This window comes from Hippopotamus amphibius, chromosome 9, assembly GCF_030028045.1.
Source record: "Hippopotamus amphibius kiboko isolate mHipAmp2 chromosome 9, mHipAmp2.hap2, whole genome shotgun sequence".
NCBI lineage: Eukaryota > Metazoa > Chordata > Mammalia > Artiodactyla > Hippopotamidae > Hippopotamus > Hippopotamus amphibius.
In genome coordinates, this window is record NC_080194.1 from 36,576,330 (window position 1) to 36,864,687 (window position 288,358).

At 39.6% G+C, this 288,358-nt stretch overlaps 2 protein-coding genes and 1 long non-coding RNA gene across 4 annotated transcripts; 1 reads left to right on the plus strand and 2 right to left on the minus strand.

Moving 5' to 3' along the window:
- Positions 1–2,257: 2,257 nt before the first annotated feature.
- LOC130829251 (uncharacterized) lies at positions 2,258–12,029 on the plus strand. Its single transcript, XR_009047471.1, has 3 exons — positions 2,258–2,382; positions 7,495–7,645; positions 11,522–12,029. It is a non-coding gene; the product is annotated as an uncharacterized LOC130829251 (long non-coding RNA).
- Positions 12,030–19,247: 7,218 nt separating this feature from the next.
- SYT9 (synaptotagmin 9) lies at positions 19,248–157,424 on the minus strand. Its single transcript, XM_057749347.1, has 6 exons — positions 157,280–157,424; positions 100,430–100,781; positions 91,098–91,644; positions 23,184–23,304; positions 21,542–21,713; positions 19,248–19,416 (listed from the first exon to the last, which is right to left on the minus strand). The coding sequence occupies exons 1-6, from the start codon at positions 157,422–157,424 to the stop codon at positions 19,248–19,250; spliced, it is 1,506 nt and encodes a 501-aa protein (XP_057605330.1).
- Positions 157,425–227,601: 70,177 nt separating this feature from the next.
- LOC130861347 (small ubiquitin-related modifier 2-like) lies at positions 227,602–227,934 on the minus strand. Of its 2 annotated transcripts, XM_057750157.1 has the most exons (2): positions 227,736–227,883; positions 227,602–227,678 (listed from the first exon to the last, which is right to left on the minus strand). In XM_057750157.1, the coding sequence occupies exons 1-2, from the start codon at positions 227,881–227,883 to the stop codon at positions 227,602–227,604; spliced, it is 225 nt and encodes a 74-aa protein (XP_057606140.1). The 2 variants fall into 2 exon arrangements, with proteins under 2 accessions (XP_057606140.1, XP_057606141.1); XM_057750158.1 differs by having other exon boundaries at positions 227,602–227,934.
- Positions 227,935–288,358: the final 60,424 nt, after the last annotated feature.

Consider the following 288,358-nt stretch of genomic DNA (forward strand, 5'->3'; position numbering starts at 1 on the left):
CCAGAGTTCCAAAAGGCGGTGGGAAGAAGTGATGAAAATATCACCTGTGTTCTCAAGTCCTTCATTTTCCACCCCAAAATCACTGTGTCCGAAGATGCACCTGTGTTTGCTCCTAGTGGGTTTTCTCTGCCCAGGAGAAGCAGTGAGTGTGCCCTGTTTCGGTGACCCTTTGTTACACCTTATTCGCCATCAGGAAGGCATCTTGCCATCAGATCTCTGGGGCCCGTGCACAGCTGCTCTATGCCCCCCAACAGAGAGTCCCCAACCAGGGTCTTTTATGCTTCCCTCAAAGCAGCTTTCTTCACACCCATGTTCTTAGGGCTTCTTCTTCATCTATGTTTCTCTTCTAGAAACTCTGGACTCCTCTCAATGGGATAAATCTCATTTCTACTTGTGTTGTTCTGCTCAACTAGCTTCTTTTCTATTCAGAGACATTCTCACCACTTTAAGGTTTCATCTTAAGCACAGCTAGACTGTGGCAAACTATGTGAGAACAAATAAGAGTAGCCCAATCCAATACCCACCAAATGTCCTCCCGGGCAGGACAAGTCCACACGTGTCCTGCTCAGTCTTTGGGTTACAAGGAACAGAGGCTTACTCAGGTAGCTCAATAAAAGGTTAGCTGGGTTGATGGTGGTAACATTGTAAAAGCACGCACAGGGTGATAACAGAAATGGGTTCACAAAGAGCATTCAAGAGCAGGAACGATGGTAAGAGAGGCCCTATGAAGGACCGAGCAGGAGTTCTGTTCTGGGTCCAAGGTAACCCCTGGAACGTCCACATCAGAACTTCTGGATCTTGGCTCTGGTCTGCCATTAATGAGACTTCTCTGTTCTCTCTTCTTTGCACCAATTGGCTTCTTAATCCTCTACTGAGTATATATTTCCACTCACTACCATTTCAGCGTACTTACAATGTGATTTTTTTCATAGCTGACCAAGACGTCTAAAGTCTCCCTTTATCTCCTGGTTCTGCTGATGCCTCATTTTCTTGATATCTGCCAAGTTCAGGGGTAGTATCTAATTGACCCAACCCACCTTGGGGTATCAGGCTGTGTCATTTGTCACTGGACAGCCCATACACTGGCTGCTGGGAGCATGTGCCCCTGTGAATCCCATCGTCTATGGCCAGGGTTGCACTGTACAAACCACGGTGGTCAGGATGCCTCTTCTACAGATATGGGGGCAGAGCTACGTGTGCACGTTGCAGGGGCTGAGATGGGGCAGCACTGTGAATGGGGGTCCAATGCTTCCACAGCAGCCTTGGCAGGTAGACCCCAGCATTCTCAAGCCTACTGGAGATCGGACAGCCTCTTCTTTTCTTTTCTTTAACAATTAATTAATTAATTTATTGGCTATGTTGGGTCTTCGTTGTGGTGAGTGGGGGCTACTCTTTGTTGCGGTGCACGGGCTTCCCATTGCGGAGGCTTCTCGTTGTGGAGCATGGGCTCTAGGCACGTGGGCTCAGTAGTTGTGGCACACAGGCTTAGTTGCTCTGTGGCATGTGGGATCTTCCTGGACCAGGGATCAAACCTGTGTCCCCTGCATTGGCAGGCAGATTCTTAACCACTGCGCTACTAGGGAAGTTCCAGGCTCCTCTTTTCTATCAGCCTGCCCTCGTCTCCAACATAGACTCCCCTTCACCTCCTTTTTTCCTAGAACATAGAAACCTTCCCAGAAGGTTTAGATTCATGTTCTAGGTGAAGGTCTCACATCATTATGAAACTGCAGTGACAGAGCGATCTTTCCTTCTCTTCTGCGCTGTGTGTATGTCCAGGCCTCCACTGGCCTGGATAATTTCTTCCATTCTCTCCCAGAGCTTTGTCCTCTCTGTTAAGCTGGGTTTTTAGGCTGCTTCATCCCTTCGAATGTCTCGGAGTTTGTCTGATGGAAGCCAGAAGGGCACAGTGAGTATTTGCGCTCTGAGTGGTGAGGGGTGGCGTCTCACATCAATGTTGGGCCCTTTGGGACCTTAGAATAAATGCTCAAAGACTGTCCACAGCTGGACTTGCTGGAAGTGAATGGCATTGGAGGCTGGTGATTAGAGTGGGGAGGAAGCTTCTGCACCATGGACTGACACTGAAATCAGAGCCGAGGTCTAAGCAGAGGTGTGGCACAACCATTCAGGTGTCAGGGGTGAGATGTGGGAGGTGCATGGGAAGACAAGGCACAGGCTCTGATCTGAGGGGTGTGGTGGCAAACTGCAGAGTATCGGGAGGAGGCTGGTTTTTTCCAGACAACCTGATCAAAGTTGATAACAGAATGAGAGCAGCTTCTGGATGCTGCAAAAAGCCCAGCAGGATCCAGGTGGAGAAAGAGGCCCTTTCAAGGCTGAACCAGGTTGGAAGAGGGCTGAGCTGCTTCCAGGACACTGGAGCGTGCAGTAAGTACGCGGAGAGAACCTGGGCACCTGGAGACACAGCAAGGGAGGAGGCGGGAGATGGTCTGGACCTCCATTCTGGCCGCTGGGGGAGGTGGTAAGGGGCCCTGCGTAGATTCTGGGTGCCCTGCCTCGTACCGAGAGCAGCCTCAGGCTACTCCTAACCCCACCTGTGGAGTAACATCTGCTTCCACACGCTACAGAGCTGAGATGGTGCCACATTGTGCCCAAAACAGGGGAGGAACATCCTGTGTGCTGGGTGAGATGAGCTGGGTGTAGACCCGGGCCACACGTCTCCAGGTTAAAACCCACATCAGTCATCCCCTCTCTTTCCTGTCTCTTCCATCTTTCCTTCCCTATTGCCTTTCTACCTTAGCCTATAAAACTGCTCACATTTCTTGCTTCTGAAAAATATCCTGCTCTCAAAATCCTTCACCCTTTTCTAGTGACTGGCTTGCCTTGCCTTTCTCCTTTCAGCCAAGAAACTGGGAGGAGTTGTCTGTGTTCATGAACTCTTAATTCCTTGGGCCTTGTCTGTCTCCAGTCTGGGTGCCCCCAGACACCACGGCTCTGCGGAGGCTGCCCTGCTCCAGGGGAGGGAGACACACTCAGGGGAGCCAGCCCAGCTCTGCTGGGCGCACAGGACCACTGGAGCGTTCTCTTTCTCTAGGTAGTTGAAGAATCTGAAGGGGAGCAGAGGAACGGTGCCGAGTGCTGAGGAATGATTTCAAAACATCACAGAGTTTACTTTGCAGTTGATTTGGACAGATTTTGTCCTGGCTGCTGTGTGACCTGACGTGGACCATCTCAGCGTGACCCTGTCTCCCGTGTCTCTCTCCAGTCCTTGTTCCCCCTGACTCCTTGTTCAGAGGACACCCATGTGTCTGAGTGCCCTTCTGACTGCTGTTCCAGAATCTTCTTTTTCCAGTCCTCACTCTTGGCCTCGGCAGGGAGAGGGCTGTAATAGGAAGAGCCCGCCTATCTGAATCCAGGGCCCCTCTCCTCACAGTGGGGTCACAGCAGAGTCTGAGACACGGGCCACGTGACAAAACTCGCAACCTCCCTTAATTCAGGGAAAGCTTTGCTCGGTGAAGCTCAGAGCTGTCCGACATGCTCTTCCCTGAGGGATCTGGGGCTTAAAATTCAGGCTAATTAGCCTTTTGTCAGCAGGTTATGGGCAGCAGCATTTTCATTTAAAGACCGGGTGAACCAGTCTGCCTTCTTCACGTGGCCGTGGGCCCAGACTAGAATCGGACTGGCTGTCAGCTCAGAGAAGGGTGGCAGCGAGGAGCCGCGTGTGCGTGTGTGGGTCCCTGTGGTTACAGTCGCAATGTATCTTCCAGAAGAGCATCTTTTGAAAGGTGATAAGTGAACGGTACGGTCTGTCAAATCCTACTGCTCCTGGCACATACTGAGCCTCCTTAATCTCCCCTTTCTCCTGCCAGCTCCCCACTCCCTGACCCTTGCCCCAAACACCCTGTCCCTTCTCTGCTGTTCTGCAGCTCAGTGGATTCCAGGACCCTCCATCTGGCCAACAGAGAGGCCTGGACATTGTCCTGAACTCCTCCCTCCCCTGACCTCTCAGAACCCTTCGCAAAGGCATCCTTTCCCACCTGGCCCCCCTACTTCTGCCCTCCTCATGCCCGAGCATAGCTCATCTTGACCACTGCAGCCCATGCTCCTCCAGATGGTCAGTGTGATCCTTTCAACACACACATTTGAGCATGCTCGGCTCTTCTTAAAAACCACCCCAAACTCCTTCACTGCCCCAGCAGAAGGTTCTAATTCCTTATCATTTCCTTCCCTTTCTGGCTTCATTTCCATCCTCTGCGTCCCCTGGGCTTCGGTCATCCTGAACTCCTGGGTGTCCCAGGCACCAGCCCTTCGTTTCCACCATGGCTTTGAAGTGTTCACCTTTCTCCTTGAGATTCTTTTTCCTCTTTGCTCAATGGAAGGATTCCTACTCATTTTCTAAAGCCTGCCCTAGTGGGTCATTGTGTCTCTCTGGTCACCACCCTTCCCCAATGAGTGGTTGGAAACTCTCTCGTCTGTGCCCCCGAACACATTTTGACTACTCTATGTCTTGGCGTGTTTCTCCTTGGGTTTATCCTGCCTGGGACTCTCTGCGCTTCCTGCACTTGGGTAGCTATTTCCTTTCCCATGTTAGGGAAGTTTTCAACTATAATCTCTTCCAGTATTTTCTCAGGTCCTTTCTCTCTCTCCTTCTGGGACCCCTATAATGTGAACGTTGGTGCATTTAACATTGTCCCAGAGGTCTCTTAGGCTGTCTTCAGTTCTTTTCATTCTTTTTTCTTTATTCTTTTCTGCATCAGTGATGATCACCATTCTGTCTTCCAGGTCACTTATTCGTCCTTCTGCCTCAGTTACTCTGCTATTGGTTCCTTCTAGTGTATTTTTCATTTCAGTTATTGTGTTGCATATCTCTGTTTGTTTGTTCTTTAATTCTTCTAGGTCTTTGGTAAACTTTTCTTGCAACTTTTTGATCTTTGCATCCAATCTTTTTTCAAAGTCCTGGATCATCTTCACCATCATTATTCTGAATTCTTTTTCCAGAAGAGTGCCTATCTCCTCTTCCTTTAGTTATTTTTCTGGTGTTTTATCTTGTCCCTTCATCTGGTACAAAGTCTTTTGCCTTTTCATTTTCTCTGTCTTTCTGTGGCTGTGATTTACAGTTCCACAAGATGAAATAGTGCTGATACTGCTTGATTCTGCTGTCTGCCCCCTTGTGGAGGAAGCTGTCTAGGAGGCTCGTGGGTGCTTCCTGATGGGAGGGACTGATGGTGGGTTGGGCTGGGTGGGTGGAGCTCAGTAAAACTTTAATCTGATTTGGTGGGCGGAGCTCAGTGACACTTTAATCTGCTTGTCTGCCAATGGGTGGGGCTGTGTTCCCACCCTGGTGGTCGTTTGGCCTGAGGCGACCCAGCCCTGGAGCTTACAGGCTCTTTGGTGGAGCTAATGGTGGACTCTGGGAGGGCTCACGCCAATGAGCACTTCTCAGAACCCCTGCCGCCTGTGCCCCTGTCTCCTTGGTGAGCCACAGCTGCCCCCCACCTCTGCAGGCAACCCTCCAACAGCAGCAGGTGGGTCTGGTTCAGTCTCCTATGGGGTCACTGCTCCTTCCCCCTGGGTCCTGGTGAGCACACTTTTTTGTGTGTCCTCCAAGAGTGGAGTCTCCGTTTCCCCCAGTCCTGTGGAGGTCCTGCAATCAAATCCCGCTGGCTTTCAAAGTCTGATTCTCTGGGGATTCCTCCTCCCGTTGCTGGACCGCCAGGTTAGGAAGCCTGATGTGGGGCTCAGAACCCTCAGGACTTCTGCGGTATAACTGTTCTCCAGCTTGTGAGTCCCCCACCCAGCATTTATGGGATTTGATTTTAACACGATTGCACCCCTCCTACCGTCTCATTGCGGCTTCTCCTTTGTCTCTGGATGTGGGGTGGTTTTTTTTTGGTGAGTTCCAGTGTCTTTCTGTCGATGGTTGTTCAGCAGTTAGTTGTAATTCCGGTGCTCTCGCAAGAGGGAGTGAACGCACGTCCTCCTACTCCGCCATCTTGATTCTTCGCCGAACACATTTTGAAAACACTGAATATACAATTTACTGTCAGACTCCCCCACTGACTCCTCAGAGGCAGGTCCTGCATCCTCTGGACTTCAGACAGTACCTGGGACCCGGCAGGAGGTCGGGGGTGGGGGGGTCGACGCGGAGCCAGGTACCTTGGGGAACTCTTTCACAGAGGCCACACACCCATCCAACAAGAGTTGCCATTCCTTCCTTCTGTGGCTTTACCCAACATTCTTCTTCAATTATAAACACACAGTTGGTGTCTCTGTGCTGTTTAAGCATTGTAGGCCAAGCACAGCTCCAAACCAGAAGGTTAAAATATTTGTGACAAAAATAATCTATTTGTGCTCATGCAAATGTGGCAACACAAACTCAGGCGTGCAGCAACCTATACAGAGAAGCTCAAACCAAGGGATGGTGTTGTTTCCCGACAAAGAGATGTAATGAAAAATCTAGAATTCTGGCCTTTTGGAGAAAACGCATTCTGGATGGCCCTAAAAATGAATGTAGTTGGTTATGATTCCATATTTCCCTCTTAATACGCCCACACAGCATCAAAATTCCACTGGTCTTTCTAGAAGTACATACGCTTTATTTCATTTTTGCAGACTGTAGATCGTGAACCATCACTGGGTTTGTGAAATCAATTTAATGGTTGTGACCAGTATTCTTTTTTCTTAATAAAGTTTTTCCCCCAAAATGCATTACATGGACATGTATTATTTCATGAAACTTCTGTATCAGTTTTACAGCTGTGTGTGTGTTGTGAAGTAAAACATCCCTCTTACTATAAATCACAGCCAAGAGCATTCACGGCACAGTGCCCTCTTCCATGCATGACCGAGAACTTAATGACATATTGTGCTACACCCTATGTTCTAAGTCTCCGTGAAGCACTGGAAATCCCCAAAGCCAGAGAAATGACAAACTTGGAATACCCCCCAAAAGTTATCCTTAGTTGAGCACGGAAATAGTATCATTAAAAATGAGCGACTGAAAAGCTGGGTGGAATTGTATTTTCCCCACTTGTTCAATGAACACTCAGGGAGCATCCTTCATCGCCAGATACTATGCTAGGAGCTTTCACGTTATACAGTTTAATCACCACATCAGGTATTTAAAGGCAGATCCTAGCAGCCTCATTTTATGGAGGAGGAAACTGATCCTCAGAGAGAGCAGGTAATTTGCTCAAGCACAGCTCTGGGAGCCAGAGCTGGCTGTTGGTTCCCCTCCCTCTAGACTCTAATGCAGCACAACTGGGCTGGTCCACCAGGACGTTGAACTGGGTCATGCCTTCCTCTTTGATTAAGTGAATCTGTGCTCCTCCATTTTTGTCTGCTTTGAACACAGTAGCTTTTGCATTTATCTGTTTTATACATTCAGTTTCCAAATTAGATTTCACTTCAGGAAAGAATTCAGGAAAAAAAAATACCCAAACTCCAAAAACTGCACAGCGCTGTGTTAAGGAAGTAATTTAAGCCTTTAGGTATATGCTTCAATTTGCTAAGAACTACCTTAAATTTGCCCACCTACAGATGCGTGTGAACAGCAGATTACAAATAATCTTGAACCCTGTAGGATCTTCACGGACCCTCCGGTCTGAGAGTGAAACTCAGCAAGTTCTCGTATTACAATCCAAATGCAAATCCATGTCAATCCTACTGTAGATTTCCTGGAGCTGTGAAGGTGAACTTGCCTCCTGCCAGCAAAACAGACTCTAAACCGTATTTAAACATCTTCTATTTCCCTGCTGCCCTCACTCCTCTTCTCCCCCAACACCAAACTCCTTTCCCTGTGGCTGGCTGGCTTCCCCCGCCCCCCCCCCCCAAGCCTACTCTTTCTTCAGCTTCAACCACACGGAGGGCCCCTTATACAACCTCCCACCCCAGCCCACTCAGCAAGAACGTCTCACTCAGAAAAACAGAGCCTTATAGAAACACAGGTCACCTAATGGTCTCTGAGCATGGAGAGGTGGTGATGGTGGAGGGGGCCCAGGTTTAACTTCTAAGCCCTCCTCTCTGGATGGGAATGTGTGAAGCCCTGAGTCTGGTCCAGAACTGTTTTGTCTTTCACAGCCCTGGTGCCCCATCATTTCCTGGCTCGTGGAGTCCCCTTCTGGTCTTGACAGCTAATCCACTGATCAAAGAGCTGCAGGATCCTCTGTCTGCAATTGCTCAAGGACTCTTTTAAAGTTCAGGGCCATCCACCTCAACTACAGTGCGGGGCTCAGTGCTACTGCTATTATTAATTCTGGCCCTAGCTCCTGCTACCAAGGAAGTCCAAACCCAGCAAAGCGGTCCCCTGGGCTCCCATGAACTCAAACACAACCTGTAAAGACAGTGAAGGAAGCTATATCTGGGCTGGGGCAGGGGGTGGCGGTGGGGTGGGGTTTAGAGAATTATTGGCTTGAACCAATAAGAGATACATCTTCTGGGCTGAGTAGTCCTCGAAGACTCCCACGTGATTCAAAAGTCCTTTTCTTCCCTATTATTCCCTCTCTTGCTTTCAAGCATCTCCTCTGGCAGCAGCAGCTGGAGCTAAAAGCTGTTCCCCTTACCAAAGTGCAGATTTCTCAAGGCCTTTGCTATTAACTCTTTGGGGCCTACTGAGGTGTGGGAGAAGAGGACAAGAGGTGAGAGGATGGCGCGCCGTGCGTGATGGCTCAGACTCTGCCGGAGGCATCAGTGCGACCGATGCTGCTATCCCGGAATTCCCCGTGTTATCCTAAGAGTGCAGCATTCCTCTGAGTTACTATTTCTTTCTCTGCAAGGGCCCCTGGATCCTTATTCCTGATACAAGATTTAGTTCGAGGGGCGCCCACATTCACATGGTACTCTGGTTCCGTACTTGAAGAGCAATGGAAGGGTCATGTTATTTTTAAGCAGTAGGATACGAGTCTCGAGCGCAGGCACTGGGAATGGGCATCCTGCAACTTTAAAGAACGCAGAATTTGTAATGCAAGTGAAAGGTCCGATTGTCTCACCCCCAGCGACTCACCACTGAAGACAATGCCGACCTGGACCTTCTGTGCCGAAGTGAGTCCAGCTCCCACACCCTCACCTCTCCACTAGGCTGACCCCCAGCCTGCCACACTGAGATCCTGCTTGGATCCTACCTCAATCCCGAAAGCTTGCCGTGAAGAGCTCTGCCGCCGCTCTCTGTGACACAGAAGCCCATCCTGATCCCTGCCTGGCTCTTGGTTCCTTTGTTAGCGGCTGGATCTGTGACCACAGTCATTGCCACTGGGGGGCCTCACCTGCTATCCTTGGATGGAAGCTTCCAGAACTAGGACGGGAGCACCACATGCTCAGCCTCAGTATCTTGATTACGGGTTCTGAAGACCCCTCTGCTGTGCAGCCAATTCCTCCATGCCCACCTCCCCGGCACGAGTAGGTGCTGCCTGTTCCAGTTCAGCTCTGCTCCCCCGTGTGGCCCCGACTCCAGTCAACAAGGAGGGAGATGCAGATAAGCCCCAAGAAAAAGCGCCCTGTTTGCATCCACACCTCACGTCCCCTTCAGAGACTTCATTAAGCATTCGTAACAGGAAGGAAGACCCGGAATGTTTACACAGTTTAATTTTCATCAGTCTTAATCCCTTCGGATGGCATTTACTGTCTTGATTGGTTTTATGACCTTTCTCTGGTAAACTTTTTCAACCTGGACACTTACTGTCAGTATGTACACTATTTAAGCAGCTCTGCTCAGATCCTCAGCTATGGAGGAAAAAAAAAGACCACATGTTTTGTTTTCCTGCTCCTCATTCATAACTGCTTCTCTTTCTGACAATCTGAGCACAACTAAAGATAGTTGATTACATTATATAATTCTCAATGATTGGCAAAGTTCCCCTTGCTTCTTTTAAGAAAACCCCCTTTCCTTATTTTTAAGTTTCAATGATCCATGTCGTCACATTTCATTCTGAACTTTATTTAAAGTGAGAGGGGGGATATGTAATTCTACCACTATGGATCACAGATTTTAAACATACAACTGAGCTTTAGCTCATAAATAAAAATAAAATAAATAAGCATAGAATTAAAGATAATGTTAGAGCTGCTAAAATACAATTATTAAAACACTATAGATTTTTAGTTTCATTCTAAATAAATGAAGTGCAGTACACAGTAGGAGACAGTCACGTGACTGATCTGAGGAACTGTGCCTTTTTCGACCCGCGGGAGCCACCATAGGATGGAGAGCTGTCCATGGGTCCTTCAAATCCACGCAGGATTTGATTTTCCCTTTGGAAAAATTAGACATAAATGCAAAAGGAAAGCAGGTTTCCCCTCACTTTATACAGTATTTGTGTCTCATTAAGAGCAGAGCGTCTCTCTCTTGGCCACGACTGTTTCAACACACAAGCTAATTAACCAAACATCGACAATTTGTTTCATTAGGGAAACTTTATTGAATGTCTATCATGTGCCACGTACTTTGGGAGGCATGGGACATATCACAGTGAGCAAGATGCGTGAACTGGTATCATGACAGCCTTGGGAATGGTTCTCTTCACTGCAAGGGAACATCAGTTGGGACAGGGGTGGGTGTCCGCCTGTGTCCCAGATATTTTCTGTTTTAAGTAACAGAAGTCCTACCTCATCGTGCTTACATAACAAAGGAAATGTATATGCTTACATATTCATAAAGGCCAGGTAACATTATTTCAGGAGATGTTTGATCCAGCAACTCAACCATATCATGGAGAGTCTGCATTCTTTTTTTCTGCCACCCATGGGGTTGGCCTCACCCTAACCCTGGCTCTTCTAGAGGTCCAAAAGGATTACAGCTGCTCCTGGGTGTATGCCTCTTTGTTTATATCCAACAAGAAAGAGAGAGCATTTTTGTCCAAGCATTTACACCAAATGCTCTATAATACTCTATGACTGAATCGGCTTATTCAGCGCTAATCCCCATGGTTGGCTTGACTGTTTTAGCATGGGACTAGGTCTTAGTTCCATTACTGGAGCCAAGGATGGAGCCAGGTTCCCTAAGGGAATTCCCAAGCAGAAGTCAAGGCCATCAGAAAGACATCCTGCTGTCTGTGTGGGCACCTGCAGAACTAGGCAGGCTTCTTGTCAGCTCTCTTTCTGCCTTTTGTTCTTGAGGTGTGAGAATTAAAGCCATTTATCCCAACACAGCTAGCTGTCTACAGAATGCACTCCACATTAACCTGACTTTACTATTCTATTGCCTTCATTACCATAACTTTACTATTCCCAGAGACTCTGGCCAAGATAGATGAAAGTTGCAGACGACGTTATTGCTCATCACTGGGCCTTTCCAAAAAACCATCAACTCTTCCTTAGAAAGCATCAACGGATGGTTTATATCCCCAAATTCTTTGAACCCTGGTCTCAAAACCCTCACCTTGCTGTGTCCACCTAAACTATTATATCACAATCTTTACCCAACCCTAACTAAGCCTCTGCATCCCCTGAATCATCCCCCTTGCCACACTGAAAGACCCACCCTACACCACACTTCAAAAGATCAATCAGTCAGAGCCTGCCCTTCCCTTCCATTACCAGCTAAGCAATAAACTCAGCTTTGTCTTTTCAACAGATTGTTCTGCTGATATCCGGGAGATAGAGTTCAACAGGCGCATCTCCTAAAAGATTCATTTCCAGGAGCAGTGGGATTCCAGACATTCTGTCTTTTGCCATTATCAATGAAAAATATGTTGTCTGCCATATCAGTAAACAAAGGATGTTGCAGCCATCAAGCCATCACATTACAGCCTCCCTGACACAAGGATGCCCACCATCAAACCGTCAGACACTGCACCCTGAGGAGAATCAAGACGAGAAAGCAAAGGATACTGACCCTAGATAGCTGAAGTGCACATCAAAGGAACGATTTCTGTGAGCCCAGACTCTTGCGTCTTCCCATACACGGAAAAGTGCTACATTCCTTAACTTGAGATAGCTGGTTTTCTTTGATTAACAATAATCTTTGGATGTTCTGACTACCTGGTCTTTGTTTACTCCTATATATACGGGCTCCTCCCTTGCCTCTTTGGAGCAGTCCCTTAGAGCTATCTGAGAGGCTGTGTCCTGGGCTTAAGTCCTCAGTTTCGTCAACCAAATAAAACATAATTCTCAATTTCAGGTTATGCATTTTTTCCCGTCGACACAAGCTGCTCCACCCTTGCCTCGGACCCCTAATCCAGGAAGTACTCTCCTCCCCACAGACAACCATGAGGGAGTGTGGTTCTTTCAGAGCCTGGCATAAGCCGTTCTCGTTCATTTCATGTACGGGGGAAGAATACTATGGGCTGATGTATGGGCAAATAAATACATTTCCCCATAGTATTCGCAGTCATCTCTGAATGCCATTCCTGGAGATGAGACTGCTGAAGGCCCAAGCCCACTGTTAACCACTTTCTTATTTAATTACTATTCAAGTGTGCCGCAGGAACCCTCCAGGGCAGTGACTGCTAGGGCAAGGCCATTTGTAAGAAAGGAGAGTCAAGATGCAGTTGACATCCTGTTCAGGCAGCAATGTTATTTTCCAACACATCATGATTATCTTTTATAGCTCTAGTGTTTACCTTCATGCTTCCAAGGTTTGTATGATTGCTCTCTCTACAGACCTCTGGAAGAGTCACTGGTTTTGTATCCCAGTTGAAGATGAGAAAATGCTTAGCGTTTTTTTTTTTTTTTTTTCCCTAAACCAGATAATTCTACACAAGAAAGAGGACTTGCCTGGGCAATACCGAATACTCTTGGCTTCATTTGCTGACCATTCCCTCTACCAGCTGGAAACACAATGCCCCGTTAACACTAGCCATGGCTACAGGTCCAAACTGCATTCTGGCCACTTCCATCAATTGGCACAGATTCTAACAGGTCTGTTACATGTTTTTCAGATCCCCAACATGTAGCACATTTCCATGTTCTTTGCAATCAGTTTTGCTTCAGTGGCCCTGTGGATGTTTATGGATATTGGCATACTAAATCCTCCAATAAAAATAGTTCATTTTTTGAAAAAATATAATCTCAATAAGTCCTTTATGTTGTCCAAAAAAACATTTTCCCACTATTTTTCTCTTTTTTATCTTCACAGGTAGGTGGAGTGAATCATTAGCTGATGTAAAATTGCTACTAAAGTGTTTCCCTGGTGGGAAAAGCCAACTTGTGGACTAATGTCCTTGTCACCCCTCCTGATCAGTTCTCATTCAGGATGCAGCAGTAGGCCTTTCACCGTAGGGATGTCTGTGGTTTCTGCTTCCTCTGTTTCTTATGAAAGAAGATACTGAAGTACTCAAGAACCTGGCCATGCATATCAGCATGAGGGGGACCTTCATGGTTTACCAAGGTGCCTAAGTTATTGTTTTGAATATTTCTCAAGTGCACTCGAAATGCAAAACCACTACCATCAGCGGGCAACCAAGGGAGGAAATGGCCTCTTCTCACATCCTTCTCCTAAATGGAGAAAAGGTAATTAAAGCTTGGAGCTTAATAAGGACCATCTCCATTTGAAAAGCCTACTGTGAATTCAGTCTCCATACCTTTTACATCTTGCTCCTAACTGACTTCTACTTCGGACTCCCTTGAGTGGGAAATTGTGGACCGTTAGAACTAAAGGAACGCAGCTGCTTTCATTATATATCTCATTCATTCATTCTTTCATTCATTCCTCAAATACTAATTCAATACCTAAGTAACAGGGACAGTATTTCCTTTCTCTGCAAATCGTGCTGTTCCATGCAAAGGAATCAATGCTCTATGTTCCTGCAAACTGAGGACAAACAACGTGAGGTCAATGATCAGACAGTCCCTCCAGAAATGAGTCTCCAAAGGCAGGCCTTGTCATGCGAAAAGAGACACATCGAAATCCCAAATGTTCCCTTTGCACGTTGAAAGGAAGCCTTAGAGATCTGAACATAAGTCATAGGTTAAGGGAAACTGACATAAAGGAAGGTTCCAGAAGTTGGAAAGAGGAAGTAGAGAGCCTTTGGTAGAAGAGATGGGGTGCCTGATGTGAGGTCTGGCTTCACCCCCCAGGCTTGAAGCCTCAAGTTTTAGGTGGGTTGAGGAGGAAGCTGAAGGCAGACACGGCCCCTGTGCCAACGTGAGGCTAGAGGAACAAGGTAGAAATGGCCATATAACTTTATGGGCATGAAGAAGGTGCCTGTAATGGCACTGAGTCTCCTGCAGCTCCTGTAGGTCCCTGAATACTTGGAGGGTGTGGAAAGGAGGTGACAATACAGGCCGACAAGGTTTTGGGGGGATCCAGCAAGTGGGGAAGTGACCCTAGGCATCCAACGAGAGGTGCTGCCAGGCCTCAGAGATCTGCAGGGCAGTCAAAAGGCACAGTGGGGCCTGGTCAGCCTCGAGGGGGTCCCAGCAGCACAGGTAGTGACGGCATCACCTGATGGCCAAAGGCAAGCAGGACAACAAGCCCAGTCAGATGCAAGCACACAGATCTCCCTCCGCCACCAGGGCCTTTGTGCTTCCCTCACCTAGGTGCCAGCTTGGGAAGGAGGAAGGTGAGACAGGCAGGTCGCAAGACTCTCTGGGGCTTTCCTATTCTGTGCCTAGCACCATGCTTTTTTTTTTTTCTGGTCTCAGTTTCCTTCTCTGCTGGTCTAGTCCTCACCAGGACCCAAGCCCTGCACACTCTGAAACTGCCTGATGGGAACTTGATCTCTTGCTTGGCTTTTTCCAGTCAACCCCGCCTCTTTCTGGGGACTCACTCTTCTTTGCTAAATCTGTTGTGGATAACAGTTGGCCTGGAGTGCTAAAGCCGTTGACTCCCTCACTTCAAAATCTTCTGGGAAGCAGACGGGCTCACTTGTGTCGACTTCCCTGTCCTGCTGTGGGGGGACCCTCCTCAGGAAGGAGAGACGGGGGGCTTGATGGGGTCACTTGTGTCCATTTCCCTGTCCTGCTGGAGTGGGACCAGGTCACATTTCTATGACCCCTAACCTGCAGCAAATTGGACCAGGAGTGGACACAACCCAGCCTGGGCACTCCTGGGAATATGTGGACCTCGAAGACTCCAGGTAGGCCCTACTGGGCACCTGATGGATAATACCTAGAGCTGATATAAAGGGCCTGCTAGTCTAACTCCCAGTCAAGTGTGGGTGATGACATTTGCTTTAGTTATACAGCTCTAAGACTACACCCTTAAGGTGGCAAAGGCTGGTGGATGAGGGCTCTGTTTCTACCAGGGTATACTGGGCCACACCCACCCCTAATTATGCTGGGAATTGCATAACCCTGAGTTGCAGGGGCTTCTGGCTCTTTGAGGTGGTCCTGCAGACTGTCAGACTAACCAGGTGCACAGAGGAAAGGCTGAGCTTAGAGACAGGAAGATTTTATTCACACTTGAGTATCCTTGAACAGGACTTTGGGGTTTAGAATCCTGCATCTCTGTCAATCAGGGGAACGTTGCTGACCCTCACTGTATATTCTGATCGGATTCTATCCCTTTTAGAAAAGTAAAAACTGGCTTAACCCAATGGTGTCTGTGGTCTGGTCTTCTCATCAAACCAAGTTTACTACTCGTTAATCCAGAGGTCATGCAGCACTTCACACAGAAGTGATGAAAACCTGGAACTATTTCTATTATTCTCTCCGGAGCACACAGTGTGGGTCAGCTCCACATGCAGGGGGCAGGGAAAGGTGCCAGGATGCAGCCAGGCCAGCACCATCTTCTCTTGGATATATGGAGCAGAGGGCTGTGGGGGGAGCCTCAGAGCTCTATCATCACCTGAGGCCCCACGGAGGAGATGCTCCTATCCCCAAGGCCCAGGCAGCCCACTCCAAGGGTGTTTACACAGCTTCCCAAGCCTCTGACATCATGGAGAGAAAAGGCAGCAGCACTGGCTGACCTTTGAGTGTGCAGTGAAGCCATCCAGAATCCCTGAGAGAGAAATGGATTTTTGAACTCATTGGCTTTGAAGACTCCATCTGCCACCTGCTCTGGCAAGGTCAGGGTGTGTTGGATGCAGCCCTGAGCAGGCTGCCAGATTTCTGCAGGGCTCAGGGTTCAGTCCTAGCCTGGTGCCTCAGCCCCCAGCAGCGAAGAGCTTCTGGCAGGCCAGCCTCCCTTTGTACTAAATCCTAACTACCCCATATCTTCTCTCTCTCTCTCTCTCTGTCATTCTTACACTCATGCTTATATACACACATATACACGTCCAGAGGACTGCAACTTAATTGCCGTTTTTGTTTTAAAGCAGAAAATTTAACTGTTCTTAGTATAACAGCAACTTGCCTTTGAGGCCAAGGAAGAAAGGAGAAAGAACAGAACTGAAATACATGCATCTACATCCAGCCAGGTCACAAATGACTGTGTCCCCCAGTTTGAGGGGATGGCTCACCAGCAAGCGGGGGTGGGGGAGATCCAACCTTCCTTTTTCCCTCCATGACAAACATGATGGATGATGTTTCTTCGGGCGACAGTCCCATGAGGATACACAGCAATCCCTCAGAATGCGGGACATACATAATAACAGTCATACCTGGGAATTTTACGGAGCGTCTACTGCGTGCCAGCCACAGTGCTTCACATACATTAGATTGTTCAATCCTCACAACCACCCTTGTGGGACAGGCGCTATTACAGTCGCTTTACAGAGGAGAAAACTGAGACTCAGAAAGGGAAAAGCAAGCAACTGAGTGGCAGCACAGGGATTTCCATCTAGGTCCACCCAAGCCCAAAGTGAGCACTTCCAACCGCTCTGCCCATGGCCTCCTCCATCCTGACAGCTGTCAGCAAAGCGGGTCACCCCTCTGACACTGCTTTTCATCTCCTCCGGTACCAGTGCCCCAATTCTGCTCATTACAGGGAGAGTATTGCTTCCCCTCTCGGGATGGATCCCAAGTCCCCGGCATGTACTTCAAAGACACTGACAACAACAGGGCAGGGAAAGCCTCCCTTAGTTTGCCTTGCATATGGACATTTCATTTCCTTCGTTCTGCTGCAAGCGTTGAGAAAAGATCATTGTATTCGCGGAAGTAATTCCCGCTGCTGTAACAAACAACTCCCAAGTTTCCAGGGTTTAACCCTAAAAACACGTACTTTTCACATAACTGTCAAACACAGATTTGCAGTAAGCCAAGTGCTCAGGGTTTAAGGCATGTCTCCCCGGCAGCCAGTCATGCAGCGCTTTCTCCTCTTTCTACACATTCCCTCAGGTAAGGTGCAGGTGCTGCTGCTGGAGGGGTGGGGGGAGGGGGCGTACAGCATGCCCCCCACGGTCACTCCCTGGCAAGGCCACTGACACAGAAGTGCTTGTGCACAGAATCAGGGCTCCTGTCTCAGCTCCACGCCACACCCCTGATCCTCACTCCTCTCCCATCTCCTGTGTCCAAAGAGGCATACAGCCCTGACAGTCTTTGACTCTCCAGATTACAAATAAGAATGAAAGTCAGCAGTGACTTGTAAGGATGCAAAAAGTCTATTACAAGTACTCTAACTGCCGCTGCTAGTGACAGGCTCTGGCAGTTTAACGAGCCCGCAGATGGACTCCTTTGAGAACTCCACCAGGAGCTGAAGAAGTGAGGTGCGCTGTAGTCAGCACCAGTCTCCCAGCTACTTCTCAGGTGGCTCACAGGTTCTATGGTCTCCTGTAGGGATTAATTTTGAGCCTAGGAAAGAGTTTTTGCTTCAATGGCCCAAGGACAGAGATGTCCTCAGGGACCTGCAAATTAGGGGGGCCCCAGGCTCTCCTTGAGTATACCATCCCGAGGCCCTGAAGCTTAGAATCAGTCCACAGACCTGTCCTGCTCTTCACCTCCGGCACGATCGCCAACAACGAAAGACTGTCCCTTCATCCCCTGGGGCCTGCTGCCTGCATGTTTACTCAGACTCTCCTGACTGTCCAGGGCAGCAGAACCCACACTGGGCGAGGCTCTGGTCTTGACCTCTCAGGATGGCTTTGCAGGGAACAGAGCTGCCAGCCCTGGGAGGGTAAGAGGGAGTTCTCTGCCTGGAACCCACCTCCCGGGTGTTCCTGTTCCCAGGGGCTCAGTTCTCTTCACTTCCCAAGACCAGGAGGGCCTACTGCCTCACGGACAAGCTCATCCAAGCACGACAAACACTTGCTTCCTTTGTGTCCCTGTAGCACCTGATGTGGATGATAATGCTTATGTCTGGGCACTTCACTGACTAGTTTACACGCCATCCTCTCTCTCACGTATGGCCTGTAAGCTCTTTGAGGGAAGGAAAGGTTTCTTACATCTGTATTCTCTCTATCTAATATGGCATTTGTCCCACAGAAATGTCACTTAGTGAATGCAATTTATTTTTGAGAGAATGAATTAGTAAATAAAAGGAGTCACTGATTAAGGATGGATGGGGGAAGAATAAACGAGGAGGAAAGGATGGGGGAGTGTGAGTGAATGAATGAGGGTGGGAGGCAGAATGTCCACTGCCTCCACGTATCCACTCTCTTCTTCTGCCTTGCAACAAGAATCCTACTTTTCCAGTTGGGCACATTGCCACCAACAAAAAGAATACACTTCCAACTTCCCTTGCAACCACCTATGTCTATGTGACTAAGTTCTGTGACTAAAGTAAATGAAAGTAGCAATGCTGCATAAGACACCAAGGAAAATTCTTTAAAAAGGCATGTGTGTGCTTTTGGCTCCTGTCTTCACCTTTCTATGGCCTGGAAGATATGTGATGGTTGGAGCTTAGCAGCCATGTTGCTCAATGAGGTGACCTCAAAAAAACAAAACAAAACAAAACAAAACGAAACATCCCACACTGTGAAAGATAGAAGTCTAGATCTACGTTAATCACAGAGCCACTGTAGCAGCCTAGACAACCTTCCTTTGGACCTTTTTTACGTAAAAGAGAAATAAATTTCCATTTCACTTGTTATTTTGTGGTCTGTTGATTTGGGTTTTTTTTAAATCATATACACTTGATACTAACCAGTTTGCCCAGAATCACAGGTTCATGCTAGAGCCAGTCCTAGAATCCATGTTTCCTCTCTCCCAGTCTCAAGTTCTTTCTGATGCCAGCTGTAAGTCACTCTATGATAGCCTGAAACTCCACACTCACCCAGATCCCGCAGATGCCCTCCAAAGGTCAACCCAAAGCCATAACATGAAATAAAAGAGTCCTGAGCTTTTTTGAAAACAAAGTAAGAGATGATCCCTGATCAACGTTCAAAACCTACCAGACTTGCAGGGAGCACAGACTCAGCCTCAGATTGAGTGCAATTCCTGACACACAGCCCCAGGAAATGCAACCAGGGAAAACCATCGATGACCAAAGACCCTGGTACACTTACATTTTTGGTGGTTCTTGCATTGCAATAGTAAAGCATTTATTCTTCAAAGGGGAGCATGCGGGAGTAGGGTCTTACCTCCACCAGGGAATGCCAGTGTGCAATGGGCTTGCGCGGATATGACAACATTTCGCTCCAGTGGTCTCTGCCCAGCCTCTCAGCTTCGTTGCCTACTTGACACACGCCGATGATCTCATTGTGACCTACACTGTGAAAATGGTCCACAATAGTTTTTTTCCTAAAATTTTGGTATGTAAGAGCAGCAACTACTCAATTAAACTGATAGAGGAATTAGGGAAGGGGTGGTCCTTTTCATTCCATAATTTAAAACTACAGGCCAAGCTTTAGAGCCACTTGGACTTGGGATCCAATACTGCACTCGGGGACACAGAGAGGAAGACCAGAATCTGGCTCTCACACACCTTGTCTGTTGTAACACTGGCATGGCTTAGCTTGTTCCCAAGAACCCTGTGCTGGAAGAACTCCCTGATGCATGCAAAGGATGCCACTTCTGGTTCCAAAATGAGCTTGACCTCAGGCCTCCAAATCCATGTAATGAAAAGGGGCCATGTGAAAGGAGTTTCTTGCGCTAATGGCTGCTTCACTCCTGCAAGAGGGAACCAAGTATAGGTAAGGGAGAAGCTCTGAGTCTGGCAGCTGTAGCCTTGAGCTCACAAAGGGGGTGGCGTGGAGGAGGCTCCTGGGTCTTCTTGCAACCCCTTTTTTTAGAGAACATGTTGTGTTTTCATGCTCTTCCCTCCTTCCTTCCAAGCCCAGCTTTGCTTCTTTACCCAACTTGAGTTCCCTATTGCAGAAGATACTCAGCTCCTTTAATACTTAGCTAGTATTTCTGAGACATCCCTGGATAGATCTCTGCTTTGGACCATTTCTTTTCTCCTTGCAGTTTTTGGTTAGAAATCCTTTGCACGAATCCAGAATGACATGGCCCATTCTTTAACATTCTGGGATCCAAATTCACACACTTTTTCTCTTTCTTTTTCCTTTCTGAAAAGATGAGGGATTTTTCTCCTATTTGTGTATAGGGAGCAAAGGGGAGACAAGGGTGGAGAAGTAGTGTGAAGGGTATTGGATTCTATGCTCATTAAAATCAGTTGCATGCAGAAGCCCCATGAATTCTGCCATGGATTTTTCCAGTCCAGATTCATGAGTTTACTGAGAATTAAACTGAAGCAGAGCTCACATAATCAGATTTGTCAATGTGGGAAACTTGGCAATAGCTTGAAAAATACTGGCTCAGCCTTCCATGGCTGGTGGGCAATGTCCTCTCCTATGGCCCAACACTTTTGGTGTTGTGTGTTGTCCAGAGGAGACAGGATGAGGTCTACTGCCCAGCGTGGGCTGTCACACCCATGGGCAGCTGAGCCAACCCATGTGCTCTCTGGGTTGTAAGACAATTATGCTTTACCCAGGCATCTGCTGGAAAGAGTGTTCAGGGCACTGAGGCTGCCTTACTGACATTTCAGGGGTCTGAGGGAAAATTTTTAGCTGCAAATAATATTGTAAGATATTAGAAGTCGGAGTGATTTTTTTTTTTTTTTATAATTGTGCCCAGACCACGTGGGAGGTTTCCAATTAAAAACAGACTTTGCATTTCAGTCTAATGACTGGTTTAACATGTATAATTCCCTGTTGGTACTTCCTCTGCATATTAAAATGACTGTTTTTCAAATCCATCCTTTAAATACACAATTGGCTACAATGCAAGCTATAAATATCTCTTCTGTGCTGTATTAATTAGAAAGTTGAGCATCTTATACATTTTAATGTACCCTGTCATCCATACTGATTCTAGCATTTTCAAGAGAACATTTCTGTGTTTGCTTTCAGACTTAAGTGGTTAGAAATGATCTTTAGTAAACACGTTGGGAGAAGGGAAAAAAAAGAACGAAGTTATGTATTTAGAAATGTTGATAGTCTGGGTAAAGTAATCATTCTGCTGTTTCGAGTGGAATCTTACTGATAAAGGCCAGGTAGGATTGCCTGAGAGAAGATTAAGCTCTGTGGGGCCACAGTTCTCTAACGTGAGATTCTAGGGGGTGTGCAGGGATGGAGAGGGGAAGAAGTGGAGGTGGGGGAGGATGGAGGAGGAGAAAGAAATGAGAAAGGGGACAGTTTAGAGACAACTTGGTAACCTGACTCTACAGCATGGCTTGTAAAATGGCGACTCCTTGCCACTCAGCTCTCAGTGTGCTGCTCACCCGACTCTTCCTATGGCTGCACTAAGACACCAGCCAAGAATTCACAACTGCCGCCCCCCTCCCCCAGCCCTGGGCACAGTGGATTTGCAATGAGAAACAGCCCCAGCATCTCACCGGTCGTAGTCCATGACTGCTATGGACAAATGGATTTGGTCAATGCTCTCAGGAGGGACGTCAAAGACTATGGCTTCATTGTAAATAGGATTCAGGGTGTTCCTCTTGGTGGACGTTTTCCTCTTCTTCAGTCGTCTGCCATCACACATCAGTGAGACTTTCACATAGGGATCTGTACAGACCATGAGAAGCAGGGGTACTGTGAGGATACATGCAGATTCAGGCCAGCTGTTTCATCATTGCTAGTTTCAAGGACCATGGTATGCAGAACACCTTTACCTGCCTGAAGATTGGAGTTTGAGGATTTTAATTAGTACGATGTCTGGGCAGCAACTGGAGCTGGGATAATTAAGTCATTCAATCAGGAAAAAGCACAGGACACTCTCTCCTCAAAATGTGTGGAATTTAAAAATAGTGTGAAAACATCTGTTACCGAATTAGAAATGTTCCAGCTAGGATTCAGGACCTGCCTGGCTGCCACAAGAAGGGAAATGCAAAGCCATTTCCAAAGCATGGGTAAACAGGCTGCAGGCCCTGACTTGGAACCACCCAGGAAATCTTTTCCTAAAAACCCAGCCTTTAGGATAGGGAAAAGCTAAGTTCCTAGAGGACAGGGAAAACTTGGGTTGGGGTGGGGGTGGGTATCCTTCAGTGCAGGGGCCTCAAGCCCTAGAGATGCCTGCAGTCGGGTTGCAAAGGGGGAAGCAGTTCGGCGGGTCAGGGAGAGAAAGGACGCAGGCTTGCTTGCGGTGCCATGCTGAGATGGGGTGACAGGTGACAAGGCTGGTCTCTGCTTCAGGTGGGACTTTCCTGGTTTCACCTCACTATTCTCCTGCTCAGTGGGGAGTCCTTCTTGCTTCACTTGCATAACCATGTGTTGTCCTGACACCCATACACTGTCTGGGGGGACTTAGAGGGCCAGAAGAGGCCATATCTTTTTTTCTGCTTGAATTAAAACACTGGCATCCAGGAAGCTAAATATATTGTATCTTTTGATTTCAGCGACCAAAATGCAGTGGACTGGGCATTCTGCAACCACATTTTGGGAGCCCCTGAAGAGGTGGCTTATGAACTTGTATAAAAGGAACTGCATATCAGGGTATTTTCTGTTAGGGTTTTAAGGGTACATGCTTGATTCACTGGAAAAATCAAACTGCATAGTTCACTGATGGACCTTTTACATAAGGATATTGGATATCAATCTTCTAAAAGCCTGAGGTGATGATTGCTTGTATGTGAGGAAAGACCCAATTAGATAAGCTATATCAGCATGTGCAGACTGTAGGTGCAGTCCACAATTAAGTGAAGGAGAAGACCTGAGAGAGACTAATGGTAATAATAATGACAGCCAACACTGGGGAGCATTTAGTGTGTGCCAGGCACCGCGCTTAGGCACTGCCCACTTAATCCCGTAACAACCCAGAGCCAGATACTATTATTACCCTCAATTTTACAGATGGAGAACAGAAAGCCCAGAAAGACTAAGTGACTTGCCCAAGGTCACACAGTTACTAGGTCTAGGACTAGGATTAAACCTGGGCAGTTTGGTTCCAAAGTCCATGCACTTTATTACTCTACTAGAAGCTTCATAAGGTGCTACACAAGAACCATAGGAGGAAATCTGAATTTGAGGTTGTCCCACCTGAGGCTCCTGTTATGTCCATTGCCTTTAAATTCCTTGCTTTTATAATGGTGATGGTCAGCCTGCCAGCCGTGGGAAGATAGCAGAGGGAAAACATCAGCTCTCCGAGATCCACGTTGTCCTGTTGAGAAAGCACAAACTGAAGCATTAGAAAGTGTCTGCAGCCTGGAGCACACAGAAGCAGGGGCAGGGCAGCACTGCAAGGGCCCACACTTCCCCCTCTGCTCATCTCCTGAATCCCTGGTGTCTTTCCCCTTCACGTTGCCCATCGCATGAAGGACAGTAAATGCCCCCACTTTGGGAGCCCTCTCCCTAAGGAAGCACACTCATCTTTAGATGGCAGAGCTGCAGAGGCCATCCAGGGCTCTGACCCCTCTATCCAGCTACCTGTGGCCCTGCACAGCCTCACATAGGTCCTGTAGTACACAGCGGCCCCCAGAGCAGAAGACCCCACAGCCTTAATTATCCCCCACGGAGTCCCCCACGTGGCTCCACTCATATCCCCACCATGGTCCACACAGAGTCCCCAGGACAAAGCTACACAAAGAGGTGCACCACCTTGCTACCCCACTGGCAGCCCAGACAAGCTCTGCACACAGCCCTCTCTCCTGCAGCCTCGTGCACTCTCTCAAACAGGTCTCCGCACAGCCCCTTGGAGACTCCCCAACCCTGGTTTCCTACATAGCTTCACCCACAGTTTTTCCCACAGGCCCCATGTAGCCCCACAAAGTCCTCCAAATAGTCACTGTCCATAGGCATCCTTCCCCTATAGCCCCACACACCCTCCTCACAGACCCCCCTAAAGTTTGCTGCAATACCTCTGTACATTCCTGCAAACACTCTCCATCCCAACACCCCTCCCCCCGCCACACCCCTCCACCCACCAGAACATCACACATCCTGGTCACACGCAACCTGTACAGACCAGCACGTGGCTCCGCTGGACCCTGCAAACATCTAGTCCCTACAGGGCTCTAGACAGGGACCCTGCAGCAGTCTGAGAGCAGCAGCCTGTGACCCCACACATCCACAGCCCTGGACACACCTGGACACCTGCCCAGCCCTGTGTAGTCTCCAGGTAGGGAGTGATAGGTGGGGACCCAGACCCCACAGCCCGGTCCCCCGTTTGCTGCAGCTCTTGCCTTCTCTTGGTGTGTCTCTAAGAAGCCCTATTTCCCTCTGCTGGGGTAAAACATCTCCCCGGGCAGTGTGCAGCCATTCAAATAGGTCAGAAGACACCGTTCTCTTTTGCCTTTTAGCCCGGGGAAAGTATTACCAGAAAGGAAAAAAAAAAAAGCCAGTTCATTTAGTTTCAATTTCTGTGATACCTGAGGTTATCGAGCTGGGTGTCTGTGTCTAATTAATACAGTTTCGTACTGACAATGCTCTGGGGAGTCCGGTTTTTGCCCTCAACATCCACAGCCTCCCCTCCCCTTCTTGATTCTCCAAGGATGCCTCTATTTTTAGAAGCACAGACTCAGCTCTGTAAGGTCACCTCGCCCAGCCTCCCTCCTTGACCGCTTCTGCAGGAGAATGAGGAGAATGCAGTCTGTTTGGTCACTAAGGCAGATGGATCACTCTGTATCCTCAAGCTGTGCCTGCTTCATGTAAATAAATGACCTCTTCTTGCAAGCATACCGGGCTCTTCTGGTTCCTGGATCCCTAATATCAAGAGACTCAGGTAGCTGGGCCTTTCCCCCTGGGGTGGAGGTGAGGGGAGAGATGAGAACTCCACAGGAGCTGGGGTGTCACACGGGGCACGTGCTGGATTGCTTTGTGCTCCTGGGTTCCTGACTGCAGGAGGAGGATCTGCTGTCACTATTATCCTGCCCCAATAATCTTGGTTTCACAAAGTAAAACAGGAGTAACCAAAACCATACCTGTGAAGCTTCATCATAATTTTTTCAGCATGCAATTTCTGAGGCCCCACACTGCACAAGCTCTGTAGGACTTGAGATGTGACAATGTATCTGCTCCAGTCCCTGCCCTTAAGGCCAAAGCACATAACTGAATGTAACATGTCAAGTTACTTATGTCCTAAGTACACTTTTCCCCAACGTAAACCTCATTCACAAATATTTATATTATATAGCTGTTTGCTCATGAGGTAAAAGAAAAAAAAATACACTTCAGATTTGATTATATATTCAGAATGTGAACTAGGGCTAATGTCCACTTTTGTACTTAAAAAAAAAAAAAAAAAAACCTGGGCAAATTAAAGAAATATTATCAGAGCAAGGACTTCCCTGGTGGCTCAGTGGTTAAGAATCCTCCTGTCAATGCAGGGGACATGGGTTCTATCCCTAGTCTGGGAAGATCCCACATGCTGCGGAACAGCTAAGCCTGTGTGCCACAACTACTGAGCCTGTGCTCTAGAACCTGTGTGCTGCAACTACAGAAGCCCGAGCGTCTAGAGCCCATGTTCTACAACAAGATAAGTCACTGCAAAGAGAAGCCCACTTACCACAACGAAGAGTAGCCCCCACTCACTGCAACTAGAGAAAGCCTGCTCACAGCAATGAAGACCCAATGCAACAAATAAATAAATAAAATTAATAATAAAAATAAAATAAAAAAAATTAAGTTAATCCAAAAGAAGGCAGAAGAAAAGGAAAACGGAGTAAAACCAGAAGAGGTAAATATGATAGAAATAGAAAACAAATAGTAAGATGGTAAATTTAAACTCAACTATTTCAATAATTACATTAAATATAAAAGATCTAAGCATTCAAATAAAAGGCAAAGATTATTTAATTCAATAAAATAGCAAGACCCAATATTATGCTCTGTACAAGAAATTTAATTTAAATATAAAGATAGAAGTACATTAAAAGTAAAAGAATAAAAAAAAAAAGATATGCCATACTAACACTAATAAAAAGAAATCTGGAGTGGTTAAATTAATATCAGACAAAGTATATGTAAGAGCAATGAATATTACCAGGGATAAAGTCATTTCCTTCTGATAAATAGGTCAATTCATCACAAGCACATAACAATTCTAAATATTTATGCACCTTACAGCACACTCTCAAAATACATGAAGCAAAAAGTGATAGAATTGTGAGGATAAACAAGCTGTAGTCAGAGATTTGAATACTTGAACAACACTATCAACTAACTTGGCCTAATTAGTGGCATTGAAGAAACACTCTACCAAACAACAATAGAATACACACTCTTTTCAAGTGTATCCAGAACACTGAACAAGATAGTTCATATTATGGGCCATAAAACAAGTCTATATTCAATTTGAGAAGATTCAAAGTATATTTTCTGGTTGCAATGGAAATGAATTAGAAATCAATAACAAACATATCTGGGAAATCTCTAAATATTTGGGAACTAAATAATATACTTCTAAATAACCAATGGGTCAAAAGGGAAATCAAAAGAGAAATTAGAAAGTATTTTGAACTGCACTGAAATGAGAACACAACAAAAATTTGTGGAGGCAGCTAAAGCAGTATTCAGAGGGAAATTTATACCACTAAAATGCTTATATTACACAAGAGGAAAAACATCAAATCACTGACCTCAGCTTCTACTTTAAGAAACCAGAAAATACAAACAAATTAAGAGCAAAATAAGCAGAAGAAAGGAAATAATAAATATTAGATAGAATAATGTAAAGATGTATATTTTAAACAATACAGTAGTTTTTTTAGTAAAGAACCAATAAGTACACGTAATAAGCCATCACTGAGGATAAACTGTTACCATAAAAATACTTAATTCAAAAACAGGCAGGGGGGCTTCCTAGGTGGCGCAGTGGTTAAGAATCCACCTGCCAATGCAGGGGACACAGGTTCGTTCCCTGCTCCAGGAAGATCCCACATGCCACGGAGCAACTAAGCCCGCGTGCCAAAAAAAAAAAAAAAAAAAAAACAGGCAGGAAAAAAAGAAGAAAAAAAAAAAGAACTAAAGTACAGGTGGAACAAAGAGAAAAGACAGACAAACACTATCTTATTGATAGTTACATTAAATGTATATACCTGATAACTTCAAATGAAAGGATATAAATTTTCTGATAGGATCATAAAGCAAGACCCAATTATATATGCTGTCTATAAGAAATCCACTTAAAATATGACAAAGATAGGTTTAAAGGATGACAAAAATTAGGCCATGTAAACATTAATCAAAAGAAAGCTGGAGTGGCTATATTAACATCAAGATTTCACACCAAGGAATATGACCAGGAAGGAAGTGGATATTTCACTGACAAAGCCTAAAATCATCAAGAGGACATAATCTTTTTTTTTAAGCTCTTTATTAGAATATTATTGCTTTACACTGTTGTGTCAGTTTTTGCTGTACAACGAAGTTAATCAGCTGTATTTATGTATATATATCCCCATATCCCCTCAATCCCGTGACTCCTTCCCACCCTCCCTATCCCAGCCCTCTAAGTCATCACCCATCATGAAGTCGATCTCCCTGTGTTATGCAGCAGCTTCCCACTAGCTATCTATTTTACATTTGGTAGCATATATATGTCAATGCTACTCTCTCACTTTGTCACAGCTTCCCCTTTGCCCCCCTCCCCCCTGTGAAAAGGACATAATCTTAAATGTGTATGCTTCTAATAACAGACCTTCAAAATATATTAAACAAATCTGATAGAATTAAGAGGAGAAATAGGCAAGCCCACAAGCAGAGTTAGACATTCCAACACTGCTCTATCAGTAATTCATTGAACAAGCAAGTGGAAAAGAAGGATATAAAAAACCTGAACGATATTATCGACCAAACTTATGTAATTGATATGTACTCAACCTATTAATACTCCATCAAACAACAGCAAAACATTCTTTTCAAACATACACTAAACATTCATGAAGATACATCGTATTCTGGGTCACTTAAAAAATTCTCAATAAATTCAAAATGAATGAAAACATACAAAGTATGCTCTAACAATAATAAAATTAAAGTAGAATTCATTCATAAATATTAATGAATATAAATATTTGAAAAATCTCCAAATATTTGAAAATTAAATAATACTTTTCTAAGTTACCTAGAGGTCAAAGAAAAAAATCATAAGGGATATTAAAAATTATTTTGAACACAATGGTAGTGGTTACATGACTATATACATGTGACAAAACTTGTACACTTAACTTCAAATTGGTTGATTTTATTGTACATGAACTAATGGGGATTAAAAAATTCTGAAAAGACAGATTTTAGAGAGGACTATATTTTTGTCTTCTAGTTTTATTGTCTTGAGTTCAGAGAATATGCCCCGAATGGTTTTAACCATTTAAAAACTTATCCCATTCATTTGTGCTCAAATGTGTCTTCTGAAAATAATGCCTATTCTCTATTTGTAGGGGAAATATTTCTATATGTCTATTAAATAAAACTCGTTAATTTTGTATCCAAATCATCTTCCTCTTAGAATTTACTATGATTTTGTCTTTTAAAATATGGTTTCTTCCCATTCCATTGTTTCACAACCAAACTATTAGCAAACATTTAAACTATGCTTAAAATATTTATTTCTCTGCTCACTGCAGTTTCATAAAACCCATATCATCCCCCATTTTTAGATACATTTTTCATTTTGCTTGTGTATGTCCCTGAATACTTTTTTTTCCAGTGAGGGTTCACATGTAGTTAAAGTAATCTTTATTGTGCTCTAATTCTTAAAAGAAAGTTAGCTGAGCAGAGAATTTAGGTTAAAATGATTTTATCTTAGAATCTTTTACTTTGTCACAATATCTTCTAGTACTTCATGTTCCAGCTGGGGTGTTTGATGCCATTCTTTTGTAGATTTTTTCCCTCAAGGAGGTTTTAAGATTGTCTCTTTGTACTTTTACTTTGTACTTGTACCTTCTGAAATTTCCCCAAAAGGTATTTAGATATCTTGTTTTCACTGATTTTGCTTGGTTCTCAGTGACTGATGTTAATTAGAATTTTTTCTCTTGCTTTAATCTCTTTTTCTCTAGTGATCAGTTGATCTATTTGTTTACTTTGGACCTTCTCTTTCATGTTGTTTTCCTCAGATTCTAGGACATCCCTAATTGTCTATTTTTATAACTGAAGGGTCAAAGCAAAAATCTTTTACAGCTCATTTTGTGAGGAGCCTCATGAAGGAGTCGAGGCAATCTCATATTTTCATCTGATATATATAACCGGACATTCTGAAGAATTATTCTTTAATACTATTTGTATGATATTAACATCACCAAAATTATTGAACTTTGCTGTTGTTTGACGGAGTATTAATAGGTAGAGTAAATACCAATTACATCAGGCTGGTCGATAATATTGTTCAAATTTTTTATATCCTTACTTCTTTTCTGCTTGCTTGTTCAATGAATTACTGATACAGCAGCTGGTCTCACAGAATTGCTTGGTATAGGAATAATCCCAACATGTTTGGTGTTGGAAGTGTTGTGAGTGTGGTAGTAGTATAGAGTAAAAGAGAAGCACACAGGAAGAGAACTGTAGGTGTTTCCCCACACAAATGCTTCAAAATGAGATTAAGGGAAAATTTTTAACTTTAAATACATAACATGTAATGAAATAAGGCTGGTTAACAGTGATCAAAGCATCTATCTAAAGAACTTGGAAAAAGAACAAATTAAACCCAAAGTAAGCAGAAGGAAGGAAATAATAAATTTAAGAGCAGAAATTAATGAAACAGAAAACAAATATGTTTAAAGAAAATCAAAGAAGCCAAAAGTTAGCTTTGGAAAGGCTAAATAAAAACTGCTAACCTCTGTCAAAACAGATAAAAAAAGAGGGGGCAGGGAGAAAAGGCAAAAATAATCATTTTGTGGTTGAAATGCAACACCACAATGGATCTTTACTAAAAGCATTAAAAAGATAATAAAAAGATTTTATAAACAACTTTACACTCACAGATGTTAAAAATTAGACACTGTACACATTTTTCAAAACACAAAACTTATAAAACCTATATAAGAAGAATTAAAGACTGAATTTCTATGGCTCACTAAAGAAATTGAATCTCTAATTAAACACCTCACAATAAAGAAAATTTCAGGCTCAGTTGGGTTCACTGGTGAATTCTATTAAAGTTTTATGGAAGAAATACAGCCAATATTATGTAACACTTTCAGAGAACAGAAAAAGAGGGGACACTCCTCAATTTATTTTTTGAAGATATCATATTTTGGGTACCTAATTCGGAGGCAGCCATTACAAGAAAAGCAAAATTACAGACCAATTTTACTCACGAACTGAGATTTTTAAAAAATTAAACAAAATACTAGAAAACTGAATGTAGAAAAACATGAAAATGATACTACTTTACTCATGCATATGTTTTATCTCAAGTTTATAAGGTTTATTTAACATATGAAGTTTTAAAAATATAATTGTCCATAGTAACAGAATAGAGGAAAAGTCATATAATTACCTAAATGAATGTAGAAAAGTATGATACAAAATCAACAATCTACTTATGATAAAAGTTTTTAACAAACCAGATATGGAAGAGGAATTTGCTTATCTGATGGAGGGCCTCTAAAAACAAGGCTACAGCATTGGTGTACTTACTGGTGAAATGTGAAAAGCTTCCCAATTAATGTAAGAAATTAGACACATTACTACTTCTATTCTACACTGTATTTGAGGTCCTAGCTAGGGAAATAAGGTATGAAAAAGAAATAAAAGGTATAAAGTTTTAACATGATTTCATTCTGTCATTTATTGTTAGATGATACTATGTATAAAGAAATTTTAAAAAAATCACAAAAACTTGGGAATTCCCTGGGGGTCCAGTGGCTAGGACTCTGAGCTTTCGCTGCCAAGGGCCGGGTTCATTCCTTGGCTGGGGAACTAAGATCCCACAAGCTGCGTGGTGTGGGCAAAAATAAAAACAATAAAAAATAAAAAACCCTACAGATAAATTATTAGAATTAATAAGCATGTTTATTGATGACTGGTGGATTGATGGCTATGAGACAAGTAAATAAAAATAGATTTCATTTTGATGTATCAGAAAAAGCAGGTTAAAAAAATAGAAAAAATACCTCACTTAAAACAGCATCAGAAAACATCAAAACCTTGGAATAAATTTACCAAAGTAGTCCACTATTTCTTTATAGAAAAAAGATAAAGCATTATTGAGTAAAGTTAAAGAAGGTCTAAATAAATGAAGAGATATACCATGTCCATAGATTGGAAGAACTCAATATTATACAGATGTTCTCCAAAATGGTCTACAGGCTAAATGTAATTCCAATCAGATTACAATTTGACAAACTGATTCTAAATTTAATTTGGACATGCAAAGTGCCAAGGGCAGTCAAGATTCTCTTGGAGAAGAACAAATTGGGAGATCTTACTCTACTGAATAGGAAAACTTACTAGAATGCTACTGGACTAGTGCAGAATTTGTGCAGGGCAAATAAACCCATGGAGTTGTACAGGGAGCTCAGAAACTGACTCATGCATGCGTGGACATTTGTCTTATGTTCTCTTCATTTGCCTCTCCACCCACTCCCTGCTCTCTGCCCCCAAAGGCTGTCCTCTACAGAAAGAAAGAAAACCTAATATATCAAGAAACTTCAATATCTGACAGAGTTTGGGACAAGTTAGTGATAGTTACATGAACATACACACCCACACACAGCAACTAAAATCAAGAGATAATTCATTTGCTTGTTCTCATTTAACACACATTTCTGGAATGCAATTATTTGCCAGGCACTCTTCGGGGTGCTGGGAATCCATCAGGGAACCAGACAGGCAAAAGTCGCTTGCTATCAAGAATCTTATATTTCTTATGTGTGAAGTTTGACAATGAGCAAAATAAATTATACACACACACACACATACACACATACACACATGTATATATACACATATATACATACACATAAATACACGTATGCACAATAAAATACAGAGAAGAAAAAAATTAAGAAGAGGGATTAGGTCGTGTTGAAGAGTTAGATAAAATAAGTGGGGGAAGGCTTCACAAGAGAATGCCTTTTTGAGTGAGGACCTGTAGAAATGAGGTGAGAAAGCTCGTAATGCAACTAACTGGGGGAGATTGCACACAGACCAAGGAGCAGGTGCAGATGCCCTGAGGTGGGAGTGTACCTGCTATGTCCGAGGAAAGGAAAGGAGACAGGGAGGAAGGAAGAGAGTAACAATGGTGAGGTCACAGAGGTTGTGAAGGACCAGATCGTGCAGGTCATCAAAAGAATTCTGGCTTATGCTCTGAGTGGGAATGGAAGTCGTGAAAAGGACTGAAGCAGAAAAGCAACACAACGTGACTTTATTTTAACAGGATCACTCAGCCTGCTGTGCTGAGAATAGTCTCAAGGGACAAGGGCAGCAGCAGGGCCATCAGTTAGGAGATTACTGCAACAAACCTGGTGAGAGGTGGTGTGGCTTGGTCCAGAGATAGCAGTGGTGAGAGGTCATCAGATTTTTAAGATGAAACAACAGGATTTTCTAACAGATTAAATGATAGAAAGAGAGCAGTGAAGGCTGATTCCAGTCTTTTTGGCCTGAGTTAATGAAAAGGTGGAATTGCCATTAACCCTCATTTCTCAATGGAGAGGGAGAAGGAACTGGCTATGGGAAGAGACCAAGAACTCAGTTCTGCATACGTTACATGTACAGTCAAATGGGGATGTCAGGTAGCTAATTGATATGAGTATGGAGATCAGGGGAAGAGCCAGGCTAGAGATACAAATGACCAGCTCCTGCGGGGAACAGAGAGAATATAATCACAGTACATGGTTCAGCTATAAACTAAGTTTATGCAATAATGATGTAGATATGAATAATTATTTCTACAAATTTATGGTATTACTATTTTGAGAAGATGGAAAATGGTAGAGTGTGCATGTTTGTGTAGTGCATTGATGAGCTAAATCTTCAACTTCTATAATAAAATTCAATAGGACTCTAAAACTAAAAGTAAATGGAGCATTTAAAAAATAGGGAGGTATATTTTGAAATAAACCATTGAAAGTATTTTCTTTGAAGAGTGGGAATTGAGGCTGGGGGGAGGTATAAAACATAAAGAGGACTTGTTATTTAAAAGCCCTGAAGCCTGGACAAACAGTACAACAGAATGAAGCTGAGTTCAAGTCTTAGTTGCCTCCCTGTTATCCAACGTTACATAAACTACATAATTTCTCAGTATCTCAGTTCGCTGCTATCAGTTTCCTCATTTGGAAACTGGAATTAATATCTAAAGCCTAGGGTTGTTTAAAAGATTAAATGAGAAAACACATCTGCAGTAAATATGAGGCGGCTATTATTATTACATTTGATTATATGTTTCTCACTCTCACTGGCCTGGGTACTCTTCCAGGGGAAGTCCCACTTACCCACCTCTCCTAGTGGCTGACATTTAGGAGTAGATTAGTCAGTATTTCTTGAACTGATGCACAAATGAAGAGGAGGTGCAAGTGTTCTTGGATATCTGCTGCAGCCTCAGTAACCCAGCTTCCTCCAGACTTTGGGTCAAATTTCCAGGAAGCCACCAAGCTATAGGACATCTGGTCACCACCCACCCTGATATTCCCCAGCACTACTGACTCACTGAGAAATCCTGTTCTTACAGAGTCTCTTACAAAAACAAAAACCCTTGTGAGATAAAGCAGCAAGACATCATCTATCAAGTGGAGAAGAAACCCCAGTTGCAACATTTCTCCCAAGTGTCATTAATTCTCACTGTAACAATCACACTAATGGCCCAAACCTGGCCCACCTGTAACACGGAAGCTCCTGATGACGTGGCCATTCAGGTTTTTCAGAAACTCCAGCTGTATTCCTGATACTTGCCCCAGACATGACAAAATTGGCAAAAACACCCCTTTTCAGTGACAGATCCTACCAATAATTCGCCTGCACTGTTAAAGTAACTGTTGGTTGCACTTTATTTATAGATATTAACATGATTAATTGCACTGGAAGTGTTCCTGGAGGATGACGCTCCCTGAACTGGTGCTGCGGCACGAGTGAACCCAGCAGCCCTCACAGAGCACTGGGAGAGGACTGCCATCAGCCCACTCCTTTTCCTTTTCTGAATCATTCCCTCAAATGATTCTAGGTCTAATTCCATAGGGCTGGCCCTACATTAGAAAGTACTACTCTGATATGCTCAGCTAGGAATGGACAGGAGAATAACATCACGTATACGTAAAGCACTTTACGGCTGACCAAAAACATTCACGTCACTATCTTATCTGATCTTACCTGGTTCCCTGGTTTAAAATGCCACTTAAGTATGGATGACTCCAACATTTATACCCCAGCCTCTTCCCTGCATTTAACCTCATACATCCCAGTGCTTTCTTTAGATGTCTACTTAACTATCTAATAGGCATCTCGATCTTAATATTTCAAAAATGGAGCTGATTTCCTTCTCCTGCCCCCAGCCTTCCTACCAGTCTTTTTCATCTCAGTTTGGTAAACACATCTTCCCAGAAGCTCCCCAAATCTGGTAGTCATCAGATTTATATTCCTCCTCTTCTCTCACCCTCCCACATCTGCAAGTCATGTTATTTCTCCCTCCAAAAATATCTAGAGCCTGTCCAATTTTCTCCTTCTCTATGTTGCTACCCTGTTCCAAAATACCATCACCTCTCTCACGTAACTCCTGCAGAACCGTGAAGACAAAAGGAGAAGTGAGTCCATGAGTCAGGATGGCTGCTATGATATGCTCACATCATGTGATGCTATATGGCTCACAGTTGCTTGGGCTGGAAGGAAGCCTCCGTTGCTTCCTCACGTATCATCAGGCTTGCCCTGCAACATGATTTAGTCTGGGATTCTCAGTCTGGACTGGTGCACTGGTGAGGACTCAGAGAACTGGTTCCACCTGTGGAGGGGACATCATGCACTGTTCCCGACCTCCCCACATGATTGGGGCTTCCCCTCCCAGGCTTCTAAGAGTATGACCTAGGGGCTGGAGAGCTCACACACCTCCACTATACAGGAAGCCAGCGGCTGTGTCCCAGAGCAGCAATGGCAGATAGGATTGATGATAAGAATAACACAAAGAAGAGGGAATTCCCTGGTGATCTGATGGTTAGGACTTCATGCTCTCACTGCCGTGGGCCCAGGTTCAATCCCTAGTCGGGGAACTAAGATCCCACACAGCAAGTGGTGCAGCAAAAACAAACAACAACAACAACAAAAAACACAAAGAAAAATTTAATGATAACGATAAGAGTTCAATCTGAGCAACTTCTTTGCCTTCCTGTAAAAAAGAAGTAGCTTTGGTTTTACCCTGATAAAATTTGGGCACTTCATATTTCAAAATGCTACCCAACACAGCCAGGGAAGAAGTTGCCCTTGACAGACACACTCTTCTGTGACATAGTCAACCACGTCTCACTGAGGGCTTTCTCGGTGCTCAGCTCTTCTTAGCACTAGATGGTAAAGGGAAAGCTTGGCAACTGGCTTGTGCCCCATAGGAACTGACTGTCTAGGACGACAAACAGTGCTTCACCACAGGCTATGCTCAGGGCCCTACCAGGTAAAGACCCAAGAGTAAAGGGCTGTGCCCTTTTCCTGGGAAAGTAAGTTTGGTGCTCATCTCAGTAATGATATCAGGATTAATTAGTTAAAAAGCATTGTTCCGAAGGCCCTAAAAACATCATTGAGTCTTCACGGGTTCATTAAAAACAGGCGGTAATAGACTAACATCACTTCCTTTTTTGATTTGGGTTATGTGACTCACACATCAGGGCACTCTTGTAAGGCGCAGTGAATGTGGACCTCCGCCCAACATCTGGTAAGCTCTCTCCTGATCTCCCTGTAGATGATCTGGATAAATTTAGGCCAGATGACAGTAAAACATGGCGAATTCATGTCCAGCTGGACAACCATACGTAAAGGGTGCTGACTATGATTCAACAACTTGGGTATTATCCAGTTCTGTGACCTTATCAATAACTTAGAAGATGACACAGAATTTGAACATGACACAGTAGGCGTAATAAGTACACTGGACTCCAGAATCAAGATCTATAAAAATCCTGACAGGTAGGTGAGATGGTTAAAGCCTAACAATATGAATTTATCAAGATCAATTATTTCACTGCCTAAAAAGTCAATAGTGCAACCTCTGAAGTAGATGCAACCTAACAATGTGAGCGCAAAAGGCTTTATGGTTTAATCTTGTTTTGAATCAAAATGTGATATAGCTCCCAGGAACTAATTTTGCTTTAGGCTGCATCAATAGAGGTACAGTCTAAGGAGGGAGTTTATGGGAGGGAGGTTATACACCAGCCACAACACACCTTAAAACTGAATTCTGTTCTGGACATCTCCATTTTAGAGATATGTAATCGCCTAGAAGATGGTGAGAAGAGCAGCCACCATAGGAGGGGCTCAGGATTGCATGAGGAGCAATGAGGAGCTATTAAGCTTTCAGGAAAAGATTCAAGAAAGACAAGATTCTTGTCAGCGCATATGGGAAGTGGGGTCACATAGAAGAGGGACTAAACTTGTTCTTAACGGTTCCAAGGTGTAGAACCAGGGCCAACAAGGTGAAGACATAGGAAGATTTAGAATATCCTCCTCGATCACAATCCAAAACCATGGTCTGTTTGTCTCTGAAGGGGGCAAATTCCCTGTCTGTTCAGCTGGTTTCTTTGCTGTAGAGAGGGATTGAGTAGTTGAAAAATGTAAAGCCTTTCCTAGCCCTGATATCCTGCAGTTCCCTGATCTCAGACATTAACTGGTAGGCAAGAGGAGACAACCAAGTTTTGGAGCAAGGCAATTGTGTTATCAGAACTGTGATTAAGGAGACAGGATTTTGTGGAGTGTGCAACTGTATTTGAGGGGAAGATCTGGAGAAACTAGGAGGTCAGAACCCTGGTGAGGGCAGTTGACTGAAAATGCTTAATTCAGCATCTTAGGAACATGTATACTTTAAAAGCAGACACGGAAAAGAGGAGGTGAATTCCAAATCTTGGTGCACCAAGAACAAGAATTTTGGGTATTACAGTCTTGCTGAGACTTCCTATTTTTTCTCAACATGCTGCCCTAATAAGTTCTTCGAGATTCACACATGATTTTTTTTCATACTCGTATTTTCCCAGGGAGCATGTCTAATCAAAGACTGTCCTCAGTGAAAACAAAGAAAGCAGATTTCAAAAGTTAAAGGGCTACAGAAAAGGCTTTAGTATTTAATTTGAAGGTAAAACAATCTATTCTGAAAAGACATTTTACAGATCCATCAATTCTTAATAGAAAAAAAAAAAAGGACTGGAGATGAAAATTTGTTCTTCTTTAAAGAAAAAATACCATTTGGGAATATGAGAGCATCTTTAGAAGCCTGGGCATTGTGTGATGGCTCTGACTGCTACAACGTGTTTCACTGGCTTTTGAAGGAAAAAAAAAACACATTAAGATGTGTTGGAAATAATTATGAATTCACCCAGCATTCTAAGCATCTTTGTCATCCTGAACATCTCCATCAAAACTAAGAATTCATATAGTTTAGGGGAGGAAGGAGGATGAGATTCTCTAGTAAAGATGCACTCTAAAGAGAAGCATGACAGTCAGTGAATTAAGCCAACATGCTCACTGGAATGAACAATCATAGAGAAAAATGCATTATTTTTATTCTACCATGGATGGAGATATGCTCCACAGATAATCCCAGGACATGGTATTTTTTTTTAAGCCCTTTATCGGAATATAATTGCTTTACACTGTTGTGCCAGTTTTTGCTCTACAACAGTGAATCAGCTGTATTTATACATATATCCCCATAACTGCTCCCTCCCGCGACTCCTTCCCACCCTCCCTATCCTAGCCCTCTAAGTCATCACCCATCATCGAGCTGATCTCCCTGTGTTATCTAGCAGCTTCCCACTAGCTATCTGTTTTACATTTGGTAGTTTCTGTATGTCAATCCTACTCTCTCACTTCGTCCCAGCTTCCCCTTCACTCCCCTCCCCATGTCCTCAAGTCCATGCTCTACATCTGCATCTTTATTCTTGCCCTGTCACTGGGTTCATCAGTACCATTTTTTTAGATTCCATATATATGAGTTAGCATATGGTGTTTGTTTTTCTCTTTCTGGCTTACTTCACTCTGTATAACAGACTCTAGGTCCATCCACCTCACTACAAATAATTCAATTTCATTCCTTTTTATGGCTGAGTAATATTCCATTGTATATATGTGCCACATCTTCTTTACCCATTCATGTGTTGATGGGCATTTAGGTTGCTTCCATGTCCTGGCTATTGTAAATAGTGCTGCAGTGAACACTGTGGTGCATGTTTCTTTTTGGATTATGGTTTTCTCTGGGTATATGCCCAGGAGTGGGATTGCTGCATCATATGGTAGTTCTATTTTTAGTTTTTTAAGGAACCTCCATACTGTTTTCCATAGTGGCTGTACCAATTTACATTCCCACCAACAGTGAAGAAGGGTTCCCTTTTCTCCGCACCCTCTCCAGCATTTATTGTTTCTAGATTTTTTGATGATGGTTTTGATGATGGCCATTCTGACCAGTGTGAGGTGATACCTCATCATGGCTTTGACTTGCATTTCTCTAATGATTAGTGATGTTGAGCATCTTTTCATGTCTTTGTTAGCCATCTGCATGTCTTCTTTGAGAAATGTCTGTTTAGGTCTTCCACCCATTTTTGGATTGGGTTATTTGCTTTTCTGATATTGAGCTGCATGTGTTGTGTGTATATTTTGGAGATTAATCCTTTGTCCATTGCTTCATTGGCAAATACTTCCTCCCATTCTGAGGGTTGTCTTCTTGTCTTGTTTATGGTTTCTTTCGCTGTGCAAAAGCTTTTAAGTTTCATTAGGCCCCATTTGTTTATTTTTGATTTTATTTCTATTACCCTAGGAGGTGAGTCAAAAAGAATCTTACTTTGATTTATGTCATATAGTGTTCTGCCTATGTTTTCCTCTGAGAGTTTTATAGTGTCTGGCCTTACATTTAGCTCTTTAATCCATTTTGAGTTTATTTTTGTGTATGGTGTTAGGAAGTGTTCTGATTTCATTCTTTTACATGTAGCTGTCCAATTTTCCCAGCACCATTTATTGAAGAGGCTGCCTTTTCTCCACTGTATATTCTTGACTCCTTTGTCAAAGATAAGGTGACCATATGTGCATGGGTTTATCTCTGAGCTCTCTACTCTGTTCCATTGATCTATATTTCTGTTTTTGTGTCAGTACCATACTGTCTTGATCACTGTAGCCTTGTAGTATAGTTTGAAGTCAGGGAGCCTGATTCCACCAGCTCTGTTTTTCCTTCTCAAGATTGCTTTGGCTATTCAGGGTCTTTTGCGTTTCCATACATATGGTAAAATTTCTTGTTCTAGTTTGACACAGGGTATTTTTAACCTTTTATAGGAGTCTAGCACTGGGATCCCATCTCTCTTCTGTCCCCATGAACTGTTCCTTGATCCCTATTACCACTCTTAGAGCTTAGTACATGGGTCACCAAACCATCTTATTTGACCTCCAAAACATGTCTGGACTATAACTCTTCCTTTCTATTTCCTCTGCCTCAGTCTTTGAAAGATTACTCGGGGGGTAACTCTACCTCTTCCAATCCAACCTTCACGTAAACACAGATCTGACCATTTTGTTTCCTTGCTTAAATCATTTGATAGATCCCAGATGCTCTTAGGTTCAAATGTGAACCTCTTAGCATATCCTTCTAGACAACTTCTCCAGCTGTGATCCTGTTACTTCTCTTACTTAACATGTCCAATTCCCCAATCAGTCTGAACTAATCTTTACTCCCTATACATACCTTACCCTTTCATTCCTTTGCATGCTGTTTCTTCTTCTTGAACAACTCTGCTCACTTCTCTGCTGGCAAAATGGTTTTTTCAGTCTTTGAAGACCCAGCTTACAAGTTATCCCTTCTGTGTAGGCTTCATGTGTCTTCAACCCTGTGCTCTCTGCTCTGGTAGTCTTTTGTCCACATTTCTATTACCATATGAAATTAGAGATATTTGTTTTAGACTACGATATGCTGAAGACAGGAGCCATATTGTCTTCCTTTTGACACTTTTATCTGGGGCCTGGCCATTTTACAGAACCCTGAGTCAGAGAGGTTAAGTAGCATTCCCAAGGTCACACAGCTGGCTAGTGCTGCAGCCACACCCCCAGGCGGGAAGCTTGACTGCAGAGCCTATAGCGCTCCCAAGTGGAGAGTTCTTGCATAGCTCAAGAGAATCTTTGAGGATGGAGAAGGGGAAGGTGCCAAATTCTCTTTTTTGTGTGTGGTGGAGACTTGAGGCACCTTGGAGTTGCTGAGCTGGGCACTATAAGCCTTTAGATCCTTCCTTTGGCCACACATTTCCACCCTCAGGGTTGACCTCACACGTTTCATCAGCAGGAACTTCCTTTTGCCTTTGCAGCAAGAGGGGAAAAGAAAAACAGAGAGAAAGACAGAGCCTACCTTGACTGAATACTATTTAAGAACTAGGGCAAATGGGGCTTTAGCAAAAGAGGATCTGCCTTTCTTTCACACACAAGCATTAGACCGTTTCCTTCCATGTCCACTAAAATTTTCTAATACTCTTTAGGGAAATAAGAGATTTTGTAACAATAAAGGGTAATGTAGGTATAATCAGGGGGCATCTCAGATGCACTTCCAATAAAGACAATAGTAACAGTCTCCCTCTCTCTCTTTCTCTAAAAAATTAAACAAACTAAAAATACATGTAAAGATAGAAAGCCAACTTGTGATTGCCAAGGGGAAGGGATGGAGTGGGTGTTTGGGGTTAGTAGCTGCAAACTATTACATTTAGAATGGATAAACAACAAGGCCCTACTTGTTATCACTATACCACAGGCAACTATATCCAATATCCTTGGATAAACCATAATGGAAAAGAATATAGAAAAAGAATGTATATATGTGTATAACTGAGTCACTTTACTGTACAGCAGAAATTAGCACATTGTAAATCCACTATACTTCAATAAAAAAAAGAATAAAAATAAATAAATAAAAATACCTGGAAAGCATTTGGCACAGTGGCTAAAATGTATGTGTTAACTAATTTTCTGTGTTGCTTCACACTTCTTAGAGCAGTGCCTGGCACAGGGTAGGTCCATAAATATTAAATTCAGTGCATCAATGAATGAATAACAGTAGTCTCTACAGGAAGGGAAAGATAGATTGATCAGGGAGAACACAGAGCAAGGACTCCTCTCCATCAGCTCGACCCACATTTGAAGACACTTTTACATCCTAATCTACAAGCTGGATGGATACAGGAGACACACAGATGCTACAAGAATTTCCTACATATACACAATGGAATGTTACTCAGTCACAAAGAGAATGAAATAATGCCATTTGCAGCAACATGGATGGACCTAGAGATTATACTAAGTGAAGTAAATCAGAAAGGCAAATATGATATCACTTATATGTGGAATCTACAAAAAGATACAAATGAACTTATTAACAAAACAGAAACAGACTCATAGACTGAAAACAAACTATGGTTACCAAAGGGGAAATGTGGAGGGGAGGAATACATTAGGAGTTTGGGATTAACACATACACACTACTATATATAAAATAGATAATCAATAAGGACCTACTGTACAGCACAGGGAACTCTACTCAATATTATGTAATAAACTATACAGGAAAATAATCTGAAAAAGAATGGAGATACAGTGTGTGTATATATACATATATATATATATATATATATATATATATAACTAAATCACTTTGCTGTAACAAACATTGTAAATCAATGATACTTCAATATAAGATAAAAAATTAAATTTAATAAAAAAGAATTTCCTAGGCCATGGAGAGAATTATGCAGGAAAAAAGACAAATAAGATATCCTTTTGAAATGGTATGGCCCTTGTTGCTACAGAAGGTGGTCAGATACCAGCAGAGAGGTTGAACAACTCGTCCGTGGTGACAAAGTTCACCAGTGTCAAGAATGGGTCTTTCCACCTCTATGTGCTTTCTCTGGCCCTAAATCTTCATTCAAAGGTGGTGTTTTTTTTATCAACAGAATGTGTCAAATAATCCTATTAGAATGTCAGAACAAACCTCCCATTCTAACTCCCAGGACTCATCAGAGGGTCTGCAGCTTTCTCCTCCCAATGCTCCATTTGAGACTCACCAGAATTTCTGGGAAGGATAAGTCAACTGCTACAGAGAGTCTACTTTCTGGCAATGGCCCAAAGCCATTCCACATGGTGGGATGATATAGGTGACAAACCTGTGCACTGAGGTTGCCCTGATCATCTGAAGAATTCCCTGACTCCCTAGAGTCATGACTTACTCTATGTCGTATAGGAATTCGCTCTTCTCTCAAAAGGCATACTTCTCATTCACCTAGGATGAGACCAAAGGCAGCTATGTGGGAGGCAGGGGAGAACCTGGGCATATTTTAAAAGGAGTCTTCCCTTTAAATTTGTTCATTCATCTATTCAGCAAGTATTTGTTGAACACATCATGTAACAGGCACTATACTAGGTGCTGGGAATATAAAGGAGGAAAAAAATGATAAGAATCCTTGCTGTAATGGAGTTGCCATTATAGTTAACATTCTAGAACTCAGACAATAAAGTAAACAAGTACACTTTATTAGATGTTAAATGGTAAAATGTATCGTCAAAAAATTACAGTGAGATAGAAGATTGTGGAAGGAAATGCAATTTTAAATAGGATGGTCAGGGAAGACCTCAGAGATGATGACATTTAAAAGAAGACCTACATTTGTAGAGACGTGGATGGACCTAGAGAGTGTCATACAGAGTGAAGTAAGTCAGAAAGAGAAAAGCAAATATCATATAATAACAAACATATGTGGAATCTAGAAAAATGGTATAGATAATCTTATTTGCAAAGCAGAAATAGAGACACAGATGTAGACAGCAAATGTATGGATACCAAGAGGGAAAGGGGTGGGGTGGGAGGAATTGGGAGACTGGGATTGACACATATACATTATTGATACCATGTACAAAATAGACAACTGATGGGAACATACCGTATAGCACGGGGAACTCTACCTAATGCACTGTGGTGACCGAAATGGGAGGGAAGTCCAAAAGGGAGGGGATACCTGTATGTGTATGGCTGACTCACTTTGTTGTGCAGTGGAGGCTAACACAACATTGTAAAGCAATATTCCAATAAAAATTAATTAAAAAAATAAAAGAAGACCTAAAGGAAGTAAGGAAGCAAGGCATACAGGTAGCTAGGGGAAGTGGTTCTGGCAGAAAAAATGGTGCTGAGGTGGGAGCGTGTCTGAACATCAGAAACGAGGCTCCACTGTAGCTGGAGTGGAGAAAATGTTTGGGACAGTAGTGGGAGATGAGGTCAGAGATAATGGGGGGAAGGGCTCCATATCCTGGAGGACTTTGGCCTTTATTGTGATGAAATGCGGAGGTATCAGAGGATTGGGGGCAAAATTAAGAAGAATCAACCTAAAAGTCAAAGGGATTAGTCTAGCTTTTGCAGAGGGAACTTACTGAGAGGGGAAGCAAAGTAGGATCAGGATAACCAAGTGGGGGAGGCCATTGCAATAAGCTTATAACCTATGCCATTCAAGCTTCCGTTGTTTTTAATTTCATAAGATTGTCTTGGATTTTACAACGTCTCCTTAATCATTAAGAAGTATTTCAGCTGGTTATTGCATTAGCCACTGCTTCCACTGTAGACCTGCTTCTGTTACTCATCCAGTCAGATCCTGTAACGTGTGTAGGATGTTCCTTTTGTTTAGGAAGGTTCACAACAGGGGCCTAACTGAATATTCCCCCCAGGAAGTCTGGGATATCAAAGCAAAAGCCCCTAGGACAATTTAGAAAAATGTAAAGAGAACGTCAAAAGTGTTCATCAGGTAGCAAGGGCCCCAATCACACCTGACATAAGTGTCTCCCACCAAGGTCTCCAAAAGAGAAAAAGTAAAGACTTTCCTAGCCTCCAGCTGCTTCCAGACATCTGGGAGAGAGTCTGAGTATAAGGCTGAATTATGTGAAACTGCCTCTTCTGTAGATCAAAAATGGAGAACTATCAGTGATTTCACATAGATCAATCTATTTCACGGCTCAGGGTCAGTGTGGGCTGAGCTCACTGCTGCCCTAGATACTCTCATTAAATGCTCTCCAATGTAGTACATGGGAACTCATTCCAATGTAAAATGCAAACCTCAAAACCCAGAGCAGCTAAGGATGCCGACAAAGCTTATACTTGCAGCAGTGGGACTGCGAGCAGGTAAGTATGGAGCTTGGGATCCTCTGGAGCTCAGCACTGGCCTGTGACAAAAAGGGAAGGGGAGTGTGAGATGAAGGCAATCACTCAAGGATAAAATGGATAGGGGAATGGGAATGAAAAGCGACATATGTAATTGATTTATTTAAAAATATACTCCAGAGGAGAAAATAATGTTTACTCTTACATTGAGTTTAGTATAATCCTGAAACCAGTATCTGGCAAAGATGAACAAAAGAAGCAAGCACTTCCACCAAAACAATAACAAATAAGTAAAACTATAGGCTGGTTCTTATAAGAATATAGTTGAAAATTTCCTGTATGATATATTAACAAATAAAATCTATTAGTATTAATAATACTCCTTGACCAAATAGGGTTTATTCCAAGATGCATGGATGTTTCAAAATTAGTAAATCACAGTAGTGGGTTAAGGAAGAAAAATCATGCAGACATCTCAACAGGAAAGATATCAGATAAAATTCAACATCCATTCCTAATAAAACACAATAATAATGTAACACTAGGGGCATTATCACTAAGTTCAAGACCAGGACAAGAATTCCTGCCATCACTCCTATTATTCAACAGCTTGGGAAGTTCTAGCCAATGCCATAAAATAAGGAGATACATAAAAGGTAAAGTAATTACAAAAAAGGAGCAAAAATATGATTCTCCATAGAAGGTATAATTGCTTAGGTGGAAATCTAAGATAACCAAGTGAATAACTACTGAAACTAATAAAATATAAAATAACTACTGAAACTAATGAAACAGGTGTCTAATAAGAATGTACAAATAAAGAACTCCTACAAATCACAAATCTGGAGATAACCCAATAAAAAATGTGCAAAAAGCTGAAACATAAAATTTATAGGAGAAGACATATGAAAAGCAAGAAAAGGTGCTTGGAGTCACTAGTCAAAAAGGAAAACCACAATGAAATGTCATCCCTAGAACAGCTAAAAGTAAAAGATGACAAGACTAAACACTGGCAGGGATTTGAAGTGACTGGAACTCACAGGCAGTGCTGGCGGGAAGGTAAAATAATACAAACACTTTGAAAAACAATTTGCATTTCTCATAGACATATGTCTACTCTATGACCAAGGAATTTTACTCCCAGGTATTTACCCAAGAGAAATAAAAACATATGTCCACACATAGATTTGTATAAGAATGTTCGTAACAGCTATATTCATATTTGCCAAAACCAAAAGCAAAGACACCCCCCTCAAAAAAGAAAACCAAAACCTAGAAACAACCCAAATAAAAAAATGGTTAAACAAATTCTGGTGTACTCATACAGTGTAATAATACTCAGTAAAAAAAGAACTACTGATATACTCCACAACATTGCTGAATATCAAAAACATTATGCTGAGCAAAAGAATCCCCCCTCCACCCCCATCACACACAAAAGACAAAGTACAAGAATAGGAGACCATGGTGGTAGAAGACAGAAGTTGGCTGCTGTTAGCAGGGTGGAGGGATTGCCTGGAATGGGCATGATGAAACTTTCTGGGACGATGGGAATATTCAGTTCCTTGTTTTGGATGGTGATTACGTGGGTGAGCACAAATGTCAAAACTCTTGAAACTGAGCACTTAAGATCTATGCATTTTATCAAACGTAAATTATAGTTCAAGTTTAAAAATCTTTTCTATAGAACAGATTTTAAAAATAAAAAAAAGATCCCATTCTCGATGGCAGCCAAAATATAAAGTACACAGGAAAAATCTTAAAAAGAAATACAATGAACCCAGATAAAGAAATTTTACAAAATTTTATTAAATGACTTTTCTTTAAAGGCTGGGGTAAATAAATGGAGATATTCTATGTTCCCAGATGGGAATATTTAATATTGTAAAGGTGTTCATTCATACCACAATTATATATAAATACAAGTAAATCCCAGAGCAGTGTCACAGTTCATTTTTAAACATCATTCCTAAATGATATCAAGGTTTACTTGCAAGATTAAATGGACGAAACAACCAATCTTTTTATCACTTATAAGAATGAGATGGGAGATTAATCTTACTAGAGAGTAAAATATATTATTAAGAGGCTGTAATTATAATATCAGGACATTGCTACCAGAAGAGTAAAGAAGATGAATGAAAAAAAAAAGTATATAAATAGGCAGTTCCCAACTTTAGTACATAATTGTCTCATAAAAACAGACAGAATACAAATGCACAAAACTGAAAAACATACTTAGGTATTATAAAGGGTTTCTAATCTCTAAGAACTAACAATTCTATTAAAACCCCTATCACACATTATTTTAGTAGCACAATTTTAAACAATATGTTGCCAACATTTTCTTTCATTCATGGTAGATCCAGCATCAACAGGCTAAGTGTAAGAGAGCATCTGTTTGAGCATAACAGTGAACTGCTTTCAAGCTCTAATTATTTCCATATTTGTCCCAACTTTAATACATTTTTGAGGCTTATGCTTTGATTAATATCAGCACTTTTGAATTTCCAATCTTCTGTGAGTGTGTGTACGCGTGTGTTTGAGCAGGGTATAGGTTTTGGCTTTTTTAAAGAAATCGCTTTGCTGAGACATAATTCACATCCCATAAAATTCACCTGTTTTAAGTGTAGAATTCACATTTGCAGGATTTTACAACCTTCACCACAATCTAATTTTAGGGCATTTCCATCACCTTAAAGAGAAACCTTGTGCCTGTTTATGACCGCTCACCATTCACACCTCCAGTCCTAACAAAGCACTCATCTACTTTGAATCTCTATAGATTTGCCTTTTCTGGACATTCCACATTGATGGAATCATACAATATGTGCTCTATTGTGTCTGGCTTCAATATAAGGGCAAGATGAAATACAATTTTTAAACCACTATATAAATACCACTAATCAAATGAAGGTGAAAATACTGCTGAAACTGACTTGTTTCAGCAATGACACTTAAAATAGTTTTCGAGGGCTTTATCAGCTGATGCATCACATGTCAAATTTGGGTTATAGAAGGTGGTATAGTGATGTCAATGTATAAGGCTCAAAGGTGCAGACTGCACAAAAGTTAAAAATATGAGCATTTGTTATATGACAATATTGGTAGTTTAGGAAGTACTGGCTTATTCAGGTGGGGTTGAGATAACTGAGTATTTGGGAAAAATTAGTTAAGATCACTGCCATATATGTACACCAAATTCATATTCAAGTTTTAAAGTAGAGATTACAGTTTAGATTGTGGCCTCTGGGGTCAGATTATCTGGATTGGATTCCAGTCTCTACTACTCACCACGTGACTTTGAGCAAGTTACTTCACCTACTTATGTCTCAGTTTCTTCACTTTTAAAATGAGTTCTAAGATCAAATGCCTCACAAGGTTTTTGTGATGAATGAAGATAGCATATAGATATACAAAGGTCTCGGAACAGGGCAAATGGTTAAGTACTCATTAAATATTAGTCCTTGAAGTTGCTATTGTTAAAATAGGTAATTTTTGTAATCTCAGGAGTGAGGGTGGAGGCGGGAGGTGCTTTCCAAGCTTAACTCTAAAGGCAGAGCCTCCAGTGGAAGAATATTAGGTAAGTAAAGACACAAACATTCAATGAGGTTGAAAAGCAAAGACTGACACCTTTAATCTCAAAGAGATCTTAAACATTACTAAGAAAAAACAAAAGTAAACTCCAATGCAAAAACCCGTAAAAGAAAGAGTCAAGTCACAAAAGAAGAAAAACAAATGGTCAATACAGACACAAAAAGAAGTCTATCTTCACCCGTATCGTAAGAAACAAATCATCATGCCGTACTTCGCCTATTGGATTAGCGAATGATAAAATCAAGATAACAGAAAAGGTTTCTGATACCCACACTAAATAAAACAGTAACTACAATTAGAGAAAGTCAAAATTAAAACAGGTGAGAGATCCCCTGAAAATGTCAGTAAAAAGAAAGCGATGAGAACCAGAAGGCAATGAATACTGGTGAGACTACTCTGTGAGGAAAGTTTAATGAGCTCATTCATTCATTTATTTTTAAAAAAAAGTTGTTACCCACAAGATGGCAGGCCTGGGATGAGGTGCTAGGGTCTGGGGTGAGCAAAGGTGAGCGAGAGCCCCCAGCCCTGCGGAGTTTCAATCCACTTTGCTCAGAGGTGCAAACAAAACACAACCTACATCATGCAAACATTACCAGAACACAGCATACTAGAAGATCTTAAACATATTTTTAGGCTTGCAAAAATGGAAAAAGAGAAATGCAAAAACATTTTTTTCATTCTTGGCTGAGAAAAATATATGAAACACGCTTTTCTGAATAAATTGGGAGGAGAATAAAAGATGTACTTTTTAGGCTGGAATGTCTATTTTCCTGACAAGTCATCTGTTCCCATTCTCCCATCTCTTCTTGAGGGTTTCTAAGTTATTTCTTTTATTTTTATTTTTTTAATTGGAGTATAGTTGCTTTACAATATTGTGTTAGTTTATACCATATAGCAAAGTCAATCAGCTATACCTACATATATAGCCCCACTTTTTTGAATTTCCTTCTCATTTAGGTCACCACAGTGCACTGAGTAGAGTTCCCTGCGCTATACAGTATCTAAGTTATTTCTTTAGGTTTTTTCCTCTTCACAATTATGAAGACAAAAACACTTACACTCCATTATCATAGCTTTCCACTTCCTTGGAAACAAAGGTTATTGGAGGGTTTCTCTGCCCAAGGGAGCGAAGGTGGGTTAGGGTGCAAGAGTGTTGGGAGGAGGGAGCCTGAACGCCTGAAGAGCATGCTCACTCAGACACCCCAGGACACAAAACAAGAGACCCCCAGCGATCCAGAAAACCTCTTCTGGGAGGCAAGTCTTCACAGGACAGAAGGTTCAGTTTAGGACAGATTTTTTTTTCTTTCCTTTCTCCCTCTAGCATTTGCTTCCTCATCCATCTGTCACAGCTGCAGAGTTCCCCAGCCATGAAGGAATCTGACCCCAAATTCTATTTTAGTCTTAGTGATGTCTTACATTTAACAGAAATAAATGAAACCACTGAAGACGACTCACTCGCCTGCACAGGTTACAGTTTTCAACTGGGTCACAGAGGATCTTAACGATCCAATGAACTATAGGAAAGCCAGTGAAAAACTGGAGGAGATAATTTTTGTCTCTGCCACAACTCTTCTAGTGTTTCATATTAAAGTGTCAGTTTAAATCCAAACAGATCTGTGGTTCAATCCCAACTCTGCCATCCACTAACCGTATAAATTTGCGCAAACTATTTAATGTTTGTTTCTACTGTGTAGACTGAGGATAACAGGATTTACTAGGTTTTTGTGATTATTAGAAATAATATTGGGTTGGCCAAAAGGTTCGTTTGGTTTTTTCCATAAGATGACTCTAGCAGCACTTAGTTGTCTTTAACTTCATTGGAAACAATTCTGTTAGACTGTATGTGACAGCTGTTATATCAGCGTGCATGTAAAAAAAGACTTATCAAAATTGGTGAATTGTAATATTGAAGATGGTAGGAAAAAAGCAACATTTTCGGCATATTTGCTTTATTATTTCAAGAAAGATAAAAATGGAACTGTAATGCAAAAAAAGATTTGTGCAGTGTGTGGAGAAGGTACTGTGACTGACTGAACAAGTCAAAAGTGGTTTGTGCTAGAGATTTCTCGCTGGACGATGCTCCCCATAGGCGGGTAGACCAGTTGAAGTTGACAGCCACCAAATCGAGACATTAATTGAGAACAATCAATGTTATGCCATGCGGGATAGCCAACATACTCAAAATATCCAAATCAAGCACTGAAAATCATTTGCACCAGCTTGTTTATGTGAATGGCTTTGATGTTTGGGTTCCACGTAAGTTAAGCAAAAAAAACCCTTCTGGACCATACTTCTGCATGAGATTCTCTACTTACACATGATGAAAACGTTCCGTTTTTAAAACAAATTGTGATAGGCGATGAAAAATGGATACTGTACAATAATGTGGAATGGAAGAGATCGTGGGGCAAGTGAAATAAGCCACCACCAACCACACCAAAGGCTGGTCTTCATCCAAAGAAGGCAATGTAGTGTCTATGGTGGGATTGGAAGGGAGTCCTCTATTATAAGCTTCTTCCGGAAAACCGAATGATTAATTCCAACAAGTACTGCTTCCAATCAGACCAACTGAAAGCAGCACTCGGCGAAAAGCGTCCAAATTAGTCAACAGAAAATGCATAATCTTCCATCAGGATAACGCAAGACTGCATGTTTCTTTGATGACCAGGCAAAAACTGTTACAGTTTGGCTGGGAAGTTCTGATTCATCCGCTGTATTCACCAGACGTTGCAGCTTCAGATTTCTATTTATTTAGGTCTTTACAAAATTCTTTTAATGGAAAAAATTTCCATTCCCTGGAAGGCTGTAAAAGGCACCTGGTACAGTTCTTTGCTCAAAAAGATAAAAAGTTTTGGGAAGATGGAATTATGAAGCTGCCTGAAAAATGGCAGAAGGTAGTGGAACAAAAGGGTGAACACCTTGTTCAATAAATTTCTTGGCGAAAATGAAAAATGTGTCTTTTATTTTTACTTAAAAACCAAAGGCACTTTTTGGCCAACCCACTATATGTCCCTGACACTAGAAATTCAACAAAATGTAGCTATTATATACCAACCATTCAGGCTTCCTATTCTTTCTCAAACCTCTGACCTTTATCTTTACCTCAATATTAGCAAATAACGTTGCTTCTTACTTCATGGAGAAGACACGGGTTCCCACAACTTGCTAGCTGAACATCCTTACAAAGACGCCTGTATCTTTGTCCTCCTCCCTGCACTGAAAGATGTGCACTCATCCTAGCAAGTGGGATGGATGCTCCACCCCATTAAGACCTCTAAGAAAACACTTGCGAAGGTCACAGGTGTTTTAATGATTATCCTCCTTAATGTGTTATCCTCTCCAATGTATCCTATTTATCTGTGTTTAAACATTTTCTCTGAATTTTTAAATAAACATCTCCCTTGAAAACATGGTTTTCTCCCACCTACTTTCTTGAAGGGTTGTTTAGGTGACACAGCTTCAATTTCTTATCTCCCACTCACTCCCCAATCCGCTTCTATGTGGTTTACTTACACACCAGGGCTCTACCCAAACTGCTCTCAGGAGGTGCCCGCCATGTTACTAAAGACAGTGGACATTTCTCTGTCTTCATCTTGACCTCTCAGGGGTGTTTGTTATAAATCACCCGTGCTCTTTGTTAAATCACTCACTTCCCCTGGATTCCACAATGTTAGATTCTCATGCTTTCCTTCTTTTTAACTCTACCTTTTCAGTGTCCTTTGGGAAAGCTTCTGCACTGGCCCTTTAAATGTAAAATGTTTCCATGGTTTGGTCCTAGGCATTGCCTTCTTTTCACTCTAGATCATCTAAGGTGATCCTTTCCTATGTCTTCAATATGCTCAGGCTAGCCCCACCTTTAAGTGTTTTTTTTATCTCTAGAATTTCTTTTTGGTTCTTTCTTAGGATTTCCATCTTTCTGATTACACTGCCCATCTGTTCTAACATACTATTTTATCCATTAGAGCCTTTAGCACATTAATCACAGTTGTTTTAAATTTCTTTTTTTTTAACTTAAAATTGAGCCAAGGTTCCATTTATTTATTTATTTAAGAACTTTTATTGTGATACAGTTAACATACAATAAACTGCATATATTTAGAGTGTACAATTTGGTATTTATTTTATTAGTAATGTATATATGGCAATCCCAATCTCCCAATTCATTCCTCCCCAACCCTCCCCGCTTTCCCCACTTGGTGTCCATATGTTTGTTCTCTACATCTGTGTCTCTATTTCTTCCTTACAAACCGGTTGATTTGTACCATTTTTCTATATTCCACATTTATGTGTTAATATACAATATGTTTTAAATTTCTGATCTGATAATTCCAACATCCCTGCCATGTCTGGGTCTGATGCTTGCTCTGTCTCCCCAAATTGTGTTTTATTTTTTGCCTTTTGGTATGCCTTCCAATTTTTTTCTTGATAGCTGGACATGATGTACTGGGTAAAAGGAGCTGCTATAAATAGACTTTCAGTAATCTGGTGCTGAGCTGTGGGGGGAGGGGAAGTGTTCTATAGTCCTGTGATTAGGTCTCAATCTTTTAGGGAGGCTATGCCTCTGGACTGTGAACTTCACAAGGGTTTTTAAGTTTTTTCTCCCCTCTGTAGATGGGAGAAGATAGCTAAAGCTAACTGGAGTTGCTTCAGTTAGTCTCTGATAATACGCCAGCAGGTTAGGCTCTGATTAAACAGTTTCTCCCATTGGCTGTCCTTGTTAAGAAGAACAGAGTACTCTGGTGCATTTCAAAATGGTTCTTTTCCCTCTCTGCCTGCCAGAAGGAGGAAAGGATTCTTCTCTGATACCTACTGTGGAAACCTGGCTGAGCTCCCAAGGTAAATCTCACAAAACTGTGGGGCTCCACTATGACTGAGTTTCCCTGGAGTTTTTAATTCTCAGAGCTGTCTACACAGCCTCCAGCAATTCATCAGGTTTTCCTACCCCGGCACTGGTTCTAGGGATGGTATCCACTCATGAATCTCTACTCCAGAGAGCTGTTATTCTCTGTATTCACCTGTAGGTCTCTCCACTCTTGGGGGTTTGCCCTGTGTCCTCACGTCTCTTTCAGATTCTAAAAGAGTTGGTGATTTTTCAGTCTGCTCAGCTTTTTATTTGTTGTTAGGATGGAGCGGCAGGTTCCAAGCTCCTCACACGAAGAACCAGAAACCAGAAGTCGAAAACATGTTCTTAGTAGAGAACCATGGAACAGTTATAAAAGCTGGTCCCATTTAAGGCTGCAAAGGAAGTCTCAGTAAATCCAAAACAATGATATTCTTCAGATCATGTTCTCTGAGCAAAATGCAATAAGATTATAAATCAATGATAAAAAGCCAAACAAGCTCACAAATTTGGAAATTAAAAAGCATACTTCTAAATAATTCATCAGTCAAAACAGGGATTATAATGGAAACTAGAAACTACTTAGAACTGAATGACTCATAGGATGCAACAAAAAACTACATCAAAAAGTTAGAAAAAGCTAACAGGCTAATCACACCAAAAAAGAAACAGAAAACAAAAAACAAACAAAAAAAAAAAAAAGAAGAAAAGGGGAAATATTAGAAATAAAGACAAAGGATTAACAATACAAAAGCTGATTCTTTGAAAAGCTCTGACATATTAATTAAATCCTTGACAAGGTTGATCAAGAAGGAGATAAGGAAAAAATAAACAATGTTATAAATGACAAAGAAGCCATAACTATGCCTATATTAAAAATTTTAAGAAATGTTAGAGAATACCAATGACCAATACCAAGAAATTTGAAAACTTAATGAAATCGAAAATATCTAGAAAAATATAATTACCAATGTTCACATCAAGAATAGATAACTTGAAAATCACAACCACTACATCAATCAAATCAATTATTTAAAACCCACCTCAAAAAGCCCTCTGAAACAGACAATTGGACAGGCAAATTCTATCAAATCTTCAAAGAACCAATATTCCCTATTTTATACAAATTTTTCTAGAGAGTAGGTTTTTAAAGGAACTTTCTCCAATTTGTTTTATGAAGCTAGTTTAACCTTGATATGGTAATTAGACATGGAGAGTACAAGAGGAAAATTATAGGCGAACTGGCTTTAGGAACACAGCTGCAAAAATGCTAAAGGAATTATAAGAAAGCAAAATAAAGCAACATATAAAAAAATAATACACCATAACAAAGTAGGATTTATATCAGCATTCAAAGATGACCTGATATTGGACAATATAAATTATAACGCACCACACAGCATGATGGAAGTGGAAAACAATATTATCATCATCATAGACTCAGAAAAAAAACAGTAAAATTTAACACTCATTCATGAAAATTTATCGTTTAGCGAAGTATGAATCTTTAGTCTGATAAAAGGTGTCTACCAAATACTCACTGAGAACGTCATACTTAATGGCGAATGCCAGAAACCTTCCCTTTAAGAAGAAGACAACCTCCCTGTTCTCATCACTTCTATGCAGTATTGTACTGGAAGGGCCTAACAATGTCCTCAAAAAGAAACACAGCAACAGGCCAGAGGGATAAAGAGAATCAAAACTGTATGTTGTTAAAAATGACAATCTTAAAGAGAATCTGCAAACTAATTTAACTATAACCAAATACAAGTTTGCTGGGTATAAGATCAGTATTCAAAAATCAACAGCATTGTTATTCACCAGCCAAAAAACTTGTAATTTTAAAAGAAGACAACTTTCACAGTGGCATCAAAAACCATATTTTATTGACATAAATGGAAAAAGGTTATAAAAAATTTAAGGAGAACATTATTATTGAATGACAGAAAAAAAGAACACCCTATATAAAACTATAGTACTAACCTAATTATCACTTATCTCTTTGCACCCCATCGTCTTTTCTTCATAGTACTTAGCACCTCCTAACATTTGCATTTTGTTATTGTCTGTTTTCCTCTACTAGAGTAAAAAGTCCTCAAAGCAGTTACTTTTTCTGCTTTTATTCTCTGCTGTATAACAGTCTCTAGAATAGTGCCTGGCACAGACTATGGCTCAATTAATACTTTTTCAGTGAATTAATGAACATCTAAATCAATGGAGAAATAAATTGTCTATGGGTAAAAAAAAAAAATCAACACTATAGATGTTAATTTTAGTCTAATTAATATATAAATTCAATGCAATTAAATAAAAAACATCTATATTGTTTTTCATGAAACTGGATAAGCTGGCCCTAAAATTCTTAAGGAATAGTGAAGGGCTAAAAATAGCCAATCCATGTAAGAAAGAGAAGAGGAAGGGTGAGGACAGAGCTGAGTGGGAGGAGGCTCACACTACTGGATTCAACAATTACTAAAATAATATGGAAATTGATGAAACATAAACGATAGAACAGAAAAGAGTGCCCAGAGAAAAATCAATGTATATATAAGAACTTGTCATATGTCAAAAGTAGACTTACAAATTCATGGAAGAAGAATTGACTATTCATAAATGATGTTGGGACAATTCTGGTAGATTGATTGCAAAGATAGCTCCAAGAAAACCATAATCCAAAAAGAAACATGCACCACAATGTTCACTGGAGCACTATTTACAATAGCCAGGACATGGAAGCAACCTAAATGCCCATCAACACATGAATGCATAAAGAAGATGTGGCATATATATACAATGGACTATTACTCAGCCATAAAAAGGAATGAAATTGAGTTATTTGTAGTGAGGTGGATGGACCTAGAGTATGTCATACAGAGTGAAGTAAACCAGAAAGAGAAAAATACCGTATGCTAACTCATATATATGGAAATTAAAAAAAATGGTACTGATGAACCCAGTGACAGGGCAAGAATAAAGATGCAGATGTAGAGAATGGACTTGAGGACACGGGGTGGGGGGTGAAGGGAAAACTGGGACAAAGTGAGAGAATAGCATTGACATACAGACACTACCAAATGTAAAATAGATAGCTAGTAGGAAGCTGCTACATAACACAGGGAGATCAACTTGATGATGGGTGATGACTTAGAGGGGTGGGATAGGGATAGTGGGAAGGAGTCACGGGAGGGAGGGGATATGGGGATATATGTACAAATACAGCTGATTCACTTTGTTGTACAGCAGAAACTGGCACAACAGTGTAAAGCAATTATACTCCAATAAAGAGCTTGAAAAAAAATGGCTCCAATTCTCTACCCTTCTCTGTATGTGCCCTTTGCAACATGAGATTGCAGTGCCTCCCAGAAAGAGGTGGTCTATTTCTCCACACCTTGGATCTGGGCAGCCTTGCAAATTGATTTGGCCAATAAAATGATGCTGAAGTGACTGTGCGTCAGTTCCAAACCTAGACTTCCAAATGCCCCAGGCTTCCACCTTCTCTCCTATTCCTGAGCGTTTGCCATGAGAACAAGTCTGGAGAATGGTGTGGAGCATAGCTAAGTACAGTTGCCCTAACAGAAGTCCCAGACATGTGAAGTGCCCAGCCAAGCTCAGTGGACAACAGATCCATGAATGAGGCCCACTAGGCCCAACTCAGATCAGCAGAACAGCTTAGCTCGTGAGCAAAATAAATATGTCAGTGAGGTTTTGTGAGGTTTTGTCACTGTTATGCAACATTACTGTGGCAATAGATAATGGATATAGACATCCTTATGGAAAAAGGCAGGCTTAGGTCTCTAATTCACACACCGTACACATAAAAATAAAATCCTGGTAGACTAAAGAATTAATTGTAAAATGCAAAGCTTAAAGAGTTTTAGAAGATAATTTAAGAGGTTCTTTTTATGATGATGGGGTAAGAAAAGACTTCTTAAAGCAGAGTCTAAAACTGCAGACCATGAAGAATGAAGAGAAAATTTTGAATGTATTAAAATTAAAAGCTTCTGGATGACAAAAGATATAACATACCAAGTTAAAAGTTAAGCTTTAGAATGAGAGAAGTAATCTGTATAACTGGAAAATGATTTATAATCATAAAGTAAAGAAATGCCAACAATTAATGAACAAAAAAGTAACCCTAAGATAAAAACGACCAAAAGTATATGATCAGGCAAACCATAAGAAATCCTAATGGCATATATACAAATGAATGAGATACAGTTTAATACCTGTCAGATTGTCAAAATCAACCAATTAATCAAGTGTTGAGAAATAGCTACAGATACTTAGGCCCATATATTTCTGTTTGGAGTATAAATTGGCATAAATACTTGGGAAAGCAATTTTTGTTTCTGTTTTTTTAATTTTTATTGGAGTATTGTTGCTTTACAATATTGTGTTAGTTTCTACTACACAGCAAAATGAATCAGCTATACGGGGAAAGCAATTTTAAAATACCTAATAAAATTGAATTATGTGTATACTGTAAGCCTTAGCAATCTTATTCCTAGTAATGCCCTAAAGGGACATGTATGAGGATGTTCATCCCAGATTTTTTTTTTTAAGCAGAAAGTAGGATTGACCTAACTATCCATCAGTCATGAAGAATGGTTAAGTAATCTAATTTATTCACAGAATGGAATTCTAAATAACAAAGTAAATGATCTATATGTACAAGGATCAGTGTGGATAAACCTTGAGAAAATAATATTAAAAGAAAAAAAGCAAGTTACAAAAGGACATGTAAATTGTGGTGCTACTCATGAAAAGTTTCAACACACGAAGCAATATTATATTTTGCCTATGGATACGATCATATGTACTAAAATAAAAATTTGCATGGAAAGGATACACATCAACTACAGTGGTTATCTCAGGGGGTTGGGAGGGCTTTGACTATCTCTGTACTGTTTTATATCTATAAAAACATTTAGAATCAAATATGATAAAATGTTACATGAGTACCTGTTATTATATTTTCTGCATTTTTCTATATGTCAAAATACTGAGAATAAAAGCCGGATAAAAAAGAAAGTGATAATTTAGAGGGGTGGGACAGGGAGGGTGGGAAGGAGTCATGGGAGGGTGGAGATATGGGGATATATGTATAAACACAGCTGATTCACTTGCTGTACAGCAAAAACTGGCACAATAGTATAAAGCAATTATACTCCAATAAAGAGCTTAAAAAAAAAGAGAGAGAGAGAGAGAGAGAGAGAGAAAGTGGAAGGAATTAACGGCCCTAGTCATCCATCTCTCCTTACTTTAGTCTTCTGACCACTCACTCAATCTCTGCTCCTAGAGCAGAATAGCTTCAAAACTGTGCATGTTTTTCTTAGGTGGATTTGGCTGGTGAGAGGTAAACAATGGCTCTTCCTGGATTATGCCCTGATTGTGTGAGGTTCCTACCAAGGTGCCTATTAGGAAATGTAAGAGGAGTAGGTTTGGGGTCTCTGGCTATCCACTTATTTGAAAATTTTTATATCAGGGGTTTATTTTTCATTTGTCTTGCTATCTTTAGTATCTCTTCAGAGAAGCTGGGGTGCAATTATGGCTGTTTCATGTGCATTACCTTGTTTAGGGAGACACAGTTTAATAATCCCAATAATTTAAAACATTTTTATTATCAAGTGTTGAAGACCAGTGTAAACTTAATATTATTTTTGTCTTAAATGTTGGTATCTGTATCCTGTATTTCCAAACAACCAGACATTGGCTCCCTTTTCCCAATCTCTAAATGTAAGACAACATCAATATAGTCCTTGACAATTTCCTTAGACATCTTACAATCTCCTCCACATAACAGCCTAAGGGTTATTTTTTTTAAATAGTTTTTTAAATTAATTAGTTTAATTAATTCATTGACTGTATTGGGTCTTCATTGCTGCCTGCAAGCTTTCTCTAGTTGCTGTGAGCGGGGGCTACTCTTCATTGCAGTGTGCTGGTTTCTCACTGCAGTGGCTTCTCTTGCTGTGACACACGGGCTCTAGGTGCACGGGCTTCAGTAGTTGCAACACGAGGGCTCTGTAGTTGCAGCTTGCTGGCTCTACAGCGCAGGCTCAGTAGTTGTGATGCAAGGGCTTAGTTGCTCCGCAGCATGTGGGATCTTCCTGGCCCAGGGCTCAAACCCGTGTCCCCTGCATTGGCAGGCAGATTCGAAACCACTGCACAACCAGGGAAGTCCCTAAGGGTTATTTTTAAATACAAACAATTTCATGTCACTCTCTTCCTAAAAATCTTTCAGTAGGTTTCTGCTGTTGTTTAGGGGGGAAAATCCCAAATACTTCATATGCCTTATTTTTCCATAGTGAAACGCTCTTTCCAGAACTTCTGTTACCTTCTAGCCACACTTCAGCCTCAGCATAAACACTACTTCTTTGGGAACTTTCCCTGACCCCTCAGGCAAAATTTTGCTCTACTGCTATAGGTTATTGGGGTACCTGGTATTTTTTCTTGTACCAGTTCTCACAGTTTTAATTAAACAACAATGGGTGTAATTGTTTGTTGACTATCCTCCTCTCTTCCTAGTTGAAACACCAATGGAGGCAGAGACACAACACTGGAATACAAAAGTAGCCATTTCTCCCAAGGGAGGATCTGGATGCTGAATGTCAGAATTTCAAAGAAAGTATTAAAATTAAATTTCGAGAACTGGAAAGACGACTCAAGTTTGAAGATGCAGACGGCAGACTCATTAAACATTTTAGTTTCTATCTCTGTGCTAGAACGGCAAGTGGGACCCAGACAATTAGCCTCTCAGAATTGCTTCTTCCATCCGTTGACAGGCTCATTACCATCTGTTGACTTGAACCTCAATGACAAATCTCAGTTCCTAGACAGGCGCAAGCACATTATCCGTCATCTCAGTCTAGACCTGAGACAGTTAACGAGCGTAAGAGAAACTATCACCCACGAGAATGACTGAGGTTTGACTCCCAAATGAAATCCAAGCAAGAGGCTTGAGTGTGACCAAACAGGTTCAAATAAGGAACATTTCATGAGCTCCTATTTGTACTGGGCCCTGGGCCAGGCTCACCATGGCAGACATAGGACAATAAGGAAAGGAATGGGCTCCCAAGGAACTCCTGGGATAACTGGGGAGAGAAGACACAGCATGAGAAATGCAAACAACACAACTGTGAACTCGTTACGAGAATTCTGAAGCTCCGAGTGATACTGGATAAGTTCCACTTAAACTTGACAGGGCTCCTTTCCTCTGTCTATGTATCATTTGACCAGATGATCTCTAAGGTCGATCCCATCAATCACACTGCCTCCTTCCCATTCTTTAACCCAGTAATAGCATATAAGAGGTGTTCCAAAGCGGAGTATCTGTTCAATTGTCTAATAGGTGGATCAGACAAAAACTGCCCCAGTATATGGAAGAAACTGGGGTAATCTATGTCAGGTGGGTGCTTCTATTCCTTCTGGCTAAGGGGAGGCAGGGAATAAGTTAAGGGAAAGGTGGGATCTGAGTTGAGGCCAGGAAAATCGACAGAAGAGATAGGAGAGGAAGAGTAAAAGGTAACTAACACAGCACTTCCCTAATATTTTATATTGTGGCAAACATGGAAAGCCCTATCTGCAGTGAACACTGCGGTAAACCAGCTAGGTGAGGAGGTAAGGCTAGAGGTGAGGGGAGCCCACCTGGCCTCCCAGAAAGCTGAGGGAAAAATCAGTACTCCTTAGATCAAGAGCATCTAAAGAGAGTTCATATACTCCAGAGATGTGCAATATGGTACTCTACCCTCAAGTAGGGTAAGGAAATAACTTCTCTTTATTTGTTATTTTAGAAATAAAATCTGTCCATACTTAATATAAAGATGGACACAGGCAGCCTCATTCAATCCCAATCAAAAACATTTGAAATTTAGATATTTATTTACTATTATTAGTGATTAACCATACTTGGTCTACATTGTTATTTGAAATACTTGCTAATGACAGTTATTATAACAAGATAGCTAAAATATAATATTTCAAGTATACAACATTTCATAGTTTTCTAATTAAATTATTCATGTATGTTTTAACATATTCATTAAAATTAGTAAAATAGTACATAAGTATACCTGATAAATAAGAAAATGTACATATGTTGGCAAAGCATACTCTACTTTTTTCTTTTTACTAACAGAAGTACACTGTATCTGTTTGGGTCCAAACAACAAAGAGAAACCATCCAGTAATTCAGACAGGGCAAGTTTAATATGAAGAATCATGAACTGTAACAGAGGACTGAGTAATGAGGTACTGCCTAGCAAGAAGTAAACAGAACTCCAAGGAATACAGGAATAGCAGATATTAAGAGCAGCCATTTCCCCTTGGGCTGAGACAGAGTGCCCAAGGACAAGATTTTCCCTGCTTCTGAGGCTGAGTCCCAGACATGGTGGGAGAGGACACAGCTCTCACTCACTGAATGACAGAAAAGTCACCATGATACTGTACTCGTAAAACTTACTGGAAATCCAGCCTCTGGAACGTGCCAGAAATCTGCCATCTAGAGGCCAGAAAGAGCTGTTGAGGGGAAGGTGTCTCCCCAGGGGCACTCTGTCACAAACCCCCGAGGGGTGCCAGGGGAAGCTGCTAGCCACCCAGTGCTGCTGACTGCTGTGTACTGCAGAGGCCAAGTGCTGGAGAGGCCACCTGTGCTGTGGAGCAGCTGCCCATACAGCAGGGGTGGGGCTCTAGGGAAGCTGCGGGTGCTGCAGGAACTGGGTGCTGGAGAAGCTGGCTCTCTGCAGGAGCCTGAGAACAGGACACCTGACCTGGGAAGTAAAAGGGCTTCCTCTTGCACGCTCTCTCTAGCGCCCTCTACTGACAGAGCTTAACATTACGCCACATGGAAAAGAAAACTAAAGGTACCCACTCTTCTTTTTCCAGAGCAGGCAATGAATACTACACTTAAAGCTAAGAGGAAACACTTATAACCGGCACATGTAGTGTTAAAAAGATTGTGGTGCGTAGTCCTGACATATGTATATTTACTTACAACTTATACACAAGTAGGAAATTCTGATTATATATAATAAACATATGCAAAAAAAAAAGAGAATAACAGAAATAGAAGTTCTAATATTTTATTCTCACACTTCAAGGTTTATTTCCTGGGAAACACATTCACAAGCCAATCACCATCAGCTCACCCATTCAGCAGGCTCTGGCAGAGAGTGGCTGGCTGCTCATTATTTTTTAATCCCCTTCCTCTCACTCTCAGGCCTAACAATTACACTCCTGGTGATGTTTGTAACATAGACAGAAATCTTCCCAGCCCCAAGTATTCAAATACCAGCATATCTTTCAAGTAAGCCCACTGTCTGAGGATACTCTGCTTAATAGAGCGGCCAAATGTTGACAAAACATAGCTTAGCCTCATCTCAAGTTTCTACTTCCATCTTCAGAATCGATGAGGATTCTGGAAAGTGCATCATTAATCCCATTACATCATCTTATTGAAGGCACTGGTGTGCTGTTTACGAAAGGAAATGCTTTCTTTCCCCATAAAATCAATGATGACAGGCTAAGGCTCCAGGCAGGGAACAAGCAGTCTGGAGCTCCAGGCCACACACAGCTCCCACATGAGGGGCCCGTACCTCAGGAGCTGCTCCCAAAACGAGGCCAGCATCACCACTGTATTGTGCATTTGGTGACTGCCATCACACAGGCTGCTCAAAGCCTCAGGGCCCTTATGCACTGACTGTGGGAGCTTGACCCTGGCTAGCCACATCCCTGGCCAATTAGCGCAGATGGCAGACTCTTGAAAATGTAACCACTGCCCCAAATGACACATGATTAATACTTCACTTGTACTAAAGATCTTAGGAACTACTGAGCTATTAGTTCCTTTTCCCACCGAAGTTCATGAGAGTCAACTGATAAGAAATAGGCAATACATAGCATTTTGTTTCAAGGTGCAAAAAAAATCATTAAAAATTATTTTTTAAACCATGGCTGTTCACATGGAAGCAGAGCTTTTTAAGGTGGCCTCTTTGATCTGGATGTTTGTAAGACAAAAACTTACAAACATAAAAATCACTGGTGTTATTACCAAGCTGACACTTATCTTATCCCTGATCTTACTCTGTAAATGACCATCACTCAAAAACAGGATGAAGGTTAGCTATGGAGTCAGGGTCGAGAATCTGCTAAAAACACTTATTTTACTAAAAACAGAGTTGCTATATGATCCAGCAAACCTACCCCGGGCATATTTCCAGACAAAACTATAACTCAAAAAGGATACATGCACCCCTATGTTCATAGCAGCACTATTCACAATAGCCAAGACAAAGAAACAACCTAAATGGCCACTGACAGATGACTGGATAAAGAAGATGTGGTACATACATACAATGGGATATTACTCAGCCATGAAAAAGAATGAAATAATGTACTTTGCAGCAACATGGATGGACCTAGAAATAATCACACTAAGTGAAGTAAGTCAGAGAAAGAAAAATATCACATGATATCACTTATTTGTAGAATCTAAAATATGACACAAATGAACCTATCTACAAAAGAGTAACAGACTCACAGACATAGGGAACAGGCTTGTGATTGCCAAGGTTAAGGGGGTGGGAGAGGGATGGGGTGGGAGTTTGGGATTAGCAGATACAAACTATTATATATAGGATGGATAAACAACAAGGTCCTACTGTATAGCAGAGGAAACTATATTCAATATCCCATGATAAACCATACTGGAAAACAGTATTTTAAAAACCGTATAAAAAAACAGTTACTTTATACATCGTTCAGAAAATTTTGTAAAGGCTGGAAGTTTATCTGTTCTTTTCAGGCAGTGTCAAAATGCACGCAGCACTGACTTTTTCCCTACTGCCCCATCCCGTTAACTTCTGGAAAAATCATGCGCTTGGGTTGAAAGTTGGTAGTGGCAGCAACAGCAGAGCCAGCCATGAAAGGAGAAGCTGGGGAGTGGGTGCTGAGAGGAGAGAGGACTGGCATGAAGAAGAAGAGCGAGGCCTCAGCAATAAGCCTTGAGATAAGGAAGACGAAGGGAAGTCAGCCAGGGCCACAGGACTGCCTCTAGCGGGTGTGTGTCTACGAGGCAGAAGTGGGCTGAGACAGGGAGGCAGGCCTATGGCCTGCAGGACAGACCAATGCATGTGGGCGGCTCAGGCAGGAGCCAACTTTGGCTGTCCTTCAAACTGGTATTACTTAAATACCTGTTCAGTGTTTACCAGAAGAGAAGTTGACTACTCTGATGGGCAGAGAAAGAAAGTTGTTGGAGGTAGTGCTGATCTTCCCTCTATCATCTGAACAATCAAGCCTGAAGCCGGTACTTAACTGGACCTACATCTTCAGGAAACAGGTTAGTGAGTGTTCACTGCAACCTGAGTTATTTGGGAATGTCACTGCTCTCCCTCAGAGGCTTCTTAAAGTATTATTTCCAATTATATGTAATATTCCCTTGGAGAGAAATATTGATTAATATTTTCCTCCACCTCAGTGTTTTGGCATCCTTTATTGATTACTTCTCTGGACAACTGTCTGGCCAGCCTGTCCCTTATTCAGGTTCTGATGTATTGTTTAGTCATTGAAAACTACATTGGAGAGACAGAGTGTGCTGGGTGGGTCCCAGTGGCATGAGAGACTCACACGATGGAGGGGATCTATGATGAAAACACTAGAAACACTAGCAGGTCTTGGTAAGTGTGCTAGACACACATCATGATACAAACTCATTTTTATTCCAGAGTTGATGAAGGCATTGGTCAAAACATATTTTTATACTAGGACTGATATTCTGAAGTGTGGTATAATGAAAAAAGCATAGGTTTCAGCACATGGGCTTTAAATTGGCTTACATTGAAACTCTGTTTCGCCCCTGATTATGTGACTTTAGGCAATTAATTAATCCCTTTATACTCAATTCCTCTTCTGTCAAATGGGCGTAATACCTATTTCACTTTTGTGAAAATTAACTGGGAATCATATAAAAGCACTGAACTCGGGGTCTGGCACCTAGGACGTGTGTGTTACCCTTGAGCCCCCTTCCTCCTCCCACGGAAACTGGCTGGGACTTCAGGCCCAGGTGGGCACTCAGGGTCTGAAGGGTTCAAATCACAGTGCAGCTGTTCCTTGACTACACTGATGATTTATAAGAAAGAAAATTCTTTTTAAATTAAGATTCTTATCTGGTTTTGTATTTCCAATGGGTGTACTCAAGTACCCAGGAAAGAACCCTGCATCGGGCTAGCAAGGGAAGTGAGAAACAGGGGAAGAGAGTGATATAAAATGGGTGAATTTTGGTAGGACAGGTGTTGGTGGGGTGATGGCCCAGGTCGCTGGGAACTGAGGGAAGCCCAGCCCTCACTGCCTGGGCCTCTTCTGAAACAAAGAGGAGCCATCCTCAGTAATACTGTCCCCGTGCCCAGCAGGGGACAGCTCTGGGTGCTCAGGTCTGGGCTCTCCTAGGCGGGCTCCAAGTCTTTTTCACATTCTGGTAGAGGGTTTTTGTTTTTCTGAATATTTTTCAAATTGTGGTAAAATATATGTTACATAAAATTTGCCATTTTAACCATTCGTAAGTGTACAATTTAATAGCATTAAGTACCTTCACAATGTTGTGTAACCATCACCACTATCCATTCCCAGAACGTATGCATCATCCCAGCCACTATCCATTTACCAATAACTCCCCATTTCCCCCTTTCCCAGCCCCTAGCAAACCTGCTGTGAAGAGAATAAGTGGTGGTGACAGTAGGCAGGTATCCACTTGAAATTTCCTATTCCAAACCTACTTCTTAATTTTGTGGCTTCTTTGGATGACACTCCCCCAAAGCTGTGGGGAGCTCAAACCACCTCAAGGTGTGTGGTCCCTCTGCTTGAGCGCCCAGCACTACCCCTCCCCGCTCCCCACCGGCGGTGGCCATGTAATCTCAATTTGTGGAGTTCAGCTTCCCTTTCTTTCTCCAGGATTAGCCAAACCGACCTCTGCTACTTTTCTCCAACTGCTAGTATTGAGAAATACGCAGAAATACACAGGGCCAGACCTGATGCCCACGCCTGGGTGTGAAATCTGAGATAGCAAAAGAAAAGGCCATTTTTCAAAAGGACCAGCTCAATTCCTAAAAACCACCCATCCGCAATCTGAAAATACAGAAGGTTTCTCTTCTGCACGAAAAAAAAAAAAAGAAAAGAGGAAGAAGAAGAGGAGGAGGGAGGTCTGATGGCTCTTCTATCTGGAAGGGATTAAATGCCAAAAATAGCTCAAGGTATTGAGAATGCTGAGGGAGTGAGCAGCTCATGAAGCAGAGGGCAGTAAAATCTGGCATTAAATGCTAACAAGAGAGGAGTTCTTACAAGATCTCAGATCTGTGAGTCACTGGACCCTCCCCCATTACATGTAAAAGCGAGATTCTTTAATAACAGTTCAATTATGGACATTACTGTCCAGCCCAGTGTGTCAAGAAAGCATTAAATGCCCAGTAAAGGGTCTAAAACTGACTTGGAACGAAGGAAGTGAACTATGGATTAGACTCTCTAATGCCTCCCTGTTTTGGGTGAAGCCATGCTTACGGCCAGGTGACATTTGCAGGACCATCTGGTGACATTTCTTTCTGGGAACAGATTAATAGGGACAGTGGAGGGTGATGGGGTTGGTGCAGAGGCCAACACAAGACTCTCAGGTGGCTTCCTGGAGCCCATGTATGTCTTTAAAGGGGGGGGGGATCCCTATTTTTTTTCTGTAAGAGTGTGGTCAAACTATAGTTATGAAACATTGCGTGACCTGAACAGGGACTCCTTCTATGTTGAAAGTGTTCCCTTCCATTCTGAAAGCATCTAGAATACGAAAACCAGGTATTAAGGAAAGTCACTTATAAATTTTCTCCGTAAAAAGTCCCCAGTAAATGTTCTCTCCTCCCTTGAGAAGAGCTGTTTCTTCTTAGGATGGGCACAGACACCTCCGCCACCTTGTGGCTTCTTCCTTCCATTTCTACGGGCATCCCAGTGCCTAACGTTGAGCCTGACTTGCAATGTCTGCTGAGAGATCAATGCCTCCCTGGGCCTTGACTGTCCCTGCATGCCCTACTCTCGCTGAGCTGTTGATCTCTGTCTCAGTACGGCAAAACTCCAACATTTCCTCTGTTCAGCCTCCTATCCCCTCCACAGGCTGCTGTCCACATCCTGTTGTGAACGACTAGCGAGACCCTTCCCTCAGGTCTAAGTGGAAGCATCACATATCTGCAAACGTCCTTAATCCCCAGGGCCAGCAGCATCCTCTGTTGCAGAGACGCTGGCCCTAAGATCCCTGAAGCTGCATATGAGACTCCCCCAGCACTGGCCCTCCAGGCGTCACCCTGCTTTGATCTGAATGTTTTCTTAAGGCTGTCTGAAAGTAGTATTGGTTAATTGATCAGCACCAGCTTCTTTTTTGGATGCACTGACTGTGACCCCTTGGCCTCCAAAGAGAGAAGCAGCCAGATAAGCTTCCTCTGAAGGCTGCACACTGGATGTGTGTTTGCTCAAGGCTGCCTGGCTGTCAGGGAAGCCCTGACCTCAGGAAACATGGGCAAAGGGAACCAAGCCCTGTCCAGCTGTCAAGGGACAGGGGCTCCACCACCCACAGGGAGGGTCCTCTGAGAGACACAACTGTGCACTCTGCTTCTTCCCTTAAACAAAGGAAAGCAAAGACGCAGCCCAAATCATATAAAAGTGCTCATGAAGACCTATGGACAGACTCTACAGGAATGACACATCCAAACACTAACAGTGCCTGTCTACGGGCAGAGGGATTACAAGTGACTCTGTACCCAGGATTATCCACCCTTCTGTTTTTACTCAAGTCTTCTCAATAATAAAGGGAAAAGCCAACAAATTATTTTTGAAAAGTAAAATACCTTTTAAAGTTTAAAACAGAACAAAGCTAAAGTGAGGCTGAGCTCAACAAGTTATATTTTGTAGTTACAGTAAAAGCAATCATCAGACCAGTGCACCCCAAAGGACCACTAACTCCCTGAGGGAAGGGGCCATTTCACACTCATTCTCAGCACACAGCTCTGTGTCATGCTTCATGGAGAAGACAGAGTCACCAGACGGGGCTAAATGTAACTTCCTGCTTGTGTGGGCCTCTCCATCCCACTTGTGATGGGGGAGGAAGTGTCCTATCCAAAGCCGATCCACCAATTCTGTTCTGGATCCCATTCACTTTCACCTTCCCATAGGCTCCTGGCCACGGGGCGCCCTCTACTGTTCATCCTTTTTCCTTTAAGTTCCCCCACTTGACAGGCTATTATCTGTCAGCAATTAAAATGTCTGACTCCTCCCACCTTGACAAAACCCTCTTTAATTCCAATCCCTCTCCTCCCCTTTGCAGCCAAATGTGTCACAGAGCTCTTTAAATACGCTCCCCCCCCACCCCTACCCCCCGCCATTCTGTTCCCTCTTATTTGTTGTTCAGCCTACCCCATTCTGGCTTCTGTCCTTGCCCCGACCTCCCTTACTAGAGTCACCCAAGACTTCCATGTTGCACAATCCAATGGATTCTTTCAGGCCTTTCTTAATTGACAACAGTGCAGCTACTGACCCACCTGACAAGTCATAGCCCCTTGAAACATGCTTCTAGGGAATTCCATGATACAATATCAGTTCTTTTTAACCTCTTTGGCTGTCCCACTTCAGGTTACTTTAAGGTCTCAGGAACCGGTCCCATGTTCTCTGCCTTCTTCACTAAATTCTCTATTAAGTAACTTCATCAACCTCTATGATTCAAATACCATAAACAGCATGTGTTGACAATCCATAAATTTATATTTCCAACTCTGAACCTGCTTCTGAGCTCCAGCCTAGCACATCCAACTGCCTTTTTATTTTTTGTACTTGAATATCTCACCAGAAGTGCAAACTCAATACGTTAAAATGGAATCCATGATCTTATGTACACCAAAAAAAATAAATAGCCTATTCTTCATCTAATGCTTCCTATCTAAGTAAATATCAACACCTTCCTTGAGGCTGCCTATGCTGGAAACCAAAAAATTGTCTTTGACTATTTCCATTCTTCAAGTCTCACAGAAAATTAATCACTTCTGACAATGATGGAAAAACAAGAAACAAATTTACCCTCACATTTTAAACAACTAAAAATCTGGACAAAGTATATGAAACAATGGTTTACAAGACATTGGACATCAGGCAATGAAGATAAGTGATACTTGAACGACAGGAAACAACAAGATGGTCTTCCGATTGCCCCGACTTACTACCTGGAAAGAGTTTTCAAGACACAGCACGGAGGTGGGAACCCAGACAGAGCCCAGTGGGAGCCTGTGTTGAGAAAATGGACTTGGGGGTCTGGAAAGTTCACTCCAGCTAGAGTTTACAGGGCAGAGTACCAGAGAGCAGAAAGACGAACACTGAGAGAGCTGCAGAAATCCATACTACAAAATGTTGCTGAAATAAAGACGTATTAAATGGAGAGATATACACTATAACTTGGAAGACTCAATTTTTTTTTAAATTTTTTAATTAATTAATTAATTATTTTAATTGGCTGTGTTGGGTCTTTTTTTTTTTGCTGTGCGCGGGCTTTCTTTTAGTTGAGGTGAGTGGGGGCTACTCTTTGTTGTGGTGTGCGGGCTCCTCATTGCCGTGGCTTCTCTTGTTGCAGAGCATGGGCTCTAGATGCGTGGGCTTCAGTAGTTGCAGCATATGGGCTCAACAGTTGTGGCTCACGGGCTCTAAAGTGCAGGCTCAATAGTTGTGGCTCACGGGTTTAGTTGCTCCGCGGCATGTGGGATCTTCCTGGAGCAGGGATCGAACCTGTGTCCTCTGCATTGGCAGGCAAATTCTTAACCACTGCACCACCTAGGAAGCCTGAAGACTCAATATTTTTAAGATGTGTATTCTTTCCAAATCAATCTTATGCAACCCTAATCAAAATTCCAACGTGTGTGTGTGTGTGTGTGTGTGTGTGTGTGTGTAAATAGATAAGCTGATCATAAAATTCATATGGAAATTTGAAAGACCTAGAAAAACCAAAACCACTGTGAAAAAGTAGGACAAAGTTGGAACACTCACATTACCTGATTTTAGGACTTACAATAAATCTACAATAATCAAGACACTGTGGTATTGGAGTAAAGATAGATAAATAGAACAATGGAAAAGAATAGCATCCAGAAATAGATCTGTATATATATGATCAATTGATTTTCTTCAAAAGTGCGAAAGACAGTTACATAGATAAAGTATAGTCCTTACAACAATGGTGGTGGAACAATTGGATACCATACGCAAAAAAAAAAAAAAATCCAACCCTCCAATCCGTACCTCACATTGCATATTAAAATTAATCAAAATGGATCATAGTCACAAATATGAGTTAAAAGCACAAAATTTCTAAAAGAAAACAGTATAAAACCATACTGTATACATTTGGGTGAGACAAAGAATTTCTTTGATATGTCACTAAATGCACACTCTGTAAAAGATTAAACTGATAAAATGGACTTGAGCAAAATTAAGAAATTCTTCCTTTCAAAAGACAATGTTAAAAGAATGGAAATACAAACCATAGTTTGGGAGAATATATTTGCATATCATATATTTGGATAAAGAACTGGCATCCAAAATATAGAAAGAATACTCACAACTCAATAGTAAGAAAGCAAACAACCCAATTTAAGATCTGAACAGACACTTCAACAAAGAACACAAACAGATGGTAGACAAGCACATGAAAAGATGCTCAATACCATAAGCCATCAGGGAAATGCAAATGAAACCACAAAGAGATTCCATTTTATACCCCTTAGAATGTCTATAATTAAAGACTGACCTTGCCAAGTGCTGGTGAGAATGTAGGGCAACAAGAACTTGCAGCACCACTAGTGTGGATGTAAAATGATATAACCATTTTGGTAAACAGTTTGGCAGTTTCTTTTTTTTTTTTTTTTTTTTTCTTTTTGGATCATGGTTTTCTTTTTTTTTTTTTTTTTTTATTATTATTTTATTTTATTTTTTTTGGGGGGTACACCAGGTTCAATCAACTGTATTTATACACATATCCCCATATTCCCTCCCTTCCTTGACGCCCCCTCCTCGATTCCCCCCCACCCTCCCTGCCCCAGTCCTCTAAGGCATCTTCCATCCTCGAGTTGGACTCCCTTTGTTATACAACAACTTCCCACTGACTATTTTACAGTTGGTAGTATATATATGTCTGTACTACTCTCCCGCTTCTTCTCAGTTTCCCCTTCACCCCCCGCCCCCTCCCATACCTCGAGTTCTCCAGTCCATTCTCTGTATCTGCTTCCCTGTTCTTGTCACTGAGTTCATCAGTACCATTTTTATATTCCGTATATGTGAGTTAGCATACAATATTTGTCTTTCTCTTTCTGACTTACTTCACTCTGTATGACAGATTGTAGTTCTATCCACCTCATTACATATAGCTCCATCTCATCCCTTTTTATAGCTGAGTAATATTCCATTGTATATATATGCCACATCTTCTGTATCCATTCATCTGTTGATGGGCATTTAGGTTGCTTCCATGTCCTGGCTATTGTAAAGAGTGCTGCAATAAACATTATGGTACAAGTTTCTTTTGGGATTATGGTTTTCTTTGGGTATATGCCCAGGAGTGGGATGACTGGATCATATGGTAGTTCTATTTGTAGTTTTTTAAGGAACCTCCAAATTGTTTTCCATAGTGGCTGTACCAACTTACAGTCCCACCAACAGTGCAGGAGAGTTCCCTTTTCTCCACACCCTCTCCAACATTTGTTGTTTCCAGACTTTGTGATGATGGCCATTCTGATTGGTGTGAGGTGATACCTCATTGTGGCTTTGACTTGCATTTCTCTGATGATGAGTGATGTTGAGCATCTTTTCATGTGTTTGTTGGCCATCTGTATGTCTTCTTTGGAGAAATGTCTATTTAGGTCTTCTGCCCATTTGTGGATTGGGTTATTGGCTTTTTTGGTATGAAGCTGCATGAGCTGCTTGTATATTTTGGAGGTTAATCCTTTGTCCGTTGTTTCATAGGCAATTATTTTTTCCCATTCTGAGGGTTGCCTTTTAGTCTTGTTTACGGTTTCTTTTGCTGTGCAAAAGCTTTTAAGTTTCATGAGGTCCCATTTGTTTATTCTTGATTTTATTTCCATGATTCTAGGAGGTGGGTCAAAAAGGATGTTGCTTTGATGTATGTCATTGAGTGTTCTGCCTATGTTTTCCTCTAGGAGTTTGATAGTGTCTGGCCTTATATGTAGGTCTTTAATCCATTTGGAGTTTATTTTTGTGTATGGTGTTAGGAAGTGTTCTAATTTCATTCTTTTACATGTTGCTGTCCAATTTTCCCAGCACCACTTATTGAAGAGGCTGTCTTTTTTCCATTGTATACTCGTGCCTCCTTTGTCAAAGATAAGGTGCCCATATGTGTTTGGGCTTACTTCTGAGTTCTCTATTCTGTTCCATTGATCTTCCTTTCTATTTTTGTGCCAGTACCATACTGTCTTGATCACTATGGCCTTGTAGTATAGTTTGAAGTCAGGAAGCCTGATTCCACCCACTCCATTTTTCCTTCTCAAGATTGCTTTGGCTATTCGGGGTCTTTTGCGTTTCCATACAAATCGTAAGATTTCTTGCTCTAGTTCTGTGAAAAATGCCATTGGTAATCTGATCGGGATTGCATTAAATCTGTAAATTGCTTTGGGTAGTACAGTCATTTTCACGATGTTGATTCTTCCAATCCAGGAACATGGTATATCCCTCCATCTGTTTATGTCATCTTTGATTTCTTTCATCAATGTCTTAAAGTTTTCTGCATACAGATCTTTTGCCTCCTTAGGCAGGTTTATTCCTAGGTATTTTATTCTTTTGGTTGCAATGGTGAATGGGAGAGTTTCCTTAATTTCTCTTTCTGCTCTTCCGTTGTTAGTGTATAGGAATGCAAGAGATTTCTGTGCATTAATTTTGTATCCTGCTACTTTACTAAACTCATCAATGAGTGCTAGCAGTTTTCTGGTAGAGTCTTTAGGGTTTTCTATATATAGTATCATGTCATCTGCAAAGAGTGATAATTTTACTTCTTCTTTTCCAATTTGGATTCCTTTAATTTCTTTTTCTTCTCTGATTGCTGTGGCTAACACTTCCAAAACTATGTTGAATAACAGTGGTGAGAGTGGACACCCTTGTCTTGTTCCTGTTCTTAGAGGGAATTCTTCCAGTTTTTCTCCATTGAGAACAATGTTGGCTTTTGGTTTGTCATATATGGCTTTTATGATGTTGAGGTAATTTCCTCCTATGCCCATTTTCTGGAGAGCTTTTATCATAAATGGATGTTGAACTTTGTCAAAAGCTTTTTCTGCATCTATTGAAATGATCATATGGTTTTTATCCTTCAATTTGTTGATATGATGTATCACGTTGATTGATTTGCGTATATTGAAGAATCCTTGCATCCCAGGGATAAACCCCACTTGATCGTGGTGTATGATTTTTTTAATGTGCTGTTGGAGTCTGTTAGCTAGTATTTTGTTGAGGATTTTTGCATCTATATTCATCAGTGATATTGGTCTGTAGTTTTCTTTTTTTGTGACATCTTTGCCTGGTTTTGGTATCAGGGTGATGGTAGCCTCATAGAATGAGTTTGGGAGTGCTCCGCCTTCTGTAATATTTTGGAAGAGTTTGAGAAGGATAGGTGTTAACTCTTCTCGAAATGTTTGATAGAATTCGCCTGTGAATCCATCTGGTCCTGGGCTTTTGTGTGTTGGGAGATTTTTAATCACTGCCTCAATTTCTGTACTTGTGATTGGTCTGTTCATGGTTTCTATTTCTTCCTGGTTCAGTCTTGGAAGATTGTATTTTTCTAAGAATGTATCCATTTCTTCCAGGTTATCCAATTGATTGGCATATAGTTGCTTGTAGTAGTCTCTCATGATGTTTTCTATTTCTGAGGTGTCCGTTGTGACTTCTCCTTTTTCATTTCTAATTCTGTTGATTTGCATCTTCTCCCTTTTTTTCTTGATGAGTCTGGCTAATGGTTTATCAATTTTGTTAATCTTCTCAAAGAACCAGCTTTTAGTTTTATTTATTTTTCTTATGGTTTCTTTCCTTTCTTTTTCATTTATTTCTGCTCTGATCTTTACGATTTCTTTCCTTCTGCTCGCTTTGGGGTTTCTTTGTTCTTCTTTCTCTAGTTGTTTGAGGTGTAAGGTTAGGTTGTTTATTCGATCATTTTCTTGTTTCTTAAGGTAGGACTGTATTGCTATAAACTTCCCTCTTAGAACTGCTTTTGCTGCGTCCCATAGGTTTTGGGTTGTTGTGTTTTCATTGTCATTTGTTTCTAGATACTTTTTGATTTCCTCTTTGATTTCTGTAGTGATTCCTTGGTTGTTTAATAGTGAATTGTTTAGCCTCCATGTGTTTGTATTTTTTGCAGTTTTTTTCCTGTAATTGATATCTAGTCTCATGGCGTTGTGGTCTGAGAAGATGCTTGATATGATTTCAATTTTCTTGAATTTGCTGAGGTTTGATTTGTGACCCAAGATGTGATCTATCCTGGAAAATGTTCCGTGTGCACTTGAGAAGAAAGTGTAGTCTGTCGTTTTTGGATGGAATGTCCTATAAATATCAATTAAGTCGAGATAGTCTAATGTGTCATTTAAAGCTTGTGTGTCTTTATTTATTTTCTGTTTGGATGATCTGTCCATTGATGTAAGTGGGGTGTTCAAGTCTCCCACTATAATTGTGTTACTGTCGATGTCCCCTTTTATAGCTGTTAGCATTTGCCTTATGTATTGAGGTGCTCCTATATTGGGGGCATAGATATTTACCATTGTGATATGTTCTTCTTGGATGGATCCCTTGATCATTATGTAGTGCCCTTCCTTGTCTCTTTTAATAGTCTTTACTTTCAAGTCTAATTTGTCTGATATGAGTATTGCTACTCCAGCTTTCTTTTGACTTCCATTTGCATGGAATATCTTTTTCCATCCCTTCACTTTCAGTCTATATGTATCCCTTGGTCTGAAGTGGGTTTCTTGTAGGCAGCATATAGAAGGGTCTTGTTTTTGTATCCATTCAGCCAGTCTGTGTCTTTTGGTTGGAGCATTTAATCCATTTACATTTAAAGTGATTATTGACATGTATGTTCCAATGACCATTTTCTTAATTGGTTTGGGTTTGTATTTGTAGGTGTTTTCCTTTTCTTGTGTTTCCTACTTAGAGAAGTTCCTTTAGCACTTGTTGTAAGGCTGGTTTGGTGGTGCTGAATTCTCTTAACTTTTGCTTGTCTGGAAAGCTTTTGATTTCTCCCTCAAATCTGAGTGAGATTCTTGCTGGGTAAAGTATTCTTGGCTGTAGGTTTCTCTCTTTCAGGACTTTCAGTATATCCTGCCATTCCCTTCTGGCCTGCAGAGTTTCTGTAGAAAGGTCAGCTGTTATCCTGATGGGTTTTCCCTTATATGTTGTTTGTTGCTTTTCTCTTGCTGCTTTTAATATTTTTTCTTTGTGTTTAATTGTTGTTAGTTTGATTAAGATGTGTCTTGGTGTATTTCTCCTTGGGTTTATTCTGTATGGGACTCTGTGTGCTTCTTGGACTTGGTGAATTATTTCCTTTCCCATGTTGGGGAAGTTTTCCACTAGAACCTCTTCAAATATTTTCACAGACCCTTTCTTGTTTTCTTCTTCTTCTGGGATGCCTATAATTCGAATGTTGGTACGTTTAAGGTTATCACTGAGGTCTCTGAGGCTGTCTTCTAGTCTTTTTATTTTTTTATCTTTTTCCTGCTCTGTGGCGTTTATTTCTTCCATTCTATCTTCCAACTCACTTATTCGTTCTTCTGCCTCAGTCATTCTGCTGGTTAGAGCATCTAGAGTATTTTTAATTTCAGTTATTTTGTTATCCATTGCTGTTTGTTTTTCTGAGTTCTTATGAACTGTTTCTTGTACTTTCTCTAATTTGTTATCGAGATTTTGTATCATTTTTACTATCATTACTCTAAATTCTTTTTCAGGCATTTTTCCTATTTCCTCCTCATTTATTTGGTCTTGTGGGTTTTTTTCCTGCTCCTTTGCCTGCATGGTGTTTCTTTGTTTCCTCATGGTTGTCCAAGCTTTTGGGGTTGCTTGTCCTGGTGATAGAGGTGTTTATAGAAGACTGTCCAAGCCTCAGACTAATGTCCAAGTATTGGATTAGACGAATATTCAGTCACCAAGTACTCCAGGATACTGCAGAGAGAGGTGGAGTCACAAGTGTTCACAGGACAGCTGGCCCTTTGGAGCACGGGACTTTCACTGCAAGCTTCCTCAAGACACCACCATGATGTCCCTCCGTGCTCTGCCCACGTTCTGGGTTTATGCTTCAATCTGGGCTTCCAACCTGGGTTTCTGCTGAAGCTCTAAAGTTTCTCTGGCATCTGCAAGCTGGGGGCCAGGAAAAGCCAATGGTGTCATTCAAACCAAGTCCGACTCATGGGAACCAGGGGGGCAGATGGCACCAATCTCAGCAATTGCTGTGGCCAGGAAGCAGTAGAGATGAAATCTGGCTGCCTGCACACAAACACCCAGTCTTGCGAAACTGGCATCAGCTGCTTGCAAGAAAATCCCAGAGGTGGTAGTGGAGTATTCTTTCATGAAATCCTGCTTTACCAATACTCCTGACGGCAGAGAGGATGATACTGTCGGCTATGTCAGGTTCTCCGCAGCCCTTTCCGGTGTCCGAGGCCGTCTGCTGGTGTTCAGCTGGTTCTCTGTGGGAATGACTGTGTCCTTCCGTGCATTCCCAATGCATCTGTGGAGAGGGATGCACTCCACGTCTCTCTACTTCGCCGCCATCTTTTTCTCTCCCGGCAGTTTCTTATAAAGGTAAACAGACACCTACCACAGGATCCAGCCATTCTACTCCTAGGTAATTATGAAAGAAAAATGCAAGCATATGCCCATAAAAAGCACATGAATGTTGATAGGAGCTTTATCTGTAATAGTCTCAAACTGAATATAACCCAAATAATCCAATAATAATAATCCAAACAAGCAATGAATAGACAAATAGTGGTGTATATATGTACTGGAGCAGAAATCTGCAACAAAAGGATTAAACTATTAATACACACAACAACATGGATGAATCTCTAAATAATTATTCTGATTGAAAAAAGCTAAATAAAACAAAGAACATACTGTACGGTTTTTATGTATATAAAATTCTAGAAAGATCCCAACTAATCTATATTGACAGAATCCAGATTAACAGTTGCCTGGGGATTGGAGGATGGATGGCAGGGAGGGGAGGTAGGAATGGGATACAAAGGGGCATAAGATGAGTTTTGGGGGTGATAAATATATTCAATATTTTGATTGTGGTGATGTTTTCACAAATACATACAGATTGCAAATACTGTCAAGCTGTACACCTTAAACATATTCAGTTATTGAATACCAATTATTCCTCAGTAAACATTTTTTAAAAATTCTGGAATCTGTTACTTTTCTCCTTATCTATTACCACCACCCTGGTGAGAAAAATCATCATTTCCTTCCTGGCCTTCTACAATAGGCTGACCCTTTCCTTGCTATCTCCTCTTGTCTGTTTTCTGTACTGCAGCCAGAGCAATTTTTTAAGAACATAAATCTATTTGTGTCACTCTTCAAAATTCTTCGAAAATTACTCATAAAGCCAAGATCGAAAGACTTATTCTTGCCTACAAGACCCTACTTAATCTTGCTCCCTCTTGAGTTCTGGTCTATTTTCCATCTTGTTTCCCCGATTTTAACCACTCTGCTTTCTGCTCCTGGAACTTGCCAAAAATTATTTATCTCAGGACCTCTGTACATGTCAATCCCTTTTGCCTAGAGCTCTGCCCTCCTCCAGGTCAACTCTTATCCTTCCTTTAGCCTCAGCTTCAATGTTATCTCTTCCAAGCATCCTTCTTTGATGCACCAGGCTAAATTAGGTCTTGAAAGTAGGACTCACCTATCCCTCCTTCACAGCAACAACCACACATGTAAATAATTATCTGTGAAATTTTTTGTTTACTATCTGTCCCTTCTTCCCACATTCCCATTTCTCAGGACCATAAGCTCTAAGAGAGTAGGGACCATATGTACTCAATGCCTAGCATGTTGCCTAGCATGTTGCCTGGCACATAGTAAGTATTCAAAAACACTTGAATAAATGATAGAGACAGAACTGGAACTCACTTCCTAAGCCAGAACTCATTCCCTGACTTCCAGATTAGATTTTTCTCAACCCACTCATGCAATATCCATCCTTCTGTATCTTAAAGCCAAGTAGACTTTTCTTACAGCTACTTAGGTCTCAAATTGGTAAGAATTAAGAAAGATAATAGAAAAAAAAACCTAAAAAAAAAAAAGAGAGAGAAAAAGAAAAAATTAAAAAATAAAAAAAGGAAATAAAAGAGAAAGGAAATAGAGTGGAATCTTAAGTATTAAATACTTTAAAACCAAAGTATTAGACTTAGAAAAGAATGGTTAACAAGGTTTAACACAACTGAATTGATAGATCAATTGGGCTTATAAAAAAATCAGTCCTGTTCACATTAATGATATAATTATTCTGGAAATTACACCCAAGATAGTTACAAAGTTAGTTAACATGACAGTTAACGAAAGATGAAACCAGAGGGAAATGAGGCTAGAGGGGCAGGACCTTGTAGGAAATGAAGTCAGGACTCTCTGCTGAAAGCTGACCACTGATCTACCACTACCATGCTTTTAGCAAAGCAGTGGCCTAGATTCTCGGTGTAGCTGCACATGTAGGGCTGGGAGGATAAAGATTGCAAACATGGCCATTTTCCAAAACAGCTTCCTAAGAAACAGCCTACCTTCCCCTCCCTTTCCTTCCCCCCATGTTTATAGACTCCCCTTAATTAGAGCATTTCAGCATGGAAGCATAATCCAATCTGAAAGAAAATTTCCCTTGAGAGCCATCTGTCAGAATTAGACTACACTTAGCTACTGGACAGTAAGGCTGTATTGTAAATACCACAGACTACTTCGATTCTCCAAAGGCTCAAAACTCATTTTCCAAGCAAGCAAATGCCAATCCATGGGACAAGGCTTTCTGTCAGGAAACTGGCTCATTATTTTGGACAATAATGCTTCCACAGGTAGAAGACCATTAACAGTGGTCCTGAGGGACATTCTACCTGACAAGTCTCACCTTTCTTCAGAGATGAAATTGCTGTCCTTGACAACTCTATTAAGTTCTCCTTCAGATGTTCAGGCTTGTGGATTTTTTTCATTGAACTGTGCTGTCCCCACGTATTCTGCTGTGGATATATCTAACTGTGTAAGGGGGTACCAAACAGAACCCACTCCAGCTCCCTGCAAAGCCAGCCTCCCTCTCAGGAGCACCCAGCTGGCTATGCAGACACCTGCCTTTGATACCCACACCAAGGCAGCAAGCAGACTCTTGGCTGGGAAAGGAGTATATAGGGTGGATGTAGTGGGGGAGGAAGAGGGTTCTTTCTCTCCTTCATCACTTCCCCACAGCTCGGAGGTCACGTAAGTCAGCATCTCTCTTATGTCTCCATAACCCCTTTTCCCATTGTTCTGTTCTATCACACTGCAGTAGACTCCACTGCATACTGCTTAGATCCCCTTTACCAGGCCGGTGCTCCCAATCCTTAGCTGCTGTGAGTGTTGGCTGCTCACAGCTCATGGCTGCATCCTTCTTGAAGGAATTCTCCTCAGCTGATGGGAGTCATCTTAAATGACTGGCAAGTTACACCCTCTACCCAAGGATGGCCTGCAGCCAATGACAAAGTAGTACAGGGTTAAAAGGCAGCCCCCTTGTCTCAGGGTGGGATACAGCTGTGAGATCAGGCTCAGGACAGGCTTTTAGCTAAAGCCCCCTCTTTTCCTACCCTGCTCCCCCTTACTTCTTTATGGATTTCACTTGAGAGCTGTCCCTCAACAAATCACTGCACAAGAATCCTCTCAGCCTCTGCTTCTAGAGCATCCTATTAAAGACACACTATATTAGAGCTATCTTCATTCATTCATTCATTCACTCAAAATACATTTAATATCCAACTCTTAGATTAAGGACTGAGGGTACAGTCCCAGACTGCCCTGAAGGAGTATCTGGTCTAGTGGGATGGGAAAGGATAAACAGACACTCACGATCAAATGTGATAACTGCTGTGAAGAGGAACAAAGAGGAAACTTTAAGAGCACACAAGGGACACCTAATCTGTTCTGGGTGGATCGTGGAAGGGCCTGCTTACTGAGATTAGGGTTAAGAGTAGGAGAACTTCTAGGATGAATAATACTTAGTTGAACAGGGATACAAGGATTTTTCAGTATCCAAGGAGCAAATTTAATCAGAGAAGTGAGAAAATGCAGAAACAAATGAAAACAAACAAGAGAAAATAATAATAGTTTAGCCATAAAACAAAGTCAAGTGCCTTTAGTTTCTCTTTAAGGGCTATAGACAATATTTTGAGCCATATTCTTGAGTTGCTTTGCAGATACTAAAATCCCCGCCAGGTAGAAGAAGTTATCCGCATGTTCACCACAAGCATGGAGATGCCAGATAGGTTGGAACCAGAAGGTTGATGGTGTTAACTCCCAAAATACCACCCTGTTACCCCACCAACAACCAATCAGAAGACTGTCCACAAGCTGATCAAGCACCTTGCAACGCTTACCCCTAATGCTGCCTTTAAATACACTTCCCTAAAGCCATCAGGGAGGTCTGGCCTTTTGACCATGGGCTGCCAGTTCTCCTTGCTTGGCCCAACACTGAGTGCCTTGCAATAAATCCTGTACTTCCCTTCACCACAAACTGGTGTCAGTAGATTGGCTTCATTGCACATCGGGCAAGAGGGCCCAAGTTTGGTTCGGTAACACATATACGTTATATATACACGTGTATGTGTCATATATTTCATTTAAAAAAGCAAATGCTTTGTCCCAGCACTTGTACTACGATAAAAACTACCAAAGTCAATTTGTCAGAGACCTGTAGTTTTATTGATCCCTTCCTTCAAATGATCTGTTCTGTAGTTCTGCCCCTTTTCACTCCCTCCGAATAATCTAAACGTCCAGGGGATAACATGTCTGAGGGACCATGAATGGGATAAACAGTAGGGTGGGATTCAGTGGGCGCTCATGATGACATAGCTCATTAGATCCCAGAATGTGAGTGGCTGAACTCCACCCACATTCACATTATAGAAGGAACCTGGCTTCACTGTTGTCAGCTGAAACCAGGGCTTTCTGTGGGGTTTTTCAAGTTGTTGGTTCCTTAGAATCAGTTAGCCTTAGTGTTTTCAGCACTACATGCAGTGTCACTGGAGCAGGCTCCTATCAGCTGGCACCAGTTTGCCAGAGCCAATGTAAGCACCTTCTGCAACTCTGTCTTCAGTGATATCACATTGGTAGCTTGAAATCAGCCCTTCTGGGAGTATTTACACCATGGAAACAAGCAAATGCTCCAAATCCAGTCCCCTTCCTATCTCCTACCCCAGCCAGTTTTTAACACACCTATCAGGACACCAGTGAATGTGACAAAGCCATAAAATCATATGATAATATTTGAGGACTCATGGTATAATGGAATGAAACAGGATTAAATGAATAAACTTATTCAACTGTGAGAAGCAAGCATCCTGGGCTTCCTTGAATACTTTTATCTTCCCCTGAGTGGTTCCAGGTATCCACCTTTATCAGATCTAGAAATGGCCCCAGGGCCCTGGCAGATAGAACAGGGAAATTTCTAAATCAACCACTGCAAAATATTAGACTTTGCAACCACCCAAAAAGTCCAATTTTCGTGGAAATGCAAGGTTTTAAAGTTTGTAGTATTAAAAGAAAGTCTATGCTGCTGTGAACTGTACCCTTCCCTTTTATGAACTGGGATCGATACTGGCATAGAGGGAACCTTGTGTCTTCTACTGTTACCATGTGAGAACCCTGGCAACTCCTCCAAATCAGAGTCTAGCTGAGATGATCTTAGATCCTAGAGAAAGTCTCTGAACCAGTTTCTAAGTAGGCCATGGGAGGAAATTGCTGAAGTGCTCGGTGCCTATTTGCCAGGGAGACAGTGACGAGCAGGGTGTACTAAAACTGCTGAGAGCAGAGGCAGAGCAGCCAACATTCACCTAGACCACTAAACTCATGCCTCCACAACTATGTATGACCTTCCCCCAGATACTATCTCCTCTCTTGTTGACTGATATACATCCCACAAAATGCATTATATACTATTATTGATTGATCTGGCTTCAATAGTTGAGAGATTTAATTAAACTATCGTTTTTACACTCAATAACTGCTTTTTTGTTCCTTCACAGGAAGGTGTGAGGATTAATTTTTATTTGATTGCTAACATTTATAAAACTCATAATTTCCTTAGAGAAACAAAGAACAAAATAAAAAAATTAGTTAATAGATTCAGCTCTGCCTAACATCCCCCAACAAAACCAGTCCTTAGAGCCACACCAAATTAGCCCCTCATGAGGAACTTCATTTTATTTAGCAAGTGTTTGTTAATTATTATCACTTCCAGACACAATTCTAGAGGCTAAGCACAGAGCAGTGAAGAAGCTGGTAAGGTCTTTGCACTCAAAGAACTGTCTAATAGGGAAGAAAGAAAATTGAATAAATACATAGAAGAAAGTATAAATGACACAAGAAAAAAATCTGTAACTATGTAAGGTGACAGATGTCAACTAGACTTATGCTGATCATTTTGTATATATTGAAACTAATATAATGTTATTTGTCAATTATGCTTCAATTAGACATTTTTTAAATAAATAAAATATACACATCATTCATATAATAACAGTAATAAAAATAAACTTGTACTTTAAAGTCTTACATATATGAAAAAAAGACATGATGAGTAATAATAGAAGTACAGAATAACATGGAAGCATATACCAGAAAAACCTATTATAGTCCAGGGATCATATAAGAGTTGTCCAAGGAAATGGCATTTAAGCTGGGATCTTAAAGCTTAGTATGAGTTAACCAGGAAAAGAGGGGAAAGAAAAGTAAACCAGCATATATGATAATTTTGAGATACCTTTTCATGAACAGACAGAAATGACTGTTGATAAACAGTCCTAAGTCCTTTTCGGCCATGATTCAGCTATGTGACCCTGGCTAACTCTCTTAATGGCCCTCCACTTCAGTTTTATGTGCTAAATGAGGATTTTAGATTATAAGACCTCTTAAGTCTATTTCTGGTATTTGATTGCAAGGCATTTAACGTATACTATTAGTAATGTTAATAAATAATAGATACATATATAGATTATTATTCAGTTAGTACAAGTAAAAACTGCCCTTTTGAACAGGCTTTGAGTAACATAGAACACAGTGTTTCAAACATAGGGTGGATGCTCACTGAAACTCCTCCAAGTAAAAATACTAGATTACAAAATCCTTTTTAATGCATAGCATGGCTGATAGGACAGAAATGGAATTTTTCAGTGCCAGAAGCAATGAGGAAGCATGAACTTACAAAGGTAAGTAAGTTGTGGAGCTGGAGTTTGAATTTAGGTAAATGTGAATCTCTGGTGGCTTAGTGACTGGGTTTTAGAGGACTGTGGGACAATCCTGCATAAAGGCTGGAGTCCTAAAGAGTGAGGGTCACCATCCTTAAAGGATAAATAAAACAGAACTTCTGCCTAAATAAGCAGAGATTGGAAATACATCCTGTCTTGGACTTAATTTAGGTAAAGCAAGAAAAAAAAAAAAAAACTCTTCCAGGTTCTAACCATTAATACAAGCCTGTACTTAACACATCTGGAGTCTATATCCACCCTACTTTGCTGTCCCAAAACTCTCAAGCTCAAAATTTAAAGTTATTCCATGTTGGTAGTTCGCCTAGGCACCTGGTAGAAGCAATTACAAATCATCTCTGAAGGAATGCACTTTAAACTCAAAGCTTGAAAATGTCTACTGATAAAGTTCTAAGCTAGATGAGCTCACAATCACAAATAATGAAATCCAAGAGACAACAAGGCATGATGAGTAAGAGTTGATGGAAATGCCAAACAGAATCAGAGCTGCAAAGATTATAGCTGCTGGAATTATGAGCAGCAGAGTATAAAAAAAACCTATGTTTGAAATGGTAAAAGAGGGTTTCCCTGGTTGCCCAGTGGTTAAGAATCCGCCTGCCAATGTAGGGGACACGGGTTCGATCCCTGGTCCGGGAAGATCCCACATGCCACAGAACAACTAAGCCCGTGAGCCACAACTACTGAGCCTGTGCTGTAGAGCCCACGAGCCACAACTACTGAAGCCCACATGCCAAGAGCCCCTGCTCCACAATAAGAGAAGCCACGGCAATAAGAAGCTCATGCACTGCAATGAAGAGTAGCCCCTGCTCTCTGCAAGTATAGAAAGCCGGCATGCAGTAAGGAAGAACCAATGCAGCCAATAATTAATAAATAAATAAATAAATAAATAAATAAATAAATAAATAAATAAATAAATTTAAAAATGGTGAAAGAAATAAAAGAGAGAATTGAAAGTATATTTTAAAAAAGAGAGAAGCTATCAAATATACATTAGGCAAATGTGAAAATGCAGCAAGTAATAGTTCTACAAATGGAAAGAAGTAAATGGCTGAGACTTTTCCAGAACTAACAAAAGGAAACAATCTCAGACTCAGGAAACCCAATAAATCTCAGTCAGGATAAATAAAAATAAATGCCCACTTAGCAATGTTATAGTTAAACTACAGAACACTAAACAGGAAAGTAAGATCTTGAAAGCAGTAAGAAAGAAAAAAAACACAAGGGAATAAATATTACACTACATGTTGACTTCTCTGAAGCAACTGAAAGTCAGAAAACTAAGGAATGATAGCTTTACAATGCCAAAATCAGAGTAACTGGAGTTTTTATACCCCACTCCCCAATTTTTATTTTCAGAAAAATGATCTAAGAGCAACAGCAAAATAAAGACATATTCAGGACTATGGCTTGCCGTTGAAGGTTACTGCCAGCCTATGGATACTCCAAGGAAGGCATCCAGGGGAATAAATATCCCAACCTCACTCTCCTCCCTTCCTTATTTTCTGAACCTAATCAGAAGCCAAAGCCTGATGGAGCCCTTTTCAGTTTGAAGAAAAATAAACAAAAAACCCCAAAGCCTCTAGGGTCACTGAGCAGGAATAAATGGGAGGTAGCCAAAATAATTCTCCCAAATCGTTTTTTGCTTTTGTTTGTTTGTTTGTTTGTTTTCTCTCTTGGCCATGCTGTGCAACATGTGGGATCGTAGTTCCCCCCACCGGGGATTGAACCTGCGCTGCCTGCAGTGGAAGCACAGAGTCCTAACCACTGGCCTGCCAGGGAAGTTCCCCAAATAGTTTCATAAATCAAGAATTACCTTGATTCCAAGCCAGATAAGAGCCATACAAGAAAGTAAATTATACATATCACTCATGATGCAAAAAATGCTAAACAAAACAGCAAACTGAACTCAGCAATATATAAAACAGGCAATATATCAAGGCAAGTCGGAATCATAATAAGAATATAAGATTGACTCAAAATTAGAAAAAAATGATCAATGTAATTGGCCAAAATAGTAGATTAAAATGAAAAGAAAAAACCCCACAAGATCATAGCATTTGATAAAATGAATGCTTGTGATAAAAAGGCTTAATTAAAGGGAACTCTCATACATTGTTGATGGGAATGTAAACTGGTGCTGCCACTATAGAAAGCAGTATGAAGGTTCCTTGAAAAACTAAAAACAGAGCTACTATATGATCCAGCAATCCCACTCCTGGGCATATAAAATGAAAACCCTAGTTCGAAAAGATACATGCATCCCAGTGTTCATAGTAGCACTATTTACAATAGCCAAGAGATAGAAACAACACAAGTGCCCATCAACAGATGACTGGCTTAAGAAAACGTGGTTTATATACAATGGAACATTACTCAGCCATAAAAAATGAAATACTGCCATTTGCAGCAACATGGATGAACCTAGAAAATATTATACTTAGTGAAGTCATACAGAGAAGGACAAATACTATATGACATCAATTATATGTGGAATCTAAAAAATAATACAAATGAATCTATATACAAAATGGAAACAGACTCACAGCCAGAGCAAACAAACTTATGGTTACCAAAGGCAGGGGGGTGTGCAAATTAGGAGTATGGAATTAACAGATACAAATACTATACATAAAACAGATAAGCAACAAGGATTTACTGCATAGCACAGGGAATTATATTCAATATCTTATAATAACCTATAATGGAAAATAATCATAAAAAAATAACTGAATCACTATACTATACACCTGAAACTAACAAAATATTGTTAATCAACTATACTTCAACTTAATAAAAGGCTTAGTCAACTAGGAATAGAGGGATACATTCTTAATATGATAAAGACATCCATGACACACCTATAGCAAACTCATACTCAATGAAAATGTTAAAGACATTCCATTTCAAAGAAGAAACAAGTCAAGAATGACTAGTACCACAATTATTGTATTATTCAGCATTGTATGGCAAATCCTAGTCTGTGCACTAAATTAAATATGAAAGGTATACAAATTAGGAAAAAAACAAAGAAAATTCACATGACTGATTATCTACAAAGAAAATTCATAAGCTTATAAATTATAAGAGTAATAAGAGCTTTACAAAATTGCCAAATAGAAGATAAATATATAAAATTTAAACTGTATTGCTATATAGCAACAATAGTTACAAAATGTAATTTTAGAAAAGGTACTGTTTAAAATAACAAAAAATAAGATGTCTAGCAATAAAACTAACAAAATACATGGAAGACATCCTCATGTAGAAAATTATAAGCCTTTAATAAAAGACTTTAAAGGAGAACTAAACAAATGGAGAGATGCACTATGATCATGAATAGGAAGACTCAATAACACAAAACATGTAAAATTTCCCTGAATTTATCTATAGACTTCATAGAAGTCCAAACAAATACCAGAAAGAAATTTAAATTTGACAATCTGATTCTAACATTTATGAGAAAAGTCAAGTGTCAACCAAGACTGAACTGCAGAAAAAGCAGGCTGGATGATTTTCTCTTCCAGATGTTAAAGCTTATCATAGAATGATAGTAATTTACAAATTGTGCTATTGGTAGAGATACTCAAACAGAAAAACGGATAGAAAAGGGAATCCAGAAACAGACTCTTCATATATAGAGACCTATAAAGGACAGAGCATACGATGCAGATTATCGGGAAAGTATGCCAGAAAATTGGTTATCCACATAGGAAAAGAAATATGGATGTCTTATGGACTGAATGTTTGTGTCCCTCCAAAATTCATATGTTTGAAGCCCTAACCCCCAATGTGATGATATTTGGGTCCTTAGGAAGGTAATTAGGTTTAAATGACATCAGGATGGTGAGGCCCCCATGATGAGATTACTGTCCTTATAAGAAGAAGAAGAAAGACCAGAGTTCTGTCTCTCCACCATGTGAGGACACATGAAGAAGGCAACTACATGCAAGTCAGGAAGAGGGCTCTTACCAGGAATTGAATCTGCTAACACCTTGATCTTGGACTTCTCAGCCTCCAGAACTGTGAGAAATAAATTCCTATTGTCTTAAGCACCCAGTCTATAGTACTTTGTTATGGCAGCCCGAGCTAATACAGGATGCCTGTAGTACATTACACAATGTAACTGGATTCTGGGTGGACTAAAATCATAATTAGGAAAGGCAAAACTTTAAAACTTCTAATAGAAAATATAGGAAAAATATCTTTAGGACAGGGTAAGAAAGGATTTCTTAAACAAGTCAGAAAAGTTTTAACTTATAATAGAAAATGTTGATATATTTTACTACATTAAACATAAGAACTTCTGTTGATCAAAAGATACCATCAAATGAGTATAAAGACAGCCATAAACGGAGAGACGATGTCTGTAATACACATAACCAACAAGGATTGCATCCAGACTATATAAAGAATATATATATCAATCAATAAGGAAAACTATAGGGAAAAAAACAATAAAAGAGTGCTGAATAAACTTTTAGCAAGAAAGGAAATGCGAATGACCAATGAACATAACAACAGACGGTTAACCTTGGCAGCCAAGAAAATACAAATCATGTACCATTTTACCTGCGTGCACACGCACACGTATTAAACAGTGCGGCAGCTGCAACAGTTGGTTAGAACGTGGAGCATTAGGAACTGTCGTACCTCACAGTGGGAGGGTCAACTTGTACAGCCACAGTGGAAAAACGAACTTGGCATTGCCTAGAAAATTTGAACGCATGCATACCTTTCCTCCATCAGGGCTATACCCTAGAGAAGTTAACGCACATGTGAACCAGGAGATGTGCACACAAATGTTCTCTGCAGTATTATTCAGAATCATAAAAAACTAATCACGGCCCAGTATCATCAGTACAAGAGAGCTAATCTGTATATATAACACAATGGAATTTTATACAGTAATGAAAATACAGGAACCACAGCTCTATTCATCTCTATTGCTAAATGTCAAAATCAATCTGGACTGAAAAAAAAACAGTCAAAGAAGAACTATGAAAAGCAGAAACAGACAAAACTGAACATATATTGTCTTACAAATGAAATGGGCTGAGAGAATGTGATGGGGGAGGGTAACCCAGGGGTCATCAGCAAAGTACTTGGTGGTAGTCTGCTCTTCAGCTGAGGGGTGGGTTGTGTCTGTTCTTTTAATTATTCTCTCATTAGCCTGTACGTGTATATTACATACACTGTGTGATGTACATGCTGTATTATAAAAATGAAACCTTGGTAAATCTCAGACTTTCATTCTCAGTCTCTGTACAAGTCACATTCAAAAACGCACAGTCAAAACAGCACCAAATAGTAAATTTTTAAATGGAAGTTTTAAAAATGGCAGATTATGAAATAAGCTGTAATTTCATTCTCAGGACCTCCTCTTTCCTGCGGCCATCCAAAGCCTAGATCAATGCTCAGCATATTTATTGTTTGCCTGAGGAAACGACTGAGAATTTCGAGGCCTTTAGCCTTATCAGTTTCCTTCCCCGATAAATAATTTCACATTCTCCTAGACTCAATGGAAATCCAGGATTCTCCATCAATGGATGAAAAACTCAGTCATGGGAGAGTGCTACAATAGCAGTGATTTCAGGGCAAAAGGTCTCTGTAGGCTGCCATTCTAAATTCTCAGCTCATGGGAAACTGCTCTAGGAGACCTGCCCACCAGAGATCAGCCTTATCCAGATTTTTATCAGCCACTGTGCACTCAGTATTACTCTCTCCACAAAGTCTCCAGAAGGCAACTCACAGCAGGATCCCTACTGAGATTTCTAATAACCACTCCAGCTATTTTACAGAATCCATTAGTCAAAAAATATAAAATGATGTCACTACTCTCCCGCTTCTTCTCAGTTTCCCCTTCACCCCCCGCCCCCTCCCATACCTCGAGTTCTCCAGTCCATTCCCTGTATCTGCTTCCCTGTTCTTGTCACTGAGTTCATCAGTACCATTTTTAGATTCCGTATATGTGAGTTAGCATACATATATATACTACCAACTGTAAAATAGTCAGTGGGAAGTTGTTGTATAACAAAGGGAGTCCAACTCGAGGATGGAAGATGCCTTAGAGGACTGGGGCAGGGAGGGTGGGGGGGACTCGAGGGGGGGCGTCAAGGAAGGGAGGGAATATGGGGATATGTGTATAAAAACAGTTGATTGAACCTGGTGTACCCCCCAAAAAAATAAAATAAAATAAAAAAAAAAAAAAATGATGTCACACTAGATGACATGACCAACCTCTCTCTACCAAGGCTCATCACTGTTGGCCGGCAGCGTCTCAGCTTATACACAAGCGGGCTTGATAAGAACTCCAGTGAGATGGTTCATTCTTGAGCCATTCATTGCTTAGTATCAGTAGTCTGCCCATTTTTTTTCTTTAAAGCTTCTAATGCTGCCTCCTGATTCTGGAAGTTGAGATTTGGGATACAATCCTTGCCACCCACACCATCCATTTTTGGGTTTACAGATACCACAGTCTTCCAAGTTTGAAGAGGTCTGTTCCTTCCCCAATCTCCGAAATCACCTTAGTTTCATCACTTGCTCTTCTCTGCACCTTCACCAGCTCCTTCTTTTCTTTCCTCATCATTATGATAAAGGCCAGCAAAACCCCATGCTCCACTTTGCTTATCTGAGTAGCAGGACAAAGCTGGTAATGGTATTACATAGTACGTGAAAAGAAGGTGTTCCTTGGAACATGAGTCCAAAGTTCACAAAAGCGGCTGAGATGAGAGAGCATCAGTGTGGGTATTTGGTCACTGGGCAGAGATTTTGTGTGTTTTCTTCCTGAGTGGAGAGAGAGCCTTTCACTAAATGGGCTCCAAACTCAAGCTGGATCATCACCTGAGTGGAGTAAGGATTATGGTGCTTGATGTCTTGGATGCCAAGACAGAGAAAGAGAATGATATTGCCCTCAGAAGATGAACTAACAAAGTTGCCTGAGTGAATCTGGACAGGGAAAAGAAACAAGTGGCCTTAAAATATCAGAGTCCCCTAGGGTAGTCCAATTTTCCTTTCTATTTCAATACACCTCTGCAGGATAGTGAAAAGGATGCAAATGGAGTAAAAATATCACCACTGCAATCTCGTGTTTAAATGTAAACATGGATATATGGCATCACTACGTAGCACTTCTGCCCTCTCTCCTGAGCTCTAAATAGGATTTGACCTTGTATAGATTAGTTTTGCCAATATCTGTAGATCTTTTCAGACTGACCTCCTTGTAACTTTGATTCTGTATTTAAAAATGTGGTGCCAACTCTTCTCAATCATTCTCACTTCTGGGATTAAAGCTGAAGATCTGATCATGGGAAATGCTGCTGAGCTGACCTGAGAACATGGCAAGGGCTTAATGCTCTCAGAGAGTCAGGCAGTGGTCTCCCAGCTGCAGATAACAGTTAATAGGATGCCCGGGTCCATTTAGCACAAACGACCTAAGAAAGCTCTAAAGAAAATGAGGTAAGAAGGGCAGATGATATCTAATGTCTATTAGGGCATCGCTTAGAATTAGAAAGTAGAAAAGAGAGAATGTTACTCTCTAATATTGCTTTCATGAGTAATGCTTGGAAACTGCAAAATGAATATTGTGAAAGACTTGTTTCTGGAAAGGTACAAGGAGGTTTGAAGCAATAGCTCTATGTACACTGAGATAAATTTTATACTCTGCTCCCCCAAATAAAATAAGGCATAAGTAATCTGCTCACATGGTGACCAAGAAGCACCTCCCCCCGCCCCACCCCCCGACCAAAATGAAGTAACGTTAGACTCACATTGGTGACATATTCAATATCCTTCCAAAGGATGCACTCCCTGGGGAAATCAGCCAAGTCTAAGAAGTGATCCACCACCACTTGGCCGATTAAGTCATGGCGAGAGAACCTGTCAAAGTCGTAGACAGAGAAGTGAAGCTTCCGGGCTGCAAGGTCATTGTAGGGAACTGGAAACAAAAACACTTCATCAAACACAGGGTTCAGGGTCTTTCTGTGAACTTTAGTCTGGTGTTTTGTTTTCCGGTCAGGAAGCAAATAGATCTTGACATAAGGATCTGAAGTCCCAGAAAAGTCCTTGGCAGGCAAATTGACAGCTTTGTGAATCTTCACTATGAGTTGCTCTAAGTCACAGTCATATTTTAAAATGAAGTTCAGTTTTCCACAGGCTTTGCTGTTACTCCTTCTCCCATCATCACTATCCAGTGACCTCTGCTTATATAACTCTGGTTTAATTCGACCAATTCCAGTCAACTGTTCCTGTTTTTGAAGCTGTTGGATATTGAAGTCTGGGTTTGACAGGTTGAGTTGTCTTCTGACTGAATTATGCCTTGAGTGAAGAGCAAGAGAGAACAAAGTTATAACCTCATTAGCTCCGAGTCTTTCAGAAACCTGCGCCTGGGATGTAGGTAGACTGTTACGCACTGTTGAAAGCTTAGATCTGTGGCCCTTTTTTTTTTTTTTTTTTTCTTTTGGCCTAAATTCAAAATGCTCATCAATGCAAGTAAGCTGTTCCCCAAGGCTAGAAGCTCAAAATTGAGGCCTGGCATGAGGAAATGAACTTACTAACATGTGACCTTGGAGCTTTAAAGGTTTAATGCACTTTCTAAACTGTCTAATATGCCATTAAAGAAGCTTATTCAGCTGGTGGGAGGTGAAGATGTGTACACACTGGTTTAAAAATAAAATTATTCACCTTGATATATAGTATCATCCTGAACCTGAAATAGTTAGCTACGTGTTATCTTAAAAAGAATGGATCTTTCTCTAAATTACAGAGAATCTCCTGTCACTGGCTTTTAGTCTACTAAGGATGCACATTCTTACTGGGTCAAGTCAAATCACTTCATCACGAGAACACAGTTTTTGCTCTTCTGAAAATGTATGCGACAGGATGTGTCTGCTTGTAGGGGATTCTGTTGACTCCGACAGGTGTGAGTGCCAGCCCCATGACGGTGCTTCTGTTGTACCACATGGGTGATTAGTGATGAGGAAGAAGGGTTTTATTTCTGTAAGAAACACTGAGGTATGAAAATTAAAGGTAAACTACTGTAAATGTATATAGGGATTCAGTTAGAGAAGGTTGGACACTGATATTTGCAAGTTAAATATTTGCTATCTACTCTTCACCCTATAAGCTTATTGGTTTGGGTTAAAAGTTTCCCTGAAATTATCTTTACCTTATCTTGTGCGGGTCCTCACAAACTGAGAGAAGTAGTCATTACATACAAAGTTGTCTTTAAGGTTATTTTCATTTGTTTTTAGCTTAGAGTTTAGAGCCATTATATTGTATTTTGTGTAGTCTCTCAATAACCTTAATTAAAATAGACTCTCTCCACCAGAAGGTGAAAGGGAAGAGTCCAGCTGTCTCTGAGGGATTGGTACGTAGTTAAAGAGGCAGAGTAAATATTGGAGCTTGTCTTCTTTTCCTTTCTCAAGACTACTTTATGAAATAAAGACATAAAAATGGGATTAATAGGCCCCGAAATGTGTTAGAAATTATTCTCCCTTGTCATACAGATGTTGTGATGCTGAACATTCCTCTTCATTCTAAAATACCCTCCTGATTACTAATCACCCACATGGTACAACAAGAACACAATCACAGAGCTGTCACTTGCACCTGTCACAGCCAACACAGTCCACACCCAGCCACACATATTCTCGCATGTGCAAAAGCTGTGTTGTCTAAACGTTTGTCCTGTGGAATTTAAATTTCTTACAGATAAACCCACCATCTTAAGTTTTCTCTGTATCTTTTGATTTTTGGGGGGAAGGGGGATGATGTGAGGCACCTACAGCTGGCTCTCTGTGCTAGTACAGCCCGATCACTCCCCTGCCTAGATGCTGAACCTTCGTAGCGCTAGAATAGAGCTTTCCTCCTGCTCTATTGGGACCTCTGGGCAGAAAGGTCTGGCAGGGCGCAGCAAGTATCCAGCCCTATGCAGAGGCCATAGTGCCTGGTACCAGCTCTGGCTTCCTCTGCTGTTGACTTTTCTCTCCAAGCCTGATTCAAACAAGAGCCCTACTTGAGTCTGGAGTCCGTTCCCACCTACGATGGGCCATTCTAGGTGCTACTAGTTAGTGGTGCAGTTTAAACGCTAAAAGTGTACCTTCAAGACCCACTAGATGGGCCTTCTTGGCACCATCTATGATGGAACCCCAGTCCTGCGCCTACACCAGCGCCAAGCCCTGCCACTCCGCTGCCACTTTCCTCCTGAGGTGGCTGCTGAGCCGACTCTCTGTGCCTAACAGCTTACCTTTGAGGCTTTTGAGTCCTGGCTTTAGACTCATCACAGCAGCGTTTTGTCTTATCACTTATCTGTAGGACTAAGCCTGCCGTGTAAATTTAAATTTAAAATATATGAACTTGGCTGCCTGGCAATGGAACATATTCTGTTTTACTTGCACATTTTCTTAGACATGAAATCTGGAGAGAAATAAGTCCTACGTGCTCTGCTCTTCTAACCACAACGGATTGCCAGGGGTTAGAGGGGATGGGCTAGGGAGGGCATTATGGAAAGATCTGTACTTCAAAGACCAAAGCAACAGCCCATTCCCTCAGAACGCAATGGCACAGGAGCCTGCCATTCAAAATTCCAACAGAGCTGAAGATTCTTTTTAAAAACCAAGAACAAATATGAATACTATTATCTACCCAAATGTTTTACATGATTAATTCCATTCTCAACCCTTTCCCTCCCATTCACAATCACACTTAGTATTGGGAAACCAGTTGAATCCAACTGTAAGGAAGTGGTTTAAAGCAGATGACAAAGATTGTAACAGGCCATGACAGTGCTCACTCCCTGGGGCTTTCTTTCAATCGCTTCCAATTTCTTTTCAGGAGAGAGTTAGTGGTGACTGGAGTTGGGGGCACAGACCGGAGAAGCTCAGGGCAGCCAGAGAACCAGGGTAACCCATCACCCCCCTGCATAACCTCTGCAGCTCTCTGGGCTGGGAAATGAGAAAGGAGAGCAGGGAGGATGCCCCAGGGACATGAAGGAGAAGATGAGGTGGAGGAACTGGAAAATCAATATCCCACAGCTCTCACAGGCTACGCAAACAGAGGCAGGAAGAAAAAGCAAGTCAAAAGCAGGAGAGAGGAAACAGAGCAGAATGTTGTGATCTGAGCTCTCCTCCCCAAGATGAGGGGTCTGAAATAGTCAGTGGAGGTGGGCCTCGAGTGCTGTAAACTAGAGCTCCCCAAGGTAAGCGTCTGGAATTTTAATGCTGCTGAGCGACACTGAGTGAGTGTGACAAGGAGGGGTCTGCATCTGAAGTGGACAGTCCTCAGGGTAGATCTGGGGAGTCCTGTATTTTGGTATTTTCAGGACTTAATGTGCACAGGGAATGGAAGGAGAGGTGGGCCCCAAGGATGGGGGCCGAGAAGGAAAGCTGAGAGAAGGTGTCCTCTGTAAACAAGCCACCCTGACACCGTCTGAGAGGAGCTGCACCCGGGGCCGGAGCTCTCGGCTTCCTCCACCTCCCACCCCTCTCAGGGCGGGCAGAGGCCATTTTCCTGTCCTGAGGCGGGGAAGAGGACGTCACGACTGCACTTGCCTGTCCCAGACCTGAGCTGGAAGACTGGTGGCTGAGCCTGGAGACAGTCTAATTTCAGAGATGACCAACCAAATCTGTAAAGCAGATTTCCCTCAACAAGCTCAAATACACTCTATCATGCCTGGAGGAATCTGAGCCTGTGCTGAGTTGAGCCAAGGGTCAGGAGAGGTAGGTGCCTACATGCAGAAGGCTGTTCTTCCTCTCCTTCCCTCGAATTTGAATTAACCAGTTCCAGCATCCTACTTTGAGTCCCCAAATAAAGCGTCAGTTCCTGAACCATCACCCAAAAAGCCAGCTAACTCCACTGGATCTTAAGAGAAAGGACATTCCTGCAATTCAACAAATTTGAATGTGCAAAGCAAGGGGTCAGGTAGGGTGAAGGGATAGAGAGGCAAAGCCTAGTCACTGCCTTCAAGGAAATACCTGGCCAAGGGTAAAGAGATAGTCATACACAAACTATAAATCAGGGCAGAAGGGGATAAGAACTGACAGGAGGTTAGGGAAAGGGAGAAAGAAAAGCCCCTGGCTTGGGAAATTGTCATGGATGAGATGGTACTTGAGCCAAGCCTGCCCACTTAACCTGGCCTCACACTTCTCAGCCTCCTAGCTGATGCTCTAGAACTCAGTAGGGAAATAAACTAAGGTTTCCCCCTGACTCCCAGCTCTCCAGTAGGACAGAACCTTCAGCTCTTCTGCCTCAGAAGCTTTCACTTCACATATGCCCACATCTTCCATTACAGGTTCTGTGTAAGAACCAGAGCTCAGAATCTCCAGTATCTCTCCCATTGCTGGGTTTCCCTTGCAACCATGGACAAGCGTACACTCTTCTACCCTCCCTCATCTCAGGGACCCATCTCAGAGGGGAAACTTGGCCTATCCTTTCCCTGGTTTGGGGCACCAGTGTTTATAAGGTTTTGGGATCCAAAGACAGGAAAGAGAGAAGCAAATTGTGACTTCAGACCATCATGGGTTTCTTTACAAAGTTCAAGGTAAGGCAGGGTAATTTGGAAACTGGAGAAACAGGCCTGCTTTGAATCTTTCCTTGTGAGGGAGAGGACAGGGTTAGGTTTTTCTGAACCACAGACAGACACCGAAGAAGGGGGAGTAGCAGATGGACAGACACAGTTAACTGACTACAAGGGCAGGAGGAAATGGGAATCTGAGGCTTTCTTGTTCTGGGATTCGGAGGCTTCTAGAGCGAGTGAGATAATGGAGATGCCTTGGCTGGTGGAGGTGTGGGGTCAAGTGCAACTGGATACACTGAGGCATGTCCTGCTCCTCCCACCCTCCCTCAAGTTAAAAAGGCATGAAACCTTGGTGTCATCTTCAAATATTTTATCCTCTGTTACTAAAATGAGCCTACATCCGCCAAAACGTCCTCTAAAGTAGCTCACATCTCACACCCTTTTCCATTCCCACTGCTTCCAACCGAGTTCAGTGCTCCTTACCACAAGTGTGAACTGGATCCCTGTATCCAGTCTTCACCATCTCATGCATCTTATACACTCTTGCCAGATTAATCTTCTAAAGAACAATCTGAGCACTTTAATGTGTGCAATTGGTGCTCTTCTTGTATATTTCCCCTTTCAAGGCCAGGGCTATATCCTTTCTCCCTCTTTATTACTAGCACATAATATAGCACTTTGCACACAGCAAATGTTTAATACTGTGTCTAGAGTAAATATATAAATGCCATGGACATAATAGTTTCCGATAATTAATTCCAGTAGAGAAAACATATTTACATGAAACATCTGGTTTCAGGGTCTCATGGAAGTTAAGAGAGGTCTAGGCAACTTCCATTTCTGAAGCTGTCAGTTTATTAAAGTCTGAAGAACTAAAAGAGTAATTCAAAAAAATTATGTTTTAAATGTTTACATCCAACCAATGCTCTCAACACATAAAAAAATATAGCTTAATGACACTGTGCTACTCCTAGAGTAATTACATTTTATTCTAGTGTACTGCTTACTGGAGTTGTGGCCAGTAATGGGACTCAAATTTAAAAGACTCAAATTGTCTTCTTTCAATTCTGTCAGAGTATTCCTGTGACTCTTTGGATTGCTTAGTTCAGAGACAAGGGCAAAAGGTGAAACATAAAGCTCTGAATGAATGTGAGACCTGGGACAAGTGACCTTCCACCGGCTTCATGCCATTATTGGCTCTACTCTGTTTATACTTTTGGTGTTTTGCCATTTTGGTCAGCAGAACACGAGAAAAATGGCCTGATGTTGACAACTATACTCTGTCAGTCATTCGTGAAAAATTTCACTATGTGCCAGAGGCTGCACTAGGGGTTAGGTATATAGATATACAGAAGCAGAGCAGATCTGGTCTTGGAACTCACAGAATTCATAGTTTAAAGGCAGGTATAGGCAATAAACAAACAATCATATCGTTAGACACAGATTTTAATCCTGTGAAGAAGTGAAAGTAAGGCAACTTGTGGAGAATAAAGAGTGGGAGGGAATGGAGGAAAGAACGCATACTTCAGATAAGGTGGCCAGGGAGGCCTTTCTGAGGAGGTGACATTTTAGCTGGGACATTAAGCCTGCAAAGGAGCCTGGTGTGACAAAGAATAAAGAAGAGCATTCCAGGCTAAGGGAACAGCATGTGTGAAGGTACTAGGGCAGGAAAGGTTGGGGATACTGACAAAACCAAGAAAGAAGCTAGTGTAGTTGGCATGTGATGAGCTTTCTTAGTAAGGCCTCTTAACTGAGTCCGTGTTAACAGGCTCCTCTGGGGTTGTGCCGCACGGTGGCCTGGCTGGGAGGGGAGGCCACCAGCAGATAGATGCAGACTACAGTAGTATCACACAGGGCCTTAACAGACCCGATAAGGAGTTTGTGGTGTGGAAACAAATTTTTATAAAACCAAAATATTATAAAGGAAATTTGAGAAGACTTAAAAAAAACAGATTGAACTTTCATCTTGGGACATGAATCAGGAAATGGATTAGATGGCCTTTCAAGGTTCCTTCTATTTTGAGGATCCAGGGATTTTCATATATTAGGAGTAGAGACCTTTAAAATGTTCTGGTATTGAAAGTTCTGAAAAAAAAAGATCCACATTCCCAGGATATTAGGTCATTATACAAAAGGGATTTCATCCAAATTGAAAGGAATTAACAGGAATTTTGGAAGGTTCTAATAGTAACTGAGCTAACCGAAGCAGAATGCAAATGTGCTTGATCTTGGAAGAACAACAGAAAGTCACCCTGACCAGAAACATCTCAGAAGATGGAGCGTAGCTCATCTATTCAGGACATTCCAAAAGGCAGTGATGGAAGCCACACATATGCAAGCTGAAGAGGCCAGATGACGGCGGGACTTCCGACGCAAAGGCCGTGGCGGAAGCTATGCCAATAGCCATGACAGCGGGGAGGCCTCAACTGGGAGTCTAAGCTTTGCATACTCTGGGCTGAGCAGGTGCCCAGGGAACTTTGGGACAAGTGATAACAGCTGCAGGAGGGAAGCAGTAAGAACGAAAGTGACAGCAGTGAGAAAGTAAAGATCATAATGAGGAAGAAGGGAGCAGAAATAACAACTAGCAGAGCAGACTGTTTAGAGCCATCTCAGCAAAGAGTATCCTCCCCCTCCCCAAATAGGCTATGAAAAATGCTACTTAAAAAAGAATGTTACAAATGTTCTGGAGCATCAAGGAAATTTCATTCATTTCCCCCACTTTGTCAGTAAAAAGGCTTTGTGTGTGTGTTTATAACACAACCCTAAAGACTTAGAAGACCACACCCATCTTATTATTGTAAGACCATGAATCAAAGATTCGTATTTCCAGACATAACCCATAAAACTAGGTCAGCAGTAATTTAGATAAGAATGTTTGAAATGCAAAATGATGCAAATTATCAGTATTAGGTCAAATGGAGCTGGAAAGAGTTTAGTTTTCTTATGGGAGTCAAATATTACCAAACTTGATTTTGGCCATCAGAAGAGAGAGAGAATTTAATTGCATGACTCCAAAACCAAAATAAATCTAAATGTAAAATGCATTTTACAGGGATAATTCCTTCCCTCCCTTAATTTTTTTTTCCTTCTACCCAATTGCTACAAATCAGTGGTGAAGATATCTATAGTTTTTAGTTTTAAATAAAATCTATTTTTTGATATGCAGGTTACCTATATATTTTCTAGAATAAACATTGTAATAATTATAGTGATATGACTGCTGTCAATTCATTAGAATTATGGCACAGTCCTCAGACCTATAATCTAGTAAAAACACAGTATTATCACTCTGTATTGATGGAACCCAGATCAGAAAAATTAACATGGAGAGACAAACCAAACAGGAGACAATTTCAATGGAGACCCCATCTGAAGGCCTTACTTACTGAAGCACTGAAAGGATTTTATTATGAGTCTGCACCACTGCACAAACTCCACGGCAGCATCCGACAGAGCTCCAGTTATATGTAAGTCCTAGACCTGAAGAGAAATCCTAATGATAAAATCTGAGGATTTCTTCTAAATCAAATGGCAAACAACCATCCATTTCCTCACAGAGGAATATTTTAGGTAAAGCTCTTTGATTCAGAATTGGAAATGATGCTAAAATAGGCTTCTGAAAAAGTTAAATTATAAACTGTCATATTCCATCCCACTTAATGTGAATGAGCAGAGCCTCTAGGATAAACTTGATTAACATAAAAAAGGGTAAAATCTTATTTCTGTTTCTAGAGAACAAATAAAAAAGATTAAAAAAAAAAAACCCCAAACTGTGCTTGTACTTTCCAAATAACAGCACATGCTATTCCCCCAGCTATCGCTCAAGCAAATATTTTCATTTTAAAGAAAGCTGCTTCCTGAGTCTCTTTTCCTGAAATCTCTTATTGAGAGTGAATTTTTATATACAGTGATTCAGAATTGGCTGCTTAGCCTCAAAGCCACCTTTATGCATCTGAGTCTTGGGAGAGGCGGGTCTTGATGAGGAGGAGGAGGAGGAGGAGGATAGCAGCACTGAAAGCAAAGTGGCAGCTCAGGGTGTGGAGCAGGTACTAGGTACAGGCCTGTGCAAAGCATGTGATGTGCATATTATCATCTCATTCTCAAAACCACCTATCACTGTTCCTCTCACACAAGACGAAACAGAAACAGATGAAGGTTAGACAACGTGCCCAATGTCATACTGACACGCAGAGCTAGTTCATTGGACCTGGGTGCTTACCAACATGTGACTTTGCTTCTTAATCTCGACTTTTCTTCTTCTGTGAGATGAAAACAATAATAGGATCCATCTCACACAAAGTTATGAATGATAATAAAATAATACACATGAAGTTCTTAGATAGTCCTTGACATGGCAAGTCTTAGCAATGTTAACTATTGTTATCATGAACTAAGTAGAAACTAAGCAGTGCTCAGGAACCTAACCGGAGTATAGGAAGCATCAAGCTTTCCCATATTCACGTCTCTGATACCAAATGGACATGTGAAAGGTTACAGGCTCCTTGGCTAATCAATGCCATTGCTGCCAAGAGAAGGCAACAGGGAGGTGCTCGCCTTGCATCCAGAAAGGAAGGGGGCATTACTGACCGAGCTGATGAAGTTGGCTCTGTGACTTGGCGCTGTACGCGGACGCCATGGGCACAGTTCTCCCGGTCCCCGGTCTGGGTCGAGAGGGGAATGTCAGGGGAGGTATGGCTGATCTTCATGGAGGAGTCTGGACAAGGGGTGGGAGGGTCTAGAAAGCCCTCACTGTTCTCCTGCTCATTGGTCTCTGTGTCCGTGTAGTTAAGAGGCTCCTGGTTGTTGTCTTTGCTACCAGAGAACAGGCTTCGTTCTCGCCACGGAACCCAGCAGAGTTTCCAAGACACGAAGAGAGACACGCCAAAGAGAGCGAGGCCACAGGCAGTGACCACAAGGGTCAGCAGGCTCACTGAGATATCTGCAAAGAAGCAAAGATCAAAGGTCAGTGGGATTGCTCCTCCTGTGCCCACCCACTGTACGGTGCAGGCACGATGACCCTCTCATCCATGCATCCCTCGGGAGCAACGGCAGAAGGCCAGGCCGGGGATACTGCTGGGTCCCCTGACTCTGAGGCAGAGACAACAGGGACTCAGACACAAGCACAGAGGATGTAACGTACAGGCATGTTTAGAAATAAACAGCTTGCAGTAGCAAGAGACACAGTGTATTCAGGGGACCAGGAATGCCCTTCAAGTCAACTGAGACCCTGTCCCTCAGCAATACAAATCATTGATATTCTGGGAGCAGAATAGTTTCGACTGTCCTTAAAAATTCCTCTGTCATCTCGAGAGCAGTGTAATATAATTTGGGAATTGTTTAAGTAACATCTATTTTAAACAAGAGAAATTAGAGTGCTGTTTTTTTTTCTTTGTGATATGGATTTTTAAGGGTCTAAGCAAAAGGAAGCTCAAGTCCTCTCAAGCCTCAAGAATACCCACCACCCAATGCCCAGGTGCCCAGGACCTGGGGATGATGGTCATAGCTTGGGTTTCCCCAGTAGCAGAGCTGAGACAAGTATTCAAGGGCAAGAGGTTTATTTAGAAGGGGAAGAAAACACAGTAGGGGAATAGGGAATGATCCAGGGGAGGAAGGAAGCAGCCAGTAAGGGGGGGCTTTATCAAGCCAGTTACCACAGTGGGGGACCAGAGGTTAAGCTGCTGGGGAGGTTCCACAACCCAGGGGCCTGGGCTGTTTATAACATCAACCCCCTTCAGTCACTGATGTGAAGACAGCTCTCAGGGGCATTTCTAACCTGCAGCATGGGTGGCAAAGTAAGTTTCTGTGGTCAGAAAATTCCCACATTTCAAATAAATGTAGGGCTGGCCTTGGAATTCAGCAGGCACATGCTCAAGTGGTAAGAAAGAGGGGTTTGGGGCGGGGGGGGGGGCAACACCATCTGGACCGTGGTCCCATGGCCTCAGCTAGGGTCCGTGGCAGTGCAGTGTCCAGTGACTGCGCACCCAGCTCTCAGAACAAAGCCCAACCCTCCGCAGGCTTCCAGCCCAGCCTACAGTAGAGTCAGGGAGGCTGAGGCATCAACCTGAACTCATCCCTGGCACTGTGGTGCTATAAACTCCTCCCATTAAAGGACACCCATACCTGCCCTTGCTGGGCTCCATTACACCCTGGAGCCCCAAGGATTCTCCCCAGGTTCTGCCTTTCTTGTCCATCATTAATATTTGCATTGCTTCAGCCAAAGTTTTCTGGATGTCCATCACATGCCAGGGACTGTGCCAGGCTTTGGAGACACAATGGAGAGTATGATAGACATACTCCTTACCTTCATAGACTCATATTCCAGCGAAGGGGGAAATTAGAAATAAGTTACTTAATAGCCACAATTTCAAGGATCTACAGCACGCCAACAATGAACGACATGAGGCCGTCTGCCTCTCTGCCGAGGCATGCGCGTGACCCCTCCCGCAAGTCACTCACCTCCGGAGTCAAGCTGACCACCTACTGTCCGTGCGCTTTTCAACATGACTCCGAAGGTACTTGATCATTCTTATGAAATGATAAAACAATTTCTTTATGAAAAATTGCTCTTGACAGAAAGCCAGCTGCCAGGGCTGGTGATGGATCGAATATATCTCCTCTAAGCCTCCCAATCAATCTTTGCCCTTGTGGCGAAACAATATTATGTCTCTGTTTGGAAACAGAGTTCCAGTTTCAACATGGGTAACTGGGTTCAAAATCTTTGCTTACCCCATTTCTCTCCTCAAATATCACTGAAATGGGATAAGCAAACTATACAACTATGGGAAACAAGGACAGGTACCTTCTATCCATTGGTGAACAAGCAACGCTGAGGAATTTCTGGCATCGTTTTAAAGGAAAAGCCAATCAGGGCTGAACACTTAACACAGGCAAATGAAGGGACACTGAGGAGAAAAATAAAAATGAAAAATCTCAGATGCAGAGCAAAAAGGGCAGAGACGGGGACAGGGAACAGGTCCGTGGGAGCAAAGTAAAGGGCACTAGAAATCTGACCTCAGGGAGCCCCAGCGCAAGGTGGGGGAGAGCATGTTTTGACCACAGACTCCATTTGGTTCTGACAGCTCACACAGGAGGATGGAAAGTTTGTTGGCAAAAACTTCTATGATAGGTGGTAGTCCTGGGGGCACAGGGAAGGAGGAGGCCCCTCCAAGCTAGTCAGGCTGCCACAGCAAACATCAACCCCCACTCCCTCCAATGAAATCTAAAAACAAAACAAGCTCCACAACACACCGAAATCCCTTAATACATTCTGTAATCCAAACAGAGGCAACCCCCCCTCCCCACATCCTGTTAAACACTTCAGCACCGTCCCGACACAGACACCACTAGAAGAATGGCACAGGCTGGAGGAGGGATGCACTGAAAGGCAGTAAGGTTTAGGAGTCTGATGTGATAATTATACATTATTATTTACCAAATAATCACTCTTCCACACCACAGTGCCCCCTCCAAGGAAGAAGCCTAAATCCCAATCCCCCAATGTTGGTCTTGGCCACGTGACTTGCTCTGGTAAATGAAATATGAGAAGATATGGCCCATGCCACCTTGAACCAGAGAACTCGGGCTCCCACCTTCTGCCATGAGAAGAGGTCTTAATGGGAGCCATAAAGGAAGACTTGTGGCACAGGCACAAAGTCCAGAATGAGGAGCAAGCTTAAACCCGATGCACGGACTAGGGCAGGGCAGCAACTGACCCACAGATCCATGAGCAACACCTAAATAGCTGCTGTTTTATTTAAATCACTAATATTTCAGAGGTGTTTGTTACCGTGGCAAAAACTTGACTAATAAACGTGACCGTATAATTTGTTGTCCTACACTACGATACTTTTAAGAGGGAAAAGAGGTGATACCAATAATTCCATCGACAAGAAACTTTACCCAGGATTGCCCAGAACTGTGGTTACCCTGCACTTGGAATCCCACTTGAGTGCTGAACTCATCAACTTGGTACAACGTGGCCTCTCAGGGTTTACCTGGCATTGACCACATGCTAAATTAAGTAAGGGCCCACTTCTGCTAGTAACCATAGGGCCCTGACCAGCTCAAGAACAATTCCAGCTTGTTAGCTGACTCTTGGCTCACGCACCCAAAAAACACCTTGTTCCCAAGTCCAGTCATGGGGGATCCATGAGAGCAGGGGTCTTCTCTGAGAAGGCATTGAGTGTACATCTGACGCAGCCCACCAGAGAGCCCTGTGGCCACCTCTGTGTTTATCGTGAGTTAAGGCTGTGGCCTGTAAACTCCAGGAGCTACTATCACATTCACAGTCATGACAGATGTGTGTGCATACAGTTACTATAGAAGATGTCTGGCAAATGGCAAGAGGGCCTTCTCCTCATTCACACAAAGGGGCCATGTGGGTGAGCAGGGGGCCAGGGAGCACCTGCCAGGAGAAACCAGCAGTGACCTGCACAGCCACACCAACCACTAAGTGTAACGTTGGAATGTCTGCTTGCAAAGTGCCCTCTACACCCTCTATTTGTGCTTTTCTCTCTCTCTCTCTTTTTTTTTTCCAGAAAGAAGTACTAGAAAGCTGCTTCAGAGTCACTAAGGCCACACATACCACCCACCTCAGACCCACAGCCTCATGAAAGGGAGAGGGAGAATCCACTTAGAATCACAAAATAGCTTTATTTATAGCTAGTGGGAAGTTGCTGTATAACAAAGGGAGATAACTCTATGATGAGGGATGACTTAGAGGGCCAGGATAGGGAGGGTGGGAGGGAGTCGCGGGAGGGAGGGTATATGGGGATATATGTATAAATACAGCTGATTAACTTTGGTGTACCTCAAAAACTGGCACAAGAGTGTAAAGTAATTATATTCCAATAAAGAGCTTAAAAAAATAGCTTTATTTAGAAAAGGAGCTATTGCTTAAGTTGGGTGATAGGTACGTGGTCATTTGTTTTCTGATTGATCTTTAAACTACATGTATTTATATATATATATATATCTATACATTCTTTGGCATTTATGTATATTTTATAATAAAAATTGAAAAAAATAGCAAATAGTGACATCGAAAAGTTATTATCCTAAAAGATAATTTTTTTGAAGAATAGAAAAGGGTAATTGGTTCTCTGTCCAAGAGTCAAGAGAATAACCAGCTGGTAGTTCAGGGATGAAAGGAGGCAAATGGTAACACAGCTGTGATCCAGATCCCGGAGGTGTTGCTGGTTGGCGGTGACTGTGCATGAAACTATACCCAGAGCTGCTGTGGAGAACATCCCTCCAGGGAAGACGCAGAATGGGATGCCCTGCAGTCAGGCCTGATCATCAGAACCCTCTTCTGCTGGCTACTAGCCCTCGCCATGGGACATGATATACTGCAGCAACATTCCTAGACACCAAGAAACAAGACACCATGACACCTCTAGACCCAGCAGACACCCCAGCTGGACACCTGTGATTTCAAGGGATCCCTGCAAGCCTGAAGACCTATTCTGGAATGACAAATATTATTGCCCAATGAGCACAAAGCTTGAGCACCTACACTGTATATGGACAGAGGAACAGTAGTTGCCCGGCTGAACTGTGAAGGGACAGGAAGAATATATAAACTGATGACAGCAACCACAAAATCACAGGACAAATGGGCCAAATCAGCAACTTGAAAGAGGCTAGCCAATCAAGCTGAGCCATCAGGATAAATGGCACTTGACATAACAAATTAATGCGAGAGGCAAATTAATTCATATACTCAGTGAGATGTTTAAAACAGTGGCTAAGAGGGAGAAGCACAGCTGCAGCAGTACCCAGAATCCGACAACCTTGGGATCTCACCTGGTCTAACTAAGAAAAGGGAATTGCAGCCCTAGAATTCCACAGCCAGCCACATTATCACAAGAAGAAAGGAAAGGCATTTTTAGCCACCAGTGACTCAGAAAATATACCATTCATGTACCCTTTCCAGCATACAATCTATGGAAATTCTCCAAACAAGCAAAAAGAAATGTATGTCTGAATAGAGAACCCAAGAAGGGATGGGCTTTCTAGATAAGATACATACCTACATACTATGTGTCATAAGCATTAGTGATAAGCAAAGAAAATAGTAAAAAGTGTATTAAATCTGAATAATTGCTGGTTTTGAGGTTATGAAGTTTAATGAAACTGTGAAGGAAAGAAACACTGAAAAGAGTAAAGGAATGGTAACTACACACACTTAAATTCCAACAATTTCAACAAAACGTGGGAGATGGAAAAAGGAAGTAAAAAACAAAATAAATGGCCTACATTATTAGCAGGGAGAGATGACAGGTACTCCAAATCGATGTTGATAAGGAAATATAGGTGCAAATATGTATATAAAATATTTAAGGGAGACTATGATTCATAATGGTACATATGCATATATATTTATACACATTTATCCTCTCTTTCCTGACTCCTCCCCATTAAATAATATGAAACACATAAAAAGTATAAACTCACGATCAAAAAGAAAACAGCATGGGATGATCAGCACACAGGTTTTAAAATTTTTTTCTGAAAGGCAGTATGTAGATGGAGCTGTGGTAGGGGATGCCACAGCTCCCCCCTCCCTGCCCCCAAAACGCAGAGGGAGATACACCTGAGGGGCAGGCAACCGGGCCCACTAAACTCAGACAGGCTCAGGACACAGACATTTCCAATGTCATGGCAGCTAAGACTAAGATGCTGAGGTGAAAACAGGGCAGTGACGGAAGATCTTCACCAATTATTGTCCAGTCTGTCTAGGAAGAAACCAAGGCGATTAGTATGAGAATTAGTGCCCAACAGTAGAATCCTCCATATTCTTGAAAAAAACGGAATCCCCTGTAATCCCCTTTAAATAAATCTTGACTGTTAAAATCTCACTCACAGATACATAGCCTGAAGTTCAGCGTTCCTACTGCCTCATTATTATATATGACCAAGTTGCAAAGAATCACCAACCATATAGAGAAAACTTATAGCAACAGCAACATATAGAAGGAAAAAAACAAAAACAAAAACAAAAAACAAACAAACAAAAAAAACAATGCTCCCAAAGAAAACAGAGAAATCAGGAAGGAAATAGGAACTTTTAAAATACTTCATTTACAGGAAATTTCCACAAAATATTTCATTAAAACAGGGTGGACTATTAGTAAATGAAATGGAGAACAAAATAAGAAAATATTCTTAAGAAAAAAGCAGCATGATTGCTAAAACAAATAAAAAATTCTAAAGAGGGTAAAGTCTGGGAACGTCTACCTAAATATGAACCAAAGATTCAGGAAACTTAGGCAAAACAAATATGAGATTATAGAATAATGTGCAAATATGCACATTATTGTGAAATTTCCAAACATAAAAATCAGAAAAAAATCACAAAAGCTTAAAAGACCAAAAATATGAACTCAAACACATTAGAACTATACTGGCATTGGACTTACAGAAATAGATACTGGAATATTGCCTTCAAACTTCCAAGGAAAAACTACGATCAGGTTAGAATTCTATATCCAAACACACTATCAGTGAAATGTGAGGGCCAAAAAAGGCATTTTCAGACTTCCAAGAAGTCAGAAAGATAACTTTCCAGGCACCTATCATAGGAAGTTATTTGAGGATGAATGTATGAGATTAAAATCAGATAGAAGACATAGTGTACAGGGAAAACTGCACTTCTCTCAGAAAATCAGTAAAGGAAGTCCCAGCAAGAAAGCTGAGCGGCAGGACTGGAGAGGAGTCAATCCATCGGGGAACAGGAAGACTGGATTATAGAAAGGAGTTTTCCCCAGATAAGGAGCATTTGAAAAGATATAAATGACAAGATGGAGGGTTTAGTTTTTAATTACATCATTAATTGTTTTATAATAGTGTTAAAAAAAGAGAGAAATTAGGGGTTGCAGGAGGAAATTTTTTTAAGAAAAGGAAAAATAATCATAGTATTATTTTTCATGCATACCTTGACAAAGTATACCTCTTGATTCTGCACTAAATAAAATTTTATGTTCATAATAACACAGATACCATTTATTGATTCTAAACTTTTAGAATCAAGCAATAGATAAAGCACGGAAGACTTAAGCATGGTTGAACAGAATGGAAATGTTTTCAACTTTGACAATTTAAAATTAATAAAAGTGATGTCAAAAATTAAAAGGTAAGGACTTCCCTGGTGGTGCAGTGGTTAAGAATCTGCCTGCCAATGCAGGGGACCCAGGTTTGAGCCCTGAGCGGGGAAGATCCCACATGCTGTGGAGCAACTAAGGCCATGCGCCACAACTACTGAATCTGTGCTCTAGAGCCCGCCAGCACAACTACTGAGTCCACATTCCACAACTACAAGAGCCCGCGTGCCTAGAGCCTGTGCTAGGCAACAACAGAAGCCATTGCAATGAGAAGCCTGTGCACCACAATGGAGAGCAACTCCCGCTCGCCAAAACTGGAGAGAGCCCACGTGCAGCAACGAAGACCCAACACAGCCAATAAATAAATTAATTAATTTAAAAAAAATGAAAGAAAAAGCAGAAAGAGAAATTAAGGAAACTCTCCCATTTACCATTGCAACAAAAGAATAAAATACCTAGGAATAAACCTGCCTAAGGAGGCAAAAGACCTGTATGCAGAAAACTATAAGACACTGATGAAAGAAATCAAAGACAATACAAACAGATGGAGAGACATACCATGTTCTTGGATTGGAAGAATCAACATTGTGAAAATGACTATACTACCCAAAGCAATTTACAGATTCAACGCAATCCCTATCAAATTACCAATGGCATTTTTCACAGAACTGAACAAGAAATCTTACGATTTGTATGGAAATGCAAAATACCCTGAATAGCCAAAGCAATCTTGAGAAGGAAAGATGGAGTTGGTGGAATTAGGCTTCCTGACTTCAAACTATACTACAAGGCCACAGTGATCAAGACAGTATGGTACTGGCACAAAAATAGAAAGGAAGATCAATGGAACAGAATAGAGAACTCAGAGGTAAACCCAAGCACATATGGGCACCTTATCTTTGACAAAGGAGGCAAGAATATACAATGGAAAAAAGACAGCCTCTTCAATAAGCGGTGCTGGGAAAACTGGACAGCTACATGTAAAAGAATGAAATTTGAACATTTCCTAACACCATACACAAAAAAAAACTCAAAATGGATTAAAGACCTCAATGTAAGGCCAGACACTATAAAACTCCTCGAGGAAAACATAGGCAGAACACTCGATGACATACATCAAAGCAAGATCCTTTTTGACTCACCTCCTAGAATCATGGAAATAAAATAAAAAATAAACAAATGGGACCTAATGAGACTTAAAAGCTTTTGCACAGCGAAAGAAACCATAAACAAGATAAGAAGACAACCCTCAGAATGGGAGAAAATACTTGCCAACAAAGCAACGGACAAAGGATTAATCTCCAAAATATACAAGCAACTCATGCAGCTTATTACCAAAAAAGCAAATAACCCAATCCACAAACGGGCAGAAGACCTAAATAGACATTTCTCCAAAGAAGACATGTAGATGGCTAACAAAGACATGAAAAGATGCTCAACATCACTAATCATCAGAGAAATGCAAGTCAAAGCCACGATGAGGTATCACCTCACACTGGTCAGAACGGCCATCATCAAAAAATCTAGAAACAATAAATGTTGGAGAGGGTGTGGAGAAAAGGGAACCCTCCTGCACTGTTGGTGGGAATGTAAGTTGCTACAGCCACTATGGAAAAGAGTTTGGAGGTTCCTTAAAAAACTACAAATAGAACTTCCATATGATCCAGTAATCCCACTACTGGGCATATACCCAGAAAAAACCATAGTTCAAAAATAAACATGTACCATAATGTTCACTGCAGCACTATTTACAATAGCTAGGACATGGATGCAACCTAAATGCCCATCAACAGATGAATGGATAAAGAAGATGTGGCACATATATACAATGATATTACTCAGCCATAAAAAGGAATGAAATGGAGCTATATGTAATGAGGTGGATAGACCTAGCGTCTGTCATACAGAGTGAAGTAAGCCAGAAAGAGAAAAACAAATACCGTATGCTAACTCACATATACAGAACCTAAAAAAAAAAAAAAAAAAAAATGGTACTGATGAACCCAGTGACAGGGCAAGGATAAGGATGCAGATGCAGAGAATGGACTGGAGGACACAGGGTTGGGGGGGCGGGGGGCGAAGGGGAAGCTGGGACGAAGGGAGAGAGTATCATAGACATATATACACTATCAACTGTAAAATAGATAGCTAGGGGGAAGTTGCTGTATAACAAAGGGAGATCAACTCGATAATGGGTGATGCCTTAGAGGGCCAGGACAGGGAGGGTGGGGGGGGAGTCGCGGGAGGAAGGGTATATGGGGATATATGTATAAATACAGCTGATTCACTTTGGTGTACCTCAAAAGCTGGTACAAGAGTGTAAAGTAATTATATTCCAATAAAGAGCTTAAAAAAATAAAATTTCTTAACTACAAAAAAAATATGAAAGAATAAGAGAAATTTTCTATAGTTGATAGATAATATCAATATATATGTGTGTGTATATATATAGATATGTTTTTAAAAGTGAAATATAGTTGATTTAAAATATTGTGTTTCAGATATACAGCATAGTGATTTGATATTTTTATAGATTGTACTCTATATATTGATGTTTTATACTAAAATTATTTTCACATTAAAAACCACGTGGAGATAGAGTAAACCATTTCTGTTGGGCTGAAGTTAGAAGGGATTTTCACTTCTATGTTAACTTTTTACAATGAGCCAGTACTACTGAGAAAAAAATGAAAAACATTTTTGAAGCTGCTGTAGTACATGAAGTATATGTGGTTTAGCACATTCAGGTGAACTTGGGTCTATAATCCCCAAACATTTCTGGAAACAGTCCTTATTTAATCCTGCTCCCTGTTTACAAGGAACAAAGGAATGAAAATCATGACAATAATTACAATAATGATAATTTCAGTTTCCCAGTACGGTTTTCCTTTCAAGTCAAACCCCTAAAAGATATCCACCCTTGTCAGTTCATCTTTGTTCAGACTTTTAGATTCATGAACAAAGTATCAGCAGACTGACACAGGCTATCAACTTTTTACTTTGCTAACACCTACTTTAAAACATACAACTCTTTACTATCATGCTTATTTCATATAAGAAAGGATGTTTGAAGATCAAATAACATTTACTTAAAATACTATATTGAGCTTTATGAATGAAACCATTATATTGTCCTTATTTTGTCAATTGCTTCAGAGTTGTGAGAACTTGGTCCTGGATAAATAAGTCACCGGAGACTGGGAACCACTGCCCTAGTCCCTTCAGTGTCAGCCTTGTCCCATTTCTACTTCTGATAGCAACAATATAGCTCAGGGCAAAACAGCAAAAGAGCTGACATTTTTGATTCCCACCCCAGCCTTCCTGTCTTGAGCTCTCCCACTTCAACTGCTCTCCCAACCCTGTGTTGTCCTAGAAGACTGGAGTTTTCAAAGGGATTATGTGGGAACCTGAAGATTTGGTGTCTGGGTCTAGTCTTTTCAAGGCCACAAGAAACTTAGTGCAGATGCTCAGAACGAATCAAGGTGTTTTCCAGGGCAGCCAAGGGAAACCTGGAATAACAACCAAGGAGGGAAGCAAAAAATATCAGAGCTGGAAAAGTGGTGCTGAGCACTGAGAGTGAGGTGGATGGGACATAAAAAAGGAGAAGAAACTCATGGTCAGAAGCTAGGATGATAGGAACTAGTTTAAAAGAATGGTGCAAAACGAAGTAAGGCAAGTGGCTCAAGATCACTGATATGTCACTAACATATGACTTATCTCTTTGCAAAAGAATTTGAGGCAGCTTAAAAAAAAATGTAATGCAGCACAGTAGGAGAAACTTTCCAAAGATCAGGGCCAAAGAAAAATAAAAGTAAAATGAAAATGAAGTCAGGGGGAAGGTGAATATCCAAAATGCATACATAAGGCTTTGAAAAGTTGCCAGAGGTGGCTACAGAATTGGTTCCCAACATCCCACTTATCATAGAAAAGAAAGAAATATAACCAGCATCTAAAACACTACACAATTAAGAAAATTTATGAGACAAGGAAAATCTGGACTAGAAATGTAATGCTATTAGAGATAATTATTAATTGCTTTTAGATATGAAAATTGTATTGTGGTTATGTTGTATAGATTTGGAAACATTCAAATGATATCATGTCTGGAATTTGCTTCAAATTATAGATGAAACAAGACTGACCATGGGTTAATAATTCTTGAAACTGAATAATGAGTACATGGGGCTTATTATATTATTCTCTCTCCTTTTGAATATGTTTGACAATTTCCTAACACAAAACAAAAAATAAAACATGTTTTGGTTAGGGAAAAAGGTTGATTTCTAACTTCAGTCTTAGACATTCTTATTTAATATGTCTTGGGTGAGATTCCCTTAATCTCCATTTTTAACAAGCATCTCAGATCTCAGATTAATCTGATGCCGATGGTCTATAGATAGCACGGAGTAAATAAGAGCAAGTAAACATTACGTATATGGTTCAGAACACAAGATGCTTTCCTGATCCTGAAACAATTGTGTCTTGGGGGCCTAATAAAGACAACATAAGGAAATTTAGCTAGACAATCAGGCTATGGAGAACTTGAAGATATCACGTGGTACCTTATAGGGAAAGTGGTAATATAATTTTAGAGGAAACAGCCAAGACTAGACAGCTCTGATGATATGTTACGTGTTTCAGGGAACTGAATCAAGGTGGGAACACTGTATTAGAATAAACCTTAGAGATCATCCAGAACTATGTCAGAATTCCCTCATCGACAATCCCTTGCAGGTGACCATGCCTTCATTGAATACATTATTTTCTGTATTTTTTTAAACTTAATACAATAAACATGTATTACTTTGCAATTTTAAAAGGTAATAATAACAATAATAAAATTGTTACCTTCAAAAATTACAGAACTCTGGAGTTATCCAGTGAAGGAGAACTCAGCCCCACATATACCTCAATAGCCCAAAGGGTTCTGAATGGTGACCCTTATCTTGGATAAGAAGCATGTAATATATGTTAGGCCACAATTAGATGCTTTGGTGTTTAAATGATTGAACTTAAGTTGTTTGGAAAATGATATCTTGCAGAGACCTTGCTCTTTAATTACACTGTAGGCACCAAAGCACAGTAGTTAGAAACACAAGTTCTAGAATCACACAGTCAAGGTCTGCAGCCCAATATCAGGTGTGCAACATAAGACAATCTCTCAATATCTTGTTTTCTCATAGTAACGCTGGGATATTAATACTATTTATCTCTTGTACTGAGTTGTACTGACGGCTAAGAAAGGTACTGGCAGTCAATAAATTTAAGTTGCTGTTTTTTGTTTTTTTTCATGAGGTGTGTCAGGATTCAGTCACTCCATATCTAGACTTATTCTTACTGCCAAGAAGTGGTCACCATGGTTAACGAATAGCGAGGCTTCCCACATCTTTATGAAATAGGCTGGCAACAAGCAAACATTAGGCCCCAAATGGTGCTTATTGAGCTGAATTACTGAGAACAAGAGAAGAAGCTTCTATTGAGTATCTGATATTTGCTAAAGACCAAACCGGGGGTGCAAAATAAATAAGACTAGACCCTGCCCTCAAGGAACCACTAGCCCTTTTAGTAATGTTATTTACAATTTCCAGAGCGCTACTGAAACCCAGAAGTGAGGGATATGTAACCCAATTTGGGGTTCAGAGAAGGCATCCCATAAAACAGGAGTGAGCCAAGTCCTACTTATAACCACTTCTCTTATTCAAAGGCAAAACCCAGGTCACTTGGGCATGTGGTCAAAAGCCTTCACCAGGAGAAAGGAAGGCCACGGCTTCTGCATATGGCCCCCGTGTTGCACAGGGCACAACTTGCTCAACTGTACATGGAGGTCCCAGTAAACACCTGGCATGTTCCAAGGGCTCTAGGAGCAGCTTTGCTACCATTTATACTTTGTGACCTTGGGTAAGTCACTGCCCCTCTATGGTCTGCCTCATTAGTCATAAAGGGCCTGGGCATGGCTCTCACATTCTGTGGTTCTCATGAACTTGCCAAACGACCTTGAGTTCACAAGAACATCTATCTAGGGCTAAAGCCACTGTAATAATTCCTATCAGTGACCACAAGCCAATGGGTGCTCTCCAACTGGAGGCTATGTTTTAGGGCCATTCCTGCTCTTCATTCTTGCAGCAGACATGAGCTTCTCTTAGCTCATGGAAAAATACTGGCTGCTAGTGCAAATTGCAAGGATTAAGGAGCATTAACTTGGGCCTGCAGGGGCCATACCATTATTAAGGTACTGAGCCAGGTAAACAGAGCACTCTATGACCTTAACTCTAAGAAGCCCATGGACTGGTAAAATGGCACGGTAATTGGCAAATGGCATAACTGCATTTTCTTGTGATTGACATAAAAGGAGGGGCATATTTAATAGGACTGTGTCTCTTGCCCTGTTGGGCTGCACCCCGCAGGCTTACAAGGCCTGTCCCTGCCCAGCTTCAAGACTGAAGAGAGGGCCCAGAGTCAGTAACAGAGACATCGATGGTCTAATCGATAGGGGGAGCTTACATGTCTGAAGCAAGGTCCTGGAGTGACTTCCCACCGTTTGCGGCCAAGGACAGGGCAGGAGGACAGGGCGGCAGGCTTGGCTCCAGGGGCCAGAGTTGGGGGCAGGGGGTGGGGTGGTTACCAGTTACAGAGGGAAGTGACATCAGGTTGGCTCGTCTGTTACCAGGGAAATCAGCAGAGAAGTGTGCCCCTCACGGCCCCTTTGATAAGCTATTGGGGACAATCATTAGCGGGGCCTGGGGCAAGTATGTAGGAAGGTCAGTCCTGTTAGTAGGATGTAGGTGAAGCAAGCACTGGCCGAGCAGGGGATGACAGAGAACAGTCATCTTGAGTGGTCTGACCATACAGGCCCTCAGATCCTTTCCTCAGAAGGCTGCCCAGGTGATTCTGCCTGTGTTCAGGAAGCAGCTGGCCTAAAATTAGCATTAAGAGAACACTTTCTGTTGCACCTTCTATTTGCAAAGTGCAGCCTCATCAGTGTGACCAGCGCCTCTTCACACTGCCATCATCCCTCTGCCTTAGCCAGATGGAGCAGGGGCTGCTCAGGCTACACAGTGACTGGAGCTGCAGACACAAAGAGCTGGGTTTGGGCTCTTGTTTTCATAATCCCTGACCTCCCAATCCTGTTGCACCTGGGCCTCTGCTGTCTACATAACAGGAAGGCTCAGGAACTATCCTCAGGTTTGCTACTGGGTTTCCATTCTCTTTTCATTCTCTACAGAAATTAATTTGAAAAAAAATCCGTGTAAGAAAATATTTTACCACCCACTGTAGCTTCATTAGAAGCGTTTGCATAATCTACAGTGTTTTCTGTATCATGGGATTCTGGCCTGTGCAGAGTAAATGAAAACACTCAGATGTGCTAGGATCCTTGAGAAATAATAGAAAATCTGATGTGTAGGGTTTTAGACAGTGGGGACTTTTGCCTGAAAAGAACACCATGAAACAAATCTTAAGAACGTGTGGGGACCAGACATAGGCCCAAGAGGTCAGCAACCTTCTTTGGTGTGTCTGTGCGAAATGGGAGCCCAGGTCCAGCGAGCAGTGGAGGATGGGAGTGGGCACCTCACAGGCCTGGTGTCCAGCTCTATTACTTTCCATAAGACTTTGGGCTGCCTGCAACCTCTTTTCTTTAGAAGCCATTTCTCACCTCTAAAACGGGGGGAGAAATTCCTCCCCGCCTGGCTCTTTTGAAAATTAGGTGCACTTGAATATGTATAAGAGCTTGTCATAGTGCTTTCAAGTAGTGTTGCTTAAAATTCTTTTTATGCCTAGCACTGCCGCATTGGCCTAAGAATTCACACCTCCCACAGGACCCCTTTCTAAACTCTGTTAGTCAGATTTTTCCAGGTTAAATCTGGTCTTGCTTTGATCCAATTAGTCTTTAAACCTATCATCTACCCTGTGGAACAAGATCAAAAGGTTGCTGACAGCCACCTTTGTGAACCAGCATTTAGAAAAAAAATCTCACAAAGCAATGTGTAAGGTTAGGGTGGGAATATTTCTTCCCATTCCTGGTTCCCCTGAAGAGTGACTTTTCCCTAAATGCTCCTGGTTGCTTCTTCCACCTCTTCCTGCTCCATTCAGAGTGGAAGTGAGTTACTCAACTAGACAGCTCAGGGCACCCTAACGCTCCCTTCTACTTGATATCTGCTTGCCTGCATAGGGCATGGTGCATTTACTGGGAAGTCTGTCACTGCTCTGCACCCCAGAAATTAGACAGACTCAACCTCCTGGTTCTTCCTCAGGCGCAGGTGGACACCTGCAGGACAGGGCCTTGAGCCTTACACATATGGCCTGGCTTAGAGCAGTCCTGGGCACATGTTCTCTGTGTTTATACACAGAGACCGCCAGCCTGTAAGGGCAGAGGACTGCCAGGCTTCCATTACCATGAAGGGAATTACATGGGCAATATTTTTCTCAAACCACAACAGTTCCACAAGAGACAGGATATATGGGGAAATGATGTGGAGTCTGGGTGTAGACTTGTTTTTAAACACATGTGAGACACTCCCTAGAGTCTCCCAATAATTCCTAGAAGGACAAAACGTGCTGGTGAGCCCTGGTGACTAAGAGGTAACGGGCCAATGCATTTTCTGTATCTTCAGGCTGTTGAGTTTCAGGCATTTTCAGTTATTAGAGTTCCGATTCTAAAACAATACTTTCCCTTTCAAATTAAAAACTTTAAAAATCCTACATTCAAATAATGTACCATCTGTATGTGATGCCCTTTATAAGGGAGTCAAAGACTTTTCTCCAGCATCTTGATTAACCTATGTCCTAACATTTGGACGCCTGATGCATACTGTCTTCTAATAGGAACCGTGTGTCGTGCGTCTTCCATTTACCACTCCAAATCCACTCTCCTTCCCTCTGCACCTGCTTTGGGCCATGGAGGCTGGCTTATAGGGAATAATCAAGGAGTTCCCTTGCTTTCGGCTCCTGCTGAACTCAGCCCATAGGAGGCCCTAGCGGGAAATTAGAGAGTGGGGGGAGGGTGAAGTCACAGTATTTATTCCCCGGCTCTCTCCCTGCTGGGTCACCATGCTGTACATCCCTCTACTGAAATCCACAGCTCCCTTCCTGGGTCCTTTCAGGCCTATGGGTGGCAATGGCTCCCTGCTAGTATGAGCCCTGGAGTACTGTACTGTCCCTTGCTGGTTTCCCTGCATCCTGACCATGCCTTTGTAAAAAGTCCCTGTATTAAGCTTTCCTCAAATTACCTAATTTGACCATGTTGCATGTTTCCACTGGGACTCAGACTGATACTCTGTAGAATGACTTGTTTTCTACTCTGGGTCTTATCTCTAGTCTCAACCTGTGTAACATACCTGTGTAACCTTGGGGAACCTGAACTCCTATCTGGGCCTAACTCTCCTAATACACAAAATGAGACGTGCGGAGATGGAAGGACCCTGCCAGATCTCATTTTCTTGAACTGAGAGAAATTTTATATCCAAAGTATCTTCTACAACCTAGCATGATATCTAACATACAAGAGGCACTCAAAGTTTATTAAATGATAAAATTCTATGCTATGTATCATTTCCCTTCTTATATCCACTAAAAATGCTCTTCAGGAAAAGAAAATGCCAAAGAAGCCGTGTGTTTAAGTATATATGGAGTGAGCATTAATATTACCTTTTCATCATGATTGAAAATAATGTATTTTATGCTTCTCTGAATATTTAAGACTCCACAGAGGTAGTGCTGTGTAGTAGAAGAACCATGGGCTCTGGACACAGGCATCATTTATTAAATGAACGTTACAACACATCATATTGAGCTGCCTTTATGTAAATATTATGTAATTGGGAATAGAGTGATCTATTCAAAGTGTGCCAGAGAAACTAAATTTTCAGGAGACACTCTTACAGCCAGATGATGTCTCCAAATAGTCTTGCTTTTATGGCCAACATTAACCCTAGAAATAACTCTCCTGAGAGACAGTTCCAAGCCACAAGGCTACTTAAAGTCAGAACAGGAAGTGGACTCCTGGTTTAAGCTCTTTCTTATTTTTTTTTCCTCTTCTGTCTGACTTGAATCTTGTTCCATGACCAAAGACACAGACTCTCCTATAACATATAACCTCTTACTAGCTTGGACTTCTATACTTGAAATCCCAATGTACCCCCAGGTCATGAATCTGCCTGTGCTAAAAGCATGATCAAGCTTAGACTATCAGCACTTGATTAAAAGCATGGGCTCTTGTGTCTCTGTATTTAATCATCAATTTTCTAAAAATTATGTTTTAAGTCAATTTTCTTTTAGTAAATATTTCATGCTGCTGAAACGAAGATGGTTTCTTTTAAATCGCCGATCTTCATCAGTAGTCATGCACAGAAATTGGCACTTATTCATCATCAGAATGACGAATAATACTGGTATATGACCAAGAAATGTAGTGATTATTCTAAAGAGCATTGACAATAAAGGAAAAAACCCTTCTATTTCGATACAAATTACTCTCTAACTCTAACTGGAAGATACAAGGAATACCAACTCTTCTCAGAAGCATTCTCTTTATGACTGCCCTCTCCATGAGTCATAGAAATTCTGTCTAATGGCCATGGACAAAGCTATGGCTAAGAGCAGGCACTGATGGTTTTTCCTAAGACATTTCTACAATCCGCACGTCTCTATAAACCAGGTAGGTTTCTTTTTTTCACTTTTTTTTTCTGTGCTAAAATCTGCATAATATTTATTATTTTCACCATTTTTAGGTGTACAGTTCAGTGCCATAAGTATAATCATATTGTTACACAGTCACCGTCACTGTCCATCTGTAGAATTCTGTCATCATCCCATACTGAGATTCTACACCTATTAAACATTCCCTTCTTCCCTCACTCCCAGTTCCTGGTAACCACTCTTCTGCTATCTCTATGATAAACCAAATAGTTTGTCTCATTTTAATGAAAGTTGGTCACAAGATAGGCCCTTCAGCTCCCAAAAGTACATAGAGAAGAACTAGAGATGATCACAGCCAGAAAGCACAGGCAGGATGCTACACGAACACAGAAAAGAGGAGAGTCTGGGGCACATCCCAAATGATGCTTTGGAGACTGAAGTAGGGAAAGGGGCTATGAACAGGTGCTCCACTAATAACCTCCTGGTCCCCTGATTCTGGATGGAAATGCACTCTCCTGAGGATACGCAGAACTATTCCCACTTTTCTGGGACTCATCAGTGTTGTGTACCACTAGGGGTCCACGCGGCATTGCCGTGAGACACTCTCTGTACAATTGGGCTTGAGATAGGAAAAGTGCTTCCCTAAAGACCAAAAATGTGAGCACTGGATACAGGAGTACAGGAGACTCCAAACAGCAACAGTTCACAGGGCAAGGTTCTCACATTTAAAGAGGCTGAAGAAATTGAGGCTGGATCACTAGTGGTAGATCAGGCAGGAGCCTACTGACAGAGCAGAGGAAGTGAAGGCAAGGAGAACAGGGACAGCATCAGAGGAGAGAAACAGCAAGTATGGAGTAGAGGGATGACAAAAGCAATAGGCTCAGCTGAAAAACAGCAAAGGCAAAGGAAGTGGCTCATTTTTTATGGGATATTACTCTCCTCCATATGGGATATTACTCTCCTCCATATCCTCCATGGGAGACTCACAGGAAAACACAAGAAGTAGAACGACAGGGGCCCTTCCTAACCCTTGGCAGGTAAAGGCTGCTGATACAGGAAGCCCACATGTAAACATGCTAGACCCACCCAGGCCCACGTGTTGGTGATATTCAGGGAGGTAGCTGGGTTAATAATAAATGAAACATAAACAAGAAGTTTTGAAGCTATCGGAGAGGATGAGACATTATTATCATAAAATACAAGAGAATTACTAAGTAAGGGGAAGACGGATGAAGAGTGGGTTTTTAACAAATGCATATAACTCCACAGCTTCACCAAATACCAATACCAGGCAGGTGCCTAGTCCCTCTCAACCCTTCTGCCAAAGTACTTCAAATGCAGAGCCACTCCCACAGAGCCTGGGGCTCCTCCCAGTGTTTCCCAGGGCCCTAGCAATCACATACTGATTCCCACTGTTGTGACTCTGGGGGTCTGTGGCAAATGACCCTTGGACAGCCCTGTAGAATTAAGTCTAGGGAGCATGTCTGCCACCTGCCATGCCACTGTGGCGCTTCCTTCTCCTGTAAACATAGGGACCGCTGTATGTCACTTGGAAGCCATGGCACATCAGAGTTTAAACAATTCCACTTCCATAAATAACTTATAAAAAATGTACAAGGAAATGGGATGAAAGAATACCGTGTTTGATTGTCTTTATAACTTGCATACTATCTTGGGAATCTCTGGATGTTATCTGCTTTTTAATTTGTTAGAAACTAGAAGGGAGCCCTTTCTCATTGCTCCAAAATAAACAAAAAGTTACAATTAGGTATCCTCACTATTAACCAAGTTAGGTATAAAATAAGAGTACAGATTATCTCAAGGTAAAGAAGGTTATGAGTGAGGAGTCTGACCCCTTTCTAAGACAGGGAGTCACTCAATTTCTTCTCAGATCTTTGAACATTTAAGGATTGAGACCACAACATCAGTGAACTGAGAAGTCAATGTGGATAACTGCATCCAATTATTACTTAATGTTACCTTGAGAAGAAGTAAGTGGACTCTGCTGAAAACTCCTTCTGACTAGTGTTGGTCACAGAGTTCTGAAGCTTCCACTTATGAACTTATAAAAAGAAACATTAAATTAATATGAGCATTGAAAGGAGAGAGAAACCCACCTGATCTTTTCCCTCAAAATTCTCCTAAAATAGGGTTTAGGGATACCTTGTGCTATAGAGCGAGTGTCTGTGTCTCCACCAAAATTCATATGTTACATTCTAATAACATCAAATACGATGGTATTAGGAGGTAGAGCCCTCATGAAAGGAATTAGTTCCCTTATTAAAGAGACTCAGAAGAGTTCCCTCATCCCTTCACTCACATGAGAACACAGAGAGAAGGCACCTTCTATGAGGAAGTGGGCTATTCCCACACACCGAATCTGCCTGCACCTTGATTCTGAACTCCAAGACTCCAGAACCATGAAAAATAAATTTCTGTCGTCTGCAAGCCACCCAGTGTATGGTAATTTGTTTATAGCAGCCCAAGTGGACTAACACAACTAAGTTCCTTGAAGAGGTAATAACATAATCTAATGGCCTGTATAAACTCATACTGTGTGGTCTTCTTGTTTCTTAATGTTCAAAAGTCATAGTCAGATGAGGGGGAGGGTGTGGAAAATGATGGTGAAGGGGAAAAAGTGAAAAATGGGAGGAAGGAACAAAAGATTCACCCACACTAAAGCGTTCTGTGATAAATGCTTGCCTTCTAAGACAAAGTTGGACGTAGAGCAGAGACAAAAAGCAGTAGAGAAGCTAGGAAACACAGATGTTTAATCTAGAAGGCCCCCCTCAAGCTATAAAACTGAGAAAACAGAGGGGAAGAAATTCTCATAAAGATAAAAGAACATTTTCCAGAGTGAAAGGACATAAGGTTTTTGATTACAGTAAATGTCTCAAGAAACGCTGGGCAAGGTGAATGAAGAAAGGGCATACACCCAGACACATTGCTGTGGAATTTCAAAATCCGAAGGCTAGAGAGAACACTATAGAGAGATCTAGATGTAGGCTGCCTTTGGACTTCTTTTAAGCAATTCTGTAATGCAAGAAGACCATGAAACGGTACCTTTAAAATTCCAACAGAAAATGATTTTCATTATAGAATGTATGCTCAGCCAAATCATCCATAAAAATGAGGGCAAAATAAAAAGCATTTTTAGAAATGCAAGGACTGGTTATTTATACCCTATGTCCATCTTCTGAAAAGTTTACTTGAAGATGTACTCCAGCTAAATAAAAAAAAAATAGGACTTGAAGAAAGAGAAAGTAGGGAAACGAATGGAAGTGTACCTAACCTTTAAGTGCCAGTAATATGGGGTGCCAGGACATCAGCTCTGTGTAGGTTAGAGAATATTTTTAGACGGAAGCAGAACTCCTAGAAAGAATACAGTCAAGAAGAAAGTGGGTTCCCAATATCAAATGTATGATTGAGAGGCTGGGTATATTTAATAATATAGGAATATGCTTCTCTTTGTTTACAAATATCTTATGCTTTCTTATGATAAAAAATATTATAAAATAGTCTAAGAAACACAAAATGCCATAAAAGAAAGTAACAGTCACGGCTTCCTAGGTGGCGCAGTGGTTAAGAACCTGCCTGCCAATGCAGGGGACACGGGTTCGATCCCTGCTCCAGGAAGATCCCACATGCCGCAGAGCAACTAAGCCTGTGAGCCACAACTATTGAGCCCATGTGCTGCAACTACTGAAGCCCACGCGCCCAGAGCCCATGCTCCGCAACAAGAGAAGCCACGGCAATGAGGAGCCTGCGCACCACAACGAAGAGTAGGCCCCACTCACCGCAACTAAAGAAAGCCTGCACACAGCAAAAGACCCAACACAGCCAATAAAATAAATAAATAATTAAAAAAAAAAATCAACAGTCAAATATCAAACCAATTAAAATTTGACCAGATTTTGAACGATTGATGGCATACAACTGAAGATTCTGGATACAGGAACTGAATCCTTCTAGTGGCAAAAGATTAACAATATAAAACTGTGCTTCCTTTCCCGAGGGTCCAATCACACTTCAAGGCTCAGTAGTTACTAATTTTTACAAAATCACAGTACTGTAATAGCAGTAACAATAGCTCCACATCTGAGTGCCTAATAAGTGCCAATGCTGTGATAAGCATCACTTATGTGCTAATTCATAAAACACTGATTATCACAATTTAACAGATGAGGAAACCTAGATACAGAAAGGTAAAGCAAGTTGCTGAAAGCTACTCTTAATCACCATACTCTAACAGTAGAAGCTAATACCACTCAGCTAATGTGGCTGGCACCAGTTAATTGAAAAAGTCACTTAGAGAAAAAAACCACCCTCCTTATACCTTAAATATCTTATTTTAATGTAAACATTTTATTTTAACCTAAAATATTAATTTACTAATCTTTTGGTGCAGGGTAAAGCTCTTTGAATATGAGTCCTTTGATTATAGTTTTGTGTTGCCTGTCTCACATCGAAAACACCCATGATGTAGTTTGTGTTCAACTCGAGTTTGTTTAAAGTAGAATAAAAAGTTAAAGATATTTGTGAAGCAATCTGAGAGGAGAATCCTTTTAGATTTCTATCATTGTTTTCAACCTTTCACAAATGCTCTTCTGCTCCTAATTCAGGACCATTTTAGAAAATAAGTTGCCTTTACTGAGTCATAGAAGCATTTGGTTCAGTTTTCATAGAAACAACAAATCTCTTTTAGTATTCATATTTCATCAGTATACGTAATATTTAATTAAATTATATAATCGCAATAAGTATAACAGAATAAACAAGTTTTGGAACAAAAATAACTGCTTCTTAGAAAGCATTCAGCTTAACTTATGGGAGCAGGAATAAATGGAAATAGCAGTGAATAGCCTGCTATCTGTGAGCACTCAGCCTGTCACAGTATTTACTGAAATGCTTTCTAGAAGAAATTGAAAGCTCTGATAATGACGGCTAGTTAGATAACTGGAAGTTGGTTAAGAAAGCTTCAACTGTACCATAAACACAGTTTGTTGATATGTGATGTTTAGAATTAACATATAGACAAAACATGGATGACTTTGTAATTATAATACAGAATGTAAACATTTTACCATCACAGTGTAATAACAGCATAAGAGTCAACCAATATTCTCATTTTACAAAGTAGAAGATCCAGAGATAATGTCTAATGTTGATACAATAGGAAATGGACATTTAGAAAATATTTTTAGTCTACAGTGTAACCAATAAAAGAACTCAAAATAACTAAAAAAGATTAAATAGGTCGAGGGGGAGTCGCAGGAGGGAGGCAATATGGGGATATGTGTATAAACACAGCTGATTGACTTTGGTGTACCTCAAAAACTGGTACAAGAGTGTAAAGCAATTATATTCCAATAAAGAGCTTTAAAAAAAAAAGATTAAATGAAAATAGTTGCCTCTGAGAGTGGATCCACAGGTAAGAAAATCTCTTTCTCTTTTTTCAGTATTATGTGATTTTTTTAAACATTGTGTATATATTACTTGAATAATTATAATTAAAATTATAAATAAAATGTGGAGATCGTAAATGAAACATAAATAAAGAAAATACTCTTTAAATTAGGAAGCTGAAACATCCCCAACTCTGACTAAAGAGGATCATTAAGGGCCCATAAGGGGCTCTGTCTCAACTGAAACAGAAGCCAAAAAACACGCAAAGCACTGGGAGGGCTTCTGCATTCCAGAACTTCCCACAGTGCTGCCTATGAGCTACCCTGGGGTGGCGGACCCAGATGGCTGTCCACGAGTCCCTGGGTCTGAGCCTGCACACAATGCCCCAGGAAGTACGCACGCTTGGGAACAAGCGTAATTAGGCACTGCCTGTCACAGGGCACGTGAAGCTCAGGGTGCCTAGCCTGCCATCTGTCTACCTGCCTCCCTCTGTGAACTCACACTCCAATACCCACCTGGCTGAAGGGTATTTTATAGAAGCCCTCCATCATGGTTCCATTTTTTTTTTTTTCCTTGAACCTGAACCATGGAATTAGCTGCACACATACCAAGAGAGCTTCTCTACATGTGGACTTGGCTTGAAAAGAAAAATAGAAAGATGACATCAATGCTGTGAAATGGGTTTGGGGTCTCCCTGCAGCCAAGAGATTGCTTGGTTTCACTTTGCTCTTTTTATATTATGCAAAAAGTTGCTTTCTCATTTTATAAATGTAGATTTTTATTACAGTATTAGGAAAGAAGTTTTCTTACTCCAATTAAGAGGCAGTGGACACCATAAGAATTTTAATGTGAGGAATTATTTGAGAGCCTGTAGAAGATCCCTCATGGCTGAAATAGCAGTTGAGTTGCTGGATTACACAACCAATATCCACAGCAGGAAAGAACGATTAGCAACTTAAGCAATTTTGTGTTTATATTCATCAGGTAAGCAAAGTTCTGTCTAAGTAGATCCCTGTGCCATAATTACAAGGGTCAGTACAGAAAATATTGATAGAGCCTGGGTCCCTACAGTGGGAAATTCAAACACACCTCAGGAAATGCTCTTGGAGCACAGAATGAAATGCACAATTTGCTTGTAAGCATAACAGCAAGAAAATAGGAAGGAAGAATATGATTGTGCAGTGCAGGCATATTATTTACACCCTGACTATCCAAAAATTCTGTCAAAACTGCAACGCTCAATAGCACTGTTGGCTTTAATAAGAATTTACAGAAAAGTGTGGCTCAAATCTTAATATCTTCAAATGTGGCAGAGAGCCTCAAACTTCCAGCTCCAAGAACTTACAAACTGCGAATAAATTCTATACCTGTCTTTGGGCAAATGAATAAAAAAATCTATTCTAGTGGCCATAGCCAGGCTGCCATCAGATTTTAATGACATGCTGGTGTAGACAAAAATGGGAAAGTAAGAAACAATAATATCATAATTGTATTTGAAAGGGCTTCTTGAATGAAGAGTGTCAAAGATTCAAAGACAGTTTTGCTGAAATCAGTACGATGCAACACAAGAGAGGTACCTTTATATGTTAGAATGTCTACTGATGCAAAACACAGAGCTGGTAAGAACATGAGTCATAAATATTTTCCCAGACATGACAGGGGAAACCTGTTCTATTGGATCTGACCTCATCTGTTTAGGAATTCCTCTTCACTCTGATGCCCAGGGGCGGGACACGTTTGTCAGGTATGTTCCCGCTATGCTCTAGCTTAGAAGAGCTGCATTTCATGCAAATATGAAAATGTGCCTGAATATTCTACCTGTGCTCCTGTGTAAAAGCAAGGATGCATCCAGTCACATACCTGCAAGCTCAGAAAACTTTGCCCCTATTCAGTAGAGGGCTAGAGCCATCTCACAGCAGCTTGAAAGAGCCAACCGTTAAATTTTCAGGAATTTTGAGAGCTTGGTATTAAACATAGTTAGTACTTAAAAATTAAATTATATAAACTTACAGTTATATAAATTATATTGAAAACAAAGGTAATAAACATTCAAAAGTCACCATTTCCTGCTCATTTGACTACATTTTACAATTATCTGTGCTCTTAAGGTGATTCATGGATATCAGATCTGTATGATGGAAACAAGTATATAATGATATGGGTCTGCACATCTCTTCCCAACTCTGCCTTCAGTGATATCATGTTGTTCAACTGAAAGAGGCTATGGTGGGAGCGTTTACATCACAGATATTTCAAATACCACAAATCAGGGCTTGATTTATTATTTTGTTGAACTCCTCTTAAGAAAGTGATGGAGAAATTGTCAATAACACAGATTAAAAGTGTGTCATGCCTGTAGCCATTACATTGTGAACAGCACAAAAGACTGAAGATAAATTCTTCCAGTATTCTAAAAACTATTATCTAACTCAACAAAGAAGCTGCTCACACTATTGACGAATGGGTGAAGTTATAACACGTGCTGCTGTTGCTTCACTTTCATCTTACTTGTTCACATAAATGAAGCTATCAACCACCATGCATTGCTAGACCTATGTTCATTTGTCAATTGCAACCAAATCTGCCATAGGTACAGAAGTTTGACAAAAATCAAGACAAACATTCTACAAGAATCAATTGCAGTGTAATCAATAAACTGTAGTGTGTATTTTATTATGAATTGTATGGTGCACATCCTTTATATCAGTAAAACTTATACTTGTGCATGTATACTTATGCATATATTTTTAACTCTGGAGAACTGGTTGTCACACAGGTAGGAGTGCACTGCTGCCTTCAATTCAGGCAGCATGGAGACTAACTTTCTCAAGAAACTGTATAGAATTAAGTTTCTTCCAATATGCCTCATTGCTCTTTACATAAGATCTTGACCTGATGCAAAATTACCATTTTGTTTTCAAAAGATTTGCCTCATGAGTCCTGCTTTTACAACATTAGTGGCTGTCACCAGATGGCAAGAGAGTTGGGCTTGACCTTAGGCAATTAGATATAGAGGAAGATCAGAAATTTCTGGGCCACAATCATATAAAAAACACTAAACTGTTTATAAAACAACCAAAGAATTCCTATACTCCTCTAACTGGGTAACACTCTTCACAGCAGATGATCTTATCTTCAAAGCAAGAGTTCTGAAATGTATGTGTGCTTGATAATTGCCAGGGAAGCTTGTTAAAAGTACAGACTCCTAGGTTGTGCCTCCAGAGATCCTGATTCTGGGGGAGGCTCAGGAATCTACATTTTAAATACATACCCCAAGTATCTCTGAAGGCAGGGGGCTCACGGTTCAATCTGAGAAATGCAGTATTACGAGACACTGCAAACGTGAACATCGTAGCTTATCTAAGCTCCCCACTCCTTTCTTAAGCAGATTCTAACCGACTCCATAAAGCTGGCCACAAGAGGTATCTTCCTTCCTCCCTGGCTTTTCTCTTCAACTGACATGAACCTCCCCCACCAACCCTTTCACCAACTTGGTTTCTTTGTTCCCAAAGAAAAAAAGGACTTCTGTTGGTTATCATAAGCAGCCTCGTGAAAAATCTTGCTAAAGTCAAGGGTGACTCTATCAATAATGGAAGCACAGGAAGTTTACTATGACTTGGTTTTAATAAGCCATCTCTGGGGCACCTTTTCTTTTCTAGGTGCTCACAAACCATCTGCTAAATTGGCTTAGGACTTTGCCAGGGATGGACCCCAAGCTCACAAGCCTTGAATTTCTAGATTCCACATATCCTCCACTGTGAGGACTGGGCCACCTGCCCAACTCTATCTGCTGGCATTGTTCCTGCCTCTATTGGATGCCTCCTGGCATCTGTTATCACTCCCTCTCCCCAGGCAGGGAGATGTCTTCTGTCTTGGTTGGAACATAAGTTAAAATAATACATTTCTGATCATTCTTTGGATGTTTCCAAAGAACCACGTCTTGACATCAGCATTCCTGAAAATAGCTTCATGGCATATGCCCCTTGAAAGTTCCCAGCTGTATATTTGCCTGGCCCCCTCATTTGTGTGCCCATAACTCTTTAAATGTGTGCTCATCAGCACTAGTTTCCAAGATGGTGGAGATCTTCCTTCTCTTTTCCACCTTCAAGAGGTAGAATGTGAGAATCTAAAAGATCCTTTATGTTCTTCATTCCTCTTGAGCTATCTGGAATCTGACTACATGAAATTATACTTAAAAATTTCCCTATGTTACAGGATGCAAGTCCAGCCATACTCAGCCAATTTAAGTCAAATATAATATCAAGCGAAATTATATGATAAAGAACCATCCTCTATAAACCAGATACCAGTATTGTTGCTCTGGTTCTACTTGGAGTAAGGTGCAGCTTCAGTTTCAACTCTTAGGTCCACATGTAGCCAGGAAGCTGCTGCAGATTCTCAGAACTCAGTAAAAGGAGTTAAATCACAGTGCAGATTCAAGAACTTCCCTCGGTTTGGGACTGGCTTTTCTCTGCCATTTAAGTAATGTGCAGCATTCCTAGCTTTTAACAAGTATACAGCATCATTGGCACGGTCTTTCTTAGTGAATCTTTACATGCCACTGAGTCAGAACTGTTCAACTCAAAATATTCTGGGCATGAATTCCAACAAGTTGATGATAAAGTTCTGCAACAGAAATATTTGTTTTCACATTGAAAACTCAAATCCAGTGTGTACTCTGGGGGAAGGAGTAGTAATTTTCAACTAAGTATACTCTAAGTCCATAATAAATGATCACTAAGCCATACTGTCCATGTGATTGACACAATACATATTATAATAACAGCACAATTACTTTACTATTGCAAAAAATGTCCTTCCATTCCTGTTCGAGAAAACCCTTCAGATTCATAAGACCCAGAAACAAATGGATGTAATCTTCCAAAGGTCATTTTTTCATTTTCTTTTTTATTTTCAGTCGTTATTAAGTTGATCTTTGGTTTTAAAAGGACAACGGGGAAGCCAGACGTGGGCACTTTCTGACAAGTGTAAGGACGATGCCCTGCAACACAGAGTACACGAGGAACTCTTATTTTGCAGATCACACTAACAACTTCTAGGTTTTGGAAATGCAATTCTATGCCATGATTTGATGGCAATGACCAGAATTCAGCCAGAAACATCCATTTGGACAGGGTATCCATTCACTCTTTCATCTACTCAAACATTTACCAGGTACTTTTTATGCTTCATTCACCGGTTAGACGAGGGGAATAGAAGGATGAATAGAACACAGCCCTTTCAACGAAGCATTCGCCATCAAATAAAGGAGGCAGATGCAGGGACAGATAATATTTTAAGTGTCAGAACCATGATAGGGGGAAGAGCACAGAAAATCCAGATGAAAGAGACCCCAAGGCAAGTATTAAAATAATGATGTGTTAGAATCCATTGGAAGAGAGGGGTCAGGAGAAGAGTCCTGCTAGGCTGCAGGACAGTTTAAATATGGAGGCAAGCAACTGCACAGCACACCCTACTGTTCGTGGAAAGCAAGGGATGGTATGTTGTGGGACTGGACTCACTCTCATAGGTCACTAAGGAGCTTGGGTACAAGCCTCTGGCTGCTTGGGATGCTGAAGAATTTCACAAAGGAAAGCAGCAGGGTCAGATCTGTTTTCTAGAAAGGCCACTTTGGCTTCTGTGGAGGCGCCTTTTGGGTGGTTAAGAACAGAAGCAGGAAGCACATTAGAAGCTCCAATAATACCAGAGAGAGGTTTTTTTTTAATTGAAGTATAATTAACATATGATATTATATTAGTTTCATGTATACAATATAATGATTTAATATTTTTATAGATTATATGCCATTTAAAGTTATTACAAAATAATGGCTATAATTCCCTGTGCTGTGCTACGTAACCTTGTTGCTTACCTATTTTATACATAGTAGTTTGTACCTTTTAATTCCCTACCCCTGCTTTGCCCTTCCCTCCTTCCCTCTCCCCACTGATACCCACTGGTTTGTTCTCTACATCTGTGAGTCTGTTTCTGTTTTGTTACATACATTCGTTTGTTTTTTTAGATTCCACATATAAGTGATAACATAGAGCATTTGTCTTTGACTAATTTCACTAAGCATAATATCCTCTAGGTCCATCCAACGTTGTTGCAAATGGCAAAATTTCATTCTTTTTTATGGCTGAGTAGTATTCCACTGTATACTATGTCTTCTTTATCCATTCATCTGTTGATGGACATTTGGGTTGCTTCCATATCTTGGCTTCTGTAAATAATGCTGCTATGAACATAGGGGTGCAGGTATGTTTTTGAATTAATGTTCTCCTTTTCTTCAGATATATACCCAGTAGTGGAATTGCTGAATCATATGGCAGTTCTAAAAATAGAACTACCATATGATTTTTGAGGAATCTCTATACTGTTTTCCACAGCAGCTGCATCAATTAACATTCCCACCAACAGTGTACAATGATTTCCTTTTCCCAGACAGAGGACAAGAAATAAGGTGGTAATCATAGAAATGGAGCTGGGAGACAGATCTGAGACATAATTATGAGAGAAAACTGGCTGGAATTGGTGACTGTTGGATGAAGGGAGGCAGGGATGTGGCGACAGTGACAGATGTTTCTGGAATTACACCCAAGTTTCTGATGTGAGTGACTGGGGATGGGGGTGGTATCATCCATCAAGATAAAAAGTACAGAAATCAGTCTGGGGTTGGGGGATGACTTACTTGTTCACTTACTATTTGGGTACCTACTATCTTCCAGAAATTGGTCCAGGTGCTCTAAACATAATAGTGAATTAGACAGGTAAGTAGAGCTTACATTCTTAAGGAGGGAGGCGAACACTAAACAAGTAAAAAAAATTCAGATATGTGCCCTCCAAAGAAAAATAAAGCCAGAGGAACAACTGGTACATATGGGGCCCTTCTAAGAAGGTGCTGACTGAGCAGAGAGACTCCTCGATGAAGAGAGTGGTGAGCTTTGTGAGACCTTGTGAAGAAAATTTCAGGAGAAAGAGTAGCAAGAGTAAAGGCCAGAAAGATGACTCCAGTTTTGGACATGCTGAATTTGAGGTGACTTTTGTCTATCTAGATGGAGATATTCAGGAGGCAGTTAAACATACAGGTCTGAAGCTCAGCCGAATCTGGGCTGGATTATGGGTTTGGAACCATCAGCATATTGGAGGCTGGTGAATCTTGAGAGTGGAGGGGACGACTGAGTTGAAATGTGAGAAGTGACAAAAGCAGTGGTCAAGCTAGTTAATTAAGACACACCAACACTTAAGAGGCAAGAAGAAGAATAGAAACCCATGAAGGAGAAAAAAGGGTGAGATTCAGTGCTGCAAAATTCAAGAAAGGAGGAAGCAGTGATCACCATTTCAAAAACAGCAGCATTCCAATAGCTGAAACGGGGCCCGCTGGGATCAGTACTTAGCAGATCACTGATGACTACAGTTAGAGCAGCCTCAGAGGAGTGGTAGGGGTGGGAATGGGACAAGAGTGGTTTGAGGAAGATGGGAAAGAAGCCCAGCAAGTATAAGACTTCTTAGGAGAAGTGTGGCTGTCAGGGAGAGAGGTCGTTAGGAGAGGTGACGGGCAGCAGAGAGAACACCTACACCAGCAAAGTCCAGAAACTGGCAAGTCAGGAAACATCATCTGGAGCAGAGCTGGCAGGCGAGGGGCGTGCCCTGAACTGGAGCAGAGGCACAGCAACCTCTGCCAGCTGGCTTTGTGCAGCCCTGCCTGGAACTAATTCCAGCCTGTGACCTGGACTTTACAGGGCCAGGATGGAGCCGTTAGATCACCGGGCACTCATCACTAAAACGGACTGCAAGAACCTTTTGGAAGCTCTCCCAAATCTTTGCAAGGGACCAGGTGTAACAGGAGATGCTATAAGCAAGCAAGTGATGTCTGTCAGTTGAGGCGCCTGGCCATGAAGGAGGGGGGAAGCCTTTGCTAGGTTTTCTGAGAAGGTGGCCTTATGTGTGGCTGCTGCATCCTGTAAGGGAAAACTCCTCATTCTTCCATTTATACCACAGGGTGTCAGCCCCAGAAATTCAAAGTCAGGTCCAGTTCTGTGCATCAGGTGGGATGTAAGAGGTGAAGAAAGGGAAAACCCGAGTAAGTGATGGAGACGAGAGCCCAGCTGTGTGGGAAGAAACTAACCAGACAAACAGACACCATGAAAATATGAACTAAAGAGAAATACGATCAAAGATTATACAATCATGACTGGAGTAAACTACAAAAACATAGATGTGGTCAACAAATCCTGAAGTATCAGAATGAGAGGGCTCCACTGGAAGCAAAAGAGAAGACAAACTTTGACTAATCAAAGGCAGCTCTACATAGCCCAGCAGGTAATAAACTTATCACAGGATTTTACCTCAAAGTGCATACAAGCCAGAAATAAAAATAGACTCCAAACATTTTTAGATAAATTCAGCAATAACAAAACCCCAATTGTCTCTTAAATGAAATTAGTTGATTTAGAGACATATCTTGGAGACTGTGTTCAGGCAGGATAAGACCTTACTTTTCATTCACCCCTAAACCCTCATTCATACCCTTCCCTTGGGATCACCATCAATCAGCCCATGTTTCTGGCCATGGAGCTCTCTTAGAATGGCACTTCTGCTTCCTGGAAAGCAGCCAACCTCCAAGTTCCTGTAAACAATTCCTATGATACCCAGAGGCTGAACACTCTGTTTTATTCTAATTGCCTTCATAGGAAATGCATACTGGGTTCTCTCCTCCACCTCAACTATGTTCTTCTTACACTTTGATCCCTCTTAGATACATGTAATTGGGCCATCATTACCCAACTAGGCACACCAAAATATGAGGACAGGCAGAAAGACCAGAATCATGACAGAAAAACAAAACAGTTGGGAATAACAAAGGCAATCACTATCATAATTTCAAAATAAGATTTGAAATTGCTTTTTTATTTCAGACCCATATTTACAACTACTACATACCTCAAACACGCATTTCTAAAACCCAACTCAGTCTCTTATTCCCTCAACCTGCTCCTCCTTCTGCATTCTGTATGACTTAGCTGCCTAAATCAGGGACCTCAGATTTCCTTTATACCTCCCTCCTCCTGTACTCCATGCCCTGTGGATTCCATCATAAAATAGATCACTGTTACCGTTAGGATAAAATTCGAATTCTTAACAAGATCCCCTACTTACCTTTCTGACTTTCTCTCTCATCGCATAAACATCCCCACTGTAACTTCCAAATTCAACTCCACCAACCCCAAACTCATTCAGGCTCCCTAAGGTCATGCATCACTTCAAGTACTCAAGCCCTTGCATATGCTTTCTTTATTAAAATCTCTTCCTCTGAATGCTTTGCTTAAACTCTCACTTCCCTAACATGTCAGAGCCTGTTTATTTCTTCTCCGAGGAAGCTGTTTTTGACACCACTCCTACCAAGTTTGAGTTAGATGCCCCTCCTGCTTCCATAACATATCACACTTTCCCTGAGTTGTAACTGCCTGTTTACTTACAACTGGGTATCCAAGAGGGATTGGTTCTATGACCCCCCTATGGATACCAAAATCCACAGATGCCCAAGTCCCTTATATAAAATGGTGTAGTATTTGCACATAACCTATGCATATCCTCCCATATACTTTAAATCATCTCTAGATTATTTATAATACATAACACAATGTAAATGCTATATAAATAGTTACTAGCACACAGCAAATTCAAGTTTTGTTTCTTGGAACTTTCTGGAATTAAACAAAAATATTTTCCATCCTCGGTTGAATCTGCAGATTCAGAACCTGCAGATACTGAGGGCCCACTGTACTTGTCTATATCCTCCATTGGAAGGTAATCTCCTGAGGACAAGGACCACGTCCTTCTCCTTCATTATAGCTTCAGCATCAAGCACAGCATTCGGCACATGACTGTTTTCATAACATGACAGCTAGATTACATTACATTCTCACCTATAAACAGCAGCAGAAAAGAGCCAATAACAAGTTTGGAGGATAAAACAAGTCAAAAGGAGATAAGATGAAGAAAGAGGAGAGAAAATAATAATGGAGTAGGGCACCAGAAGATGGGTGGAATACAAGAAGAGAGACTAATGGAAGAAGTAAAAGAAAGCAAAAATAAAGGATGAGCAGATTTTTGTGAAACTCAGAAAAGTCTTTCCCAAAAGGGGTAATAAGGGAGCTGGCATTGACTGAGCTCCAAGGGCCAGGCCCTGTTCAAAATCCATAATCTCATTTATACCTTAAAAAGTTCCCCTATAAACATCATTACCTCATTTTGCAGATCAGAAAACTGAGACACCAAGAAGTTAGGGTTCTATCCCTATGAGATGCAGCTAGTAAGTGGTGAAGCAGTCTTTGAACTCAGTTTATATGGACTGCCCAGGATATATGCTTTTTCCTGAAAGTGTTTATTTAAGAACCACTTAACTGTAGAACAGGTGGATTTGATGGCAAAAGAGGCTCTAAGCACCTAATCTTACAAGTGAAGCTGTCATTTACCCTGTTATAGCTCAGCTCCTGCTTTTTTTCCTTTAAGTTTCCATCTTAAAGCTCCTCTGAGAGCAAGCAGAATACCTGGTGTCAGTGGCAGCCAAAATCCTACGTGGAGCTGAAATCAGGACTATCCATTCCTCCCCACCCCCCTCCCCCATGGAAATGTGTGGCCTTCAGGGACGCAGGGTATATTCTGTACAATGGTTGTTCTAGCCCACCCTTTACTACAGGCTCCAAATGTGGGGATAGGAATGCTCTTATCCCACCAACAGCAGTCCCGGCCCATGCTACACAGTCCAGCACTGGCTTTTCCATGTTCTAGTAATACCCCTAAAATGTTAATTTCTGGAAATGAGTGGTTTGTAGTAGATACAAGCCTCAGTTAAGGCACTTATCAGGGCCAAAGGGAGATGTTTTGTAAATTGACACTAAAAATGGGCTTGGAGCTAAAATATACATTGTATTATTTTATATCAGAAAATTGTTCTCTTTTTCCAAACTTCTATAACATTAAAATAGCTTTGCCATGACAGCATTCCCAGATTCAAGGGAAAGAAGGCTATTCCTCTATGAACAAAAGCTCACACAATGGCTATTTTGCCTCAGGTTCCTTTGTTTATGTAAGTTTTCACTCTCCAGGTAGAAGCAGAGTCCTTAAGGGCAGAGCCCTTGCAGCCTTCCTGTATCTTCCCCACTTTTTGAATTTATTAGGCTTTGTAGATTTTCATCTACAAATACTCTCTGCATCTGATGACACTAATATAAATATACTTCTTGTGCATCTAAACATCAAAGTCAATACTTTCTCACGGAAGCAGATTTTTACAAGAAATTAATTTTAACTGATTCAACTCATCATCTAACAGTGGTTACCAAGGATACCAAATAGCTGAAATCACTTGGCTCCAACTTGCTTGTTAATCAAGAGATATTAACAGAAAGCTGTGAAGAATTATGGTTGTCTAAGTAATCTGGCCAGAAACAATGCACCCTCCCAATGTCCCCAAGTCCTGAACTCAGTTAAAAACATCCCAGTCTATAATAACCACTAAAAATATGCAAAGCTTTCCCTAGAATTTGAAATTCTGTGATTAGTATTTAGAAAAATGACCACTAATGGTTTCATTTAATTCACTTCCTGATGAAGCACTGAACTGAGAATGGCTTCTGATGTGATCTTCTTATCAGTCTGAAAGCAGATGATTTTCAGCATGGCAGTTAATTGAGCATTCAGGTAATCTAGCTGAATCTGTCCTAAATCAAATATCCCATCACTGTAAATGTATTAATACAGGGTAGCATCTAACAGATGAGCCTAGAACATGCCTTTGAGGAGTAAAGAATTAAAATGAAGACACACAAAGCAAAAAATGCTCCTTCTTGCTAAAAGGTCAATGTGGATTTTTTTTAAAAAAAGTATACATAAGCTTAAACACTATCTACAATGCATGACTGTACATTTTAAAAAGAACCAAAGAACTGATACCTTCTCTCCAAAAGGCACAGGCAATCAAGTCTCTTACCAACAGTATATTTCTTTACACTTGAAGAATATTAATTACATGTCATTCATTGCAATTATTTTCTCCTACTTTGTGGTTTGTTTTCATTTTGTTTATAACGTCTTTTGCAAGAGGGAAAAAAAATGTTGCTGTTGTATTTGTCAAAATCCATCAACCTTGTCTTTTACAGTTGTTGTCCTTGGGGGTCATGCTAAGGAAGGCTTTGTCTACCTAAAATGTGACTGAAACTGGTAGTTGCCATCCGATGTCTATTTTTTTCTTCTTCCAAAAAAACAGAACTTCAATTGTACTGAAATTACAATACATCAAGTCAAAAGACACTTCCCAACTTATCCTGTAGCTAGGCCATGTTGACTAAATTCTGATCAATGATATGAGAGCACAAGTGTTGAGTGGCACTTCCAGAAAGGTTACTTAAAAAGAGCAGACGGAGGTTGGAGGTAGAGTCTTTTGTCATTCCTAGGAACGCAAATGTGAGTGCTGGAATTCCAGCAGCCATATTAGCCCATGAAGTGACTTTGAGTTAGAAGCCATGCACTAAAGAAGGCAAAACAGAAAGACAGAAGCAACCTGGGTATTATGACTACCTGGAACCTCCCAGACCTGAGCAGCCTATCTCTAGATCTCTTCACAAAGGAGAATTTTAAAATTTACCATCTATGTTTAAGCAACTGTTGTTATTGTTCTTCTGTCATATATAGAGAATCGTGATTAAAAATGCCTATGCTATAATTTTCTCTAGAATGTTAATGGTTTTATTTTTTGTAAAAATTAAACCACAGGAAAATGTTTGGATGTGGAGTAGGAATACAGTGTTTTTCCCCTAAGACTTAACCAATTATTCCAACATCATTTACTGAATAATCCATTTTCTCCCCTGCTGATTTGAGATGCCACCTTTACTAGATATTACACAACCATGCTACTTCATTTTTGTTCCATTCATTTTTTTTTGTATAGTCTTTATTTCATCTGAGAAGTGGGAAGTACAGTTATCTATAGGAAGTTGAGAGTAGAAGTAGAGCTTCAGGTGAACGGGAGAAGGACAAGGAAGAGGTCAAATGCTAGGGAAGACTCTCCAGATTACAGCATAAGGATTAGCGGGGTGGAATCTGCAACCAGAATGCCTGTTTGAAATTCCAGCACCATGACTTACTAGCTGTGTGGAGTCATTCAATCACTTAATCTGTCTATGCTTTGAATTCCTTTCTGCAAAGTGGAGATGACACTAGAACCTACTTCAAGGTTGCTGTGTTAAGTAAGTATCATACAAAAAGCTTAGAACAATATAGGGCATTAAACGCTATTATGTATTATCATTATTATTATTTATTAATAATAATACCAGTTATAATGTAACTGTTCCTGTCATTATTATCATTCTTAATATATTAAGACAGTGGCTTTTTTGGTTTTCTAAGGTATTATCAAGAATAATGTTCAATTGTATTAGATGCTTTTTTGGCATCACTTGAGGTGATTATGTTTGTTTCTCCAAAAATATATTGTGAATGAGACATAATTTCACACCCACTAGAAAGGCTACAGTAAAAAAAGATAATGACAAATGCTGGTGAAGATGTAGAGAAAGGGGAACCCTCGTACACTACTGATGGAAATGTAAAATAGTGCTGCCATCTTGGAAAACATTTTGGTAATTCCTCAAAATGTTCAGCACAGAGTTACCATATGACCCAGCAATTCCACTTTTAGGTGTATAACCAAGAGAAATGAAAACATCCACCTGTGCAAAAACTTGCAACCAAATGTTCTTAGCAGCATTATTTATAATAGCCCCAAACTGAAAACAATCCAAATGTCCATAAACTGATGAATGGATAAATAAAATGTGGTATATCCATATAATGGAACACTAATCAGCAACAAAAAGGAAAGAACTAACAACAGATGCTACAATATGGCAGGACCTCAAAAACAGAATGCTAAGTGAAAGGATCCAATTACAAAAGAGATTGCATATTATATGATTCCATTTATATGAAATGTCCAGGAAAGGCAAACCTATAGAGACAGAAAGTAGATTATTGGCCTTCCGGAACTGGGATTAACAGTGAATGGACATGGGGGACCTTACTGGGATGATGAGACTGTTCTTAAACTGATTTATAGTGATGCTTGCACAGCTTCATAAATTTACTGCATAATAATCACAAAGTGGGTGAATTATAGGGTATGTAAAATACACCTCAAAAAGTTATTTTTTTAAATGAGGGAATGGCTGGAGATAAATTGAGAAAAAGGTGTGAAGCTAATGTTACTTATTTTGTATAAACAAGGTCAAAAACTTAAAAAAATTATAAACAACCAAAACAACAAATCTACTAGTGCAATAATAGCTTTACCATTCTTGTAATCTTGAAATAAACCCTGCTGGGTTGCAGTATATCACTCTTTTCATACAAAGTTATATTTATTTTACTATTCTTTAACACAGAATTTGTGCATTTGTGTTCTTAAATGAGACTGGTTTGAAAATTTTTCCCATTGTTTTTGTCAGATTTCATACTGTATGATACTAGCCTCATGAAGTGAATTGGAATGCTTTCTACATTTTTCTATGCTATGGAAAAGTTTCATGAGTATATGAATTGTTAAACCCTCCAGAGAACAACTTGATGGTTTTGTCACAAAATAGTTAACGTGCAAAGGCTGGATCAAGCAATTCTACTTCTACAAAAAAAAAAAAAGAATAGTAACAATGATTATTTCTGAGTAGTGAAAGTGCTGGTGACCTTTACTGAATTTCTAGTGCTCATTAAAAAAATTTTTCTTTTGCAATGAGAATTTAAAACAAATTTGCAATGAATATTATGGCTCTAACAAATGAGACAATGATATTTTGATACTTTGATAGACTTGACCCATACAAATATCTGGGCCTAAAACTTTTTGTATGGAATAGTTCTTGGATTACCTTTCAGTTTCCTCTAAATATTCTTATACCTGCTCTGAGATGTTTATACCTTTAACTCAATTTGTACTTCCACATCACTGGCGTATATGACATTTTCTTATGTTTTTTAAACCCTTATATATCTGTTATTAAATCCCTTTCTCATTCCTCTTGCTTTATATTTGTGTTTTCTCATAATTTTTTCCTGGTCAGAATGGCAAAGTATTTACTTATTTATAATTCAACGAATCATATCTTCATATTACTTTTTCCTTTTTTTAAATTGAAGTATAGTTGTTGTACAATATTATATAAGTTGGGTTTCTTTTTTATCTTTCACTTTCTAAGTATTAATTTCTTCTTCTGGTTTTACTAGTGCTTTGCTCCTACATTTTTTGGTTTACTTCATTTTTCTTTTTCTAGATTCTTAAATATTATCCTAGTTTATTTATTTTCTATAATTCTATTTACTATAACAAGTTAAAGTTATGAATTTTCATCTAAATATAGCTTTGGCTGGATTCCACAGTTTTCATACATGTACTTTCATTTCCATTGTCTTTTCAGTGTCTATAATCTCAGTTTCCATTTCTGATTTTTTTTTTTACTCAAGAGACTACTGAAAGAGTTCAGTTTTCAGGGTGTTTAGGGTTTTGGTGTAGTTGTTATTCATTCCTTGATAGTTTTATTGCATTATGGTCAATAAATGTGGCCCATACAATTTTGATCTTTTGGAATTAGGGTTCCTTTTTTATGGTCTGATCATGTACTGATCAATTTTTAAAGGTTCCACGAACATTATTTTTCTCTTGGTGAGTAGAAAATTCCATAAGTATTTCATATAAGTCAAATTTTTAACTACATTATTTCTATCCTATATATTTATTTTGTCTATTTGATGTGTCATATAATTAGTGGAGTATGGTGGTCTCCTACTATAATTCTGATTTTTCTAACCTCTGAATTTTAAACAAACTTGGTTCTATATAGTTAAATACTGCTTCATTCATCAAAAGTAAGTTTATGCCTGCTAAATTCCTTGTTTATTGTACTATTTATCAGCCTTATTTAACGACTTTTATGTCACATCCAGTACATTTATTATAGAAATGTTAGGTTAATTAGCATGAGGCTTTGGAAGAAGAGCAGATAAAGATAATATAAAATTCACAAATACTTTGCACTTGTTATTTTAATATATTTAATGAAATAATTTCCCGAACATTTAAGAATGAAGCTAGAATACTCCCTCACACCATACACAAAAATAAACTCAAAATAGCTTAAAGACTTAAATATAAGATATAACACCATCAAACTTTTAGAAGAGAACACAGGCAAAACATTCTCCAACATAAATTGTAGCAATGTTTTCTAAGGTCACTCTCCCAAGGCAAGAGAAATAAAAGCAAAACTAGGCAAATGGGACCTAATCAAACTCATAAGCTTTTGAGCAGGAAAGGAAACCACTAACAAAACAAAAAGACAACCTACAGACTGGGAGAAAATATTTGCAAATGATGCAACCAACAAGGGCCTAATTTCCAAAATATACAAACAGCTCCTACAACCCAGTAACAAAAAACCAAACAACCCAACTGAAACATAGGCAGAAGACCTAAATAGACATTTCTCCAAAGAAGACATACAGATGGCCAGCATGCACATGAAAAGATGCTCAACATCGCTAATTATTAGAGCAATGCAAATCAAAACTACAAAGAGGTAAGCCTCACACTGGTCAGAATGGCCATGGTTAAAAGGTCTACAAATAACAAATGTTGGAGAGGGTGTGGAGAAAAGGGAATCCTCCCACACTGTTGGTGGGAATGTAAACTGAGGTAGCCACTATGGAAAACAGTATGGAGGTTCCTCTAAAAACTAGAAACAGAATTACCACATGATCCAGCAATCCCACTCCTGGGCATATATCCAGAGGAAACTCTAATTCAAAAAGATACATGCACCCCAATGTCCATTACAGCACCATTTACAATAGCCAAGACATGGAAGCAATCTAAATGTCCATTGACAGATGAATAGGTAATGACGTGCTACATATAAACAGTGGAATACTAGGGACTCAGCCATAATAAAGAATGAAATAATGCCATCTGCAGCAACATGGATGGACCTAGAGATTATCACACTAAGTGAAGTAAGTCAGAAAGAGAAAGACAAATATCATATGATATAACTTATATGTGTAATCTAAAATATGATACAAAGGAACTTATTTACAAAACAGAAACAGACTCACAGACATTGAAAACAAAGGAAAGGGGATGGGAGAGGGATAAATTAGGAGTTTGGGATTAGCAGATACAAACTACTATATATAAAATAAACCACAAGGTCCTACTGTACAGCACAGGGAGCTATACTCAATATCCTGTAATAAACCATAACGACCATAACAGAAAAGAACATGAAAAAGAATACACACACACACACACATATGTGTAAAACTGAATCACTTTGCTGTATACCAGAAACTAAGACAGCACTGTTAACTGTACACCAATAAAAAAATAAAAATAAAAAAATTTTAGAAAAAAGAATCAAGTAGTATAATGCCAAGCCAATTCTGATCCTCCTCTGACATTTCCCCATGTTCTAAGCTGCATTATTAAGGGCACTATTTAATACCCACTCCTCTCCATGTGCTTCCCTGGATCAAATCTGATGACTATCCATAGCCCTAAAACATCACCTTTTACTGTAAAAGCATACACTATAGAGCCTTTGTTTTGTGAATCTGTTCAATTTAACTTCCCAGTTCCCACGTACTGAGGCACTGGGAAGACAGCTGTGATTCAGCCACTGAAGCATAAGACAATATAAAAATTAAAAGATCAAAAACCCAATGTAATGGAAAAGAGCTGCATTTTAATCTTTATCGGCTGTAGAGTGGATCCTCTCAAACTGAATCTATGGGGATTAGATTCTCCCCAAAGAGGCGTTCAATAATCCACACATAAATGGCCTCCAAGCAACGTGGAGTTAGGATCAATGGATGCTTCTACCAACAGCATTTGGAAGTAAAAAAGAAACACTGTGGGGGATTTTCTAGTTCTCTTTGTAGACTTTCTCTGAAATAGATTCCATAACATGATGAATTTTAGCTCCATCAAAATTAGAGTAATCCACATAAAGCACTTCCAAAGCCCCAGAAGAAGGATGATCTATAAATTCAGGATATTATGGTAACATTAAATCTAAAGTATCAGTCACAGTGGAACAGATTAGAGAAGAGCAAACAATGGTTTTCTCATTCCCTCTGAAATAGCTCAGCTATGCCAGCAATTGACATCCTTATTATTCAAAAACATCAGAACTGAAAATATGCTTAACCTGAGATTTTCTGAGTAAAATGTTACAAGTGGTTCTAATGTGTCCCCTCATTCATGCCTATTTCTTTGTTTCCCAGGTTTTTCTGATGGGAAGTGAACACATTGGCAGGAAGGGTTGATAGCCTACAGGAATCAAGCAAACATATTCTCTAAGCTCAGAGTCTCATTAGTTTTTACAGACTTTATTTACAGTATGGTTATCCCAAATTAAAAATAAACAATAATCATATTACATGCTTAGCAATAAAGAAGACTGTGATTTTAGTCAGCACCAGGATGCTACAAGTACATCCTACAGCTAAATGTTCTATAGAATTTATTATTAGTTGCACCACCAGCAGCTGTACTTACTAATAATTGGCGATAACTCCCACTGTGGTAAGAAAAAAAAAGGATCAATGGTAATAGTAAATGCATTTTCATGCTTAGATTTCCTTCCCTAATATTTTATAATGGTTTTATACAGATGGTTGGAGCATTTGTTTTAACAATGGGCTGTAAAAAGTAATTTCAATCCATAAAGCCTATAAATGCATGTCATTTGCAACCCTGGCTGCACACCAGATTCACATGTAGAGATATTTTAGGTTGTCACCACAGAAGATTCTGATTCAGTCAGTTTGAGGATAGGGCATCTGTGTCTTCAAAAGTTCCTTGATTGATTTGGATGCATAGCTGGAATTGAAAATCACTTCCTAAAACACTTCAAGTTTCTAGGGGGCCTTAGAAGTCAACCTTTTCTCACCTCCTTTGATTTCCAGTAACTTCTTCCCAATGATCTACCAGTCAACTGCCCTGGACATCTGCATCAGATCTCACATACGTTCTTGAACTTAATGTGTTTAAAATTAATTGTATTATTTTCACACAAAACATGATGGGCATCTTACAGTAAACCTAATAAATCACATGACCATCCTCCCAGGCACTTATGCCAGAAATTTGGAAATTAGGATCCTTCTACTTCATACCAGTGTACCAACTATTTTACCTCTTAATATATATATATATTTTTTTATCTATCATCAGTTCTCCAACTCCATTGCCTTAAAACATCGCTTCAACACTTCTGGCTAGATAAATTCTAAGAGACTACTACTTCTGTTGTTTTCTTTAAAATCCCCCAGCTTTGACTCTGTAGGTGCCCGACTGCACCACTACACCATCACTACCCATCCTCATCGCAGACATTCCTCATGCAGGTCACTTCCCTCCATCCCTGGCCTGCTGTCACTCTCTTCAACACTACTTCTGTCCTAATTTTTGTTTAGTTCAATACTTTCCAAACTCTGGTCTTTCCGTTCCTTTCCTTGTCTCCTTCAATCACTTATCCCCCAACCTACCTTAGGGCCTCACTCCCATGATCACACTCTAGACCAGCAGCTGTAGCCCCTCCATAATCTTTCTGGCCCCCTCTTCCTCACTGCATTCCCAGTAATTATCCCACCCCAGAACACGTACAGTCCACTAACCCTACCACCTCTTCACTATCCCTAACCCCCCAATGTGTCCACTTTACTCTCCTTACTCACATGAAATTTCAGACTTAATCATTCTAATCCCTCCACTTTATACATGCTCAACTCTTTATGTGTTTTTTTAAAATTGAAGTATAGTTGATGTACAATATTATATAAATCACAGGTGTACAATATAGTGATTCACAATTTTTAAAGGTTATACTCCATTTATAGTCATTACAAAATGTTGACTATGTTCCCTGTGTTGTGCAATATATCCTGTGGCTTGTTTTACACCTAATAGTTTGTATCTCTAAATCCCTTACCAGTGTATTGCCCCTCCCCCCCCCCCCCCACTGGTAACCACTAGTTTGTTCTCTATATCAGTGAGTCTGCTTCTTTTTTGTTATATTTACTTATTTGTTGCATTTTTTGGATTCCACATAAAAGTCATAGCTTAGAGTATTTGTCTTTATCTGTTTGACTAATTCCACTAAGCATAACACCCTCTAGGTCCACCCATGTTGTTGCAAATGGTAACGTGTCATTCTTTTTTTATGGGTGAATAGTATTCCATTTACATATATGCGTGTGTGTATGACATATTCTTTATTTATTCATCTGTTGATGGACACTTAGATTGCTTCCATACCTTGGCTATTGTAAATAATGTTGCTATAAACACTGGGGTACATGTCTCTTTTCCAATTAGTAGGGGTTTTTTTTTTGTTTGGATATATACCGAGGAGTGGAATTGCTGGTCATAGTCCTTTACTTAGTTTTTTGAGAAACCTCCATACTGTTTTCCACAGTGGCTGCACCAATTTCCATTCCCACCAACAGTGCAGGAGGGTTCCCTTTTCTCCACATCCTTGCCAACATTTGATACTTGTATCCTTTTTGATGGTATCCATTCTGACAGGTGTGAGGTGATACCTCACTGTCCTTTGATTTGCACTTCTCTGATGATTAGTGATGCTGAGTAACTTTTCATGTGCCTGTTGGCCATGTGTATGTCCTCTTTGGAAAAATGTCTATTGAGGTCTTCTGTCCAATTTTTAATCAGTTTTTTTTAAATGTTGAGTTATACCAGCTGTTTATGTATTTTGGATATTAATCCCTTATTAGTCATATCATTTGCAAATATTTTCTCCCATTCACTAGGTTATCTATATACCCTCAACTCTTTTGCCACTCTTTCATTGTCATACATAAGCACAACCTTGCTTAAACACAAACTCCTGTCTCTTCATGCCTGTACAATCACAGCTGCATGTGGTGCGAGAAAGCCCCACATCTATGTTGGTGAATATTACTTTAAATTCACAAGCACCAACTTCCAGTGGGTCTGGCAGGCATACTCCATTTCCCTAATCCATTCAACCTCCTACCTCCTGGAGTATCATTTCTACTTTTCCTGTTTTCAAACCCTCAGCATCTTCTACCCCATCCTCTCTCTCAGCTGGTAAGCTTGCTGCTTCCTTTTTCACTGATGGGGAAGAGGGATCAGAAAACAAATTTCTATAAGATCTCGGAACCATATCTACTCACCTCGGCCCATATACTCTGCCCTGGCAACAAATGAACAGTTGAAAAACACACCGACTCAACAAATGAACTATTGAAGAAGCACATCACTCAGGCAGTTCAACCCTCTGCATAATTTTTAACTTCTCTCCACCATACAAACATGTAGTTATTTTCTTCTTTCTTTATAAACCGCCTTTTGAATCATTTTTCCTCCCTTTTCCTTTACAATTAAATAAAAAAGTAGTGTATATTCTCTTTCTTCAACTTCTCTCTTCTCCTTATCTCTTCGAGATTGTAATCAGACTTTTGCCCACTCCATTCACCCACCCCCACTTCAAAACCACTCAGTTCAAGGTCACCAATGAACTGCCACATTGCTGAATGCAATGGGCAGTCCTTGGTTCTCATCATACTTGACCCATCAGCTGCATTTCACACAAGGGCTGACGGCGTCCTCCCAGGAATACTTTCTACACTTCCAGGCCACCACACTCCCGATGTTCCTCCCACTCTACTTGCTAATCCTTTTCAGTCTCCTTTGTCGGTTCTTTCTCATCTCTAACTAGCTGTTTAACTTCTTTTATCTTCAGTCACCCCTTGGTAGGTTCATCTAGTTTCTTGGCTTTAAATATGACCTTTATGCTGATGGCTCCTAAATGTGTATGTGCAGACTAGACTTGGTCCTATACCTCGAGGAGTATATCCAAATGCCCACTCAAGGATATCCCTCCAGCAAGCCTTCCCTCATTATCCTACATCATAAATTTTTGTTCTCTACCAGATTATTCCCATCACCTAAGTGCTGTTATCTCTTATAACTTTAAAAACAAAAACCCTTGATCTCACTTCCCTCCTCAGTGACTACTAACTCATTTCTCTCTGCTCTTATCTACAGAAAAACTTGAAAGAGTAGTCTATACTCACTGCCCCCAATTCCTCTCCCATCAATTTCTCTTAAGGCCACTCTAGTCAGGCTCTTGTTTTCACCTCTCTACCAAAATCTCTTGTTAACATCATGTCCAATGACCCCTACATCACTTAACTGCTATGGTCAGTGGTCAGCGCTCATTCCACTTGACCTAATGGTAGCATTTGACACACCTGTTTATTCCCTCTTCTTTCACACACCTTCTTCTTGGTTTTTAGGTCAATATTCTTGCTTGGATCTTCTGATCTCTCTTTATTTAGACTTCTTTTGCTGATTCCTCATTTGCTCTCCATCCTCTTAGTGTTGGAGAGTTCCAGAACTCAGTCCTGGTCCTCTTCTCTCCTCTAGTCAACAGTGCCTTCCTAGATGATTCTTTTAAAATATCACCTCTAAGCTGCCACTATCACATCTGTATCTGCACTCCAGCCATCTTTCTCAAACTCCAGGCTCATATGTCCAGCTTCCTCGTCTGTTCCCCACATAACTCACTAATAAGCATTTCCAACTTAACACATCCAAAACTGAGATCCCAATTATTCCCCTCAAACTTACCTCTCCTTTATTCTCTTGCTCAGGCCAAAATCCTGGAGTCATTTTTCATTCCTCTGTCTTTCACATGCTACACCCACCCATCAGTAAATTCCCTCAGCTCTACTTTCCAGCTACCCAGAATCTGACTACTTCTCACCACCTCCACTGGCATCACTGGTCCAAGCCACCATGATCTCTCACACCAGCCACATCTCTGTTCCACCTGATTCCACCCTTCCCTTCTACAGTCTGTTTTCTATATGCTGGTCAGAGTGATCCTCTCTATTCCTAAGTCATATATTATTACTTCTCTGCTTAAAACTTTCTGATGGCGTCCCATCTTTCTCTGAGTAAAAGTGACAACAACTTCTAGGGCCTTACAATCAGCCTGCCATCACCTCTCTGACCTCACCTACTACTTCCCTCTTCCTTACCAACTCCATCACAGTCCCACTGCCCCTGGCTAATACCTAAACATACCAAGCACGTGCCTGCCTCAGGACATTTACACCTGCTGTTCCTCTGCTTGGAATACTCTTCCCCCTGATATGTGCATATCTCGCTCCCACATCTCTTTTACTCATACATCAGTTTCTCAGTGATGCCATTTCAGTTCCCACACCTATTCTCTTTCCATGCTTTATTTTTCTCCTTAGTGCTTATCACTGTCTAATGTACTACGTAATTAGTTAATTTCTTTATGTATTATTTTCCTCTCATCTACACATAAGTTCCATAAGGGCAAGCTTTTTATGTTCTGTTTGATTCCGTAGTGTATGTACAATACTGTATTAAAGTACCTAGGTATGTGCAATATCTAGAACAGAGCCTTGTACGTGGGGGAGGTTCAATAAACATTTGATGAGTTAGTGAATGGCATTTCTAATCACAATTTCTGTAATTAACCTTCATCCTGCCTCTAGAGCCATCTAATTAGGAAGTAAACTGCTCACCTCAGTTTTCAGCTTAAAATTCTTCAATGGGTCAGCAATGCCATAGCTGATGCAAACTGAAATGTCTTCAGTAGCCAGGCATACCCCCTAAACGTGATAAGTAACATTTATGTGTGGGGGGCGGGGGAGGTGGGGTAGATATGAAAAGTGAAAAGTGTAGGACCTACTTAAGGGCATTCAATTCAATTATTTTACAGAACTGTATGGACCTCTTGGCAACCCCTGTATATAGAATAAACCACCATCTCCACAACATGGCTTGGTAGGCAGTAGGCAGACTTGCCATGCTTGCTGCCTCCTGGGCCCTATAACATCAGAGAAAACAGACTGTGCGTATCCTCAAACTGAGTGACTGCAACGCAAATGAACACACTGCTTTTTCATTATTAAATAAACAGGCAAGGAAGCAAGATGTCACTGTTGGCATAGTCTGAAATTATATCTGGAACCCAGATGTTTGAACCAGATGATTACACTTGCTAAAGGCAATTTTTACAACTATATGAGGTAATTACACTTGAGTTTCAGAGTGACATGGTTGGGGATCTGAGTAGGTAATCTCCCATGCAGTGATTCCAATCTGTCAGGACCTTAATCAGGCAGGAAGAACATCACCATCAACTTGAGCTTTTTTCCCATGAGAACGAGGAAGACTTGAGAAGTGCACTCACAGAACTTCCCCCATCCTGAAATCTCCTGGACTACTTTGCTAAGAATGGATCCCTTGGGCTCACTGAAGTAAATTGTACTTCCTTCAAGTCTTCCGTGGGCTTTGATGATGGCAAACATGGACTTCCATAATCTGACGACCAGTGTTTACTAGAGCAGACTCTCAACATTCCCAATACATGCTCCACTTACTATTACCAAAGATCCACTTTCTGGTCCTGGAACTCTTGTAAATTCCTAGAATGTCCTTCCCACCCACACATTCCAGGCAAATTGCTTCGCCCAAGAATCAACTTCACCAGGAATTCTCTATAGATCCACCCAAGTCAGCTAATTCTCTCCCCTTTTCCTACAGTGTATCCAGTACATATCTCCCTTCCAATATTTATTTTATTAATTGCAATTATTGTTTTATCTCAGTAACCATGTCTAATGTATCTTTGAATCAGTGATGCCTAACCTAGTACCTAGCACGTAAGAGGCACTCAGTGGATGTTTTTTGAATTTAAATTAATTATAGTTAGAAGAGTGGTCAGATCAGTGTGGCTACAGTAAAGTGCTAGGAGGGGAGGGGAGTTAGAAAGATGGAAAGAAAAAGGAAAAAGATTCAAGTTACATAACAATTTTTTCATAGTTCACATAAATTAAGGCAGCACTCTGCACTGGAAAGAATGTTACAATGAATCCCTATTTCTTGAATCACTCCTAATACTTTAAAGGGCAGTCTAGTGTAATGAATTGATGATAGTCAACCTGAGTCCACTGACTATACAGTGCTCCTTCTATAAGCTAATTTGACATAATATTTATGGTACAACTAATGCAAATTGGTAAGAAATACATTAAAATTCTCAAAAAATAAATGTGTACATGGTAGAGAACAAACACAAAATTCACCTAACAGGAAATATAAATTGATTTAAAATATTAAAAACATTCAATACTACCAACAAAAAAATACAAGCTGAAACAACCAGGTGGCCACTTTAAAACCTGTTAAATGAGCAACCTTTTGTTCACATTATACCACCTAATGGTAGATTGACTGTTGACATGTAGCAGGGCTAACTGGCACAGATATACTGGAAAGCAATTGGAACCCATTGGTGATAATTAATTATTAAGAAAATTTCCCAAAAGGAAGTGGGATTTTATACTATAGACATAAAATATTATTTATAGTAATGAAAAGCAGATGCTAGAAATACCCTAAAAGAAAGGTTAAAAAAAAGATTTATCCGCCTTTTGGAAAAAAAATATAGATATATAGATATATAGATATAGATATAGTCATCATAATAATTGTGCAATGATGATTGTTCATCATGGAAAAATTATAATACTAGTAATAATGACTAATATTTATTGAGCATTTACTACATGCCTGGTACTATGGTAAGTGTTTCACATGTGTTATGAGATAGATACTAATGTACGGTTTCTAGATATAGTGAATAAAAATATAAGATGCCCAGTTCAATCTGAATTTCAGATAAACAATGGGTATCTGTTGTTTATCTGAAATTCAGATTGAACTGGGCATCCTATACTTTATTTGGATAATAGCACTCCATTATATTCATGAGAAAACTAAGACACGGGGATTGAATAACTTTCCAGGGTCATACAGACAGTAAGTGTGATAAAATGCTAACTTAACCAAAAAGTAGAATAGTAAATTTTGTCTTTGAATGATTACAGTACAGGCATACTTCCTTTTGTTGTGCTTCACTGTATTGCACTTTACAGATACTGCATTTTTTTTTTTTTTTTTTTTTACAAATTGAAGCTTTGTGGCAATCCTGCATTAAGCAAGTCTATTGGGTCATTTTTCCAACAGCACTTGCTCACTTTACGCCTCTGTCATATTTTGATAATTCTCCCAACCTTTCAAATTTTTTCATTATTATAATATTTGTTATGGTGATCTGTGATCTTTGAGGTTACTATTGCAAAAAAATTACGACTCACTGGAGGCTCAGATGATGGTAAGCATTTTTCAGCAATAAAGTATTTTTAAATTATGTACTCTTTTTTGATATAATGCTATTGTACACTGAAGAGACCACAGCATGGTGCAAACATAATTTTTATATACACTGGGAAACTAAAAAATTCTTGTGTCTCACTTTACTGTGGTGGTCTGAAACCAAACCCACAATATCTCCAAGGTATGCCTGTATGAGTAGGTGAAACACATGCATGTCCATGGATCACAGCTGAGGGGAATCGTGGACACGTGATACTACTACCACAAAATCCATTTATAGAGCAATTACTTGCACCTACCCTGGGCACTGTGCTGCAACAGTTTTCACTCCCACTTTACAGGTGAATAAAGTGAAGAATTAAATATTTTGCTCAAGGTCGTAAAGCTAGTAAGGGCAGGATCAGATTCTGACTCCAAAGCTCTTGCTTATTCCACTTTATCATCTTTATTTCCTGGGGGAGATTTTTTTTCTTTCAGGTGCAGTTCTACCAGTGTTGGTATAAAAGTTTTTATGTGATAAAATACATGCACGAGGACACATGAATATTTCAAGGAGATCTACAAAACCTAGTCGTTGGGGTTTATGAAACATCTGAAAGAAAAAGTCATGGTGAACGTTTACGGCTCAAACTGTGATTTAGAAAGTAGAAGCACATACTTCATACTTATCCTTTGGAAAGTGAGACTGCTCTCCCACTGATGCCTTTCACTAAGCTCCTTCCTTTCTCTAGACACCTGAGCAGTGAACTTGTTAGTTCCCTGAAGTAAGTCACTTAGGAAGGGATTATGAAATTTTTTTTTTAAGCCAACCACATGAGAAAGCCCACGTGCACACACAAACACAAAAGTGCCAGTATGCCTTTACAGTGAAAGCAATGCCTGTGCTCTATACACAACAGGGAATTTTAGGGTGATTTCCCATAGCTGTCAGCTTAAGTTTTCCTTGAGCGTTTAGCCCATATCAAAAAGTTTGTGCTTTTTGATTGTTTATTCTGAAAGAGGCAGCTGACCATAGGGCTGCCTGTGATGCCTTCACCACAACTTGCTTTTGTTTTTCCCTCTTGATAATTACCTCATGACTAAACCACTCACTGGTCCATGTAGAGGAATCCCATGGAGATAAAAACACACTTGTTTAAATAAAATATTTATGAAGACGCTCTAAAATGTCACTGAAGTAAATGCAAATTAAATCTTCACATATTGTGCATCCAATATGCCACTCATTCCTTAGACGACTCTCTAGTTCCTGACTGCAATTAACATTAATTTTTAAAAATTAATCCCATTGTGCATAATCACGCCAATGTCTATTCATAAAAATCCAGTGTTTTAAGGCTGATTTTTCTCTTGACTGTCTTTGAAAATCTGAATTAGGGTTAATGTTTAATCTCAATGATTATTTTAGAAATTTTTCCTTAGGAAGTATATTTAATTATTATTTTACATGCACTACTTTTAATAAGTTATTTCACTCTAAGTCAATATAAGGTGACATTAGTGACAGTTCCACATTCTGCCCTTTTAATGAAATACTTTGGACATGATTTTCTCAATTTGTTCTTTTTCTTCCCCAAATTGAGTGGATGTAATAAATTCTCATGATATTTTTAAAGAGTCCTCAAAATAAAAATTGGGGGTAATATGGACAAAAGAAGGTTAAGAATCAGTTAGTTGATTTGGGTGATAACTGTACAAGGTAACAGTCAAGGCCCCTTACTTGATACCATCTTTCCTAATTTTGCAAAAAAGAAATGTGAGCTGAGCTGAGAGGAGTTAGGTGGGTTCATCCTTCACTTATTGGCCTCAACAGTTGTCTTCCACCTGGTGCATTTTAGAACCAACCAAAGAACTTATATAAAAATATACTGATACCAGGCCCCACCCCCAGAAATTCTGATTTAAGTGGTCAGGGTAGAGCTCAGTCATTGGCAGTTTCTTGTTTGTTTTATTGTTGTTTGTTTGTTTGTTAGAGCTCCATAAATGTTTCTCATGTGCAGCCAACGTTGAAAACCAACCTAGAAAACCAGTCTAGAAAAAGTTTCTCCTGGCTAGGGTTAATGTCCACCTAGAAAGAGGGGTCATCAGTGATGTGTCATAAAGCTCTACTTCATGCCCTGACCAGGTCAAAATTCTCTAGTTCACCAGAAAATGAAGAAAAAAATCTCTAGAAATACAAAGCTGGAATGTCAATGGAAAATCAGTATCCTGAATAAAATAATTCATAACCAAGAAACTGAGCAATGTCCATCAACAGATGAATGGATATATACACCCACACACACAGTGGAATACTACTTAGCCCATAAAAAAGAAGGAAATAATGCCATTTGCAGCAATATGTATGGACCTAGAGGATTTTATACTAAGTGAAGTAAGTCAGGAAGAGAAAGACAAATATATGATACCACTTATATTTGGAATTTTTAAAATACTCGTAATAACCTATAATGGAAAAGAATCTGAAAAAGAATGTATGTGTGTGTGTATAAAATTGAATCACTTTGCTGTACACCTAAAACTGACACAATATTGTAAATCAACTACACTTCAATTTTAAAATAAAATAAAAATAAAAAATACTGAGCAAAATCTTTATAACTGCATAGAATTTAACCTACACTTAGAGATTAAACCCATTAGAGAAAAACAGAATAGAGGACATCTAAATGAAAAAAAAAAAAAAACTAGGAAATTTTCATTGACAATAACTCCTAGATTCTTAGTATATGTGATGTGTTTACCTAGAAACTACTTTGACTTAGACTCAACTCTTTTTCTTAAATGGAACCCATGGCCTTGGGCTAGTTTAGCTCTCAGCACTTCAATTTATTCATATATACCAATCTCTTTTAGCAACACTTCTCAAACGTTAATGTGCCTACGAAGCACCTGAGGATCCTGTTAAGACACAGACTCACATCAGCAGGTCTGTGTTTCTAATAAGCTCCCGGGTACTGCTGGTGCTGCTCGCGCACAGCTGAACACTTTGAACAGCAAGGTCTTAGAAGACGTTATGAGGATTAAATGAAATGACCTACATAAAGTGCTTGGCACAGATGTGGTTGGCACCCTTCAGAAGAAAAGACTTACAAGGAAAATAATAAAACATGGTTAAAACCTAGAAATCACTTGATCCAATCCTCTTTTCTTTTCCAGGTGTGGAAACAACAGGATGAGAAACGTTATAATTGCTACCCCTTAACAGCCAAATGGAGAATAGACAAATCCTTTTTTGACTGCAGTAAGTGCAATCAAGATCAATGAGTGGAAGTTAAATAGAGCTTTTCATTCCATGCAAGGCAAGACCTTTTAATAATAACTGCTGTCCTACAGTCTATCAGCCCTCTTGAGGAAAGAGTGAAGTTCCCAACTACGAAGTATGAGCGCTGACCAGTTGTTAACATTAAAGAAGACTTCCATGCTTCAGGTCACTGTTGAACTAACTAAGAGACACTACACATCTAATACGGACAAAAAAAATCTTTAATAAAACAAACAAAAAAATTAATAAAACAAAAACTTCTTTACTTTCCTCCCCACTCCAACTTGGCTCCTCTGGAAGTCCTTCCCTATGCAGTAAATGGAGTTGCTTAGGTCAAAAAGCCTTGGGGTCATCCTTAACTCCTCTTCTCTCGCCCTTCACATCCATTCCATCAACAAATCCTAGCGATATATCTTCAAACTGTGTCCACTATATCCTGTGTCTGGATTACTAGAGTAGCCTGCTAGCAAGCTTCCATCTTTACCCTTGATCTTCAACAGCATTTTCTCAACACAGCAACCAGAGAGTTCCCATTTCTCTGTTCAATCCCTTTTCATTCACAGTAAAAACCAAAGTCCTTATGATGGTTTAGGAGGCCATACATGATCTTCTCCCTCCAACTGTTAATCATATTTCTTGTCATTCTCTTATTCACTCTGTGCAAGTCACCCTTGAACTCAACTACTCCTTGAGTCACATCAAGGACACTCCTATCTCAGGACCTTTGCACCTGCTCTTCCCTCTGCTGTGAGAGCTATTCGCTGAGATTCACAAGTTTATGCCCGACATTGCCAATATATGAAACAACATAATGACACCTAACAGAGGATTCTAATTCCTCTCTACAGAAAAGTGCTCACCCTCAGCTTAAAGATCCACACTTTACTTTCCATAGTTGGTACAGATGAAGGACTGGGTGAGGCATTCCAGTTCCAATTTATGACAGCTTCATTTTTAAAAATTCACACTTTCACCAAATTATCTCAATATCAAGTTAGCGAAGGCTTGGGACTTGTACTCCCACATCAGAGCATTACAACTACTGGGGCAAAGACTAACCCTCTGATGGCCCACTGGCTTGTGACCCAGGCTCATCCCACCTCTGAAAAAATGAACAAACATCCTAGATGTGGTATCATTCTGCTGTCCACAGGAAATTCCATCTGTTTTCTCTTTTAAAAACCAAAGCTCGTCAGTTGAGCTTGAAAAAACCTAGCCAGCCTGGGTAGCCAGGGATGGACAATGGGCAGAAAAAGCTGAAACATGACATATAGATGGGTTCCTTTACAGAAAAGGAAGTCACACATTTACTGAGGCAACCCTCTCTAAGGACCCACGTTTCAGGGCTGCTGCTGTGCACGGTTGCTCTGGTTTGCACTACATAGCAGCAGTGGCACCGTTCACAGCTTTGGGCAGTGCAGCTACTCCAACCACTCAGCTTTTAGGGCTCAGAAATTAAAGGCACTCTTGGCTTGGACAACCAAACAGCTTTACAGAGATGGAGATAAATGCATCTGATGTAAGAATTAATGTGGGCAAGGAGAGGAAGGAGGGAAGTGAAGAGAGATTCTGGCCTTAGCTGAAATGCCCTGGAAGAGAGGGTGCACTTGGATGTGGGCTTTAGCCTCAGTTCCTCTGACCTTGCACTCACAGTCCCCTGCCCCACACCTGCCTCATGAACAGGCTACTTTCTGACCCAAACCAAAGATAGAGAGGGTCATGGGGATACCTCGAAACCACTGTGCCCTAGTTTAAGAAAGCAGAGCAGTGCTTTCAGGAACTTAAAGAGTAGCACTGCATACTCTTTATCTGTGGCTATTTCTCAGCCAAGGAATCAGATGTATCTTTTGTAAGGAGTCTTCTCTGTGATTCTTCCTCAAAGGCTTCCCAGTGCAGGGGCTGAGGAAAACCAAAGAACATGGGATCTAGTGTGAGGATTAAAAGGAGCAGGTACACAAAATCAGCCAAAAAGATGTGGAGTGTCAAACATGCAACTCGGTGAGAGGCCGCATCCATCTTCTCTTGTAAAGCCAGAGAGGACTGCTTATATGTGATAACAATGGGAACTCCTGGCACAGTCAAAGGCAAAGAAGTAGCACATTTCAACACTAACACTTGCTCTGGGTGAAGCCAGCTAGATAATTTTCTTGTTCCTGCTGCTTAAGGACAGAACTTTCCCCAATGAGGACATCATCTCAGCCCCCCAGTTCATGAATGAAGTGCTCTTATTCCTGTCTGCAGTCTTTGCAGCATATCAGTCCAACAAGGAGCCACACAAAGGCTGGCCATTAAACCTCTGGGGAAATCATTTGAAGTCAATGGTATTTCTTGACAATTCTCCACTCTGAAGTAACACATTAGTGACCATCCCATAAACTTAATTAATGTAACCACAGGCAATGGGGAACAATAATTTTTCTTTTTCAGAAAAAAGAAAAAAAAAAGCCTTTGAGTAGGGAAAATCTGATATAAACTTTTAATAGATGGCTTCTCTTCACCCACGGACCCATTTTGGATATACTATCAAGGAAATGCTATTTAAATCAGGCTCAATGTATACCTCTTTATTAATCAAATAATTCTCTAATTTATCTAATTTATAAATGGAGTTTTATATAATGGGTCGGCTTAAAATGAGATAAATTTTTACTGGATAATTTGCATACCAATAGCTCATTTCAATATTTATACACAGGAATATCAGGGAAGGGCCATTTTCTTACCTCATCTTTAACAATCCAACCACAATATGCTTTTTTTTTTTTTTTTAAGTACTGAGGTTGAGAGACTATTCGAGAAAATGAATCCTCAAGGTGAGAAGAATCTCAAGTAAACATTTGGAAGGAATGTGTCTTCCAGTAACGAGCAGCGGATGAGAAGATGTGGGAGACCCAGGACCCTTGGGGAAAGCAAACAGCTCCACGAAAACTCCTTCTTCCAACCTTAATTGGTCAAAGGCCAAAATAAATGAACTTTCCAAAGTTAGGAGCTTCGAAACTTTCACTAGTAATAACTGTAGGTGCACAAGCCATGACTCGTGAGACCATCGACCTCCGTGTGCCCGGCGGCGGGAGCTGGTCGAGCCTGGCGCCCAGGCCCAGGCCGTCTCCACGCCGAGAGACCCAGAGGGAGCGGGTTCGGGCCCGGCTGCTCGGGACCCGGAGCTCCCAGTCCCCGGCCCAACGCTGGCTCCCACCCCGCCCTTCTCACCCCAGACCAAGGAAAGGCAATGGGCGCTCCGGGGAGAGCAGGGGGAGCGCCCGGTGGGATTCAGCCGCAGCCCGGGGCCGTCCCCAACTCCCAACTTCCTAGAGTTTCCTCTGGCCTCGTCCCCTTTCCCATGGCTCGCGAGGCCGCCGCGGCCTCTCCTCTCCCGGAGCGCAGAGCCCGGGAAGTGGAGCGCGCAGCTCGGAGCTCGGGAGCCGCCCCCAGGAGCCCGGGTGACTGGAGCGCAGGTGACGGGCGTGGTCCCTCCAACCCCGCGCCAGCCCACCCGAACTCGGCCTCCACGCAGCAGCCTCCGCCGGGGTCCCTTCCCCAGGTCCAGCATCACGCCACGGTGCGCTGGTTCCTGGTCCCTTCCCCTAGCTGGGTGGTCACACGCCTTCCTCCCTCCAGTCCGCGTCGCTCTCCCGCCTCAGGCCCCGGTGCGGCCCCAACTCCCAGCCCAGGGCCCTCTAGTCGCTCCCGGCAGCGGCGGTGGCGCTCACCTGGGTCGCGGAGCCGGGGTCTGGCGCGGTCCCGCAGGTGGTAGATGAAATCCTGGCAGCTGTCGTGCTCCAGGGCCCCGCGGGCACACAGCTCGGCCAGCAGCTGCAGCGCCTGGTGACAGAGCTCGTCCCTGGCCCCGGGCATCGCCCCCCCGCATCCTCGGACCGAGCCTGGCAGGCGGGCGCGGGAGACAACCCTCCGCCTGCCAGCTCAGAGCCGCCGCCTCCGGGCCGTCCGCGCTCGCCGCCAGGGACCCGCCGAGAAACGGCCAGAGCCCCAGCCCCAGCCGGCCCGGCCTCCCACCGGTTGCATGCAGCTCTTGGCCAGCCGGTCGGTCGGGCTCTCTCTCTCCCGCCTGGCCCCTCCGTCCCTCCCCCGGCACCGAGGAGAGGCGGCGCCGCACAGCCCAGCGCGCCTCTCTCCTAGCGCTCCGCCCGCCACTCGCGGCCGCCACGGGGCGGGGCGGGTCAGGGGTGCGAGCCGAGGGGTAGGATCCCGGCTGCCCCTGGCTGGGCGCCGGCTGGGGGCCGGGGGCGCTCGCGGGCTCCTAGAGGAGCTCAGGACTCGGCTCGGGACCTCGCGCTCAGAGCGACCGCGCCCAGGTTTGAAGAGTGTGAGCGGGTGCGCGCTCTGTCCCGATACACACCCACACCCTCTCCCACCGCCCCTTGCCACCGGAGTCCAAAGCATGTTCTTGGGTGCGTTGCGCGAAAGATGCAGTCTGAACCACACCCGCCAGACCCCGACAACCGACTCCCAGCTTTGAACTTGAAAAGCGCCGTCTGGGCATAAACCCTGGGCCTAAGAATGTTAGACGCCCAAATAAGGGGTCTGGGGCCGAGATTCGCCAACAAAGGAAAGATTTCTCAAGCGCTGGACTTTTTCGACCACCTGGTGATTTGGAGAAGGTGGAGGCTCTCAGATCAGAACGAAGGTCAAATAAATGGCTGCTGAGAAAGACGCTGGGACTTACCTGGAGCTTCGTAGATCCTGGCTGGTTTTCTAAGCAACTGATTGGAGGACTGCCAATGATTCTCCAGCACCCACCAAGGAAGAGTAGCACAGAATCTGGGATATTTGGAAGGCAACACAGGGCACCTCATACACCCACCTCTCCAGCCTTTCAGGCAATAAGCCTAGAAATAACCAGAAAATATTGAACTCGTGTGTATATGTGCACTGTGTCAAATCTGTTAGCTATATAATCTCATTTAATTCCCTCGATAGACCAACAAGGTCTGTATAACTATTATGCTCATTTTACCAATGACAAACCTGAGACTCAGGAAGGTAGCACCTGCCCAAGTTCACACACGGAGAGGCAGGGTAATCTTGTCTTCTTTTCTTTTTCTTTTTTTTTGCCTTTACTAAACACTAGTGTCCTACTCTAAAACAAAGTAGAATCTGTACAACGGACATTCTTAGCCATGAGGCAGTGCTGTTGCTAGGGACATCTCATAGCAAATCATATTGTGCAGAAACTTTAGTAGAATGTAGAGTATTCACCCAACAGACAAGCTTTAGAATACTGCTGTAAATGATGCTAGGGCCTCAAGGACCATACATTAGATTAGCAGAGAAAATGCAGAGCTGTAAAGGTAAAGCTAAGTTCAGAGAGTTGTGAAAAGACAAGTAGACTCTCTGCCTTAGGAAAATTAGGAGAGAATAAATTCATTGAGAGAGAGAGAGAGCCTTCGGAGGAGGTAGAGCAGAAGCTGATCTTTGAAAGGAGGGAACTCAGAGAAGCAGGGAACAGCGTGTGGATGATAGGGCTAGTGTAGTAATGGTAAGGAGAAGCATGTGTGAAAGCATGTAGAAATATAATGCTGACGTGACTATGTCAGAGAGGAACTAAAAGCCGTAAGTTCAGTTAAGAAAGTTGATAAGCCAGGCAAGATAATCACGAGGGCCTAGATCGGGCCAAAGGCATTGGCTGATTGCCAGGAACACCCAAATTTGAAAAATATTTCAGGTATGAATTGACAAGATTGCAACCCATGGAATGAAAAAGAATGAAAGCCACAGAAGTTCCAAAAACTGACCTGGGTCATACGTGGTGAGCCCGATGACACTTAGAATTGCAAGCTCAGAGTTTTAGGAGAGAGGGGAGACTGGCCATCAACCATAAAAAAACATAGAAACTGAGTTGCCATACTGGATGAATTCCTCCAGGAAATAAGAACTGGAAAAATGGGAGAGAGCTTTGCCATTCAAAATGTGGCTTGACAAGGAGGAGATTGAAAGTAACAACCAGAGAAGAGGAAAATCGGACAGAAGGGAGTCATGGGGCCAAAGGAGAGGGAGTGATCAACAGCATCAACTGTCAACAGAATTTGAAGAGAAAAAACTAAGACGTGTCCTTTGGATACAGCAGGCAGTAAGACAGTCATGATTTAGAGAGACTAGTTACTGTGCAACCAACTTGTGGAAGTTAACATTTTTGTGCCTAGGTTTTTCATCAGATAACACTAATATGTGCATCACTGGGTAGTTATAAAGAATACATAAAATGCTTGGAATAGTGCTACCACATAGTATGGGCTCAACTAGTATATGATTTTGTGTTGGAAATGTGATTGCTAAACACACTTCCTGAATTTATTACAACATCCCTAAGTGGTAGATGTTATTATTTCTTATTTTACAGGTGAAGAAAGTGAAATCAGGTGGTTAAATAATTTTCCTAAGGACAAACTGGCAGACTGTTCCCCCCCACACACACAGCCATGACCATCCCTCCCATTCCACAGTCCTCTTGCAATGTAACTTTACCACTCCTTCCACCAAGAGGTGGAGATAATTTCCCTTCTCCTTGAATCTGGGCTGATCTGTGACTTATTTTAATACACAAAATGTGTAGAAATGATATTCTAGTATCAGAAAGGCGGTTGGCGGGGACAGGAGGCAGGAAAGGAATCCTGGTGCACTGTTGGTGGGAATGTAAACTGATGCAGTGACTACGGAATTATGGATGTTCCTCAACAAATCAGAAATAGAACTACCGTATGATCCAGCTATCCCACGTTTAGGTATTTATCCGAAGGAAATGAAATCACTAACTTGAAGAAATATCTGTACCTCCATGTCCATTGCAGAATACAATAGCCAAGACACTGAAACAACCTAGATGTCCATGGATGGTGAATGGATAGAGAAAATATGATATGTATATACAGACACACACTCATATACAGTGAGATATTTATTCAACCTTAAAAAGAAGAAAATCATGCCCTTTTCAATAACATGGATAAACCTGGAGGACATTATGCTAAGTGAAATAATTCAGACAGAAAGGTAAATACTTTATGGTATCATTTATGTGTGGAACCTAAAAAAAAAAAATGATCCTCATAGAAACAGAGTAGAATGGTGGTTGCCAGGGGATAGGGGTAGGTAAAATGGGGAGATGTAGGTCAAAGGGTACAAATTCTCAGTTATAAAGATCCAACGTACACATGGTGACTGTAGTTAATAATACAGTGTACTTAAAATTTACTGAGAGTAGCTCTTAAACACTCTCACCACACACACACAAAAAAAGGTTTAATAACATGTTAAAAGGTGATGGATGTGTTAACTCAATCTTGATCCTGGTAATCATTTCAAGATGCATATGTATATTAAATCATCATGTACACTTTAAATATATACAATTTTATCTTTATTCTTCAATAAAGCTGGAAAAATTAATTTAAAAAGAAGTTCCATAAGTCTTTCATATGCTCTTAGACCATATCCTCACTCCTACCCCCAAGACCTAGATTCTGTACTTGGTAAGTGGTTTGGGATTCCTAATGGCAGAATTTCCTATTAATTGGCACTTTGATTCAGTTCCTTACCAGATAGTTGTCTTTAGCAAAAGAAAATAAGATGTTCAACTGGCATGGCTTGCTCTAAGCCCATGCTCTCAGCAATTACTCCCATGAAATACTCAAAAACCTCTTGCTTAATTATCCCAGACAGGGATTCATCCTCACGCTTGCTCTACAGCCTGAAGTATAATTCACTTGGACCAAGAGACGAACTGGATTCGTGTTCCATAACAACGGCTCTGTCATCTTATGCATCAGTCTCCTGTAAGCACGGTCCTTCCCTGTTTGTAGTAAGTTTTTCTTGAGAGATAAAATGAAGGCAAATTCGGATGGGGCAACTCCATGTTGGTCACGTGTCTGCTATCACTGCACCAAGAAGCAGGTTGTTCTACTTTATCTTTACTCTTCCTTCCTGGGCTGTGTGGATTCCTTCCCAGTTTTATGGTTGCCAGTTACAAAGTTACAATTCCAATTTCTTTGACTTTAAAAAAAAGTAGAGATTTATTAGCTTTACTATTTAACAGATAAACCATAGAAGGATATACTGAAAGGAACAGAAGGCGGCGTTTCGGGTCAGAGTACCTGGCACTCCTCAGTTTCTTAGTAGATACTCATGGTTCCCCATTTGTTCATCTTTTCAGAATGAGGCCAAAGGAGAGAGCAGAGGTCAGATTTGCACTGACTGAGAGAAACTTGGACCTCAGGATCCTCCCCACCAAGTAAGGTTTTAAAAAAAATACCTTTTGCGTCCCTGGAGCTGCCTTTCAAAGTGGCTGATGTCGTTTGCCCTGGACAGGTCTAGGAAATGGCTAGAGTCGCTCTGGACGCTGGAAGGAGAGAAGATGATGGAGTCCAAAACTGTCTGGACTGTGTCACAGTGGTCATGAAATGTCCAACTAGCTAAAGAAGTGCCAGAGGAAGAGATTCCAAATAACTCACACCTTTCCTTATCTTCCACAGCAAGCTTCCCTCCCTCCTCAGTGCCGAAATGGATGGGAGCAGGTTGACCTGCACTCAGGTGCCTGTTTATTAAGAGGTCGATGTGCATGATTATAGGTGAGCATATTAAGGTATTAAGCACTTAAAGAATTTAAACAATTCCTTTCATGATCTTTGTTTAGCAACAAACAGCTTTGACAAATATCTCTGCGAATACACACACACACACACACACACACACACACACACACACAGAGACACAGAGAGGGAAGCGTCTGTTTGATTGCCTCTAGCCTTATTCAGAAGATTATAAGAAGACCATTTTTTTTCTCAGCCCTCACTCTGTCCAAAGAACCAGGCTTCAGGTTATTGGCTAAAGAGTTTAGTACTTAATCACATTTAATTAACCAATCAATTAATCAAATGTCTATTTTTTTCCAAATGTCTATTGAGGGATCACTTAATGCAAGAGTTTGTTGATGCCACTTCTGGGTTGAATATTAAATTTCTGTATTTAAGCTTTCTTCTTCTTCTATCTTGCATTTATTATTCAAAACGTCATCCTTCCAGTATTGCTTATACTTTGAGTTATCCCCATTGCAAATTTTCTTGACTTTTCTTTCCCAACACTAACCTATCTGCTCCTAATATTATTATTCTTATTTTATTTCCATAAATCCATTTTGCAAAGCTTTTGTCAGGAAGCAAAGTAGACTTCGGAATTCTAGAGGTCTATTTGAAAATTATTATCATAATTATCACAGTCCTATTATTTTTACTATAGTTTTTTGAGCTCCTGCTATGCGCCAGACACTCTAAAAATGCTCTAAATATTAGATTAGCTCATATAATCTCCATAACAAACCTATAAGCAGGGTATTTTCATTAATTATCTACACTTTTCAACTGAGGTAACATAAGCACCAAAATAAAGTAGCCTTCCTAAGGTCACATAGCTAATCAGTGGTAATGATGGGCCGTGTGACTGCTGAGCCCTGCCCTCAACACTGCCCTCCTCTGCAGGTGGTTTTAGTCGGTCCAGGTGAGAGCACAGAATCCACGTGCTGAAGCTGAATGGCCCAGCTGGCCAAAAGAGCAGAGCTGACATTATGCTTTCACCAACTCTGGTGGATATAATCAGATCTACCCTTGATTTTGTTTCCTGCATATGAGGATGGATAGGGTCTGATCAATCTACATTACATCCCAGGTGGTCTTTCCAGGCTGGCGATTTATAGCCAACACTTATTGTGTAATTGCTCTGCACTACATAGTGTCTGCTGTGCTTTACGTATTTGGTTTAACTGAATCAACCATTTGAAATAGATATTGTTATTATCATCCAGACTTTCAGACGGGAACACAAACTCTGAGGCTGAGTCACCTGCCCAAGGTCACACAGCTAGCAAGTGATGGAATCAAGAATCAAATCCACATTATAGAGACTCCGAAGACTGAAATTTAACTATCACACAATATGCCTCCCCATGAATTTCATATCAGAATTACCGGGCAGGATTTTTCAAGTTTTATATACATTCTTAGAGCCTCTTAAGAGCCCCCTGGATAACTGGAGGAAAACCAAATCCACACTGTAAAATGAATTATATAAGCTTACTAAAGAATTGATTAAAGCTCAGATGATTATACAATAAACTACAAACGAAACACTCTGTGCTCCTATTATTCTGCTAACGCAGTCCCACCTGAGCTCCCACTGTGGTCTGGATCCTCTCCACTGGTCTTCTCCTGGTCTGCATTCTTTTACTACTTCTCTTCTGCACTTTGGCCTTCTGTGCAGACATTAGAATTGCCTTCCTCCAACACAGAGACCTCAACTTCTCTATCTGCAACTCACCAGAGTTGAGATTTTGCAGACATAGTTTCCTCTAACTGGACATAAGTTTTCCTCCCATTCAATAACTGCAAAATAATTACTGCTTTAAGTATACTGCCTCAATAAAATAGTAAGGTGTGGTCTTCATTTTTTTTTAAATTTTAAAACGTTTGAGTTATTAAAAGATATATTCAATGCTTGTTGTTGCAGGTTTATTTTTTTAGCCTTTTACCATGCCATTTATAAGGGAAATGTCTTGTATATATTATTCAAGAAAGAAAAAGGAGACAAGTTTTCCAAAGCTTTTTTTCTCCTCAATTATGTTCTTATTTTCCTTCAATCTCCAGTGATTTTTAGGCTCAACTGGGAGTGAAACTCACTTAAATCTCTTATATGAAACTTCAAACACACATGCACTTTAAAATACAGAAGACAGTTGTTACCTTCAAACACAGACACCTGGGGATGGAATGGGGTTGGGGGGAGAGGAATTAGGATACTGGAGGACAATGACTTGAAACATCTCCTGAACTCTGAAGTCTATCTTGACTTCAATTTCATTCTTCTTTACTGACATCCCCTCTTCTACCTGGTCTCTAGCTGTTCTTCCCGGCCTGAGTTTGGTTCTTGGAACTCTACTCTCTTGCTATACTTTTCCCCAAGGTATTTCATTTGGTTGTAGGGTTTTAAATTCTCTCTATATACTGACAACTCTCAAGTTCAGATATTCTTCCATGATTTCCCTCTTAGCTCCAAACTCATATGTAAAACTGTCTACCTGGTAACCATCCTCACCTGTATCTTCCCAACCTTCCTCATTTAAGTAAATTATGCATTTAAATACTCAGATAGAAACGAATGCATCATTCCCGTTATATCTTCCCAATGCTCTCCTTCCTAATTTAATCCACCAGCAAATCTTGTTGCTCTTAGATATGTAATATATCCCAATCTGTTTTCTTCTCTCTGTTCCCACTCTATTACCCTAATATAAACCACTGTTATCTCCTGCCTGGACACTGTAATAACCTCCTATAGCAGACTGTTGCTTATTTACCCAGAATCTATGAATCTCTAGGAGAACCCTAATGTTTTTCATGTACCCACCTTCTTCCTCCTGGCCAGGTGCTTCAAGGAAGTCTGGCTCCATCCCCAGATCCGGGAGACAGGACCTAATTAATCCAAGGCAATAGTGGCAATACCATTCTCCTTACCAGTGACTGCTTTAGGAAGGAGCACCTGATCAAATTATGGCCAACGAGACATGAAGGAAGGTTTACCAAAGGCTCCTGAGTAAGGTTCCTCACTCTTACAAAGGGATGCAAGAAAAAATAGAGCCTCCTTCTACCTCTGGACATTATCGTGTCTAATCTGATGCCCTGAACTATGTCATCCAAACTGCAGTCAGCCAGAGAGGATAGAACACACACTGACAGAAAGGCACAGCCTCTAGAGCGCTAGTAAAATGGATCCAGAGTCTTGATGGCAGCCTTCTTGTTACAGGAGGAAATTCATTTCCACATTATGTAAGCCACTCTGAGGCAGTGTTTTCTTGATTTCAAAGACTTCTGTGTCAGTCTGAGTTTCTAGTTGCCAACAATGCAGCCCACTAGATAGTTTAAACAAAATGTGTGAAAGAATGTCCTGGAGTGAATCAGGTTTGGAATCTGGGAACACTACCCATGTTACATCAGCAGAAAGTGCCAATGGACACCTTACCACTCCTACCACCACTGAGGGCAGGCACAGCAGTCCACAGTCCACAGTGATAGAGGCTGGGCATGAGATTTACCACTAGTAATTTTACTTCTGCCTCCTCTGGAAGCTGAATCTCCCTCCACCACATTTCCCAGAATCAGTTTTTCTTCATGTCATCATTTCCTGAATTGAAGTCTCAGTCAGATGGGTCAGATTGATAAAGCTCAGGCCACTTGCCTTTACCCTAGCTGCAAGGGAAGCAAATAAAGAGAGTTTCTGGCTTCTACCTTCAGGTGGCAGGGCTCAAAAGGGGGATGCATTAGTTATCTATTGCTATGTAACAAATTAGCCCAACACTTAGCAACTTAAAACAACAGGCATTTGTTATTTCACAGTTTCTGAGCTCAGGAATCTGAGGGCAACTTAGTTGGGTGGCTGTGGTTCAAGGTCTCTCATGAGATTGCAGTCAAATTGTTGGCCAGGTGACATCATCTTAAGGTTTGACTGGGGCTGCTTTCAAGAAGGCTTACTGATTGGCTATTGGCTGGAAGTCTCAGTTGCTTGCCACGTGGGCCTCTCCACAGGGAACCTGGGTATTCTCAAGATATGGCAGCTGGCTACCCCAGAGTGAGTGATCCAAGAGAGACAGAGGACAAGACATAAGCCACATTCTTTTACAACCTAATCTTAGAAGTAACTTCTGTTGTGTTCTGTTACTTATACAAACTAAAGCTTGGTACAATGTGGGAGGGGACTACACAAGTGTGTGAATACCAGAATTTGTGGATCATGAGAGGACATCTCAGAGGCTGGTTACCACAGTGGCAAACTCTCCAAACAGAGTATGTAAAAAGAAACTGGATGAAAACAGAAAACATTAAAAATATTCTTTAGAGCAGTGCTTTCCAATCTTGTTCATGTCACATGGAAAATGATGCTATTTATTCAGGTTAATGGATGGGTCTGTTTGTAGACAAACCAGCCCTGTGGCCCTGTCCTCTCCTAGTTACGCTAATGACTGGAGGGATCAATATCTTTTACACCTATGACCTGTTTATGTGTAAAAACATCTTAACTGATGCACTTCCTAAGTGGTCTTCCTTCTTCAAATCTTGCCTCCTACAATCCTTTCTCCTCAGAGTAGTTACGGCCATCTTTTAATTCATGACAAATCAAATTGATTCACTGTTTACACCTCAAATGGCTTCCAGTTGCCCTGGAAATTAAGCCCAGCTCCTCTGTCTGATCTATAGTGTATAACCAAACTTCCCTCTACCTTTCTGATAACATCTTGAATTAGCTTCCCCCTTGCTCAATTTGCCTCTGTCACTTTGTTCTCTTCCTATCCCCCAAAACAGTTTGTTCTGAACTCAGTGATGTTTCACTTGCTCTGCCTTAGACATACCTCCTCAGCTGGGCCCTTCTTTTTCTTCGCATTTCAGTCTGATCAATATCTTCTTAGAGAAACCTTCCATATTGACCCTATTTAAATGTTCTACTTCACATTAATCTCCCTCATATCACTATCACTATCAGAAACATTCATTCTGTCAAACCACAAATATTTATTGAACTCCTAGTATGTGCCAGATACTGTTTTGGGCACCCAGTATCCATTTGCTTGATTTTTGTTTATTCCCATCCTCCATGCCCCATGAGGATAGGGACCTTTTCTGTCATTGCTGAGAATCCAGCATCCAAGAGAGTGCATGACACTGAAAGTGTCCAGTGACTGTTGAATGAAAAAGGTAGATAACAAACAGCAACACTCAGGTCCAGATGGGTCAGGATCCTCATGAGAGTACAAGTCAGTAGCTTGGCAAACACATAAGAACCAGTGTCATATGTAAAAGAATAACGTGCATCAAGATCTCAGAATCCAAGTAAGCAGTCTAGATCTGGATACGTGCAGGACAGGGAGTAAGACTGAAGAACCAGAAGCAAGATGGAAGGAACTTGTTCATGGAAACAAAGGTAAGCTTCCCTCCATTGTCATCTCGTGTACTGTCAGTCTTATCAGTGCAGACCCTAGCCGGCAAAATACAATGACAGCTGTTGAATAGTGTCCCGCCAAAATTCAGGTCCACCCAGAGCCTCAAATATGTGACCTTATTTGGAAGCAAGGTCTTTGCAGATGTAATTAGCTAAGATCTAGAAAGGAAGCCATCCTGGATTTAGGGTGGGCTCCTCCTAAGAAGAGGAGAGAACACAGGGACAGACACAGAGAAGACAGAGGCAGATACTGGAGTGCTGCACCTATAAGCCAAGGAATGCCAAGGAATTGCCAGGAGCTACCAGAAGCTAGGAAAAGCCATGAAGTATTCTTCCCTAGCACTTCCAGAAAGAGTGTGGCCCTGCTGACAACTTGATTTTGGACTTCCAGCCTCCAGAATTGTGAGAGAATAAATTTCTGTTGTTTTAAGCTACCAAGGTTGTGGCAATTTGTTACATCAGTCCAAGGAAAATAATACAACTGCTGTTATTTTATTTTTTTCTGAGCATAAAATAAGTGTTCAATAATTCAGCCAGGCAAGTTTGCAGCCAACTATTTGCCCAGTATTTGGCACAGGGAAGATTAATTTTAAAAATTCTTGTTGAAATCAACATTTGATGATTGGGTGACTTGGTATAAGTTCAAAGAACCCTTAGGAGAAATATATCAAAACCTTTCAATGATTCAGTCTGTGAATATGAAGAGTCAAAAGCACCTGAGCAACCTGACCTTTCCCCGCTGGCTGAAATGAAAATGCACTGACTTCGTCTGTAAAATTATACAAGAGCTGAGGTCAAAATGGATAAGAAAACAGAAGGGCTTGGAAACATGTCTGTAATCTTTATGACAAGGTTGAAATATTTTACCTTGAATTTGTATCCAGGATTTAGTTCTTTACTACCTGTGAGGCTTCCTTGTGTAATGAATGGAGCCCTGGGCCAAGAGCAGAATCACCCAGCCTATTTCAGATCACTTTAGGCTGATGATTTGCACACCTCCTGGATAATGATGACTGTGCCAGTCCCTGTGAGCTTTGAAAATGTATAAGATCAGGTTCCTACCTTGTGGGATCTCACAATCCTGGATTAGGGACAGACAGGTGGTACCTGTTTAAAACATAGTTCATAGAATTACAAAACAATGCAGAAGGATGGAGAGTAATTGTATCAAGAAGCATTTGTCTATTATCTGGTTGTGTGGCCATAAGAAAGTGACCCTATGGATATCAGTGACCCACTGCTAAAATGAACATGTTTGACAAGACAAGGTCCTTTTGGGCATTGACAGTATAACATTGATCCTGCTTCCCGTGTGTTAGTCTCATCTTCCCTATTAGACTATGATGGGGTAGGAATTAAGTCTTAATCATCTCTCTCTCTCTCAGTGCCCAGGCACTGCCTGGGCCGCAGCTGGCATCAGTTAAAGGCATGTTGACTGGTTGATGACTGAAATTCATCTTTCTCTCCTATTCTATCTCAGAATCAGGTAGAATTCCTTGCCTCAAACTGATAAGACTTCAAACAACTGAATTTAAAGATAAATATTAAATACCTGCAGGGAGCTATTTCTGGCCAAGCACCGTACCCTCATGAATCCTGCCAAAGGGCTTGAGAAAGGCTGTGTCTCAGTTTTATTTTGATACTAATCTATCAAAAAGCTCCCTTTTCAGAAATGATATAAACCCCTCACACCTCCATGATTCTCTCTGATGTTTAACACTTTGGACCATGACCACCATGTGCATGTATGTGTGAGTGTGTCTTGAAGATGTGAGTAATTTTTTTTTTAATTTTTAAAAATTAATTAATTAATTGATTATTTTGGCTGTGTCCGGTCTTTGTTGCTGTGCAGGGTCTTCTATAGTTGCGGTAAGCGGGGGTTACTCTTCACTGCAGTGCGAGCACTTCTCGTTGCAGTGGCTTCTCTGGTTGTGAACCTCAGGCTCTAGGTGTGCGGGCTTCAGTAGTTGTGGCACGTGGGCTCAGCAGTTGTGGTGCATGGGCTCTAGAGCACAGGCTCAGTAGTTGTGGTGCATGGGCTTAGTTACACCACCAGGGAAGTCCCAAGATGTGAGTAGTTATAGGAGAATAGAGTGTGTGTGCACACACAGATACACGATATGCAAGAGAATAAATGTGAAATGTAGTAGCGTGTACATGCAAGTGTGGGCTTATATGTGTTGATTAGTTGAGTGAAAAGAAGGGAATTCTTTATGCCCTGCAGAATTCCCAGCCCAACCTCAAACCGGAGGTCTTCCTCCAAGTTAGCAGAGTTTATCTGAGAGAACAAGCCTGGGGTGGGGGTGGGGGTGAGGGTGGGAGTGTGGGTGTGGGTGTGGGGGGAGTGGGGAGGGTCTCATGCCTCTTGCTACTCAGTTTTGGGCCTCCATCCCTAACTGGGGGGAGGATTCCATTCACTATGAAGCTTGAGATAAAGATGATCATGGAAAAGCTCATGGTTTTTTTTGTTTGTTTTTAGAGTATTAAAAAAAATAGCAAGTAAGCAAGCTTGGTTTTCTCTACTGAATAGATGATGTTCTGTTAGAAGAACTGTTGTCTGGAAAGTTTTTTTCCATAGACAGTTGTTTTCAGTTTATGACCTGCTCTGTTCCCAGAGGGGCAAGAGAATACATCATTTGTTTTCCAAAAGAAAAGACAGAACCACAAAATAAAAAACAAAGGACGAATAAGCTGATTTCCCCCCAGGTGAAGCCATACTTCTCTGAGTGAATATGTATGAATTAAGGTGGAAGCAGGTCCAAGTCCAAGCCTCCAGAGACTACCTCATGAGTATTAATATTAATCTGGGATTTTCAGGGAATGCGAAACAGCTTTATGTCACACCACTAACACTGTTTCTGGGTCAGGCTGACTCCTGAGGCAAAGGAACTTCTCTGTACTGGGGAAGTTTAAGGTTTCTTTTCTTGTCCACCAACACCCCTACTCTTCCCCAGCATTTGCTATTCTGTGATGAAACTAATGGCTAACATAGAGCAAACCCATTTGTGGAGCTGTTGCTGCTGTAAGCACTTTATAATGAATAACTCATTGAATCCTCAAAATACTGCTATCAGGTATGTGCTATTATTATCTCCATCTTAAATGTAAGGAAGCTGAAGCCTGGAGAGATTAAGTCACTTGCCCAAGGTGACACAGCCAGTAAGTAGGAGAGCAGGCATTCGAATCCAGGCAGTCTAGAACCTAGAGCTTGCTTTATAAACTGCAAAACCACATCATCTGACTGACCAGGTCCCTGGTGTAGGCAGGTTCTAGAAATAGACTTGTAATGTGAATATTATATAAAATCACAGTTTAAAAATAGAATAGAATATTGCAATTATGTATTTGAAGATTGATTAATTTTTAGGATTATAACAAGACAAATACAAGGATGGAAAACATTGAGAATATCTTGTAACAGCCTATGGCTATTATAAAAAATGTACTGATCAAAGCAAGGAAGCTTCAGTGCTTTCTGTCTCTACTTTTTTTACTAAAACTTGATATCTCTGGATACATTGCTCCACCATCTGCCTACATATGCCCTCGGCTATGTTGAATTCTGGGAATTGAATTCCCTAAAAGCATGCAGAAAGAGACTTATTAATGAGGAGACTGTTGTGTGGGGCTGGAGTGGGGAGGGGTACAAGGACAGTGGCTCTTCTGCAGCCGTTGGTAGGTGAAAGCGCTGGACTGCTAGGCATTCTCGTCACTTAAGGCTCCTTCTGAACTCTGGTTAGTGGGTTTACTTGGAATCTACTGGATTTTTGACTAATATTCCTATGTAACTTTATGTTTTCATGGGATGTCATTGGGAGGGGAAGAAAGACATATCAGAGTTGTCTCACTAGGCTTCGCCTGAGCCTCTGTCTCTTCTAAAACAGTTTAACATATATATCTTAAGAAGCCAGTGGAATCATGGAAATGGATGGTTTGGTATTAATATCCTGTTGTATATTGCTCTATATGATTATGCATCCTTGAACATATCACTGTATTTCCTACACTGCTGATTAAACATTTGATCCCATGCAGAATCCCAAATCAGTCCTCACCCAAATTTATCAACTATCTGTGACACACACTTGATTATTTTTCCAGCTGAATTAATTATCTGTTGTTGCATAACAAATTACCCCAAAACTCAGCAACTTAAAACAACACACATTTACTTTCTCACAGTCTCTGTGGGTTAGGAATCCAGGTGTTACTTAGCTGGGTTCTGGCTCAAGATATCTCATGAGGTTGTAGTCAAGCCAAAACTCAGCGCTGCGGTCTCATCTAAAGGCTTGACCAGGGGAGAATCCCCTTCCAATCTCACTCATGTGGTTGTTTGCATACTTCAGTTCCTGGCAGGCTGTGGAACTGAGAGCCCTAATTTCTTGTTGGCTATTAGCTGGAGACCTCCCTGAATTCCTTGCCATGTGGGTCTCTCCACTGGGCAACTCACAACATGGCAGCTTTCTTTCCTCAAGGTGAGTAAGAGACAATGCCTAAAATGAAATCCACAGTCCTTTTGTAACCTAATCTTGGATGCGACATTCCATCACCTCTGCTGCATTTTATTTGCTAAAAATGAATCACTAAATCTAGCCCACAATTAAAGGGAAGGATTTACACAAAGCCATGACTATACGGAGGTGGGATTACTGGGGCCCTCCTAGAGGCTGTTCACCAAACTTATTAGGACAGGGTCATTCCAACTGTGAGAATTATTTATAGTCAAGCATCTGTAAGCTAGTGCCCCCCAAATTCTCCATCTTTTCCATCCTACCTTTTTCATAATATTGAAATAAGATGGTTCAAGCAGCCATCCTAGTACTGTACATCTCTGCCACTGGTATAACCTCTTAGATTTCCATGGAGGGCTTATGTTCAGATGAGTCCATCCTGAATCCTACTTCCTCATTATAGTCTGCTCCTGATATGTTTTCTTCACTTTGGAGTCTTTTCCAAAGTGGATTCTTTTCCTCTTCTTTCATACTCACAAAGTGCCACGAATACTAGGTTATTTTATATGACAGATTTCTACTTAAGTTTTAGAGCTAATAGAAGGTAATTATAGTCAATAAAGAAAACACCCTCAAATTTAATAGAAGACACTCTTGTTCCTAGAAGTACATTGACCATTATCCTTCTTTAGGAATTTCTCATTGGCTGGGAACCTCTGTAATACTTTAACCTCCTGACATGTTGCTGGGGCTTTTTTCCCTCTCCAGCTTTGTCACACATCTCCTATTTCTTCCTAATCTTTTGGAAACTCAAAATTTCTTCACTGTTTGTTTACTTTGGGATCCTTGTGCTAAGTGAGACCACCTTAATCCACCTCTGAGATTTTAGTAATGCTGACTCTTGAATGAGAAGAGGTTGAAGTTTCCATCCATCTTCTGTGGTGGCTTCATGGGCCCTATGTAAAATTTTCCACTTTCCACTCAAAAGACCACATATGTCTACATACCTAGGGAGAAACAGCAGCTTTGGCAAAGACACAAAAATACCTATTGTGACTTTTCCTCAGGGTGACAGGTGCCTAATCCTCTAATATTTATACAATCAGGAAGGGCCATTCAAGCAGTAAGTCAAGAAAATTTGTTTTGATGTGAATTTCTGTGTCCATCTAGACAAAGAAGCAAATGGCAGCTTCTATTCCAAAATATTTTTAAAGTTCTCTTTCAGGCATCTATTACAAGAGTGTAATCTCATTTCAGAAAGAAGAAAATCAACATCTATATAAATATATAAAACAAATCTAGAAGAAAAATACAACCAACTGTTAGAGTAGTTACATCTGAGGAATGAGGTTAGTTTGAAGGAGTTCTGTGGGAGAATAGAAGGACTAAGTAGTAAGAGGGATTTTTACTTTATAGAGTACATATGTATGTATTTTTAAAAAAATCAAATGTAATATTTTTGTCATTGTGTTTAAAATTTGGGAATAAAGCATCCTGGCATTAAAGAAAAAAAAGTTGTAGATAAAGACACAAATGTCAGCTTCATAATATTCCTCAGCAATGCTAAGTACCAAAAAATAATGGAAAGTATATTACAATTCTGATGGGAAAAAAAGTGTATGAGAAAAATTTGATCTTCAGCTATTTTTCCATTCCTGATGGTAACAAAGTTATCCTCCAATATTCAAAGGCTTATCAACTATACCATGCTCATATTCATATGAAAAAAAAATGTGTATAAGTGAAGTATGTACTTCTGTGTTTTATTCCAGCTGCTCTGGTAAAGATTCAAAAATAAAGAATCAAAGAATGTGTAACTCAAGTATAAAATGATTGAAGAAGAATGTAAATATCAGTAAAACAGAGAATTCATTAATCCATTCAACAAATAGTTATTGAATACCAATTGTTCATCAAGCATGCTTCTAAGGGATTCAATACATCATCAGCAAATAAAACAAAACCTCTGTTAAAATAAAAGACCCAGAATTGTCAAAGCAATCCTGAGGAAAAAGAACAAAGCAGGAGGCATAGCCCTCCCAGACTTCGGACAATACTACAAAGCTACAATAATCAAAACAGCCTGGTACTGGCACAAAAACAGACATATACCAAATGGAAGAGAATAGAGAGCCCAGAAATAAACCCACACACCAATGGCCAATTAATCTTTGACGAAGGAGGCAAGAATATACAATGGAGAAAAGACAGTCTCTTCAGCAAGTGGTGTTAGGAAAGTTGGACAGCTGCACGTAAATCAATGAAACTAGAATATACCCTCACACCATACAGAAAAATAAACTCAAAATAGTTTGAAGACTTAAATATAAGACATGACAACATCAAACTTCTAGCAAACACAGGCAAAAAATTCTCTGAGATAAATGGTACCAATGTTTTCTTAGGTCTGTCTCCCAAAGGAATAGAAATAAAAGCAAAAATGAACAAATGGGACCTAATCAAACTTATAAGCTTTTGCACAGCAATGGAAACCATAAACAAAATGAAAAGACAACCTATGGACTAGGAGAAAATATTTGCAAACGATGCAACCAACAAGGGCTTAATTTCCAAAACTACAAACAGCTCATACAACTCAGTAACAAAAAAATCCAAACAACCCAATTGAAAAATGGGCAGAAGACCTAAATAGACATTTCTTCATAGAAGACATACAGATAGCCAACAGGCACATGAAAAGATGGTCAACATAGTTACAATGATGTACAATCTCACACTTGTCAGAATGGCTATCATTAAAAAGTCTAAAAATAACAAATGCTGGAAAGGGTGTGGAGAGAAGGGAACCCTCCCACACTGTTGGTGGGAATGTAAATTGGTGCAGCCACTATGGAAAACAGTATGGAGGTTCCTCAAAAAACTAAAAATAGAATTACCATATGATCCAGTAATCCCACTCCAGGCATATAACTGGACAAAAGTATAACTCAAAGAGATACATGTACTCCCACGTTCAAAGCAGCACTATCACAATAGCCAAGACATGGAAACCACCTAAATGTCCATCAACAGATAAATGGATAAAGAAGATGCGCCACATATATACAATGGAATACCACTCAGCCATAAAAAAGAATGACATACAATTTGCAGCAACACGGATGGGCCTAGAGATTATCATACTAAGTGAAGTGAGTCAGAAAGAGAAAGACAAATGCCATATGATATCACTTCTATGTGGAATCTAAAATATGACACAAATGAACTTATCTATGAAATGGAAACAGACTCACAGACACAGAGAACAGACTTGTGTTTGCCAAGGAGGAGGGGGGATGGGAGAGGGATGGAGTGGGAGTTTGGGGTTAGCTGATGCAAAGTAGTATGTATAGAATGGATGAACAGCAAGGTCCTACTGTATAGTACAGGGAACTATATTCAAAATCCTGTGATAAACCATAATGGAAAGGAAAATAAAAAAGATTATATATGTGTGTGTGTGTGTGTGTGTGTGTGTGTGTGTGTGTGTGTGTATGTAACTGAATCACTTTCCTGTATAGCAGAAATTAACACAACATTGTAGATCAACTACACTTCAATTAAAAAACAAAACACAGAACTTCCTAGGTGGTGCAGTGGTTAAGAATTCACCTGCCAATGCAGGGGACACGGGTTTGAGCCCTGCTCCAGGAAGACCCCACAAGCCACGAAGCAACTAAGCCCATGCGCCACAACTACTGAGCTTGCGATCTAGAGCCTGTGAGCCACAACTATTGAGCCCGTGTACTGCAACTACTGAAGCTCAGATGCCTAGAGCCCATGCTGTGCAACAAGAGAAGCCACTGCAATAAGGAAACCACACACCACAATGAAGAGTAGCCCCCATTCACCGCAACTAGAGAAAGCCCCCATGCAGCAATGAAGAGCCAATGCAGTCAATAAATAAATAAATAAATAAATAAATTTATAAAACAAAACAAAAAACATGACAAGGACCTCTGCTCTTATAGAACTTTCATTTTATTTACATAATATGCTAGCTGGTCCCATTAGAAAAATGATTCCAGGTAAGAGGCACCTAGAGTATGGGGAAGGTGGGTCCAGGTTACCATTTCCACAATGACACTTCAGATATAAATGTAAAAATCTAAAATAAAGCAATGAAAATAATATAGTAGTATATTAGAAAAATAATATTCCCAGAATAGTATGTAGCTTTTAATCTTAGAATATGATTCATTTATTAATAGTAAATTTATTAATATTGTCCATTAGTAATAGGTCAGAGAAGAAAAGCAACATAATTGTTCCTGCAGATGCTACAAAATTACCCCACGAAATTTAATATCTATTCCTCAGGAAAGTCTTAGAAAATAACCAAGAGAGGAAATTTCCTTCACATCTGAATGAATAACAAAATCTAGAGGCAACATTCTGAAGGCTGCAACATCAGAAATATATATACACACACACACACACACACATACATATATATATTTACATTCAGGAACAAAAATTTACCTTTGTCTTCATTATTACTCAACATTACTTAGTAAATTGGCAAAATAAAGGTAAGCAAAATAAGCTACAGTTATTAAAGGGGAAAAATATTTTACAAATTATTGATTTGCTGATCTAGAAGACCCAAGAAATTTTAACAAAAATCACTCAAACTAATTAGAGAAGTTAGGAAAATATCCAATGCAAAGATAAACATAAAATATGAACAGTTGCTTCTTTTCACCTGCAGTAATCTAGTCAAAATTATAATGGTGACATTATTTTATTCTCTGTCATCAAAAATAATTAGGAAAATCTATAAATAACTCTAATCAGAAATCAGTGAAAAACAATTTAGAGAATTGTGTGTCATCTATATGAAGAGAATGAGAAAATATATGGAGAGATACAATAGGAGAATAAATGGAGAGATATACCATGTTCCTGAAAGAGAATAGTAAATATTATAAAGGTAATTATTTAATTCTTTTCAAATAATTTAAAGGTTTAATGTGATTCCAATACAATTTTTCTTGAGTTCTTCTAAGTTTTACTTGGTGAAGTGATAATATAGCTCATATTTTAAAGTATGTAGTTTTGAATAGTATGAAAGTTCCAGAAAGATAAAATAAAATGAGATGGAAAGAGTAATGAAGAGAGATTTGTCTTATAATAAAGCCTACAATAAACCTTCGGTTATCAAGATGCTGTGTTTCTAGGGCAGGAATTGACAGTTTGATCAATGGAGCAATATAAACATTTCAGAAACCAATACTCTTATATGTGAGAATTTAATATATAGTTAAATTTCCATCATAAATCAGTATGTAAAGGGAAGAGTACTCAACAAATGATGCTGGAACAATTGGTTAGGTATTTGGGGAAAAATAAAGCTAGATTGAAATGACTTAGTGATGTACTTAAAATTAAGACAAAATAAAACTAAATCAAAGTGAATGAAACTAACCCAGAATAAACTATAAATGAGCATTTTGTAAACCCTAGGAAGAGGAAACTTTTTCTGAGAATGAAAGACATAGAAGAAATCACAAAGCAAAAAACAAACAAAAAACAATGGATTTAATTACTTTAAAAATCTAAAATTTGCTTCTTGTAAGTTACCAAAAGATAAAATTAAAAGAAACTTGACAACCTGAGAAATTATTTGTAAACAGACTTAGCCTTCTTGACAGATGAATGGATAAAGAAAATGTGGTATATGTACACAATGGAATATTACTCAGCCATTAAAAAGAATTGAAATACTGTAATGTCATTTGCAGCTATACTGATGGACCCAGAGATTATCATACTAAGCGAAGTAAGTCAGAAAGAGAAAGAAAAATATCAAATGATATCACTTATATTTGCAATCTAAAATATGACACGAGCATATCTACAAAACAAAAACAGACTGACAAATATAGAAAAGAGACTTGTGGTTGCCAAGGGGTGAGGGAGGGAAGGATCCTATCTGGAAAATAATTTTGTAAAAGTATACCAAAATAGTTAAATATTAATGTCTTTATTTAAGTAACCTTATTAATTGGAATTTATGTTTTTAAAATAGAAGCTATTTAAAAACAGTTTAGGGAGGAAGCGGCAGTGGGATGAATTGGGGATTGGGATTGGCATATATACACTACTATATATAAAATAGATAACTAACGAGAACCTACTGTATAGCACAGGGAACTCTACTCAATGCTCTGTGGTGACCTAAGTGGGAAAGAAATCCAAAAAAGAGTGGATATATGTATATGTATGCCTGATGCACTTTGTTGTACAGCAGAAATTAACTCAACATTGTAAAGCAAGTATACTCCAATAAAATTAATAAAAAAATAAATAAAAATTAAAAATAAATAAAGAGGGACTTCCCTGGTGGTGCAGTGGTTAAGAATCTGCCTGCCAATGCAGGGGACACGGGTTCAAGCCCTGGGCTGGAAAGATCCCACATGCCGCAGAGTGGCTAAGCCCACGTGCCACAACCGCTGAGCCTGCGCCCTAGAGCCCACGACCTACAACTACTGAGCCTGCGTGCTGCAACTACTGAAGCCCATGTGCCCAGAGCCCATTCTCCACAACAAGAGAAGCTACTGCAATGAGAACCCCATGCACTGCAACAAAGAGCAGCCCTGTTCACCACAGCTAGAGGAAGCCCGTGTGCAGGAACAAAGACCCAACACAGCCAATAAATAAATAAATAAATAATTTTTTTAAAAAAGTCACATCACTAACATAGCAAAAGACACCTTTTAAAAAAATAAACAGAGGCCTCCCTGGTGGTGCAGTGGTTAAGAATCTGCCTACCAATGCAGGGGACACGGGCTCAAGCCCTGGTCTGGGAAGATCCCACATGCCACAGAGCAACTAAGCCAGTGCACTGCAACTACTGAGCCTGCACTCTAGAGCCCATGAGCCACAACTACTGAGCCCATGAGCCACAACTGCTGAGCTCGTGAGCCACAACTACTGAGCCCATGTGCTGCAACTACTGAAGCCCACAGGTTGCGACTACTGAAGCCCGCGTGCCTAGAGCCCGTGCTTCGCAACAAGAGAAGCCACCTCAATAAGAAGTCCACACAGCACAATGAAGAGTAGCCCCTGCTCTCCACAACTACTGAAAGCAATGAAGACCCAATGGAGCCAATAAATAAATAAATAAATAAATAAATAAATAAATAAATAAATTTAAAATAAATAAATAAATAAAATAAAAAGTTTAATTATCTAACAATAGGGAAGAGTCATTACATGTTGATAGATTAATAATATATTGTTAACAATTATAAATCATATTCTCAATATTATTCTCATATTATTTAATAACACTGAAAAATATTCACAATGGAAATAAAAAGTTATAATGAAAAATTGCTTACAAAGCATAATCATAAATTTGTGTATATCTGTGCACACACATGCAAATACTAATGTGTGTACATAAAAATGACTGGGAAAATATTCAAAACCTAATTTTTATGGCTGGATTATGACTGTATTTATCTTATTCTCTTTTTTTATAATTTTGAAAATACTACATTTGTATGAGAATATTATATATTTTCCTTCCAGTTTTACTGAGATACAATGAACATACAGCACTGTATAAGTTTAAGGTGTACAGCATTATGATTCGACTTATATACATCATAAAATGATTACTACAAGCTTAGTGAATATTCATCATCTCATATAGATACAAAATAAAACAAAAAAAAACCCACATTTTTTTCCTTGTGAAGAGAAATCTTAGGATTTACTCTCTTGACAACATTCACAGATAACATACAGCAGTGTTAATCATATTTATCATTGTACATTACATCCTTAGTACTCCTTTATCTTACAACTGGAAGATTGTACCTTTTGGATAACTTCATTCAAAATTATATTTTTATAATTTAATTTTAGGATGAAGGATAGGCATTACTTCTAAAATCTAGAAGACATTCATTGATATACTCACTGAACAAATATTTACCAAATGTCTCCTAGTGCCAAACACTGTGTCAAGTCCTCAATACACAAAGAATGAACAAGGTAGGCATGCTTCCTTCCCCCAATGACCTGCAGTCCCTGTGCCTCTCAAGATTTGAATTTCTGGTTTTCAGACTTTCCTTTTCTAGTATTATCTCAGTCAGAATAAATAGGTTGCATTTTTCTTACACTCAGAAAAAAAAAATAAGCTTGCTTTCTTGCAAAGAAAACCTAGCAACCAATTCTCTTAACTTCCTATCCCTTTGCTCTCATAGGCAGCCCTCCCCTGGAGCTAACTTTTTTCCTTTTCTTAAAGATGACTGTGTCATCAGCAGCAGCCAAATTGCCAAATGACACCTTCCTTTCTCTCTGATGTGTTATCAGCCCAGGAGCTCAGTTTAGCAGAGTTCTGTGCTGAGGTCCCTAAAGGAATGAATTGTTTCTTTTAAATAAGCTCTAAGATGAGCTCTAGGAAGAGCAGCAGTAAACTACATTTCCCCCCAAGATTTTGCTATTATTTCTACAATATAGTGTGTGTGTGTGTGTGTATTCAATGCACTAGTGAATAACTGTCCAACACATAATCTATGTGTACCAGATTTCCCAAATGAAACTTTAAAATTTATGAAAATATATTTAACAAATGATTCCAAAATTAACCTTCATTACTGCTACTGCCCTTTTAATTACTGACTAGCTGGGCAAGATTTTAAAGCATATTTTTCCTCTGGTTGGAAACAGCTTTTGTCAGGCAGTCAGTCAACATTTATTGAATTCTTTCTAACTGGCAGTAATGATCCTAGCCACCAGGGATATTGAGATGAATGAAGCAGTCTTTACCCTTCTGTCCCGAATAGGGTTGACCAGAATGTAGAGAATACAGCAATGCTGTGAGCTAAGGGTTATGTTCAAAGTTTCTTCAAGAAGCATTGGGAACCAAGGGAGAGATAATCTCATCAATTCTCTTAAACATACACTATTTATGCTAAATTGGCAAAGATGTATAGAAGCTTGAATGCTATGCAAAACAGGCACAGGTAAAGAAGAAGTACCTGATAAGTTAAGGAACTCAGCAAGAATACCACAAACTGTGTACTAGGATAATCTATTGACCTGCTAATGGTTGTCTTGTTTCTGCTGCTGTAAAAAAAAATGGAAAGAATGTGAGTTCTTTGTATTTTTCTCATTGTTTTTACTCCTCTGCATTCTGACAAATTATTAAGCACTATTCTAAATCCCTTTCATAGCTATTAATTCAATAAATCTTCATGATAACACCATAAATAAGAAACTAACATCATCTCTAGTTTACAGATAATAAAACTGAAGCATAAATAAGTAATTTACTGGGTTAGTGACAAATCAGAATTCAAACAGAGGCAGACTGGGTCAAAGCCTATATTCTACAACCACCACCCAAACAAAGGCTTCCTATGCAGATATTTAGAGGACTCCCACAAGTCAAGAAGAGAAATAGAAAAATTGTCACAGGTTATAACCATAGAAGAAGAAATCTGAATGGGCAATAAACAGGAAAAAGATGTTCAACCTCATTTGGACTCTGCAAAATGCAAAGTAAAGCCACAACATAATGCCATTTTCTCTCAACAAATATGCAAACACTAAACAATCTGACAATATCAATTATTTGCAAAAATTGGAAGACAGTGGAATTCTCATACATCACTGGTAAGAATATAAATTGGCAAAACAATTTTGGAAAGCAATTGGTAGCAGCTAGCAAAATTAAAACTATGCAAACTTTCTGATCCAGCAGTCCATTTCAAGATGTACAAACTAGAAAGTATTCTCACATATATGTACCACAAAACATATATAATGAAAGTGAGTAGTCCATTGTTTATAATACTATAAAGCTAATAACATAAATGTCTGTTATAAAGGAAATAGACAAATAAAACTTATGTTTATAATCATGTTATGGAATACTCTACAGTAAATAAAAATTTTAAACTATATATAGATTATCTGTGTCTATAAGCAATTAACCACCATTAATTCTGGGTTGTGGAGAACTGATATTTGTCATATTATTCTCTGTATTTTTCCATATCTTTAAAATTTCTTAGAAAAAAGCACAATCTTTTAGGAAAGCGATCCTAAGGATCTTTCCAATCATAGGAAAAGGCAACCTTTCTTCCTATATTAAGGAAGGAAGCATAAATCTCACAAGACACCCTAAGTGTCTCAGAGCCTGTTTGTATTTCCCACTTTTTGCCACTTTTCTGATGTTGTAGAGGCGGATAATTAAGGTTTTGCATTTTTCAAAAGATTTATGATTATGTCACCCCTCTCCTCCCCTCCATGGTAGACAAAGAATCTGACTCAAAGGCCCAGTAGACAGCAGTTTAACTGACAACCACTCAACAAAGAACATCAACTTTTCAGCAAGGGGCCTCACTATCCACTGTCTGAGCTCCTTGCTAGTTCTACAATTACAAGTCTGTCAACTGTAACACTCCAACCTCTGTACCAGTTTTGGTACTAATCAGAATGCTTTATACTACAAATAACAGAACCTCAAGTCAAACTATCTTAAACCAAAATGAAGCACATTGGCTCATATACCTGGAAAATACAGGGGTTAATGGCTCATTCAGGCATGGCTGAACACACCATCTTAAATAATTTAACTAGATTCCCCCTCCTCCTCCTCCACCTCATTTTTTAGTTCTGCTGCTCTGTGTTGGCCTCATTTTCTCCTATAATAGATGGACTTTTTCTATGTAGTTAGACTCAGACTGGAACTGGACACCTGCTCTCCTGGGTCTCCAGCTTGCTGACTACTGATGTTGGGACTTCTCAGCCTCCATAATCATATGCACTAATTCCTTTTAATAAATAATATAATATAATATAACATATATATAATATAATTATATTATAGTTATAATTATTTTAAATATATAATATAATTATATATTCTACTCTATTCTATATATATCCCATTGGAAAGAAACATGTCAGAATACATGCCATTGGAAAGAAGCATGCCTATATATAATATATATATATATTTATTTATTTATTTATTTATTTATGTGTGTCTCCCATTGTTTGTGTTTCCATGGTTAACTCTGAGTCTGAAGATCTGAGAACCAAGACAGCCAATGGTGTAAGTTCCAGTCTGAAAGCCAGTGGGCTCAAGACCCAAGAAGAGCTAATGTTTCAGCCTGGGTTCTAAGGCTGTTAAAGAACAGATCAAGTAGTCAAGCAGAGGGCATTCCTTCTTAGTCATTTTGTATTATTCAGGCCTTCAACCGATTAGATGAGGCCCACCCACACTGAGGAGAGCAATCTGCTTTACTCAGTCTTAACAGTTCAAATATTAAACTCACCCAGAAACACCCTCACAGACACACCCACAATAATGTTTGACCAAAGTTCTGGGCACCCTATGGCTCAGTCAAATTGACACATAAAATTAACCACCACAGATGGGGACAGGGAGATAGATGTCCCTGCTTCTATATGCTTGAGATTTTCAGGTAGTACATCTGACAGGCTTCTACTGTCTCTCTCTTTCTCACTCTCCTCTGTTTCTTTGACCCTTTTCTCTATTCCTTCTGTCATTCTTCTCTAACTTCCTTGCCCTCCTCTCTTTTCTGATATGCTTCTTTCTGTATTCTATATTTTCCCATTAAAATCAGTCTTTTTTGGCTAAAAAAGGATAACTCTAGTTTTTTTGGGAAAAACTGTCATCATTTTGCCTCAGTCACTGAAGATGAGAAAACTAACTCTCCATAGCTGTGACATGACATGAGAATTGTTCCTCCTGTTTCAAATAATATGATTAAAGACATCTAGGAGAACAGAAAGATATGCATAACAATATTAGAACATATTTAATATCATAAAGATATCTCTTTGAGACACAGATGTAGAGAACAAATGTATGGACACCAAGGGGGGAAAGGCGGGGGTGGGATGAATTGGGAGATAAGGATTGACATATATACATTAATATGTATAAAATAGATAACTAATGAGAACCTGCTGTATAGCACAGGGAACTCTACTTCACTGTGTAGCAGAAACTAACACAACATTGTAAGACAACTATACACCAATAATAATAAAAAAAAAAAGATATCTCTTTGGAGAAAGAAAACTCTGGGAAATTCATGGGAGGGAGCTACTTCCTTGAGCATTTTAACTTCTTATCACAGGGCTGATGGACACATGATCAAAAGACACCAAAAAGTCTCTGAACACCTGAATGAGGAATGGAGGGTGTCTTGCGTGGTTAGCCCACCTACTCTAAACAAACAAGAGGACTGTGAAGGCTGTATCATTGGTATTCACACTGTGCCTGGCTGGCTAAGAACCCACTTGTCCCAGGAGTTTAATTTTAAATTAAGCCATACCCATTACCATCCCACACTTCCTGGATGTAGCTTTACATTCAGTACCCACTATGAAAAAGACCAACACACAGCTTTCCTCCTACCTTCTACCAGAGCTGCATGCTTTGTCCTGATCCTGACTTCACAGCTCTCTAGTCAAATGGACGTGAGAGTGCTCCTTTATTCTCCCAGGGGAAACATCTGCCCTCCCTGAGTGCAGCCATGCTGTGAAAAGAGAGATTATAGAGTATTGCTCTACAGCCGCTTCCTCAGTAGCTCATCACCAGGCAAAATGTCACAGCAGCTGGTGCTCATCAATTCACCCTCTGTGATTTCAAATACCAATTAAAATTGTGAACTCCTAATTGCCTCATTTCTAGCCACATCTTAAAGTAATTAATAAGTAATTGAGTAATGGGTTAATAATAGCCTTAATCATTTTTCTAATGATCAATTCCTGCATATAGTCATCTTTATGACCCGTGGGGAGTGTTCCACTCAGGTCATATCTGGCTAATAGCCCCCAAGCCGATTCCGTAAGGCAATCATTTCTTACCAGGGAAATTTGCTTTCATCCCCCAAAGCAGTTAAAAAAAATTCAACCTTCCACCTGTGACTTGTCAGACATCTTTAAAGTTTTTTTTCCTCCTCTTACATGTCCTGTCCCTTTACTCTCATCCAATCTATTCTCCCACTGAAACTCAGAGGGAGGTGTCGACATCCAGGAGTGATTTCTAATTGCAGTGAAGCCTTATCGCATGCCCACTCCTGAACACATGCTTCCTTCTGTGGTAAGAACATTTACCTGGACTTTCAGCTCTGTTTCATCATAATTATAGCTTATATCAACTGTTAGATATGAAGGGACTTATTAACCTTTGGGTTTTGATTCAAGGGGAAGGATGGCCATTGCAAAACTACTCAGACCATCAGGAAAGCTGTAAGCAAGAAGTATAGTGAGTCATAAACAGATATCCCAAATAGGTTGAAACTGCTGGTCTCATGACGACCCCCCAGCAGTTGAGAGCCAGGGTGAGCAGGTCATTTAGAAATGGGTCACAAAAACATTGGGTAGGTAAAATAGGTGAAGGGGGTCAAAAGGTATGCACTTCCAGTTGAAAAATAAATGTCATGGTGATGTAATGTAAAGCATAGTTAATAATACTATATTGCATATTTGAAAATTGCTAAGAGAGTAGATCTTAAAAGTCCTCAACATAAGAAAAAAAAATTTGTAACTATGTATGATGACAGATGTTAACTAGACTTATTGTGGTGATCATTTTGCAATGTACACAAACACTAAATCTTATGTTGTGAACCTGGAACTAATATGATGTTATATGTTAATTGTACTTTAATTTTAAAAAGGCTATAAAATATGGCAATACCTAAGGCTATTTCTCTTTGATATTTAGAAGAAAAAAAGAACTTTGGAAGTCTCTGTCAAATATCACCAACCTCCAATCTTAGGAGTGTTGGGGTTTGGAAATGGGAGCTCTAATTCTAAAGATGAAGAAAAAGAGTTCAGCATTATGAGTGTGGAGATGAGACTACTGGAGAAAATTTTACAGGTCTGGGTGGGCATAGGGTCTTTTCAGGTAAAGTTGTCCTTCTATCAATTATTTCTTCTTTCTCCTGTATTCACAACTTATCTCTCTCAACTGGTCTTTTTCATCCAGAATGGATATATACTAAAGTACCTCCCTTAAAAAAGTAAAACCTGAACAGCTCTCCTCTGCCTTTCCCCTCCCTTCTAGTGACTACCTTGTCTCACCCATAGGTTTTCCATCTTCAGTGATCCGCCAGGAACAAGTCCACCTCAGTGTGCACACAGTTCCATAGTATTAGAACAGTGTTGCTCAAAGAGGTGTTGGGGGCCAGGTGGGGTGCCAGAATTTGGGGAAAAAAGGTATCAAGGTCACAGATGCGCACAGCTATGCAATATGCCCTCTTCATCGCTAACCTCTGCTCCCAGTTGAGAACCACTTCTGCAGAGTTATGTCATGTTAACTTCTCATCGCTGAGTGTTTCAATCAGTCCTCTAAATGATGAAATTGGAATTCTGTTTCTGCTAGTTAGATCTAAATCTGGGAGGCATAAAGCCGATTAAAACATATTTACTCACTACCTTAGGTTGCATTCCCTAGAAACAGACACTGCAACCAGGATCTGATGCAGCAGGTTTATTAAAGACTGTTCTTGAGGACAATACCTGTAAACGAGAAAAACTGAACTCCACTAAGAAAGAGGTTTAAGTGGTATGTGGTTGCCCTGAGGTTACAGCCAAATCTCACTGGAGCTCTGAAGTTGGGACGACCCCTCAGAGATGTCCTGAATTGACCCAAGGGGACTAGGTTCCAATATGTTTGCATCAACCAGCCATTGAATACAGGCTGCCTGTCCCTGGGGAGGGAGCATAATCTTCAACAAGAACAATTTCTGCAGAGGGACTCAGCCATGAGCAACCAGCAGTCAATCTTCCTGACGACTAGAAGGATGAGTGCCTTGCTGCTGGAAGAGGGATCTATATGATAGACCTCAGCATCTACTGTATCCACCCTTCCTCCCTCTTAAGTCCCCCTACTCAAGCCTATTAAGGTCCCCCAGCTTTGCCCAGCCCTTCTGATGCACAAGTCTGGTGGGCTTCTCACAACACGGAGGTGACTTAGTTCATATGCCCCAACCTGCTCTGTAGGGACAGGATTTGCTTCCTGCCTTCTCTCTTCTCCAGGAATTTAGCTCTATTCACTTCCGACAACAAGCAACCACAACTACACTTTTTCTTCTGAGACTTCCTTCTAATCTCAGGTACTTCCTCCAAAACCTGTTCCAAGGTGACTAATCAAAGTCAAATGCCACTCTAAGGAAGAGAGTAGAATGCTTCCATCCCCTTTGTCTCTCCTTCCCTTTAGTTAGAATTTCAGTAACCTTTAATTGTCAAGGTCAAAGGACACCGTTTTGTCCTCAACTTGTTGGACATCTCTAGAATACGCCTTTATGTTACACTTTGAAACTCCCTTCTCTCCTTCCCCCACATTTTTCTGACCTCATATTCTCTTCATACTCTGTTTACCTAAACTTAACTCTGAGATTCTAGATTCCTCTCTTTGTCTATCCCAGGATAATATTCTGACTAGAGTAATAACCCCCAAGTTGTATTTTCCAGTATTATTCTTTCTTTACACATCAGCCTCATGCTATTGATCTTTGTCCATATCTTTAAATCTGGTTCATCTATCCTTGGTGAACAATTTTTTGCTATGTATTTGTGATGTGGGGGTGTACATACTGGACATATTTGGATATTTACATTCAAATATGTTAGACCAAGTTACATAAAATGTGTCCTCTTTTTTGATAAACCCTTTTCCTCCTATATTCCCAGCCTCAAGTAATGTTATCACGAGACACGTCCATCATCAAGCCATCCTAGGTTCTGGCTTCTCTTCTCACTCCACCTCTAATCAAACACCAAGTCTGTTTATTCTACTTGCTAAGTAGCTTTTGAATCTCTCCACTATTCTCCACATTGCTACTGGCCCTAGTAGAAGCCTCATAAATTCTCACCTAAACCAATTTAATAGCTTCTTAATGGGTTTTCTCACTCCACTCTCCCCTCATCCAATTCATTTGCCACACAGCTACCAGAATGATCTGCTTAAAACACACCTCTAATCTTATTGCTCCCTTCCTTAAAAGCTTTCAACTTCCGATTGCCTTCTGGATAATGTTCAAACTCTTTGCCATGGCATTTAAAAAAACCTCATGATCTGGCCCTTCCCCAGATCCCCAGCCTTATTTCTTCCACAATCCACTGTACAGGTCTTTGTAATTGCCAGAATCTATCATGTTTCTCATACCACGACGTCTTGCTTCTGCTGATCCACTTGAAACATCTTTTCTAACATATGGAGACTTTTTCAGAAGTGAGTTATGTTTGCATAGCATTTCTCATCTGACCACATTGTCCAAGGAAAATAATTACAGGGGTGAGGGCCAGTTGGTAGGTTTTACCTGAGCATTTAGTGGCATATGTGATTGGAGGGATGAAGAGGAATGGAAACTATGGTCAATTCCTAGAGATAAAGAAATGTACCACCATCACTTCAAAATGAAAGTTAGGAAAGATAACGTGTAAAGGCTATTTATGATTCTGAGAAGATAGGAACCTAAATCCAGTTTGCTACTGACACGATACAACAAGTGCTGAAGGGAAACCACAGCCACATTATTATCACTGGAAAACAGAGAGAGGCCAAACCAACATAACTGCAACTTTAGGTGCTTAAAGAAATGTTCCCAGAAAGATGAATTAAAGGGCAGTGACATGCCTATTGCCTACCATTAGTCACTACATGCAAGTAGAAGCCGGCCAGGTGGCAGCTCTCTTGGCTTCACCCAGCTCCTGCTGCCTGAGTATCGCCGCTCCGCTTTCCTGGAAACAGACAAAGCTATGAGCCAAAACCACCCATAGCTGCCTCCCTAGAACAAAGGGTCCTGCTTGGCAGTAATATTTCTGGTACTTCCCTCTTTTATAACCTTCCAAGTGTAAACAAGCACTGTGGGGACTGACTGGGACAGACCCCTCCCCCATATGCTCTGCAGTAGCTCCCCTCTGAAGTAGCCAGATAAGAGTATCTCATGCATATTTCCTGAGTTTTTCAGATGCTAAAAGTCAACACCAAATGGAAGAAATTAACTACCTGATCATGAGCAGTAGCCTGCCGGACCTACAGGTGACCAAGGATTGATCATGTTAACTGCCCTGTTACCTCAACATCAACCAATCAGAGAATTGTGCATGAGCGGATCACACACCCTGTGACCCACTCTCCCTTGCCAGGCCTTTAAAAGTGCTTTGCTGAAACCCTTCGGGGAGTCTGGGTTTTTCCTGGGCCTGAGCTATGTGTCTCCATGCATGGCCCTGCAATAAACCTTTCTCTGCTTCAAACTCCTACGTTTCAATGTTTGGCCTCACTGTGCGTTGGGCACGTGAACTCATGTTCACCAATACAAATGTTAAAGAGAAAAACCACAGCCCCAAAATGGCATCCCTTGTGCTAAAGCCCAAGATACCAGACCTAGAGTTAGTTCCTAACCTAACCTAACTGCAGTTTCAACCTTCACCAGAAATGAAACCTTAATCAACTCATCTGGAATTTTCTGGTCAGCACCAATGAGGTAAGTTATCCCTAGGCGCTCTCCATCCCCTCAGAGGGAGAAGAGGCAACATACATGATAAAACCCTTGCCATTCCCTCCCCCCACCCCCCAAAGAAAGATATCCTGGCCTAAAAATAAGCCTCTCTTTTCTTCTGCTAATAGCTCCCTCACCCTATCCTTCTTCCTATAAAAACCTTCCATTCTGTACAACCCATCAGAGCGCCTTTCTAGTTGCCAGGTGGGCTGCTGCCCCATTCATGAATCAATGACTAAAGCCAACCAATTCTTAAAATGTACTCTGCTTTGTTTCTTAACACAAGGAATTAACACGCCCATTCGATAGCATTCCCACAGTCACTTATATCCTCTGAGGGGTCTTAGTCATTTACCTCTTAGAAGAGACCCACCTAAGGTAAATCCCTATGCATCTATCTGCCTTCCATGGGAAGGTCTGTTTATCTTCCATCTATGACCCTTTAGGAAATAAATCCAACTGTTGCTTCTCTAGGCCTACAGATGCCAGAATTACATCGGATTTGAAGGAACTCACCCCAGTGGAGAGGTGGGTGGGGGTGGTGGTAGGGGAGATACTATGTAACTCTTCAGGAAGGGAAAATCATGGAGCAAATAAAACAAAGCAGTACTTCAAAATAGTGTAGTAAACTGAATAACCAGGAAAAATAGGCCAACATTTTTCAAAAGAGTTAATTTAAGAAAATAGGAAAAAACTTTAAAGAATTTTAAATCTTATTCTCTGTTAATGGCATAATGCACTGATAAACACAGTTGGCTGCCATACTAAAGAGCAATTTGACAATAACAAAGTGTTTTTCAATACAAAAATCGTATTTGCCAAAATGAAAAATTTAATAGAGGAAATTAAGAGGAGTGTATGCTACCAAACACTAAATTAAAGAGTTTAATTATTGAAACAATCCTTCCTTTTTGCAGAGCAAAAAGACAAAGGGAAATTATGAGAAAACTCATGGAGGATAAACCTAGGTGCTCCAATTTGAACAATGAGAGGAGACTGAAAGGAAAAAAAAAGAGCTGATGAAGAAGACATGGCAATAAAAGTTGAACTGGAAGAAAATTTTTCTCTCAGTTGAAAAACCAAATACTGGCAAAGATTATTGAAAAAAATATCTACATACAGTTTAACATACCCTGGTAACATTTTGGAATCAAGAGATAAAGCTCTAAAGGCTTCCATGCAGAAAAGAGTAGTTACTTAAAAAGAAAAATAATCAGATTGGCACCAATATCTTCATATATAATACTGGATATAAGTATCAATGAAACAATATCTGCGTATTTTTAAGGAAAAGAGGTGGCAATTCCGTATTACCACATCCAATTAAATTTTGTTTACTCGTGATGGCAAGGAATTTTTAGACATGTAAGCACTTAGAAAGTATTGCATCCATATTTCCTTCCTGAAAAACAAGATGCTCATAAAAGTACTCTAGCCAAATGAGAATTGCATTAGCAGAAAGATCTCAAGATGGTGAAAATTTAGTATATGAGAAATAGTAGCAATCAATGAGACTAGTGGTAATTCAATTTAAATAACAGTTGGTACTATGGTCCTGAAATATGTGGGAATTGTAAAGAATTCTTGAACTAGAAAGGACATAATGTAAGAAAAAATGGATAACAGTGAAGAATAAATTCGAGTGCAGATTCTCACACCTAACTGCAACTTCTATTGCTTTCTAGCTACTATAATCAAAAGCAAAGTATTTAACCTCTTGTGCCTTGATTTCCTCCTCAGTATAACAGGATTGATAATAGCATATGCTTCATAGAGTTGTTTTGAACAATAAATAAACTAGTACATATAAAGGGCTAAGAGGAATATATCATATAAGTAGATGCTTAATAAATATCATCTGTCATCATCATCATTGCTATTATTATTATATCATTGAAAGGACAGAAACATAATTAATATTTTATTATTAACACCACCAGTAAAAAACAAAGGTTCAAAATGTTTATTTAAATTAAGGAAACCATTAGAAAATTTGAAATAGGCATCAAAATCAATTGAGAAAAAGGGAACAAACACAATTTAATTAATGCAGCTAATTAACCAAGATGACAAATACTGGACAAGGAGTTTGTTTGAGGGGATGACCACAAACCAAAATTTGGACACACTGAATTTGAGATTCTTCTTGGAAAGTTAATTGGATATTTGGGATTCAATTTAAGAGAGAGATCTGGATTGGGGCATATATTTTTGAAGATGAAATTCAGAGATGTAGTTAAAGCATGAAGATTTCAAGAAGGAGGGTTCGCGTAATGTGTGGTAGAAAGATCTGACAAAATAGTTTGATTTGACCACTAGGAGATCACTGGTAACTTGGTGAAAACAAGCTCTATCATAGAAGAACGAAGAGGTGATTGGTACGCTGGCAGTATGGAGAAACAGATGGTTAGATTTAATAACGTTACCTGGGAAATGCTACAATCAGGGAAGAATATAGCTGCTTCTGTGCAGACATAGAAACCTTCACACATGTAATTACATTCTAGGAATAGGACACAGGCTCTGGGGCAAAGGGATAGTCATTACTTCATTCATTTAACAAATACTCCTGACCACCTGTGCCAGATACTATGTTAGCCTTTGGGGATACAGTGGTGAATAGAACGTATCTTCCCAAAGGGAACACTTGTACACTCTTGGTGGGAATGTAAACTGGTACAGAGACAGTGGAAAATAGTATGCAGGTTCCTAAAAAGAACTGGAAACAGAACTACCATATGATCCAGCAATTCTACTCCTGGGTATATATCTGAGAAAATGAAAACTCTAATTTGAAAGGATACATGCACCCCAGTGTTCACAGCAGCACTATTTATAATAGTCAAGACAGAGAAGCAACCCAAGTGCCCATCAACATATGATTGTATTAAGAAGATGTGGCATATATATATACAAAAATATAACATATATAATATATAAATATATACATATATTTACACACACATACACACACAAACACACATATATACAATGGCATATTAACTCAGCCATTAAAAAAAATGAAATTCTGCCATTTGCAACAATGTGGCTGGACCTAGAGAATATCATGCTTACTGAAATGTCAGACAGGGAAAAACAAATACTGTATGATATCACTTAAATGTGGAATCTAGAAAATAATACAAATGAATGTATAAAACAGAAACAGACTCATAGATACAGCAAACAAATGAGGTTACTAAAGGGAAGAGGGAAGTGGGGAGGGACAAATTCAGGGTATGGGATTAACAGACATAAACCGCTATGTATAAAATAGATAAGCAACAAAGATATTGTGTAGCACTAGGAATTACAGTCATTATCCTGTAATAACTTATAATGGAGTATAATATGCCAAAATACTGAATCCCTGTGCTACACACCTGAAACTAATATAATATTGTAAATCAACCATACTTCAATTAAAAAAAAAAAACACACCTTCCCTCTCCCTATGTGGTATTATAGCCTACCACCACGAAAAAGAATGAAGTCTTTCCTCTACACACAAGAGAGAGAGGTTTCTTTCTAGACGTTAAATCAGCAGGATAAATTCTGGGATGTAAGGAGGCTTCATCTTCTTTACCTTGCCAGAGAGAAATGTTTATTTTTATCAGCATTCAGTATGTCCAGAATATAGGGTATTTAGGATATACAGGATTCATACAGGACATATAGGATATAGGATGTCAACTATATTGTTACACTTTGAGTTTCAGAATCCTAGGCATCCCATTAAAGGGAACTCCCCTTTACTGGAGATGTAGACCACCTACTTATTATTCATTCTCCTTAGATATGCAGCCAACAAGAAATGCCTCTCTTGCATGTCTCCCTACAAACTACAGGTCTCTTTTGCAGGAGAAAATCTGGGCACTTCTTATAGACATTCCTTCCCCTCCCTTCAACTCATCCACCTCAAATCAATCTTAGGAAGGAGACTGAGGAAGGATCAGGAATACCTCTTCTTCTATCACGAATTTAAAGTTGTCAATTGTGTAGTGATAGACAGCAGTTTCCTCAGTTTGCTTTTTCATATAATTGTGCTGCATTCCCTTTTGCAAGGGTAGCACAGTGACTGTTTCCCATTAATTGCCTTGAGTGTGAGATGGAAGACTAGGAATTCAGAATCTCACGTATAAATTCTGAAGATGTATTCTATTATATAGAACTAGGGGCTGGAGCAGGAAATCTTTACTCAAAAAAATAAGGGCAGAAGGCACCAAAAACAAAGGCATACCTAAAGTCCATGTGGGAACATGAATTCTGAAGAGAGCCAGAAGAATTTCTCCTAAATTTGTTAAAATCCAATAGGACTAGAATTGAATATTAGATTTGGGGTATGGGTCCATGAGACAAAAATCAGTGATGAACAAAGCAAGAGCAACAAGTACAAAAGTTTGGTGATTTTATGAAACTGCTTAAAGTATAACCGCGATAAAATTTGCAGAGTTTCTGAGATCTAATGAAGTTGCACGTGACCTCCATGAGCATGAAGCGATCTTCTTGCAGTATTAAGTCAGAATAAGGCTGTGTGGGGTGTAGAAAAAATGAGGACATAAATTTTCACTAGCTCCAATATTCATCCCTTACATTCAGTCTTCTCTAGTTTGCTGGAAAATTATTACTGTTGGTGGCTGGATAGTCTATTCAATGGATACATTATAGTCAACTTGCCTATTCCCTTATTGTTGAAATTTATGGCATTTCCATTCTTCACTAATATCATACTATGATTAACATATTCATAATGCATGTACGTTTGTATTAGAATTACATTATATTCTTAAAATAGATATAGTTGCAGAATTTTAAGAAGGAATGTAATCTGATCAGATCAATATCTTAGGAATACAATTCTGATAAAAGGGAAAAAGAACTGCAAATAAGTAAACAAAATATGAAACTATTAGCGATAACCCAAATAAAAATAATAATTGAACTAAGGTATTAGCAGGGACAACGAATATTAAAGGGAGAAGTAACAGAACTGGATGTCTGAGCAGGTGTAGTAGGGAGAGAGAGGAGGACTTCAGGTAATTCCTTGGTTTCTAGGAGGTGACTGTATTGCGTTTAAGATGCCTAAGAAACATTTTGTGGGCGACTTCAAGTGGCTGGTTGGGATGTACAGCTCTAGAGCACAGGATATGAACAAAGTGGAAAACATAGCTGTTATCTGTCTGAATACAGATAATACTTGAAACTGTAATTGTATAGATATGATTGCCCAGGAACATCATGCAAAGAAAAGAGGTCAAGAAAGGCCATATTCTTGGGATACAAAAAATAATATGAGAGGGCAGAGAAAGAAGACCCTTTTTCCTTCAAAATAGAGGTCAGTGATATAGAAGAACCAAAATATGATGTGATTCCAGAATCCAAGTGAGAGAGCTTCAAAAATGGAATGAAATAGACAATGTGCTACAGACAAGTCCAATAGGATAAGGATTAGAAAATAACAGGTGTTAAACTTTCTTCTGGGGGGACTTCCCTGGCTGCCCAGTGCTTAGGACTTCGCCTTCCAATGCGTGGTGGGGGCAGGGTGCAGGTTCTATCCCTGGACAGGGAGCTAAGATCCCACATACCTCGTGGCCAAAAACCCAAAACACAAAACAGAAGAAATATTGTAACAAATTCAACAAAGACTTTAAAAATGGTCCACATTAAAAAAAATCTTAAAAAAAAAACCCAAAAAAACCCACTTTCTTCTGGGTCCTAGATCTCTTTAGCAGTTCCTGTTTCCAAACTGGGTTGAACTAAATTCTCCGCAAATTATTAAAAAGTAAAATGCATATTTATAAGTGATGCTTATCCTAATGCCTTAAATTCACAAAATTATGTATAACAGAATTATTTCTGCTACAAGCATTTTGACTATTGATTTGTTTTATATGTTTACACCATACAACACACACTTATTTGTTTTAGAACTTACATATAAATTTAATCTTTTTTTTTTTTTTACTATGATTCATCTTTGGTCTTTCACTGTACCCATATTTTGCCTATTGTCATTTCTTATTAAATATTTACTGGATGTATTAAATTGAATCTAAGACATAATTTGGAGCACCTAACAGATACTCGATAGATGTTTATTGAATGAATAAATTAGTGAATCAATGAGCTTAAAGTCTAAGTCCGTAGAGACTGAATACTTTAGCTTCCTCCTTTCAAAGACACAGTGCTGTGCCATGCAGCCTGGGAGCACTGTTGAAGCTAGAGGCGATGTGGTATGATTGAATGAAGTGATACGCATAATAGTTAATCACTTACTGTGTGCTAGTCACTGGGACAAGCATGTTACAAACATCTCTCCATCTACCAGAGTCTGCACCTTTATGCATTCTCTTCTTCCTCTCATATAGATGAATACTTCCTGGGCTTATCCAAGGCCATCTGCTCCACTGATGGACTCAGTGGTATGCTCATAAATGTTTAACATCCTACTCTCCTGGGGAAAAAAGCCCAGATTTGTAGCATCCACTGGTTTCCGTGGTGTAAATAGTTCTACTATCACCTGTTTCAAGCTACCAACATGATGTCACAGAACTTGGAGTTGGGAAGAGATACTCGTGATCTGCTCTTGGGAGCCTGTGTGAACAGGGCTCAAACACCACTAGATGTAGAAGACCGCATCTTTTCTTGTCACTCAAGGACATCACTCTTGCAATTCTTTTCTTTTGCTCCTGAAACAATTTCCCTTTTTCTGGAACTTCTTTATCAGCTTGTAAGCATACTATTATTTCTCCTATTAAAAAAACCTTCTTAACCCTACTTCTCTTTCCAGCTACTATGCCCTTTTTCTTGATCCTCGTACAGAAAAAAATTTGAGTTGTACACACTCGGTACATATAGGTCTTCTCTTTCTATTCTTTCTCAAACTCAGACTCTGTCTCCATCACTCCACCAAAATTACTCTTTTCAAGATCAATAATGACTTCATTGTTGCTAAATCCCATAATCCAAAGTTTAATTACATATTTAAAATCCATTTGATCCAAATTTAATTCCACATCTTCATATTACTTGACTAATCAGCAGTGTTGGACACGTTTGGCTTCCAATACTACTTCAGTCTCCTGGTTTCTCTCCACCCCTTCTGACCACTGTTTAGCATTCTGTGTTGGTTCTTCCCCCAGTCTTAATTTTGTAATGCTGGAGTAGCTCAGGGCTCAGTCCAGACTTCTTTTCTCTATTCACACTCCCTCCCTTGGGGATTTGCTCATGGCTTTAAATATCATCTATAAAAGGACAACTCTTAAATTTATGTCTCTGCCCTGAACTCCAGGCTCATATATCCAATTGTTTTCTCAACATCTACACTTGAATGTCAAATAGGCACCTCAAATTTATTGTGTCTAAAACTGAGCTTCTGCTCTTGCCCAGCCCCATTCTGCTTTTCTGTACTCTAGACCATCCCAGCTAATGGCATCCTTCTCATTGCTTCAGCCAGAAACTTCTCAGGCATCATTTATCCTCCTCTTTTCCCCATATTTCACATCTTTCACCAGTAAATCCTTTGAGCTCTGTGTTCAAGATATATCTGGACTCTGAACACTTCTCTGTACATTCACTTGTTGTTGTTTTTTAATGCTGCATTGGGTCTTCATTGCTGTGTGCAAGAGCTTTCTCTAGCTGTGGTGAGAGGCGGCTACTCTTTGTTGTGGTGGCTTCTCTTGTTGTGGAGCATGGGCTCTAGGTGCATGGGCTTCAGTAGTTGCAGCATGCAGGCTCACTAGTTGTGGCACATGGGTCCTGGAGCTTCAGCAGTGGTGGTGCATGGGCTTAGCAGTTGTGGCTTGCAGGCTCTAGAACACAGGCTCAGTAGTTGTGGCACATGGGTTTAGTTGCTCCACGGCATGTGGGATCTCCCTGAACCAGGGATTGAACCCGTGTCCCCTGCATTGGCAGGTGGATTCCTGCGTGGAACCACTGTGCCACCAGGAAAGTCCCTACATTCACTTTTATAATCCTCTCTCATATGGATGAGCTTTCTAACTGGTCTCCCTGCTTCCACACTTTTTCCTCTATTATTCTCCTCAACACAGTAGCCAATGTATATCTATTAAAATTTAGATGAGATCATATCACCCTCTGCTCGAAAATCTCCAATGGTCTTTCATCTCATTCAGATTAAAGCCAAGATTCTTACAATGACTAATATTGCCCCACGTGATCTAGGCCTCTATAACCTCTCTGATTTCTTCTCCTACCTTCCCTCCTACCCACTCTTCTCCAGCCACACTGGTCCTCTTGCCATTCCTTGAATATGCTTCAGGTTCCTTGACCATAAGGGCATTGTAAAGGCTGGTCTCCATACCTGGAACACTCTTCCTGTAGGTATTTGTCTGGTTTAGCCCAGTGTATTTTTCCAGACTTTGCTGAAATGTTACTTTCTCAATAATAACTTCCCTTACCTCCAACCCCAACTCACAGGCTCTCTTAACCTTCTCTGTGTGTCCACAGCACTTCTAATGTACTGCAATCATTACTGTTTACTAGAAATGCAAGTTTCTTTAGAGTAGGAAAATTTTTTTCTTATTTTGTTTATCAATATATCTCCAGCACTAAGAACTGGCATGCGGCAGGTATTCAATATTTGTTGAGTGAATAAATGATGATCTCATTTAATTCTCACAATACTCTGAGATAGGTATTATCAACTTTTTAATGTTACAAATGAAGAAACTGAGGCTTATATATGCTATCTGCCCCATAGTCAAAAGCTGTTAAGTGGTAGAGCTGAAATTCAAATTTATTAGTATGTGAATAGAACATTAAAAATTACTATTAGAGTCTAAACTTCATTAAATTATGAGCCCTTGATTACAGTAGAGAGATTTATTATATTACCTAAATAAAATTTTGATTATACACAATACTTGTGAATAGTGAACAATTTCTTGCAAAGGGTAGGGATGTTGTAAAAACTAATTCCAATGATTTGCAGTAGGTGTGACCTACTCGTTTTCTTTGTATTACAAGTTAATGAAAATCATCTTAGTAAATCATGCATACCTCTCAGAATATTGCCTGGTTAACACATATATTCAAATAGAGAAATCTTCCTTTTTGAACATGAAGATGGAGATGGGATACCACCTAACAGAAGAAATTGTGGTGGACTAATATAGCTTTAAAATCCCTTGCAATTAGAACCAAATGCTTAATGTGAGCTCTATTCTTCTAGTGAAATACTATTCCCCTGATTGTCAGATATTTAGATATTTGAGTCAATGAAAGGGGAAAACTGCAGAGAAAGAGTGAAGAATCTCAAACCTTTAAGGAGATTTTCATAGATGTACGTTATACCAAGAGGGCACAGGGCAAACCAAGGTCCAGAGGTGGGAAAGTGCTGAGCATTGTTCACAGGATGAGACAAAGTGTAATACAAGGTGGGCTGTAAAGAAAAGTTGAAGGAAAACATGGGAAGTGATGGCAGTGATGCTAAGTCATTTCTTTAGTACTACGAAACCTCGAGGGTTTTTAAAGATGTGATATACATGCAATTGTATGCATGGGTGTGTAGGTGTGATGATGATGATGATGGCTGTAGCCGGAGAAAACCGAAGGAGAGGAAAGGAAGTCAGCATGTAAAATTTGTCAGAGCCCAAAATGACCTTATTTATTTACTATTTACACTGTACCTTAGTTCAAAAGAAGAATTTAAGAGATAGCTGGTCAATAGGCTGTCATGGCCTTCTGGAATGAGGAAGACAAATGCTGAGAGATGTTATAGATAATGAGACACAACCACTTGAAGGAAATGGGAGCAGGAAGCAAGTAATCTAAAACACAAGCCAATGCAATGGAAAGAAATGCAGCTAGAACCAGCGCAGGTATATTAAGCATATATATGCATGTACATACACGTGAACACCACACCAAACTGCATCGCTAGAATGAAAGGCTTGACATCATCATAAGCTGTCACATTATGTACTATACTCATTGTCCTGGTCCACATGGACTTCCGCACACTAGATGGTCACAGTCTGTATTTGTCATTGCACATGCAGAACACCTTGTGCTAGGCTGTTACAGTATGTAGTGTCTGCGCTGGAGCACTCATGCTGACAAGCCATGTACTGCCACAGTGTATATGGACGCAGAATACAGGCAGGCTGACACTTGCTGGGCTGTCAAGCTGCATACTGGTCTGCTAAGATATTATAACATCTCCTGGGCAGTCATGAAACACGTAGACTGACACAAAATGCCTGCCTTCCCCCCCTTGTGTAAAATGGCTACTGTAGTTCTTCCAAGGCTGTCATGGTATACACTGAGCTCTCAAGGCAGAAGGCTGTCACAGTGCATGCCGGCTGATAGAGCCTGAACTATCACAGTTTATGTTGGCTGTCATGATACATACATCTAGACACACTGGGCTGTTACAGCAACTATGAGAGTGTCACAGCGTGTGAGCCTGAGGCACACTGGTCCTTCACAGCGTAAAATGGTCTCAAGGTGTATACAAGCTAACACATGCTGTGCTGTCTTATATATACTTCGTTGTCATAGTGCATGCAGACTGATAACATGGGGCTGTCACAGTGTGTAATGGACTGGCATGGTACACAGACACTGACATACTTCGGGCTGATACAGCATATATGGGGCCATTATGGTACACGTTGGCAAACATATTGGGGCGCTTTAGTGTCAACTGGAATGTCATCGTATAAGCAGAATGACACATGCTAGACCACCATAGTGACAAATAAGGTAGCCAAGTGAATTTCCTACTTTATGTTCCAGTGATGTGTACTTCTGGATAGTAAATAAACAACCATAGCATTAATAATAATTACATTCAGTTCAAGCTGAGTTGTAAGGTACATACTTTAATTAACAAGTCCCTCTGTTCCAAAGGAAGTACCCAAATAACTGAGCAAACATATTCTTTCCCCAATACATGTGGGGGAATATCTTTGGCTATTTCATTTTTCTTTCAGTTGCTTGATTTATATATATTTTCACTTATCTAGGCAGATGGCAATAAACATATTGTGTCTTCCCTGACAGATAATTTGGTTTCTTACACAAAGAGTATACTATGTTTATATCAATACATTGCAACATTTACCTTAAACTTCTTAAGGCTAAATAAATTTGCAAACTTTAGAGAAATTATTGACATATTTTCAAATGTTTTCATTATCAAAATAAGATAATAAAATATATTTATACATGTAAACTTTTATGGGCTGAGTATTTGTGATAAAATACATAACACAATATCATTTGGTTTGCATAATAAATAGAAGTTTTCATGAAAACCAATATGAGGCAATGGGATGAAAAACACAAATTATAATATCATAGTTACTAGGGCTCTGACAACCTGACCTCAAGTTTCTGTCCACAAGAACACAGAATGTGCTGAAAAGTGCCTGAGGCATTTACACCTGTTGACCTTAAACAAACAGACTGCCAGTTATTTCTCCAGAAAAAAATGGGTTTACTCAGCAAAGAATTGCAACTTGAGGTCTGTAACCATGGTGAGTCAGTGCAAGTGGCACCCAACAAGAAGAGGAGAACCCTTTTACTGGGGAAAAGGAAGCTGGGAGGGCTATACTAAACAGAGATCACTGGAGGAATCCAGAGTTCAGAGTATAGTGGCTGTTCATTGGCTGAGTTATGAGAGTCTCTTATTGGCTGAGCTCTTGACAGGCAAGAAGAGGAAGTCTTTTTTCTTCCTATTGGGCTCTGCTATGGTTGCAGGTCATGAGAGCTCCCCCTTCTGGCCTCCTGACTCGATTTTACTTGGAGGTTTCTGTTTAATTTTTACACACCTCTCCTCTGATGGTTAAAATCCAGGTTCTAAAAATAAGCACATCCCAAGTCCAGAAATGGTCCAGTGAACAGTGGTGAAGAGGAGGCGGGAGAGCTGAGTATGACCACTGCCCTGGTGAGCCACTTAACAAAGGAAGCTGCTCACAGCCATGGAGGTGAGCAAGCACTGTGGGAAAACATACCTGGGACTAGATAATGAAGTTCTGTCCTTGATTTTAAGGTGGTAGAAAATCCCACAAACCATTTTATTCTTTCTTTGGCTCGTATTTTCTATTTTGAAACAGTCTCAAACTTACAGAAAGGTAGTGCGTACAGTACAAATAAACTTTGAGAATGAATTGCTGACTTGATGCCCCATTCCTCCCTGCATACTTTAGTGTGTTTCCTACAAGCAAGGACATTGTCTTAATAATCATAACATGAAAATCAAATTCAGGAAACTAATGTGGTACTTTAATATCATCTAAGACTCCGATCCCATTTAAGTTTTCCCAACTGTCCCAACAGCAAAAGGATCCAGTTTAGAATTATGTGTTGCATTTAGGTATTGGGAATCAATGTGTTACATTCATGACTTCTGAAAAACACAGTCACCAGTCCCCATACTGAAGCTATCTAGCTCTCCCAATCCCTCTGGCCAGGAATCATCTCATTAGCATATGAAAGACACCCTTCTCACTCCAAGAGATTCCAAGGGTTTTAGGAATCTGTGCCAGGAATCCAGGACAAAGGCTATATACATATTTCCTTATACTACAGTGGAGGAGTATTATCTGCCTCTTTACCACTTCATCTTGGTAGTGACAACCTTGGCTTAAGCTCACTTTCCCTTTGTGAGAACTTGTCACATGGTCACATCTAATGGCAATGGAAGCTAGGCAGCAGAGTAGCTGTGTGCTCAGGTCAAAGTTCTGTCAGAGTGCTGTGACATGATGTTTCTCAATTAAGGTTACCTCAGTATACTAGTTGTTCCAATCCTTGCTTTCTGACCCTGACAGTAACTGAAATACTGTACAGAGATTACAAACTGTGACACAATGATTCTCTAGCTCAGTTTATAGTGGCATAATTAAAATAGCATCCAGGTCACCAGAGAGAAGAATGAAGAATAAATGCATGCATGCTGTTCTTAAGTAAATAGAAGGACCCATACAACTGATCCCTAGGCTTGCTGGGTATCAATTTTGCAAGATCTGCAGATAAAGAATATTCCCTGCCATTTCAGTAAACAGCTAATATTGCCTGACATCAAGCCATCAATCACTGAAGCTACCCTCATTGGTGCCCCTGAGGGGAATTCAGGATGGAGAAAGAGGATACTATCTTAGATAGTTAAGATGCATATCAAAGGAACAATTTCAATAAGTCCAGACTCTTGCGTCTTCCCATGCATAGAAAAGTGCTAAAATCATTAACTTGAGATGTCTGATTTTTGTGATTATCAGTAACTTTTGATGTTTGACTACAAGTTTTTGTTTTTGTTTTTGCAACATAAATTCCTATGTATCCTGACTCCTCCCTTACCTCTTTGGAACTATTATTCAGAGCTATCTGAGAGGTTGTTTCCCAGGATGTAGTCCTCAGTAAGGTCCCTGAATAAAACATAACTCTCAGCTTTTAGGCTGTGCATTGTTTTTTCAGTCGTCAATCTGCATTGCCTCTATGTAGAGGATGCCACCTAGAGTTGTGGAATAGATAACCAGACAGCTAGAGATGGCAGCCCTCTTCCCCTATTCCAGATAGATAACATGAGACATATTCATAGAAACTACAAAAAAAGAAAAACTTGAAATCAAAACATCTGCATTCTCAGAGAAATTAATGAGGACATATTTTTTGAATCAAAACATCAATGGAGAGATTAAATGATCGATAAGATTAAAAATAAAAACAAAAACCAGTGAGGAGGAGTGGGGTCATGCAGGAGGTTGATTTGGTTAGTTGATTCTACATTTTATTTGAAAGCATAAATCTGTAATAACCATTGAGAACCTGTCGTAAAGAAGAAAAAGAAAAGTTGGCTTGAGCGGAAGACATAAAAAATTGCCATAAAACTAACAAAATTAAACAATATGATACCAGTGTAAAAATGAGGCAATAGGTCAATGAGAACAGAAAAGAGAGTCCAGAAACACATCCAAGTACAAATATTATTTTTGTATTAAAACAGACATTTAAAGTCTATGAGGAAATGAATAATTATTAGAAAACTGTCGTTTAGATATTTGGCTCTATTTGGAAGTAGGTGAAGGTAAATCTCTATAACATAAAAAAATAATTTCCATATGGCTTGATAATCTAAAAGGAGAACATAAAATTACATAAATACTAAAAGAAAACAAACAGTATCTCATTATCTTAGAGATAGGATGATATAAGACCTAGAAGTCATGGAGAAGGTTGACTGATTTCACATAAAAATTAAAACACTCTCAACTGCTTAACAAATCATATACAAAGTTATAGGACAAATAATTATAATAACAATAAGAAGCATTTTTGAATGACAGATAATGGCTAGGTGTTTACATTTTTACATGCAACATTTAATTCTTACAATCATCCCATTATGAGGAAAATTATTATTTCTTGTACTTTACAGCTGTCTGCAATGTTGGGAGGGTAGTAAATCACTTCACTAAGATTATCTAAATGTCACTAAGTGACAAAGCTGAGATTGATAAATAAACTTTGATTCCAAAACCTATTTGCTTAACAAGTATACTACATTGCCTCCTTAATACAAAAAAAAGGAAAAATATTTGCATCACAAGATATTTACTGCACTAAAATCTATAATGCCGACAAAACTCTCATATATCATTTAGAAAGACAAAAACTGATTCAATGGAAAAAATGGATTAAACAGAAAAACCATAAAAGAAATAAACATGACTAATATATATATTTAAAAGTAAGCATAGCAAATAACCAAAGAAATTCAAATGAAATAAAAAATGAAAATTAGATAGGCCTTAAAAATACATATTACTTAGTAATGGTGTGGAGAATTAGGCATTCTTGTTTGACACTGGTAGGAATACATACTGGTATTTATTTGGAGAACACTTGGGAAATATTGGCCATGATTTTAAATATATGTATATATGGTACAAATTTTCAGTTCTAGGAATGTAGCACAGAGAAATTCATAAAAGTTTTAAAGATTTCTGTGTACTATTACTTATAATAATAAAAAACTAGAAACAATGTAAATATCCATTTTTAGGAGGCTGTTAAACAGAAGATGCTATATATGTGTGTATGTATATGTACACATATATACGTGTATGTGTGTGTGTGTCTATATATATACATAATGGAAGATCTATAGTCCTTAAAGTCAAATGAAGGCAAAATACCTTGATGTGAAATGTTGTCCACAAAATGCTGCTAAAACAAGTGGTACTACACTCACCAGACTGCTAAAATCAAAGATATTACGTACCAAGTTTAGGGAGGATGTGTAGGAGGAAAAGTAATTCTCAAACACTGGCTGGTAGGGGTGTATTAGTCAGGGTTCTCCAGAGAAATAGAACCAATCAAATGTGTATATATCGATGAAGCCCACCCACATTATGGCAGGGTAACCTGCTTTACCCAAAGTCTACTGATTTAAACGTTAGTCTCATTTAAAATAGATCTTCACAGAAACATCTACAATAATGTTTGACTAAATATCTGGATACTATGCCCCAGCAAAGTTGAAACCGAAATTTAACCAGCACAAAGGGTATAAATGGGCTTTGGAAAATGTCTTCAAAGTGTACACCAAAGCTGAATAGTATCATATTCTATGACTTAGAAATTCCAACTTCTGGTTTATAGTCAACAGAAATGCACATCCGTGATTCCCAAAAGACATGCACAAGAATGTTCACAGCAGCACTATTCATAAGAACTTCAAAGTGGACACTACCCCAAAGCCCGTCAAAAGTACAATGGATAAATACACTGAAGTACAGTCACACAATGGAATACTAAACAGCAATGAGAAGAAACGATCTACCACTATATATAGCAACACAGATGTGTCTCAATATATGACATTAAGCAAAAAAGCCAGATTCAAAAGCACACATGCTTTATTGTTGCTGTTGTTACATTTGTTTAAAATACAAGACTATGATACAGGCTTTTCTCAAAAAACAAGAAAAAACTCAAATAAACAACCTAACCTACCACCTAAGAGAATTAGAAAAAGAAAAACAAACAAAAAAATCAGCAAATGGAAGGAAATAATAAAGATCAGAAGGGAAATAAATAAAATACAGATTAAAAATAGAAAAAAATCAATAAAACCAAGAGCTAGTTCTTTGAGAGGGTAAACAAAATTGTCAACCTCTGACTAGGCTCACACATAAGAAAAGAGAGAAGATCCAAATAAACAAAATAAGAAATGAAAGAGGAGAGATCACAACTGATACTGCCTACATACAAAACACCATAAGAGAATACTATGAACAGTTATATGCCAACAAATTCAAAAACTTAGAAGAAATGGACAACTTTCTAGAAACATACAGCCCACCAAAACTGAATCAAGAATAAATAGATAATTTGAAGAGATCAATCACTAGAAGTGAAATAGAATGGATTAAAAAAAAGCTCCTTACAAACAAAAGTCCAGGACCAGATGGTTTCACAGGTGAATTCTACTAAGCATACAAAGAACTTATACTGATCTTTCTCAAACTCTTCCAAAAGACTAAAGAGAAGGGAAGACTCCCAAAGACATTCTATGAAGCTACCATCACTCTGATGCCAAAATCAGACAAAGACACTACCAAAAAAGAAAATTACAGGCCAATATCTGTGAATATAGAGGCAAAAATTCTCAATATAATACTAGCAAGCCAAATCCAACAACACATAAAAAAGATCATACACCACGACCAAGTTGGATTCATTCCAGGTCAACAAATGCAAATCAATCGGTGTGCTACACCACATCAACAAAAAAAAAGACAAAAACCACACAATCATCTCAATAGATGCAGAAAAAAATTTGATAAAACTCACCCATTCATCATAAAAATTCTTACTCAAGTGGCTATAGAGGGAACATATCTCAACATAATAAAAGATATTTATGACAAACTCACAGCAAATGTAATACTCAACGATGAAAAACTGAAAGCCTTCCTGCTAAAATCTGGAACAAGACAAAGATGCGCTCTCTCACCACTTCTCTTCAACATTGTATTGAAAGTCCTAATCACAGCAATCAGAAGAGAAAAAGAAATAAAAGGTATCAAAATTGGAAGGGAAGAGGTAAAATTGTCATTATATACAGATGACATGACACTCTATACAGGAAACCCTAAAGACTCCACACAAAAATTTCTAGAACTGATAAACAAATTCAGCAAGGTAGCAGGATACAAGATAAACATACAGAAGTTGGTTGCATTTATTTACACTAACAGTGAAATATCAGAAAGAGAATGTTAAAAACATTACCTTTTAGAATCACATTAAAAAAAAAAACCACTTAGGAATAAATCTGACCAAGTTGGTGAAAGACCTATATGCTGAGAACTATAAAACTTAATAAAGGAAACTGAAGATGATTCAAAGACATGGAAAGATATCCCATGCTCTTGGATTGGAAGAATTACTATTGTTAAAATAGCCATACTACCCAAGGCAATCTACAGATTTAATGCAATCCTTATCTATTTACCCATGACATTTTTCACTGAACTAGAACAAATAATCCTAAAATTTATACGAAACCATAAAAGACCCAGAATTGCCAAAGTAATCCTGAGGAAAAAGAACAAAGCAGGAAGCATAACCCTCCCAGACTTCAGACAGTACTACAAAGCTGCAGTAATCAAAACAGCCTGGTATTGGCACAAAAGCAGACATAGGGATCAATGGAGCAGAATAGAGAGCCCAGAAATAAACCCACACACCAATGGTCAATTAATCTTCGACAAAGGAGGCAGGAATACACAATGGAGAAAAGACAGTCTCTTCAGCAAGTGGTGTTGGGAAAGTTGGACAGCCACATGTAAATCAATGAAGTTAGAATACACCCTCACACCATATACAAAAATAAGTTCAAAATGCCTTAAAGACTTAAACATAAGACATGACACCATCAAACTCCTGGAAGAGAACATAGGCAAAACATTCTCTGATATAAATTGCACCAATGTTTTCTTAGGTCAGTCTCCCAAGGCAAAAGAAATAAAATAAAAAATAAACAAATGGAACCTAATCAAACTTACAAGCTTTGGTACAGCAAAGGAAACCATAAACAAAATGAAAGACAACCTACAGACTGGGATAAAATATTTGCAAATGATAGGACCAATAAGGGCTTAATCTCCAAAATATACAAACAGCTTATACAACTCAGTAACAAAAAACCAAACGACCAAAATGGGCAGAAGACCCAAGCAGACATTTCTGCAAAGAAGACATATGATGGCCAAAAGGCACGTGAAAAGATGCTCAGCATCGCTAATTATTAGAGAAATGCAAATCAAAACTACAATGAGGTACCACTTCATACTGGTCAGAATGGCCATCATTAAAAAGTCTACAAATAACAAATGCTGGAGACGGTGTCGAGAAAAAGGAACCCTCCTACACTGTTGGTGGAAATGTAAATTGGGGTAGCTAGTGTGGATGACAGTAGAGAGGTTCATCAAAAAACTAAAAATAGAGCTACTATATGATCCTGCAATTCCACTCCTGGGTATATATCCAGAGAAAACTATAATTCAAAAAGATACATGCACCCCAGTTTTCACTGCAGCACAGCTTACAATAGCCAAGACATGGAAACAACCTAAATGTCCACTGACAGATGAATGGATAAAGATGTGCTACTTATATACAATGGGATACTACTCAGCCATAAAAAAAAAAAAAAAAAAAAAGGAAATAATGCCATTTGCAGCAACATGGTGGACCCAGAGATTATCATACTAAATGAAGTAAGTGAGAAAGAGAAAGACAAATATCATAGGATATCACTAATTTGTGGAATCTAAAATATGACAGAAATGAACTTATCTATGAAATAGAAACAGACTCACAGACATAGAAAACATACTTGTGATTACTAAGGGAGGGGGTGGGGTAGGGATGGATTGGGAGATTAGTATTAGTAGATGCAAACTATTATATATAGAATGGATAAACAAAAAAGTCTTAAGGTATAGCACAGGGAACTATATTTAATATCCTGTGATAAACCATAATGGAAAAGAATATGAAAAAGAATGTACATATACATATATATATAAAACTGAATCACTTTGCTGTACAGTAGAAATTACACAACATTGTAAATCAACTATACATCAATAAATTAAAAAAATACAAGACTAGCCAAACTAATCACTCCTCTTATAAGTCAGTATAATTAAGAGCAGTGAGTGGAAAAGGGGCACAAGGAGGTCTTTTGGGGTGCTGGTAATATCCTGGGGTTTTGTTGTTGCTGTTGTTTTATCTTGGAACTGGTTACCCAGGTGTACTGAGTTTGTGAAAATTAATTGAAATTTACAGTCATGGTATGTGCACATTTGTGTATGCAAACAATATTTACATATTTTTTAAAGTAGCAGAACAATATATATTTCTAAATATCAATATATTTGTATATCCATCCATGCTACATAAGGATAAATATGGATTTTAAGATCTTAAAGTTAGAACTCAATTTAACTCTGCTTATCCTGGGGGCAGGTGTTATGGGGAGTCTGTGAGAGAAGAAAAGTACTTTCGCCTCTTACTGTTTACATTTCTGTAGCATTGGATTTTTTAAAAACATGACACATGCATTATTTTAAGTTACTTTTCTAGGAAGGGGGTGAACATCCTTTCAAGCATCTCTTATTAATAAAGAGGCACACAAATCCATTATTATAATTTTACATAGCCTGTGTTCTGAAACCTTCATCTTTTGGGGGAAACTTTTTATTTTTTGGCTACCTGGGCCACCACAGTGAAAGCACTGAGTCCTAACCACTGGACCGCCAGGAAACACCATCCTAGAAACTTTCATTTTCAACTGAGTTGGGTTTTTTTTTTTTATGTCAAATTGTGAGTTATTTATATTTTGGATATTAACCCCTTATCAGATGTTATTTGAAAATATCTTCTATTCACTAGGTGGCCTATTCATTTTATTGATACCTTCATTTTCCATTCTAAAAGATCTTTCCACTCAATAAACATAGAGTCCACCTTTAAGAGCTGTATGAAATGCCTACATCATAATTTACTTGACCAATCTGTTACTGATGGACATTAAGATTGTTTCACATTTTCAACATTGTCAATAGAGCAGTAATGTGCATTAATCTTCTTAGGATAAATTCCCAGAAGTATGCTGCAGAAAGAAATATTTTACATTTCAATATATTTTGCTGCACTCCTTTCCTAAGGTAATATGACCATTTTACACTCTCCACAATATTGCAGAAGAAGACTTGATGCCCCTAACAATTGCAAATTTGAATTTGTCAATAATTTTAATCTTTGCCAGTTGAATGAGGGAAAAAGACTGTTCACATTTTACTAACATTTCTTTGATTAATTAAGAAGCTAAACATTTTTCATATGTCTTTGTGTTTCTTTGGTAACTTACCTCAGAATATTTTGCCCATTTTTCCATTAAAATATTAAATATTTTCCTTATTGATTTTTAAGAGCTCTCTATTTATCTGGGATATTGATTCTTTGTCTAACATTTTGCGAACAATTTTCCAATTTGCTTTCTACCTTTCAACCTTTTATGGTGTTTATTTTTACACAGAAGTGTCATTTTTAAAGTAGTCAAGTTTACCAATCCTATTATGTTTTCTGATGCTAAGGTAAACTTAGAAAGGTCTTCCCCAAGCCAAGGTTATAAAAATATTCACCAATGGCTTAGTATTTATGGTTTCAGTAAGAATTTATTTTGGTATAGTAAGTGAGGTAGGAATACAAATTTTTCTTTTTAATGGCCAGCTAATTCTTGTAATTTCATTTACTAATCTTTGTTTTCCCTAATTAAAAAAGCCACCTTTATCAAACATAAACTCCCCATAGTTCTAAGTCTGGAGTTGTATTCTTTCCATTGTTCTTTCTGTTTTTGTACCAATAACATATCTTTTTAATTGCTTTAAGTTTATAACACATTTTAATATCTGCTAAAGCAAGCCTCTCTCATTAGTCTTCTTTCTCAGAAGTTTTTAGTATATTCACTTGTATAATTTTATGATTGTTTTGTAAAGCTTAAAAAGATTCTGTTGGACTTTTAACTGAAACTGTATTGAATATGTGTACAAGACATCAGATACTGACCTCTATATATATAATGTCTTTCTATCCTAAAACAATATTTATTTATGGTCTTTGGTAAAATTTTATTTATGGTCTTTGGTAAAATTTTATAATTTTATAAATTTCATTATTCCTCACTTCACCCTGGAGAGGTCATAAACATCATCTGAGAATTAAGAAAGGGGGAGGAAGAGAGAGGGAAAAGAGATGTTCTTCTTTTTCTGACTACCTCCACTAGAGTTCCAAGTCTAAAATAAAGCTCAATTTGGAAATGGGAAAGAAATTACATTTTATAAAAATTTAGAGTTTTATAGTATAGAGAAATGGCATTTTAAATGCCAAGAATAAGAAAAGATTATTTCCGGATAGTTACCAAACACTAAGAACTCACTGAAATTTCACTGAGGGATATGAAAGAATAAGTTGAAATGCAGATTTGAAGGTGTGGTGGTGTAATAAGGTTGCTTTCTATTTTTCTGTTAAGTCCAGCTCATTCACTAAAACTTAAGTTTGCCTATGTTGTGGAGAATTTTAAACTTTAACACAGTAAAATATGCCAATAATTATTTATTATATGTGTATTTGTGTGGTGTGTTAAGAAATTCTTTCCTATTCCAATGTTATAAGATATTCTCCTATATTTTCTTCTCAAATTTTAAAGTTTTGTTTTTAACATTTACATATTAATGCACCAAGAACTTATTTACTTTACGTATACTGTTAGATAAAACCTCATTTTTAATATGGGTAACCAAGTATCCCAGTTTCATATATTCAGTCACCCATCGTTTTCCCCACTGATTAATGCCACTTCTGCAGTAAATTAAGTTTCTGTATTTGCTTGGGTCTATTTGTGGACTTTCTATTCTGATCCCTTGGACAATATCACAATACCTTCATGCCTTAGATTTCTCATTGTAAATACAATAGAAAATCTTAGACCAGATCTATATTATATATCATGATAATGGGACAATGGACAAATGCTGTTGGTCATCTGAAACTTAAAGAATACATCATTCTGGCAAAGATACCAAATGTCAAAAATTAGTATCAACACGATAGATGGAGAATGGAAAAATGTCATGATGTAACATGGAGAGCTTTACTATAAAGGATTCAGCTTCATGTGTTCTAGCCCGTATTCAGATTGTGTAACCCCAATTATTTTCATACAGTACCTCTTTTCTTTGGGGTCTGAAAAATTAATGAAAATTTAGGAAGGTATGAAAATAACATTACTGAACCTCAACTTGAACGTAACTCTAGTAAGAAATGGGTGTAATAATGAAGATAACAAAGAAATAATTTAAAAACCCTGGTTTAAACACTTTATACTCAGGTTTTCTGATGATTATCTGATGAGTTTTATAATAATTATACTGCATGTACATTTTGAGAGCTTTTCAGAATTTTAGAGCGTCTGAGAGACTCATATATTCAGAGGGATCCTAATTAAAGGTTTAGAAGTGTTTGATTAAGTTTGCAATCAACATTTAAATGTTTTGGGAAATTTAATCCATTTAATGCCTATGTTTGATTTATCAGTTTATATACATACTGTGTAAATATTCAGTGGGATGTTATTAATATTAAATAAATTCTAGATTCATATGATTAATAAGTTGGAAAATAAACTAATTATAAATAATAGTGTTTATTCCTCTTTCTGCATAGACATTATTTGGAAATAAAGTAATTTCACAATATAAGTCATATCTTTCCCCTGGTCTTTGCAAAATGACTTTTTTATTTTTGACCCTTAATTAGCTTAGTAAGTTCTGTAAAAGTGCTCTGTAGTTATTTTAATTGAAATTTCACTGAATCAATAGATTAATTTGGAATGAATTTTCCTCTTTATGAGAACACATGGCATTTCTTCTGTTCCTTTTTTAAAAGGGAATGCCTCTAACATATTCCTAATTAAGATGATGGCTACTTGCATTCGGTGATGCTAATGAAAAGTCCAATGTCAATATTATTCTCATTCATTTGCATGTGACCAAGATACGAGACCCTTACCAGACATGATTTGCAAATATTTTCTCCCATTCTTTGGTTTGACTTTTCACTTTCTCATAGTGCCTTTTGAAACACATAAGTTCTTTATTGATGAAATCCAACCTATTTTGTTTTTGGTTGCTTGAGCTTTAGCTGTCATATCTAAGAAAACATTGCCTAATCCAAGGTCAAAGAAATTTTCTGTTATGTTTTCTTCTAAGAATTTTATAGTTTAGTTTTTACATGGAGGTCTTTGATTTTGAGATAATTTCTTGTATATGGTATAGGTAGGGGGTCCAAATTCATTCTTTAGTGTGTGGCAATCTGGTCGTCCAAGCACCATTTTTTGAAAAGACTATTTTTTTCCATGCTGAATGGTATTGCTACCCTTATTTGAACATCAATTAACTATACATGTATGGCTTTATTTCTGGACTTTCAATTCTACTCTGTTGACGCATATGTTTATCCTATGCCAGTACCACACAGTCTTAAGATGTAACATAGTTTTCAATGCAATGAGTCTTATACTTCTTTTGTTATATTTATTCCTAAGTATTGCTATTTTATCTTTTTTATGCTATTGTGAATGGAATTGTTTTCTTAATTTCATTTTCAGGCTTTACATTGCTAGTATATAGAAATACAATTGATTTTTGCATATTGTATCTTGCAACCTTGCTGAACTTTTCTATCAGTTCTAATAGTTGCGTATGTGTGTGTGCATTCCTTAGGATTTTCAATATATATAATCATGCCATCTGTAAATACGGATAGTTTTACTTCGTGTATGTGTGTGTACATTCCTTAGGATTTTCAATATATACAATCATGCCATCTGTAAATAGAGTTTTACTTCTTTTTTAACCTGGATGTCTTTTCTCTTTGTTTTTTAATTTCCCAGGCTAGAATTTCCAGTACAATGCTGAGTAGAAATGACAAAAATAGGCATCCTTTTCTTGTCTCCTCATCTCTTAGTTAGACAAACTTTTTAGTCGCTTGGTCTCTTGTCTCTCTGGACTGTGTTCTGGATGAGTTTCAAATTTAATTCTTCTTAATATTCAATTCTCTTCCCCTCTGTGTCCAGTCTGGAGTTTATATTATTGTTTAAGCTTCTTACTTCAATCACTATACTTTACATTTCCATTGTAGGGTATTTAAATTGTTGCTTGAAAATCTGTTTTTATCCTTTCCAATTTGTTACATAATTTATTTTTATCTTATAATGGGAGGTTTGTCTTCATTTATCTCTTCAAATACATTCAATACACTGATTTTACAACCATCTGTTCTAGAAATATAATATCTATAATCAATTAATTTTTCACTTGATTTTGTAGGCTGTTCTCTTAACATTAAGACTCTTCATGTATTTGTATTTTGGTTTGCAAGTTCAATTTTGAATGTTAAGGATTTTTTTCCTTTTTTACATTTTCTCCCTTTTCCTCTGTGCTTACCTTTTCCTATTTAGTGGTTTTGTAGATGCATCCCCCCAATTCTCTGGTCTAGGACATGGCCTTTTAATTATTGTTTCATTTACTGCTTCACGGTAATATTGGGGATATGGCAGATTTGGTTATAGAATCCCTGGTAGCTTAGCTATGTTCCAAGTTTCCTGCCTTTCTATGCCTATAGCATCTGGAAAGTACAGCCTCAGGTAATATTCAGCATACTAGAAATTATTTATTTCCTATTCTTTCCCTCTAACCTTTTGTCTTGTTAAAGGAAAGATGAAAATATTTTTATTTTTCTCTTAATCTTGATTAAAAATTCATCATTCAATATTACTCTTTTATCTTCTGCCATTTGTTGTTACCAAGAAGTCTGCTATCAAAATAATTGTTGCTTTATGTGTAATCTGTATTTTCTCTCTAATAGTATTAAAGACTTTCTTTTATCTTTGATGTTCTGCAGGTTCACTGTGAAATGTCTATGTGTGGTGTCTGCATCTGTATCCTGTTTGGTTCTGGGAGTGTACTTTCAGTCTAAAGACTCACATTTGACTGTGAAATTTTCCATTTTTCTCACATCTGATATTTATCTTTCATTTCCTCTATTAGATTCTTTGGGACCCTTCTCAAATAGAGATCCTTCATGCCTCTTAACTGTCATTTCACAACGTATATATTAAATGCTTTACCCCTTTTCATTGTGTGCATTGTCCAAAACCAATCATGTCGACCCCACTGAACCACAAGTGTTGCGAATGTCAGGGGGCAGGTGAAATTTTGGGAGAGCGCTGCTGCCTCTGTTGTGGCCCCATTGCATGTCTGTACTCTGACCGGTCCATTTCACTTTTCAACATCATCATATTAATCTTCTTTCACTTCTGAGGCTACTAGCCCTGATACCTTATTTGGGCTATGCCCAATCCTGCCCTGGGTGTAATCTCTTGTGTGACCTTCCCACACCAGGGCCCTGAGCTGATTGCCTTGGCTTCATTTCCCTCCTCATGCTTTCCCTGGCCTCCTTTCTCTTCAGAGGTCTGGGCAGCCTTTCTCCTCCATTTTGTGTGAAAATATCAGTGCCCTAAGGCCTGTCAGTGTCTGAGGATGGCTTCAGCATTTCTCCCACTCTGAAATGGGGCTTCGTCTGCCTCAAAACCCATAGTTTTCCAAAAGGGTATATTAAGCCCTGAAATTCCTGTCTACAAGTTTCTAAGCCATATTATGGCTTCGGTGAAAAGAACACTGGATTTAAATTCAGAATTTTTCATCCTGGCTTTGAATTTAACCATCACCATAATAAATGATTATTATAATGACATCTATCATGTATTACTTGCCTGAGATATGCTTATTTCTCTTCTAAGCACATTACACATATTCCTCACAAAGACTCTACACAGCAGTATTATTTTTCCTCTTTAACAGATAAGGCTTAGAGAACTATAAAACACAAACTATGGTGAAAACAAAAATCCCCCTTTCCTCTTCTACAGAAGTAGTTCTCAATGTGTTGTCTGAAGATCTGGGTTAATACTATTTCATATTAATACTAAGATTTTATTTTCCTTAACTCTAATTCTCTGAGGAGTGTAGAATACACCAGATTGCATTCAGAAGCAGAATAAGAATCCAGCTATCTCTACTCAGCCAGACATTAAAGAGAATTACAAAAGGTAAAACAACGTTATCTTCTATTTTTTTTTAATTTTGGAAAATGTAGCTTTTTCATATAAACAGGTTATTTATGTTAACATGTAATGGGTTTATTGTTGTAATTTAAAATGAAAAACAGATAAATATATTCTTGAAGTTCCCAGTATTTACTTCTGATACAATAAATATCTATAGTTATAACTCTCACAAACAAAGCTCCTTGGGGTCCTCAGTAATTTTTAAGGGTTTAAAGGATTTCTAAGACAAACAAACATTAGAAACCACTATCCTAGAGTAATCCTACTTTCCAGTGATAAATATATTTGAGATTTCTTAGGAATCTCCCTTTTTTCCCTAAGCATATAAAAGCAAAAACCTATTTACACACATATTCATATGTGTATCTTTTTCTCACAAATAAAAATATGCTATACATCTGATTTTAAATGTTATATATATTTTACATTTCTTGCTATATACATCTGGTGTGTTTTTACCAATTCTTCTAGAAGCTCAGAATCCTGTATGAGGTACACATGTAAGAATCACAGGGAGGAGGAAAAGTGGGGCCAGCGCAATGATCTCTTATATTCTATGGCAGCATTGGAAACCAAGCATTTTAGTCTCTACTGTGTTCTAATACTTCATTGCTCGTTTGTAAGTTCTGTAATTGTATGACCTATTCATTTTTCATATGAAATATAGAAGCATTTTGTTGCTTTCTAAGATAAAAATCCGGTTGGAGTGTCAATCTGAATAGTGTCATTTCTAAATTAACTGTTGAAAAATTATTATTGAATTAGTTTCTCATTTGTAACACCTGTGGATATGACCGTGACTACATTTGAAAGGGGATTTAAATCAGTATTTATGGGAAACTCTTCAGGCTCTGCCCAACCCACCCCCACATGCAATCCTTCCTCCCACAGTCCATTCTCTTGCTTTTTTGAATATGCTTTAATGTACACTTTTGGCCTTGAACTTTATTCTTTCTCCTTTACTTCTCTTTTTATTATTGTTCATATCTTTTTGACAGTGTCCTTGGTTTCCAGCCTGTGTCTCCTTCTAGGCGCTATGTTTTCTTCCTACTGCTTTGATTCTGTTATCTTAGACTATTTGCTAGTCTCTCCTGTTTTCCTCTTTCAGCTCAAGATCCCAGAACTCCAGCCAGAGGTAGCAGATGTTTATTCTTCCCTGTATCGATGTACCTTGTTATACTTGCTCAAAACTTTTATTTATATTTATCAAGGGTTTATTATTTTCATTAGGAAGCTATATATTGTTATTTTATTCCAATGTCTTTGTGTGTTTATATGTGTACTGTGTATGTGTGTGTGCATGTGTGTGTGTGTGTGTTATTTCAAGGGAAGGCCCCTCCTGTCTAGTCTCTCCATTTATTATTAATACATTAAAATATTACTGATTTCTTTTGTCTTGAAACTGACATATCCATTAAAAATTAATGCTATTAGTTTTTTACCAATTCTTAGAAGTGTTCTAACCATACAGTTACTATCTTATAGGAAATAAAACATCACTTCTCTGTCTTTTGGCTAAGATCAAGTGTAGAAAATAAAACATTGTTTCATTCTTTCCAGTATTTATTGTCCTCATATAAGGGAATAAGAGAACATAACATCACTGGCCAGACATCATAGTCACAAGAGTGAGCTTTGGTACCACTGATGACAACAAAGCACCTTCATTAGTGATGTAGGCTACAGAGGGGCATGGAATTAGCAGACCTAAGAGACTTAGTGCATACATGTGAGATGCTCATGGAGACGTCTAGAAACAATAGAATGAGAATTTTCAGTGTGGGAAATATGCAATAGCAAGTGAAGACCAGAGCCCCCAACATCTAGTTTATTCCTAGATCCTGCTTATTACCTCTGATATGCCCCTTGGCCTTTGTGACCAGAGGCATATGAAGTAGAAAACATCAACTATGAAAGTATACAAGAACTGAACAGTTTCAATGAAAATTAAAAATGAAGAATTATAAAAATTCCTGGAAACAGCAAAGAAGAAGGCAAAAAGACTCAGTAACTCAAAGGATAAAGTTAAATCTCAAATCTTAATCCTAGAGAAATGGCATAAAGAACAACTAACAGATCTAGACATTAACTTAGAAAACAATGACAGAGGTTTAGTGTTTCTAGACTTTTGAATTTCATAAATTGTTTTTTTTTCCTCCTTTTTAAAATTTTGAGGACTGACATAGTGTTGTCATCTTTCTATTAAGCGCAGTAAGAATGTTAAAAAAAAAAACCCAAAACATTTACCATTTCTTCACAAAAGAAAAGACATTTTGTAATCAAAACTTCAGGAGTGGCACAGGCTATGAATAAAGAATATTATTGTTCTAATATTTCTAAATTAGCCAGACATAGAAGCAAACTTCATCAGGGACTGGCACTGACCTAGTGACTAGTGTAAAGATATCACACTAGGGAGACATTAAAAATATTTTACAACTGTATGGAATGGGTACTAACTAATGAAAATGGATGTCACCACTAGAATGGACATTAACCAAACACAGTCAGCTGAAAATGAAACCTGCAGAGTATCATAGATATAAATCTAATCTGTGCACATCTGTGGTGCCAAAGGAGATGTGAGGAAAAGTTAAAATAAATCACAATTTTGAAACTAAGACACCAACCTAAAACACAATTTTCTTGACGCGATAAAAGGTGTGTGTCCTAGAGTTTGACAGAGATTTAACATTTCTTCCATCATTAACATAAAAGAAGGTAGAAAGTTACCAATTCATTACTTAATTTTTCAGAGTACAAATTCAAAGAACTTGAGATACATGTACCTAGGATGAATGAAGACCTAACATTCAAAGGTGGGAAGAAAAGCAAACCTTTACTTTCATAACTTAAAGATTAGAGGATTGAAGAGACTGGGAAAAAAAACTGAGAGAACACTTGTGGGATACGTTTTCTTACCACAGATCAATTATCTTGCTAAGTTGCTGTTCTCTTTGAAGGAAGAAAGAAAACATTTCCCAAATCACAATAGCAGAAAATTCCCTGCCTCTTGTGAATACTACAGTGATTCGTCGAGCTGGTTTTACAGAGAGGTACACGCTGAAAGGACAAGTGGCCACCTTAACATGCGTGGTCTAACAAGAGACAACTGTGAGGTACAAAATATACTTTGCTAACTATAGGGTCTCGGAAATGGAGCCATAAAAGGTGAGAAATTATAAGGAAGGTCAGGCACAGGTGGGTATAAATGCAGTAAAGGAAAAAGGGCTGAACCGTAAAACAAAATAAAACAAAACTCTCGTTCTCCAGGAGGCCATGTAAAGTTCACAGAAAAACTGAGGGGATTTCTCTCATACCCTCCGCCCCCACACATGCATAGTCCACCCCACCTCCCATTATCAATATCCCCCAACAAAGTGGTACATTTGTTACAACTTATCGACCTAGACTGGCACATCATAATCACCAAAAGTTCATACTTTACATTATAGCCCATTCTTGGTGTTTACATTCTACATGTTTGGACAAATGTATGATGACATGTATCCATCACTATAGGGTCACACAGAGTACTTTCACTGCCCTACAAATACTCTGTGCTCTGCCTAGTCATCCCCTCAACCCCTGCCAACCACCGATGCTCTTTTTACTGTCTGCATAGTTTTGCCTTTTCTAGAATGTCATATAGTTGGAATCACACAGTATGGAGCCTTTTCAGACTGCCTTCTTTCACTTTCTAGTATACATTTAAAGCTCCTCCATGTCTTTTCATGGCTTGATAGCTCATTTCTTTTTAGCACTGAATAATATTCCATTGTCTGGATGTACCACAGTTTATTTATCCATTCACCTACTGAAGGACACATTAGTTGCTTCCAAGTTTTGGCAACTGTGAATAATGCTGCTATAAACACCTGCTGTGCAGGTTTTTGTTTGGACATAACCTTTTCAGCTTCTTTGAGTAAATACCAAGGAGTGCAATTGTGTATCACTTAGTAAGAGTATGCTTAGTTTCCTAAGAAATCACCAAACTGTTTTCCAAACAGAGTGCGTGGGAATTTCCTGGTGGTCCAGTGGTTAGGATTCGGCGCTCTCTCACTGTTGGGGCCCTGGGTTTGATCCTTAGTAGGGGAACTTAGATCCTGCAAGCTGTGCAGTACAGCCAAACAAACAAACAAAAAAACAAAGTGGTTGCATCACTTTGCATTCTCACCAGCAACAAATAAGAGTTCCTGTTGCTCACATCTTCTTTGGCATTGTCAGTGTTCCAGATTTCGGCTTATTCTAATAGGTATATAGTGATATCTCATTGCTTTACTTTGCACTTCCCTGATGACTTGATGTGGAGCATCTTTTCATATGCTTATCTGCCAGCCATATATCTTTTTTAATGAGGCATCTATTAAAGTCTTTGGCACATTTTTAATCGGGTTGTTTTCTTTCTGAATTTGAAGAGTTCTTTGTATATTTTGGATAACAGTCCTTTATCACCTGTCTTTTGCAAATATGTACTCCCAGCTGGTGGCCTATCTTCACATTCTCTTGACATTATCTTCTGCAAAACAGAAGCTTTTAATTTTACTCAAGACCAGCTTTCAGTTATGTCTTTCATGAATTGTGCATTTGTTGTTGTATCTAAAAAGTCATCTCCATCCCTAAGATCATCTAGGTTTGCTCCTAGGCTATCTTTCAGGAGTTATATAGCTTTGTGTTTTACTTTTAGGTCTGTGATTCATTTTCAGTTAATGTTTGTGTGCAAATATTTTTTAACTATTTATAAACAGACATCAAAATTAAATAAAGGTAGATATGAAGCTTAGATGTTTTTTAAAGCTGATTAGCTGCCTATGGAGAAGACTAAAATATTTATGCATTTATCCTTTGATTGAGTAATCCCAGTTCTAGAATTTACTCTCCAGGTACATCTCCACAAATATACAACATATGCACAAGGTTATTCATCAAAACATTTTTATAATGGTAAAATCTATTGAAATGTGGGAGGAAAAACAAATTCCTGTTAGTAGGAACATAGTTAAACAAACTACATCCACCTACTGGAACACTATGCAGCTATAAAAATAATCAGAAAGATGCCTATGACATGATATGGAGTAATTTCCATTTTAGTTACCATAATTATATAAGGAAAAAAGGTGCAAAAGAATGTATATAGAGCATGCTTCCTTTTGTATAAGAAAGAGGGGGAAATAAGAATATAAATACATACCTACTTTTACAAAAAGAAACATAAGAAGGATAAATCAGAAACTAATGACAGTGATTTCTTAAATTGAGCGGTGGTTTCATACAACTACACAGTATGTGAGAGTAGAGTGGAGGAGATAAGGTTAGGAGCTAGTATCTAAGCATAGTTTTATTTAAATATACCTTTTCATATAACTTACCTTTTATCTGAGTATACATTTCCATATAGTTTTGATTTTTGAATAATGTGAATGCTTGATGTATTCAGAAATAAAATTAAATAACAGCTATCTAAAAAGCAAACACCTACAACAGAATATAAAGTTAAAAAATATGTATCTAACTATATATTAAGTTGATGATATAACACAGGGAAACAGAATTTTTTCAAATGACTTAAATACAGCACTGTGGCTTTACATCTCTAGTAGCATCTATTCTGAAGTAAAAATGAACTGCAAAGAAATCTTGAGCTATTTATAATACTTTATTTTTAGTAGTGATATTAGTATTGTAATTCTGAAGCAGTTTTATGTATCCTGTGGAATAAAGATAATATGTAGGTACCAAGAGTTTCATTGTAAGAAAAAAGAAACAAAAACATGACATAAACAAATATAATAAGCTATTTAAGATGTTAAATCTTAATGGGAAACTTTAGTATGAATTAATGACTTTACATATATTCTTTCTAGCTCATTTGGGGTCAGCTGAATATGAAATGGATATTAGATGATGTTACAGATTATTGCTATTTTTTGGATGTAAAAATATTTTACTTATGTAGGAGGATTTATTTTTTCTTCAGATACTTAAGGCTATGCATGCATTTTGGAGTATAGCTCATGGAGTATAGTGCATCTTACTTCCAAGTGGATCAGTAAAAATAGATCATTATTTTTTTATGCTCAAATTGTCCAAAATTTAGCCAGAGAGAGAGTGAGAGAGACACACACAGACAGAAACAGAAAGCAGAAACCTAATAAAACTGATTTATGAAGAAACAGAAAAATCTGAATAGTTTTACAACAATTAAGCAAATTGATCTGTAATTTGAAAATTTTCCAAAGACAAAAATCTAAGCCCAAATGTCTTAATGAATCAATTCTATTCAACTTTAAAGAAGAAATAACACCAACATAGTAGAAACTCTTCCAGAGAATCAAAAAAAAAGGGGGACACTTCCCCATATGTTTGATGAGGCCAGAATAAATCTGACTCCAAAACTTAACAAGGACATTACAAGAAAAGAAACTCATAAGCCAGTATTATTCATGAACATAACTGCAAAATTTCAAACAATACTAGCAAGTTAGAGGTTCCATTTCCAGTGGTGGTAGAATAGGTTGTATCAGACTGATCTCCTAATAATTGTTATAAACTCTGGACACGAGTGACCAAATGCAGGCAGATATAACAGGTGATATAAGCCTTAAGGGAAGGGAAACACACTGTCTTGACTTACATTTACTCACTACTCACCTAACAGCTCCTCTAACTCAGTGTTGCACACAGGAAATAGAGCTCAGGTAGAGAGCAGCAGGCTCACTGGGCCAAGGATTCAGAGTCAGAGTTTGGGGCTGCTGGAGTAACTGGAAATGGAGAGAAGGGATCCTAGCAAAGAGGTAGCCAAAGGAAGGGGTCTCAAAATCTGTGTAAAACTCTTCTCAAATCCTTGACTGGCTACTCAACTGTGCAGGCAGAGAGCAATTGTCCAAGAAACACAGCATAAAGCAGCAGAAAGTAGGTTAAAAGAGCTACGCAGAGATTTCAGCATCTTCTCAGGAGGCAAAGTTTGGAGTTTAAGCCATGACAAATTAGAGGAACTTGGTAAACATTTTGGGTTTTCCATTGAAATGACAGAAGAGTCACCTTACTATAAAGGGGAGGAAAAAAAAAAAAACAGAGAAAGCAAATATGGCAAAAGGCTATCAACTGGAAAATCTGAGTTAAGGGTATGTGGGTGTTCATTGTACTATTCTTTCAACGTTTATGTTTGAAATTTTTCAAAGAGTTGGGAGCAAGCATTGATTAGCACTTTTAATGGCAGATTGCCTAAATGCACCTAGCTTTTCTCTCTTCCATGCCTCTCCCCCAATTATAGAAGAGAGATAAAATTAACAAAAAGAAAAAAAAAATTATTGGAGGTAACAAGCAACAAGGGACTGGAAAACAAATGTAACTGATTTTGCTAATTGGAAGAAGAAAGCTGCAACCAAATCCAGAAATGGGGGAGTCTCATAAGTAAACTGACCCATACCCACAAACTCCAGAAAGGCTCTAGAATTGTGTGTACTTTGGTAATGTAGCACATGGCCTTGAAAAGAAAAAACAATCCACAAAAGAAGCAATTAGGTGTCCACATCCCCTCTTTGACCTTTTACAGATGATTGCCTGGCCTTCCACCTCAGCAGAAGATTGAAAGTTAATTGCGTGGAGAAGATAAACTAGAGGGATTTGATATGAGGACACCAAGCACATATAATCACTGGTGTACTTCAGTGAAGACTAGAGAAAGAAATGAAACAGTATAAGACCCTCCCAATCCCCTTTGACTTACTTCTCAACTTCCTGATTGGTGACAGACAAAATTACACCCCTTCCCCACATACACAAAGGAGACTGGGGGTTTATTTATGGGGAAAAATCTAGATATTAACAATTTGTGGTCTTCCAATGAAATAGATTTGCACTTCCCAATTCACTCAATTGAAAAAGCCAGCTGACAACAGCCCTATGCTGTCTCTCAATATGAATGGACAGCCAACGACTGCCAGATACTTAAAGAAAGCTTCTAACAGGAATGACATAAACCCAAGTAAAAAAGGGAACTCAAGAGGAAATAAGGAAAATGCATAGACCAGAAGGGATTTTTTAAAATGATAATATCTTCAAAGATCTGAAAGAATGTATTATGTCCATGAAACAAGGATAGAGGGTATACAACTCTCTAAATTCTCTTTTGTTTAGAAAACAACGAGAGTGCCCCCAAAATCTGATTAATAATAGTTCCAGAAAAAAAAAGAACAGAGAAAATGGAGGAAATAAATTATCAAGGAATTAATTCAAGAATGTTTCCATGAATGTCCAGATCAAAAGGCCCACCAAGTGCACAGGACAGTAGCTGAAAGAAGTCTCAAGCTAAAGAACATCACTGTAAAATTTCAGGATACTGACAAGAAAGAGAAGATACTAAAACCTTCTTAATGAAAAAAGAGGTCATAGACAAAGTATTGGATATTAGCGTGGCATCAGATTTTGAGCAGCTAATGGCACATGTATGAGACAAGTTCCATGAGATAATGTTTAAGATCCACGAGTCTCTGAGCCATACACTATCCAGCCAAGGGTTTCACATAAAATGGATACATTGTCTGTAGTCTGATTAGAAACACTCCTTTTTAATAACGAACATCCTGTGTTTTTAGGGCTCATTAGCACTAACTAAGGGCTCATGCCCTATTTTCCTCTTTCTACAGCCCTATTTTCTTCCTCAGAAGTGAAGATGGGGATTTCTTGTTAAAGGTGGTTTCTTAAACCACAGCTTTTACCTTCTCTCCTTCCTAAAATCCTATTAAAAAAGTTTTGACTCCCCATACCTTTTTCTCAAGGCTTTGTTCCTCGAATATAATTGTCTGTGATGTTTTTGTTCTCCATTGTTTCTAAATCCGCTTTATATCTGTTTCTAAATCTATATTAAAAGACTCTCTCTTCCCTTTCCTTCTTCCCTCGCCCTCTCTCTCCCCCTTCCTTCTTCCCTCTCCCTCTCTCCATCCCCCTCTCTCCTTCTTTCCTCTCTAGCCTTCCCAGCTACCGTTTGTCTCTAGTTTTCAGATTTGAGTCTTCATTATTACAGAATCTATAATATCTTTAATTTCTTGAACGTGCAAAATAGTTGTTTTCCAAAATTTTTTTCTACTTTCTGGAGTAAGTTTTCATGCATATTTTTACATCCATAGTTATACATGCAGTATTTATTTCTTTTGTTTGTGGCCAAATTTTACACGGATTCTTTTTTCTTTTTCCTGTTCATATCTACTGTTTATCTAAGAATATTCTCCTTCCTCTTTCCCTGGTCTCTACCTTTACACCTTAAGCTGGGATGGCAGATACTACCCTGTTAATCAGTCAGCTGGCTGGGCTGGTGGGAGAAGAAAAGGAGCTGTAATTGTGAACAATTTATTGAAAATCATTGCTTTGTGTTCTGGTCTCTGTAAAAAAAAAAAAAGAAAGAAAGAAAAAAAAAAGCTTACTGCAGTTCTGTTTGCATATCCTCTTTTCCCATTGCCCCTACAACGTAATACTTCAGGTGCTTGATGAGATAAAATTCTGCATTATAAGAACTTAACTGTGTATAGAAAAGGCTTGAAGGAGTTCATTTAGGCCATAAAAATGCCATGCAAAACCTCTATGGGATTAATGCTTGGCAGTGTGCCAATTTTCCTCCGTGATGCTAATGTTTTCTGGAGCTGCCTATACACAACAATCACAAAAGCCTCTTCCTTGCAGCATGGAAGAAACAGAGACTTTTAGTTCATTTCAACAATTATTTCTACTGACTGCCAGATGTTAGGTAAGTCAGTCAGCTATAAAATCCTTGTTCATTCATTCATTTAGCAACATGTATTGTGCACCTACTTGGTGGCAGGCACTGAGGTAGGTGTGCGTACACAGGGATGACTAAAACAACATCACTGCTGCCCTGTACTTGGGGTCTTTGGGGACAGATAAACATGTAAACTAGTAACTGCAGTGTGATATTACAAGCGCTGTAACATGTACAGACAGGATCCTAAGGGAGTAATGAGGATGGTCCACTTAAACTGACTGGGAAGACAAGAAAAAGCCTTTCAGAACAGGTGACACTGAGAAGAGTCTTGAAAGATAAATACAAGAGTTTACCAAGTTGACAAGGCCATGCTAGAAAGAAGGAACATCTTGAGCAAAGTCTTGAATTTAAGAACGATCACATGAAGGAAAAAGATCACATATAGTCTGGCTTGCCTACAATTCACAAGCATGTTGAAGAGAGGTGGGAAATGAGAGTGGAAGATACTCATGGCAAAGACCTTAATGGATTTTATATGCCAAGGCAATGAGTTTAGAATTTTTCCTACAAATCATGAGCATGCAAAAAGGATTTTTTAAAAATGAAAGATGACACTCTTTAATCTGTTCAAAAATAGCCTAAAACGATTTATTCCTGAAATAGGTCAAATCAAATTCTTGTTCTTCATTCTACTAATGTTCATATTTCTTTGATTAATTGATAATTTACCAAATATGGATATAATCTACATTACTGACAGTCTGTATATTACCAAAGACACTCTCCATGACCAAACTTTGATTAGACTCCTCTGAGCTCTCTTTCAGACTAGACCTCAACCTTGGCCCCCACAGCTGGGTAGAGGGCATCTTCAGAGCCCAGTTTTAGGTAGAATACTGCTAAGTCAGTTTAGAGAGAATCACCCAACCTTGATGTCTCATCACCATCTGGCCCTCAGCAAGAATCCTGTCAAGTAGATTTAGCAACAATCCCCTAACTTTAATGTTTCTTTTTACCTATTTTCCATCCACTGACCTCCTCATTTGGCTCAGTGACTATAAATCCCTGGCTGTCTTTGTTGTATACAGAATTGAGTGTAATTCAACAAAACTGAGGTTTCTTTTAGTCTATTGCAATAGTTCCTGAATAAAATATATTTTCACTGCTTTAACTACTGTCCAGCTCTGTTTCTCTTTGACAGTTACACATAAGTACCACTTTATTTTTGACTTGGACCACTGCTTATGTCAGCTACTTTTGGATCAATAGATATGGCTAATCTCTCTATTTAAAAATTTTTCCTCTTGTAGGCATAAAGGTATATCAATGAGTAGACAAGTATCTTCACATAGTGTAAGGCAAGACTTCCACAATGCTCAATGGAGGTTTAAAGGAGAAGAACTGACAAGCTATTTCACTAGTCTAGATTAGTCTAGTCTATTTCAGTAGTATATAATAATAATAACTTAGACTAAGGCAGGGATAGGGATAGTGGGAATTGAGATGAGGTGACAGATTTTAATTATTTACAAAGAGTATTTTTTTTCCACTTTAAACAAGTTCATTTAAACAACAAGACACTTGACTTGAAGGGAAAACTATCTAGGATTCTTTTAGAGTAATTTATCCCTACTTAAAAACAGATTGCCCTACATGTAACAACTACATACAAAAAAGTTATAAAATTGTCCTTGGTTTTCCAATCATAAATGAAAAACATTAAAATTCTCCAATCGAGCAAGGTATGCAAGAATTTTTATGTTATTCTTTTTTCGTTAAATAGTGAGAGCAAAATAACTTACTGGAATATAAAGATAAGAGCTGATGAGCATGCCACTAATGGAGAAAAGGGGGTATTTTCATAGAACCAGTATTTTTCCCCATTCCATCTCCATTTGATGTCGATCAAAACATACCATTGGCCATTTAGTTAAAAAAAATGCAATATGCTTGTGCACATACACCAGTTACTTTGTGTACAATAAAGGAATGGGGAAGGGGAAAATGAAAGAATAGAGAAACTATACTGCAGTTGTCAGGATGCGATGGAACCAAATTGCGGTTTTCTAATTGAGGACGTCTTCTTGGTCTGGAGGAACAGAATTCTGGAGTAAAGTAGCAGGTTCCCTTTTTAGTAGACACCTCCTGTCTGCTGCTGGAACACATCAACTGTATCTTCATCCTCCATTTTCAGGTGTGAGGGTGTGTCTGTTTCATTGACTGGCTGCCCTTCAAATCGGAATCTGATCTGCCTCACAGACAAACCCTGTCGTTCACAATAGGTTCTCATTAGTTTACTAAGTGGTATATGCCTCTTAAACTGCACCACAGAACCATCCTGCCCCACCACCTTCAAATTAATATGATCGTTGTTTTCAGTCTTGACTCCTTCCTTGGGCTTTTCATCGGCCATGGCCAGCGCCAGACTCTCCTCAGCTGCCGCTTCACAAAAGAGGTACCAGGTCCTCACCGAATGAGCACACAAGCAGCACCAGGAGCAGCAGCAGCAGGAGGTCGCAGCAGTGGAGGAGGGAGCGGGCGCGTGCACATCATGCACTCCACCCCCCCCCCCCCCCCGCCAAAGAGTACTGAAAAGGTTTCATACCTGACGTTAGAAGTAGAAAAAAAATAGGATAATTTTCACATCCTATTTTTGATTAGCCTTAATGGATAGATTACAGATCTTCTTGACTTATAATGGGCTATGTCTTGATAAAACCACTGTAAACTAAAAATACTGTAAAATAAAAACTGCATTTAATGTACCTAAACTACCAAATGTCATAGCATAGCCTAGCCTACAATAAATGTGCTCAGAACACTTACATTAGTCTATACTTGGGCGAAATCATCTAACACAAAGCCTATTTTATAGTAAAGCACTGTATTGAATATCTCATGTAATTTATTGACTACTGTACTAAAAGTGAAAAACGGAATGTTTGTATGGATACAGAATGGTTATAAGTATTGGCTGTTTACCCTCCTGATCATGTGGCTGACTGGGAGCTCTTCTCACTGCTGCCGCCCAGCATCATGAGAGCATCGTTCCACATATTGTTACCCCAGGGAAAGATCAAAATTCAAAATTTGTTTCTACTGAATGTGTATCGCTTTCACACCATCATAAAGTTGAAAAATCCTAAGTCAAACCATCATAAGTTGGGGACCATCTGTATATCATTATGAATGGAGTTGGGAATATAAAGTGAGAAGCAAACATTATGGTTTGAGATATGTTGAGTTTAAGATGTCTGTGGTAAATTAATGTGAAAAATGCCAGGTAAATACATGTAAATATATATATTCAAACTCAAAAGGCTAGAGATTTGTTTGGAAGTTGACAATTCATTATGTAGTCACTGAAGCTATAAGTGTGAATGAAATCTTTCAAGTTAAGTGCTTAGAATGGGAATAAATCCAAAAACAGGATGCTAGTTAATGCCAAAATATAGGGCTGAATGGAAAAAGAGGAGCTAGCAAAGAACTAAGAGAGGTAAGAAAAGAAAGAGAAAGTGGTTTGGGAAAGCCAAACAAGGATAGAATCTCAAGACAGAAGGAATGATCTGCAGAAAGTACACTATGAAAAAGACTGAAATGGATTTATTGGATTTGCCCAGTCAATGGAGGTTTGTGAGTTTAGCAACAGTCATTTCAGCAGAGTAGATACTGTGGATAACTTATTGTGATTTGTATCACAAATAGGAGATGAAGTAGAAAAGGGAAAGTATACCACTGTTTTAACAAATTTAGTTATAAAGACATAGAACAAAATAGGATATCAGCTACACAAGGAAATGAAATTTAAAGGAAAATCTTGGCTTTAAGATGAAAAATAAGACTGAGAGATAAAATTTCAATATCTTAATAATTAAATAAAATAATATAATAAAGACAATTCATGAAAGAACGAGGAAGTGAGGCTCAGAGCCTAGAAAGGATTTAGCTGCAAACATAAAAAGGGAACCTCGGGACTTCCTAGGTGGTGCAGTGGTTAAGAATCCACCTGCCAATGCAGGGAACATGGGTTCGATCCCTGCTCCAGGAAGATCCCACATGCCTTGGAGCAACAAAGCCCTTGAGCCACAACTATTGAGCCTGTGTGCCACAACTACTGAAGCCTGCACACCTAGAGCCTGTGCTCTGCAACCAGAGAAGCCACTGCAGTGAGGAGCCCTCACACCACAACGAAGAGTAGCCCCTGCTTGCCACAACTAGAGAAAGCCTGTGTGCAGCAATGAAGACCTAATACAGCCAATAAGTAAATAAGTAAATAAATTTATATATATAAAAAAAGGAATCTCTTTCCCCTGACTCAGACAGAAACAATAGAGGGAAGGCACAGAAAAGAAAGTAATCAACAAAATGAGAAGACAATTTGCTGATTGGGAGAAAATAACTAATATTTGACAAGAGAGCCAAGAATATTCAATGGGAAAAGGATAGTCTCTTCAATAAATAGTGCTAGAAAAATTGGATATTCACCTGCAAAAGAATGAAGTTGGACCTTTATCTTATACCACTCACAAAAATTAATTCAAAATGGATTAAAGGCTTACATGTAAGACCTCAAACCATAAAACTCCTAGAAGAAAACATAGGGAAAACTCCTTGACATTGGTCTTGGCAAAGACTTTTTTGGATATGACACCAAAAGCACAAGCAATAAAAGCAAAAATAAACAATGGGACTATATCAAACTAAAAAGCTTCTACAGGGCAAAATAAATAATTAACAAAATGAAAAGGTAACCTAGAGAATGGGAGAAATTATTTGTAAACTATGTATCTGAGAGAGTTAATATCCAAAATATAACCCATACAACTCAATATTAAAATTCAATTTTTAAATGGGCAGAGGACCTGAAAAGGCATTTTTCCAAATGAGACACACAAATGGCCAAAAGGTAAATGAAAAGATGCTCAATATCACTAATCATCAGGGAAATGCAAGTCAAAACCACCATATCACACCTGTTAGAATGGCTATCATCAAAAAGATGAGATAACTGTTGGTGAGGATGTGGAGAAAATGGAACCTTTGAGCACTGCGGTTGGGAATGTAAATGGAGCAGCCACTGTGGAAACAATATAAAGGTTCCTTAAAATATTAAAAATAGAACTACCACGTGATCCAGCAATTCTACTTCTGGGTATATATCCAAAGGAAATAAAACAACTTTCTTGAAGAGATATCTGCACTCTCGTGTTCACTGCAGCATTATTCACAGTAGCCAAGATATGAAAACAACCTAAATGCTCCTTGGTGGATGAATGGATAAATAAGATGTGAAATACACACACACACACATACTTTGTTATTCAGCCTTAACAAAGGAGATCCTACTATTTGTGACAAAGCGCATGAAACTGGAGGATGTTATGCTAAGTAAAATAAACCAGATACAGAAACACAAATATTGAATGATCTCATTTATATTTGGAATTAAAAACAAAAATGTTGAACTCATAGAAACAGAGAATAGAATGGTGGTTACCAGAGCTGGGGCACTGGGGAAAGCGGAAGATTTTCAAAAAAGAAAGAAAGTAGAATGGTGTTTTTCAAGGTCGGGGGTCAGGGGATCACAGAGAATTGTTGTTTAATGGGTACAGAGTTTCAGTTTTGCAAGATGGAAAGAGTTCTGAAGATGGATACTAGTGATGGTTGTACAACAATACAAATGCACATAAAATCACTGAACTGTACACTTAAAAATGGTTAAGATAGTGAGTTTGATGTATATGTATTTTATCCCAATTTTTAAAAATTGGAGAAACTAAAAATAAAAGATGTTTCTGGAAAAAAAAGAAAAGAGGGAGAACAGATAATTTCCTATGTTCCTCAGAGAAAAATCCACTGTGCTTACCATGGTCTCTAAGGTTCCAAAGGACCTACCCTTCCTGCCCCTACCCCACCTCAGCACTGCAACCTCAGTTCCTAACAATCTTCCTCTCGCTCACTGTGTTCTAGACATCCCAACTCCTGGATATTCCTGGCCCCTACTGCCTCAGAGACCTGGATCTCAATGTTCTGCTGCCTGGAACGCACATTCATCATTCTCCAAGTTAACACCCCCACTCCATCACAACATGTCACATAGCTTAGATAAGAGACAGCAATTACATGGAGAAAGACTGCCTTTAAATTTGGAAGAAATATGACAAAACATCCAATCTACAGTAAGGAAGACTCCATTCTTATAAATGACTGTGCATTTGAATGAACCAGTCTATCTATCTATCTATATCTATCTATCTATCTATCTATCTATCTATCTATCTATCTATCTATCTATGCAAATTGTATGCTGAAGTTATGGAAATGTGAAGTACAAAGACTTCTCAGTCAGAGGTAGACTCCTGTGGAGAAGCATTCTGTAGAGTATCTTTCTACAAATCTCTATTAACGGAATTGAAAAATTAAGGAAGTTAGCAGATATTTCTTTGGAATATTTCTTTTAAAATATGTTTCCTTGATAAGAAATAAAGTATAGAGTAGAAAACTAAGATAAGAATTAGCAGAGAAGAGGTGGTTGGCAATTGAGAAAAACAAGTCATTGCTGAGCCACAGACTGAGGAGACAAAGCAGGATATTCCAGGCAAAGCAGCCTGAAAGACCAAGTGCACATTAACTGGAAGAAGAACTAGCCCAGGTAAAGTTTTTTCAGCTGATAACAAAGTAAAAGAAAGAGAGTTGGCATCTATCCCTCACCAGCAAGTATCAGGGAACATTTCACGATACTAGGAAAGGTATGAAGCCCCTCTGGTTATATGTGAAGTTTTCTCCACCATCCTGTGCAAGATCCTATTCAGCTAGACACCGTGTCCTGACCCTGAGAAATGCTACCCAGAAGTCAGCAGGCCAGACAATCCAAATGGGTAATTTGGCACAAGGAGCTAAAGACCCAGATCTTATTAGCTCAGTTATTGGGATCTACTGGGTTATCTGAGATATTTGTTTCTGAAAGTCAACAAATGTGTTCCAGTGAAAGATGCAAAATATAAGGAGACTGATAGTCACAAATTAAAGTGTACAGCATGGAATGACTAGTAGCATCCATGAAGGAAGGGATCTCACTGCAGTCCCTCACTTGTAGCAACAACATAATTCTGGGAATGGGAAAAGATCCAGAAAACAAATTATGAATGTTCCTGGTTTCTACTATAAATGGGAGTTTTATACACAGCAACACAGAGAAAAATGGAAGTGCTCAAATGGCCAGTCATACCACATGTCTATATGAACCCAGGAATAATACATGAGATAAGACCTCCTTGGACTTCAGGAGACAGCGATGGCTTTCACAGGCAAAGAATGAGAAGGCATAATGAACAGGAGAATTTGCTTTTGTGCCCCTCTACATATCTGTGAGAAATAGCCTAAAGATTCAGACTTAAAGAGGCTTCTCCACCAATTAAAGCATTTTCTCCCTCCTGTCAGGCAATGGTTCAGTATTATTACTAAGCAGGATAAGCATGGATTTTTCTCCAAGGTATGTAACTCTAAACTCATGTCATTCAAACCTCTTAGTTACTGTTTCTTCCTTCCTCCTTCCCACTGCCATAGTCAATTGCTCTCTCTTGGCCTGTGGGGTGAAAAACTGGCTAGGTCATAAATTGGCTACTTTCAAACCCCTCTCATTCTGAGGCATTGTGAAGTCTTTCTTGTTTGCCTCTTTGGCTTTCTGACTGCTCCTTTCCTCTAACTTCAGTTATGACACAAATCATACTCTTGCACACCTCCCTGGACTCTGAAAGCCTGCCTGATCTTGAATCCATCCTACTGCTCTTCTCTTGACATCAGGTTATAGATCCTAGCTCACCTTGACCTCTTGTATCTATGTGATCTGGGTACCATCTGTGGTGGATCCAATGATGCACTGGTCAGATCCCATTTCAAGGAAGGACTTGCTGCCAGCTGCTTGGAGTGCTGTCAGTAGACAGCTTTCAACTGCCGGCCCCTTTAGGGAGTGCAGAAAGCTGCCTTGCCTAATGTCTCACTCATTCCTGAGCTGTCCCTTTGAACTCATTGAAGTACAAAGTCCTGGCCATCTAGGCCTAACTTGGGACAACTCTAAAGGGCCATTCTAGCTCCTGAGCTCCCCTTGTGGTTGGGCCAACACTGCAGCTTGACTTTTCCTACACCTTCCTGTTTCCTTTGCTTCTCTTCCCCAGGTGTTGATTCCAAGCACACTCAGTAAGCATCCAGCATTGTATATACCAAATACATGTTATTTTTAAAATTTCATTTATCCTTACAAAGTGTAATGAAATTTTCTGATATTCACAAAATAAGGAGAATTTTATAAGGAGCCCCTATATAACCTTTTGTAATACAACTGCGATATAATTAGATTGTAATACAATTAGATTCTTTTGTCAAAGTTTGCATTCTATCTTGGTATCCCCTACCTCCTAAATTACTTTTAAAATCTGCATACATTAAGGTTCATTCTACTGCTCTAAAGTTCTATGGATTTTGATAAATGAACAGTGTTACTTATCCATCAATATAATTTCATACAGAATAGTTTAATCACCCAAAAAAAATTCCCTCTGTGTGACTTATTCAAACCTCCCCTGGCAATCTTACTGCCTCTATAGTTCTGACATTTCCAGAATTTCATATAAATGGAATCATACAGTATATAGCCTTTTCAGACAGCCAAAACAACTGTGGAAAAGAACAAAGAAAGAAGACTCATACTTTCAGATTTCAAAACTTATACAAAGTAACAGTAATCAAGACTGTGGTACTGATGTAAGGATGGACATATAGATCAACGGAATGGAACTCAGAGTCTAGAAATAAGCTTATGTATCTAACGTTAACTAAATTTTGACAATGGTGCCAACACAATCCAATGGGGAAAGAACAAGGACAGTCTTTTCAACGTAGATTGCTGGGACAACTGGATATCATATGCAAAAGAATGATATTGGATCTTACCTTATATCATTAATAAAAATTAACTCAAAATGGATTAAAGACCTAAATGTAAGAGATAAAATAATAAACTCTTAGAAGGAAATCATGGGCTAAGTCTTCATGACCTCAGATTTGTCAATGATTTCTTAGATATGACACCAAAAGCACATTTAACAAAAGAAAAAATAAGCTGATTCATCAAAATTAAAGACTTTTGTGCATCAAAAGATGTCATAAAAAAAGTGAAAAAACAACCTACAGAATGGGAGGAAATATTTGTGAATCATATATCCAAAAAGGGTCTAGTACCCAGAATATATTAAAAAAAAGACTCTTACAACTCAATGACAAAAAGACAAACAGCCCAATTTAAAAATGGATGGACAGAATTTGTCCTTTGGACAGGAAGATTTACAAACAACCAATAAGCACATGATTAGATGCTCAACTTCATTAGTCATTAGGGAAATGTAAATCAATGCCACAATGAGATATCACCTCATAGACAGCAGGATGACTATAATAATAACACTAAACAACCCTGAATATAAGAAGTATTGGCAAGGATGATAGATTAACTGAAGCCATCACTCAGTGCTGTTGGGAATTTAAAATGTTGCAGCTACTATGGAAAGTTTGGCAGTTCCTCAAAAAGTTAATCACCATAAGATCCAGCAATTCTACTCCTACATACATAACCAAAAGTATTGAGAACAGGTGTTCAAATAAAGACCTATATATGAATGTTCACAGCAGCACTATTTACAATAGCCAAAAGGTAGAAACAATCCAAATAAATACCAAATGGAAGAATGGAGAAACAAAATGTGCTATATGCATTACAATGGAATATTATTTGGTCATTAAAAGTAATGAAGTATTGATACATGTTATAATACAGATGAACCTTGAAAACATTATGCTATGTGAAAAAAAACAGTCACAAAAGACCACATATTATATGATTCCATTTATAGGAAATGTCCAAAATAGGCAAAGCCATAGAGATAGAAAGTAGACTAGTGGTTGCTTAGAACTGCAGGGGTTGGGAGAAATGGGGAACAGCTGCTAATGGGTATAGGGTTTCTTTTGGGGGTGATGAAAATGTCCTAAAACTGAGTGTGGTGGTGGCTGCACGTATCTGTGACTATACTAATAACACTGAATTATACCCTTTAAATGAATGAATTGTATGCTTCATGAATTACATCTCAATAAAGCTGTTTACAAAAATATGCAATAAACATGAAATAAAGCATAATTTCCAACTATTTTATTTTGCTTCTTAAAGATACAAGGCATTTTTGCTCTTATAAAATTAATCTTATTTTAATATAATGTTACCTTAATGATATTGTATTAATGTTTTTAGAAAATTGTAGTGAGAGTAATAGCTTTTTAAAAGTCTTTAACACTTCGTAATACACTGAGTCAACAATTTGGTTCTAAATTCCAAGTATTTTGATCTTTAGTTGTTAATGGCATCCATAAATGAAAATTATACTTAATAATAGAGATCTAAGTGGCATAACTGTTTCAAAGAGAACAAGTTTCTTTGGTTACACTTACTAAATAATAAAATTAATTTTTGATCCTCTCCACTATCCAACAGAGGCTTTCATGTAAGTTTAAGAGGAAATACCCTCAGGTGGTCTTAGAAATGAATGAGAAAGTGCTACATTTATATACTTTAAACAGCTAAGTTTAAAACCTACTGAAACTCTTTAGAATTTTTTTGAATGTTAGAAAATTGTTTCTACCTTTTTAAGGTATGCACCCAGGTGAGTTCTATGGGTGACACAACATTTTCAGCAACAAAATCACAACAGAAATGTTTCCAAAAAATCATTTTCAAAGTGTTCACTCCATGTTTTAAATTTATTTCATTAATAAAACATCACATTTCCCTTGAAAAAGAAATTAAATGAGTTTATTTTTTCAAAACTATCTGCTAGGTGGTATACTAATGACATGCTTAGTTCAGAAAAGGTCAGCAAATGTGGAACGTTTACTTTTTTAAAGAGAAATATGTGTAGTTCAGCATTAAGTTTGACAATTATTTTAATATCCCTTATCACAAGATAATATGAGGAGGTAAAAGATTTTCATAATCACTTCCCATTTCATAGATAAGTATTGTGAAGACTCTTCTATCTAAAAAAATTAATCCACCTAACTCATAAACTACAAAACATTACTAAAATCTGCAAGTAAAAGAAAAATGTGAGAATACCTCAACCTATGCCATATTTGATTGTCTGACAGACCAAATGGAAGTCTATCGTCATCTACACATCACACAGTAATAAGGAAAACATTCTAAAGATGACAGAGTGGGAAAATGGAAAGTACCTGGGTCCTTGATGTCATTGTTGTGCTGCTGAATAATCTATCACCAGATTCTTATTGCACAAAATGGTAAATCCGTATTTTTAAGCCGTTTTGCACTGGGCTTTCTTTTTACTTTCTGCCCAATGCATTCTAATGTGTACACTGGTTCAGGGTCTTTGGCCTCGTTATTCATTCTGATTGGCGTGCTCTTACACCAGGGCTTTATATAACTGATTAGTTTTGTGGCTGTCTTTATTGAAGTACAGGTAGTTGACTTGTAATATTATATTAGTTTCAGGTGTACAACTTACTAATTCAATATTTTTACAGGTTAAACTCCATATAATGTTGTAAAATATTGACTGTATTCCTTGTGCTGTATATCACATCCTTGTAACTTAGTTATTTTATGTCTAGTAGTTTGTACCTCTTAATCCCCTTCACTATTTTGCCCCTCCTCCACCCTTCTCTGACTGGTAACCACTAGTTTGTTCTCTGTATCTGTGAGTCTGTTTCTGTTTTGTTGTATTTGTTCTCTTGTTTTATTTTTCAGTTCTCTGCTTAAATGTCAATTCTTTTTCTTTTTTTTTAAGATTTATTTATTTATTTATTTATTTTTAGCTGCATTGAGTCTTCATTGTTGCACATGGGCTTCCTCTCGTTGTGGTGAGCAGGGGTCTACTCTGTTGTGGCGCATGGGTTTCTCATTGTGGTGGCCTCTCTTGTTGCAGAGCATGGGCTCTAGGTGCGTGGGCTTCAGTAGTTGCAGCACATGGGCTCAGTAGTTGTGGCTCACAGGCTTAGTTGCTCCACAGTGTGTGGGATCTTCCCGGCCCAGGGAGTGAACTCACGTCCCCTGCATTGGCAGGTGGATTCTTAAGCACTGCACCACCAGGGAAGCCCTAAGCATCAATTCTTTTTCACTCAAGCTAATGTAGCCTTATTCCTTCCTAGGTTACTCTCCATCATGTTAGGCTATGTAATTTTCTTCGAAGAATTTAATTTCTGAAATATTCTTATTTGCTTATTTTATATTTCATTTTCAATCTTCCTCATGGGCAGAGACTTGATTTATTTGCTCATTGCTGAATCCCAGTACAAAAAAACTGCCAGGTACATGATGGCATTCTTCAATTTTATTTCCTGAAACCTCTCCAAATAAAGTCTATGCTCCAACAGACTTGAGTTGCTAACAATTCACAAAACACAACCTATTTTCTCTTGATCCTGTACCTTTGAATTTTCTGTTCCTTCTGCCAACATATGTCTTTTTCCTCTTCATCAGTCCTAAAATGTAAAGCACCCACAATGTGTCGGGCACTGTGTTAGTATGAATATGAAGTTAAGTAAAACAAAGTTTCTATCACAATGAACTACCACTTCATACCCACTAGGATGGCTATAATTAAAAGACAGACAATAACAAATATGGCACGGATGTGAAGAATTTAGAACCTCATACCCTGCTGGTCAAAATGTAAAATGATGCAGCCATTTTCAAAAACAGTTTGGCAGTTCCATAAACAGTTAAGCATAGAGTTTTTCATATGACTTGCAATTCCACTCCTAGATATATACCCCAAAGAACAGAAAACATATGTCTACACAAAAACTCATACATAAATATTCACAGGAGTATTATTTATAGTGGCCAAAAAGTAGAAACAACTCAAATGACCACAGAATCGTGAATAAATAAATAAAATGTAGTATATCCATACAATAGATTATTTGGCAATAATAAGAAATGAAATACTGATATATGCTACAGCATAGATAAATCTTGAAAACTTTACGCTATGTGAAAGAAGGAAGTCACAAAGTACCATATATTGTATGATACTATTTTATGAAATGTTCAGAATAGGCAAATAGAGAGAGACAGAAAATAGATGAGTGGTTGCCTATAAACAGGGAAGAGAGAGATGGGCGGGGGGTGGTTGCCATGATGGCTAAGGGGTATAGAGTTTCTTTGGGGGGTAATGAAATATTCTAAAGTTGAATGTGGTAACAGATTCACATATCTGTGAATACTATAAAAGCCAATGCATTGTATACTTTAAATGCGTGAATTCTATGGGATGTGAATTATATTTCAAGAAAGCTGTTAAAAATAGATAAACCATCAAAAACCAGAAAACCAAAATCTCTGCCATCTCTGAATGTTTTCCAATATTGAATTCTAGTTTTTCTCCTCAAGGAAGTCTTGATTCTGTATTCCGGAATTCTGCAGCTGCTTATTTCATAGCTTGAATCTCCTGATGTTGTAAGTCTTACTACTTTGTCTCTTCCATCACACTGAATGTTCCCTGGGTATCTTTCTGTTCTGAATACCAAAAGCCTAGAACACACATAGTAGAATCTTTAGTAAATGTTGGTTAAAAGAAATAATGTGAAGAAATAATTGTACTAATAATAACAATAAAGGGAAGAGTTTTATTTTAGATTAGGGAAAGATTGCAAAACTTTTTAGTGTAGTGTGATGAAGCAAATCCAAGGATAGGGTATGAAAACAAGATATCAGTTTCTCTAGAGTAGAGCAGTACTCTTTGGGGGACATGGGAGGGGGATCTTATGGTCTTTCACAATTTAGAGCTTCCTAATGTAAAGAGAAGGTCAAAATTGCTGGATGACAGGGGCCTGTGTTGTAGTTTTATTAAATTGCCACTGGATAGAGCTGAAACTTGTCAGTTCAAGTTTTTCTGAGTGTTGGCAGGAAAGTCTATGAAACAGACAACAAAAAGTCAAGTTCCAAAGATCTCAAGAAATGTGGAAGAGTGACAAGGATGAAAGAGAACAATACAAATACATAGTATGGATTAAAAAAAGGAAATATAGGTGTAATCTTTTTAGTGTAGGGACTATTTTCTTGGAAGTGACAGTGTTAAAAAGTTTCAGAGTTGTTTTAGCAGAATCTCTGTGCCACTTCCATACTTCCTTTCAGGTTCTGTCAAACAACTGTTGTTCTGTTTTAATCTTTACAATACGCTTTAAAATGTCAAAGGATTTCCACTAATTTCTACTGATATTTATCTTCTGTTGCCTTGCCCATTACATCAAATGCCCTGAACCATCATAAACTTTGCATTTTAACATCCAGCATGAAAGTCTTTCTTGGCAGTTTTTGGTACTATAGGTACTCTCTTGGCACATCTTTTAATAACTAGAAAAGGTCAAAATAGTTCTCAAAAACAAGTTAGTAACAGTATAAAGAAATACCACAGGGCAGCAAACAAACAGATTTGTGAAGGTCATTTCAACTGCAAAGAGTGCAGGCTTGCACACTAGCACTCACTGGTTGAGACAGCACAACCCTGAGAATAATGAATTACCACACTAACATTTATTGAGGGCTTTCTGCATGGCTACTACATTCTGGGCATTTTACATGTGTTAATTCTAGTCCTCAAAACAATTCTAGAGTGAGAGGGTACTATTATCGTCTCTATTTTTATAGAGAAGAAAATGGAAAGAGTGTTCAACTTCAAGGCAGACTGACTCCCAAGCCCACATCCTAATCACTTTATTAACCTGCTCCCTGACCCTCTCTACTGTATGGCTTGACTAGACATGAGAAAGATATATACTAATATATACATTTTTGACATGAAAAGCACTATAAAGAACTGGCACTCTATGGGGAGACATTAACTGAGGTGCAACTGTTTTATTAAAAGAATGTATTAAAAGATGGGCTGGAAATGGCAGTAGATGTTCAGTAGTCTACTTATCATACCCTGAACACTATTATCTTTGACACCGTTGTGCTTCTACACAAGTTCTGTTCAATGTCTAGACTGCCCCTTCCACCCGTAGCTGCCTATTGAATAATAATTACTAATCACCCTTCAAGATACATAATATCATCACTTCCTTCATGGAAACGACTCCAAATCTCCCAAGCAGAATCAGTCATGCACTTGGTTGTATTCTTAAATGCATTGTTTATACACCTTTTATACCATCTGTAAATATTCAGTGCATGGAACATAAACCACACTAAGTACTTTAAGCAGGAGATTTAATACAGGAAATTAGATGCTTATACACTGTTGCAAGGGTTCCAGGCTAGGTCTACATGGACCTAGCTCTGAAATGGACTCTCAGAGTGCACCGAACTGAATAGCAGAGCACACACCATATCAACAATCCAGAGATCAGAAAATCAGAGTTGGAAAGTTGCCAATACTTCAACTGAAACTGCCATTTGCCAGCCACAAAGTTTGCAAATGGCCCTTTGCATGCTGCAGCAGAATAACCACAGGCCCCCAGGACCTTGCTTGCCAACAGAAAATAACCAAAGGGGCCGGAATTTGCCCTTCCAATGCATCAAATTGGTGAACCTGAACCCTAGCTGAAAGGGAGGGTAGGAAATAAAAGTTTTTAGCTTTCTAGCCTTTGCAAACAGCAAGGCTCATCAGAAAGAAGAAAACTGAAGCTGAGTCAATTCATATTACCCACCACAGCACCTTGAAGGCTGTATTTTGATGTATTTGCTTTCATTAACAGCTCATAAGGGGGAGCAACAACGTCTTTTTTAACTTTTCTAATCCCAGATATTTACCTGAGAAGAAGTATCAATAGTTATTTGGGAGAATAAAGAATAACTCTTTATCGTCTCCTATTTGTTTTGCTACTGAGGTCAACAGAAAATATGGGGCATTACTGGGCCTATTACTGAGTTGACATGCTCCACCTATACTGAAAAGCAAGCAGCTGAGCTGAAAAACTGGAGCATGGGCCCAGAGAGCAGTGGGAACTTAGATATATTATAGCTAAGTCAGTTGCTTCTCAAATGAGAAGTGTGTGCTTATTAACCACTTTCTATATTGGAATATGCCCAAATCTCTACATATTAGGAGATTTTCTCAGTATTTTCCTAAACTCGATTTGATCACAAAAATTTGGGGGTAAAAAAGCTAACTCGATGTTAGGAGAATTATCTCTGGGCTTAAGGAGAAAAACCTGAGTGTTGCCATTAGGTAGAATGGTTTCACATAGGATGTTTTTTCAGAGAACCCCAATAATGTTGTGATCTTACTAAAAATCTTTAACAGCTCTCATTTCCACAAAATAAAATAAGACATCCTTACTCCAGCATTCAAGACCCACTTCTATAAGGTCCATATACCTTTCCAAAACCAACCCCACCCATTTCTCTTACTACTTCCAAGTGTCCACTCTTTCTCCAGATGGGCCATTGTTGCCTCCGTGGTTTTTTTGCTCTTGCCATTTTTCCTTCTGGAACACCCTCTCCTCTTAGTTCTATTTTGAATGGAACCTGATTTTCTCTGAGTTTTATTAGGCATTCCCTATCCTTTACAATCTATTCCCTACCCTTCCTCTTCCGTGAAGCTCTCCTGAAACCTAGTTCTTTAAGATTCTTCCCTTTTCCCACCTGCTAATTGCACTGTCTGTTCCATTTATTCTATAGGTTTCTAATTTTTAATATTGTTTTTGCCTTAAGTATACTATATTTCAGTCAGAGTGTTAGCTATTTCATAACAGTAAATGGTCTTATAATTTTTCCCCATACACTGATCTGATAACTTACCTCTTTGTTAAATGTGAGATAATGACACAATAATTTTTCTTAGGTTTTATTTAATGTATATCAGATAATTAAAGCAATGTAATTTTGTTAAACACCTACTATATGTTCCCCCTAAAACTATTAACTCTGGAAACTCTGTATATGAAATATTAAGGTCAAATATAACCTCTAGAAGATCTTCCCTGTCTGGCCTCTGCCCCTGATTGGCTGGGCTTTGTTATATCAATCTATAACAGCACTTATTCCACTGTATCAGTTAGTTTCTGGTGCATAAAAAAAATTTCCAAACCTCAGCTGCTTAAAATAACAATCATTTATTTCTCATGATTCAGTGGGTCAGCAATTTGGGTTTTCAGCTGGGACTGTTAGCTCATCCCTGCTCTACATGGTTGACTGGATTGACCCATGAAGAGACGGCCAGGAAGGCCAGGCCTCCCTTTCTCTACATGGCCCCTCATTCTCAATGAGTCTGGCCTTGACTTGTTCTCATCACTGCAGTCTCCTAAGAGAATGAGAGCACATGCTGCAAAAACTCACACAATGTCAGGTCTGCGGCATTACTTTGGAAAATCACATTATAAGAACACCCAGATTCAAGGGACAAGAGCCTAGACCTCACCTTTTGATGAAAGGAGTTACAAAGAATCCATGGCTATTTTTATCTGCTACAGCCACTGTATTCCACCTATGTACTGTCTGTTTCCATAATTAGGTTGAGAAGTCTTCATATGCTTTGTCTTGATATTTATTTTCATGTACTGAGTGCCTGGAACAGAGTAAACTGCTCCACATGGGGGCTGGGTAAACATTAGGTTGAATGTTAGGCAGTAACTGGAACACCAAGATTTGTGGGATACAAGGCAGTGCCTGCTCCCAAGGATTTTAACATCTGGTAGAAGAGGAAAAATGGTGAGGCAAGATTAAAAGGGCCTTTTCAAACAATGGAAAAAGTACTATTCCAACAAGGAAATGCAAAACTAATTATCTTAATTGGGGTACACATGTCAGAAGAGCAAGCAGGCATTACATCTGGTATTTGGGAAATTAATACCAGCACTATGTTTTGAGGATAAGATTTGGATTCTTAAGTAATAGCTGGGCATAATTAGTAGGTGGAACCATATGAGAAATGGCCCAGGGATAAAAAGTATAACTGCATGTTCAAAGAGGTAGTGGCTGCCTACTCTGCCTGGAACAGGAGCTGGGGCCAAGGCACAGTGGAAGGCTGGAGGGGCACCTTCGAATAAGGCTGCTTGAATTTTATCTTGTTGGTGATTAAATCTTAGAGCAGAAGAGGGTCAGGGTAAATACTGTGTTTGGGGAGAGGACCATGGTAGCATATGTAAAATAGAGAAGAGAAGGAGAGACGGGAAGTAGAAAGAAACAAGTCTGATGAGGGCCTAAACCTCATGTTGGCAGCAAGAACAGACAAGAGGAAGCTGGGAGATTGACAGTCATTGAGTTCCTGCTATTCTTTAAGATGTATTATTTCATCTGACCCTTCAATAACTGTGCAAGATAGATGTCAACACTGCCATCTTACAGATGAGGACAGTAAAGTTCATGTAACTTAGGTAACTAGCCCAAGATTATGTACTTGTTAATGGAAGAGCTGGTTCTTTTAATTCTGAGTTAAAAGGTTGTATTCTGCTCTTCTTAGGATACAAAAATATTTTGTTATCAAGCTTTCATTTTACCACAAGTTTGTGCAAGGTCCTCACCAAATGATGAGCAGATCTCTAACATAATAAGGCATTGTCCTTGCCCTCCCTATTTCTGCTCACACAGTGGAGAAGGAAACAAACACTTCAAACAAAATGCAAGGGAATAAAGAGAAAGAAAAAGGAAGACTGAGCATAGAAGCATTCAGCCACTAAGTTCCAACATAAGCATTAAATAGTCATTCAATATACATTTAGCATTTAATGAGTGCAAGCTCTGAGCAGGGTGCTAGGAAGAAAAGATGAATCAAACACTATTCTGATCTTTCAAAATAGTACAGGAAATTGTCATATAATAAACGAAATAACTACCGCAAGCAAAATGATGGAATTCTGTGCACAGTAAACCAAGAAACAAATAGGAAGGGATTATTTCTTTTTTTTTATTTTTATTTTTTATTATTTTTTTGGGGGTACAGCAAGTTCAGTCATCTGTTTTTATGCACATATCCCCGTATTCCCTCCCTTCCTTGACTCCCCCCTCCTCGAGTCCTCCACCACCCTCCCCACCCCAGTCCTCTAAGGCATCTTCCATCCTCGAGTTGGACTCCCTTTGTTATACAACAACTTCCCACTGACTATCTATTTTACAGTTGGTAGTATATATATGTCTGTGCTACTCTCTCGCTTCGTCTCAGCTTCCCCTTCACCCCCTGCCCCCTCCCAAACCTCGAGTTCTTCAGTCCATTCTCTGTAGGGATTATTTCTTTTAAGCATCAAAGAAAAGCTACATAAAGGAGTTAGACCTTGATCTGCATATTGATAGGTAAGAAGATGGCCAAGTAGCAAAAAGGGGTAAGGAAACTGTGACTAGTGTGGAGGTATACAAAGCAGGGGATAGAGACAGAAATCATATGGTAGAGATGGACCAGATCCCCTGGGGCAGGGCAGTTTCACTGGCAGCAGTATAAAACAACAGGTAGAGGGTAAATGCTAGGGTCAAACTGATAGGCTTCAAATCCCAGTCTGCACTTCCTCCCTGTTTAGCTTTAAATCAGTTGTTCAACCTTATTAAGGTTCAATTTCCTCATCCATAAAATGGAAATAACAACAAACAAAACCTTCTTTCCCGCTGTCTCCTGACTTCTGAACAGAGTAATAGACAGGTGTCAAATAGAAGTCAACCAGAAGGCTTTCATCTGATAAATATGAATTGGAGTACTTGGCTTGGATTTAGAGTGAGAATGGGCTTTATAATGCCTGCTCTCAAAGCCGTATGGTGGATCCTACATATGAAGAGAGTTGGAGCTGCTGAAAACTACTTAACAAGAAGGACTGAAGCCTTCTCACACCCTTACGGACTCCTGTAGACCCTTACAGTATGGTCCACAGACCAGCAGCATTGGCATTACCTGAGAGTTTAACAGAAATGCAGAACCTCAGGCCTATGGGAAAGAACTGCTGGATCAGAGTCTGCATTTGAATAAGATCCCCTAACTCACTCCTATGAACATTAAATTTTGAGAAATGCTGCCAGAGAGCACTAGAGAAACTGGACAAACAGATGAGAGACTCTCTCCATCTGGTCTATTAGATCCAGCCTTCCTTCTCCATGGGAGGAGCCGGTGAAAGGTGGACAAGAGGCTGAAGATGCTACCTGATGCCTCTGTGAAGGTGTAAGTTTCTGCTTGGGGCTGGCAGGAATTCAGAATGGGTGAGAGGATGAATTCTCCTATAAATATAGAGGCGGGGGAGGAAGATGACCCCATGTATGTGACTCTAGTATGCAACACTCCTGGGGATTGTGAATGCAGGACAAGGGGAAAAAATCTGAAAGGAAAGATAATTTGGAATATGTTTTAGTTTCATTTTTCATGTTTAAATCTTAGCTCAATCTAGAATTTCTTCTACGTCTCCGCTCAAATATCATCCGCTGGGACATTCCCTGAGCAGCTCATAGAAACCTCTACCCCTGCCACTACCACCTCCACTGCTCAGCACTCCCTGCTCCCCTTCTGTTTCCTTAGTTTGTCTCCTCCCCTCCCCACCAGAATGTAAGTTCCACAAGGAGCTGTGTCTATTTTGTTCATTACTGTCTCCCCAGGACTTAGAACAAAGTGGCACTGGGGACATACGGTAGGTACTGGATAATTATGTTTTAAATGAATGAGTATGAGTTTGAGATCCCATGGAGGATCAGGTGGAGTTGTCAAGTAATAACTGTGTTTATAAGTCTGGAGCTCAGGGGAAAATATGAATTTGAGGTAAAGAATGGGAGTCATCAGCTATTGATGGGCACCGAAGCTATGAGGCTGGGTAAGATCACTTGAACAGAGCTCTGCATTTAAGGGAAAGATGATTTCCTTGTTTGATTGAGGTGATGTAGGATTCCAGGAGAAAAGGTGGTGTCATCCCCAGTGAAGCCTGGCCACAGAGCATAAACAGGTGACCACAAAGGCCATCAAATGCAGCCACTACTTCCCATTTTCCCTGGACAAAGCTAGCAACTTCTTGGAAAGTTTCACGATGTCACAAGAGGCAAAAGAGCCAACAACAGCATTTATCATTTATGGAAAAACACTTTAATAATTCACTGCTTCAATTAACATTTGCCGTTAATCAAGATTTCATGTCTGAAAGCATCACACCCAAGCTCAGCAGGTCGATTTAGAATCAACTCCATCTGTTTGTCATGGAACCCACTGGGATGGAAACAAGGAGACAAATGCCAGGCCCACTGAAAGCTGGCAGTGGGGCCAGCTTCCAAAGCAGGCTGCTCCTAGGAGCCGGGCACCCTATGGAGTTAGGAAAAGCAAATTCTGCCACCAAAAGGGGCCCAAACTTTCAAAAAAACCCAAAAAACAAAAACAAAAAAAGCAAAACCAGGGTGTTTTCCCTAGATGAGAGTAAGAGATTACTAATTATTTTAGGTCTCTTTCACATTCCCTTTTTTTTTTTTTTTTTTATGTTATTATTATTATTTTTTTATTATAATTTTATTTTATTTTTTTGGGGGGTACACCAGGTTCAATCAATTGTTTTTATACACATATCCCCATATTCCCTCCCTTCCTTGACGCCCCCCCCTCGAGTCCCCCCCACCCTCCCTGCCCCAGTCCTCTAAGGCATCTTCCATCCTCGAGTTGGACTCCCTTTGTTATACAACAACTTCCCACTGACTATTTTATAGTTGGTAGTATATATATGTCTGTGCTACTCTCTCGCTTCTTCTCAGTTTCCCCTTCACCCCCCGCCCCCTCCCATACCTCGAGTTCTCCAGTCCATTCTCTGTATCTGCTTCCTTGTTCTTGTCACTGAGTTCATCAGTACCATTTTTAGATTCCGTATATGTGAGTTAGCATACAATATTTGTCCTTCTCTTTCTGACTTACTTCACTATGTATGACAGATTGTAGTTCTATCCACCTCATTACATATAGCTCCATCTCATCCCTTTTTATAGCTGAGTAATATTCCATTGTATATATATGCCACATCTTCTGTATCCATTCATTTGTTGATGGGCATTTAGGTTGCTTCCATGTCCTGGCTATTGTAAAGAGTGCTGCAATAAACATTATGGTACAAGTTTCTTTTGGGATTATGGTTTTCTTTGGGTATATGCCCAGGAGTGGGATGACTGGATCATATGGTAGTTCTATTTGTAGTTTTTTAAGGAACCTCCAAATTGTTTTCCATAGTGGCTATACCAACTTACAGTCCCACCAACAGTGCAGGAGAGTTCCCTTTTCTCCACACCCTCTCCAACATTTGTTGTTTCCAGACTTTGTGATGATGGCCGTTCTGATTGGTGTGAGGTGATACCTCATTGTGGCTTTGACTTGCATTTCTCTGATGATGAGTGATGTTGAGCATCTTTTCATGTGTTTGTTGGCCATCTGTATGTCTTCTTTGGAGAAATGTCTATTTAGGTCTTCTGCCCATTTGTGGATTGGGTTATTTGCTTTTTTGGTATTAAGCTGCCTGAGCTGCTTGTATATTTTGGAGGTTAATCCTTTGTCCGTTGTTTCATAGGCAATTATTTTTTCCCATTCTGAGGGTTGCCTTTTAGTCTTGTTTATGGTTTCTTTTGCTGTGCAAAAGCTTTTAAGTTTCATGAGGTCCCATTCGTTTATTCTTGATTTTATTTCCATGATTCTAGGAGGTGGGTCAAAAAGGATGTTGCTTTGATGTATGTCAAAGAGTGTTCTGCCTATGTTTTCCTCTAGGAGTTTTATAGTGTCTGGCCTTACATGTAGGTCTTTAATCCATTTGGAGTTTATTTTTGTGTATGGTGTTAGGAAGTGTTCTAATTTCATTCTTTTACATGTTGCTGTCCAATCACATTCCCTTTAATTTGAGATTATTTCACTCTATTTCTTCCTTTCCCGCAAGCTGAAAAAACAATCTGTAACGGGGCAGACAGAGCCTTGTTCCCATATTTGATCATTTATAATCTGGTCCTTTACTGACAACTGTTTGTGCCAAAAGCTAGCACTTCTCCCCAGAACAGAAAGAAGCAAGAAAGGATGCTTTTTACTATTTATTGTTGCTATTACTACTATTATTTCTATCGTTATAAGATGTATAAAATCTTATTTAAAATTATAACTTCAAAAAAAATAAATAAATAAAATTATAACTTCAATAAACACTTTACTGGAATGAAACTATATTAACAGATAATTAGACAGCATCAAGTGATCAGAGATGCTGCTCTTTGATTTAAATAGCAGTTACTTAATCTCTCTAAGCCTCAGTTTCTTCATCTATAAAATGGAAATAATATAGTATGTAACTCAGAAGGTTGTTTTAAGTATTAACTGGGACACTGTAAAGCACTTTGCACATTACTTATCTCCTAGGAAACACTAAAACATTTTTAACTACGTGTGACAGATGAGATGAATTTCATACCCTCAGAGACTAAAGGTGAGTCTATGCCCTTTATTTTTTCCATTACTCACTTCAGCTATCTCATTCATTCAACAAATATTTATTGAATGACTACTATGCATTAAGCATTATTCTAGGAGCTGAAGATCCATTCAAAATTCCCATTCCCATGGAACCTGCAGTGCAATACTGGAAGAAACACTAAATGAATTACTTCATAGCCAGCCACTCATTCCATTATTCATTCATCTGTCAATACTCCCTCCCTGCCCCCATAAACTATACCATAAACTAGCAGCTAGCTTGGATTAGCGAGATGATAGATACATAGGTAGATAAAAATAATTAAGAAAACATAAGGTGGTTGTAAATGCTAACTTAAAAATATCAGAATTATGGAAGTGAGGGCTACTTTAAGTTGGGTGTCCAAGAAAGGCCTCTCTGATGCTGTGACATGGAAACTGAGAAGCCAGGAGAAGGGCAATGCAGGCAGAGGGAACAGCTGGTGTCCAGGCCCTGAGGTGGGAAAGAACTTTCCTGTTCCTGAAACAGAAAGCCATGTGGCTCCAGGGCAGAGGGCAAGGGGAAGAGTGGTAAGAGAAGGGACTGGTGAGGGGGGTCAGACCATTAGGGTCTTGTAGGCCGGTGTAAGGAGATTTGATTTTACAATGAGTAGGATGTTAAGTCACTGGCATGTTTTAGGAGGGGAATGACAAGTTTGATTTACATTTTTAAAAGTTAACTTTGTACAGAGAGTGAACATTATAGGGAAGAGAGCTGAAATAGCCATCAGGAGGCGAGTACACTGGGAAAGCAATGCCAGTGATCTATCTAGCATCACAGAAGCAGAAGTAAAGAGAAACAGATGAGTTCATTTAGATTTTACAGGTAGAATCATTAGGCCTTAATGATAGATTGGAAGTAGGGGAAGGGAAAGCAGAAACCCAAGATTTCTGGCTTGAGTAACTTTAAGAAATCTAGTCTCTCCCCACTGAAGCCCCCACCATGACCAAATGTGCAAGAACACCAGGGGCTCACTCAGTTTGAAGGGATCCATCCTGCTTCCACAAATATATGAAGGAAAACATGATCATCCCACAACCTCTACTCTTCCACCACTATCTCATATATTCCAGCACTGGCTTCATAAAACCAGAGGGATGCTTGTCTACAGCTGCAGCAATAATCTCTATAAAGACCCTTCACATCCACAGCAGTGCCTCATCCTTGGAGCCCAAGCTTACAACTTGGGCAGCTCAAAAACACATGCTTAGCCTTTTCTGCCAAAGTTCCACAGGCTGCTTGTGTGGCCATGCCTGCTGTATTAGCCAGCTTCAACCACAGATGGAAGCAGAGCCCCCAGCCCACTCAAGCCCACATGCTGCACTCTTGGCTGCAGCCCAGACTCACCCATGGAGAGCCTTTGTTTGGGCCCCAAACAGGAGCCCTGGGCCTCCAGCCCCGGGCATCAAGTTTGGACTCCAGGAGTTTTCTTGTCAATGAATCTCCTTATGCAAATCATTTCACATCTTCCTCTGAGCTCAACACACCATGAAGACAAGACCATAGCTTTTGCTTAGCTACATAAAGACAGAGAAATGTTCTTTTAAACCTAGTTCCAGGGCAAGGTAAGCCTACTGGTTATACATTTAAATAAATAACCATTCAAATGTTTTGCTCACAATTGGGAAAATGTTCTCAATTGCCATCTCCATCAGCAGAAACAGAAGACTGCCACAAAGCCACATTTTCTACCTCATAAGTTACCTATTTATTCAGGTAAAATTAACCTTACATTTCTCCCCTAAAAAAGTGTGTGTATAAAATACAAGTAGTATTATCCTGAAAATACAGGTGGTAGATGAGCCAAAGTAAATACAGAGACTGGCAATCCTCTAGGAACATAATTTATCTTGGTGGCAAGTGGGGAGGATGCCATTTTGAGGTGAGATGAACTGATGCTCTCCACTCTGCATAGCAAGGAAAGAGCCTTTGGGAGAAGTGTGGTCCCTTCTGTAAAGCAGGCCAGGCTCTGGGATTGCAAATGCTCCTTAATACAATAATAGTGAGGTTTATTGTTCCAAGATGGACAAGGCCCAGAGTCATGCTGATACAAATTATTTTTCTCTTGGCATATCTTAAATTGCATTGCCCTTAACAAAAATAATAATGACCTTGATGAGATGTGTTTATATACTAGGTTAAACAGGAAATTAAAGTTAAGCCTCACACCACCTCACACTTCCCAGCCTAGCAATGAATTAAGCAGAACGAAAATGCAATGAACACACTGGAGAAACTCCAGACACTACTGGAGTTTGCAAAATGCAAAGGATGAAACTCTTAATCCTAAAGTATGCAGGGAGTTCCCTGAATGAAGAGGGAGGGTGCAGCAATGGTACTGAATGACTTCATGAGACAGAGCTGCAGGAAGAAAGGGGGAAGCTGATGCAGAGAGAGAGAGAGAGAAAGTAGAGTCAAGGGGAAGGAATGTCCACTGGGGCACATCTGTGCAGAGGATGAAGTATGGTTTTCATGGCACAAACCAGACTGTGTTCCTCTTACACTGTGCTCCTATATTGAGATGACTTCATCCTTTCCTTCTATTATTATAGTTCTGCCTGTTTTTCTGATGGAGAACAGAGAGACTGGCAGAGTAGCCAGAGGACACTTTCGTTGAGACATTTTTGAAAGGTTTTAGCCCATGTGGGCTATTAAATGACAACTGCTTTTTAGCAGTGACTATCTCAACAAAGATTGCACCCTCCAAATATGGGAGACATAACTGCCTGTCAGAGATGAGCAGGGCTGGGAAGGACCCTGCCACACGCAGATTACAGTATGAGGCCGGGGCTCCACTGGCATGTGACCACACGGAGGAATCACAAGTCTCCTTAACTGCCCTTATTTCTAGCTTTATAGAACATACGTGCTCTAGCAAAATCAGTTTTATAGCTAATTTACATAAACTGGATGGCAACTTTCCTCTTATTTCTGTTATCAATGTAGACATTATAAACCCAATAGAAGACGCTTCAATCGAAGATATTAGCAGATAAGTATAGAAGGTTTTTGTGCATCAAAAACAAAACCAAAATGCAAATGATAAACTGCAAGAAATATCTGCAATATCCTAATGGATCAAGTGTTAATCTACATAGAATAAACATTCAAATGACAAAAATGATAGCAATTTTTCATCTATCATACTAAACATTTTAAAATGAGAATGTTCAATGCTGGCAAGAGTATAGTATAATGGTTTCTGACTAGCAATTTGATAACAGATTTTAAGAACTTGAAATATGTTCATATCCTCTGATCCATGGATTCTACTTCTGGAATAGATTCTTTTAAAAAAACAGTATAAAATGAGAACAAAGATTTAAGCACACAGTTGTCCTTTGAAGCATAATTTATAAAAATAAGCCAAATGTCTAATATTTGGAGAATGATTAAGGAAATTATGGTAAGTTCATATAGTGGGTCACAATACTACTCTTGAAATGATGCTCACGAAACTTTTTAATGATATAGGAAAGTTGTTATGAATGTTCTTTTCAAAATGAAAAATGTAAGATATTACTTTATGTATAATATAATTTCATGAAGAATTTCATTGCAAAAAGATCTGGAAAGGAACATATTAAAATGTTATCAGTAGTTGCTTTAAATGGCTGGATTATTTTTCTACTTCTTTATACTACTGTACTATTTTCACACTTTCTGTAATGAGAATATGTTTTTATAATTAGAAAAAATTAGCAAAAAATAATGTAGATTCACATGATAAGGAACCAAGATTCTTTGGAAAAGTGGCTGAATTCAAGTTTGGGGTATAAAATTTATAAGATGAAACTGCAGCATCTTGTTGGTACCCCAAAACAAGGAAACTATCAAAGACTGTTGTAATGGATCATGTCAAAAGCACATAGAGTCAACCTAAAGAGGCTTCCATAGTCCAAACATGATACAACTTGAGTTTCAGAAAGGAAACAAATACTGTAAATCATTAAAACAGATTAAACATGTTAAATATGTTAGAGACAATGCTTGTGTTCATAATGTTATGAAAACAAAAATCATTGATCACCTTTGGAAGCTGTTAGGGAACTGAATTATTATTCATAAAAAATGGGAAACAAAGAGAAATGAGCATTTATTCTGGTTTTTCTATACAAACTATATCTTAAGGCACTGTTTCTCAAAGTGTGGTCCCTGTACGAGCAGCACCACCTGAGAACTTGTTTAAAATATAAAATCCCAGCCTCACGTTAGACTGAATCAAAATTCTGGGCATGAGCCTGAACCTGAAAGGGTTAAGAGTAGGCTCTCTGAGCATTAGATAAAACTCTGACTCTTGTTTTTGTTCTGTTATTTTCTCACCATTTACAAGCTCCAGGTGTGGCTGTTCCTTACCAAAGAGATATAAAATCCCAGAGTCTTGTGTGGGTTCAAGGAAAAGAGGCTAGGTGGACATTTCAGCCTGCTTTCTACAAGGACATACAGGTCAACCTGGTATAGGTGAGAATTCTCCAAGTCCTCCAGCATATCTCAACTGGAGTGTGGGGCCAAGTCCTGGCTAGTATGCTAATGCTCCTCCCTTGGCCATTGTCTCAGTGATATAACTTCCCCCAAAGCGTACCAGGACTATACAATTTCACAGGTCAATTCTTTCAAACCAGTAAGTGAATAATTTCAATCTCTTTTAAACTGTTCCAGAGCTTAGAGTTAAGGTTATAGAGCTGATATAACACTGATATCAAAATTGGACAGACAGCACTTTAAAATATGGGTATTATCACAGTTGAGTGAGCTGGTTTTCCCAAAGCCTTGATCTACTTAAATCTGACGTAGACAACACAAAGGCCTTGTCCAGCCACGAACTCCTCTTAGGAGCAGCGTCTACATCTCGGCCTGAAATTAACAAAATTCTAATCTGCATCATTTTTGTTTAAAATAAATTAGAGTAAGTGTGAATTTCCCCAGTCATCTACTTCTTCAGGTGATTATTGACCTTGGGAAAAAGTTTCCAAGCAGGAACATTCAGAAAAAGACCAAATTTTGGAGAGATAAGTCTACCAATTAGGACCTAAGATCCCTGAAACATCAAAGGAGTATGAAGTGGTCTAATTGGTTCCTCAAGAAGACAGCAGTTGGATCAGACAATGGCCCCCTAAACCAACCACCACTGTGTTGGCTCACAGAGGCATCAATGATCTGAACAGGGAACTTCCTTCAAACAGCCCCTGCAGTCAGTGTGAGAGCAAGTTACCCTCATTGTTCTATCAGGTGCAAGCCGCATTTATTTCTGGGTCTGCTCTTTTAAATCCTCTGTGAACCATCCACATGTGTAAGTCCTCTGGTCTATTATCGGAGTATAATCTTTTCACTTTTCAAAACAGCTTCTCTCTGGAACCAGAAAGCTTAAATAGGGCACTGGAGTGCTAATCAGCTCCTGTTCGTGTGTGGAAATGGCAAGCCATTTGTGTAGCAGCCAAAACAGAGAAGCAAAGCTGGATTCCCTCAGTCTGACCCAGGGATGCAGTAATGCCACTTAAGCTCCTATTCCAAAGACACTGGCCTGGGTTCCAATTAGTGTATTAACAGAAAAAGCAGTGATACACACTGCTGATACACACACACAGATGATACACACGTCTGCTATGAAAAAACAGAACAGACATCAACACTTAGTTTCTTTTGTAGTCATCAGACTACTGCTAGAATTAGAAGTTTCTGGGCTAAATTCATTACCACATCACGAAGGGAAAGACTGCTTCGGAAACATCCATCTTTCTTGACTTGATACAGAAACACAGGTTCATTTTCCTAGGACATCTTCCTCCTTAGTCACAATTTATGTGCCCATCTTCATTTTATGATCACCTAAATGCCTAAACATCGATTCCTCAGTCAAGAAGAAAAAATAAATAAGTAAAATGCTACATTTTCATACATAGTTAATCTCATTTTTCCTTATACTGATAAACATTTTCAGGGCACAAAGGAAGTCATTTCAATTAGTTTTTTGTTTTTGTTTTTTAATTTAAGGGGAAAATGCACCTGTTTAATTCTCCTCCGGGGGTTAGAGCAAGCCTAGAATGGGCACTGGCCAGAGCTGGGTGCTGGAGTTCTTAAAGGGGGTAGAAATAGTCAGCTACCAAAGCACCTAGAAGTGGGTAACATCAGAAGGTGAGAATAAGCCATGTCTTAGAAAGACTAATGGCCAAAGCCAGGAATATCCCATCTCAATACTTCACATACCTTACACATCCAATCCAATAGCAAATCCTTTTGGCTCTACCTTCAAAATGTATTCAGAATTATCAATACATCACTTCTTCTTGCTTTTACCATTACAACCTGGTCCAAGCCATCATTAACTCTTTCCCAGGTAATTCTGATAGACTCCTAACTGCTCTCTCTTCTAATTTTATCTGCCCTCCTCCAAGCCTATTCTTCATATGAAAGTCCAATTTATCCTTTTAAACCATATCAGATGATGGCACTTCCTTGTTCAAAACCCTTCAAGAGTTATAGCTTCAGATTAAAGCCAAAGTCTTGACCATGGCTTAGAAGACCCCATATCCTGTGCTCCCCTGGCCCTCAATACTACTATGATCTTACCTCTTACTAATTTTGTTCCACTCACTCTGTTCCAGCCTTATACTAGCATTTCCCTCTAATGCGATGTTCTACATACCAGACACAAGCATCCTCTCACTCTAAATTCCTTCCGATCTCTGTCCAAGTGTCACCTTATTTGAGAAGACTTCCCTTGATGACACTACATAAAATAGTAATCCCCAGTATCCCCGTCCCTCTTAGCCTGACACATTTTATTTTCCTTCATATCCCTACTGTAAACCATATCTATGTATCCATAAAGACATATATTTGTTTATATTTTGTCACCACCATGACAATCAGTACCAGAAAACAAACTCCATTAGGACAGGAACTTTGTTTTACTCATTGGTGTATCCCCAGCACCTAGAACAGAGTCTTGCACATAAAAGACATTCAATCAATATCTGTTGAATAAAGGAATGAATGAAAGTCACATTTGGCATTTTATTCAGAGAGAAAGGACTGAATTATAACCAAGAGACAACGCTAAGGATAGAAGCCAACAGAATATAGCAACAGAATAAGGATTAGGAGCTAGAGCAGAATCCAAGTGAGAAGGGTCCATGGTTCAGAAAACTGAATCTCATTTTTATTGCTCACTAGATGTGTGATATGGAGTAAGTTAACTTGATTTGAAGCCTGACTGAGAACCAGGAAGCTGGTAGTTTGAGGAATCCACTTCATTCCTTTTGGAGAAATCAGAACATTTCCTGATCCCCAGCACTTGTTCCATTCTCTGGAAATCCTCAAGCTCTCTGATGCTCCACCTCAACTCTGCACTCTCTTTCCTTTATCCAGAGTCCTTGAAACCCTTCTCAGTCTAATATTATACTTTGAAAGACAAGATAGAACCATATCAGGACTGAGACATCTACTTTCCATTTGTCCCCATAAGTTTTAGAGCATTGTCTTCAAGCAGGGTCTGCTCTTTCTTAAATCAGGACTTGCTCTATTACAGCCTGTGGCTAAAATTAATGCCCTTCCACTTCTTTACCCCAAAGCATTTTTTTGAAATTCTAGCATATTTGGATGACATTTTTTCTGGACACAATTCTTGTATGTCCTATCACTGTTCTCCATGCTAATTTTATTCATACTAATGTCTATTAAGTTCTCAGTCAAGAATACATGCAAGGCAGTCTTTGGTCATGTGGCCCTTCCTCTTTGAATTGTCCCTTAGTGTCTGAGCTGATCAGACAGCTCCCTCTACAGTCTCCTTGACATCTTCACGCGCCACTTCCTTTTTCTTTGTTAGTATATTTTGTTTTTTAAATCAGAATTTTCTAATTCTATTAAAGCCAACTTTCCACTTAAAGTTTCACATTGCAGAACTATGATTCTCTTTTTTCTTATCTTTAGAATACCTACCATTTTTCATATCTAATACTACTCTTTCATTTTTTCTCAATTTTTACATCACCAGCAAATTCTTCCTTATTGGTTAGACTTAGGTCTCTATCAAGGTTCTCTAGGGAAACAGAAGCAACAGGACAGAGAGAGAGAGACAGAGACAGAGACTGATTATAAGAAATTGGCTCAAGTGCTTATGGAAATTGAGAAGTCCTAAGATCTGTAGTCAGCAAGCTGAAGAGTCAGGAGAACTGATGGTGTAGTTGCAGTCCAAAAGCCAGTAGGCTGAGACCCAAGAAGAGCCAATGTTTCAGTTTGAATCTGAAGGTAAGGAAAAGACCAGTGTCCCAGCTCAAACAGTTAGACAAAAGGACTGCTCTCTTACTCAGGAGAGGGTCAGCCTTTCTGTTCTATTCAGACCTTCAACTGATTGGAGAAGGCCCACCCACATTAGGGAGGGCAATCTGTTTTACTCAGGCTACTAATTCAAATGTTAATCTCATTCAAACACAGCCTCACAGATATACCCAGAGTAAATGACCAAATATCTGGGCATCCCATGGCCAAACTGACACATAAAATTAGCCATCACAGGCCCTTAGTTGCCAGGTCCCTTAGTTCTTTCTTTACTTCTGGAAAATAAAATTTCAGAGAAGAATCAAGGTCCTTCCAGACTCTGCTTTCAACCAGAGGTTCTTCCAGATATCTAGTTCTTACTCCATTTCATAATGACATCCTGTCTCTGCCAGGCTTATACTTTGCATCATTCAGTCATTTATTCCACAGGAAAAAAAATCTGTATTAATCACCTTTTTTGCAGCAGGCATTGTACCAGGAATCATCCACTCCTTTCATCTCACCCAGTGGCTTGTGGGTATCTGTGATTACTTCATTTCAGTTCTGCTTTCCTGATGGCTTCACCCACATGGTCTGAGGAGAAGGTCCACTCTCAGTCTCTGTCTTTTCTTGCAAGCACATAACTTCATACATAGCCAGTATTTTCCTCATTTTACGGTCAGATTGATTATTTATTTATTTGCATATTATTGTGGCTTTTAATTTCATAGGCAAAGCTAGTGGTCTACTCACAGCAAGATAAATGCAGGTACCAAAAGGAGTCACAACCTGGAAATAGATTCACCCACCTGAACAGGGCAGAGACGCCTTCTTGGCTGACAGTGGTTGTCAAATGATGTCCACAATTCATGGTGTCTCAGAAATACTGAGTTTGGGGCAAAAGGACAGCACTGAAATAACTGCTGGACCAACAGAGGTGGAATGCAGTATGGAGAATCTACAGTGGGCACAACTCTGAGGGACTGGGAGAGAGGCTGCCAGCACCCAAGATATCTGTGTTTAGTTGGCTGGATTGAAGTTCAAGAGCAAGACCGTAAGAATTCATGAGAACAAGGTCTGACCTTGGTGGTTTAGAGCACAGACTTCGAGGCCAGAGTGCCTGGTTTTAGATTCACTTCAGAGCTGAAAAATCTTGAGAAAATTAATCTCTCTTTACCCTGGTTTTTTCATCTGTAAAGTGGAAAAACTAACATTACTCACTTCACAGGACTGCTGTGAAGTTTAACTGAATATATGTAAATTAGAACACCTAAAGCTTAGCACAAAGTAAGCGTTTCAATTTAGTTCTTGAGATTTTACAGGTTGTCTAAATAGGAACTAATGCAGAATACTAATTATAGGAAGTAAATGGGGTGAGAATTGGGAGTGTTTTCAGTTTTGAAAATTTAATAAAGAATGTTTCTATTAGAATAGGGGACTGAGCGACTGCAGTATGGACATAAATGTAGGAGTGAAAAAGTCACCCTGGAACACTTGGCCAAGTCTAGAAGGCTTGAATTAGCTGAGAATATGGCTTCACAGATATGCCTGACCTTATGAGCAGATGTCTCAGAATCTCAGATGGGGAAGGAAACTGCCCCAGCTTTGGGGATTCATGATGGGCAGTCCTGAAATTGTGTTTGACTTCTTTTTCCATACTACTATTTAGTCATTTTCATTATTAAATATATCATATATAAAACCATATATGACATGTGTATAGACTAATGATAAAACATACACCTGTATATCTACCAACCAACATAAATTACAAAACATTACCAGAATCTTTGAAGCCCCCCATGTACTCTTCCCTAATCACAACCCTTTCCAACCCTCCCTGAGTTACCACTATCCTGGATTTTCTTATAGATTTTTACCATCTGTACCATGTGTCCCTAAACAACACACAATACAGTTTTTCAGAGCTTTGAATTTTATGTGTATGGAATCAACCTGCTTGTACACGTCTATAATCTGCATGTTTTTCTCAGCATTGTCTTTGGTTGATGCATGTACCTGTGATCTTTCATTTTTCTTGTGACTTGTTAATTAATAAAAATTTCAAGTCACTGGGAAAATATAAATAATTTTAAACTGCAGGTACTTAATGACATAGCTTTAAAATAGATAGAGCAAAATCTGTTGAAACTACAAGGGAAAAATCAACAACCCCACTACCACAAGAAGAGATTTTAATCTAAGACAAAAGGTCAAGCAGAGAAAAAAAAATAGCAATAACAGAGGAGGCAGAAACAAAGAAACAGCTGTATAGGAAGCAAGGAAGAATTGGTGAGCAGTCAAGTGAAGTATTACCAAGAGAACTAGCATGGTTACAAGTGAGATTATTAAAAATGAGCATTCACCAGAACATCCTTTTTATCCATGCCTCTTGCTAGACCAGGAATAGAACCTTAAAGAGAATTGTAAAAATTTAAAAACTGCTCTCATACTACCTATGAGTTTTCTTAATTCTTCCTGCTGAGGAGAACTATTGTTTTGAATAGTTGGATCCAGACCATTAACTGGGCTATATTTACTAGTGATAAAGGGTCACTGTAGATGTAAAGATTGTCCATATATTGGTTCTCTCTCCTCTCTTTCCCACTTCAACAAAACAGCAAGTGGCCTCAGGGCCACTCTGTTCTGCTATGTGGACAATTCTGAGGTTGAGGCTTTGGGCTTCTAAGAAGGAGCTTGAACTAGTGCTCCTTCTTAAACTGTGTTCTACAGCACAACTTATAAGAATTCTCAGCATTAGGGTTCAGGGCCCAAACCTGGGAAGCAAGTCATTTTGCTTCCTACTTTTCATTATTCCTTGTAGGCAAATTTTTCACAGGATGTGTAGCTATTGTTGTCTGGTGTGCAATTCAGTTATTCCTCAGTCTCCTGAAAATAGTAACACCTATAGCTCACCAAATGACACCATTTTTTTTTCCTGACAAGGACACATTCCTTATTCTGAGCTTTCTCCTTCAGAATCTGTTTTGCTTCCATGGGAATCATCCTGACTGTGCAACTTCAGTTGTTCAGAGTTTCTTCTGCATCTTTGCCTCCTCTAGACACCTTTCTCCACACTCCTAGCTCTTGATCAGGCTTTAATTCTTCTTCAGGTCATTAGAATCCTTTACTTTCAGAGCTACTATCTGTAGTATTTCCTCCCTTCCTCATAAGTAAAAGAGTAGAGGAATTCTTCTTAAACCCCTTTACTTCCTATGAAACAGAATGACCATCTTGCTTTTAATATATATGTATATAACTGATCTCTATATGAGGGAACAACTCACCTGTTACTGTATGTGTATAGCCCAGTTGTAAGTAGTGTGTTTGCCATTTGGATGAGATGGTTAAACTTCTTAGCCTGCAATATAAAGCCATGGGTCTGTAGAGAGGGAGTTAAGTCAAAGTCTCACCTGAAACTTACTCCTTGTGTCAGTCACATGAGGATGTAAGCCCATTTTTTTTTCCAGACTGAAAACCAAAATTGAAAAAGTAGAAAAAAGATATGCAAAAGATGTAGATACAACAGATATACTAAGTCTCTCTTATAGTCTGCACTGAAAAGTTACAAGATTTTTATGGAGTTCATCAGTGAGGGATAGGAACAAGGTAGGCAAAATTAAAACTGATATACAGAGACTTGCCAGATACTAGGAAGGAAGGGACACAGATAAGATTTCAATGAATTAGGGCCAAATATAGAAATCTCAACAAACCAGATATGATGGCATTGGACCCTTCCCTGGATTGTGTTAAATGAAATGTTTTGACATTTCACCTATTTACTAATTATTCTCTATGCTTTTCCTTCATATTTAACAAAGTCTTTGAGAGTTTTGGTATGCCTTACATCTGCTAAGAACAAAGACCTGGTGACCCCTAGGCCCAGAGAGATGTGCTCAGATGAAGCTGGATTGAGAGAACCTGCCAAAGAGTGGATGAAACTAAGGGCACAGAGCTGACACTGTTTTTAAGCAGCGCTCCAGTCCTAGCAAGTCTTCTTCCAGAAATAAACCATATTAAGTCTGGAATTTGCTTTACTTAATGAGGCTAAATTTTTTAAAACTTAGTTCAAGCAGGGAGAGAAGCATAACATACATGTTTCATATGACCTGATTTTGGCATTTCCCCAAGGTCTCTCGTGTAATGGAAGTCCTTGAGTTCTTGAGTTCCTGACCTGTGACCTGCCTCCTCCTCCATCCCCTTCTAGAACTGAGGCTCTGTCACGTTCTCGGTAAGTTCATTACTGGCGTTAATTCCCTAAAGGAGTGGCCTCTGTGATCAGACCTTCCACGTGTCAAAAACATGCCCAGATACCTCCAAATATCATTTGCTTTGTATTCTTCAACACAATACTTTGTCTACATGTTAAGATACCATTTCTTTGTCACTGGGTGTTTACGTGAAATACACTTTTTTTGAGTAAATACTGTGAAAATAAGGGCACACACTCAAATTTTTAAATTATTAACTGTTGTTTATCACTATTCTATCTGTAGAAAGGAGAAATCACAGACAGTTTACACATGGAGAACACCACTATCAGAAACTTAAAATATCAAAGTGGTAATTATTTTATAAACCTTGATGTGAAACAACACAGAACTAGCTTAGGAACTTGAAGAGCTATCAAAAGGCAGAGGTCTTTTTCCAGATCTGCCTTTCTCTGTTTAGGGAGCCAGTATATTGGGGTGGGGAAGATTCTTTTATTCTAAGAACTGTGATTTCTTTTTCTGTCATCCAGGGTGTCTTGTGACACAGTGATATATGGGAAGGAGGATCCTGTGACTCAGAGAGACGTCCGGCAGGAGAAACGTGAATGGAGTCTTCATTCCTCGTGACACTGGCCAGCCCCAGCAGGGCTTGCTCCCTCCAGCCCCATTTGGTATAGCTGTGTGAAGAAGGCCAGGACTTGACAAGAGGCCTGTGTCATCAGATCATTCCCAGGCAGGACTTCCCTAGAGGCCTGTATGACATCAGACAGGAAACGATCATTTCTCCAGAAATATAGGTTCCATAAAATACCTGCAATTATTTTGGGGGTGAGGGAAAGGTTAGATAGAATGGAGAGACAGCCTGGAGAGGAGAGTGACCCCACTGGTAAGGCTTAATGAAGAGTGAATGAAGGGAGGGCAGTGGCCCAAAAGACCTCTAGTAAAAGACCACACAATAACAGTAGCCTGCTTTAAATCTTCAAAAGTGAAGTGTTGTGTGCAGAGTGAAAGGAAAAAAGGAGACTTCTGGTTCAAGATGGCAGAATGAACATACTTTGCCTTTCCCAATCCTTAAATCCCACTAAAATGATAGTAAAATAATACTTTTAAAATAGTATAAACAAGAGCAAAGAGAACAATAAAAGGTAGAGGGAAAGTGTGAGGACGCAGTCTTGGCAGACAAAGTCTTTCAACATATTTCTCAAAGCAGATGGAAGAGTGCCAACAAATGCAATAAACTGGAGAAAGTCATAGCCTGAATAGAACCGCAAGGTACCACAGGGGAAAGGAAATCATATTCCTGGCAAAAGCCTACAATCAGAGGGTGAGCGTCAGAAGTGAGGTTGAAAACAAAAAGATTAACTGAAGATCTGTGTATGGAACAGAGTCTTCCAGCCATCACTGCTATAGGAAGAGCTTAGGCAGCCCAGCATTTTTACCAGGAAAACATCTCTAAAGAAATTAAATGAACTATTAAGAGAGAACTAGGGTGCCTAATGAGACTATTGTCACACAAAATTTAGGTCTTATTTTTTACAGTGTGCTCCCTTTCTAAGAATTCATTTTAAGGAAAAATTTCCAGTCAACAAGCCCCTACCCATATACACAGCACTCCTAGTCAGCCCTCCTATTCCCTCCAGTCTTAAATATGAGTAAGCAGGTGTTTTAGTTATCCACTGCTGTGTAAATAATCACTCCAAAACTCAGTGGCTTAAAATAACAGGCATTTATTACCTCACACAGTGTCTGAGAGTCAGGAACTCAGAAGCCGCTTGGCAGGGTCATCCTCTCTCTTAGCGTGGTCATTCTCGTGAGGCTGTAGTCCAGCTCTTGGCTGGGGCTACAGTTATCTGAAGGCTTGATCGGGACAGAAGGATCTGCTCCTAGGCTCACTCATGTGGCTGTCAGCCAGCCTTTACTTCCTTGCTATGTGGCCTCTCCTTATGTTATAGCCGTTAGCTTCCTCCAGAGAGATTAATTTAAAGGACAAAAGAGGAAGCAGGAAGTCACAGTGCCTTTTATGACCTAACCTGTGAAACTGCAAACCACCACATTGGCCATATTTTACTAGTCACACCGACCAACCTTGATACCACGTGAGAGGGAGCTACCCAAGAACAAGAATATCAGAAGATGACATCATTGGACATCATATTGGAGGCTGGCTGCCACAGCAGGCAAAAAGGATTACCAGACATATAGAGAAAACCTGAAGCACCAAAGAAAAAAACCAATAATCCAAAGGAAAATATCAATCCATATAGTTCATGAAGGAATGGAACTTTTAGAAACACACCGAGAGAAGCATTTATCAGATCCTTAGATATATTTTACAAGCAGCAAGGAGTGATGGTACAAAAGAAGAACAGGATTTTGCAAATAGTATTGCATTAGATAAAGACATGTACAGGTGCTTACTTATTTATTTGTTTATTTATTGGCTGCGTTGGGTCTTCATTGCTGCACAAGGGCTTTAGTTGCAGAAAACGGCAGCTATTCTTTGTTGCAGTGAGCGGGCTTCTCATTGCGGTGGCTTCTCTTGTCATGGAGCACGGGCTCTAGGCACGTGGGCTTCAGTAGGTGTGGCACATGGGCTCAATAGTTGTGGCTCAGGGGCTCTAGAGTGCAGGCTCAGTAGTTGCAGCACACGGGCTTAGTTGCTCCGTGGCATGTGAGATCTTCCCAGACCAGGGCTTGAAGCCATGTCCCCTGCATTGGCAGGCGGATTCTTAACCACTGCACCACCAGGGAAGCCCTCTTTTATTTTTTTAAATATATATTTTTTTAATTTTTTGGCCACTCCACATGGCATGTGGGATCTTAATTCCCCAACTAGGGATCGAACCCACGCCCCTTGCTTTGGAAGCATGGAGTCTTAACCACTGGACCACCAGGGAAGTCCCTACAGGTGCTGTTTTATATTCCAAGGTAGCCTGGAGTATGAGGCACCATCAATCCTGCCCTAAGAACTGACTTGAGCTCTGAGTATAACTGCTGGAAGGGAGTGTTGAAGAGATGCTGCATTGTTTTCAGGCCTAAGAATCAGTGTCTGTGTCTGTTCTAAACCCCTTCCTAGAGGTCCTGCATAACTGCAATTACAACTGCTCTTTATTCTGCTTTCACTGGGTGTGGGTATTATTGGAGTACAAAAGAATGCTTGCTTCATTTCTGAACTTGTAAATATTTGTAACACAACCAAGACAAACACTGAGGATACCTTACTGCTTTTCATATTTAAAGTTACTACTTTTTTTTCCGAAAAACTATTGACATCATTTGAACTCCACTTCAAAGTCTATTTCTACTCTTTATACAAATTCTGAGAACTGATGTGTACTAGGCGTGGCACTAGCTGCTGCAGATATAATAAAGAGCAAGACGTGGGGCTTACGCTATACAGAGCAGGCAGGCAATTTTCACTGCCTTATAAAAAAGTCTGTGATGGTGGCAAGTACAAGGAGTTGTGGCTATATACTGGAGGAGTTCCTAACCCAGTCCTTGGGAGTGTGTAGTCACGAAGGGTCCCCCACCTCCTACCTCCCTTTCTACTTGATTTTGCTTCCGAAATATCTCTAAGATCCATAATAACCTCATTTCTACCACACTGTGTGACTAGGTCAAGATACTGTCATCAACTGCTTAGACTATTTCAATAGTCTCATAAATAAATGATCTTCCCGAATCCACTTCCGTGGACCTGTTTTCCACATAGCAGCCAGGGTGCTATTTTAAAAACACATATTTTACCATGTTACTTTTCTGTTTAAAACATTTCAGCAGCTTCCCAATGCTCCTGTAATAAGAGTAAATTCCTTAACATAATTCATCCTATACCTATCTTTTTAGTTACATCTGAACTGAACACATACCCCTGTTACTCACTTTACTCAAGCTGCAATGGTATATTGTGCCCTGCAGTCTGTATTCTTGCTACAGGTTTCTAAATGCATCATTTCCTCCTGACTTCAATACTTTCCCTCCCGCTTTGCCTTGTTAACCCTACCTTTTCCTTCGGATCTCAACTCAATCATCATTTCCGCAGAGAAGACTTTCTTGATCTCCTTTATGTCCTTGATAACATAAACTATATCTTATTTTATGTTCTTATAGTAACATGCTTTTCTCTTTCATAACATTTGTTACAGTTGTGGTATTTCTTATATTTGTGTGATTGTTTGACCAAAGCCTATCTTCCACACTAGACAAATGCTCCCTAAGGTCAGGAACTCTGTCTATTAGGAGCAAACAAGTTGTTATTGAACAGTTAAACAGGACAGAATTTGAATTTCCTCCCTAAACATGAGAAAATTTTAATTATCTCCCTAAATCGAAATGAACTTGAGCTAAATTATTAGATAGATGGTAAAAAATCAGTTTGTTGTATTATGACTAAGCATGATAACCACCCAAACAGAGGAACCAATTCATCAACATATACTAAAGGAAACCTCCCAGCTCCCTTAAAGGCAATCCATAATTCTTCAAAGGCAGCACCTGGCATAACATAGGGAGATAAACTCGATGATGGGTGCTGACTTAGAGGGCCAGGATAGGGAGGGTGGGAGGGAGTCGCGAGAGGGAGGGGACATGGGGATATATGTATAAATATAGCTGATTCACTTTGGTGTACCTCAAAATATGGCACAAGAGTGTAAAGCAATTATACTCCAACAAAGAGCTTAACAAAATAAAAAATAAAAAAAATAAAAAAAAAAAAAAAAGGCAGCACCTGAAGGAGAATGTCTATATGGAGAAGGGGCACTTATACCTCACAGCCCAACTTCTGCCCACTCCAAATACTCTTTTCCCCAAGATCCTAAAATCAGAGATATAGGCAGGGAACAAAACTTACTTACTCTCTCCCACTTTCTAAGATCTCTAACTTTCTCTCTCTCTCTCTGGCTGCACCACGTGGCATGCTTCATCTTAGTTCCGAGATCATGGATTGAACCCATGTCCCCAGCAGTAGAAGTGCCGAGTCTTAACCACTGGACCACCAGGAAATTCCCTAACTTCTCTTTCTATTTCCTAAAGTTGATGTTATAAAGGACACATATGCTTGTCAGCTTTTACTCCCTTAAGAGCAAGAGGCTTTTTCAGGGAAAAGAAAAGGACCAACTCTTGCTTAGTCTTCGTTGTCAAATAATGTTTCTAATTTTAGTAGACGGCTCACAAGGACGATAAGATTCCCTTCAAGAACTTGGGAGGAAGGTTGCACACTGAGTTTTCAACTATTTTTTTAATGATGGTTTGAATTAGAGATATGAAAAGTCACAAAACAGAGACAGCACAAGCTCTGGCCAAGACTCAAACAAAACTATACTATTTAACATACCAACATATACAGGGTAAAAACATGACAGTTTTTAAGAGATTCCGTTGGCAAAGTAAGTTTAGGAAAGGGAAAGTCAGACATTGATAGTGTTTTATTTCATGGTCTGAAGAGAAGGTGTCCTGGCCTAGTATGATGACTAACCAGGTGGTATGGCAGGTATGACCCTGGGCACTTGGCGATTTTCAGGGCCCTATGACACCAGGCACTAAAACCCCCAATTAGCTGTTCTTTTTCTAAACTGCCGGCTCACTAAGCGGGCTTCTTGTTATAATTAACTTTTCCATTTTCATTTGTCTCCAGAGAAAGCATTTACTCTAAGTCTGCCTAACGGCTAAACTTTTTTTTTTAATTGCAGTGCAGTTGATGTATAATATTATGTAAGTTTCAGGTGTACAACACAGTGGTTCACAATTTTTAAAGGTTATATTCCATGTATAGTTATTATAAAAATATAGGCTATATTCCCTGTGCTGTACAATATATCCTTGTAGCTTATTTATTTCATATATAGTAGTTTGTACCTTTTAATCCCTTACCCTTATCTTGCCCCCTACCCTTCTTCCCTCTTCCCACTAATAGTCACTATAAACTTCTTATTATAAATTAATTAATTGACATTTTAGGTTTTAGTCATTGGCCTCTATGAGCTTTTTTTAAGGGATCCACTTTGAGAAGTGGATCTAGCTCTCACCATGTTGACAACCATGTTTGCAGCTGATGGTTTGAGAGCCATGTTCAGGCTTGTCATGAATTTTCCAAGGAAATGCCCACCCAAAGGGATCTGACAGCCAGCTTCCCAATGGGAAACCAAGCTTTTCTCTAAGTGATTTTTCATTAAAACTGCAACAATTCACATGGAAAGCCTGAACTTCTACCTCCACCTGGCACTAAAGAGTTGTTTCTCTCCCTCCCTGCTCAAGAAGACAGAGGAAAGAACGAGTGAACTAGAATAAAGAGCAATAAAAAATTACCTAATTGGAACAAAAGGGAAAAAAAACCCTAAAAAACCAACCAAACCAACCAAACAAAAAACTTCTGGTGTCCCAGGAAGAGAGGAGAAAGAGGGAGGGACTGAAAAAGTATTCAAAGAAGCAACAGATATCTTCCCAAATTTAGCAAGAGACAATCTACAGAATTAAGAAGCTGAGGGAATTCCAAACAGAATAACCCCCACCCCCAAAAAACCCACTCAAACTTAAATAATTAAACTTCTGAGTCGAAAAATAAGGGAAAATCTTGAAAGCAGCCAAAGGAAAATGACACCTTACTTATAAAAGGGGAAAACTGATTTGGATAACAGCAGATTTCTCATCAGAAACCACTGAGGCCAAAAGAAAGTAGTAGCACAATATTTGTCAAGTGCTAGAAGAACTGTCAACCCAGAATCCTATAGCCAATGGAAACATCCTTCAGGAATAAAAGGAAAAATCAAAACATTCTCTGATGAGGGAAAACAAAAATTTTGTGCCAACAAACTTACCTTAAAACAATGGCTAAAAGAAGTCTCTAAACAGAAAGGAAATAATAACAGGCACATTAGGAAGGAAGAAAGAGGGTGGTAAGCAAAAATATGGATAAATACAACAAATATACCCTTGATGATTTATACACTAGAAAAGTGTAAAGTCTCAAATCAATAATCTAAGCTATCTCCTCAAGAACTTAGAAAAAGAAAAGCAAAATAAACCTAAAGCAAAAAGGAGGAAAAACATACCAAAACTGTGTGGTATTGGCAAAGGGATGGACAAACAGAACAATGGAACACAACAGAGAACCCAGAAATTGACTCAAACAGATATGCTTGATGGATTGTTGACACAGGTTCAAAGGTTGTAATAAAAGTAATTCAGTGGAAGAAAGACAGCCTTTTCAACAAACGGTAGTGGAGCAACTGGACATCCATAGGCAAAAACCCTGACCTAAGTTTCACACCTTATACAAAATTAACTCAAAATGGTCATGGACTTAAATGTAAAGTGTAAAAACTATAATGTTTTATTTAAAACCTAATATTTTATTAGAAACTCTTAAGGAACCACTGGCTAGGCAAAGACTTCCTTGACTTGTCACCATGATCCATAAAAGGAAAAATTAGTAGGTTGCACTTCATCAAAATTAAAACTTTTCCTCTGTGAAAAGCTGTTAGGATGAAAAGGCAAGCTACAGAGCAAAAGAAAACATCTGCAAACCACGTATCTGACAAAGGACTAGTATCTAGAACATATAAAGAATTCTCAAAACACATCAGTAATAAAACTAAGAATCCGATTAGAAAATTGGAAAAGGGCATGAAGAAACTTCACCAAAGAGGTGAAGCAGACAGCAAATAAGCACATGAAAAGATATTCAATATCATCAACCATTTGGGAAATGCAAATTAAAACAACAAATGAGATGTCATTACACACCTATCAGAACGGCTAAAATGAAAAATAGACACTCAAACTGAATCACGCTCACACACTGCTGGTGTGAATGTAAAATGGTACAGACCCTAAGGAAAACAATTTGGTAGTGTCTCAAAAAACTAACATGCAACTACCATATGATTCGGCAATTGCACTCTCGGGCATTTATCCACAGAAATAAAGACTTAGGTTCACACCAAAATCTGTAAACAAGTTTTATAGCTGCTTTATTCACTGTAATCCAACAACCCCAAAATCCTTCAATGGGTGAATGGTTAAACAAACTGTGGTACATCTATACCTTGGAATGCTACTCAATAATAAAAGGAAACAAACAACTGATACACACAAAAACCTGGATGAATCTCCAGAGAATTATGTTGAGTAAAAAAAAAGCTAATTCCAAAAAGTTACCTACTGTATGATTCCATTTTTACAATATTCTTAAAATTACAAAATTATGGAACTGGAGAACCAACTAGTGGTTGCCAGAGGTTAAGGATAGAGTACTCTGAACAGCGTAGACTAGGTAAAGGTACACAAAAATGGTATCTTTCTGTGTTATTTCTTACAATTGCATAGGAATCTACAAATATCTCAAAATGAAAACTTAATAGAAACTTTTTTTTCAAATTCTGTCTTTATTTCATCATTGCTTTATACTTCCTATCAGAATAGGAACAATAAACATTGACTGAACATAGTATGTGACAGGTATTTTAATATTACCTCAGTTGATGCTCACATAATACTGTGAGGCAGGTAATATGGTCCCTATTTTATATTTGCAGTATATAAGGCTTAGAGAGTTTAAATAACTTATCCAAGATCACACAGCTGGTTATTAAGTGTCAAAGTCAAGATTCACCTGCAGGCCTGCCTGGCTCTAAAACTGGTGCTCTTAATGCCATAATATCTTTCAAAGACAATCTATGTTGAGCATCACTTTGCATTACTTTATTTTGGACTGAGAGTTAGGAGCATGAGATTTTAATTGTGTTTTCCCCTCACCCAGTTGTTTTTTTCTTGTAGCTCCTTCCCCACACTGTCCCTCCATGCTCTAGTGCAGATATATTTCTTGTATTCCAGAAGCATCACAGGCTAGCTAAGCTGTTTCTGCTTCACTGACTGACCTGATAAAATCCAATATTTCTTAAAATAAGCTTCTAAATAGCTCATGGAATGACTGTCAGGCATTGCCTGCAGCACCCAGAGTTCATTCTGTCCTTCTGATCTCTCAGTAAAAGTAACTGCCTCACCCTTTCCTGTATCCTCCCTATTATCTGATGATTCTGGGCAGTGTGGCAGTGGTTTTAAGTTGTATTAAGAAAATCCATTCATCATCATAATTAATCAAAAACCTCACTTAGGGGTGATTCCTCAACCTGTGATACAAACACCTTGCATCTGCATGGCTTAGAGAGAATAAATTAATTCAATATTGCATGGATACTGGAGGTTTTTAGAATTGTCATCCATACAGGGCTCTATAAAGATTCCAGTAAACAAAATGACACACAAACCAGCTATCCTTCAGCAGTAACGTCTCCCACCAAGTCTTTTGGAAAAAAACTGAATATACATTAATTTGATTTTTACCATGTGTCAGGCACTGTGCTAAGTGTTTTAAATGTATTAAATGATTTAATCCTCCTCAAACCTTCATGAAGTGGGCATTCTTACATTTTCATTCTACAGATGAGAAAATAGACATGGAGAGTTTCAATGGCTTGGCTCAAACCACACCAGAGATGGGATTTTGAACTTAGGCAGTTTGATCATCACAGAAGCGTAACCACAAAGTTTTACTACTTCTTTTAATGAATTTACTTCTATATTCTACTAATTTTTTTCCACGTGCCTTTAGGGATCATTAGAAGGAAGTTGAAGTCAGGAGAGAAAACAGAAGTGAAGAAGTGTCAGAGAAACAGTGATTTTTAAAAAACTTTTCTATTTTTTAATAATTCCAGAGTTACAGAAAGGCTGCAAGAACTCCAGTGTGCCTTCAGCCAGGCTTCCCAATGGTTAACTCTGACACGGTTCCTTCCTCATTCTCTCTCCCTCCCTCATACCTCCCTCTCTCTGTCTACATATGTGTATGTGTACACTTCTTTCTTTCCAGATTACTTGAGAATAGGTTTCAGGCATGATGACCCATCACTGCTATTGCCTAAAGAGAAGGAAACTCTCCTACATAACCACAAAATTGAGAAAATACTGAGACCATATAACCCAGAAACTTCATTTAAATTTCACAAATTGTTTGAACATTGTATTTTATAGCAAAGGAAAATACAAGGATCTTCTGGTTCAAGATCCATCTGGGGATCAAGTATCATGTTTTGTTGTCATCTCTTTTCATTCTTTTTCAGAGTGGAACAGTTCCTCAGTCTTTCCTGGTTTATGATCTTGACATTTTTGAAGAGTACAAGATAGCTGTTTTTTAGAATTCCTATCAATTTTATTCTACTCATGTTTTCTCAATATTAGATTCAGGTTATGCACTTTTGGCAGGAATGTCACAAAAGTAATGCTGTGTTCTTCTCAGGGTATCTTATCAAGAACACAATGTTGATTTGCACCATTCCGAGTGATGTTAACTTTCATCCCTGGGTTAAGGTGGTACCTATCAAATTTCTTCATTACAACGTTACGATTTTCTCTTTGAAATTAGTAAGTATTTTGCAGGGAGATCCTCTGAGACTACATTACCATCCTATTCCTCATCAAACTTTCACCCACTAGTTTTATATTCTATTGACAATTCTTGACTAAATAATTACTACGACGTTTGCTTATAATGACTTTCTAATACTATCATTTCTTCTAGATTTATTCATTGGTATTACACTGTAAGAAAGGGCCTTTGCTTTTCCTATATTCATTCATTCATTCATTTATAGACTCACTGATCCTTATTTTAATCAATAGGTTATGCTACAGTCTTGATTTACTTTGATGCTATCCCAATTGTCCTTCAAGCTGGCTGCCGTGTCCTTTTGACAAGTCCTCATAATTTTTTATCACTTCCTTGCTTTATGACAAATCAAGATATAGGCTCATTTTATACCTTCCCTATCTTAACCCTGGGAATAAACATTTCCCTAAGAAGGCCTGGAATTAAAAATTTCTTTAAGTGGGACTTCCCTGGTAGTCCAGTGGTTAAGACTTTGCCTTCCAATGCAGGAAGTGCAGGTTTGATACCTGGTCAGGGAGCTAAGATCCCAGTGTCTCACGGCCAAAAACCAAAACATAAAACAGAAGCAATACTGTACCAAATTCAATAAAGAATTTAAAAATGGTCCACATCAAAAAAATCTTAAAAAAAAAATTCTCAGGACTTCCCTGGTAGACCAGTGGCTAAGACTTCGTGTTCCCAACGCAGGGAGCCTAGTTTGGTCCCTGGTCAGGGAACTAGATCCCACATGCAATTTAAGATCCCACATGTTGCAACTAAAAGATCCCTCATGCCACAACTAAAGATCCTACTTGCCACAACTAAAGATCCCACATGCAACAATGAAGATCCTATGTGCTGCATAAGACCCGGTGGAGCCAAATAAATAAATAAATATTTTTTAAAAAAATTCTCTAAGAAGCTTTCTCTTATTTAATATTTAGAAAGCAAGATCTGGGTACTAGATGTGCTCTTTGTTACTATGGTTACATTAGCAGACAGAGCTAGACATACATACACAATACACACACATCTATACCCCGCGCCCTCACAGCTATATCCATATTTCTCTAGATAGAAAGACCCACGAAGAGTTCATGTACTACCTCCAATTCCAATTTAACAACACTCTGTTCATTCTAACTTTCACCCTTTCGGCGTTTGAATATCCTTTCTCTGACAATGATAAACGCAGCTTCCATTTTTCTTAATATATATTCTGGTTATTACATATTGGTCATCTTCCCCATTTACAAACACTGCCTCATCCATCCCAGCCCCACAGGACTCATTAGCCCAGGCTACCTCTTCAGCTCTGAACACCTCCTCAGCCCAGGCCATGTTGTCCTTTACAGGAGTACATATTTTTACGATGAAGCACTGAAAGAGTAAGTATAATTATGTAAATAGATCAGGGCCTTAGAACTGCATGTTGGTGGAATCTGTGAGCTATGATCCAAGACAATATAAGGTTCAATGTACATACAAAATATAGAGGAGGTGGTCAAGAAAGATTTTATGTGTAAGATGACCACTGATCAGCCTCTCAAAATTGTATCTGGCAGAGAAGGGGAGGGGGCAGGTAGAGTGCATAGCACATGCACAAAGGTATGGAGGTATGAAACAGATATTTCTATTCAGGAAACTGTAAGAAGACAATGTCTACAGAGATAGCTACAGTGAGATAGAAAGCTGCACAGGTAGACAGGATATAGTTTTTTACATGATCTACAAAGTTTAAAAATTATTTAATAGGGAGTGAGGAGTTATTGTCTAGCTTTAACATGGGAGAACCAGGACATCTTTAACATTTTAGAAATGTCATTCTGTCTGCAGCGTTGAGATTATAATTTAAACGAGGCTAGACTAAAGACAAGAAACAGTAAGAAACTTGTAATACTCCAGGCAAGAGACCATAAAGGTGGATGTAAGACATGTTAAGGAGATAAGATCAGTACGTTTTACTGGTGATTAGAGGTGGGGAGTGTGGAATGTAGAAAAGTTGAAATGCAGAGGGACATCTATGATTCTCACACAGAAGACTACGTTCAGGGTAGTGATATTCACTGAGAACAGAGAAAAGAGTTAAGTGTTTCAGGGAGAAGATGATGAACTCACTTTGTGATCCGTTGAGTCTATGCTGCCTAACGAATGCCCCGTAAGAAGCTGAACGGTAGGTCTGGGGCCCTGAAGACTGAACAAGACTGAAGAGAGATCTCTGAGAGTCATCAATGTACTGGTGATCATGGAATACACAGTAATAGATGACACAACCTAGAGAAGTTTGTTCTGTGAAAAGAGAGAGGAGATGGCCAATGACAGAGCCTGGAATCGAAAACAACCAAGGGATGCTCAAAAGAAGGAGGACTCGCGAAAGGGCCTTTAAAGGAATGGTTTGACAATGAGGCTGAGAGGCAAAAATGTTCAGAGCTAAGCTAATGGGAGTTACTCTTCATTTCAAATTACTTCTGGAGAGCTCCCCATATTACAGCATCCCCAAGTAAATAACTAAACAAACAAAAAGGGAACCAAAAATGGACATTTGGCACCAAAGGTTAAAAATTAAAACCAATACCTAATAATATCAGAATTTTTTTAGGAATCTCCAAAAACTTTATTCCTCAAGAAACTTCCAGGCTTCATCTTATACTACTGAGGCTCTGCGATCCTGAGTGGAGACTAATATATAATATACAATCAGCTCAACTACTCACAAAATACTCTATGATCGCCTCTCTCCTGGAAGATTTCTGGGTCCCCTTATGTGCATCTTCATCTCATCCATTAGGCTGTTCCCTTCCACCACCCATCTGCATGTTCCTTTCATCACTCCACCTGTGTGCCTTTGATGCTGTCTTCTCAAACTTTAATGTACATTTAAGTCATCTGGGGATTTTGTTAAAATGCAGATTCTAATTGTGGGTGATTCCTAGGTGGCATAGTGGTTAAGAATCCACCTGCCAATGCAGGGAACATGGGTTCAACCCCTGGTCCGGAAAAATCCCACATGTCCCAGAGCAACTAAGCCCGTGCGCCACAACTACTGAGCCTGTGCTCTAGAGCCTGTAAGCCACAACTATTGAACCTGTGTGCCACAACTGCTGAAGCCCATGTGCCTAGAACCCGTGTTCTACAACAAGAGAAGCCACAATGAGGAGGCTGTGCACCACCATGAAGAGTAGCCCTTGCTTCCTACAACAAAAGAAAGCCCATGTGCAGCAACAAAGACCCAGTGCAGCCAATAAACAAAGAAAAGAAAGAAAGAAATTTATAAAAAAAAATTATTGTGAGTCAAGTCCAAGATTCTGCATTTCTAAAAGGTAATGTATTACAGCTGATCCAAGGACCACACTTTGAGTAGCAGGGATTTAGAGTACTCTGTGCCTTCTTTCATACCTCCACCTGTATATCACACCTTCCTGTATACTCTCCCTCAGTCTCAGTCCATTTTATTACGCTACTGCTGCCTGTTTCAACCTCCCTATGTTCTCTCTTTCTCCTGATCCACTATCTCCCAGGAAAGAAAGTTGGTGCAGGGAGGTTTTCTTTAGGTCACACCAACTGGCATCACTGTGGAAGACCGAGTCTATGGGATAAAAGGAAGAACTTTCACTGAAAAGGAAAGCATTGCTCTTTTTTTCAAATTTCCCCTGCTCTATTCACTTTCTGGGACTTAAGCCTTGAAAATCCCAGTTATTCAAAAAGAGGCAGTGAGGATTATTGAGTTTACTGTTTACAAACCCAAAACTGGGACAGTGTCATAAGGAAACAGAACATCTGAAAAATGTGACTCCTTCAGAAAATTCTAGAACCTTGTTTGCAATATGAAAATTGAATAGGGGTTCAGACTCAGGTCTGATATCTGTGGATTCATTAAAAACTTATTTGATCTTCTTAAACCTTGTTTTTCTAATCATCAAAAGGCATAATAAAATCTGTTTCAAAGGGTGATTACAAGGGTTAAATCTCAAATTTCCATATAATGTGGAAATCCAGAAGCAGCTCCCAACCTCTTACAGATAGTATATTAAATCTTCACAACAATCTATGTGATGGGTACTATTTCTTACTACAACTTTACAGTTGAAAAAACAGAGAGACAGGAAGGTTTAGTAATTGATCCAAAGTCACATAGCTATTAGACTGTGGAGCTACTTAGAATTCAGGCAATATGACTCCAGAGCCTACAATTTTTAACCACTACATTATTCTATTTCTGGCAAACTATAATATAGCATTGTTTTTGGACCGAATGCAAACAACCAGCAATTTTCGGTGTGGTGAGCATGAGCATTTTGAGTGTGAAGCTTACATCAGATTTATTTTGTATCCTTCCCCATCCTAACCCAGCCTTGTGCTTTGGGGTTGCTCCGTGTATTTTAGTCAAACAAAAAAGAAAACAAGACTCTATCACAGGGCTTCCCTGGTGGCACAGTGGTTAAGAATCTGCCTGCCAATGCAGGAGACACAGGTTCGAGCCCTGGGTCGGGAAGATACCACATGCCACAGAGCAACTAAGCCCGTGCGCCACAACTACTGAGCCTGCACTCTAGAGCCCATGAGCCACAACTACTGAGCCCTCACTCCGCAGCTGCTGAAGTCCATGCGCCTAGAGCCCGTGCTCTGCAACAAGAGAAACCACTGTAATGGGAAGCCCGGGCACCATGAGGAAGAAGAGCCCCTGCTCAGCGCAATTAGAGAAAACCCATGCACAGCGATGAAGATCCGACGCATTATTTAAAAAAAAAAGACTATCACAACTGGCAAATAGTTCTGAATGGAGAAATGTAGACCTTGGTCACTAAAAGAATCATTAAAGGCACAAAATTTTATCTGCAAAATAAATGACCAAGATAATCAAGTAAATTGTTCTGTTCAACTCCTGCATTAAAAGCTCAGAATTCATCAATCTTAAAGCACAAATCCCTGGTAAGACTCTAGTTCAAACTAAGGAATCTGTGATCTGCTCTAATTATCCCTTAAAAGCATATAGCCTATTATAATAAAATATTTGCTCTTGGCCTTATTCTGTCTTATTACTCTAAAAATTCGAAGAATATATGAAGGAATTGACACTTTCTTTTTACATCGTTCTAAAAATATCCCAGGATAATATAAAACAAAAGCCAACAAAGATCCACAAATGGGCGGAAGACCTAAATAGACATTTCTCCAAAGAAGACATACAGATGGCCAACAAACACATGAAATGATGCTCAACATCACTCATCATCAGAGAAATGCAAGTCAAAGCCACAATGAGGTATCACCTCACATCAATCAGAATGGCCATCATCACAAAATCTGGAAACAACAAATGTTGGAGAGGCTGTGGAGAAAAGGGAACTCTCCTGCACTGTTGGTGGGAATGTAAGTTGGTACAGCCACTATGGAAAACAATTGGGAGGTTCCTTAAAAAACTACAAATAGAACTACCATATGATCCAATAATCCCACTACTGGGCATATACCCAAAGAAAACCATAATCCCAAAAGAAACTTGTACCATCATGTTTATTGCAGCACTATTTACAATAGCTAGGACATGGAAGCAACCTAAATGCCCATCAACAAATGAATGGATAAAGATGTGGCATATATATACAATGGGATATTACTCAGCTATAAAAAGGGATGAGATGGAGCTATACGTCATGAGGTGGATAGACACAGTGAAGTAAGTCAGAAAGAGAAAGACAAATATTGTATGCTAACTCACATATACGGAATCTAAAAATGGTACTGATGAACTCAGTGACAAGAACAAGGACACAGGTGCAGAGAATGGACTGGAGAACTCGAGGTTTAGGAGGGGGCAGGGGGTGAAGGGGAAGCTGAGATGAAGCGAGAGAGTAGCACAGACATATATATACTACCAACTGTAAAATAGATAGCCAGTGGGAAGCTGTTGTATAACAAAGGGAGTTCAACTTGAGGATGGAACATGCCTTAGAGGACTGGGGTGGGGAGGGTGGGGGGGACTCGAGGTGGGGGGGAGTCAAGGAAGGGAGGGAATACAGGGATATGTATATAAAAACAGATGATTGAACTTGGTGTACCCCCCCAAAAATAATAAATAAATAAAATTAAAAAAAAAAAAAAGCCAACAAAGAAAGTGTCCTGTCATCAAATCCTGTCGTAGGCCTGTGGTGCCTGATGTGTCTCATCAAGAACAACGTACAGCACCAATGTGGTGGTGTTTCTCACAACAATGAAATCTGTCTTCAATTTTAATTCACCTGAACACTCTGTGGTGGTATGGTGACAGTTCTCTTATTCTGCAGACAATCTGAAGGGTCAGAGGTGGTCAATCCATCAACACAATAGGAGTCTGCAATGTGAATTACATTCTAGATTAGGTATCTAATTTCCCACAAGCCCAGCAAGCCAATAAGGATTCTGATCTTCTAAAACTTAGAGTAGGAATGAGAAATAGTTATGAGACTTGGAAAGGAGATTACCACATGTGATACAACCAAACTTGTCTTCTGTTTCCAGAATTATCTTTGTTCCTCAAGAGATGGGTTTTCAGTCTGTCAACCCTGGTCATGCTGCAGGCATTCCTTAAATATCTGGTGATTCACAGTGGTCCATTCATATTTAATAATAAGGGAGTAAGACTGACTAGAAGTTCTGTACATATGGGTGGAATTTAGCAACTGACAGGCTTCATATCTGTTCAGATATATTAAATCCTTGGCCCACGAGCCTAATTAGGTCTCACATAGTGATTTAAACTTTATAAATTAGATTGGAAATAATTAAAAATTTGGAGATTTTACATAAAAATTATATTTCTGGCTTCTTTTGAAAAACAGACTATCTAGCAACACTTGGTCCACATTCACAAATGCCAGCTGGCTGAGAATTGGTGGCTATTCTCCTTGCAGTCCATTGTAAACATGTGTGTATATGTGACCTACATAGTTCATGCTGACATTGGAACTTTTTTATTTTTATTTTATTTTATTTTATTTTATTTTTTTATTATTATTTTATTTTATTTTTTTGGGGGGTACACCAGGTTCAATCAACTGTTTTTATACACATATCCCCATATTCCCTCCCTTCCTTGACGCCCCCCCCTCGATTCCCCCCCACCCTCCCTGCCCCAGTCCTCCAAGGCATCTTCCATCCTCGAGTTGGACTCCCTTTGTTATACAACAACTTCCCACTGACTATTTTACAGTTGGTAGTATATATATGTCTGTACTACTCTCCCGCTTCTTCTCAGTTTCCCCTTCACCCCCCGCCCCCTCCCATACCTCGAGTTCTCCAGTCCATTCCCTGTATCTGCTTCCCTGTTCTTGTCACTGAGTTCATCAGTACCATTTTTAGATTCCGTATATGTGAGTTAGCATACAATATTTGTCTTTCTCTTTCTGACTTACTTCACTCTGTATGACAGATTGTAGTTCTATCCACCTCACTACATATAGCTCCATCTCATCCCTTTTTATAGCTGAGTAATATTCCATTGTATATATATGCCACATCTTCTGTATCCATTCATTTGTTGATGGGCATTTAGGTTGCTTCCATGTCCTGGCTATTGTAAAGAGTGCTGCAATAAACATTATGGTACAAGTTTCTTTTGGGATTATGGTTTTCTTTGGGTATATGCCCAGGAGTGGGATTACTGGATCATATGGTAGTTCTATTTGTAGTTTTTTAAGGAACCTCCAAATTGTTTTCCATAGTGGCTGTACCAACTTACAGTCCCACCAACAGTGCAGGAGAGTTCCCTTTTCTCCACACCCTCTCCAACATTTGTGGTTTCCAGACTTTGTGATGATGGCCATTCTGAATGGTGTGAGGTGATACCTCATTGTGGCTTTGACTTGCATTTCTCTGATGATGAGTGATGTTGAGCATCTTTTCATGTGTTTGTTGGCCATCTGTATGTCTTCTTTGGAGAAATGTCCATTTAGGTCTTCTGCCCATTTGTGGATTGGGTTATTTGCTTTTTTGGTATGAAGCTGCATGAGCTGCTTGTATATTTTGGAGGTTAATCCTTTGTCCGTTGTTTCATAGGCAATTATTTTTTCCCATTCTGAGGGTTGCCTTTTAGTCTTGTTTATGGTTTCTTTTGCTGTGCAAAAGCTTTTAAGTTTCATGAGGTCCCATTCGTTTATTCTTGATTTTATTTCCATGATTCTAGGAGGTGGGTCAAAAAGGATGTTGCTTTGATGGATGTCAAAGAGTGTTCTGCCTATGTTTTCCTCTAGGAGTTTGATAGTGTCTGGCCTTATATGTAGGTCTTTAATCCATTTGGAGTTTATTTTTGTGTATGGTGTTAGGAAGTGTTCTAATTTCATTCTTTTACATGTTGCTGTCCAATTTTCCCAGCACCACTTATTGAAGAGGCTGTCTTTTTTCCATTGTATACTCGTGCCTCCTTTGTCAAAGATAAGGTGCCCATATGTGTTTGGTCTTACTTCTGAGTTCTCTATTCTGTTCCATTGATCTTCCTTTCTATTTTTGTGCCAGTACCATACTGTCTTGATCACTATGGCCTTGTAGTATAGTTTGAAGTCAGGAAGCCTGATTCCACCAACTCCATTTTTCCTTCTCAAGATTGCTTTGGCTATTCGGGGTCTTTTGCGTTTCCATACAAATCGTAAGATTTCTTGCTCTAGTTCTGTGAAAAATGCCATTGGTAATCTGATCGGGATTGCATTAAATCTGTAAATTGCTTTGGGTAGTACAGTCATTTTCACGATGTTGATTCTTCCAATCCAGGAACATGGTATATCCCTCCATCTGTTTATGTCATCTTTGATTTCTTTCATCAATGTCTTAAAGTTTTCTGCATACAGATCTTTTGCCTCCTTAGGCAGGTTTATTCCTAGGTATTTTATTCTTTTGGTTGCAATGGTGAATGTCTAGAGTATTTTTAATTTCAGTTATTTTGTTATCCATTGCTGTTTGTTTTTCTGAGTTCTTATGAACTGTTTCTTGTACTTTCTCTAATTTGTTATCGAGATTTTGTATCATTTTTACTATCATTACTCTAAATTCTTTTTCAGGCATTTTTCCTATTTCCTCCTCATTTATTTGGTCTTGTGGGTTTTTTTCCTGCTCCTTTGCCTGCATGGTGTTTCTTTGTTTCCTCATGGTTGTCCAAGCTTTTGGGGTTGCTTGTCCTGGTGATAGAGGTGTTTATAGAAGACTGTCCAAGCCTCAGACTAATGTCCAAGTATTGGATTAGACGAATATTCAGTCTGCTGGTGTTGGAGGGTTGCCTGCAGAGGTGGGGGGCAGCTGTGGCTCACCAAGAAGACAGGGGCACTGGCTGCAGGGGTTCTGGGAAGTGCTCATTGGTGTGAACCCTCCCAGAGTCTGCCATTAGCCCCCTTATTTTTTATTTTTATTTTTTTATAGCTCATCTGTTTTATTTTGGAAAAGGTCATTTTTTATAAAAGTAGTATTTACATTAAAATGTAATGACTTTCTTTTTATTTTATTTTTTTAATTTTTTTGAGGGACACCAAGTTCAATCATCTGTATTTATACACATATCCCCATATTCCTTCCCTCCCTCGACTCCCCTCGACCCTCCCCATCCCAGTTCTCTAAGGCATCATCCATCCTCGAGTTGAACTCCCTTTGTTATACAGCAGCTTCCCACTGGCTATCTATTTTACAGTTGGTAGTACATATATGTCTATGCCACTCTCTCACTTCGTCTCAGCTTGAAACTTAAAGATATCTACTTGAGAGCAAGCAAGCAGGAGGCTGGAGTTTCTGCTAAAGAATCCTTACATACTAGGATATAGAAAACAATTAAAATATAAAATAATTTTTTAAGGAATTTGACAAGTTTATTTCCAATTTTATCATTCATGGAAAAACTCTACAAGACTTAGGAGATAAGGAAATAGAGACAACTTTGGCTATGAAGGGAAGGAGAGTCATAGGGCAATAGCTAGAGAGGGTTTAATGATGAAGAGGTTTTTTAAAGAGATTTGAGCAGTTTTCCTAAATAGCTGAAGGACATGGTACCTTCACAATAAAGCTATAACAAAAAGAACATTTACAATCAGAATAACACTTTCAGAATATAAAAAACAGAACTCTTGCTTAGGGTGGCATAATGAACATGTTAGTTAACTCCTATCTTCAATTTCTTCCAAATTCTCACTGAAAGGACAGAAAGGATCCAATGAAAGGGAAAAATCAACCAGTGAGGGGACTACAGAAGGTTTTATCTGTAATTACATTGAGAACATATTGAAAGATATAATGGATAAAAAATAGGAAAAAGGAACACTAAACTGTAATTTCCTACAAGAGACAGAAAAGCCTTTCTGGGAGTACCAAGAGAGTAAGGCCATGGTAATTCCTAATTAATCAAAGCCAGTTCCCTTAGTCACCTTCACTGTGCCTTTATTTGATGCTGAAAAGAGGACAGACTGGAGCATTTGCAGGAAAAGAGGGCTATTTAAATCCTATCTGAACCTAGGGAAAATGACATTGTACAAAGAAATAATCTAGCCCTACAGCACAGATTACTAGCTAATTAAGGTGAGGGTCCTGCTGTGGTGATAACTAAAAAAGGCATGATGAATTCTGTTCATTGTGTACAGCCATGTGAACACTGCCATAATGAAATACAGAACAACACCATCAGCTCAGGAAAAAAAAAAAAGGCAATCCCACCAATTACAAAAGGAAAAAACTGTAGGCGTAAGGCTATTTGAACTAATCAATCTTCTCTGGAGAGATTAAAACAAACACACAATAAAATTTTGCAAAAAATATATAATAAAAAAATATATAACAAAAAAATCTTAAATGCATCAAAGATCTGCCAAAATAATAAGAATTTATCAGGCCAAAATGTAAGTGAAGAAACTTTTGGTAGGTGAACATTTGCCAAATATCTGAATTTTAACTGTAGTTTCCAAGGCTTGCTTTCACTTGGGAGTCAAAAGACCAAATCAAGGGTACATCTAGGTGAGGATTCTAAAAGGAGAGCCTCCCTTCAAACAGCTCCATCCTCAGTGCGCGGGTAAGAGAGACACAAAGCTGCCTTCCCTACCCCCACAGACGCAGGGACTTGCTCTAATACTGAGCTGAGCATCCATCAAACTGATTGGTAAATAAATGTGATGCTATCAAGAGTTGGAAGGAGGTGAATATGACTAGGTGAACTGCATGTTAAAGCCACCACATCTGAAAAGCAATGAAGGACTTCCCTGGTAGATCAGTGGGTAAGACTCTGCACTCCCAGTGCAGGGGGCCTGGGTTCATTCCCTGCTTTGGGAACTAGATCCCACATGTAGCAACTAAGAAGCCCAAGTGCCGCAATTATGAGTCTGCATGCTGCAACTCTGCTTCCCCCACCTCCCAGTCAACTGATGGCTGCTGTGAGCCTGTGAGGGGCCTCTCTCTCTAGCCCCTGGCCAGGCTCACGAGCGTTAGCTACCCAATGGGAACCAGCAGGCTGCCCAGTCTGAGCCCCCACCCCCTCAACCTTGTCCCTCCTCAGAGTATTTTTTGAAGTGGTTGAATTGTAGAGATGGGTATCTGGCAGGCTGGAGGGGTGGTGGGGAGGGGGAGAAGATGAAGAAGGTACACTGGCTGGTACCTCATATCTCAGCAGAGAAGCCATGATGGGCACTCAGCCTCATAAAGCAGGGTCTGGTTTCTACAAAAAAAAAAAATTGGAGTGCTGCAACTAAGACCTGGCACAGCCTAAATAAGTAAATAAATAAATATTTTTAAAAAGGCAATGGAAATTAAGAAACTACTACCTCATTCAAGAAATGGATAGCGGGACTTCCCGGGTGGTGCAGTGGTTAAGAATCCTCCTGCCAATGCAGGGGACACGGATTCAATCCCTGGTCTGGGAAGATCCCATATGCTGCGCAGCAACTAAGTCTGTGCGCCACAACTACTGAGTCTGCACTCCAGAGCCCACAAGCCACAACTACTGAGCCCACATGCTGCAACTACTGAAGCCCATGCGCCTAGAGCCTGTGCTCCATAACAAGAGAAGCCACCGCAATGAGAAGCCTGCGCAACGCAACGAAGAGTAGCCCCTGCTCACCACAACCAGAGAAAACTTGCATGCACAAACAAAGACCCAGTGCAGACAAAAAATAAATTAATTTTTTAAAAAGTATTAAAAAAAAAAGAAATGGATCACACAAATCCAATACTGAGTGAAAGAAGAAAGCCACAAAAGAAAATATACAGAATAATTTCTTTCATATAAAATTATAAAGTCCAGCAAAACTATCTCATATTATGTAAGAATATAGTTAGGTTATTAAAATATAAAATTAAAAGTATACACACACACACATAAAGAAAAGCAAGAACATGATTATACAAAAGTCAGTAAAGTGGCTACCTTCAGGAGAGGGAGAGGAGTTAGAGTTGATGAGAGGCAATGCTGGCAATCTAGTTAGTGATTACATACACATTCACTTTATAATTTTTCTCTAAATTGCACAAATAATCATGTACTCTTTTTCTGCATGTATTTTGCAATAAACATTAAAAAGGAAACCAAAAAAATAAATAAAACTAAGAGAAGGAGGATAACAGCAGAGGAGGAGGAAAAAAGGAGGAAAGATGAAGGCACAAAGCTCTCTAACTTGAATTGTTGCAATAGAAACCTAGTTTTTGAGCATCAAAACAATGCTCCCTGCTTTGGCTGCTCCTAGCTCTGTACTTTTCATTTCCTTTCTAGGTTTCTGGATCTCTAAAATGGCAGAGTAAAACAAGAGAATCTAAAATGTTTCCTCCTGTTTGTCAGTATCTCAAGTATTTGAAAGGAACCAACATGGTCTCTGACAAAAGCCACCATCAGTGCTTCCCCATTGATAAAGCAGAGACATCTCTCAGCAAACATAATGAAAAGAACAAAAATAACTGGACTATGAAAAATACTCAGCAGTGAAAAAGAGGGACTGAACTGATAAACCCAAGCAATATCTCTCCCCCAGCACCTCAAGTAAAATGACTTCTTGCCTGAAAAAGTAAGAATCATTAGAAAATCTAGAGTTCATAAGATTTAGGGGTACATTTTGTTTTATGAAAATAGAAGATTATGAGAAAAGAACAATATGAGATTAAGAGATATTTTTTGAGGTCTGAAAATCATGACTGGTGAAATCTTTTAATGTAGTTAGCGAACAAGAGATTTCCTATGAGAACTGAGATGACACACTCAAGAAAAACTCCAAAGAAATGGCCCAATATAGACAGAACCGAGAAGAGAAAATAAGGGATGTGGAGAACAAATCAAGCACATAAAATATGCATATAAAGGGCATTCTCAAAAGAGAAATAGAACCATGTTCTGGTTTTGGTTTACTAATAGCTTGTATCAAAAATGGATACTGAATAGTCATTAATGCTTCATTGGAATCTCTGGATATGATTGTGTGGCTTTTTTTCTTTTGATCTACTGATATAAAAGATTATATTAATAGATTTTATAAAGCCACATTCCTATTTATTCATGGTAATATTATTCTCTAAATATGTTGTATGGTTCAAAACCAAAGAAATAAAAGAAAAACATGCCCTGAACTAAAGAACTGCTTGAATTCTTAGGTTGAAATGTTCCACTTTACTCACAAGCAAGTGTAATGAAAATAAAACATATATCCTCATAAAACTTGTGAATTTTAAGGATTAAATAATTTCAAACCAGCATTAAGAAAAGATGAACCACAAAGGAAAAATAAAGCTCTGTTGGCCTCAGATTTCTGCTTCATAAAAATAAGGTCCAGAAAACAATTTAGCATTACCTACAGAATACTGAAAACAATAGAGATACCAACATTTTCTATGTGGTTTTGCAAGCATTCATTTGAGAATCGAGTGAAAGACATTCCCACCCTTGTAAGAACAGAGAAATTCTACCAATCACATTTCCATCCTTAAAAGCTATTCCAGGTTCTACTTTAGCTGGCCACAAAATGAATTTAATTTTTTAAAATTTCATAAAAGGAAAGATAGTATAATAAAAGGAAAGATAGTATAAAAATTGGCAGTAAGTACTGAAAATAAACAAAACTTAGATTACATAGTTTTTAAATATTCTAATGGAATTGAATGCATTTGTCACTATTTTTGACAAAGCAGCTACACTAAATAATTATTAAAATCTAAAATCCCCATGATTTTTTTCAAAATCAAGTGTTGAGCTGCAAAGTAAGACAGGAGGAAACTAGGGAGTAGAAACATTCTAATTTTCTCTTTTTGAAAAATGAGGGGAGGTCAAAACATTCTCGTCATTGAAAGTATAGCTCCTTCCTCATTTATAAATAGTTAAATGTAAACAATCATGTTATCAGCATATAATTACTTTTCATATTCTTCAATTCTTTTTAATTTGCCTTTTTCCTATGCCAATATTGAATAATTATGATGCAATATCCCTGTCTTATTTCTTAATCAGATTCCTTGTTTTACTGTTAAAATGCTGTCATCTGAAACCTTGAGATAGGTATCTTCTATCATGCTATATTTTTTTTACTGAGTTTGTATCAAAAATGGATATTGAATTTTTATTAAGCTTCAGTAGAATCTATAAAAATAATCACAACTTTTTTCTTTTGGCCTACTGATTTAAGATATTGATAGATTTATCAAACTGCATTTCTATTTGTTCATGGCATATTCTTTAAATGTTGAGTGGTTCAACTTACTCTTACATTATTGAGAATATATTTTACCCTTATTTATGGATGAAAAGTACATATAATCTTCATATTTTTGTATCTTTGTCATGTCTTGGTAGCAAGTTTATACTGGCTTACAAAATGAACTTAGACATTATCTTTTAAAATATTCTTCAATGATATATACGGCATGGGAATTCTTTCTTTGAAATCTGAAAAAACAAGTGTGTTTTTAGAGTTATTTCTTTCACAGATTTTAAACTGCTTGCATAGTTATTATCTTATTTTGATATTTTATGTATTCCTCAACCTATTCTATAATTTCTATTTTTCTACTAAAATGTCTATTTTACTGAGAACAGAAAGGAGGAACCCAGGCCAAGCCCGGCCTTAACTAAGAAACCCTTAGTAGAGAATATAGAGACAAGAGTCCAGAGGGGAACAAGGCCACAGTCACGTGCAGACCAGAGTACCAGAGAGAAGAGTGCAGCACTAAGAAAGAACCCCAGGCAGAAGATCCACCTAGAGTATCCAGTCACGTACAGATCTGTGCATGTGTATAAGGAAACTACCTGAGGCTGGGGAAAGCATCATCCAAAAGGCTTAGGAAAGAACAGTACCAGGTCCTCATACTGGAACCAGGAATAGTGCTGGTTGCCACAGCAGTGGATTAGCCCTAGAATGAACACTACTCCACTGCTTTTCTTAATTTTGTAGTTATTGTACTGCTTAGCCAGCAGTCACACCCTTAAGGAACCGAGGCCTGGTTAATTTCAACTCTCCTGGGTATCAGGTATCATTCTGGGCCTCTAAAAACATAGCTGTTTAGGAACATCTAAAATCAGATGACTGTTTCAACAAAGCACATCCCTCCCCCAAGGTTCATAAATCTAGCTTTGTTGCTAATCCTTCCCAGAATAAATGAAGCACAGAGAAGTTAATCCAAATATATTAGTTACATGTGGAGTGTTTATTCCACTGGAAATAATGAAAGTAAATAAAGCAGTGTTATTATTGAGGCCATAAAATCCATTTGGTGAAAACTAATCTTCTTAGTTTGTTATTTTAGTATATCAAAACCCATAATATTTATGACTTTCTTACATCAGAGATATGGTGTTTCTTCAAAGCTTCTAGAAAGCAATTTTCAACTCACTGCTGTGATATACTTTTGGAGTTCTTCTGTCAAAAATATTTCACTGGACATAAGAGAGGAAACACAATGGCCTTATCCAAATCCTACTTCACGTTAGCCTTTTATTTAGGTTCATTTCTGGTCTTCAATTTCCCTTCTATTCCAAAGCAAAAGCTTGTTTCCACTGCTGATGTGAAGTGTTTTTTAATAAATATTTGTACTATAATATGTGAACTAGGTTACAATTTCTTTTAAATTTATTTATTTATTTATTTATTTTATTGGCTGTGTTGGGTCTTTGTTGCTATGTGCAGGCTTTTCTTTTAGTTGTGGTGAGTGGGGGCTACTCTATATTGTGGTGCACAGGCTCCTCATTGCCGTGGCTTCTCTTGTTGCAGAGCTTGGGCTCTAGGCGCGTGGGCTTCAGTAGTTGCAGCACATGGGCTCAATAGTTGTGGCTCACGGGCTCTAAAGCGCAGGCTCAATAGTTGTGGTGCATGGGCTTAGTTGCTCCGCGGCATGTGGGATCTTCCTGGAGCAGGGATCGAACCCGTGTCCCCTGCATTGGCAGGTGGATTCTTAACCATTGTGCCACCTAGGAAGCCCTAGGTTACAATTTCTAGTTTGTGTTTTTCTTCCCTACTGGACTGAGAGATAAATATTCAAAGTTAGAGGCTATAAATAGCATTGCATGTCTGCATTTTCACCTTTCAGAGCCACACTTGGCCAGAAGTGTTGAATTCATCTTTAGAAAATGAGTGAATGGAAGGCTGCAAGCACGAAGT

Excerpts from the sequence above, each read along its gene's own strand:
- LOC130861347 (XM_057750158.1), bottom strand. The coding sequence starts at position 227,883 with ATGGCCGATGAAAAGCCCAAGGAAGGAGTCAAGACTGAAAACAACGAT.
- SYT9 (XM_057749347.1), bottom strand. The coding sequence starts at position 157,424 with ATGCCCGGGGCCAGGGACGAGCTCTGTCACCAGGCGCTGCAGCTGCTG. Across the intron at positions 21,714-23,183 it reads GGACATAACAGGAGCCTCAG|ATCCCTATGTGAAAGTCTCA; the intron begins GTGGGACAACCT and ends TGGTCTGTACAG. Across the intron at positions 19,417-21,541 it reads GCAGTCATGGACTACGACCG|TGTAGGTCACAATGAGATCA; the intron begins GTGAGATGCTGG and ends CCATTTTCACAG.